General features: G+C 35.9%; 1 protein-coding gene across 4 annotated transcripts; it reads left to right on the top strand.

The window, feature by feature from the left end:
* The first annotated feature begins 36,058 nt into the window (after positions 1-36,058).
* Positions 36,059-242,421, top strand: LOC107074662 (neural cell adhesion molecule 2). 4 transcript variants are annotated; one of them, XM_089175425.1, is made up of 16 exons: positions 36,167-36,256; positions 62,872-62,910; positions 64,726-64,790; positions 190,170-190,320; positions 207,779-207,981; positions 211,285-211,395; positions 212,373-212,579; positions 224,542-224,696; positions 227,267-227,411; positions 228,936-229,066; positions 230,007-230,166; positions 231,597-231,896; positions 232,245-232,541; positions 234,574-234,816; positions 235,337-235,497; positions 237,208-242,421. In XM_089175425.1, exons 4-16 carry the CDS (start codon positions 190,304-190,306, stop codon positions 237,616-237,618), a joined length of 2,541 nt encoding a protein of 846 aa, XP_089031551.1. In that variant the 5' UTR covers positions 36,167-36,256; positions 62,872-62,910; positions 64,726-64,790; positions 190,170-190,303; the 3' UTR covers positions 237,619-242,421. The 4 variants fall into 4 exon arrangements, with proteins under 4 accessions (XP_015191795.1, XP_015191798.1, XP_015191799.1 ...); XM_015336309.2 differs by lacking the exon at positions 64,726-64,790 and having other exon boundaries at positions 36,059-36,256; XM_015336312.2 differs by lacking the exon at positions 64,726-64,790 and having other exon boundaries at positions 36,059-36,256; positions 234,592-234,816.
* The last annotated feature ends 1,372 nt before the right edge of the window (positions 242,422-243,793 follow it).

Below are 243,793 nucleotides of genomic sequence, written 5' to 3' on the forward strand. Positions count from 1 at the left end.
ACGACGAAATTCAAGCTGCCCCCGATATATGTACTACTACTACTATTACTACATTAATAGTTATGTAGAATATATGAGATGTATGTATATATATATATATACGTATATGTATATAAGAACATATATCTATCTAGTAACGGAACGATACCAACGACTCCCAAACTTTTCGAGTTATCTTTCCTTCTACCCTCTTACTTTCCTTCTTTTCACTCCGTTTGAAAAATCATTTCACAGTATCGACACTTGTTGCTACTGCTGTTGCTTCCATAGGAACTTTTCGACTTGAAACGACCGGAAAGAAGTAGTAGCGCTACACCCACCCACACAAACATAGACATATAAGTTCTTGTAGTATCGTAATTATGATAGACGTACGTTTGATATCGTGTGAAAAAGTATCATCGTTTGAACGTTTTTCCTGTTTTCTCTCTTATTTACGAGATCGATAAAACAGTCTCGCCTGTATAACCTTTACCGTTTACTTTGCTTCTACACGAGCGTAATTCTAGAAACGCATTGTAGTTTTATGGTATTCACGAGTAAATGTGTATTGTGTACTCACGAGCGACTCTGCTACGTGGTATAACGTTTTCCCTACGGATAACTTTCCGTGCATGACGAATAGTGTATGCGTAAGAAGATAGCTTGAGCGAATATGGACGAGGCCGAAGACCTTGGATGCTGCGATCGATCAAATGTTTGACTGTTAAGACGATGATCCGACGTTGCATCTTCCCTCTACCATACATAATATCTTTTTCACGATTCTCGCGATTCTTCTTTACTTTTACTTCATCTTTTTTTTCTTACTTTCCAATAACTTTGATGATATTCCAAATACGATTAATTATTTGATATTAAATCTATTACACATATGGTATAAATAATATAAATATTTTATTTTTTTTATCAATATCTTGGGAATATATATTTCCTTTTTGATAGATAATTTATTTGAAGGAAAAAGACATCCGGTCTTAAGATTACGACTTGGCTGACAATATTGACGGAGTTTCTTCTCATAAAATACGAGAGAGAAAGAGAGTGAGATCACAAGAAGAGCCATCCATCTAGTTATTGCCTATAAAAGAGTTTGCTATAGATCATAGAAAAATGTTAAAAGATTATTGCTAACGTAGATAAACTTTCCTCATCTCTCGAACGTGAATATTCTGTATTTATCGATACATTTATACGTATGTATGTATGTATTAACGTACATATGCGACTGAATGTGAGAAAATGTTCGAGCATTTAGTTAAGTAATTATCGTTTGGTCTAATTCGCACGATTAATGTACGAGGGTAGATGATATCCTATTTAAAAAAGATCGATGGTAAATTTTGTTTACTCATTTAAATTGTTATTACTATTTATAATCCTTTTTTTCCTTTTTTATTACGAATGATTTATATTAGAACATATATTGGTTTTTTATTTAAAAGGTAAATAAAAATGAATGTATATATAAGATTTAATGTAGAGGATAATATCATACGATTAATATTATTACATATACAGAGAAGATAGAATTTGTATTCCTAAGGGGGTTCATAAGAATCTTCCCACTATTTACGCAAATACTTTCTCGTAAACGCGTGTAATGAGTTCTACTTTGTAGAAGGGAGAAAGAAGAAAGAGAATGAAAATGGGAAGAGAAGAACTCATGGAAGATTCATCATCATAGGAATGACATTATTGTAGCCGCGTTCGTTATGGTACGTTGGAACTGCCGGGATTCCAACCCTCGTTGAGTACTCAAAGAGACTTCTTCAGGGTGCTTTGGTTTAGTTTCATTTTCCCTAGAGATACAGGTATAACGTGCAGATCCCTAGGCCTATCCTTTCTTTGAAGGGAGAAAGTAGCGAAGCACGTGGGTACCTGACACTACTCGTTCTGTCTGCCGTCAAGGACCCAGAATAGCAAGCGATATAGATGGGATAATTGCGGATAATTTGCGGCGTCGATTGCTACGCGTTCACCACTTCAGCCACCCTTTTCGTCGGTGCCTGTTCCCTCCTTCCCCCAAATTACCATTCCCTTCGTTTCCTGCACGGACCTGTTCGACGCTTTCTCACCACGAACACGACCACCACTACTAACTGCTATTCCTAACTACCTCTTCTATTACTAAAACTACCACCTGTACGTCAATGTTACATATAACTTCGATCTTTTTTTTTTTAAAGAGTGATTCCTATTGATTACAAACACAATACGATTTTTTCTTTTTTTAATATCTTTTCGTGATCATAGAAAAACAAGTGTTGTTCATTATTTTATAATTTTTATAAGACGGTTTTACGAAATATTGTTTTTTATATGAGTGTACGTTAAACGATAAAATTACATTACATTAGAATAGATTAAAATAATGTATTATATTTGGAACATTATAATGGTACTATATTATGTCCACGTTATTCACTAAGCATTCATTATTTAAAGTCTTGTGGATAAGGTAGCAACAAGTGTTCAAGGACATCGTTATACTTCAACGGTCTTCGTGGACGAAGATTTATTATGTCAAAAGCAAGCTGTCGCCTTGTCTCTACATTTATAAGCACGGAAATGTTCGAGATTTAACGATTCGTGTCAGGTTGAAATTCATTTGTCCGTAAATATCTAGGACAATTTTATCTACATTTTTGTTGTAGTATAGAAATCCAAAACAACTTCAAGGAAATATGAATCTCTCTCTTTGCGAAGTATAAACGAAAGAGACGAAGGTAGCGTGTCTGTTAATTGGGTTTAGAAATTTGATAGCTTGTTTAGAATTCCTCGGTACATTTTCGAATTTCGAAACTTGTTAGATAATTTATAGAGAACATCTTAGTATTCGGATAATTGAAACCTTATTTTATACGTTTACAGGAACAATTAAAGCTAATCGAAAGGGATACATTGTGCAAGATTAAATTTAATTATTATGATTGTGGAGTTCAGACAGAGAGAAATATAAAACTGAAGATGATACAATATAGTTTATTAAATTATGATGATGTGATGTTGAGCGGTATTTACAAAAAAGTTTACAAAAAAGTGGCGTGGTTACAAAAATACAGAATACAAAAAAGTTATGAATACTGACTGACTAATTTACTGATAAACTGACTGATAAAATACGCAGACGAATATAACAGACTGAAAGTATAATTATTAAACTGAGAACTAAGGACTAATACAGACGGATATACAGATATGCAGACTGATACAGATTAAGAACTGATAGACTAAGGAACTCACTTTCTTACTTTCTTTCACATATTTATATCATAAAAGAGTAACACCTCCCTTTGGAGAGGGAAGGAGATTATGAATATTATCGACCAATAGCAGATGGATCCTCCCCCCATAGTCAACCGATAGGTACAGTTTTTGTTTTTGATAAAGATCGTAGTGAAATCATGCATAAAGGAACTTCGTTTTTTTAAACAACGGAATATTGTTTCGTCCCAATCTCCGAGTGGAGTTTCCTATCACTAAGTAAGATCTATAGCGTAATCAAACAGGAAATAAAATAAAGAAAGAACTACATATTAATTTTATCGTCTACATTATTAGGGTTAACCAAAAGTTCGTGCTTTTTAAAATTAATATTTTTCATTACTACATGATTTTTATAATGATTATTTTTATCAATTTAAAAACCAATGTTGTATAATTGTTTAAGAAAAAATACTTTCTTTTTAAAGTTACATAGATTTTACTTAAATGTGAGAAAAAATTATTTTAATCTTACACGAAATGTTAAAAAAAATATGTTTTTCTTTAATACGTGTTTTTAAAATTATTTTAATTTAATAATTGATATAAACATAACCACGCGTGCATACATACATTATTAATTATTGAAATTTTCTAACAAACTAATATATATAATATATATATATTTTAATATGTAAATGCATTTTAATTAGCCTTATTAAAAATTCAGCGTTACATTGAACAATTATTTCTAAAATTATTTCAACCGAAGAACCAATATAAATATATACACATACGTATACTTACATATTTTTATTTGTAAATATTAAGAAATAAATACAAAATATATCTTTAGAAATATAAAACTTATATCACAGTAATAAAGTAGTTTTCAATATACTCGTTATATGTTACTTATTTTTAAGAGCTTGTTTTATAACATGCGTATCGACTTTTTATTTTTACTCGTAGTAATAATCCATGTTATTGAATATATATATATATATATATTCGTCAAATTCATTGATAAATTTGATATTTAATAGTTTAAATACCTCAATGGATCTATGTTTGATTTTCTTCTGATAATAGCAATAAAAATATAGTCGTAAAGTAGAGAATATTATTATATACTGTGTTAATTTTATTTCGTTCGTGTCTATGATTTTTTATTGTCGTGCTTTGACGTTGCTTTTTTTGCTCTATGATATTATATATGATGTAATTAACGAATAAATCTGAAAACTTTTCACAATAAATCTTAACTTTGAAATTAGTTGCAAGGAATACACACTATCGATAAATCGTCTTGAGTTGTTGGTAGGTTCAAGCGAAAAAGACTTGGAGAGTAAAGGGTTGTTAAAGTAGATCGCCCATACATACATACATATATACATATATATTATTTTCACTTTCTCGCTCTTTTCCATTTACGTATATATATATGTATATACTTTATCGTCATAAAGCCGTTAATCCGAACGTTATTTTCCGGGTATTACGTGTGCGTAATGATATTTTAGTCCAGAAGGAGAGGGGGAGGGGAATAATCTACGTGGGATAATCCCTTGCACGGGAGGCGAAAAATTGTCGTTGACATTCGGACGAAAACGATCCTAGTAAAAGGACATCGTTCTGAAGAAAAAGCAAGAGAAGGACAGATAGAGAGTGTCCATAATATTCCATGGCCGAGGGAAGTTTATCTTGCGACCTTAGTCATCGACTTCATGACCGTGGGCATTTCGAAGGGATCGAAAAGGTTTCGACCTTCGTCCATCTACTTGTGTGATATTCAGGGATAGCTACGTATGAGATGATCCGTTAGAGAGAATGAGAGGGTGTGAGAGTTACAGTCGATCGTAAGGACAATCCTTATACCGTTTGAGGATTTCGAAAGGACGAACACAACGACGACGATAGGCGTTGGTTCTTTAGTAGTAGGATGAACGGTCAAAGAAGGGTATAGGGCGCCCTTTCGATCGTTTCTTCGTGTCTATTAGAGTCTCTATGTCCCTTATATTCTACGAGGTTTCTTATAAATTAAATTAAATCGGTATAATTCGAAGGACGTGCTCGTTGGACACGCCCAGCAAGTTTTCCTATACTCGTAGTGGAGTTAAACTTTACGTCGATCCAACTGGAATTCGTGGATATGTTGGTTTACGTTAGCTCGCTTGCTTGTAACGTTAATGTATTGGTACGAATGACGAAGGTGTGTGTGTGTGTTCCTCTCTTGTTTTACACAAATGGAGAGAGAAAGAGATAGATAGTGAGATAAACTGACACATGTACACACACGTATGCACGAAGATTCGCTTACGGTCGACTAAATAGATCGTACCGGGACCGATCCTCGGGCTTATTGGATCTACCTCACCCTCAGGAAAGTGGTCAAAATTTCACTTACTCTATTCCCGATCTCCCCGAGGTCTGTGTGTCATCCTTTGTGATCGTACGGGAAGTATGCATTGTGTACGCATTCGCGCGTACGTTTATCCTAAACGATTTAGCGAGATAACTTCTTCTTTTTTTTCTTCTTTTATTTCTTTCTTCGATGCCCTTAGGTAGTAGTGTCTGTTGCGTCCTTTCTTTTCACCATGAGCGCGTTCGAGTGCAAAGAAAACGATCGATTGAGCGATTTCACGCGTATCTAATTTACGATACCATGGGGTGGGGCAGAGGGTGGGATCGGCTTATGCATCGGCAACAATCGAAGTAAGCCGATACGTTATTATTAATAAAGCGATCTTTATTCAAATTTCCCACTCGTCGGTTCACTTTGCTGCCGGCTGATACGATCTTAGCTTCAAGGCACGAACGTGGCGCCCGGACTCGTAAAGAGTGAACATCGTCTTTATCTTGTTTTCTCTCTTTCTCTCTCTCTCTCTCTCTTTCTCTCCCTTCTCGTTCACGATTATGGAGAAATAAAAGGGTAGAGAGGAGGTAAGTATATATATATATAGGATAATACTGCATACCGTATAGAAGGTAAGAGTGATGCCGGATTAAGGCTACTACTCCCTGAACCCTAAGCAAGCATGTATTTATTAGGGTACTGCCTTATTCAAGCATAAAAAAAGAAAAAAAAAAGAAATTAATATACAGGGCGATTCAAGTAACTGGCTCCATTTCGAGTATATCGTACGACTTCAGTTTATTTTTTCTTTTCTCTCTCGAAGAAGAAAAAGAAAACGCGTATACGGGGTAGGGAAAAAATAATGTTCCTTAAGTGAATTTTGTTTTATATATTTAGCTTATTTTACCTCTTCTTTTTTTCTGGTATTATTTTATTCTTTAAAAAGTTGTTCCACTCCGAAGTATACCATATCTCGTTGGTAAGGTGTTTCTTTTTTTTTTTTATTTATTCAGTTTTAAGAGCAAGTAAATAAGTGGCACGTATATAACGTAAACGGTCTGTGTACTCGAGTAAAATAACGAAGTGTATGTGGGTGGGGATGGGGAGGGTGTAGTCATGTAAAATAAGGGAACGATCGCGAGGAAAGAGAGACGGATAAAAGACGATAAGGGAGGAGGGGGGGGGCGGTAAAAGAAGAAGGTGGGAAGAAGAGCATCTCGATTCTACCTACGGTGGGTGATAATTTACGAACTGGTACGATCAGAATCACCCCTCTCTTGGCGCGATTTAGGAGCCAATTTCTAAAGTGCGAGGCGTTGCTACTACTTAGACGTTGCTCGCTTTTAGAGGATCGAACGGCATGACGAAGGAGGGATTAGGGGGAGGGGGATTGGGCGGAGAAGAAGAGGTAGGGACGATGAAGTCGGTGGTAGCTAAGGTGGAAATCGTAATGGTAGAACGATAAGAAGAAGATTGAAGTCTCTCGATTTCAATTCAAATACTACTATGCGGAATCATTTTAAGGTTAGTGGCCCTTTCTCTTGTTTTTTTTTTTTTTGAATTATCATCTTTGTTTTATAAGATCAAGAAATGTGTTGTAATACTTGTATACAAACCAATTCAAATAGGATATAGTACGTTAAGAATACGGTTACGACATAATGTGGACAAGATATTATAAGGGAAGAAGAAACAAAAGAAAATATAATAGAAAAAGTAAAGGAAACGAAAAGGAAAAATAGATAAAAGTAAAGAGAAATATATAAAGGCAAGAAGATATCGTCGGGGGCTTCTTCTTACCACGAGTGAAATCCAATATTTGGACAAGGACGAAGATTCTTGAAAGTTCCTTTTATATCTTCACCACTTAGTTCTTAGAAATTTATATCGCTCTGCAATTTATCTCGCATTACGCCCACTCTTTCTCTCTCTCTCTCTTTCTCTTTCTTTAGTGGCTCTTCGATACAAATCTAATAAGCGGCCAGCCGTGACGATAAATCAGATCGCGTTAGCTTCAGGTGACGCGAGAATCTTCGAAACTTTATGTCTTGCAAAAGGGAAACCGTTTGAAGGAAGAAAAATATCGCAGTTGGCAGGATGTATTTAGATTACTTTTTTTTTTGTATTTTGCGCGTATACAGCGAGATTGTCGTTTTTTCTTTTCGATTGATTATCAATAATATCAAAGATATATCGCATAATTTATTAATATTTTGAATTGTTTAAGTTTCAAGTTAAACTCATTAAATATTAAGTAACTAAGGTATACTGATATATTTATTTATAAATATTATTCATTTCAAACATATCATATATCATTAGTTTTTAAGGAAAAATTTAATAAGAGTAACGGGGTGTACGAATTTAAGTCCAATACAATTGTATTGTCTCTATAAAGACTTTCAGAATTTCCTTTAAGTTTTATGATCATTAATAAACGAGGAATCAACGAGTATCCTTTAAATACTTTTATCTTTATTTAATCTAATAAAAAAGCGACGATTTCATTTTTATGTCTTTCGAAAGCGTTTCGTCGATGCTTATATGGGTATCGGTTAATGGTGCTATCATTATATTGGATCTTGCAAAAAGAAAAGAATAGAAAAGAAAAAAGAAAAAGAAAAGAGAACATTTAATAGAATTAATTAAGCTGCCCTGAGCTCATAAATGTCTTCCCTGTCATAAAACGCGATCTTCTCTACGATAAATTAGAAAAATTATTTTTCAAAGAAATAACCGCGATAAGATACAAGAGAAACAATAATATTCTACCTTTAATATTGTCAATATAAGATACACATCTGATATATATATCTGTATATATATATATACATACGTACATAAGTTCGAAGAAATATATCGTATGTTTTCTATCGACTTTTTCCTCGATATTGCGTTATTATTTTTTCCTTTTATTCTATTTATTAGAAATACACAAGTAAAAATGATCGATGAAGAAACAACGAATGGAAACAATAGAATCAAGCCATGTGTACTTACTAGAATCGAGATCGAGAGGAGAAATTATAGTTCGGTGGCGACCACCGACCGAGGCGTGTGCACGGAGGAGAATCGAAGAGAAGAGAAACGAGACGGTCGGGGTATGGGGGTGGGGGATGAGGAAGGGAGGAGGGGGTGCCCCTTCGCACCAATTAAATCGAATTACTCCAATTCCCGTAAGGGTAACGTCCATCTAATTATCGCTTGACCGAAGCACGTATTAATAGCAGAGCTGTGAGCTCTACGTTTCTCTCTTGTTCCCAATGCCAATGCAATGAGTTTATACGTCTTTCTCTTCCTCTTACTTCCCTAGCCTTCCCACCCCGCCCTTACCAATTCCCTTTTATTTCTTTCTTTTCCTTTCTCTCCAACATTCTATTCTATTCTATTTTATTCTACTGGATCTCTCTCATCTCGTTGGCATCCGCGTGCTCACATAAGCGTAAACTCAGCATTCATTCGTAGTATACGTTTATATATATATATATGTATATACATCGACATAGTTTCCCGCCGACGGTACTTTAATGACCAAGAAAAGAAAGTGACGCGTATATTATGGTCATACTATGGCCTGGCTCGAGTTATGGGATCAACGGGGGTTAAATCGTTCCTATAACGAGAAGCGTTTGCAACGTAGGAGTCGTCGAGAGCCTTCATAACTCGGTGCAAGCCGACGACATTATCGTTCCTTTTGAATGACTCTGAAAGAGAGAAAGAAGAGAGAGAGAGAGAGAGAGAGAGAGGATCATTTTCTTCGCTTTAAGTCTGACGAATCTGACACCAAAGGTCGTCTCTCTTAGTAATTAATATGTCGAAATATTTGTTTCATCCGAGTACAACGATCTTTTTCTTTTTTTTTTCTTTTGAATATTTTCTTTTACCTTACACTAACGTACGTGTACTTTATTTTATAACGTTTTCACACAAAAAAAATGTTATATATATAATAATATAATGCAAAAGGAGTGATTAGAACTGGAATAGTTTCCTATGAGAATTTTGACGATATAATGCTATGGATATTTCAAAAGTTATACTCTTTAAAATCAGACGACCAAAGTGACACGACGTGTTCTCCCGTTACAATTCATTCGTATGATTTTACTCGGTCAACTATACTTTCGAAATACGGTTTCGCATAGATAGATGTACGCGAAGTACGTAAGTTTGGCGAAGGGAAACTACCCTTCTTCTTTCCAACGTTCACCAACTCGTGACATAACTTTCGAATGCAATAACTTTTCCCAGGGATTTTAACGCAATCTCATAGGTGAGATCAAGTGTCTGACGTGGCGTTGACTTTCGGTAAGAGAAATGTATACCTGGTACGCGTACAGCATATTTTCTTTCCCTTTATTCTTTTTAACTTCTTGTCATTTTATTTTACAATTTATCTTTATATATATTTTCTTTTTTTTCCCAAAGATACGAACGATTCCTCGTAAATTGTGTAGTTATTATCAGCTAGGGGTAAGGGGAGAAGAAAGAGGACCAGACAGATGGAATATAAATAGAAAAAGTATAATTAATCGTCTGAAGTAAATAATATTGTTTTCTTACAGACGGTAGGTAAAAAATAATCTGACGATAAATAATAGATGAGCGGGAAAGGATATTTGATTTGTAACATCTAGAGAGGCCCTATTATCGACGTCATGATTTCGGCTAGGTCTCGGAGAGACGTAAGGTAATTTAATCGAGTTCGAAACTTGGGACCATCCCTAACCTGTTCGGTGTCTCGCGTGATTATTAATGATATCGTTACTCAGGCAAGAGACCAATCGAAACGAAAATTTCTCGATAAAGACCTTCCCGTCGCCTTTCAATTTGCACATTAATGAATTTTTCAGCGGGTAGTAGTCATTCTCACTCACTCTTTCTCTCTCTCTCTCTCTCTCTCTCTTTCTCGTTCTTTCTCCATTCGTCGAATAAACAGGCATGCTTCGGCTTCTCGTAATAACAAGCCGTTGTGTGCGCACCCTACCGACTGGCACGATGTAATAAACGCAAATCCCCGGTCGAACACAAATTGCAGCCACACCCACGCTTCTACGGAGGTCAAATACTCCCTGCTCTCTTTCTCTTTCTCTCACTCTCACTAACTCTCTCTCTCTCTCTCTCTCCTTTTGTCTTTATCTCCCTTAGTAGTACATCCAGCCGTGTCTTTCACCCCTCTTTCCTCCCTCTCCTTCCTCCTCACTTCTCTTCGTCTCTCGACTTTCCTTCTCATTCTACGCGAGTAAGGAACTCTCCCTCTCTCAAACCACGCGCGTTCCTTCTTCCCATTGTTCGAATCTCATTTCGTTTCATTTTATAATAATTCATAGTCGGCAAAACCGAATTTAGCGGGCAGTAGCTTATTTAATACCATCTCGGAGGAGAGAAAAGTATCTTTCTACTAACGTCCCCCTCCCTATATCTACGTTTGCGAGTGTTCCATTTTGAATATTATTGCTGCAATCAGTTTTCGAAGTACTTCTACGTCGCGTTTGTGCTATTCGGCGGGTACGGTACCGTAAGCGGATGAAATTGTAAGCAGCGCCAGCTACCACTTTATTTTACCCCTGCGCACGCGACTGCTTCCGAAGTCGATTAATATGCTAATTTACCTACTTCTACGAAAGTTAAATGCTCGCCGTCGCCGTGGGATTAAAGGAATAGCTATACATTGAGTCATAGATATTAGCGGTTATAGGCTCGTCGACGGAAGTTCTTTATTAATATGAAATCATCGAACGGATTTAAAATGCTTTTTTGAACAACAATTAGGTAAATGTATACATATACATACGAGATTATTTATTTTTAAATTATTTTTGTACTTTATCGATTTCTTCTATCTTTTTTACTTTAACCACAATTTCCACAAAATCTTTCTCTCTCTTTTTTTCTCTTTCTTTCTTTTTCTTTCGTTTTGTACATGTGTGTGTGTGTGTGTGTTCCTCTCTTGACTTTCGAATCGACGTGAGGATGCTTTTATCTCGGGCACAAAAATACAAGATTCATAGGCGCATAAGTTGTACGTTTCTAGAGTGGATGGTGGCAGTAGGTCTTTGCGAATCGTCGGACCGCGAAATTTGGAGAAATGCGTCACATAGTTGCGCCAAGCGTGAGTACCACGCGAATCCTAAGTCCGTTCGTCTCTTTCTCTAACGAGTTGAATATAAAAAGGAAGTAGGTATCTCTGTGTGAAACGGGTTAAGCCTAGTTACTACATATCAATACGTACAGAGTTGAAACCTTTAGTGCTCTGGTAATTCGAGTCGCGACTTAACCGTGTCACCTTATACCTATATACCTAGCTACGTTACGGCTTTACATTACTTTATATATTGCTCTAAGCATAAGCTCGTTCTCTAATTTGAGCAGAAATTTAATCACGATCTTTCACTACTTCTTTTCGTAGTAATTATTTTGTAAGTATATATACAGGGTGGGTCACCACATTTTACCATCTAGATTTACGTTATTATTATTACGCGTAGCAGACAATGTTTCACATGGAGTTGAATGGCTTTAAAAGGGGTTCATACTGATGGTACTTTTTTCACCAGATCTAACGCCCCTCGACTTTTTCTTATGGGGCTACTTAAAAAATAAAGTTTACGTTGAGCCTCCGATTACAATGGCTAATATAAGGAATCGTATCATCAATGAATGCAAGAAAATAACATAAGATTCATTAAGAAACGTTAATGAGTCATTAATTTCTCGATTCAGAAAGTGTTCTGATAAAAATGGTCCACATTGAACCTTTTTTGTAAATAGACATAAAAATTAAAATATCTCCTAAAGTAATAATTTTTTTACATAAATAGGTTAATACTTTTTTGTAAATAATATGAAAGAGCATCAGATGATGCAATAAAAAATATATGATTCCGTTTAAAAAAACATTAATGACCTTCATATGTCCTTTACACGTCCACCTACAAAAAAAAAGTACCATCAGTATGAACCCCTTTTAAAGCCATTCAACTCCATGTGAAACATTGTCTGCTACGCGTAATAATAACGTAAATCTAGATGGTAAAATGTGGTGACCCACCCTGTATATAGATCTATTCTCATCGTTCTACGTTTGCTTTCTATTCGAATTTATTTTCAATCAGCTCATATCGATTTTCTAATTTTGAGGTATTATCAATTTAGAATTCAAAGGAATATGTATAGATCGTCTATTTTCACTTGCTATCTAATAAAAATTGTTCACCAATAACGTTTACACGATAAACGTGGTATATACATTTGTGTTATTATTGAATTAGGTTATTGTTGCATGGTTATGTTATTATTATTGTAATCGAACATTGACGTTTGGAAAGCATACATCTAAATAGGTAGAATTTTGTTAGAACATTAACACTTCTATTAATATGAAATCACTATACTGTGATTCATAATCGGATTTTGAACTACGAGTTAGAGAGAAGGATAGGAAGGTGAAAAGGAAAGAGAATGGTAGATAATTTAGAGATCACACAAAACTGTACGACAAATGATGCATAGAACATATCGATAAATATAGATAGAAATATTAAAAGAGAAAAAGAAAGAGTAAAGAAGAGAAAGAGATAAAGAGAGAATGACAAGATGGGCCGCAAAAGCGTTGAATATTCTGTCACACACGATCCGGAAAACGATCGAATCAGGGATCGTTTCCTGGCGACGATTCTTCGTCGATTAAAATAACTCGGGAGCCTGGAATAGCGGCGGAAGGATCGACAGAATTTCGCTGCTTCCGCGTTTACACCCGGAAACTATTTCAATTTATACGGTCACGATAATTAATGACTATGTTTTCCCATGTTCCCCGACTCTATCCTTTGCTGGAACGATCGTTGACGTTCTCGGTTGCTCACAAATCGTGGGACGCAGATGTGGTAGTTCAATGTGCAACGAAAGGAACTTTGACCTTGTATTATAAATGATATCATAATCGAGAAAACGAACGAACGATCGTTTCTGTTGGTAACTCTAATCAAATCGAGGGGAATAAAATTGGGTAACGTTTAATATGATGTTAAAGTTAATTTTTTTCATCAATAATAGATAGAAATGAAAAAAAAAACGGACAAAACAATGATGTTTCCAATTCGCGAAGCAACTTATGCGAGAAACGATGTGATGTTTCCTCAGGGACTGTTACACATTCTCTTTCGTGATGAACGACGCGTTTTCTCCCGTGGGACAGGACGCGCGAAATGTGCCAGAAACAGAGAATGCCGGGATAATTCTAAAAGTTTTTTCACTGCGTAATATATAAACGCAGGACCATAGGATTGACGAAAGGGGGATCGACCATATAGTGTCTTATTTACCGTCCCTTTTGGCTTTTACCAATACTATGACATAAAATGGCCATTACCTTAGGGCCCTATGCTATGTTACATCAGCCACTGACGTCTTCTCTCCCTTATTTCTTTCTAGATGCGCAAATAAGTGTCTACATCTGTCTAACTACATATTATATATATATATATATATGGATACTTACGTCTCTTCCCTTTTTCGTCCCTTTTCCTACAAGAATTCATCGTGGTTGTGAGCAACGTCGCGTGGCTTCATTCTCTCTTTTGAAATAGTCCTTTCGACGACCGGCAAAATTCGTCGAAATTCGTCCACCGTGTTGAATCTCCGCCGCAACGTTCTACGTGCTGCTGCCAAAGTACTTCGATGCTATTCTCCAGAGATAGAAAGCGAAAGAGAGAGAGGGTGAGAGAGATAGAGATAGAAAGGGGGAGAGAGAGAGAGAGAGAGAGAGCGAGAGAGATAGAAATAGAGATGAAAAGAAAAGGAAACGTTGTTCATTCACAAGTTGAACGAGTTACTTCAATTTATTTTCTTGAAAGTGATAGACATAAGGAACTCTTACGAGATAACGTTGAATAGTTTTATTGTTGTTGTATCGATCATTACGATTTTATTCGTAATTTCATTTGATATTTCTATTCGTTGAATCAATAACATAGTTTGAAGAAAGTACAACTAGAGAAAAATCTTGTACTATTCCTCATCGTTGAATAAACATTGAATGAATTGATTGATATAAAAGAAAATACCTTTTCGTATTTTAAAGGTTTGTATTGAACGTTTCTATAATATCTTCTTTTATTTATCACTAAATGTTATTGCGTGTTGCTATGATGTTGGTTGTAACTGTGATCTGATTTACAGACCTGATGATTGTTGAATTGATACTTCGATGATGTGTTGCTTGATGTTGTTTTGCTGCAACGTAAGGAGCTGATGCGATGTGAATTTGAAGTGATCTCGATGAGTTGTGCTTTGTGATGTAAAATGAATTCAATTGAATTGACTGACTCGATTGTTTTATTATTAGAGTTTGATGGGAAAAATATTTCTTATGTAAGAATCTTAAAGTATTTTCTGTAGTGCGTAAATTTAAACATTTAATTGTTCTTAATTGTACCTTAAATACGTAGTTGCTTATTTCACTATTATTTAAAATAACATTTTCATAATTTGGAATATTATATTGTAAACCTTCCAAGGCTTAATAAAGATTTTAAGACTAAAGGAAGATACCCTTTCTTAATTTCTTTTGAAGCAACAAATGTTGGTAACAATAGTTAAATATTTATACTCATTTATCACATGAATAATAGGCGCGTATTTTAAATATCGTTGGATTTTATGAAAATAAAGGTTCGGAATGTTATCATTCACGGTTTGACCACTTAATGTTAGTTATTCTTTTTTACTTTTGTCTGTTTTATTTCTTTAAAGGATAAAGAAAACCGTTGGCAACTTGAATTTATCGTAAAGGAACTAACATCGATCGAAATTTCTTCGAGTACGCGAATAGCTATTTTCTCTGCGAACATATATGTCATGTTTTACCAAAAGCAATCGGTTCTTACCGCAAGAAAAGCGGATAACCATTTTACCGTGGCAGTAGTAGAACTGAAGAACACGGCGACATAGAATAGCGAGTACCGTACGGTGGTGTTACATTCTGGCTTAGATCGTATTCGAACGAGTGGAACAAGAAGAACAACCTATTTTTATCGGCGATCGGGGTGGGTCCACGGAAACTCGAACCACTTCGTCTTGCTGGGAGATACTTTACGCGAAGAAGAGAATTACCGTTTGCGGTCCTTCTGCACACACGAGAAAGAGAGAGAGAGAGAGAGAGAGAAATAACTGTGCTCACTGGAAAGAGAGATTGCATTCGGCGTTTTTCAGTTTGTTAGTTCTAGAGAAGAGTAACAGTAAAAAGGAGTGGGGAGGGGTGGTGGGTTGGAAAAGGGGACGAAGCAGAGCAGATTTATTTATCAAGGAAAATGTGTTAAGTTCTAATGATAAAAGTGGTAAGATTTATCACACACATGCATAAGGAGGACGAAAGATTTAAAAACAATGAAAGTGATCAAAATAATTTTTACTAAAATAAATATAAGATTTATTTTTTTTTTAAATTCATCCGTAATAATCTCAACGAATGAGAAATAAAGATTATTGAAAGAAATCTGCCATGGTGGAGTATCGTCGACGAAGTAGAAGGAAAAGTTTTGCAAACTAAAACTTCCTGTCGTCCTTGTCCTCGTCGTAGTCGTAGTAATGTTACGTCGATGACATTGCGTTAATTAGAATTTTTGTCGTATGAATTAGCAAAATTCCGGATAGACGTTTACCCTTCTCTTTCTCTCTTTCTCTTCTTCTTCTTCTTCTTTATTCATGCCAAGCTTGTAAAAGCAATCGTAGCTTGAACTGTATAATCGAGGAAACGGAAATTAGCTTCGAAACTCTACGAGCGTATAACATCGAGTAGAAGAGAGAGACCGTTCGTTTCTCCTCTCTCTTCTTCTTCTTAGAACCATGGTGAAAGAGGTAGGGAGAGGAGGTTAGTAAAGTTCCGGTAAAGTAAAAGTACTCAGTTGTGGAATGAACGAATAACGATTAATGATTCAACCGTTAATCAACGGAATTAGTGTTATGCGTCGTAGAAAACTTAGAGGAAGCTTGTTGCATGCGAATGTAAAAACATATATGAACGAGAAAAAAAAAGAATAAAAAAGGCCGATCGAAAGAATTACATCCGTGAGAAATAAGAAGAGCAGTTCTTTCTCTCTCTCTCTCTCTCTCTCTTTCTCTAGAGACTTCAGGGAAAAAACTAAACGACGGACAAAACAGCGTTGAGTGTTACGACACGACGACGAAAATACGACGAGAAAAGATATGTTTCTTTGGTAACGTGTAAAGGAAGAATCAAGTTCTCAAGACAACGACGAGGACATCAAGGATTTTGTTCTAGTTAAAAAAGGTTTTATATCGACGGAGAAGAACAACTAAAAAGAAAGGATTTCAAAATAGAATTATCGTCGTTTAATTGACACGAAAGAAATATCGTTCTCTTATTTCTAAACTTTCTTTTTTCAATTTTAGGGATAATTATTATTTTTTTTCGATTTTACGGAGATCTATGTAATATTTTTTTTTTAATATTATTTCTCTTTAATATTAATTTATTGTCAAAATATATACGTTAGTGTTATTTCGTTAGTTAATTGCTTGACAAAAAAAAAGAGATATATACTTACCTAATATTTCGTATAGTCATCTCGACAAATTACTTTTTTCGGATATAAACGGATCATGTGGCAGAAGGCACGTGGAGCGTATAAATTTTTTGTATTATACAACACTCCCTTCGATTTTGTAGTACCCTTTTCGTTCGGCAACTCCATTCATTCATCCGTTCACGCATCCTAGCATTAAAATAATAAGTCCCTATGCTATTATAATCTATCCAATAGAACTCTATACAGGATAATTTATTGAAGCGTCAGGATCGTTCAAGTAATTAGCATTTATCCTTCGTCGAAGCTTCGAAGCTTCGAAGAAGAGAGAAACTCAGACGAATGCGGACCGCGTGTAAACGGAGACAGGAATGCAAATAAAGTATTTCATGATGTGGTATTTACGTAACTACGTAATGATCGTATTCTCGGTATATTTGCACGTTGTCGCACGCTGAATGCGTTTCCTGTGAGGGTGAACACACGAGATAGAACACTGAGAGAAAAATTTGAAAGAGATAGACAGAGTGACAGTGGAAAAAAAAAAGAAAGAAAAATATCAGCACCTTGCATCAAAGCTTTTATATGCTCCACCGAGTGTAAGGGATGGATATTTGGCAGAATAAAGAATAAATAAGGGAGCCAATAAATACCAGGGGGTTGTATAGAAATCGCGATGGTTAGGACGTCGTAAGCGATGCTAATCCTCTGTTTGCAGAAAATCCTAACGCCGTTCTAGTATCCCGTAAATGTAGGAACATACTAGCCAAGCGTGTCAGGGAAAAAGGGAGAGAAACGAACCGGCGGGGTATTCTACTTTTTCTCTTCTTCATTCTCTCGGTGGAACGCAAGGGAGGAACGTCCATAAATCACCCGTTCATTCGAGCTACGTGCATACGTAGTACGTGCGTCTCTTTGTACGTTCGACGAAGAATAGCACGCTTTGTATGTATTTCCGCGATTCATCGAGGAATCGCAAATACCTACCGACGAAATATCGAGCCTGTGAGCTAGCGGAGAATTCGTTTAACGACGGCTGCTTCGAAAGTTTTGCGATAGTACCTATAGAATCGAAAATAAATTGTATGCTGGATTAGTGACCGTTCGTTGTGTTGGCTAAAACTCTAGCTAGCTAGCTAGCAAGCTAGATAGTGTTGTTTCAAAGAAAACACTTTTATAGTAGAAGAATGTAACTCGACACAAAAAGAATACTACTAGCTCAGGTATTTTTCTTTTGTTTTTTCACTTTTATATTTCTTTATGCACGCGCGTTTATTTTTCGTCGAAAAAAGTAAGCTAAAAATACGAAGAGAGCATGACGCATAGCTCGTCACCACTTCCGTTTGTCGAATTTAACGAGCCGTCTGCAAACGTTGTAACCCTGGGTCGGTGGACGTAACTCTGTGCGTGTACATAGCGTAATACGTATATCCGTATGAAATACATCAGTGGGAACATACAATCAGTGGGAAAATTGGTATACGTAAACTCCGGTGGCGGTGACGGTGATAATAGCGGCAGCTGTTTAGGGGATTTACGAAAAAAAATCGAAAAGCTTTCGTTCTTTCGTTCCCTTTGGATATAAATTCATATTTCGTATGAAAAATTTGGGTACGCTCGATGAAGGTAAGTTTGTTGTTGTTAGTTGTTGCTGACCAGGGACAATTTATACTATTATGTGATAATAATAGTTGAGAATAAGAGGGTAAAAGGAAAGACATCTTGCAACGACAGGTCGCGCGTTGTCCATCGCATTAACGTCTCCACAGGGAGTCGGCTTCACGGTTGCTAAGTACGTATCTGCCCGTTGCAAGTTAGCGTCTGTTACAGGGACAAGAGCTTTAGTCTCGCATACTACACACTTAACTATGCGTAGACTAGGTTGGATCCTATTAAACGACATCATTATTGTCACCGAGAGCTTTTACGAAAAGACCTGGGGGTGGGGGGATATATAATGCATCGAATTTGTGTGATTCTATTAAATGTCTATTTCTTCGGTTTGAAAGATTCAATTGTTTCGATATAGTGTCTTTCAACTGTCAGATTTTTTTAATCGACATTAACATTTCACATTATCTTTATTTCATCTCGTATCAATTTTTAATGCAGGTATTTATAAATAAATTTCTTATTTCAATTTTTCATAAAAATGTTTGGAAAATTAAAGGTCGTTACTTTATATAAATTGTTAATCGATGTTTCCAATTTAATAGGATTTCTTCTTCTTATTAAACGTACTATTAAATCATAAATTAAATTGACAAGTATCTTAAGAAAGAAACATCAATTTATTATTTAATTGTAAATCGACAGAGATTTTTCTAACGATACAAGTATAATCAGTAATTTCGAACGGAAAAGATTTTTATTGACGTTCTTGTTGGTTTTTTTTTAAACACGATCTAAGGAATGATAAAAGAAGGTTGGTAAGACCCCGAGAATCGAGAAAACGAGAAAGACAGAATTCTTTTCTTCCATTGGTAGAAAGATCGTTCGATTAAAAGCAGCCAAGCTCGTTTCGCTCGAGCAAACGAATGTCGTTAACGAAATTCGTTAACGACTCGTGCGATCCTGTCGTTGCGCGAGATTGTTTCGTAGCACGTCTCAAACCGCGATAGAGGTGATTTTCGAATAAAATTCTGTATCACCTTGCCTTTTTTTCTATTTTTCTTTTCTTTTTCTTTTTAATTCTTCTTCTTCTTTTTTCTTTCTTTCTCTCTCTCTCTCTTGCTTGTTCGACGTTAAAGTCGTTCCTCTCGTTAAAAAGGAAATAAAAGTAAGCATCGATCGATCTGTCGATTTGGATAAAAGTATTCAGGTGGAATTTTATTATTCGATCCTTGGTTAAAGCCAAAGTGATTTATAATACGTTAAAAAAATCTTCGTGAAATTGATAAAGACTGACGTATCGAAAAAGTGTAACTAAAATGAATAAGATTTATCTATTATAAAAAGTATCTTTTTCTAGATTGTCCGATACGTATTCTGAATATATCTATATATATATATAAGATCCTTGAGGAAGGTTCTTTCTTATAGCTCAGAGAGTTAACTCAGAGGTCTGTCGGTCTAGCAGTAGAAACGGTGCTCGCGTTGGCGTGCCTGCACATAATATATCGATTTAACACGGCAAATTAACTCGGCACCCTCGCAGTAAATACGCTGGAGATTTTATACGAGGCGAAGGGAGGCCATGGACGAAGTTTCTTCTACGTCGAGTGATTTCAAGTACCGTGCCGACACGTTGAGGAAAGGGAAAAGTTGTTGATAAAACAATGAGTCAACGTTCTCTCGTCGACGACACCTCTAAAACAAGCAAGACATATGATTTTAAACAAACTTTCTTCCTTTCACCACGAGTTATCTTTCCATTTGGTATTATAATTCAAAAGGAGCAAACAAAACAATAACTGGAGAAAGAGAGAAAGAGAGAAAGAAACATTACGAGTTAATTAATTACATCGCATTAGTTACGTATAATATGTTCGATCATTTCGTTTCGAATTAAGAACAAGGTTAGAGAATAATTAAAGACAAGAAAATCGTGTGTAACACGAATCACCATGAGGGGGCCACGTGTTCGAGTTGTGGTAAAGATCGTTCACGTGGGTTCACACTTAGGACGAGGCACGCTTGAAAGAATCGCGTGCTGTCTCTCGAAGGTCGATTTTGCTATCGTAGCATATTTGCCTTCGTGAGTTTCGAGTTCGAGTTAAGAAGGTAAGTGTTACGAGTACTTACTTGGTAAAGATAAAAAAAAAACTATAAAACTAAAACGAAAAAAAGGGAATAGCATATTCGTTTGGAACACACACACACACATACTCTGGAAAAAAGTGGTATCAAACGTTGAGAGGAATGGAGATGACTGAAGGGAGGAGAGGGTTGGTACAAGGAAATAAGTATGGGCGTATTTCAGCGATAATTTTATTTTATTATTACATCGATATATATATATATTATTAGGTCGATAAGTGAAGGTGATAGTAGTAGTAGTAATAGTAGAGAGGGTGGTAGATTGTACGGAGCACTTTTGACTAATTATATTTATCGATCCGGTCCCGGGGTACGGTGAGTCGCTGATAGGACGGACGGGGCAGAAGGCCACGAGGGTGAGTCAAAATCCTTGGGGCACGTGTTTCGGTTTTTGACACGGCACCCATCCCTCCGTAGAGACTCGGATCGTTCTTATTTTTCATAGTGTACTACTACGCGTAGATACGTGCATGCGTACATTTAGTATTTATGACATTACGAACGATAGCGTGTGCCGCTTAATGAGGTACGGGCGGACAGCCGGTCGCTGAGTCATTGTCGGGCACAATGTCGTGCATTATAGAGTCAGGTTGGACTCTCCAGGGTATACTCGACCCCTGGTCCTTCCTTCCTCTTCCCTCCCTCCTCCCTTTACTCCCACTCACCCTCTTACTCACTCTTCCTACTTTCCTCGATCCACGGACGGATCCATAGACGTAATTAAATGCGAGTCACCACAGTTCAACTCAGGAGTGTCTAGCTTCCTCTCCTTCTTGTTCGTGACCTTTCGAACTCCTTTTATACGACCTATCTTTAAACTCAACTTTCTTTAGAAAAAAAAAAAGAAAAAAAAACGAAATATATCGAAGTAGCTGTAAGAATCCAATGCTTAACTCGACATGAATCTTGCAAATATATTCGGTTTCCAACATTGGAAGTAGGTCAATAAGGAGTCGAGTCATTGCGATCGAGTCACCGTTAGCGAGTGGACTGACAACGCGGAAGAGTGTAATAGAGGACGAGAAAAAAACGTTTTGATAAAGAAGCAGCAGCAGGTATGGTGTAAGAAGTGTGTTGGAGGGGAAGGAGATGCGTTTGAAAGAAGAAAAAAAAAGGAATGGAATGGAATGGAAAGGAAAGGAATGGAATGGAATGGAATGAAACGAAGGACGGATAAGAGTAGTAGATTTAAGAGACGGGTTCTTAAGACGACAATGCTCGCACCGATTACGAATTTTACGAAGCTCTCTTCTGAGATGGCGTGGTGGTCTCGCGGATTAAAGAAAGCTCGCGAACGAGGAATGCAATTTCCTGCGGCGCTCCGCAACGTTGGTATTGGACAAGGAACGGGGTAAAGCGGAGAGATGGAGGGAGGCAAAGAAGAGATTAGGTTGGTTCGGAATGACGCTGAAGCGAAATAGCTGAAAGCCGCAAGAACGTAAGTTTAAATTTTCCAGGATACTTTCTTGTCTTCGATTCTATTCGTTCTTTCGTGGGAGTGGTGGTGGTGGGGAGATTCTTTTCCATTTTTCTTTTTCTTTTTTCTTTTTCTTTTTCTTTTTATTTCTTCTATATAATTTAAATTCTCATTCAAGACAAAAGAGATAATACCGGAAATCGGCGATGCAAAACGATCGTACCAGAGAAAAAAGAAAAGAAAGAATTTCTTGAGGACTTGTGAAGAAAAGTATCGGGGTGTGGTAGGCGGTGACGCGGTAACGACTGGCTGTAGATGTACTTTGAAAAACAAAAAAAAAGAAAGATATCCAGAAAGAATAGGATTGGAGAGAAACGGAGATGGATAGGGGAAAGGAAAAGGGAGTCAAGTCGAAGAGTTTCTGAGCTTTACTCTTCGGCGTTTCGTAGCGGCGCGGTCGGTTTGTTTGGCTCTTTGGATCCGAGCCAAATAGGAATTGGCTATTGACCAAAGCAATGCTACCTAAATTACCGGTGCAGGGCAAGCTCCAGCGAGCGAGCGAGCAAGTAAACGCGGCATCATGTACGCGGTGGTGCTCGGCCCTTGTTACGTGTCGTGTATTCTATTATCTACGTCCTGCTTTATTATGAGCTAATGTCGCGACAGCCGCGCATCTGCCACATCGATCTACCTATCGATCTTTTGATAATCAACACAAATAGTTTCGTTCTCGTAAACGAATAACTAAATGTATGAGATAGATCATGTAAAAGCAGCAGAAAGAAACAATTACTATAAGATGAAGAAAAGTATAAGTAACAATAGAAAATGACAGAGATGAAAGTTTTGCTTCATTTGTCAAAAGACAAAAATGTTAGATCGGAAGAATGTTAAATCGTTTTGTTAAGTTCGTCGTCGTTGACGAGAAAGTTACGTCATGAAATTCGAACAGAGAAATGGGAATATGACAAAGTGTTCTGCATGGACCTTGGTAAAGAAGAAAGAACGGATATAAAATAAAAAAAAAATACAAGAAGAAATAGGAGCTAGGAAAGAAGGAAGGAAGGAAGAAAGAAAAGAAAAATAGAAGCTGACGATGGCAAGCAAATTTTCTCGGGTGCGAAAGAAAGCGACTTTCTTTCTTTCTCTCTCGCTCTCCTTTTTTCTTTTGCGTCTTCTCTATACAGTTTCTACGGACTTTTCTTTTGTATATTCGAAGGATTTTCTCTAATGAAATAATTAAAATTACAAAGCTCCCTAGAAGAGAAGACGACGACGACGACAACCAAGAAGAACGAAAGGAACGCGACCGAGTGAAGGAAGTAAGATCGTCGTCTGTGTTGAGAAACGTTCCTTTACTCAAGCCCCTTCCCCTTTCCCTTTCGTCCCATTTTACTTCACTTTTCTTATACCTCAAGCTTCCACACCAGCTGCACCTTTACGATCGTATTCCGAGTCCCAGAGAAGCCAGGTAACGGTTCAACGAGAATCAATGAGAATTCCCAATGGCCCCGTGCTAGAATTCCATTGCAGAGCACCGTTGTTATTCGCGATGACACCCCAATCTCAATATTCCCGACGTTTTCCGGACGTTTCGAAGCTATGAGTCTGACGGAGCTCTCATAATATTTATCTTGTACAAAAGATAGTGAACGGACAGTTTCCTCTTCCCCTACTATCCCTTTTCTCTTCTCAACATTGATCGAACAAAGTTCTTAACTTTATGTCATATCGGAAAGACTAATATTCGAATGTTGAATTTATCAAATATCCAATATTGTTTTTCTTTTTTATCGCAAATAGAGATAAAAATTAAACTAACTCTTAGAATTAATTAAAGACAAAAATTATATATTTGATACGTTTTATTCGTAATTTAGTCTACGATATGTTGTTTCTGTGAATAGCTCTTCTAATGAAATAATAAGTTTTTTAAGGACCTAAGATCTCTAAAGATTGAAACAAAAATATATCCATAAGATAAGGAAATATTTTTTTACGTATTTTGTCTTTCGTAATGTCTACGGAACCTGATAGAAGATACTGTACGAGTGGGGTACTTTTGTTCGAAGAGAGCGTTGAATTCGTTCGTTAATTAAGAAGATGATTTCTTGCTTGTACTCTGTTAGCAATATTAATATTATGAAGTATTAAGATCACATCAGATAGATTTACCTAGAACGAGGTAAAAGGTAATAAGCTGATGTAAAATCTTTGTCATTTATTAGATACCTAAACGTAGAACATATACATAGATAGAGGTTTTTCTTTTTTTCTTTTTTCTTTTTTTTCCTTCTATTTTTCACCACATTCGAGCCGTTTCATCGTGATACGCAAACAGAGGAATTCACCGACCGTTCTAATGATAAAAGATTAAACGACTTGGCTTGCCGTTATTCGAATTGCCAAGCCATTAACGAATTCCAGGCTTGGGATCGTTTACGCGGCAGTTTTTCTAACGCGTTCGATGTTGTAGCTTAGGCTTAGTACATAGGACGGTAGTAGATGTAGTATAGGGTTGTTATTTCAAAAGCTTTTTTTCTCCAGGTAAATAAGACCTTCTTTAATTAATAAACAAGTTGAATTCACCGTTTGAACGCCCCCTCCCTGCCTTATACCTTTTTATTCTCCTTTTACTTCCTTCCCATAGGCTCTTTAACGTTCCCCTTATGCAAAGACAAAATTTATCTTCCCCAAGGAATGCGAAACAATGAGAGAAATGGATTCTTAGTAGGGCAATAAAATGTAAGGGACGCGATGACGTCTCGCGTGCCTTCTGATCGTTCAGATCAGAAACGTGTGCATAATTTAATAAAAGGGGAACGTTTTAAGGGCCAATACTGCTATTCGCCAAAGGGCCTTTTTGAAGGAGGATAAAATCGAGGGAAAAAAACAGAAGAAAGAAAAGAAGAAAGAAAGAAAGAAAAAGGACGGTCCGTGTAATCCGAGACAGTCAGCTGGTGGCTTCCGGCACACTTACGGTTCGAACCATCCCTCTGTTCACATTCGCCTACACTTCAGCAAGAACGTAGTTCTAGATAGTGGCCGGAAGTGGCCACTAGCCACTGTGGTGGACCGGACGCATCGAAACCCCTTCGTAACGTAAACGAATAGCCTCGTTCGTGCTCGAGTCCCCTTCATTCTTTTCCTCTCCGTTTCATCGTCTTCTTTATCTACGTCTTTTACCGCTCTAGATTCTTCACGCTCTTATCTTTTCCCCTTTTATTTTCTACCGACGAAGATTATTTAACCGTAAATACATACATATATATTTCATTCTTTCATATTTTCTCCTATATAATAATTTGACAAAAATAAGTAATTCATATAAACAACATTTAATAAAAGAATTTGGACAGAAAACAACGTGCCAGTCTGAAAGTGAATCTCGAGGAAGACGGTACTCAAATCATATACTTGGTGTTTTTAAATAATAATACACATTTCACAATTATTTTATTAATTTAATAGACTTTACTTTTATTTAAGATTATTTAAAAGTATATGTATATACATTTCCATAAACATTATATATTTATTTAACATACTTTAAATATTAAATAATTTTAATCTTATATTCTTTTAGATGAAAATTTTATCCTTTAAAGTCATCACTGGGTAGGATAGCATCTAAGTTATCTAAGCAATAAGAAGTATTTCGATAGCATTTCGGTGGCTTTGTTTTATCCTCGTTTCATCGAGACTCGCGCAAGGCAATTAGAACACGGATCGTCCTTCCATTAATTTATTACTTAATAATTAATTTCTCTCGTGGGAAATTATCTTGTCGAGCGTGACAACGTTGGACGAATCAAAACCGAGAGAACGCTTTCAAAAGACGATACCTACCCTTGTCCTTTTACGTAATTTATGTCATTAACTTTTCATCCAAATATGAATAAACGAACCTTCCTCCCTTTACCTCGTTATATTTTCACCTCCCGCTGGTTCATAGCATTTACGTTTACCTATCTCATCTAACGTCGTTCCTCAATTCTACGCCTACAAAATTCTTTCAATTTTTTTAAATAATGATCTTATGACGTTTCTTATGAAAGATAGAAAAATAATTTTTTTTGTTCGCAATTCGTAATTCTTAATGCAATGCTCGATTCATTCGTAGAGAGAACGTCGATATTGAAATAGCTTTCGTATTATCCTCGGATCTTCGCATCCATTTTCGCGTATTACGATAACATTTATTGCCTCGAGGATTGTCGTTGAAAAATATTTCGAGTAAACGATAATTTGATCGAATAAATCGTTTCATTTTGCATTTCGTTCACACTGTGCGGGACTGGGGGAATATTACTTTGGCCATAAATTTTCCAGTTCGCGTCGAGGTGTTTCGTATTGATTTTAAAGCAGGTTATTAAATAAACCTTATTATAAATAGATGAATTTTCTTTCCTTTTGAAAATAACTTTTCTGTAAATAAATCGTTCAACCTATTGGAGAGGCGAACTATCTATATAATATTTTTTTTTATACGTTAATTATTATAAAAGATATTTCTACAATTTTGTTTTAAGTTTCGCTGAATTTATAAATCTTTCTTTTAACGAAAGCCTGTCAAATGATGAACGTAGAGATTAAAACGATGATACTGTTCGGTACGTGAGTCATTCTTTACTACAAGGACAATGACGTTTACATCCGGTTGACCAAGCTTGATGGCGCAAGCTGTCGTTACTCGTTACATTCACCTAACGATCGGTCGAGGTGTGCAAGTTGAAGTTTCGTAGTACGGCTTAATGATCTGGAATCTTGAAGGAATATCGGAGACTAATTAGGCCAGGGCGTTTCTTAATGGGTTACGTTAGATGGGTACACTTTACCAAGCGTGAATTCGGGCATGCCGGGAACGTCGAAACTTTCCTTCAGATCTAAAATTAGCTAATAAGTTTTTTTCTTCTTCTTCTTTTTTTTTCAACAACGAACATTATTTCCCTTTTAAGCGAAACTTCGAATGATCACCCCCCAAAAAAGACCCCATACCTTTCAATTAACCGTAATTCGCCCTAAGATTACATTATTTTTTATATATTTTTTATTTTATTATTTAAGATTAAATTATTTTCTTTTCCTTTTTTATGCAATAGTTGCGCTTAGTTATTAACAAATGATAAACTCTATCAAGAGGTGAATTATTTTGAATATTTGGTCAATACATTTCAACGATGCAATTTTCGTACGATTTTCAATATATTACATATTGAATTATGTAATAAGAGAGAACTCGCTAGCGAATGATTGGTTATATTCAGAATCAGTTGTTTTTGCATTTCTTTTTCTCTATCTATCTCTCTTTATCTCCTTTTCATTTGTGGCCGCGTGTTTCTTTCTTTTTTTCCATTAATATCATTGACCATTAAAGTTGGCACGAGCGGTGAAGATAATTATACCGGCAGCTTTTAAATGAAGGCTCATCGCTTCGGAAAATATTGGAAAATGTTTTCTATAGCGTTAATGGTGATGATGAATGCCAATGCTCAATATTTTATTTCTACATTCGAAATTGCGATCTTCTGCTTTATGCCCTTTGCCAATTTCTGCATAATTATCCACTTTTATTATCAAGTATTATTTTTTCAAAAAGTTTCCTCTGTAAGATACTGTCACAAATCTCTTTATATGTATTTTTTTTTTATTTATCAAAGAATTATAAATAGGAATTTATAGTCGGAGTCTTGTTTATATTTATATCATTTTTTTTCTCTTTTATTTTTCAATTTAGTATAATCTTTTAATTCCATCAAAGTAATTTTTTGACCGTACGAAAGTCCATCCATTCGTAATCTTATTTATTCTCCAACGTTTCCTTGGATACTTCAAAGAGTAAAAATGATTCTTTTTCTTTTTTATTCATAACAAATTTTTTTTCCGATTTAAAAACTCGGACATGCTGATTTCTTTTCATGGTTTTTCAATGTTATAACTTTGAAGTATGACTACTAAGGGAATATAATTGAAGAATTGAAGAAGAGTTTATGAAGAAGGGATTTTGTAAAAACGTGATAGTTTTCATTGATACATGTTCGTAAGTGTCAGCTGGTTAACACAATTTTCTCCTCACAATATATATTTTTTTTCTTTATTTTTCCAACGGAAACAAAACCTCTCACTTTAACGATCTTTTGAAAAAGAAGACAAGTATTAAATCAAATATTTCGTGAGACTGGAAAGATACGGTATACTATTTCTCAAGTAAATTTTATTTTCTATGTTATATTTCATTATGAATGCTAAAGTGTACGTTACACTTACGTACAAACGACAATTAAAAACGGTAAATGTTAATTGCGGTACTTGAAAAACTTTATTTTCATTGATACTTACAATTACAATTCATTTCTGTGTTATTCAAATACTTTTTTAGCATCAGCGATGCTTACATAGATTTCGATTATCTTGAAACTTTACCCACATCATAATTGTTGAAATATTTTCATGAATCATAATAGTTGAAGCCTATAATAGAACTGTGCAAATATTTTGTTCTCTTTAGATTTATTTTTTTTAAATAATCCATATATTTTATCTGATATATTATTATTTTACTTACTAAAAATTGTTTGTATTTATAATTGTTTTTCTTATAAATACATATATCTACCATTGTATTCTATTGTCCAATATTATCATGAGTATATAAACTCTATTTCTATCCGTTTCTCTATTTCTGTTACTTTCCCTCATGTCATTCGCGCGAGAGACAGTACCTATGTGTAATACTGTCTCATAGCGTTGGTTTGATTAGGAGATAGGTAAAAGGGCCCGGCGGTCATTTATATATGCTATGGATTCAACAAAGCCGAAAACAATCGGCGTTGATGTCCTTCTGAACTGCAGGCTTTGCCCGAGAAATTAATCGAGCACCGTGTTGCAGCAAATAGCAAGCTTCTCGTTTGCTAGCTGCCACTATCAAATCAACCACTACACTACCATCTCTCTCACCATTCTTATTATTACTTGATTTCTATGAAAGTTTCAACAGACTTCTCAGTATTTTACAAAAAGAGAAAAAAAAACCAAGGAAAGGCCGGAAGGAAATTATTTTGTATGTGTGTGTGTGTTCATTTCGAACGATAATCTCGAAGAAAGTTGACCCCAAAGAATATTTTAAGGATATAAATTTTGTCCTCACTTTCGACTAGTTTCTGCCAAAAATCTTCACCGGGGAATGCTTCTTCCTCCTATCCTTTCCTTATTGTCTCCTCGTCAAGTCATCTCTTCGCCGCATGACTTTTGTTCGAATTTTAGTTGCTCCTAGCCGCTTGAAAACGTTTCAACGGTAGATTGGCAAGCCTTTCAAAGGAGTTTCCGTAACGGTCTAGGAGAACACCTTTTGATCCCTTTTCTCGTCGGTCGGTCTGTTCGCAAGCAGAGCGTCGGAATTCGTCGAATTGTGTGCGATTTCACATTTGAGTTGGGAATTAACGTAAGTAGAAGTTCTACGCGCGAGGTTAGCTGCGGTTCGTTTTAACTTGCTCGTCGGATTCGAAACGCGCGTATTCGAACACGGTGCAATTGCAATGTTCAGAAATCGTCGATGCTATTCGTTCGAACGCCTTGTAAAGGAGTTGGGGGAGGAAGGAAGGAAGGAAGGAAGGAAGGAAGGATGGAAGAAAGTGGTAGGTATCGCTTGCTGTCTGATCAAGAGTGCTATTCTTTTTCAAAGCGATAGCTACGGGTATACAGAATCTATCGGATCGATCAGTAAGATAAAGTATTTTCGTGCTTTGGCGAAAAGCTCTTTCCGCGTTTGGATAAGACTCGAATTCGAAGAGCGATGAGATGCATCGTGCTCGTCGAGTTTGAAAGGTTAAATGCGAAGTGGGGGATAGAGACGGTTAATTAGCTCTCGCCATAATCCCGATGGTTTTGGACCACATGCGCGTGGCTTAATGCACGTTTATTGCGTGCAGCTGGAGCTTACGTGCGTTCTCGCTACATTCTCTTTCTCTGTCTGTCTCTCTTACTTACTCTCACTCACTCAGTCACGTACACATACCCATATACACATACTTTCTCTTTCTCTCGATCTTTCTCCGTGCAATTCAACTCACTCGTTCTGTTCTGTTCTGTTCTGCTCTGTTCCTACCTCCCATTCTCTTTCTCGTTTTGTACAGTCTGGAACGAGCAACCCTTTCCGCCCTGCTTTTCTCTCCCCCTATCGTCGTCGCTAGTTCCGCAGTCGGAACGCTTGACGCTCTAAAACATTCAATCGTTCGTTGCCGCTTTATCCCACAATTTGTCAATTACTGACTAATTAATAACGCTCCTATGCCAGGGTACCTAACGGCTAACTGAGAAATATTCTTGTTGAGTTCATGTTAGAAATTTCGTTTCGATCGATTTGTCGATATAATAGTGCTATACTTCTATTTGAACTATATAGAGTGTCCTATAGTTCGAATTTCTTTCTTCGCATTAACTTAGAGTAGAGCTTTCGCTTTCGTTTTCGTTTTCGTTTTCTCTCTTGCAATATCGTTCGTAAAATGCGCAAAGTACCGTAAATTCTTTCAAAATTAACAGTCCTTTTGGAATTTACGTTAGTTTCTCTTTCCCAACCTATTTCTTTATATCCATTCGTATCTATTCTCGACACGGTTCGTCGAAAACATTCGCGAACGCGAGCTTGAAAGGTTCGATCTTATTGTCAGTCGTGCGAGGGTTGTGCACCAGGAAAAAGAGGCTCTTACCCCGTTTCTCTCTTATACCACGGTAAACCAACGATAGAAACGAGAAATCTTATAAGCTTTCTTTTATCGCGGAGACGTAGTCGATTTAAAGGGGGTAAAAAGAAGCTACTACGATCGTCACAACCCCCGCCTTCGTTACTTTCGTTTCTCTTTCCGGACATGCACTGGACGTCTCTCATTTTCTATTTCGAGAAAAGTAGAAAGAGAGAGAAAGAGAAAAAGAACCAAAAAAAAGGAAGAAACGAAGCAAATTTTACCTACCCCGTTGTATCGGTAAGGGGAATCGATCGCTTATAATTCTAAACGTTTTCTACTAAGAAAAACTTTTCTCTCTCTCTCTCTCTCTCTCTTTGTCTTCTATCGTGGAGGATCATCGAGTTGTCGGAATATTCGGCTTAATTTCGTAAGTTCTCCGGGCGTCGTAGATGGGCCCGGCAGAGGAATAAGAGAGGAAAAGAGAAAGAGATAGGGTGAGGGTGAGGGTGAGGGAGAGAGAAAGGGAGAGAGAAAAGGAGGGTCGATCGGCCGGCGTCGATGAGCGGCGGCGCGGTAGCTGCTGTGGCACTCTTTCGGCACTCGGAGTGCACTCGCGTGTGCACTCCCTAGTATAGGGGAGGATGGTAGGGGAGCACTCTTGCGCGCACGAGGCACTCTCGGTGTCAGGAAGCAGGAGGGTGGGTGGGACGGGCACCGCGACGCTTCTCGGTAGTGCCACGAACTAAAAGTCCGGCCGACATAGCGCGCCAGTGTTGAGCCCGCGATCGTGGCGAGCGTACGCGTTTCTCGTACGCACCGTTCACGCAAGGATACACACACACACACATATACACATATATACACGGACGCGCGCGCAAAAAGCTGTCACACGTACTTGTACACACTATACTAACATACATATACTCATATAATACATATACTCATATATATATATATATATATATTATATATTATATGTATATATATATATATATATGTATATGTATATATGTATATACATACAGATAAACGTATATACGCACATTTAACACAATGTACAAAATTTAACGTCTCTCGTAAAGCCCGTGCACGCGTAACTTTGACGCAACGAGAGAAGACCTTTGGACTCACTCAACGGTGGCATCTGATTATTTTTTTTTTCTTCTAAACAAGGTCTACATTAGTTATTATGATTTAACAAAAAAGAGGATCTCGTATCATCGAAAGAGATATATATATATATATTTTCGTTTTATATACGTACACAACGTAAAGAAGAAAAAGACGAAGAAGAAGAAACAACGACGAAGACGAGTTTCCAACGACGCGGTCCCTTACCACGTTTACCGCTCCCTAGGGAACCTTTTCCACTTTTCTTCTACTTCTTCTACTTCTTCCATTTCTTTTTTCTTCTACGTATTCTCATCCTCCTTCTATCCTCTTTTTTCTTTTTTACGCTCTTTTTAGTTCTCGTGTCTCTTTTTCCTCTCTCTTTCTCTCTCTCTCTCTCTCTCTCCGACGGCACTTGTGCGATCGAGAAAGCGTCGATAACCTCGCCAATACGTGACCCTCCTTACTCGATCAGACTTATCGCGCTATCAGAGATTTTACTCTCGTACGAATCTTATTCGACGTCGAATTACCGCGCTGGGATTATTGCAAAAGACCAAGTGGAGAAAAGAAAAAAAATCGTAGAGAAAACGAGATCTCCGCGATCCTCGATCGCGATTCTTAACGAGTTAGTCGAGTTTTTCCATGATCGAACATCCGGTAATTGAGAGATTCCGTACTCTCGATGACTGGACGATTATTGTCTCTTTCTCGTTTTCCATGTCACGAGTTACTCATTTTTTGTCATCTACCAGCAGCAGTACGTAAATTTCATGCGAGGGATGGGGTTTTTAATGATAAGGACGGATAGGAAACGCCCTGGGATCATTAATTAAATTTTTGTATTTTTCATTTTGCTTTTATTAAATACTCAGTGACTATGCTGCTACTACTACTCGTTAATCGTATTATCTTCTATTGTAACAGTAATTCGATCGTTCGATCGTGTGACAACGATCGACCCTCGAGGTTTTTAATTATTCGTGGTTGTTGTAGTAACACGAATCGCGAGAGTCAATGACTTCTTCGTTTAGTGGTGGTAGGTCATGTTTCTTTGTTTAAATTTTTCTGCTTGGTTCTCACCCTCTCTTTGAATTTTCACATATTTACCCTTAGGCTTGACTTTAATACGAGCTTTTAACGGTAACCACTTTCCATCCACAACCAACCTCCTTATTCTCAAATGCAATTATATTAAGAATAGCAGGGAGCATCGTTGAAAAAAGAAAAAGGTGGTAGAAAGAAAACGCGCGAGTTTTATTTCAAGCAAATTGTGGAAGGTTACTCTTTATACAGTTGCTTTTATTATGAATACGCGATCATCGAAAATAGAGGTGGAAGAAGAAGAGGGAGGAGATAGTCGTAAATTCTTTTTTTCGTTGCCGAAACGAGAAACTCGTTCTCCTGACATCGTATGACGTAACTTTAATATATTCCCTTTTTATTCGTAGCTTTTGCGAAAAACTTCAATATCGTATATCCTCGTTTTCGAGAACGGTGTCGATTAACATCCAGAGTATTCCTCTCTTACCATAGAAATTCTCGCTATCGTTGATCGACTACGAAATATCTGTGATATTGGACGATTCCTTTATCGATCGTTAATGTCTGTTCTTCGTGTGAACCGTTCTTCATCTTCAAATAGGCCGGAGAAAGTAATAACCTTCGGAAATACAATATATGCTAGTACAAGACTTTCAATTTAACGAGCGATCATATAGGGGAAAAGATGATGATAACATATAATAAAGATATTTCGTGACGTTTACATACGTGATCTAATAAAATATTCCAAAATATTATCGATAGAGTGTTGTTCCTTCAGTAAGAAAGATTGGATAGGAAAATTGGACTCGATGTAAGATCAACTATTATCTATACTGTTGACGAAAGGAGGAGATCGATATATATATATATACTATAATATGATAGCAGATCGAACTTTCAGAAGGTCTACTGCTACTGCTGCTGCAGCTATTTGAAAAAGTATCGACGTAATAGCAAGGATGGACTATCGAATTATAAAACTTCTTGAGAGAAGGAAGAGGTCGATTCGAGAATAGAGGTTGCCTTCTCTTCTATCTGGGAAGAGGTCCTTCAGAAGCGAGAGAACGATATCACTCGCTCGTTCGCTAAGAAAGATCAAGTAAAGACGAGAGGAGATTTAAAACGAGAAGAGACGATAGGAAAAGATAGAGAATGAGAGAGAGAGAGAGAGAGAGAGAGAGAGAGAGAGAGACAGATAGAGAGAGATGAAGAGGAAGAGTCTTGCAATTAATCATTTAGTGCTTTTATTCGATTACGCGTTGCAAGACGCTGCAAGAGAAGGTACAAGGAAGTCGATGGAATGAGGTCACCGCAAACGACCATGGCAAGGTTCATCGATCAATGTTCCAGGACGATCTTAAAGGATTTTTAAAAGATGAACGGACTGCTGCTGCTGCTGCTACTACTGATGCTGGACGGATAGACGAAATTATTTGTCGCCGTGATGTTGTTGCGCAAGTCGTCGCTTTTTCGAGAAACCAGGATCGGGTTAGGTGGATGAAAGGATCTGTTTGCAAAGAAGAGGGAAAGCGCGCTTCGTCGAGTCCTAATTCGGTTGGTCGGATCGTTAGGGCGGTATTCAAGTGCGAGTCGCATTCAAACTGACTTTCTTCTTGCTAACGTTTTCTCACTCTATCTCTTTCTCTCTTTCTATCTTTTTGCTTTGCCGTTACTCTTTCGTTCTCGTGGCTCTCGTGTACGTCGTCCTCAGGGAAAAACTGTCATCCTTCCTCTTTATCTTTCCCTCTTTCTCTTTATCTCTCTTTCTCTTTTAGATCCTCTATTTCTTTTGCTTTATATCTCTTGCCTTGTTCTACTCCCTAGCCGCACTTCACTATACTTCTTTTCGAGTTTTCTCGCGCACGAAAGGTCGTCGCGATCCAGAAGAGAGAGAGAGAGAGAGAGCTAAGGGACGAGAGAACAAGTTTCCTTGACCCATTGAGTTTGCTTACCATTTCGGTTTTCCCCCCTTCTTATACTTACTGACTTTTTTTCCTTTCTTTTTTTTTCTTTTTTATCCAAACTTTTTTTTTCGTCTTACCTTCTTGCTTGCTCGCCGAACAAATCATTGACAAGATTCGCAACAGCGAAAACAACAATCCTCAAACGTCCGATATTTTCTCTCTCGAGCATCGAATCGAGAAAAGAAGAAGAAAGAGTGTGTGAGAGAAAGAGAGAGAGAGAGAGGAACCGTAAAGAAACTTGGAAACTCGTCTTTGTTATTGGAAGAGAAAAGAAGAAAAGTTATTTTCAACGATTGAGCTATACTCAACGTTGGTTGTTTCTCGATTTCACAGATCGAAGAAGAAATTCGACAACTGTAAAGTGTGACCGGTGATGATGATGATGATGATAATGATGAAGATCGTGCGGAGATGAAAGAACATAATACTAATTGATATATAAAAATAAAATAGGAGAAGAAAGACAGTTGTTGTTTTGCCTATTTGTTTCGTGTTGGAGGAAGTAGAAATAAGAAAACAGATAAAACAAGAGAAGAAGAAAAAAGAAACTCTCTTATTAAATCTATACTTCATCGTGTAAAACTGTAAACTGGTAATGGAAGAGAGTCATGATAAATAATAACTTGTGATTATGAGTGACGAACGCAAGATAATTCGTTTTTATTTTTTCGTTGATATCGATTCGTGTTGTATCCGTTGTTAAAAATTGATCTATCGAGTAACGGGAAAAGTCGATAAGGGAAAAGAAGAAAAAAACTTCTTATCTCCGGAGTGTGTATTTTGTTTTTCTTCTTTTTACTCTTACTATATATCCGTTTCTTTCTATTCCTTGTTCATTTTCTTGCCAATTCTCTCACTCTCCATCTTTTTCTCTGGCACCTTTTCACCTTTCTCCCTCCGTTTGGTTTCTTGTGCGCGCGCGACGACGACGACAACACGTCGGAAGGGAGAAAAGCTCCCCTTTTGCGAGAAGAAGACGCGTACCCAGGAAAGCGTGCGGCCGTTAGGTCCGCACCGCGTGACATCATCGTCCGGGATCGTGCGAGAAACTCGCCAAGAAGCTGGAGAACCAAAGACGAGGAAAGACGACGGATTCAAGGTGGAAAGAAAAATGCGGTGTCCTTCCCTCGCCGTTTTCGTCGCCGTCCTAACGACCATACGAGCTCAAGGTCAGTCGTTTTCTTCCTCTATCTCTATTGTTTTTTTTAATTCCCCCCACCACCATAATATCTCTTTCTTTCATTCTATTATTTATACATTTTCGATGCCCTATTTTACGATGCGTATATCCCCTTTCTATTTAATTTGTTTTTACTTGCCTACTTTTTTAAAATACTTTTCTTACATTAGATCCGTTTATCTCTTTAATTATTAGTTAACTCGTTACTTATACTTTTTCTTTTTTTCCTTTTATTTTTCTTCTTCTTCTTCTTTTACTTTTTTTTTCTATTTTTTTTATCTCTCTTCCTACCCTTTCCATTTTCTTCTCCTTTTAATACTAGTAACGTTCGTTTTCCATCGTCTTTCTTTCACGAACGATGAGACTATTCTCCATCCTTTGTTCTCGGTAAATCGGATCAAAGTATTCAACCACCGCGCAAAGTTTTATTTCTTTTACCCGATTTCGCGGCTCTTATTCTTCTTTTCGACTCACTAGCCAGATAAAATATATTATATATACATGTATATATATATATATATATATATATTTATATGCCATTTATTGTATATATTATATATGTATATATTTTTATTATCGTTGTTGTTCATAGGCATTACATTTTTTTGACAATTATGCCGTATTTTTCTCTCTCACTCTCTCACTCTCTCCCTCTCTCTCTTTCTCCTTTTCTTTTTAAAATAAAAATTCGCGCGTCGAAATTCAAATACATGGCTTTTCTGGTATCCCCGAGAAAAGAGCATTGTCGAGGTATGTCCATTAATCATGACGCGGTGCTCTGAACGTCCTAAAAACAACAATATTATTTTACCGAAGTTATGCCCCGCCCTGAAGCTTTTTTAAGCTAACGAACTTTCCATGCGGAGCTTCGGTTATTCGTCATGCGAAACAGATTCCTCTACACTTTTTACCCGTTCCTTTTTTTCCCGTGATTTTCACTCGAGAAAAACAAACGTTCGCTTTTCCTTCTCCTCTCTTTCTATCTCTTTCACTCTCTCTCTCTCTCTCTCTCTCTCTCTCTCTTTCTTTCTTTCTGTCTCTCTCAAGCAGAAACGATTAAGCCTCGCGTTACTACTTCAACGTACTAATTTCTGTTCGTCGTTTCGTACGTATTCTTTGCAAAGATGTGTATTTTTATTTTCAATAAAGCTCGTTAAGTTTTTCTATTCGACGTATATTACTGTTAACGTTTTCATTTTTTACCCTACCTGGGATAAAAGAGTGATGCGCTTTTTATTCAAAGATTAAAGAAACAGAGTGAGAGTGAGAGAGAGAGAGAGAGAGAGAGAGAGAGAGAGAGAAAAAAGGAGGATGAAAGAGTAGTAGTACCTGATTAATAAAAATGGTTATTAAGAACTCTGCTTTCTAGTGCTTGTTAATTTTTTGCAATCTCTGAAATATAAGCTTTTGGATACGATTGTGTCAACGAAAGGGTTTTGGGAAAGCACACACATATATACCTATGTGTATATGTATGTGTGTGTGTGTACGTGTATGGATACCCAGGTCATATGTGCGTCATCGTGAATACGTTTCTTTGCTCTTTTGGATTGCTTTTTTTTCAATGCAGGCAGAAAAATTGAAAAGAAAGAAATAAAGAAGAGGAGGAGGAGGAGTAGGGAGGAGGAGTGGGAATATAGAGAAAACAAGAAAAAAAATATATACGGCAACTCGACGAAGCTTTAAACGACCGAATCCTAGGTTATTCTTCATACGCTCGTATATACGTGGCACGTTTCCTCGACGTACATGACTTTTACGCTTCGGAACATATGCGTTTTTGGTATAACAAAACTCGATGCAAAACGCGTTTTCACTCTCTCTCTCTCTCTCTCTCGATCCGTCCTCACCTAATATCCACTACCTTTCACCACTTTTTGACGCGTCAATTTTGAACTCCTGCTTGCAAACGTTAGCACAATTCTACACATTGGACAAACTTATAAGCACACGTCGTATAGATAAAACACATACACATACGTGATCATTATGATCACTCTACATATATACATATAATTATGTATACTTTATATATATATATATATATATATATATATATATATATGTATATTACGTACACGTGTTGTATATTTTACTCTATAGAAAAAAAGAGATATTATTTTCATTTTTTTTCCCATTGTTATACATCTCAACGAACAACATTTGCTATTAATCGTAATATTGTTTTTTTGCATGTGCACTGTTATTACATTTGTTACTTATTGACTTGTATTTTAAAATTATTTGCGTGTTATTTGTTGAGCTTAACATATGAGAAAGAATAAGAAAAGACAAATTAAATGATAAACAACACAAAGTTCTCATAAAGAAAAGAAAATTAAAAAATTAAAATGAAAAAAACACATAATAAAAATGGAAATTCAGAGAACGAGTAAACGTGCGTGCTGATGATATTCTTCGCACGGTTATATATAACGGATAACCTATTATAATGTCTACTGCCGAAACAATCAACGTTTTTCGTCCTATAATACGGTAGACTTTAATAAACGTGCTGAACTATAAATCTCAATCGCATGTCCATGAGTATGAGAATATTCTATGATATCCGCTAGTATATACGAAAATTTCTTTCAAAAAAATACACTTTTCGTTTCGTGAACGACCCAACGAACAATGTGATTTTCACATAAGAGAGATAAAATTATTTTTAAAAATTATGTGATTATGGAAAAAAAAATAATATAAACGAAACAAACTTCGCGAATTATTATTAACAGATGTTCCCAAACGTTTGCGACATTATAAAAAAAGAAAAAAACAAATCATATAAATTGATGGAATAAGATTTATCGATGTGTAACAGTTATGATAATTATTTGAAAAAAATTCCTAGAAACTGTGATTCGGTGTTGGTTATTGTTAATCGGTTATAGTAAGAGCAAAAAAATGATAACGTACGATAAAGTAAACATAATAAACTCGTATAAAAAAGAATTCGAGAAGGTCGATGAGAGGAGTCAAGATCGTGCGACCTACTAGGTCGCAATTCTTCCTTTTATGTAATCGGATTGATGGCACGCGTTGCTTCAGAGCTAAGAAGAAAGTGGTATGTAAGCACGTGCAATAAAATCGGTCAGGCGTGCTTTCGAGAATTACGAGTTCCCCTTCCTGCAATAGGGGAAGAGCTTTGTCTCCTTCGATTCACTTGGATCATGCGGTGTTATGTTCGCCATACGGACTACGACAGCCGGTGGTTTGGTGTCAGGTTCGCGATTTTCTTCCTTACCAATGGCACGTGCCTCTTTTTACGGTCTTCTTTTCTTCCCTTTCTCCCTTTTTTTTTTCCTTTCTTCCCTTCTTTAAATATACCGGATTCTCTCTCTCTATCTTACTTTTTTAAATATATTCACTTAGCATGGGGTTATCGGTTGGATTGTCTAGAAAATCAAATTAGGATACCTGTATATGTTGTTTAAATACCGTTAAATAAATTACTGTTCATCTCATAGATATAATTATCGTTATTAAATTAATATTTAATTAGACTAATTTTTTGAAAAAGATACTTGAAATAAAACTGGTATAGATTGAAATAATAATATTTATTTACTGATAAGGAAAAAAATTTTTATAAACGAAATTATGAAAATAGTCACGTTAGTGTTTCATCGCTATAACAATTGTCTTTCTTATCGAGACAACGTACGACGTTTAATAAGAGTTTGATAAGCGATGTAGTAATACGATGAAGTAATTCTTCAAAGGTAGAGACTTCGTCATTTGAAAGAGGATGAGGAGGGTAGAGGGAGAAGGGGAGAGACTGTTGAATTTCGCCGTAAGAATCGCTAGCTTACGAGTAACAGCACTCGGAGAGGGGAAGGGGGAGGGCTGGGGGGTGGAGTCTTATTAAACCTTTCAAGTACGGAAGCAAAGTTTCGCCTAGATTCGTCTGATGCAACGTCGGGATGGAAGCACCGTTATTTAGTTTTATTTGGTTAAAGGGCGAATTACGTTTTTTCTTTTTTCACTTTCGACGAACTTTTTTTTCCCGTGAATAATTAGCATTTAATTGTTACAAACTTAAGAGGTTAAATTAAAATAGGGAAATGATATTATTGAATAGTTTGGGTTCGAATATTTAAGTTCGTGTAAAAAAGAAAAGATATATGATTGTAAAACAGGGTTACAGGAAGAGTAAAACAGTTACAGAGTCAAAAACGTTTATGTCCACCACTGTGTGTTAATAAATTGCGATGAAATGCTCGTTGACCGGTACTTGAGCTTGTTTCGTACCCTCTCAGCAATGAAATTTCGTGTCGAGTAATACTTATGGTTAAAATGTCGTGGATTAAAAAAGTAGAACAAATAGTTTAGTATCATAAAGAGAAAGAGAGAAAGGGAGAGAGAGTGAGATAACGGTATAATCGTAAATAGTCCCTTAATTCGAGAAATAAAATTGCATGCTCGTACGAGCAACGCGCTATTATGTTACGGAGCATTGGGCGTCACATAGCACGTGACCCCACTGCGGTTTCCAGGGTTAATTGTATCGATTCGATATAGCCTCGATGTACCATGAATTTTCTCTCCCGTATCGTGGGGGACGTTTGGGATTATCTCGATTGGCCCCGATAACTTTTGCATCCGGTAGGAGAACGCGATTTGTGCTAGATCGCAAAGAGAATTTCTCGCGTATCCTACGAAATATGTGTGTGCGTGTGTATGTTACTCTTTTACGATTGCTTTAATGTTCAAACCATGATTTTTCTATTTCTATAATTTGTTATTCCAGTTTTTCATATTATTCCCCTTATTCGTAGGATGAATGATGAATTATGAATGAAAACTTGTCACAAAATCGTACTGATCGTACAAATAATTAATCCTGAGATATATGTTCATCAGTGATAGGTTGTTTCTTGATCGTCATTTTTTAATGGAGAATGAGATTTTGTAAAATTTTATATAGTTGATGACCTATTTTAGAAAAAAGATAATTTTTCATAATCTAATGATCTATATCATAATGAAGATTTAAATTATTCTCATATTTTAATATTTATCACGATTCACACCACAGTATTGGATACTAATTTATGAATTACTAAAGTAGTGAAGGGAATCGTTTCTATCGGTAAATAAAAAAAAAAGATTAATCTCAAATTTCAATAATAATTGGCTTCGTCTCTTCCGCTAAACAATTGTCTTTCTGTCACCATAATGCTGAAAAAAAGAAAAAAAGAAAAAAGAAAAAAACATGAAATTCGAGCTTTGCTTTTAAAACAGAGGCTTACGATAAAATGGTGGATCAAATGACGCCTTGCTATTATTTCGCGGTGATTAATATGGAAACGACCGTAGGGAGTGTGTAGGGAGGGAGGGTATAGGAAGGGTGTGTAGAATTATATATGCTGCTATCAAGCAGTACGAGGATACACGTTTAATTGAAACTTTGCATTTAACTTAATAAGAATGAAACATTGATTCGTTGATGAATGATCGTATAACATGGTTATTCATAACATTGATTACAATCCCTTTTTCACGATGAATATTAGAAAAGATTCAATAGTAGGGATCGATGTTGTTAACATTTTCAATCTTATTGTTATCGTGACTATAGTTAGCTTATAGTAAAAATCCAACAATCGCTTGAATTCTATTTTATATGTATTGTAGTAACTATATATGTGTACAATGTATTTTCACATTGTACATTGTTTGGTAAAGCGAGGATTGCAATGTCGGCTTATGTATTATCCGTGTTATAAAATTTATTGCACACGTACACGATCGTATTACTGAGCATATTAAAAGTGTTATTATTACTATTATTAAAAATACTTCATATATATTATATATTTAATATAAAAAATAATTAAACACAGTTAATAGAATAATATTTATTATTCATTACTATTCACGGCACAGATTATATTTTCAATTATTTAAAAAAAATAAGAATACTCGTGAGAAATTTCATTGTACAGGAAAAATACACATTCGCGTATGCTTGCCTTAGAATGAAATAATTAAAAAAAAAGAAAGAGTTAAATTCGGAAAAAGAAAGTAACGTTAATTGTGTTCTACTCGATGATTATCATTAGTAAAAAAAAAAAAAAAGAAAGAAGAACCATGAAAAAGAATACGAATAGCAATCGCTATCTTGGTAGATATCCCGGATATATTTCTCCAAATTTCTGTGGTCTCACACGGAGAACCCTCACAGAAGGGATGCTCTGCAACTTTTCGTTTCAGCATTGCAAATTGTTTGGCACGGGTTTCATGAGTCGGGGTTTCGTTGCTGCTTTTCCTCGTTGTGCTCTCTTTCGTACCAAGGATACCGCAGGTAGCGTACCATTTTCGTATTATCTTTCAATTTACTCTCTTCTTTCCGTCTCAATCTCTCTCTTTCTCTTCGTTTTTTTTTAAATTGCGAAAGCAAATGTGAATTTTCTTTCGAATTTATTTTCTCTCTCTATATATATTATTTCTATTTCCAACAAAAAAACATTAAGTGTTTGCGTTAGATTCATCGATACCGGTACGAGTAAGTATAGGCATGTTAATCTTCTATTTCGAATCCTCAAATTATTAGACAATAATCATTCAGTATTATTTCTATTGTTTCGGTGTTATTATTTTTTAAATATTTATCCGTGTTTTTCAAACATTTGTTCTTTGAAATTGTTTTAAAAAAACGATATAATATAATTATTATGATAGTCGTGTTGAAATCTTTTCAAAATATGTTACAATGTAGATATGTGATAGAAGTAAGTAGTAAGTAATGAATATTTTCGATGTAAGTTTATAGTATAGTCATTTATTACAAGCAACGTATTCATACTTTATATTCGTTTAGTTAATAATTATTAATTGATCAGTGTGTTTAATTAATATTACGAAGAGAATTATATTCGATAAATTGTTATATTACATTTCACTTTCATTTTAACAATAAATAAGTTAATGAAAAACATGAAAATCATAAGATAATAGAATATTACAGGTTTGGAAAGTGAATTTATTATTGGTGGCGAATATATATAGATATACATCTATTTCCTTAGGGTTGAAGGTGACGAAAGAAAACCACATGATGGCGGACAATAGATCGTCATGGGAGATGGTACGAAATCACGCGGAGCGCGGTTTATTAGGTAACTTTTAATTAACGAGACTCGATAGTTGGTAGAGAACAGAATCGGGGGGATGAGAAGAATGGTCGTGGTGCCCTTTTGCTTGCAAAAAGACGTCGTTCGCCTCCGGGTTAGAAATGTGTATGTGTGTGTGTGTGTGTGTATGTGTTCGTAGGTGGGACGGGTTTCACTATTAATCAGGCCTCTTCCAACTACTCCTACCCGATCGTTTACACGATCCTCTTCCGAGTTGCGAACAATTTTAATCGACGGGCTTGAGTTTAATTTTTGATCTAATTAGAGCTTGCGGACGATCTTACCAAAAGAGTGGAAGTGAGAGAGAGAGGTAGTGTGCCCGAAGAAAATCGACGATTTGAGGGATGGTGAAAGCAACGATCCGAACACGTTTCTCTCCTGTCAAGTAACCCACCAGTTCTAAACTTTTCAGGTTTATGTAGAACGAAACACCAAACAAACTGTGCAACTATTTATAATATACAATATATATATAATATCTATAGCGTTTTATGTGATTTTATAAGAAACCTCGAAGGTCGATAACTTTTTCAACGATACTCTTACTCTTTCTTACTTCTTTCTCTCTCATTCCTTGTCGATCTTGTTTGCGGTCTAGGTCCGGTTCAATCCAATAAGCATTTCAACTTTTTCATTGAATTAGTGGCAAAACGGGTGGTAACGGGGTACATACATATCAACGCTTTTTATCTAAAGAGGGGGGGGGAAGAGGGAAACAAAAACAACAAATAGAAAAACAAAGAAGAGAAAAGAAGTTTAATTGGGTAGGAGAATATTTTCGCGAACAAGAATTGTTCGTAACCCGTGAAAGCCTTTAGACGTAAAGCGATAGAGAAATTTGTTAAATCTAATTTTTACCTTTGTAGGTATGTATGTATATACACATACATCATCTTTTCTCAACTAATGCGTTAGTTGATAGTACAACATATCTTTGTTTTTATCTAATTACGTTTCGTTTGATCTGTAACATAGGGGTTTTCTTTTTTTTTTTCATAAAGAAAGGAAATGGAAGTTTAAAGGAGTCTATCCTTATTCACTCAACCTTGTAAATATTTAACATCGTCAAACGCCGCGTTGCTACTATTTTCCGTTCTTTTTGTTTCCTATCCCTTTTTTCCCTCTTTTCCCTATTTTCCAACCCTATTTTCATCGAAGATCACGCTCAACCTTACCGGGTACCGGGAGTGAAAGCTATATTTTCATTCATAATTTAGTAACGCGTCAAGATGGCAACAAAGTACAAGATCGCAAACTTACGTCTCGTCATCGTAGTCGTTATTTATTTATTTATTTTTGTATATTTTCCTCGTCGTAGACGAAAGTACTTGGAATTTCATTAGCTCGAAGGAAGATTTATTTAACATTTAAATTTTAACATATTCAAGCTAGGTAGGTGAACGGTGGAATATGAGAATAAGGATAATCTGATCGCGGCAGCATGAGTTTCGTGAGTACTCAATAAAGTAAGGGGCTAACAAGGATAGGACGAATCGAATTATAAAAGGTAAATAGATAAGTACTCGAGGAACGTAATGGGCAAAACGGGATTCTATGATTGGAGAACCGGCAATTAACGAAGGCATGCCAGACTCACCCGTACAGCTGAGCCGATACACGCGTTCTATGTGAAGGCATTGGTAAAGGTAAGGGGTAAAGGTAGGGGGCCAGGATGAACATGTATTCACAGGACGAGGAAGGTTCTGTGAGGCTCGTGGCTCTAACAGTGCTCCTTTCGATGCTTCCCACGGATATGAATTCTCGTGCATTGTGCTCGGAGTGAAACGATCGACAACGAGTGAGTGGTTCGTTGATCGAATCGGGACCACACCGTCGAAGCGATTCTCGTCGAATCGAATGTATCCTCTCCTCATCGTTTGGTTCAGTTGAGCGTGATAACGATTTGCTAATCGGTATTGCTCGTGTTTGTACCGAATGCACGCCGAGTGCATCAGTTAAAGTTCCTTCCAAACCTAGGGGGTGGGGAAGGTAACCTATCTACTCTATGAGAAAGCAACTCTAAGTTACGATCCTCTTCTAATCGTGATACTTGGGTGATAAGCACGAATTGCCTCGTCGAAGCTTTACAACCTAACGAATAAGTTTGTAAGGAACGTGAGTCTTCCTAGCAGACGTGTTTAACATGATCCCACGTAACGCACTAGCGCAAAAAGGCGATATGAACGTAAGGTTTACTTCACGTGTGTGCCGAGTTTTACGAAGGTAGCGAGTGTTTTCCTCTACTACTCTCGGTCTGTGTACCTCTCTCTTTCTCTCTCCCTCTCTCCCTCTCTCCTCTCTCTTATTCGTCGCGAAAAGAACTCGCGAAAAGTCAAAGTAGTATTTCCACGCTAATTAAAGAACGCTAAGTAGTCGAGTGGTTTCCGCTACTGAAACGAGCACGGCCACCACCACGTCACGGTGCTCAACTTTCGAGGCGCGGTTTTGCACGGAACGAAATCTATCGTGTGCAGCTAGCGCACTACTCTTTCCTCTCTCTCTCTCTCTCTCTCTCTCTCTCAAGTATTCGCCTAATTAAATTCCTGCAGACACGTATCTAGGAGTCTACGTGCACAGATATGCGCGCACGAGCGCGTCCACCAGCTCGACCAACGTTCACGCAGTCGTAATACGTTCGGGGAGTCGTAGAGGGTTGCTTTTCTTGACTTCTTTTCTTTGAAACTCGTGCGAAAGAAACGACCGCCGAGACGAACAAATTTTTTTTCAAAAATAACTGTTTCTTTTTATATTCTTGAATTTCTTTTCTCGACAAATTATTTTACCAAAGCTCCTCATGCTAAGGAGAATACGAGATCGAAAAATCATTATATTCGATACGTTTCTATAAAATTCTCGATGTATTATTTCTCATTTTCATTGAGAGGATGACAAAATTTTAGAATGGAATATACGAATAGAATATAAAATATGTATACACATTTATATATATATATATTTTCAAATATGAATTAGTGGTATCGGGATGCATCGATTTGACCCTTTAAAACGAATAACCATGACTCTGGTCTATTAAAGATAAATCGAGCTATCGTTAGTCGTTTGCAGAATTCGTTCGTTCGTCGTTCGTTATCGACATAGATGTCAATACACGTCCCGTCAATTTATCCAAAACTTATTTACAAACCCAAATGCGCATCGTCCGGAGCAAACGACTCTTTTATTTGTTGCCATTGTAAGTTTTATACATATATATATATATGTTATGTAGAAGTATTTAACTCTCGGTATTATTTCCATTGCTTGTATTTAGTAATTTAACAAACGTCACGTTTAGGTATGCTCGTTAGTATACGTTATCCGAAATGAAATCCATGTCGAGATACATATATGTGTGTGTGTGTGTGCACGTGTGCGTATTCCCAAGAAGGGAGTTTGGATTCCTGTTTTCTTCAATTCCTTTCTCGTTACCTCCATCAATAAAAGTCAAGGCAAGAATCCGGCTTTATGACAGCTCGGTTCGATCGCATTGACCTGAACTTCGAAAGACGTAATACGAGCACGAAAAAAAAGAAAAAGGAAAAACACGAAGTAAGAGAGAATTCTATGCAGGGGTTGTAGGGATATTACAAAATTCTTTTTCGTAGATATTATTTGACTTTTTTCCTAGTTACGTCTAGTTTCTGGTTTTTTCTTCGTGATATTCATTTTTTTTAATTTTCGACTTACCTCGTTTAAAATACAAAACGAAAATGGTTCGCATGTTAGATTAGAAACGTTTTCGCATCTTCATGATTGGAGAAATTGACTGACGTGTTATCGCGTTTACATATTTGGGCACTATGAATGTTTTACTTCATTGCAGCGTGTTTCTCAATGATTACCCGTTCCGGTCACACGGGCTCGAAAATAGCCTCTCGTACAAGCACCGAATGTAAACAGTTTCCCCGACTAGAATTGTACATTGTTCGAAGTTGTAGGCGGTCGTAGTTCGTTCCTTTGCTCTCGTTTAACGTATTTCAAGACCTTATTATTCTTCCTGCAACGGAGCAATCCTTTATTCCTTCGTTCTTTTAAATCTCAACGTTTCTTTATATAAACGATGGGAAACTGTAAAATTAACGTTCAAATTTACGAACGTTCCCCTTCATCGTCGACGTTCAATGATGTTTCTCGTTATTATTCAACGAGTCCTTTTTCTGATAGTTTTTTTTTTCAGTTTCTATCCCTCCCCACCATCATTTTCTCTATTCTATTTTGAATCAAAATGATTAGGAGATATAAATGATATTTTTTTTCCTTTTATTTCTTTCATTTTTTTTTCAATTACTCGTCGAAACGATTATACCGTTATTTTTGCCCGATTTGAGATTTCTTTCTCGTTCTCTTTCGCATCGTCATGCTTCGGTCGCTTCCCTTTATGCTTTAGACGACGTCGATCTTCCTTTCGGCACACTTATCCATCGATCTTGCTTTCAGTTTTCGTTGCCTTTCATCGAACGCGCGAGCTGCCTCAGGTCGGCGTTGAGGGATCGGCTGGCTCGAGGCAAGACCGAACGGACAATTTATCTTACGTATGCTCGATAGCTCGATAAAGACGCGTTGCAAGCAAACCTGCCTCCTGGGGATGCCAATTAACGCTGCGGCAACAGCATATCCGTATATCGTGACGACATTGAAGAAGGACGTATATAAATCCTTTTCAAAATAATATATCCAACCCCCCCACGTTTTATTTCGATATTTTTCGGTAACGTTGTTTCCGCTTGTAGAGATAAAAAAAAGGGATATATAGGGATAAAGAATACCTAGTTTTAAACAACTTTACCTAATTTCTAATACAAATTTCAAGTATTCGACATTTATAGCATCAATTTATCTCGAGAAATAATAACGTATTCGATTCGAAGTAAATTGTTTTGAAATAATCGATGACAAATCGTATCGTCGATCAATTCTTAAGTATTATTAGGTATAGCAATTATATTTTTGATAGGTTGTTATTAAATTCGTTGTATCCAAAATCATCATCTATTTATGTTTGTCAAGAAATTCGATAATTGTCTGAAATATAGATTCATTCAATGTCATAAAAAATAACGAAGAATAACGTATATATAATTACTTTATAAATAAATACTAAATTAGTTTAAAAAAGTATTGAATCAATTGTTACTAACTAATAAAAAACACAAATATTCTACCGTTTTAGAGAAGGATTTTCCATAGTTTAAAGATAAAATATCTTACGTAACGATTATATACTCGTCGATGGAACGTTGAGTTACTTACTCAACATTTAAACGGTTAATATTTCATTCGGATAATTTGGTCTCGGCAGTCACACCTACCGTTGCATAATGTCGTCCGTTGACCATAATAGACGAGCGAACCTTCAATCTCGTTTACATGTTCAGTCGATCCATCGACGATCACTTCCGTTCGATTCGAGATATATATATATATCTACATACGTACATACCTTTTATGTATATATGTTAATACATACATACATATAGAGAAGTAGGTGGTAGGTGCCTATCCAGTAGCTAGCTAGCTAGGTAGGTAGGAAGGTAGGTAGGTATACACGTATCTATCTATCTACGTTGTTCATGTTCAAGCTCCTTCACAACGTATGATGGGAAATTTTCAAAGCAGAGTGACGAGAACGAACCTTCGGTATAGATACTCTCTCTCTTTTAAAAAAGATACTCTTTCATTCTCTCTCTCACTCTCATTTCGATAGATATGATAGTTTATTAAGGTCGAGATACGAATGCCGATGGGAATTGCCAATGGGAATGCCCGATGAAAGAGGAAGCAGCACGTTTCATAAATATCGTTATTGGCGCGCAGGGATCCAAATGTCACGGACAGAACTCATACGTTTTCTCTTTTTTTTTCCTTTCGTTCTTCTTTCCATTCGGTTCTTTCTCTCTCTCTCTTTCGGCGTCTGTGTTCACGTTTTTTGTACCCTCTCTCGTAACGCATTGGGAAGAGCGTCGTTTCACGTCGGAACGCGAACGACGAACGTTCGGGCAGGAACGAAAAGGGGCGTAAACGGAGCGACGGACCCGGACCGGGCCGCGTTGCGCTTCTGCTGGAGGCGGTAAATTTTGAAGAACTGACCGAGGGAAGTGCTTTCGAAAAATGTTCCCACCTTCGACCAGAGTTTACTACTCCACTCTCTCTTTCTCTCTCTTTCTGTTTTTATAAAACATCGAAGCGTTTGAAACGACATAAATGCCGCTCGACTTTTACACACCTATACCGTGTGTGTTTCGTTTTTCTTCGAAGGCGTATCCACGATTTTCTATATTCTTTCTTTTCACTCCATTCCTATTTCTATTTCTTTCTTTCTTTCATTTCTTTATTTCTTCGATATGTTTTACAGCTATAAATCGTAACCTATGATCGTCAGGGATAGGTTACAGTTATCCGAAAACTATAAGAATTTGAAAGTTCATCCGATTTTACTCTCACATTTGATCATCCTTTCGTTTCTCTCTTGTCTTTTCTCATCAAACACATCCGCGTCTTGTTTCTCTCTCTCTCTCTCTCTCTCTCTCTCTCTCTCTGTTCACTCTCACCATTTCAATCGATCAAACTAGGTATTTCGTTTTTAAATCGATTTCTCTCCCTCCCCCTTCCCAAAGACAACTTTCGCTCGTATTACAGTTTTTTCTTTTCATATTTTATTTTATTTGATTTATTTTTTCTTCTTCTTCTTCTTCCTCGAACCAACAACGAGTACAACGGATACGACTTAGGATACGTCAGCGATACGCGTACGCACGTCAAACATACCGTCGTCGGCCTACCAATCCGATCCGTTCGGTAAAAGCTTTTCAATGTGGAACGCGAATGTTTGCAGTCGAAGACGTGCTTTCTTCGAGAAAAGAAAATTCAACTTCGCGCGTTGTTGCTAGGTAGATACGTAGGTAGGTAGGCAGGTGTATGTATAGATAGATGCATGTATATGCAGGTTGACAGGAGTCCCAGATTTCCGGCTTTCAAAGTTTGCGAATTTGTGAACAAAGAAAATGGCGAACGTTATGACGACGACAAAGACGAGGTTATTATTATTATTATTTGATTTTTATTTCTTTTTCATTTTACATCGACTTTCAAACGTTGTTAAAATGTTTGATTGGTAGTATGATTCATATTTTGATTGTCTTCATTAGGGAAGTTAAACGGTAGAGAGATAATATTTTAATAACATAATGGACTAAAGCGAATCAATATTGGTAAAGTAAATAGAGGAAGGCCGCTAAAGGAGAAATAACTCGAAGATGTAAACACGATGTTTGGTAGATAGAGTAGGGAACGATCGTTTGAGATAATTCTGGGTCAAAGACTTTAAATATAGTTAAGTCGAACGATGATATTCGAGGAGGCACTTTGTCAAAGAACGGCTTGTGAGAACTTACCTGACCTTACCTCTTATCTTAATGCATTTAAATGACGTTACTGATACTAAAAGATCTTAGATAACTTTCTCACTGGGTGATGGGGAAAAGGGAGAGAAGGGACGTTCTAATAATAATTATTCAAGGATTTAGATCATATTTAGTGGGTATCAAATATAATAGTTGCTTTCTTAAAATGATATATGCATATGTATGCGTATATTTTAAGAAACACATTGAAAGTGTGGATTGGCTAATGAAAATAAAGGATCGTCAAGACTGACTAACACAACCAACTCGTTTAATTGTTAACGCTTATAGAAGAGTTTGACTGTTTCTGTGAAAACATTTCTTATTCATTCGTAAGTTTGGTATTTCGCCTAAAGCGGTACAGGGCTTGGGAAACTTCGTATGTCAATAGGTACGTGCATTATTCACACAGCGAAATGAGGGTGGCGTACAGAGAGAAAGCTTACTGTCGCTTAGCATGTGAGAGATCCTACCTACCCGTCTACTGCACGTATCGTGACTGAGTTACGAATACGTGAGAGACTGCTTAAAGTATGTGTTTTGTGGGGAGCATTTAACTACCGCAAGAGCTCAAGTCAATATTTATTAAATGCGCTGTCTGTGTAGGCGTATATGCACGCCCGCCCGCACCCATCGTTTCTCCCTCTTTGTTAGTGTGCATTCCTAATCAAATTTCATGCATTCCATAGGGTGGCCAAAGAGTGTACTTTCAGTCTTTAGACGATGCTAAAGTAATCAAGAATATTCAAAAAGAATACAGAAGAGATATTTAATTGTTAGAATTTTATTTATAGACGTATTTTTTTCTTTTTCGTTTTACATTATTTTTGTTTAGATCAAAGAGAACATAAGGAGTTAGGTGACTTTTAATATTATTATTATTGTTATACTTAAATTCAATTTTCTTTCACTTATATTATTATATTCAAATTGAAAATATCGATAAAAAAATAAAGAACACTGAGAATCCTGAAACGTGCGATTTCATATTTTTTTTTATTAACCCTTTAATGTTCGCTTTCAAATATATTATATTTAATTAAGGGATTCTCTTGTTATTTATTTATTGATTAAAAATGTTTAACTTCATTGACTAAATATTATAGGTATTACGTGTCTCTATTATTTTAAATAAAGTCTATTGTTTTTAAATAAAGCTTTTTAAATGGTATTAATTAACGGAGTGGTGACAAGTTTAATTCCGCTAATGGGATCCATTTTATTAAATTTACTTGTAATCATTTACATAATGTTTGTTCGCCAATTTCTTCCTATAATCGATTGTAACAGAATGAATTTCAATCACAATTACCTTATTGAATCTTTCACGAATTCGTTTAGTTATTTATTTAAAAAAAAAAAAACAATACAAAAAATAAATGAATATAAAAATCATAAAATAATAAAAGAAACAGAATATTCGCATTATTAAATTTAAAAAGAAAATCCTACAAAAATACGAGAGTAATACATTTTTTTCTCAATAATATAAAAATAATGTATTTAATTTTAATTGAATCTATAGATAAATTGATCGAACGTTTATATATGAAATTCATTTTATAATTTATTCTTCATCATAGGCTTTGAAGCCCCACAAATGTATGCTCAATTAGGTAAATAGAAGTTCATTTTTCGTCAGTTATTTAAAATGAACAAATATAACGAAGTTAAATCGACATTGGTGTATATCAAGTGAGATACGTTTAATGAACGATATGCTCGTACCAGATTGTATCAGTTATTGTTTGAACGATGTTAGGCAAATTGAAAGATAATTAGATCATTAGAAAATTAGTTTATACTACCACCGAGTTGTTAAATTCTTTCTCATCACTAGATACTAGAAAGATTATACTTAATCACTCGAGAACACTTGAATCGTGAAAATAGGGGATAGTGAGAGCGTGAGGTCGGGAGCAGCAGGGGGGGGGAGGGAGAGGCTGATTAAATGAGTAAGAGAAAAATAAAAACAGATAGGAGAGAAAGGGATGAAATGGGTAGAAGAAGGAAAGTTGTATACTTGTTGAAAATGTATTTGTACGTATGTAAGAGGAGGTAGCCGGAGGCTCGTGGCCCGTTTCCTAGCCGAGTTACGCGTTGTGGTTTCTACGGCGAACGAGAAATTATAACAATGATTTCAATATGCCCTGAGGACTCTTACACGGTCATGTAATTAAGCTGTTCCTATATTCCATTGGGCGGAGTAGAAACGGAATTTGCTTCGAAACGATACGCATTTATACCGCTTGGCGCCTCGGTAAATAACGGGGCGTCGTTCCATAACCAACACCTCGTTTAGTTCCTATTAAATTATGTGTTATTCACAATCATCCTTTTGATTCTCTCTTAAAATACTTCCATCGCTTATTTTAATGTTTTACCTATTCTTTTCCCTCTTAATAAAATTCGAAACTAGATGGAAGAACGTGAATCGTGTTCTACCGTTTATATTTTCAACTATAATATATTTCTTTTTCCAACAATTTAACATAATTATTTCATTCGAAATCGATCCTATAAGAATTCTTTTGCTACATTTTATTTTTAATATCAGTATTATTATTATTATTATTATTATTATTATTATTATTATTATTATTATTATTATTATTATTATTATTATAGAAACGATAACGTCTTGAAATTGAATAATTCGTGCTTTCATCGATTTATCTTTTTTTAAACATCGCGTAAACCATAACGCAATTCTACCGTCGTTGTTGACCTTAATGTCTTTTTCAACATTTCCATAGATTGCGTAAAAACAATTTTGTCTTTTCATCGGAGATTAATGATTTTTTTTCATTGAAGGGTACAAATATCTAATCGTTATGAATGATTACAATAAGAATTCGAATTTACAAATTTTGTTATATGTATAATCGTACCATTTCGATATAAATGGATATCGATAACGTTCTCGGTGGGATGAAGTTATTTTATCCATCTGCGTTCCTTTTGTCCGAAACGGTAGGTACTTTGTAAATACAAATGTACGTTTGTACAATACATACGTATATACACACAAAAACACACACACATACATATTTTGTTCTTCTTGACATCGCAGATATATATTTGCTCTAAAGCTTGGACCACCCGGCTAGAAAAATATTCCACTTTTATTTTTTCTTTTTTTTTTCTTTTGCGTTATAACCATAAAATAACCTCTTTATACGGTACACTTTATCGTACTCGTTCTCGTAAAGATTATGCGTTATTCCTTTTCATTTTTTTTTTTAATCCCTCTCACGGGAAGGAAACGATTAAATTAAATAATTATTCTCATTTCTACCAAATATTAGGATACATTTTGGTATGAATTTTTCATTCCAACTTCTTCTTATGTTGAAATTTTCTTCGTCGAACACTACGAACGTTTAGACGAGAGGACGTATTAATTTAAGATAATCGTCGTGAAAGGTCAAGTATATGAACTCTAGGAACTCCCATCCCTCATCGCGGGCACGAGCTATGCTCGTTTTCAGATCGATTTCCTTTCAACAAGATTAAGGTCGAAACAATTTGCAGGTGGCTTGGGTTAGCTATATATATATATATATATATATATATATATATACCTTAACTCTCTCTCTCTCTCTCCTACCCATTGAGAGGCCATTATTTATATCCGTAAATTGATAATTAGGTTTGCCCACCGCAGCCCAAGAAAATTGATTCTCCTGGGGGTCGAGGTGGGTCCAATACGAAGTAAAGAAGGAAGGAAGGGGGAAAACGGGGTAAGGTTCCAAGCAAAGCCAAAGCCTTCGTTGTTCTCTCATCGATGTCTACCTATCCTTTGGGAGGTGCAACTTCGTTATTGCCTGGTCCTGCCAATCTTGAATCAATGGTGATTTAATTAAAGATTATGGCCAAACGAAAATTAAGATTAATCGTAGACGTTAGGTGATGTTGGTAGCTTATGGACGATGGTTTCAACGGGTTAGACGTTAAGAGAAGCTTTCGAGTCGATCGGCCTTAATTATTCCGAACAAGGGTGAGCAACTAAGAGAGTGAGAGAGAGAGAGAGAGAGAGAGAGAGAGAGATAGCCAGGAACTGCGAACGCCGCTCTCCTCATCTTCATCTTCATTGTCATCATCATCATCGTCGTCATTATTGTCATCATAGTTCGACCTCATTGATACCCAGTCACCGACATTGATGTACTTTGTCAGTGCCCACAACATCGAGAAAAGGAGGTCGAGGACAAGGAGAAAGACTGACTTTATTGGTTCAACCCTTCGAGATGGCCAACAAGGAAATATATATATAAGGAATATATATATATATATATATTCTATGTACATCTACATACTAAGTATATATGTATAGGAATATATTAGTAATTGCAAATACGATAAAATTATGTTGCCCGTAAAACGTTAATATTTCGAATTTGTATTGGTGACAATAAGTTTTTGTTGTTGTTATTATTTTTATTATTATTATTATTATTATTATTATTTTGTTGAACGATCGTATGATTCTAATGATAACGCTATAACACGTAGTCTTTATATCCGATTGTACATTGTCCATCGTTCTTCGTTTTCCCCGCGTATGTCCACACTACAATGTTCTATTTAATTAATAATTAGCTGTTTACGGATAATCCGATCTTATCACTACGATATCGGAAATCGATAGGTATGCTATTTGGAAAATTTGCGTTTCAGTAACTCGGGATTTTAATGATTGTGTTTATGTATCGGCCGAGAGATGCGGATATTTGTTGAAACCGTGGTTGCCATGCTTATCAAGACTTAACTCAATATTTGTCGTAAGCAAATTTAGCATATTGGAATACCGATTAACCTCGATAACTCGACTCGTCCTAGTCCTAGTCATAGTCCTTGTCCTGGTCCTAGTCCTCGTCTTGGTCATTAGATTTTCTCGAAAAGTAAAAGATAATCAATTTTGTTAAACGAAATGAAAAGGATAAGAATTACTTTTTAAAGAACAATCAATTCTTTTCCTGTTGCTATTTGCTTAGCTTTACTTTCCATTCGACAAAATGGGCAAATTCATTGGATAGAAAAATGTTTTGCGGAAAAAAAAGTAAAATCACTTTTAACAATGCAACGATTCGTCCGGAAACCGAATGTGATGAGCGAAAGAAAAACGGAAGTACTCAGGGGTCTGTCTTGGAGACGAGACACTCCTACTCTCTTCTTGAGCGACATTTGGCGTGAAATTATCGGCAAATCGTCGACGATAAAGGAAAGGAACAAAAGGTCGAGGCGATGGCGTAGAACGGATCGTAAACTTTACGACACCTTATTTCGAGTCGTAGCACACGTTTCAGTCTCATTCTCTTCTATTTCAGCTCGATCACATCGAACTACTTCGCTTCTTTCTTTTTACCCTTCTCGACCCTTTCTTCCAACACGCCTACTTTCATAGTCTAAAACTCAATCAAAAACATTTCTGCACTTTTCTAAAAATAATAACCCGATATCGCTCGTCAGACATTATTTATAATAAAACTTGTAACAAACAGATCGGATCTTTCTTTTTTTTTCTTTCTCATATCTTTACAACAGGATTTACAACCGGTCGGTTTGTAAAACTTTGATAGTACAATTACTTTTTATTATATTTTGTTTGTTTATTTTTTTTTTTTAAATTGATAAAATTATAAAATGTCTTATAATATTAATCGAATCAAGATAATTGTTTAAATTTCATTAATTAATGTCTCTGAATGTTTATTGTATATTTTATTTTATATTATTCATACCAATTAGAGAAGTTATCATTGTAATTAATAAATTGATCAATTTGATTGAATTAGAAGATTTAATAGAAGCAGGTCAACATAAGAAAGAGAGATATAAGAAATATAACCAATATCGAGAAGGAATAAATTACGGTCGAATTTGTGTATTTAATTATTACCTATTTTTTTGAATTTATCTTTACGGTTAACTAAAGTTTTGATCAAACTTAATAGACGATAATTTTCGAACGAGAATCGTATTACGTTTTTGTTTATTGCTTTAAGAATTAATCAGTAGGTACTTGGTCCGAGTACTTCAGAGTATATTGTCGAATTAACGGTGATTCAATTTAAAAGCCGTATTTGGTAAATTTTATATAATACTTTAGTTTTGTGAAATTACCCTGTTTTCGATGTATCTTCGTCGAGAATAACATAGAATAGCGTGATATTTTGTTGATAATTAATTGAAATTAAAATGCGCTGGAAACGTGTGAAAATGTTCAAAGAGAGAGAAAGATAGAGAAATATATAATTATTATTTTAACAAGTAATACGTAGGAATGTCGTTATGTTTTCGAAGCAATATAATCAATACTTATACGATTTGTACCAATTATTAATCAAATAATTTGTTTTTTAATACATTTTTTACGGTCCATGATTTTTCGAGATTCACGATTCTCGAACATTCTTGTTGATACAAAAAATATTTTACGCATGAGAGAAACTTTGATAATAAAAATAAAAAAAAAAAAAAGAACAAAAAACAAAAATAAAAAAAGACAAAAAATAATAAAAAAAGAAGGAAAAAAGGAGAAAGTGTATGTAGTACAATACGAGATCCATTTATTTCGAGTATCGCGATAAAAAATATAAAACAAAAAAATATGTATAAAATTATCTTCCTCCTGTAGCATAACAAAGAGAATCGTGTTATTTTTTTTGCGTATGTATACATCTATATGTATACGCATGATAAATACGTAGGTCGGACGTGGACGGTTGTGGAATGGTCGTCTTTTGACGAGAACAGCATTATTGAACGAATAATGCATTCTCATGGAATATTTCGGTAAATTAATTAGAAATGCATTTGGTTATTTATTTTTAAGCATTAAAAGAGAAAAATTGCGATTATCTACGGAGCTGGTTCTTTTACAACGACGGATTTCACTTCGACCTTTTGCTTTCTGACATTCTTATAGGTATCTCTATGTACGTAGACTCACACACATATACACACATACACTCACATAGACAGACAAACATAAATGTATACATAAGTACATAGTACATACGTACGGTAGCGGAGCTTCTCTATATATCACTTCGTTCGAGCTAAATCGAAAAACTTTGCCACTCGACGTACGAGAGAGGAGTGTACAGTGAATCGAAATAAAATGATAGCGGGAGATACCGGTGCAGGATTAAAGCCACGAGGTTAAAACAGTTTCGAATGTTAGGTCGTGAGTTGGGTTTCGGGTGGTGGTATAAGGGGTAGAAAAGGAAGAGAAGAGGATAGGGTATGGAAGGGAAGGGAAGCAAGCGGAAGGATAAAGACGGAAAGCAAAGAGAGTGGGAAGAGCCAAAGAGACTTCAGTGTGCTTAACCTTACCGGAAGTGGTGGCGAACGCGGCCATAAGCGGCTCATCGCGCGCGCTTCCAAAGTTCCTTCTCTCTCTCTCTTTTTCTTTCTCTTTTTACACAAATCGTCTCAACGAGCCGAGCCAACTAAGTCCCGACCCGATATTTTCTCTCTTTCTATCTTTATCTTTCTCTCGTTTATTCCTATTGAATCGCGACTAACTAGTAGAAATTTTGTGAATTGATTTGTATACCCTAGAATACGTATGTATATCTTAATAAGAAAATTGCACTTGCATGTCGTTCCAGATGGTTGAAACGAGAATATAAATCTAGTTGTAAAGAAATGCACTTTATTTGTTTGCCGACACGACGACACACACGCATCTTATTATTATTATTATTTTTCTTATTTCTTTCTTCTTTCATGAAAAACTCGACATTCAATTCGTTCATTCTTTCTTTACCCATTTTCACATTGAAAGCAAATATAATTCATGATTCCATCATTTGCTTGCTATTTGAGCTTCGTCAACGAAGCATTTAAGTTATTTTCGCTCTGCATGACGTTTATATTGGTACGGATAATGCGAGCACATTGTAATTTCTTCTACGTCGTATATATATAACGCTTGAAAACGCAGTTGCGCGATAATCGTGAAACACCTTCGATGAGTTTCGCGCTTGGAATTTACAACATTAAACCATCTTAGAGCGAAAAAGGGAATTAGTCCTGCGCTAACGGTACGGGCGCACGGCTTTCATATCACGATATTGCTTTGAAATCGGCTGTTAACGAGTTTAACGAGTTTGTCGAGTAATCAAGGGATATAGAATTTATTGTATGCCATTCGGTAAACTACTATACTATAGTCATTATTTTGTTTAGCTATCTCTATCTTTATCACTCTCTTCTGTCAAAGTATTCGATTAGTCGTTAGAGAGATATACACTTACAATAAATTTCTTGTTGCAAGTAATCTCAATCGAAAAAATAATACGTTATGTCGTTGTTGTATTGGGACTTATGGAAAATAATACGAAAACATTCGCGTTCAGTTAATCGAGCGCGAACCTTTTATCCCTTTACAAAGGAATTGCTCTTTTAGAAGAATTTTTGGAAGGAAAGAAAGAAGGAAAGAAAGAAGGAAGAGGAGAAAATTGGAAAGGAAAGTTGGAGTGTTGGGGAAAAAGTCGAGAGGTAATCGTGCGAGATTCTTTCATCCGTTTTGCGCATGGTTTCGTTTCGCGCCTTACCTTAACGGTCCGATTTATTTCTTTCTTTTTTTTCTTTTTTCAATTTGCTCAGAGAAAATCGGGACTTTTCTCAGCCGCTAGGCAAAGCAATAAGACGGCGAAACGCCGCCACCTGTTCCCAAGTGTTATGAGACATCCCTCCCTCCCGTTACCCTTTTTTTTCTTTTTCTATTTCTGTATCTCCGTCCTCTGGAAGTTCTTTTTCCCCTACTCGATCCAGTTGTGTCTCGATACGATTCTTATAGTTCGTTCTCCTAACATCGTGGGATGTTAACAGCAATTTGTACCATCAACGCCATTACTGTTCTCTTTCTCCACACTTCGGCCCACCCCACACCACACTCGATTCCACTTCACCCCTCTTTGCTTACTTTACCGAAAGAAACTCTCTAGGTTTCTCTACTGGCCGTTCTGGAGGTCGCAGATGACACTGTTACCGGAGTTTCGTCTTTACTCACTTTTTTCCTTCCTATGCTCGTCTTCTTCTCTCCTCTACCCATCCTCAATGTCTTCAGGTTCTTGTTACGTTACTAGAAGCGGTTTGAGCTTTCTCTAGTCCGAGATTTCTAGCCACAGTTTCACCACACAGTGTAGTCGATCCTTTCGAATGTAGATGTTAACCAAGATTTTCTCTCTATCTCTATCTTCCTTATACTACCACGTGTTACCAAACTGAAATTCTCTCTCTCTCTCTCTCTCTTTCTTTCTCATTCTCAGATTTTGCCTATATATATACTAATCTTGATAAGAAGTTCTCTGTCTCCAAGGTGAAACGTTATTACATTTCGTTTCTTACTTATCCGTTAAACTTTCCCATAGCTCGTTGTATAATTAGATTGTTTCTCTCGCATTCTCTCTATCTGTCTTTCTTTCTTTAACGATTAGGATGAAAAACAAACGTACTTTTTTTTCATAACGAAAAGAAAATAAAAAAAAAGGGATGATATCGTTGTGAGTCACGTATAACTATTACGAGTACCATTCGCGTGGGCGTATGTATGTATAAAATTACGTTTGATCATAGTAGTAATTACTAACATTGAGAGAAAGAAAGATATATGTCCGCGTGTTGAATCTTTCCGCTTTTTTTATAATCTTTTTCTCTTTTTTTTTAGAAACTTCATAAATGAGGGGGAATTAAAAGTACGATAGGAAAGTGTGTGTGTGTGTAAGTGAGCACGACGGACTAAGCACGCACGCACTTTCATAAAATAAATATATATAAACAGATATACCTAGTCTCTAATACACACGTGGAAAAGGAAGAGTAGAAGGTTCTGTAATAAAAAGAGTACGTTTGACTCTCTTTCTCGTTATCTCAGAAAGGTAGCTTTGCCGCAACACGGAATTATCTATCGATTTCAGTCTGTACGAGCATTCTCTTGCTCTATCTCTTTCTCTCACTCTCTCTTTCTCTCTTTCTGTACCTATAGACCGTTCTCGTAACGATAGTAATATTCTCTTGCGTATGAAGTACCGTAATGCCGAGAGGAACAAAGCGCTTCGCCGAACGGATGGAGAAACTTAATCTTCTACGTGCACAACGAAAATGTAACGAATGTGAGTAACACGAATATGGTAAAAGCTATTCGTCGCTTCGTTATCAGCATCGTTCCTTATCGCGAACTGCCTTTAAATTATTAAATTATCTTGCTACATTGTGCGTTTCCCCAAAGAGAAAGAAGAAAATAGAAATAATAAAAGTATTCTACTAGAACGAACATTGATCTTTTGATAATGTTGTGTGTTCGGTCTCTGTGTATTAGAGAAATGGATATTCATTTTTCTGCTTTTTTTTGGTCTTTTTTTCTCATTTTTTATTCATATATTTTCTTCTCTTAATAATTATTTCATGAAATTCTATCGGATTCAAAGACAATACCTACCTAGATGATTACGATATATCGGGTTATATTACGTGGGGAAGGTGAGAGGTGGGGATGGGGGCGAAGGAAGAACGAGACAGCTTCCGCTTTTCGAATAACGATGACTACATTTCCATGCTTCGAATTACATCGCAAATTGCACAAAGTACTCGTCATTAGGTTCGAATACGCCCGCATATGTAAAGTGCGTATTATCCTACGAACGGATGGTTTCCCTAAATCGTAAGATACTTTGTTACCTCAAGTATTTATCATTTATTAAATATAATATCTCTCTCTCTCTCTCTCTATCTTTCTCATTATCCTTTCTCTTAATTATAATACGTAAAAATGAAGTTTTATTTGAAAAGATTTTCGATAAATTATTTCGTTTGTTAGATGATAACGACGAATTTCGTATTATACGATTCGTCACGGGTAATTTGAATAGAACGAGCACGATTTTTCGATTGGTGGTGGTGGTGGTAGTGGTAGTGGTGGTGATGGCACATTGCGTTAGAGATTTTCGAACTGGTTTCGAAAACTCACGCAGTCATTCGTCCCTACGAATCGCGTATTCGATAGCGGCTAATCGCGGGGACCGGTGGGTTTGCGGTGCAAACATTATTTCGCGCCGGCCAACCACCGGTTCCTCCACCTCCCTTTCACCTCCTCTTCACCTCCCCTTGCCTTCACTCACTTTTTGACTGTTCCCGTTTCTCTCTATCTCTTTCTCTCTCTCTTTCTAGTCGGTCTTCTCTCACCATTCCTCCCACTTTCCGTCAACCCCTTTCGCTCGACCGACAATAGCCATTGAAAAAATATATAGTCGAGTACGGCTGCAGGAGTGTCAAACGAACGATACACGAGCTTTCGGTTTTAATCGATTTTGCGTCGATGCAGGAGCTTGAACAGCACACCAAGCGGATATATATATATATATACATTTGTGTATGTATATGTATCGTATCAATGTCGTCTCGTTTCCTGGCCTCCTCTCGCCTTTTCACCGTGAACGACGTGCCGCCGTTTTACGAGCTAAGGCAAATTTTCTACTATATACTATTTGTTGTTTTTGTACTTTTTTAATCGTTTAAAAACGAAGCACGCGAGTGAGTACTCGATTTGACACTTCTGAAGAAACACATATACCGAAAGATATACGTGTATATATATATATATATATATATATATATATATATATATATATATATATATATATAAATATATATGTAGGTATTTATATATATATACATATATACGACGCGCATTTGATAAAAAGAGTTGTCATCGACATCCTTCCGCCTATCAACGTTTATTCTCTTTTTATTCCCTACTTAGTACTCTCACCCTCTAACAATTAGCGCTTTCAATTACGATTGTGTCAGTTCTTTCTGAAAAAAAAAAAACAAAAAGAAAACGAAAGGATAAGCTATTGTTGCTATAAAAGAAAAAGAAAAAAGTGAAACATTGATCAAAGAAAAAATATAAGAAAAAAGAAATATATATATATAAAAGAAAAAAAAACACAAAACAAAACAAAAACAAAAAAAAAAAGAAAGTCACACGTAGTTATTTCTTTTTGTTTTTGTCTATGATTTTTTATGATTTATATATGTTTTTGTTACAGGGGTCCCGCGAACATTTTCGACTAGGCCTTACCGAGGAGGTTGGTTCGTTTGTTTGGTTTGCAATTAGGATTAGTCTGTAGATTTTTTTCTCTATGCCCTAAAAATTTCCCCCCTATCCCTTCGCTCTCTTCTACTTCACGCATAATTGAAAAAAAAAAATTAAAATAAAAAAAAACAAAAAAAAAAAAAAGACATAACTATATCGCTTTATATACTTGACAATCATTTATCTATCTTTATTATCACACTACTACATCATCGTTTCTTTTTTTTCTTCTATCCTTTTTCTTCTTCTCTCGTCGTCAATGCCTCAATTCGACAACGCTCGGTCATACTAATAATCAATTACCATCCTTAATCGTTACATTAACCCTGTAGCCTCCGTGTGAGCATACACGATTATTGTACATGTATCTATACATAACTACGAACGGTGCAATGAACGCACCAACACGTACGTTATGCATACGTACATATGTACAAGGACCGATTAAGATCCACTTTTCAATGCGCGATGTGTGATTCATCGTATTTTCTTCGAACGTTCGTATCGCTAGTTTTAGTTGATCGATGTTTAGATGTGTGATTATTGACCTTTCATTTCCATGCACCATGGGTGCATGGCCTCTCTTTCTTCTATTTCTATTTCTATCTCTGTCTCTCTTTCTCTTCCCCTCCACTTTCCACGTTCCTGCCTTTTATTATCATTCTATCTCTCTTTTCTCTATTACTCTCTCACATATATACATTTTCTCTCTCTTTCTCTTCTCTTCTCTTCTATCTTCTATCTCTCTCTCTCTCTCTCTTCCATCTCTCTCTCTCTCTCTTCTATCTCTCTCTCTCTCTCTCTCTGTATGTTCATGTTCGTATCGTTCGTAGGGGTATCCGCAATTTCGTGTCTTTATACCGCATACGGTTTATTCTCTAACGCAACATATAACGTAATAGATGCAACGATCCTCTTTAGACAGTCAACAAATCGATTGTTGGAACCTGCTGTATGTAACACGTCCCGTAACAGATATATCGCTACTTAAACGTTTCACGATTGCTATATGAAATTTATGTAACATACATGCATATATAAATATATGCTTATGTAATATATGTATATTACATAAACGGTGAGACATTGGAATATTTGTACAAGCTACTATTATAAATTTGAAATAATTAATATTTTTTTGTAAAGCTAAGCTTTTAAATTTTTATACATAGGAAAACCTATTTTAAGAATTATTCAACCTTTATATTGATATCGATTTTATTGCAGAGAAATATTTTATTCTTAAAGAAATGTAATTTGACATATCTGTGATAATAAAATTAGTCTCGCATAAGTATTTGTATCTACGCAAATTATAATGATTATTTTCGAAAATATTACATGATTTATACTTTTTTAGCATCTTCGAATGTCGATGAGATTAATTTTATCACTTATGTCAAATTTAACTTCTCTTATAACGTAATGTTTTCTTTGCAATCAAATTTAATATCAAAATGAATAGTTGAATAATCCTAAAAATATGCTTTCGTGTATACAAAATTGAGGGAAATATTGTATTACAAGAAAATATCGATTGTTTCAAATTATTAATGATAACTAAGAATATTCCTATGAATCACTTTATATGTATAATATTATCATAAATATATTTAACTATATGTCGCTTAATCTTTATCGCGATAACTTAATAACGTATGTACTATGACACATATTTTAATACTTGCGTTGGTGGTATGTACTTAATATGTACCCACATATATATATATATGAAGCTGAACAATCAATCGGATCTATGCTAGATTAATCGTATTGCATGAAACGTTATTAACCTTTCGTTTGTCAGATATCGAGTGGAGCTGGAACATTCGTTAGAAGAAAGGAGACGAAGGAACGATCGAAAGCTTTGTGGTAAGCAATTATTACGCGTTACCTTTAGTTCTCTCTCTCTCTCTCACTCACTCTCTCTTTTTCTCTCTCTCACTCTCTCTCTCTCTCTCTCTCTCTCTAGGATCTTTAGCGTTGCCTCTGGCAAACGTTATTTTCATAATCGTCTATTCGCTAGCTGATATATCTACCCTACGTAGCAGCATAACCGTAAACATAAACGGATGCCTTCCGGCATATTGGAAGTTTGCCGAAATAATCGACCGATTCTCCTATTATCGGAAACGTCATCATTGTCCGAATTAAGTTGCGTAAGTAATTAAACCAATTGACAAGTTTGTTCACGATTTAAATTCGTTAACAAACGAAATTCAAATGACGACGACTAAGATGACTACGACGATGACGAGGATATCTTTTTGAATGATATCGAGAAAATTTAGTTTAATCGTAATATACATATAATAGGATGGGGAGGGGGATATTTGTCTTTCGTAATTTTATTTTAGGCTAATTTTATATGGTCAGATAAAATATATATACGTATTTTAAAAAGCGTTTAATACCTCAATACGGAGATGATCTTTATTGTAAACTTTTATAGGGAATTATGGGGTCAAACATCGATTTCGATAGCTTTTTCATGAAAGTTTAACGGAATAATATCGAAAGGATCTGTTTACTTTTCAACAATATTCATATATACCATGATTTCGAACATTTTTTCTTCCCCTTTTTTCTTTTTTTACAATTCGTAATAGTTTTTTTTCTCTTTTCTTTTTTCCCTTTTTTCGTGATATTTGTTCTTCTTCCTTTTTTTTCTTCTTTTTTTTTCCCCTATGTCGTTCTCTCTTTTATATTAATTTTTTGTATTTTTTTTTCTTTATTATGTTTTTTTTGACGAACACTATACCTACATCCCCTCTTCCGTCGGCTGGATGAAGCCAAAAAGTAATATTTCATTGTTTCGTGAAGGATCTACTAGTACTCGATAGATTCGATAGATTTGATAGAGAGAAAATAGTATATATTGAATCACGCAAGCTTTCAATTTATTTATTCTTGTTGACACTAACAAATAGCTAAAGGGAATCTCTTGAAGTAGAATAGACAAGAACGAGGTGCGATTCGTGCCTGCTTTAGTTGAACAGAACTGCTGCTGGCCGTCTTGTCTCGTCTCGTCTAGTCTCGTCCTTTTTCGTCCCTTTTCGACCTATCCCTTCTCGTCCCTTCGAATCGCGAACGGTACGTCGATCAACGTTAAACTGTCGTTAAACTCAAGCAAAACTCCTAGGACTTTTGACGGCTTGAGGAAATCTTTCGGTATCCTCTTTTCCAAGGATATCGAAGGCAATTTTTCTTCGGGATTGTTCGGGACCAGAAGAGAGAAGAAGTCGGCTGAGAAAATGTAACCTCATCGATGGCATACTTTGCACATCCTTTCTTCATCCTCTTCCTCCTCTTTCTCCTCCTCTTCGCTTTACTCGCAATCCCTCGTATTTTCATCACGTCACGTTTTTTTCTGAGATTACTAAATGTTTTCTTTTTCTCTCTAATAATAATCATTGCAATATACGCGATAACTCGTATAAAATTCTATTTGATGTTCCCTTAAAAAAAAAAAAAAACAGATTTAAATATTCATTTATATCATCGAATTTATTTCTACAGTTGATACGTGTACTTGTCCGGATATGCTTGGAAGAATAAAAAGAGAAACGATTTGTATATTTAATTATAACAACACAAATATAAATTTGATTTAAAATTAGGTCCTCGCGCATTTAACACATGAGACATAGATTTACATGTGATACATCGATTATCGATATATACGGCCATTTGACAATTGTTATATCTTATACTTTCGATTCTAAGATTTAGACCAATGATCTGTTATTTTATTAACGCTATATTTACATCATAAACATTGCATACATACACTAGTATATACACTTCCTGTCATAGATCCTACATAAAATAACATAATATATACATATATATCGTATAAAAAAATCATACGCGTGTGTGTGTATTTGAATGTATTAGAAAACACGGTTGAAAAAAGTATAGGGTAGGTGTATGGTAAATGGGCGGAATAGATTCGTGGTTGCATATTAAACGCCTTTAAATTACGACCGGCTCGTTGGATTAGAGCCGCTTACGCTTATAAGCCGGCTCGGTTTTACGGTTTTACGAGCTAAGAAGTACGACGTCGGGGGAGGCTCTCCGCCGAACCGCCAAGATCGTACGAAGGATAAGACTCAAACGGGGAAGGGTGAGGGGGAGAGTAGAGAGGGGAGAAAGGAGGACAAAGTCCGACCCGTGGCGCGTAATTCGAGCGCTTAATCCGACCTCCTTCCTGTGTCACAATGTCACACGACAAAACGGTTAAGGTATTATACCGCCAGAAGAGATGTAAAGGAAAATAGTATATCGTTTTTTACTTTTCTCTCTTTCGCTTTTCTCCCTTTTTTTATTCTCTATGGTATACACACCCTTTTTTCAGTCTCTAAATTTTCGATGAATGGGGAAAAGTGGTGGTTGGAAGGGAGAGAGTCCTTATGAAGGAAATGCGTACGTGTGCAAGTTCTATCCCTTTTAGTCGTATCAACACGAATGTGTCGTCTCATGCGAACGACGTCTGATAATGTCAGCAGTAGTACGACTCAACGTCAGCCGCGCCGTCAGGATTACAATACGTCGTCTTGCACATATTCGTTAATCGATATTAATACTTTTCTTCTATTTTAAACATTTGTTTGATATGTGTATATGTAATATGTATATAGTTGTATCGTTAAAATGCTAAATAACTATACTTATCTGTTAAAGTATGAAAGAAGGCAGAATTACATATTTTAACTATGTAATATAAGTATTCAAGAGAGGTGAGTATAGTTAATGTATGAAATTGAAATTTAACTCTTAGATTAGATCCGATAGAACGGCACGAGACTAACGGAATATTGGGTTTCAAAGTAAAAGGTAGGAGATAAGAATGGGATAACTACGAGCATTGTGTTGTAGAAAGAAAAGTATACTTTAAAGACGGATTAAATTTCAATCTTATTTCTTTTATTTTCCTTTCGCTTTTCGTTGATAACATATTTTATGTAATTATATCTGTTGCGTACAGGTGCCTTGATCAGTACAATGTTCTTTATTTATCGTAAAATGAAACGGTTTTAAGGGATGGTGGAGTAATGTGAATAGAGTTGTTCCGTGTAGGACTGTGAATCGAATTGTTCTTTTATAATACGCTGCTGCGTTGTTGTATGTAAACTATCGCCCCGATGCTGAGCTGCCTGATGATTGCGTGATGAGATGTGGTTAGGCTGCCTTGTCGGGTGCCGATGAGTTTTCCTTGTTCTTGATGCGTTGGTTATATGTGAATCGAGTGTTGCTGGCTGAATGGCTTGGATCGACGATTTTCCGTGGCCTTTTATAGGGGAACGGGCAATCCTGTGCGCCCCCTTCCCCAAATTGATTGGCCAATGACCGTCGGGTCACTCTCCATGGTCCGTCGAGCTAGTATAGGGTTGTCGAGGAAAATCAAGCTGCTCGGGAAAGCTTTGTCTTAAAGAAGCGGCGTTGTGTCCACTTGTGCTAGCGCATACGCCGAAAGAAACGGCGCCGGTAGATCCCGCTTCTGTGCCCTGTTCCAAACTTCGATCGCGTCAGGCAACAACTCACACAGTCCACATCACATATTGCGCAATACGCAACATACCGCCCCCCTTGAACGGATACCGTTCAAAAGTACTTAATTAAGAGTTTCGGCGTCATTAAGTAATGGTGCTACTTGTTTGACACTTCGCTTTAATTTTCCATTAAACATTTTTAGCGTTACCACACGTGTTACGCCGTCAGGACCAGTATGTAGCTCCGTCACTCGACCCAATGGCCACCTAAGAGGAGGAGCATTGTCTTCCCTCAGAATAGCTAGTGTGCCAATCCTTATGTTATCCGTCGCGTCCTTGTGCCATTTTTTACGCACCGTTTGCTTATTCAAATACTCCCTGCTCCATCGTGTCCAAAAGTGCTGTCGCATTTGTTGTATATGTTGACATTGCGACAACCGGCCGCATGGTATATCCCTGAAATCGTGCTCTGGCAAACTTATCAACGAGTCACCTATCAAGAAGTGTCCAGGAGTGAGAGCGCGTAGGTCATTTGGATTATTGGATAAAGGGGTGAGAGGGCGAGAATTGAGGATGGCCTCTATCTCTAGATCATACGTTAGCAATGTTTCGTAGGTGAGTACTGTCTCTCTAATCACTCGAGTTAAATGATGCGCTACAAACGTTTTTAGTAAATGTGGCGGTGTATTGAGCCAATGCAAACCTATTGCTGAATCCGACCAAAACACTGAACGACGAAATTTGATTCTTCGCAGCGCGTTCCTAGTGACTCTGTACAGGCGCGCCAGTAAGACCGCGCCACACAATTCTAAACGCGGAAGCGATTGTGTCTTGAGAGGTGCAACCTTTGATTTTGCGCACACCAATTCAACCGTTGGTTTTTTGCCTATTGTTTGATGTATATGCATGCCCGCCTTATTTGTCACCGCTATGAGCTCGTCGCGAATTTGTTTAGTCTCGTCTATCGTATGGGCTCCCATTAATTGATCATCGACATAAAAATCTTCCTTTAAGATAATGGATGCCCTTGGGTGTTGTCTTGATTCGTCGTTAGCAAGTTGATGTAGCGTGTGAGTCACTAAACAAGACGCGGTTGCTGTGCCATATGTTACTGTTTTAAGTCGGTACGTTCCGACCGGTTCATTTAATCCTCGACGCCAAAGAATATTCTGATAAATACGATCACGCGGATCCATTGTTACTTGTCGATACATCTTGGCTATGTCTGCAGTAAGCGCGAATGCATGTGACCGAAATCTCAAGAGAATGGTGAATAAGTCCTCCTGAATCATTGGGTCGACCATTAAGATATCATTTAATGATAGACCGCTACTCGATTTCGCGGATGCATCGAAAACCACCCGCAGCTTGGTTGTTATACTCGATTGTTTAGTTACGGCATGATGTGGCAAATAATAGCCTTCTGTACGGGAAGACTCTTCGACCCTTTCCATATGCCCCAAATCCTCGTATTCGGATAAAAGTTTCGCATATTCTTCGCGTACCCCCGGTTTACGCGCTAACGACCGCTCGAACACATGAAATCTCTTTAGTGCATTGACGTATGAATCCCCTAATTGATTTGCGTTTTCCCTGAGTGGTAGTCTTACTATATATCTACCCGATGGATCACGGCGCGTATTAGTTTCATAGTGCGATTCGCAATACTCCTCCTCCTGAGATCTGATTTTCCTTTCTGGCGTTTGCTCAACGCGCCAAGAATTTTCTAATTGTTCTTGCAATCCTATAAGTGCGGTATGGCATTTTACGTTTCGTGGCAAATGCATATTTGAGGTCGTTACTGCGATCCAACCTAATCGTGAATTTTGCAAAGATATTGATTCATTGATTTGAATAATCTGTCCGGCGTGCCATAAAGCACAGAAAATGGGCATGCCGAGAATCGCGTCTATTCTCGAAGGTTTATCGAAACCGGTATCAGCCAAGCGGATATTTGCAGGTATTGTTAATTCTTCCGGAGGTATCGGTTGTGATGGCGAAATATTTGTTATACTGGGTAGAAGTAAGAACTTTAGTTCAACTGAGTAGTTTTCCGTCTGCGATTGCATGGTCGTTACTAGGGCCTTGGTGGCGTTAGTTTCAATTTTATTTATCCCGGTTATTGGTATGTTCACACTTTGTTGTGCGATTCGTAGCTTACTGGCAAACTCGAACGTTAAGAAATTAGCCCCGGCGCCTGAATCTAGGAGTACTCGGCACTTGTGTGGAATACCGTCGCGATCCAATAATGAAACCACAGCGGTTAATAATAACGTAGGCAGAGGTGCATGATTGATTTTAACGTATGAGCATTGCACCGCTGAAATTTGTTCGTCTATATGTAATAACGTGTTGTGCTTGTTCCCACATTTTCTACAATAACTAGAACGGCAATCCTCAGCCCTATGACCAGGTCGCAAACAATTTATACATAATCCTGCTTCTTTGACGATCCTATTTCGCTCCTCGGCGTTAGCACCTATTAATTGATCGCATGCAAATACTAGATGACTACCCGAACATACGTAGCATTGACTTTGAAATTGTGACGCATAAACCTGTACTGGATTTTGGCGTGCATCGTTCTGTGACGGTCTTTGAAAATTTGTATAACGTGTATTGAGCTGTGCTGCGCTTCGCGAATTGCCGTACCGTGTAAGCGGTCTAGGCGGATTGTTCATGCTATTCCTTCCCGTATCTCTTGACTCTTTTGCAGGTTGCGACGTAAGAAGTGCGCGTCCGGCATTAAATAAGAAACTTGAAAGCTCGTCTATGGTCGGTAACTCTAGTTTGGGACGCTGCTTCTCCCATTCATACCGAGTCTGTTCGTCCATTCGGGAAACGATCATGTATATGGGGAATGCCTCAGCAAAATTCTTTTTTGTGGATAATAACGCTTTATAGTTGGTAACGAGAGTGTTCGCGGCCTGAATTAACGATTCCGGAGATTGTCTACTCATCTTGGGGCACTCTTGAATTGCCCTTATGTGTCGATTAATTAATAAAATAGGATTGTCGTAATATGACTCTAGTAGTTCCCATGCTATCTGATAATTGCCCTCGGTAATTACTAAATCTCGTATTTTCTCTTCTGCCTCGCCCGATACGCATGACTTTAAATACGCAAATTTTTGTATATCTCGTAATTCCGAATTTTTTCCAACGATCGATTGAAAACCATCAGCAAAACTTGGCCACTCTTCGTAGCGTCCGTCGAAGTGCGGTAAATTCACCGGTGGCAATTGTACAAGTTTATCGCTTCGTGGGGGATTGTGTATACCAATAGATGTGCACGCAGATGGCAATATTACAGGTTCATTAATGGCCGGGTTAGCACTTGATGTCGCGGCATGATCGAATTTTTTTACTATACTTTCTGCTTTTATTAACGCGTCTTCGATTGACTCGCGAATTTCGTCACCTTCCTTTACGTAGATTTCCCACGTCTCCTCGGAGGCAACCGCTATTAAATCGGTCTGAACATTCTCGAAAGCTATCATGTCCGAATCGATTTGTTTTAATTTTGATTTTAATTTTGCTATATCGTTATCGTTAGGATTCTCTAGGTCAGTTACGAACTTTTTGAAAACTGTAAATTTACTTTTTAAAGGCGCGCGCCTCCGTATAAGCTGCGCCTCGGTACACTCTCTTGTTGATCGCGACATTTTACGATAAAAAGGCACAAAATGGGGAGAGATAAGAGGGGGGAATACGACTTCAGGTTGATGACTCGTTAAAAAGTATTGCAAGACTCACGTTTTCGTATTGTTGTCCCGCGATGCTACACTCCAGCCTCCAGGATGCTTGTGTGCTGCGTTGATTCTCCTGTGTTGAGTGAGTGTGCGCCTTGAGTTGCGTCCCGCTGCTTCGTTGATGCGAAGTCTTCCCTGCCTCTTTCTCGTCCACTTGAAGAGAACTGCTATTCTACAGGCGCCGACTGAAGTAGATGGATCAGCTATCCGGCTCGAAGGACCAAAAATTATGTTGCGTACAGGTGCCTTGATCAGTACAATGTTCTTTATTTATCGTAAAATGAAACGGTTTTAAGGGATGGTGGAGTAATGTGAATAGAGTTGTTCCGTGTAGGACTGTGAATCGAATTGTTCTTTTATAATACGCTGCTGCGTTGTTGTATGTAAACTATCGCCCCGATGCTGAGCTGCCTGATGATTGCGTGATGAGATGTGGTTAGGCTGCCTTGTCGGGTGCCGATGAGTTTTCCTTGTTCTTGATGCGTTGGTTATATGTGAATCGAGTGTTGCTGGCTGAATGGCTTGGATCGACGATTTTCCGTGGCCTTTTATAGGGGAACGGGCAATCCTGTGCGCCCCCTTCCCCAAATTGATTGGCCAATGACCGTCGGGTCACTCTCCATGGTCCGTCGAGCTAGTATAGGGTTGTCGAGGAAAATCAAGCTGCTCGGGAAAGCTTTGTCTTAAAGAAGCGGCGTTGTGTCCACTTGTGCTAGCGCATACGCCGAAAGAAACGGCGCCGGTAGATCCCGCTTCTGTGCCCTGTTCCAAACTTCGATCGCGTCAGGCAACAACTCACACAGTCCACATCACATATTGCGCAATACGCAACAATATCATAAAAACAACAAAGTTATTTTATCTAAGATTTAAGTTTTTCAGGAATTTATTGAATTATGAATATAATTTTTCATATGTTTGGTAGATTTTACAGCGATATATTTATTATAGATAAATGTTTGTTTCTTCTTTAAATATTTTTGAAATTTACATTAAAAGAAGTTACGAATAATTTAAATATTTTTTGTTTATTTATCTAAGCCAATATTTTATACATTTATTTTCTTCTAGGATACGACTATAGTAACCTTATCCTTCTATACATTTTTAGACATCGTAAATTCATATAATATTCATATAAATTATGATAACAATTATTCATATTTCCTGCCATACGTTGTTGTTACGATTTGTTCGAATAAAAAAGTCCAACGGTTCGAGATAACAAACACGTTCGTGTAATTGAAGTTATGATAAGAAGAATACGGGTATATGGAGGAGAATAAGTAGATTTTAATGGTAATAAGAAAACTTTTGTATGTTTTTAGACGAAATTAAATTGTATAACTTGATCCGTTTTTCCGAATAAAATTTGAACGTGATACAGAAGTGTAATATTGTTTCAAAGATTCGACGAGGTGATGAACAAAGTGATACAAAGAGAAAGAGAAAGAGAGAGAGAGAGAGAGAGAGGAATATAGACGAATATTTAGTCGAAGGCCGATAACTATCGGTAAGCTAATTCATTGTTGTTGACCTACGAACTTGAAATCCGAGCTTAGCCTCACTCATTTTCCGCTTGCTCGCGCTTTTCCACCATCGCGGTCGTAAACTTCAACGATGAAAAGTGTATTATCGAGTTTCAAAGCGATGATGAAACTTAAACGAGTGGCCGGTAGGAAACGAGTAGCGCAGGTACGTGCAAAACGCGCCGACGAAACAGCCTCCGGGCTAGTGAAAAGAGACTAGGACGGGGTTAGGGAGGGGGGAGAATGTTATAGCGATTATTTTGCTTATCCTCTCTCTCGTATTATGATGGGAGGGATAAAGGAGAGATAAAGACGCATGCGCGTTAAATTTTGTTTGGAAAAGCTTTCATCATCCCAATGTTAACGTGACGTTTCGAAATCTTGCAAACTTTGCAACGACTGCAAACGCTTCCTCGTTCGTTCGTTCGCGTCTATCTGACGAAACGTCAAAAGTGATGAGAAGAACGAGAGAGAGGGAGATAGAGAGAACGGGAGAGGAAGAAATAGAGGAATGTCCTCTCCCCATGTACCTTTCTCCTTTGGAAGGTGTAGAGAAATTTCTAAAGCGTACCGTCGACAAATCATCCTAGGGGTAACGAAAGAAAGTGTGTGTAAGAGAGAGAGGGAGAGAAAAGACGCAGACGAAGGGAAAGACGCGTACATTCCTTCTCTTCCCTTTCCCATTTTCGGTCTAGCTCACGAACGATTTGATTTATACGCCGGTCTTGATTACAATTGATTTTAGTTCGTGCGGATTTAACCACGTTCGAACGTATCTGTTACTCTAGGAGTCGTCGCGATTCTCCTTCTACCAATGATTCTCTCTCTCTCTCTCTTTCTCTTTCTCTTTCTCTTTCTCTTCACTCTTCGATCTGCCGTCTCTCTAGTTCTCATAGCTCTCGAAGAGAACTAGAGAGAAGGTGGTGGTGGTGGTAGTAGAAACAACGTAACGCGATTCCGCATGCACACGGGACTACTGTACGCGCGAGCGCATTCGCGAGGAACCAACGGAATCGTTTACGCGGACTACGTTTCCGTGTTCAACGGACTAGTACGTGATTTCATTTACGATACGAACTCCACGATCGTTCTACATCCGTTGGAAATATGGCGCCTCGCCATTTCGTCCGATTCGCCGCCGGTACGGAGCCGCGCTCCATAAAGCACGTCGGCCTGGATCAAGCGCGCGTTTAACGCGTAAGAGAAGTCGTCAGAACTCCACAGTCGGAGATTTATGTATATACCCTCGTTTCTCTCTCTCTCTCTCTCTCTCTCTCTCTCTCTCTTACTCTCATTCTTACTCTCTGGCAAAATTTGGCCCGTATTAACACCACACACATACACACATTTTCTCTCTCTCTAATTCACCACACATTGCGTACCTATCGTATCTTTGTTTCACTTAAAACATCCACATTGGACAATTTATTTTGAAATATTTCTCGATGGTATGCCTAACGTTATTTCGAACTAATCTTTTGAGAATTCGAGAGAGAGAGAGAGAGAGAGAGAGAAAGAGAGAGAGAAGGAGATGATTTATCTTTTATCACCATTTATGAATAAATTGTTTGATAAAAATCCGTTACATATTATTATAATTCGCAAAGGAAGTAAACCAAGCGATAGAAGTAATGTTGTAAAATAAATGAGTACTCTCTAGTTTGACAAAGTGAGTTACCTTGTTCTATACGTTGTAACAGAGTTCTCTTACAATTAGTCTTCTATAACGTAGTACTTACCTCCCCTTCCTATATATGTATGTATTTGTGTTTTTATTCCTTCATTCCATTTCTCTGTTATATCGTGCTCCATTAATTAAATGAGACAACAAAGCGACACATTCATATTTTCTTCGCGACAATATTCAATTTATCAGCATGCTTTATTTTTTTATTTCTCTTATTTTTGATTTTTATTACAGAAACTAAGCACACTGTAATGTATATTTACAAACATTTTTAAAATTCAAATAGAAATAAAAGAAATTATTATATCGAGAAGTTCTTTTTACTCGATAAAGAGTAACATCAATCTTCCCTTTATACATCGACTCATTATCGAATTCTCTCAAACTTTCCAGGTATATCTTTCTTCTTCGATATGAAAGAAAAGAGATAGAAAATGTCGATAAGCTCTTAAGAGCGTAAGGCTCTTCGAAGAGAGCGGTGATTGGCAGGCGAACGTCTGTAGTAACCTTACCCATTTTCATGACAATGGACCTCGCGATACGCGTGCTCTTAGAGCGGAAGAATAAAACGATTCTAAAAGTGAAGAAATATCGGAAGGGAAAGAAAAAGAGATAGATAGAATGAAAAAGATAGATAGAGCGAAATAGAAAGAAAGAAAAAGAGAGAGAGAAAGAGATAGACACACCTTATATAACGTGTTAGTGGTAGTTGTTACTGGTGGAAGATGTGTGGGGGGAGGGTTGGTGTCCGGACGCTACCAGTGCTGTCCGAAAAGCTTCAAATGGCTGGCCATTGTGCCATACCAAAGGGCAAAAGAGGGCGAGCGGTTTCTCTCTTCTCTTTCTATGTCTACTACTACTACTATGTGTGGCTATATATATTATATATAAATGTGTGTGTGTGTATGTGTGGGGGGTGTGTACTTGCCTATCTCTCTCATTCTCTCTCTCTCTCTCTCTCTTTTACTCTTTCTACATCCCCCATCCACAAGCCCGCACGCTATTTCGTGGTCGACCTTTGATTCTCGAGCGAGCTCTTTCCCAGTGTGCATGTCGTGCCACACACCGACTGCTCTTCTCTCTTCTTCCGCCTTCCTCCTCGTCACCTTTCCCCTTTCGCTGTCCATCCATCGCCGTCCGTCCGACCATCCCTTCGTTCTTCTCCTTCGACTCTAATAATTGTGCTCGTTCGCTTACAACGCTGACCGAGCTCTCTCTCTCTCTCTTTCTCTTTGAAAAACTCGTAGGATGATCGTAAAACGGTGCTACCTACCTACCTACCCTACCTATCTACATACCTACCTACCTACATACCTACCTACTTCGTGTCTGTGAACACGCGACAAAGTTTTTTAACCCTTTTTGTTTCTCTCTCGTATTCACTTTTTGGCCCGTTGCCATCAATGGCGATTCTCTCTTAAAGAGCGTGCTCAGATTTCTCAGTCATTATTAAACGTTAAAAGAAGAATTGTATGAGAGTTATATATATATTATAACAGAAAAGAGAGAGAGAGAGAGAGAATCCACGATAAAGTAATGAAAATACTTCGATCTTCAACTTAATTAAACTAATTAAAAAGTTTTCTACGTGTATTATTATGTTGTTAACTTTTTCGATGAAATTCAATTTAATATATGAAGTTTCTGCTTGTGTGATATTTTATGATTAAATCAAGTAGTAGTAATAATAATAATGGTAGTAGTAGTAGTATTAGTCGTCAAATATTCTTCTTTTTTTTCTTCTTCTTCTTCATGAAATATCGATTTTGTCGTTAAATCGTTATCGATCGCAAAAACATTGCCAGTACACCCGCAAAGCTCTTTTCCTCTCGCCAAGGGAGCTCTTTATGTTGAAGGAGTACGTTCTCGCGAAGGTTTGCTTTGATGAGGTCGGATTATGAGAAACTACAAATATCGTTGAGGTTAGAAGAGCTCTTGCTAAAACCGTAGATGCTATCGAATGCAGGTTAAGGGTGTAGCGTGCCAATCATCAACGAGTTAAGTATTTTCGCAGGTGTTCTATCGATTGTATATTTGCTCTAACATATATATATCTAACTCTCTATATATGTTATGTTATATAATATATAACATGGAGTGCACGTGTATTAGCGATCTCGTGGCTCACTACCGCAACGAAGGTGAATAGTGTGTGCCGTTGATTACAAAAAAAAAGTCAAAATGGGGTCGTATTGATCGTGCGACCGCATTATGTATGCGTCGAGTCTCTTTCAACGTAAGACCTCGTTTCGGGAAAATGATTCGTTCATAATATTTAATAAATCAATCGTTCTTCGGCTAGTAGCAGGTGGAGTAGAGTGGAGTGGGTTGCCCAGTGTTATCGATGTATTGTCATTATCAACGAACCGCCGCGCAAATTGCTTCGACTGCGGAACCTCTTTGTAATTACTTGATAAACTTTCGTGCACCCTAGAGTTCCATTAGCAATACGGTTTCTCAGAATTTAGTCGACACGAAGAAATAAAGAAAGAAATAATGAAAGAATGAAAGAAAGAAGGAAAGGAAGGAAAACAGAAAGAAAAAGGGCGAGTTGTTTCCTTGCGTGCGAATATAATTAGCGTTATCGTTTCTTCAAGTCTCGTGATAATAATAAAAATGATCGCTAAGTCGCGAGAATGGAAAGGCTAAAAAAGAGAGAGAAAGAGAGAGAGAAAGAGAGAACAAGATACAGAGAAAAAGAGAGAGAGAGAGAAGTAGAGTGGAAGGAGAGGGTAATAGAGGAGGAAACAATGATTTCAAGTTAAAGGGATAGAACACAACGCGAGAGCAGGGAAAAAAACAAAAAAAAATACACAGGCCACCCACCGTACGGCCGCGATAGTAAATCAATTAGCTTGCATTGTAAATAAATCACCGTTTTACAACTCGGCCGCACAGCGCCGAACGACATTCGTATGAAATTTATCGTCCATTTTCATCTGGCTCGCCTCGATTTCGCTCGTCGATGTCGATTCCCGGTGGTACGTTGGTACTAGTACGTAACCCTCCTCCCTCCCTTGTATTCGTTGAATTCGCTACGACGTCCTTGCGAGTAAGGGTCATAGGGGTGGAATAGAATGAGACGTAGAGATTCGTCTATACGTGCATGTGTGTGTGTGTGTGTGTGTGTGTGTGTGTGTGTGTGCAGTTTGACCTGCCTAGAAAAAAAAACAGAAAAAACAAATACAAGAAAGGAAAAAAATGCTACAGCGAAAAAAAAAGAGAGAGAGAGAGGGGAGGTGGGGGGAGAATAAAATAGAAGAGGAGAAAAAAATAGAAGAGAAAGACAAAAACAGGAGGTTCGCGTTGTAGGATGCCTGAAAATAGCGGGAAAGCTTAACAAAGGAGAGGAAAGACAAAAGCTTGGCCGCCTTCGAGTATAAATGCAACGCGCTCGTACTCTCTTGTATATTATTTTCTATATATGTGTGTATATATATATATATATAGAATATATATACACTTTTTCTATATATAAATTTTTTTTTCTCTCCTCGGTATAGATACCTAAAGGTATGAAGAATTCGTATAAAAAAAAAAAAAAAAAAAGGAAAAAAATCAGCCAGGAAGATACGACACGTCAACGAAGAATCATCATGCAAGGGGGTTATTATAGTCGTTTATGAAAAAAAAAGATCGGTAAGTTTTCCTCTCCCCCTCCTCCCTCCCTCTCCTCTTCGAATGTTGCTATTATCGACGACAACGATGACAACGACGAAGATTACAAATTACGCACAGATCGTTTTCCATATTTTTCTATAAGACGACAGATTTGAAAGCTTCAAGCGGTTTAATAATAGTAGGGTAAAAGAATAAGAGCGACGAGTTTATAAGGACGAGTTAATCGGTTGACTGGCTACATTTGCTGGTATAAAACAGAGAAATGAAGTACCATTAAGTCCTCTGAATAGAACCAGCCTCGAGGACATTGTAATTTCAGGAAATAGCAATTTCCAGACCAATTACTGCGCGAAATATTGCAAAACAATGCGCGCACCTCGATGCGCGTAGAAATGTGGCTGTTGAGTAGAGCAACACGGTGTGTGCAAGGTAGTTAGAAGAATCCTTCGAGTGAAAATTTATATATACGTACACGTACACGCACGTATCGTTGGATATTTATTAGTTATTTGTTTTTAACTATATCAAATCTAAAGATAAGTCAGATTTGATAGTTCTTTTCGTAACGTAATAGCAATGAATCATGATTCGAAATGATCAGAGAACATTTTTCGTTCTCAATACTTTTTTTTTTACTTTTCGCTTCGACCGATCTGACTCGACTGACTCGTTTTCAGCGAGTAAACCATTGCTAACGCGAACGTTATAAGATAAATAGTGGTAAATCGAAGCGTATTTGTAAAAGCCAAACGGTTTACGGGTGGGGTGTGGGGGGCTAGCCGAGGGGCGGGAGAAAGGGGGCGGGGGTTGGAGAAGTAGGGTGATAGGAACAGCGCTCAAAAGACTCGTTTTAATTGAAATCGCAATCGAAATCAATTATTTAAGCGAACAGATTGAAAACTATCGATTTAAACGACAGCAGGAATGGAATAGGATTGTCGAATAACGTCGTTATTAATTAATGAAATATACTTTTTGTTCTCGTATATCATTCAACAACTGGGGAAAGGGGTAGATCTTTCTTCTTTCGTACGAAATGATAAAAACGAATATATGTATTAGTGGAGAATAACTATACTTTTGTCTACACCTATCTATCCTGTCTACCTACGAACAAACGAGAGAGCATTTCATAGTTTCCTCTCTACTCGTTGGCGTCAGCGTCGACGTCGAATTTGACATAGATCTAGACGAAATCTCTTTTTCATTTCTACGAACGTAGAGAGAGAGAGAGAGAGAGAAAGAGAAAAAGAGAAAGGGAGAGACGTGTGCAACGAGCGACTCACAAATAATGAACGTGGGTCCCTGATTAGTCCGCGTGGTACAGTTGATCGTTGACGATGAGTTTTCAATCGGCACGACAATGAATGAGCCTATGAAAGTGGCTTCCGTTACAGGCGGGGTAATATCGTCCCTTTTTGAATGGTTCTATTGTCAAGGACGTCCCTTTGCCCGTAAAGACTGCCGCTCTCGACCGTGGAATTTTTTCGAACTATGCAACACAGCCACTGAACTCTGTCTAGGTATGTATATACGTCAATCGAAAAGAAAAAAAAAGAATAGAAGCAAAAGAGAAAGATAAAAAAAGGAGAACAAAGGAAATGAAGAAGGACGTGTGCAATCGTTAATGTCAATGATCAATCCCATTCGCAAACATAATAACTGAGAAAAAGAACTAGTAGTTCAGTTGTATAAGCGTTTCATAATAGCTGACATTTTCCGGGCACCATCGTTTGTTACTCTCAATACATTGATTAGAAAATCAATATCTCTATTATTGAAATTATTTATGCACGTATTACGTGTGTATTGGTCAACGACCTAGTCACGTGTGGATTAATAGTTCCTGTCAGAATCATTAAAGTTAAGCAATCTATCTAATTATTGTATAAAAAATTCGATCTTTTTGATAATATTGGATAGGTGTGAGAAAAAGATGTGACTTGAATTAGTAACAAAGAAGAACAAAAAATGACACAGTACACATATATATTTCACAAAAAAAAAAAAAGAAAATGGAAAAGGCAGGTTACATTGATGAAAGAGGACATCACAGTCTAATGAAAATTCGATTAATTCGACATCGCAATATCGTTAATCATAAGGATCAGCATGTAATCCAAAGGACAGAAGGGCCGATTTCAACCCCGACACATACGCAAAGAGAGAAGAGGAGAATGAGAACGTGGGTCCGGTTTTGCGTCTGTACTTGTACGTAGGATAAATGTATGTTCATATAGAGTGAGTATGGGGAAGAAGGGTTGAAGCAGGAGAGGTGGTGAGGAGAGGCAAGGACGATTCTCCGGTGGTAACGCTCGTCGATGTCGGCGTTAATGCTAATGCTAATGCTAATGCCAATGCTAATGGTGTTGCTGTCGTTTGGCACAAGCCACGATCTACGTTCGCGAATGGACCGGGCCGACAGGCACGTACTACGATGCCTCTCTATGGTAATTGATTATCAGCGATTTATATAATCCCGATAAGCCGTTCAATTAAAACGTGCCGTTCGCTTATCTCGCGTTATTGTTCGCGACTTGATGCTCAAAATTGCTTCCCTTCTATCCCCGTCTCCGTACCTAGCCGTCAGTTGGCCATTTTTCAAATTTTGTTTACATCAACATTACTATATACATTAAAACGACGTCTATATTGTATTTCTTAACATACTTGTTGCACAAAGCAGTAGTATCTATATCGATTGCATTCTTAATAAAGTCGATAAGTGTTGTTGTCGTATATCTGTGTTATCTCTCTCTCTATCTCTCTCTTTCTCTTTTTCTCTTTTTCACTCTCTCTTACTCTCTGGAAGCAAGCAAATGATACTCAAAAGGATGCTTCTCCAAATACGTTAGAAGAATTTTTCAATTTTACCAATATCAGAAAGAATCCTCTAGCGCCAATATATCCACGAAAAGAATTTCATGCAACGATACCTTTCCATACCCTTTGACTTTATAGCTTTAATCGAGTATCCCTTTTAAAAAAGATATGAAAGAATCCCGTCTTTGCTTTTAAACATTATTTTTTTTTATTTTTTTTTTCGAATCAATATTTTTGTTAATCATCGTTTCTCCAAAGCATTATAAAATTTTCTCTCGTGTAAGTTTCAAGCTAAGTCGTCGTCTTCCTCTCTCTCTTTTTCTCTCTATCTCTCTCTTCCGTACGCTTCAGTGATACTTGATGAAGACTGTCGCTAACTATCCCTTAATGTCTTTTCTCAAACAATAAGTTTGTACTCAAGTAGTCGGTTGTTAACACTTCTCTAAAGCATTACGAAAGTTTTGAATCTGTGGGGTGGGATAGGGCGGGGGTGTGTGCACGAGAACGAACGAATTTCTCGAGATTCTAAGAATCCTTCGTAAGAATCTTCATTCGAGAGTTGCTTCGAGTTAAATAAATATAATAATCGGACTTGTCGCTAGGATAATCATCTTTTTTTTGTTTTGTTTTTTTGTCGTTAGATGGACGGTGAAAGAATAAGGTTGACGAGAAGGTTGTTTGTTTGCGAGCGATGGATTATATGCAAATGAAAACACTGCGTTACAAAAGAAAGTTAACAAAAAGAGAGAAAGAGAAAGAAAAAATCTGAAGAAGGATCGTAGAGTAATTTTATGGCGGTGCTCTTGGTGGAAGGGCTTCGACAGCATCTCCATAAAAATAATCGACGTAAGCCTCGGTTTTCTTTCGTAGGGTCGCAGAAACTGTGCGATTCAAAGTCCGTCGACTTGGTGGTGGTGATGGTGGTGGTTGGATACGAAACGAAGGCGATGCTATGCGTCCGCTACCACCGTTCTCGTGTATCGTGACACATTTGCATAAACAGCCACGACTCCATCTCTATGCTAATCGGCTTGTTCGCCTTCGAAAAGTATCTACGAATATACGTATATACCTACCTACGTGATCGTGAATGCATACCGTGAAACATTGTTGAAGGGACTGCAGGGAGTATATATCGAAGGTGACCAAGTTAGTTTTTTTAGAAAGACGTTAGTTTTATATTTGTGCTGGTAGCTATGACAATGGGGTAAGTAAAAAATGAAAGACCTTCAATTAATGATTTATTTAAATATAAATTTAATGTATCAAATAAATCATAAAATCAATTTATTCATTTACTATTTTGTGATTTACTGTTAACTAGTGAATATAAGAGAAATATGCAAATTTTTTATCGATTAATTGTTGCAAAGAGATTCTTTATATATTTGGAAATACGAAGGTGTACTATGGTCTAGAACAAGGGTAGAATGGATTGATCGGTAAAAGGTACGGTCCGATTCGGTATAGTAAATATTGCTCACAGTGATAGAGGTAGTGGACCTGCGCTCTTCGTTCCAGAATTGACTTTGTCTCCCTTTTCGTCTCTACGTTCTCCCTTTCCTCTCGTTTGTCAGTTACTCGGTACGTTTATTCTCCGATAAAACCGTCGGTACCCTTTTTTCTCTTTCTCTCTCTCTCAGCCCTTTCTCTCTGTGGCTTCGCACGCTAAAAGTACGCTCGCATCGCGGTAAACGAGATCGTCGGTTCTTCAACAGCGATGAAAAGGACGAACAAACGTGAGTTGAGCGTTGCTACTCTATGCAACGTTGCTTTTCGAGCCGACCGATTCGTATAATTGATAGTGGTTTTAACCCACCCTTCTCCCTAACCCTTCCTACCTCCCATTTTCCCTCATTCCAACAAATCTTCTTAACGTTTACTCGCATGCTTTTCTTCCGATGATACGTAGAAAGGGATTCTCTCTTTCTCTCTCTCATCTATACCGATATTTTCCTGCTAACCATTCCAATTTAATAATAACATTTTCTTTTCCTTTCTCCGGCGTTTTTTTCTCATCGTCGATTTTATAATTATCATTTTTCATCCGAGTTCTTTTCTATCTTTTATTTCTCTTTAACTCTCATCCTCATCTCTTCTATTCTGAATAAAGGTCAAAGAAAGAGGGACGGAAAGAAAAAAAGAAAAAAGAAAAAAGAAAAGAGAAAAAGTATGAAGAGAAAGAAAGAAACGTAGAAGCCAGCCAACGAGTGAGCGAGCTAGCACGGAAGATCGTTTCATTAGAATATATTCAAATTACCAGCAGTCTCATCGGCGATTCGTCGGGGTAGCCGCAATTATTTTTCAGCTAGTATTATCTCAGACTCAGGGGTTCTCTTCTCTTCGTTCTGGTGGATAACTTCAAACCTCCCCCGAAGCATATCCTTCTCAAGTCGTTTCACTTACTTTCTTACGTTTTTTCTTTTTTTATCCCCCACCCTTCTTTTTTTCGTATCCGTTTTTTTCCTTACTACCACCATCTTTTCTCTTTTCTTTTCGTTTCTTTATCAACCTCCTTCCACCCAAGTTTCCTTTTAACCCCCGATCCCCCATTCCACATCCCCACGTTAAGAACACTTCATTCGCTTATAACCTCTTCTCTTCATTTGATTATTCCGTCAACGCTGCGTAATCGTGTAATAAAGCATCGCGACCCGACCGACGCGATATTAAAGCGTCAGAGCAAACTTCGCATGCCATGCGACGATGATGAAGGAGTTCCTTGATTCAACTGTAGACGGCAAAGTGCTGCGGAAATGCCGACAGTAATTTCTTCGGCAGCCCTTATACATACATACGTCATTACGAATATATATATCTTATGGTCATGCTATCATTTATAAACAATATACTACTCATTTTCTTTCTCTCTCTCTCTATTTTTTTTGTTCAACTATTATTATATCTATCTATATGTGAGAGTGAGAGAAAGACGAAGAGTGAGAGTGTATGGTGTGCGTGAAAACAATTGATGAATGTGAAAGATGTGTAAGAGTATACAGCGATATCGGTATAAGTGTGAGTGCACGCAGCGATATCGGTATAAGTGTGAGTGCGCGCAGCGATATGGATATGAGTGTGAGTGCATGCAGCAGTATGAATATGAGTGTGGCTAGTAAGAAAGAAAAGCGAGCGTGCACCCCGAAGTCTCTCGAATATTCCCGAACCGGAAATCGGGAAAAGGTCTTTTGTTTGATCGGTCGGGAATAGTCTGGAGATTTCGAGAATGATTGACGGAAGTGATTAGGACCATTGGTGGGGTGAATGTGTATATAAGCGCGGCGAAGAATGCGATCTTCGCCTTCTTGATTCGGTGCGACTATTTGTGAGTGAAAGAGTGTAATACAAGTGTACTTAAGATTTCTAACTATTGTTACTTACTTTTCTTATCTTTTCTATCTCTTTATTATTATATTAAACATTTGTTCTATTATAATAAATACTTATATTTTAAATTTAAATAAATCTTACATATATATATGTATATATGTATTAATGTTCGATGATTTAATTAGAAATCAATTTAAAAAATACGAATCATCGTAAATTGATAAAAGACAAAATTCTATCTCGTCAAACGATCGATTTGGTTTTCCATGTATGACAAATTCCATTTGGCTAAATTCATTTGAAAATATTCGCAGAACTATTCGATTCGATTATCAATACAAAAATTGAAATTATAAAGTAATTAATGACTTTTCCTGTATAAATGTTGGAAAGGGAAATACTTTGCATAAAAGATTTTTCTACGGGATCTGATTTTTGATTAATTAATATCCAATGTGATTAAGTTAAAAATATAAAACACTTTTACGTCGGTCGATTTGAACGTACTTTCGACATTTATTAATACGCGTTAACTTATTGTTAATATAATTTTATTACTACACTCGAGTGTCCTTGAATCTAAACCTTTTAGTCCTCGAGTATGAAATAAATTTACTTTTTCTTTTTCTGTCTTCTAGATTTTTTGTCTTATTTTTTGTCTTTTCTTTTCTTTTCTCGATACGATCCACTGTCGTTCATGGTTTAGTGGATCAACAATACGTATGCGAGGGAGAGATTTTTTTTTCTGACATTATCGATCGTTTTTGCACGTTCCGTCGTTATACACTTTACGAACTAACGCGAATCTGAGGAGAGGAGAGGAATAAAGTTTTGAGGAGAAAGTATTATACAGAGTTCGGTGAAGGAGAGGTATTTTTTTTCTTCTCTCGTTGAATAGCGACAATTACCTTTTGAATTTGGTTATTCGGTCGTCGTTGAAGTTGTCCGTTGTCGTTTGTTATAGTCATCTAGTAGAGTAGTAAGAGTCTGAGTCTTTGGTGACTCGAATTCTATTCATGCGCAGAAACTCGATTATTCCACTATCGAAGTGTAATTGTATAATAACGCATTGCCCATGAAGCAACTAGTATTAAAGCGTTAGCAAGGAGCTAAAACGTTTTCCCCGTCAAGTTGAAGAAGGGTTGGTAGGATAGGGTAGAGTAGGCAGGTAGGTAGGTAGTTTGGTACTGTAATAGAAGAGAGAGAGAAAGATAGAGAAAGAGAGAGTAGAACGTCGAATATCCACACATAGTTACCAACCAACTAACAGGAATGCTACACATCGATTTTCTCGTTCCAACAACAAAAACCGACAAACGTTTTCCTTCGAGTACAACCTATCTACTATATATCCTACGAAAGTGAACTAAAAACTATATGCCTATTTCCAGTCTTCGCGATTACCTTCACGATCGTTCCTCCTACCTAGCTAATTCCTACGAAACAAATTACCTCCCTAAACGATCAAGATATTCGTTCGAGCATAACGTAAATAGGTATATAGGCACCTATATATATATTTGTATATACATATAGATAGATTTATTCGTGTGGTTTCTCGATAAGATCGATCGATTTACTCTATATTTTATGTATTCTATCGCTCTTACTCGGCTTTCCAAGTTTAACGTAGACCAACTAGAATATTCCTACTTTTAGCTTCACACGCGCGTCTTTTCAACTATAAAAATGGATGACTTTGACTATAAGAGTAGACTAAAATTTTTCTTTTTTTTTCTCTCTTATTATACTTAAGTACTAAGGATATGTGGATATTGTTTCTTTTTACTCTCTCTCATGTTGTTTTGCTCTTTTTTTCTCTTTACGAGAGTAGCAATGTTTAATGCGGTTCCTCATTGCCATTTAACCAAACGGAACGTTGAAGTTGAAATAACAAATTCGTTTGATAAGTTTGACGTCGGTTTGGAAACCGCGAATGCAAAGCAGAATTTGTTGTTGAACTTTGCGGTGCTCCACCGCGAGAGAGTTCGGTCTTTCTCCCTTTCTGTTTGTATGGCCAATCAATCGTAAATATATTTGCCCGATCGATTATATGATAATTACGATTCATTCTAGATTACAAATGTTAATACCTTGAACGACGTTATGCGTCAACGAACGATGAAGCAAATCGTCTTTTCTTGTATATTACATTGTGTGTCTGTCATTTATTGAGAGAAAGGTAGAATTTAACGACGATAAAAGGGATTGTCAGGACAAATATTAATTATTCTTATTTATCTTAATTACAATGTGATGACAACTGTATATTCAATTCTTGATCGTCTTAACTAATGATAAAATGATAAGATTGAAATTTTAATGATGAGACATGTTGAGGTAGACGATTCGATTGTTTTCTTTTCCTTTTTTTCATAAAACAACAAATCTAAAAAAGAATCGGACGAAGGTTTATGCAAAAATAAAGATTCGTTTTCCCTATTTTCCATTTCATCGAATGTTTCTTACTGCAATATGTATCTTATCATCTGTAAGCTAGGAAGGGATCGAGACATCGATATCACACTACGGTCCGAGACCGTTGGTAAGTCCGAGCTTACGATTTATATTTCATCCTAGCGATTCGGCAAAATCTTTCCGTAGAATTCAAAGGATCATTCCTCGTAGGAGAAATCCGAGTGCAAATATATCGTATTGGATCTTCACGAAAATCCTCATAAAAGATTACACACCCGAGGTAGGATTAAAGTTTAGCGATTCGATCAACTATTAATTTACTCGCCATTTCTTTAAGTACCTTTGGTAAGGTTGATCTCATAGATTTTGAATCTTTTTATTTATCCCGATAAAGGTATAAACTCACGATAGGGAGTTTTATTTGATTTCTATACATACTTACATATATATAATATTTATACAATATTTTGAGTCCATTTTTCAGAAACACAAAATTTATTCGATAATTTATCTTGTGACTTACAAAAAATAGAAAAATCCATCCACCACACCAAAGGTGACTTTCGATTCCGATATATTTTATGCGAAAAGGGAAAGCGGGATTATGATTACGATCGGTCAGAGAAAATGTTATTTTAAGGGATGAAAATAGTAAAAGGACGAGCCCTTCGATTATCCTATTTTTTTTTCTTTTTTATGTATCTCGAACATCCATATCTTTCGTAACCACGTGAACGTCGTGAAAAAAAAGAAACGATTCTCGCTTTGAAATGATTGGCTCGGTTTCAGTGGCGAATGGTGGTTGTAACTGTTGACTATGACTCTGGCAATGGTGTCTTCCTCGTCATAGGAGCAGAAGAAAATGATCAACTCGGTAGTAAGAGGTGTATATCTCTCGGTCGAGGAAAAGAGAGAGAGAAGAAACTCGATAAAATATAAATCGCGAATCCGATCTCACCGGTCTTTCCATTATTCGGCATCGAACTCTCAATCCTGGTTTACAGTCGACGTATATGTCGCCATAGATCGTGAAGCCCGCCGACCGCAATGCGATACATACATATTTCAAGAGCTGCCCATTGGGAGAGAAAAGTACTTTCTTTTCACCTCGGGTTTACGCGTATGACGCCTTTCGAAACGAGAGAAGAAGAAGCCCCTTTTCTTCGTTTTAACAAATCAACGATCTAACTCATTCTATATCTACCTTTTTCTATGCGATAAAAAAGAAAAAAGAAAAGAAAAAACGAGAAATAATCCCTTTAGAAATAGGACTTTGTTCAACAAATATACAGAGAAAACCTTTTGATTATATATATATATATACGTATGTATTTATCTATGTGTCCTATCTTTTATAGAAAGGGGGGGTATAGATAAGTTGGTTATACGCATAAAGGGTTTCATAGTACTTCTTGTTCATATATATATCTAGTGCACGTGTGTACACTTTTATCATCTAGTCCTTGTCATTATACACGGTCCACTTGTCGAACGATCAAAAGTGCAAGAGGGACCGATTCTTATCTTAACGAGATAGTTCAGTACCCCTGTAGACGAAACAAAGGACAGACAACTTCTATACTTCGAGTCAACTAATCCGATTAATACAAAAGTTTAGGGAACGTACGAGCGGACCTAGCGAAACACCGTCCACACGAGAACTATCAACGGATAAATATATATATCGACTGAAACTTTTGAACGTCTTGCGAGAAAGAACCAAAAAATATCTTCCTACAGTTTCTTTCTATTTTATATATATACATATATAGGTAATCCTCCTATAACACGGCAGATAGTTTCCTAGAAAATATCTTTTTATATGAAAAATTCAGAGTTCATTAATTTTCTTCTTGTCATTATTTTAAGATAATTTCATTTTTAAATGTGTTAAATAAAGATCATGTTATATATATATATATATATATACAGTGTTGTACAAAGATTTGTTACAATTTTCTTATCGTGTTAAAACGAAACCGTGTTATATGGATACCGTGTTGTAGAAGGATTTCCGCAATTTATGAATCGTGTTATAGTGCAACCATGTTATAAAATGCCACGTTGTAGGAAGGTTATCTGTATATATATATATATATATATATTTTATGTATGTGTATGTGTATGTGTATGTATAGGTGTATGTATATGTATGTGAGCTTAAGGAGCAAAAGGAAAGATCGGATACGAAGGAATGAAGGCGTATGTAATTTTACGTGCGCGAAAAATCGCGCGTATGTAGTAAGAAAGAAAGAAAAAGAAAAAAGGAAGACAGACAGAGAGAGGGAGAGAGAAAGAGAGTGTATGAGAGAGAGAGAAATAGAAAGAGATATACAGAGATAGAGAAAGAGCTTTCGGTTTTTTACGAGTCCTGCCAGGCGGCGGCTCCCTCGAGAGAGGTGAAAAACGGGTGAGGGGTGAGAGGTGAGAGTAGGGGTGGCACGTGCCACAGCTCGCTTCACGGAGGATGGGCAGCTTGCGCGAAAGAACAGCAGCTTTTAATCTGGTAGTTTTTTATCTACTTTTTTCTTTCTCTTTTCGCGCTGGCTGGCTGGCTGACGTGCGATGGGAATTAAAGGAAAGCGCAAGGAGAGAAACGTAGATTTCGGCTTGGACGGCAAGCAGGCAGGCAGGCAGGCAGGCAGGCAGGCGCCAACGTTGCGACGCTTTTCTATCCTTTCTTATTTTCTTTCTCTCTCTTTTTGTCATTCTTTCTATTTCTTTCACTTTAAATATTCTTTTCTTTCGAATTTACTTTAAATCTTTGGCTATTTTTCTAACGAATTCTGCCAGCAGAACTTAATTCACTGTCGTTCGTTTGAATTAAACGTTGAGAATTGTACCTTTTGCTAGTAACTCATGGTATTGATTGTAACCTCCAGGCAAAAGGTATTTGCCGTTTGGAACATTTCCTTTGTATATATAGATATATATGTGTGTTATATCAGTGAAGTGAAAACTTAGATACGTTGATATTATACATCGACAAGAGTTACTCGTCAAAGACATTTGAACATTCCCGTTATACTCGTCCTCTTACGTTTTCCTCAATTTACCACGTTTACGACATTTACGTCGGTCGTTACGTCAACACGTTACGCTCCTTTCACACGAAGTGTGTAGTACCTACAGAAAAGATGAAACGAAATAAAAAGATAACAAAAAAAAGGATGAGAAAAAGTAGGGAATATTCGAAGAAAACGTCTTGCAACGTTGATCCGTTTTTGGAATTTCTTCCTCTGTTATTTTTCTTTCTCGAAGGCTTCGCTTCGCTTTGCGCAAGCTTCACTGTGCTTAAGGAGATGGAAAGGAGAAAGATGGGTGGAAACGGAACGGGAAAGTCCTCTCAGCTACCTTGGACGTACTCTTGGCACGTGTCCTAGTAACACGTGACAGCAGCCACCTGGGGAAATCCTCGTGGTAAATGTTTCGCGAATACGTATATAGTATACTTACTTCACGACCTATCCCATCTTCTTCAGTTCTATTTCTTGTCTATTCTTTTTGTCTTTTACATTGTGAAAAGGTAGCGATGCATAAACTTGCCAACGAAGAATATATATTCAAAAGTTTCTATTGTATCACAAGTACAAATATATTACTATAAACCGATATAGTAGTTAGGTATGTATTAGAATTTTCTTAACGCTTTTCACCCAGCTTTTAATTTTATAAGAGAGAAATATTTTATTGGATTAGCAACGTGTGACGGGGTGTGTAATCGGTGTAGAGATTTAGTCTTGTAAGAGTATAATCAGGTAAGTGCTATTATCTATGTATTACTATGTAGGATTCGAGCGGGAAAGGCTGACTAATGTTATAGCAGGGATGAGACGAAAGTCGAGGAGTCGTGGATAACAGCGATAGAAAATATGCTGGGATTTCGCATGGAAAATCAACTCCGAATTATACATCAGACAAATGTTCGACCATGGAAAGTAAAGTTTGCCTTAAGCCTCGAATCGGCGGTATGTAAGGTGGGTTTGTAGGTAGGGAAGATAGGTTGGTATATACTTTCGTCGTATATACATATATATACTAGCTTTTCTCTCGTATTTTAAACAGCGAATCCGAGATATATCCTCTGATATCTGTGTTCTTTAAGCTTACCTATCGTTTTCATTTAGAGAGTTTCTCTCTCGTGCCATCTCGCATTAGGTTTGAAATATATTTTAAAACATCTTTATTCTCTTGTTAGATTTTTTAAAAGATGCCTTTTTCTTTTGTCTTTTCTCATTCAACAACCGTTAGTATAGAAACGTTGAAAAAAAAAATAAAGAAAAAAAAAGTATGAAAAGGAAAATATACTCGCATAGAATACGATATGGGAATATAAATGCCAATAGCGAAGGGAGCCCGTAGAAAAGCGAACGAAATGATGAAAAGCCGACGATGCCGGTAATATCTTTCGGATAATCCTTTGCAAAGAGATTCGGGTCAGGGATCTTTAATCTCCGTCGAAAGAAAGTCAACGAACAGGCGCGACGGATGGAAGATGCACAGAGAAGTGCAAGGGAGAAAGAAAAAAAAGGAAAGAAAGAGAGAGAGAAAGAGAGAAAAATGAAGAAAAGAGATAAATAAAAAAAAAACGAACGGGAATTGGAATCGGTGAAAAACCGAAGACTTTCGCGAATATCATCCTCGCCCATGGAATATCCTGAATACCGGAATCAGTTAATCAAGTGGCTCTCTTTCTCTCTCTCTCTCTCTCTCTCTCTCTTTATCTATCTTTTTGAATTTTGCACGAAAAGGTACCTCTTTCAGCTTGTCATAAGAGCGAAACGCCTCGGTCAATGCTTTTATCCGAAACGAAATTTTCGTTACTTTCGTTCAAATCACTGAAACAGTTTGTTCTTGTTCTACCTTTTCTACGTCATTTCATCGAATTTTCGCGCGTACGTTCCATTTATCTGAAATATTTTCCCCTCTTTTTCTCCTTCTCTCCCTCTCTTTCTTTCTATCACCATTCTATCATCGAACGTCATAGAAAAATTGATAGGATTAGCATAAGCTAATACTATAGTAGAACGGTAGAATCGATTAAAAGATGAACGCGCGCATGTTTCAACGTTCGTAAACGCCTGCGCGACTATTTTTGCCACGGCATGGTGTTCCCGATTAATTAGCCACACGGTAGACCATTATAAATGGCGCGTTATCTTTGCTCTCGGTTCGCGTCTCGTTCGCGTATCATCGATCGCGTCCAGGCAAATATGTACGTATATATACATACATATATACATACGTACTGACAATCTATACGTATAAAGTAAGCTTGATGGTGTTAGTTAGGTATGCGAACGCGCTCGCGCGTGAGTTTTGCTCGAAAATATCTATGATCGTTAATCGTGATATAGCGATATCGCGCCACGGTGACCAATTAATCGTTTATCTCTCTTTCTTTTCGACTACCACGGTAATAAAGCGACGTGATACGTATATAATACAACGAGCAACGCGTTCGTCCGCCAAATTGATCCCAAATGACCGTGGTGCTTCGTTCCCGAACCGCGTTTTCTTCTCTCCTTCTCCTTCCCTCTTTTTCAACCCCCCTCACCCCCAACCCTTCCTTTTTTACTCCCTTTCTTTTCCTTCTATCCTCCCAGCTTTACCAATCCTCCTCCTCATCCTCCTCCCCCGTATCGTTTTATGAATGTATACTCGCTCGTATCACGCTCGTTACACGAGTCACGGATTTTCAGTTCCTTTTTTGGTCCCTCTTTCTTCCTCTCTCTCTCTCTCTCTCTATTCTCTATGTTATACGAGAGAGGAATTTAAGCCAAAGAAATAACCTCGGTACAACGATTTCGTACTTTTTCGTTCTATGCTTTTTCCCATCCTGTCCGATATTTATTCGAACCCTTTAACATCATCGTCGAATGGCGACACTTTCGAAACACGGCCGCTTGTTCAACACGATCGCGAACTATCGTGGTGTACGTCGTTTCTATAACCATAGAACCGAAATAACTGTCAGTTAAAAACGTTCGGTTAAAACGTAGTCAACGATCCTATAGAGAAATTTCTAACCGTAGAACTCAATTTCAAACGATTATATTATTATCATCCTTGTTGAAACTCTGTCAAATCGTCCAATTATTTTTGGAAAGTATTCATTCATATAAGAACGTTAATAATCATTCGTTTTAGTCGAAATTATATATTTTTTTTCTTTTGATGCGTTTAAATGACATGCTTAACGTGACAGAGTTCAACGTTCAATGAAAACGTCGGATTTTAGACACTGATGCAATTCACTCTTGTTTAGTATAATTATTCGAATATTAAGCCGGATCTCGGAAAACGTAGGACACTATTTTAAATTCGTAGAAAAAAATAATCTTTTTTATTTTTGTTTTTTAATCTGTCTAGCGAGGGGATTTGATCTTTTACGGTTAATTAATATTTTATTGAAAGAGGTAGATATAGGATTCGCGCAAAACTGTCGCGAAATAAAATGAAACAAAATATTAATTTCAGTAGTAACATTTGAACGTAGATTCGCGTAAACTAAAATGACCGGAAATCCGATCGGTCCGATTTCCGATTGAACGTTTTCTACTTTCCTATAGACGACTATGTTGCTATGTTGATCTCCTCTTAATTGAAATGAAATTTCATCGGTATATGGGTTCTCTAACAAAATTCAACACGACTCTCGTCGACCTACGAAATAACATTTCATTCGTTAAACAGTTGGCGCTTGGAATCGTTTTATCTACTACTCTAGTCGCAAAGAATTTTTCGAAAGCGAGCCATTCAAATCGGTTCCGAAATTGTCTGTATTCCCATTTCCAAAACGTTCACCCGAGAGCTTCATTTAATTAGATTTCTCATGCTTTTTTGGGCCCGTGGCTCGTTATCGAGGTGTAAAGTTTCGCTGCGATAATATCCTTTCTATTTTTTGTTTCTTTCTTTCTCATTTTATATACATTTCGTGTTCCCCTTACGTTCAATAGCAGGAAAATTCGATTTTTTAATAATTCGTTTTACTATCTAATTCAACAACATTGAGAATGTTGTTGGAGATAAAATACGTTAATTAATGATTGTCTATTTCAAATCCGTTAATATTACGTAAATAAACTGTTTATACTGTTTTAAATTACTAGAATACACTTTGAAGTACCTGCTCTCACATTTCACAAATCTTTTTACAGATTGAAATTATAGGATAAAATATTTTGCAGGTTTTGTTTCTTTACTTTTTCTTTTTTTTTTCGCATTAATTACCTTAATAATATAACTTTCTCATGTATAACTAACGATATATAACACGTAGGTATATGTATGAATTTAATTCGATATCATAGTTATATTGCGAATCGTACTTTTTGAGAGATTGTCAAAGCAACATTCTCGGAAAATGCATACGTAGTCTCATTAACGATTTTTACATTGTTTCGAATCAAAGGGAACAAAGAGAAATGTGCAAAATAAAATGATTTAAAAAAAATTGTCAATCAAATTGTTATTAAAATTTTATATTGCGTACGAATGGAAATTAGAAGTTTTTAAATATTTTTCAAAATCACGATTGTTCGCTGAGAGCTAAAAGTACGTATCAAATTGTTAACATTTTTGTTAATATTAAATATTATCAGAAAGCAAAAAAAATAAAAATAAAAATAATGGAACGAGAAATGATAAAATGTAGGATGTATACAAAGAGAACGAGGTTGTAGTTTATTGCCAAAAGGGGCAATAGTATACTATAGCTTCTTTTATAGCTACTTTAATAAATTCGGATTTAATCCATTCGAGTCACGTCGAATATTTCAGAATGTATCTCTTATTTTCTTCTACGTACATATATTTCAAATTCGTTTTCGTGTATCCATTATCATTAATTATTTGTTTTTAATGTACAATGAGTCACAAGATTTTCTTACATTTGTTATCAATTCAAAATAATCAATATTTTTGTGTCATACTATGTTTTTAAAGAAGCATATTTTAGGATTATCCATTATAAATTGATATTAATTTGAATTAGAAAAGAACATTTCATTACAAGTGAAGTCCCATTTAATAGAAATGATAACAAAGCTAGATTCATAAAAATTTTAAGATACAAAGAAGGATCAACCAAGTGTTACTTTCAAAAATAATTTATTGTATTTTCATTATAACTTACTTAGATGCAATACTTATACGAGTTTAATTTTGTTATCATGTACATTAAATTATATTTGTCTAAAAATAAAACGTTACTCTGCAATAAAATTATTATGAATTTAAAGATTGATTAATTCTTAAAACAAGATTACTATGTATAAGAATTTAGAAGCGATTGCATTACAAGAAAATATCAAATTATTTCAAATTTACATTGTGATCAGGTACGAATAATTGTGTGTCCCATTTTATATACAATTCTTTCCTTTACCAAACACTATCGTTTAATTATTTCTATCTTCGTCTAGGATAAACCGATATTATTGAAATTTAAATATACCTAACACGTGTAATGTGTGTGAAACTTTAGGAGCATTAATCGGTATTTCCTGCATAGTTTAATATTCTATATTTGAATTACCTATAGGAGCTTATAGTCGGCACTTAAAAGCAATAATTATAATACATAAATAGATTCGTTAATGAGTAGATGTGAAAGCTGAGAAAGTTTATAAAATAAACGATATATTAGTATTCGGATTAGTCAAATTTGTTGAATATTAACCTCACAATGCTAAAAATTTAACTAAACAACACGGTATCTTTCGCAAATGTACAGCGCATATGCATTATTAATCCGCTTTAGCTCTTCTAAACGATAAGTACATACAATCCCGTCGATGTATTTACTCAACATATATGTTCATTAATCTTCAACAGCTTTCTACAAACGCGTTTAAATTTCTCTCTTTCTCTTTCTCTCTCCCTCTCTCTCTCTTTCTACCTATCTCAGTTATCGTAAATGTTATCAAGAAAGATTTATACGTCGACTTACTTACATGCTATGGAGGGATCTTAAATTTTCGAGAAAATTGAGAGCAGAGAAGAGAGAAAAAGATAAAGAGAGAAAATGAAAAGAAAGAAAGGAAGAGGAAAATAAGGAAAGGATGAGACGGACAGAGGGTTGGTCGAAATACCATGCGGCTGCTCGTAAGAACAAAAACGAGGCCGAGACACGAGGGAAGCTTAGAAAGAAATAACGCGAAAGCTGGACGTTAGTGCTGAACCGTATTTTGAAGATTAAAGCAGCACTATAGACACATTAATAGCTTTATATACCGCCATGGCGGTCCTTACAACTTCTACTTATACGTTTCATTTTTATTTTCCACTCGTGAACAATGTTCATTTATATGTCTCTTTTTTGTTTTTCTTTTTTATTATTTAACTATTAATTTTTTAACGGACTCATTTAACGAGTTATTGCTTTATAATAACATCTTTCATTTATTACCATTTCTTTTCTCTCTCTCTCTCTCTCTCTCTCTCTCTCTCTCTTTCTCTCTAATACTTATTTTCACAAATTATTTTTTCTTTTTAGATCAAACTTCACGTTATTTATTTTACACATAAAAAAGAATCTGATATAATAACATTTTTTATTCTCGATACAATTAACTTTTTATATTGTGTTGTACTTGTATCATAAAGTATAATAACAGTCAATTGTATACGCGGATTAAATTCCGCGTGTAAAATAATCAACCGCCCACCCTGCTTGTGTATGCTTGAATAGCGTGGTTCAAAACGTAAGCATAAAATTTAATATGTTAATAAGTAACGATTAAAATCTCGTCTCGCGATGAACGACGGACATATTAACGATAATTATCTAGGGAGAAATGAACTACCGGGTGGACGAATGGAAAGAATATTTTTTTCTTTTTTCTTTTTTTTTTTTTGCTCACATTTGTCACATCTTACGCTCGTCGGATTTCATATTTTCTCCTATCACTTCCGTGTTATATCTACGAAAGAGAGCAAGAACGAGAGGGAGTAAGAGAAGGGAGAAAGGAAAGAGGGTTGAGAGGGAAAGGGGGGTAGGAAGTTTGAAATTCAAAAGATAGAGATTTCCCTCTCTCGAAACTACGATTCAACTTGAACGAGGATCTTTCGCATCGATGCTGGGAACGCTTGATATCACAGTTATATGATTCACACACATACCCACATACACACACGAATATAATACACGGACAAAGGGGGAAGTACGGGCACGTGGTGGGTCGTGCGTACGTCGACTGCCCGTCCAATATCAACTTTTTCGAGACCTTATTTGCCATAGAGTCGAATGGACGATGGAAAATTTGGAGAAGAGACTTGCCTTAGGATAAGAAGAAAAAAGAAGAAAAAAAAAGAGAACGATGAAAATGAAGAAGAAGAAGAAAACGACGACTATGTCGATGACTACGACGACTACGACGAGGACAAGGACAAAGATAGTATACACAATATCATTTTGCGTCCGTCCAATCCTGAGTTGTATCGAATGGCGTCGTCTTTACGGCCGTCAGACGGCCGGTAGAGATATCGTTGATTTCGGCTAGGGTAGAAACAGGTCCCTCGAGAAGGGCAGGGGGACACTGGGATTGTAGAGAGAAGGGGGTGAAAAGCAGGATGGAAGGGAGATGAGAATCGTAAAAGGGGATAGAGAAGAGTATAGCCCTTACAAACTACGATCTTCTTTTTCTTTCCCCAATTTTTACCCTTATCCTTGTTCGCGTTTTATTTTTTTTTGTTTCTTTTTTCCACTCGCTCGAAAAACCTACCTATATAATATAATTTTTCACGTGTTCTTTTTTCTTTGTTTTCTCTCTCTCTCTTATGAAAGATTTTACTTCGTCGAAGATAACTACTTACCTCCGCGTAATTTTTCCATCGATATACGAAAATATTCCTAAGCGTTTTCTATTCTATAAATAGAAAATTGTTTTCTTTTTTCTCCATTCGTTGATGGTTTATATGCGTTTATGCTAACGTTACGTAAGCACACACGTAATTCTTTCGTTTCAAAGAACGAAAGTCATTTATCGAAAAGAGTTATCTATAAGAAACAGAGAGATAGAGACAGACAAGAAGATAGAGAGAAAGAGAAAATAAACGAAAACGATCTACCCTAGCTTATTTGTCATTCCCCTCAGCTAGCGTGCTTAACTGCTGCTCTTGCAGTCGAACAACAAAGGAATCAATCGATTATTCGCGTGGGATCGGACAAACGGTGTACAAGCTCATGTACGTAACCTGCAACAGAAAAGGCAAATTTACGGGATGGACATGGAAGAAATCGTTTCTTCGGTCGACAACCTCTCTAAAGGGTCGAGTGTAGAAAACAAAAAGGGAAATAAAGAAAAAGCAATAGCTTAAGATCTAAGGTCACGTGATTGGAGCGATTTAGTCGTGAGTCTAGAATCAATGAAGGGTCATTCTCGTTATCGGTCGATTCGAATCACCAATCGAAAAAAGGAAACGAGTTAGAAGAACAAAAAGAGATAGAGAGACAAAGACAAAGATAGATAAGTTAAAGAAGAAAGGGACAACGGGATTTTACGGAAGATGGATTCTTGTTTGGTGGTAGGCGATTTTTTGGTCGCAAAGGGTAAAGGTAGGAAAGAGGATGAAAGGGACAGAGTTAGCTCAAGTTGAACGTCTTCCAACGTATCATGGTCGTTTAGCAAATCCTAGTGGCGATCCTGCCACGTTATATCCGTTAGTGGATATATCCTGACGGGGCTGTGGCATCGAGGCGTCCTCGGTGTTGTGGCATCAACGCCTTTGGCTAGAAGAGATATACGAAAGACCTTGTATAGTATAACGACACTGCCACCAACACCGTACTATAAATATGTTATTTCCCCGAGGTAAGATCATTGCGCTCTCTCTCTCTCTCTCTCTCTCTCTCTCTTTCTTTCTCTCGCACTGTCGAGCGAGCTATCCTTTCCCTAAGGGTGGTTGGTAGTGGTGGTCTGGATTGTCAACTACTCACGATTCACTTCTCCTTCCTTTCTCTTCCTTCTTTCCTTCCTTCCGTTCTTCCTTTTAAACCCACTCTTTTACAATTCTACAGCTACAATTCAACGAGTCACTCGCACATTCGCTCGAGGGATCGTGCATGTTACTTCTCGTTCGTACTCTCGTAAACTCTTCATAACCAGGGACCTCTTAGAATTATATTTCACGATTAAAAAACTGCGCTATACTTTGCTTTGAACGTTTCGAGGAGTTAGTAAGCGAATAGTTATGCTTTTTCATTCCCGAGAGATCTGTTTGTCACACGGCGTATAATATTTTCATCCTTATCTATCTATATTTATTTTATCTCTTCATTAAATCAAGAGGTTTTCGAGTTGGTAGCAAAAGTAGATTGCTATGCTTCGACGAAATCAAAGCTTTACCAAACGAAGCTCAATGAAATAAAAGTTTCATCGCGGTCTCCTTAAAAGCTGCTGCTTTAAATAAATAAATGCTTCACAAATAAGCAAATAGAAGGGTAAAAGTTGTAATATATAGTAGAAATATCATCAGAGGCTGGAAAGTGTTTTCATTGCGATTTTTACGAGCAAAAGCTTGTAATCAGAGAGAGAGAATAAGAGAAAATCACGGCCTCTCTCTCACCTACCCAGATAGTACAAGTTCATCTACTTGATCCGAATTCTTTGACACTCGAGTATCTTGATCGTACGACTGTGAAAATTTATCCAAAAGCTATTTTATCATCCTAATAGATGCTCCGAGTAAAACGATCCGTGAATTTAATTAACGACAACTGGGCCAACAAAATTTCCATTTCATGTCGATGAAGCTAAAGGAGATTATCCAATGAGACGATTCGTTTCTCTTTTTATTTCCTATTTATGAAAATTTTACTCAAATCTCTCATTTTACCACTCAAAATTTTCAAACGAACGAAAAATCTTCATAAACTCTAAGCTTATAATATTTACACTTTTTCTTTTTGAAGAAACGAAAGATTAAAGGAAGAAGAAAAAAAGAAGGAAAAAGAAAATTGTTAAAGGACCATAGAAGGGTCTCGTATAGCAATGATAGAGGGAAGGAATCATGGCAAAGAAGGTAGGAGAGGTACAACGTCAGGAGCAAACGACGACGAACGTGAAGCGGAATGAGGCTCGAAAACTAGTTTCATCCCTCCTCTTGTTTGTCTCCGGCCTCCGGAGCGTGCACTCGATGGCACGTACGTTCCAGCTACTCGTCCATCCTTTTCTTCGGTTTCCATCTGCTTCAGGATTTTCTCCATCCACCGATGGAGGTTCCCGGACAGAAACCGGACAATTCTGAGCACGTTTGTCGGGTAGGAAGGAAGGACAGAGAAGAGGCTCGTGCCAAGAGTCTACCAAATAGACAAGGAAAACTAGATCGGTCATATGTTAGAGTGAGACCGAACTACAAGAGATACAGAAACAAAAATCGAGAGAGAGATAGAGATAGAGAGAAGATCGAGAAATGAAAACGAAGCCACGTTCTATCGACTACGCTACGAAGACAAATGATGATTGCAACAAACATTTGGAGAAAAAGTATAGTTACGATTCGTGATTTTGATCTTTCGTAAAGCTTCCTACCACTAAGTTGTGTATTTCATACTATCCACTTTTTCTCTTTACCTCTCTTTCTCTTAGCTTCGACATATGAGAAAGTATGAGACTTTCTTTAACTGACGGGCTTTCAAACAACTAAGTGCAAAGAGACTTAGCCAAAGACAGTACTTTGAACTTGTCATTCGAGAATCTCCTTTTAGATATCCTTATTCGATTTGATCGTCCCCAAGAACTCTTTGATGCGAGCTAGTTTCCAACGTAGAAATGATGGAATCAAAAGTCAAAGTCGACTGACTGACTGACTGGTCGTTAATTAAAGTCCACGAGAGAACAAAACTTTTTCCTTCGTTTCTAGCATAAGTTTTATATCAGATATGACACATTTTAGACGCGTTACTATATTTATTCAACTCATCGAACTTACCTTCTTATTATTTCTTATTGTTCATTACGAAGATATTAATTTTATTCGTTTCTTTCTTTTTTTTTTTATAGGGGGAAAAAACGTAAATTGTATTTCGTGGATTAACGCGTTGACTGTAACGCAAGTTTTATATGATTTGTCACAGAGAGTCAACGCAAGCCAAGCAACATTGAAAAATTAGTTTCTAGTCAAATTATTAAAGTTAAGCAACGATGGACACGGTTAGTACATGGATGGGTGATTCGTTCGAAAAAAAATAAACCGTATGCTGTTGACTCTAGAGAAACGATAATAGACACAATCTTTTTCAAAATGAAGTATATACGTAACTTTTCGTAGATAAGTGATTCGAACTTGTAAAAGGGAAAATAATAGAAAACAATATATAATAATATACATTTTGTTGTAGTGGCCATAATTCGAAGATTAAATATTTTTTTGTATTACGACCACTTTTCTTTACAAGCATAAAAAAAAGTCTAATAACGCTAGTCGCAGGTAGAACATGAAAGTCAAAGTGTTAACAGTATTTCTATCTTGATTTTGTGTATATCTATTTCGACCAAAAGGTGTCATTTTAGATATAGAATGAACTAGAGAAAAATTATATCACTGAATAAATTTAACAACTATTGTACGAAAAGTCTAAAAATTATTTGTAGATGAATAATTAAACTTAGAGAATAATTTGATGTTAAAATTTGAAAAATATCTTTTAACATAGCTTGATAGAAATAATTTTAATCTATGAAAATTGATATCTTCATATTAATACTATTAAATATAAAAAAAAAAAACATAAAATAAAACAAAATAAAATAAAGGTAGGTATGTTTATTTTTATAAAGGATATAGAATTTACTCTAGCGTCGAACATTTTAACAAAATTTACAATCTTATTTTCTCACGTGCATTTACACGAACAAAGAAACGATTTCTACCGTGTCGTCGAGGTTCGATAAGACCAAGGCGGGTGGTTTGGCTCGGAGATACCATAAGCTCTGGACACGATATACACGTGCCTTGCGACGTACTGACGTAGAAGAGAGGCTACGGCACTCTCGGGAGTCTGCTTAATACGTCTTTCAGGAAGAGCAACGCTTACTGTTCTCTGTCTCTCTACCTTTTACCGCCCTTACTACGCCCTACTTCTTTTCTTTATTCTCTTTTCACCTCTTTTTTCCCCTTTTTCTCTTTCTTTCTCTTGCTTTCGTATTCTTTTTCTTCTTCTTTTTCTCACCTTTTCTCATCTTTCGCTTCGACTTGACTTAGCTTTAGTTCTTCCCGGTCGGAAATCCCTCGCACGTACTGCTGATTTCATAATTTCGGCATCTTGCCAAGGATTAGATACGTGACCGAACCTTGCCCTTCCTTTCCTTTAAAGACATCTACCTTTCAAACTTCAATCTTATTTTTTTACTCTCTCCCTCTCTCTCTCTCTTTTCCTTATTCTCTTTCATCTTCCTTCAAACTTTTTTCATTTTATTGTTTTACTCGAGCTCGATTACGTACCACCTGGAAAATGGAATTTCGATGTAAATCATGGGTAAAGCGAATCGATCTTGCTCGGTTGCTTGCTTGCTTGACGAGCCTTGACATTGCGTACGCGTTACGGTCGCTCGTGCGAAAGATATGCCCCGAAGGTAGGTAAAGTTCTCGATGAAACAAGGTTATCGAATGATTGAGCGAGACCGTTGCTATAGTAGAAGCGACTCCTATCTTTCTCTCTATCTCTCTCACTCAGTCTCTCTCTCTCTCTCTCTCTCTCTCTCTTAGATTTCTCGTTCATTCGAGTGGCACTCGATACAGAGACAGGATTAATGGTAGCAATATGCCCGTCTGCCGTTTCTGACTGCTAGCTAGTATACATGCATACGTAACAGGGGTGAGGGAGTAGAAACGAGAGGCAAAGGCGAAAGAGGAACCGAATCCAGATCGGAAAGTACATACGAATACGACGAGAGAGAGATAGAGATAGATAGATATAAAGAGAGAGAGTGAGAGAAGGAGATAATATAGGAAGGCAAATTCAGAGTCCGCTTTCGCTGTCGAGCTAGTACATTACGGCATAGGATACTATATATATATATATATATATACTATCAACCCACGAAAGCACGAACTATCCTAGATCGAGCATCGTGATGGTACTGCTAGGTAGCTATGTGGAATCGAAAGGAGAAGGAGGATGAGAAGGAGGGGGGAGTAGTGAAGGAGCAAGAGGTATGCGCGTACGCGTCGAGGGAGATCTCGAGAGAGAGAGAGAGAGAGAGAGTGGACTCGTGGGAAGGTTAAGCATACCATCGGCCACCCGTTGTCTCGTGAGAATGCCAAATGGAATCTCTGAATTCTGTCGGTTAGGCTCTTCGACCAAGAGAAAGAGCAGTATCAATACGCGCTATGGCAGGCTAGTTGTTCGCTTCCATTGACGACAGGATCCACCTACCTGTCATCGTCACTTAGCACTCTATTGTGCTACCTAACGTACTCGGACACCGCGTTTGGACAACGTCTTTGTGATCCCCTCCGCACACCCGCTGGGTTTCCCATCACCTAATACAATTCCTCTCTCTCTCTCTCTCTCTCTCTGAGAAGCTATCACTGCCGACTCTCCTTTAGTGTATATGTGTGCTTCGACGTATCGACCTCTTATCGGAAATATAGATGATGAAAAAAAAAGAATGAAAAAATCGATAAAGTAGTATATAGTTGTAAAGAAAGAACTAAAGAGAAAGAGAAAGAGAGAGAGAGAGGTGTAAGAGCTAATCGTGCTAGCCTATTTTGTAGGACGTAGAGGGGTATAGTATTCCCCTTTTTTATGGAGCATAACCGTCTCGTAGAAGAAAGTTATTACCTCGCGATTCCCCAGGGACGAACTAAAAACTCCATTTCTTTAGGACTCATTCTACTGTCTTCTCTCTCTCTCTCTCTCTCTCTCTCTATCTCTCTTTTTCTTCTGTCCCTTTTTCTCGTTGCATCATATCTCTTTCTCTTCTCGTCGCCTTCTTCTTACCATCCCTTTATTTTCTTTTCTTTACTTTACTTTTCTTCTCTCCTTATCGTTCTTCCTTCTTTATTTTTCTCTCTTCTTCTACATTTTCACCTTTTCCCCCTTTCACCCCTCACCCCACCCATGTCATACTTTTCCTATCTTTCTTTCGTTCCTTCTTTCCTTTCTTTCTTTCTTTCTTTCTCAGACTAACGTTCTCCTTCATAGTTTCTACTTGTTCGCCCTTAAGCAGAATGAGATAGAGAGAGAAAAAGATAGAATAGGGCAGAGAGAGTTACGGAAGAACTACGCCCCGAGGTCTGGGGCACGGCACGGTACGGCAAGGCGCTGCCGGGAGCAATCTAAAATAAAGATACAAAAATCCGTCCGAGGTAAAAACACTAGGAAGCACGATAAGAGGCCTGCTCCCTTCCCTACCCCTCTCTTCTTCTTCTTTTTCCACCTCTTTCTACCGTTTTCTCTGAGACGACCCTTTTCCTTCCATCCCCCTTCTTCTTTTTCTTCTTCTTCTTTTCCTATCTCTCTCTCTCTCTCTCTCTCTCTTTTTCTCTTTACTCCTATCTTCATCTCTTTCTCTTTTTCTTTTTCTTATTCTTTTTCTTTTTTTTTATTCTCTGTTTTTTTTTTCGAGTCCGCCTCGTCGAAAGGAGATGAGCTAAAGAGAAAAGAGACAACGATTCTTTCCGGGCGTTTAACGCGACGAGAGAGAGAAAGAGAAAGAGAGAGAGGGTCTTCTATTTTTTTTGTGTGCAAAAAAGTATTTCTTCCCTTTCCACTTTTCCTCTTTAAAGAAACGACGTTGATATTATCGATGATTTTATTTTCATTTTTATTTATTTATTTTTTTTTTCAGAAACTTCCAAAGAGGAAGAGATTTCTTTTTTATATACAACGGTTATTGATTATATTACAACTCTCATTTATATCAAATAAACAGATTTATGATATTAAAATAGAATAAAAATATATAAGCTAAGTATCTATAATAAATCATTAGAATATTTTTACCAAACTCTTGATGTCGATTTTTTAATGACTGATATTCGTTCGTAACACTGTTATCAAATTTTTGTTTATAAGGAAACTTATTTCAGGATTATTATTATTATTCAACTTTCTTAATTGGTATCAATTTTAATACAGTAGAAAAATATTATTTGATATAAATTGTAAGAAAATTGATCTTATTGAAGTATACAATATCTTCTTATTCAAATAAGCTTTTTTTTTTTTTATAAAATGCAAAGAAGGATCAATCAATTACTTATAAAAATAATTGTTCTATTTGTATATGTATGAATGTGTGAGAGAGATCAATATTTTCTTATCATTTGTATTAAATTAAAATTTTTCTAACAATAACATTATTTTACGTAATAAAATTAATATCAATTAGAAAGTTGAATAATCTTCAATTAAATTTTTATCGATAAGAATGTAAAAATAACATATCCACGTATAAACGCACATATTATTTGCCTGTGTACACACACACACTTATGAATTCATTTACATATCAATAAAACACGTCCACATAATACGAAAAATAAATAAAATATTTCTTTAATATCGTTTTATACATTTATACTCGTTCAAAAAAGACTGATAACGAGTATGAAAACAGCAATACAATAGACTGTTCAAATGCTGAATCACCGTGTATAGGTAAACACGAAGGTTAATGTGTTTACAAGTTCGACAACGAGATTCTTAATAAAATAAAAACGACACCAGTCGAATGTAAATACCGAGCGAGGAGTGAGATATACATTATATACATGTAAAAACAGATTAAAAAAGCGAGAAACCGTTCTTTCGATAAACTCAATCTCATGTTCATCCCTTCCTATTGTTAGTCGACATTCTTCCTGGCTTCCAACAAGACGTGTTTAGACGTGCTCGTATGTATAACGTATTATACATTTTTTATCTCATTTATCATCTCATTTACATTACGTACAATGTTTTATATCCTTTTTCTTTATAGATACTCTAATTAATAATATTTTATTAATTAATTTCGTTAGATGTATTTTGTCTTATATACGATACTCATGTAAACATATAGGTACATATACATTATTTGCCAGCAGTATACACATTTGCATATCATTTACATAGTAACAAAACACGCGTAAGTATACATAAAATAAATTTGATATTTTTTTAATATCGTTCTTACATCTCTCCGCATTTGAAAAAAATTAACAAAGTGAAACTTAGGAGCATCGTAATTATATTTCATAATTATATATTAATTACTGTATACACTTATATTTTTACTTCTTTCGTTCATAGGTACCTGCATAAATTCTAATAATTATTTAATCATTTTGGAAAAACTCTTTTTATCAATTACTTCTTCTAATTATCAACAGTCAACAAGTTTTTTAAATAAAATCAGATCATTTGCATACTTTTAGTGAAAACGTTAGTCGGTCTATGTGTTACATATTATTAAAATGTATAACTCGTTGGAAAATGACGTCGAATTAATTACATTGAAGAATGGAATTTAAATATTTCCAAGTATGCAGGTTTATGTGTATGCGTGTTAAATATCAACGTTTATCAATGAAATAAGCAAATACGATCATCATATGTTTATGTAGAATTTTTCTTAAAAAGTCTAATTTTTTTTTCTTGTCAAACTTAGTTATTTTGTGATTTAAACGAATAATACAATTTATCGCAGACATATACAAATATAAATTGACTAAAATGTGTAACATTTTTAAAATTTAAATGTAATTTCCTAGAAAATTATCCAATTAAAAATTCTATGAATTATATAAATTAAATTTTTTCTAAAATAACATAATATCAGTTATAATTATTTTCTTTAGCATATACTTTCGTATATATATTGTCTTTTGCAATGTTGCACAATTTATTTCTCCAACGGGTAATTTTTCTGTATCTGTCAAATCGTAACAACAGCAGCTTAGTATAACAGACAACGATTTTCAAATCATTGTCATAAATAAAAAGAAAAAAAGAGAACAAAGATTAGTCGAATATGATATTTCTTCAATAATTCTCACAATTTTGTTATAAAAACATAAAATATTTAAATGTATAATTTTCTAGGACAAAAACGTAATATAAATAAAAATATTATTCCTTCGAATTTATTTTTACACGTAGAGAACAACCTTTCTTCCTGCCTTTTCTCGTTCACCTACATTCTGTATAATGCAATTAAAAATAAAAATAAATTAGTGAGAATTAGTCGACTCTATCGACAAAAGAAAGAAAGAGAGAGAGTGGCATAGAACTAGGAGATGATTCACGTGGGTAAATTTGTCTCATTGAAGGATCTCGTTCATCTGAGAGCTTCGCGAATAAGAGGAGGAGGAGGAGGAGGAGGATGAGTAGTTCTCGGGCGTTTACGTCGATTACATCCATGTTCCTTTGAATCGTCCTCGTCGTCGTCGTCGTCGTCGTTTCTGAGCTAAAAGCAAATTAGCGAGTGGAACACGGTACGGAGATACAATCAAATAAAGAGCGTAACTGCGGGAAAATTAGACCGGCCTCGGTACGCTCGAAGGAAGGAAGGAAGGAAGCTTTGCTCCTCGTAGTAAGGAAGGGCAGGATGCGTCCTGAGAAAGGCACAAATGAAATTCATTAAAGGCGTCGCACGAAACTTGCTTGCTCTCGCGTTGGTTTTCTCTCGCGTAAACGCGTACGTTTAGCGAAAATACGACATCTTTTGAGTTTGTCGTTTATGCCGAATCATTCTAACGAAACGGTGATTCTAACAATCGTTTTAAAAGCTAAAGAATGAGAAAAAGTGAAATAGAGAGAGAGAGAGAGAGAGATAGAGTGAGAGAGAAATAAATAGATGAAATTGCTTATGCATGTGCGCACATTGTTTCTTATACGAATGGTAGCAAACTATGGTAACAATGATAAATTAGGCTAGCTGCCAGCAACAGTAAGCACGGATCTGACATAAACACTTGTTTTGCTTTCACGATAGAACTTTAAGCATCTTTGAAATCGTCAATTAAATGATATTTTCACTGTTGAAATATACGATTCTGTGGAGAGAATTGATTCGAGTCGAGTCGAGCCATGCCGAACAGAACCGAACCGAGCTGAGCAGATCACTTCTCGTTTCCATTATGAATAATTAAATACCTATTAAGTTTACACGAATATTACGGAATATACTAGGTACGTTATTATTTGAACGTAATATATGAGGCTTTAATTTCGTGCCGCAGGCTCAAAAGGATCAAATAAATGAGCTCGCGTTCGTAGATTTGAATGAAGAAATCAATTAAAACGCGAACGCGAACTATCATACAACACCAATTTGAATTAACTCGTGCTTATCATCATGCGTTATTCCCATACTAGACTTATTCGAATAAGGATAAAGATCTATTATTTTCTTACACATTTTTCTTTTATTATTTTCTTGTTTTTTTTCTTCTCTTTCTTTCTTCGCCGATCTCTTTGTGCTAGCAATTTATCTTTACTACCTAACGTTTCATGCAACCTCAATCTCAATACCTATATCCTGCTTTACACTGCACGCGAAAGTAGCATTACGCCATAAAATCTGACGTATTCCTTAATCCCAAACACGTTTCGGAAGTTGATCGGTCAAATATATTTCTTTTCTCATCGATTTTTTTCGTCGAATTTCTTAAAAATGTTTTGCACATTAATGAAAGATTTGAATTAAAATATAAGTATATATAATTTAAATATAAATATGTAATGTTAATATGGAAGACAGGTTTGTAATTGTAACGAGAAAATTGTTAACCGTCCATTCGTTCTTTCTGTCGTTTTTTGTACGTTTATTCGTTTTAACAAAAAAAAAAAAAAAAAAAAAAAAAATGAAAAAAATCGATACCACTCCGAAATATTCGAAATCCCGTTGAACTACTAGGAATCCAGAAAATTAGCATAAATTAGGAAATCAGAGTAAGTAACGGTGACGGCAGGCGTCAACGATGTCGGTGAAATGAAAAGATGAGGGAAAGGGGGGTAGGATATATGGTAGAAAAGGGGGAAATAGATGGTAGAGGTACTTACATTATCGAGGTAGACGACGAAACGGTGAAATGAATTTTCACTACATTGCATGTCTCTTCTTGCGGGATGCAAAGGATATACGAACATGTTACAAGACGACTAAGGATGCGAAAACGACGAGCATGCGAGACTCGACACAACGATGACTAATTCATCTCGACTCCCTTGCGATCGCCACAGCGAGTTTCTCTCTTCAATGAAAACTTTCGCAGCTTTCACGTCTTCCCTCAGCTTGATATTCTCTTTACGTGTTTCTCTCATCTTCTTCTCCTTCTTGTTCTTCTTCTTTCTCGTTCCTCTTACGTAAGCTAGTTTTAATTATATCTAATATATCTTTCATCTTGTTTCATATACATTTGTATTTATTTTTATCCATTTCTCTTTTCTGACCGTTAAAGAAAAATAAATAAATAAATAAAAATAAAAATCAGCGTATAAGTACGATTTGAAATGTAGTCTCATGTCGAGTTTCACTTTCTTTCTCTCTCTCTCTCTCTATTTCTATCTATCTCTACCTCTCTTTCGAGAAAGGGAATCGTGCGAGTTTTACGCGTATCGTGGTTAGAATTTAAATTGAATATTAAGTCAAGGTGGGGAGGGAGTAAGGAAGGGGGAGGGGGGATGATAAAGAGCCGTTTTAACGTTAGTAGCCGGCCTTATCGCTCGACCGTTTCGTTGCTTCTTTTCTTCTTCGTCGTTCGAGACCTCAGTTGAAATCAAATCTAACTTTCGGTCAAATTTTTACAATATTATTCAACGATTTACGTTTCTTATTTCCTTTACCTTATTTCGTATTTCTTATCACGTGTTCTCTAAGAAAACCAAAGGGAGAAATCCTGTTCGATATACGAGAAGAATTTCTCTTTAATCGTAAGAAGATCAAAAGGTCCGATCTCTGACTGTGTCACGAGAACGTAGATTACAGGTTAGAGTGAGAGAGAGAGAGAGAGAGAGAGAGAAGTATCCTGTAACTAAGAAGAAAAGGACTTCATTCCCCGACGTACGCGATGGCGATCTTCATTGCTAATTTTATCCCCTTCGGAATGGATATATCCGAGAATATATCCCCCTCGTCTTACGCGGTCCACCGAGAATTCCGTTATTCGGGCCGTTCAGTCCTATCCGTCCTGTCGGTCCTGTCTGTCCATCCGTTCATTCGTACACGACCCAAGCAGTGAGCAGTACCCACGAGACAAAAGTCGATACACGTGGATAACACTGGGCTTTTGGATCTTTCGTGAAACGGGAAAGAGATAGGACTAGGCTTAAGGGTGGGAGATGCCAAGTTTAAGGGTGAACCCTGGTGAACGAGAAACGGGGAAAGGAAGGATATATTCTAGTAGGAGATATCTAACCATGGTAGGAAAACTCGAACCGGCTGGAGAGGTCGCTAGTACGGGGCTCTCTCTCTCTCTTTCTACGATGGTTAGAGTAGGTTGGATGGTAGGTAGGTAGGATGAGCTTGCTTAAAATGGATGAGATTTCGGACCTCCAGCGAGTGGATTACCCGTACGGCCGAGTCGAGCCATCCGTCAAGTCTTACTGACCGGTGAAACCGACTATCCGACAAAAAGATCCGCCGGTGCGATTCCGACCTCTTCTCCTTCGAACCTTTCCGCAATTACGTCCGCCATTGTCTCAGACTTAATCAGAGCAGTGGATAAAAAGGAAGAGATAAAAACCCGGTAAAGTAGAAGGGGGTACGAACAAAAATAACACAAAAATAAAAAAAAATAAAGAAACACGAGAAAAAGAAAACATTACGCGAAAGGGTTTTATGTTTCTTCTTTTTTTCCTTCTTTTTATTTTTATTTTTTTCTGTTCTTTTTTTAAATACTCATCCCTTCGTTCCACCTGTCGTACGTATGAATTCGCCAGTGTCGTTCCGATCTAATGGGTCGCGTACTTTTTACTCTGTTTTTATTTTTTATTTTCCTTCCCTTCATCCTTCCTTCCGTTCTTTTATTTTTTTGCCCCTTTCATTTCTTTTTTCTTTCCTTTCTCCTCCTCCTCCTCTTCCTCCTCATCCTCCTCTTCTTTCGTTTTCCTACGTTGGGGATGCATGGATTTTTTTGTCGACTTTTTAATTAGAAACAATGCATTCTAACGTGTACGCATGGAATAATCACAGTGTGTGTACCGTTTTCGATGTTACACGGGGTTAAAATTTGGTGCGATTGTTTCTAGAAGAAAATTCTCACGTGTGCGGTTCGCTTAGTTCGTGTTTTTACCCCTTCCTCTTTCTCTCTCTTTTGCTTGGTAAGGTTAGATGGGTGATGGTAAGAGGAAAATAGGAACCAGGTCGGTTGAAAGCCTCGGGCTTTAAGTGTTTCCCTCTCTTTCTCTTTCTCTCTCTCTCTCTCTCTCTCTCTCTCTCTCTCTTTGTCTCCGAGTATATTTTTTCTCTTTCTTTTTGTTCGATTCTGCTGTTCTTCCCAACTCGATGGTAGACTATCGTAACGTAATGCAACGCCTCACTGCTTGTCTTAAAGCCAGAGAAGGATAAAACTTGGACGTTAAGGATGTACCTAGGAAAAGAGAAGGAAAACCCTAGAAGAAGAAGAAAATAAAGAAAAAGAAAAAAGAAGAAGTCTTTCGTGTCTTTGTAAAAGCCCGCGGGTGCGTGTGCACGAGCGGAAAGACGATCTTCCAAGGAGAGTGCGCGAATACGCGAAGAAACGATCTCACCATTCCCTCAGGCTCAATCTTGATAAATATTTACGGCTTTAGCGCATATCGCGTAGCAGTAAGGCATTGCAAAGCTTCGCCATGCGACGTTGTAACATAGTTCCCAAGAGTCTCTCTTACGAGTAGTACCTAATCTACCCTCCTAGACAAATAAGAAGCATCCTCTCGAGTTCCTCTTTACCTTTATGTTCTAACACACACACACACACACACACACACACACACACACACACACACACACACACACACACACACACACACACACACACACATATATATATATATATATATATATATATATATATTTCTCTCGATTATTGGAAAAAAAAACAAAATCTATCGTCGTAACGTTAGATGCTACTACCTTTTATCGAGCAAATATTTTTCTTACCATTTGAAAATTATCATCGATTGCCCGTTTCAGGTTGGTTTCACATACTTTGAACTTTGAATATTTCCTATCGAAACTCTCTCTTTCTGTCCGTGTATGAACGACACACGTTTATAGTTATTGCGATCTCTCTGGATGGAATATTTTTTCACAACGGCGTGAACTACGTTGATTGAATATACATACATACCAAACGCAACTAACAATAAGTTTGTTTTTTTATTTTTTTCTCTTTTTTAGTCTCTTTTTTTTACTTTCCCTTTTTATGAGTTTAATTTATTTCTCTACGAGTAATTCAATGTTTTTAAGCCGTGTTGAATTTACTAAATTAAATAACGGATAAAGAATATATTTGAACATTTATGATTTATTAAAAATAGTCATGTATTATATATGATATGCTTTAATTTTAAAAGTAAGATATCAAAACTAAATTCAAGTTTTAAAAATTTATATTTTAAACAACAAAATATCTTATCTCAAATCCATTCTAATTAATAGTTCATTTGTGATATGATAAAGCTTACCAAAAATACACACGTATTCGTTTTATCTGAAGATAATTGTAGGTAATTGTAATTATTACTACACTTAAGATAGAAACAACTGGCAAACGTATATATGAGCCCATAGTATATGTTGGTAATTATTGCCGAACTCATATATGCACATATAAGCCCACACCAATAGCTTTCACTGGACAAATATAGGCATCCATAGTACTTAAATGCTATAGATGATATAAAGAAAAAACTTTTACTCTTACATTAAAAGTATATCAAAAAAAAAAAAAGAAACTAGAGAAAAAAGCCACAAGTGTGCGAGTGAAATCACATTAGGAATTTTTTTTTCTTGGTGAGATCAGATAACAGATATTATTATTCGTTTGTCGAAATTACCGGTCTCGTTGTTATCTTCGTACACACTCGAATGCTTAGGTAAACAGCTTTACCTAGTTGGCGTCTCCTCCTCCTTCTGTTAGTGAATTTCCGCGAGCAAAATCAAACGCTTATATTCCACATTAGATATGTACATACGTTCTAACGCGTAACTTCCCACGTATTTACCATAGAGAAAAGCCAAAACCAACTTTAGGATAATATACCAAAAGGCCGTTAGGAAACACTTTGGGATAGCTTGGAATTTGATTGGGCCCAAGATGTTTCAGAATACATGGAATATTTCATAAATGAAGAAGACGCTACGGTGAATTTTAAAAGCACAAATTTTGCTTTTCACCGCGAGAAACGTTACCTCTCTCTCTTTATCTCTCTTCTATTCGTATTTCCGCGTCTTCTCGTTCCTTTACGCACGTGCCGTGAGAGGAGGCCTCGCGAGAATCCTATTCTCTCTTTTTCTCTCGTTTGCTTGAATGTAATAGTAAAGACGATTCGTATGCTTGGCATAGAAAGAAACGTTACGTTTCGCACGTGCCACGCACTCGCGATATCAACTGTTCACGAGTCTTTTACTTTCTTAGAAAATAAACTGTAGCGAAAAAGCTCGAGTTCACAACCGACACGATATCACGTTTTTCTTATTTTTAGAAAATTTCGTCTTATATAGTTTTAAAGTCTAGAAAACCATAATACCGATTGAGAATATTCAATTGAATTATGCAAAATTTTAACAATATGATAAAGTTTTAAAAAAAGAGAGAAAGAATAAAAAATGTGAGTTTCATAAAATAAGACTATAAGGGGGGGAGGGGGGACCGATCTATTGTAGGTAGCACTGAGTACGAATGATAAACTTCATTATCGATATCTCATTTGACAGGGCATCGTTACGGAGATATAATGATTTATGAGCTTTTGCATGAATTACGATCGTGCACGTTGATGATGATCGCTAAACGTTCGTATACGAGTGTATTTTCAATGTACGTTCGCTTTGTTCCATATAATAAAAATGTTTATCAAGTATAAGTCAAATGTATAGTTAGTAATAGGATGATTCAAATCGTACGCACATTTACGAATGGTTTACAATGCTGCAGGTAATTTAAAAAAAAAAGAAATGCAATTTTCGTTCGCTTTGTCGCACCATCAACAACCTTCGGGCAAATAAAACGAATAAAAAATAATTCTAACATTTCTTCGAGTTTGTAGTTTTAATCGATCTCGTTAACTGCTTGTCGTCTTTGAGAAGTTCCCAATTAGTGATCGTCATTATAGTAAAGTACTGTCTTTTATCTCTATGACAAGTCTAGTTTTTCTCTTAAAAAAAAAAGGAAACAAAAAGAAAATTTCTATTTATCTATTCTAGCAAGAATTCTCTTCAACAGATCGTATTTTTCTTCTTTAATAAGAAAATACTAGTTGTAACGTGAATGAAAGAGCGAAGAGAGAGAGAGAGAGAGAGAGAGAGAATTACCATCTACAATACGAATTATACTATCGATCGTAAACGTAATTAATGAAAGACGTAAGTTTAGTAAGCGAAAACATTTTCTCTTACAAAGAATCTCGTATCTCGATTGTGAAAAAAAAGAATAGAAAGCGTAAAACAGAAAAGACAAAAAAAAAAACAAATAAAAAAAAAGAAAATATCCTTCGTTAAAGTTTATGTCGCCATTCGTTGGTTCGTTCGTTCGTTGGTTCGTTCTTTCGTGACAAGGTAGCAATTCAATCGATAAGAAATGGGAAAAGAGAAAGAAGAAAAAGTTCAAGGAAAAAGTGTGGAATGAGAATCCTATAGTAGAGAGAAAGAGAAAGAGAAAGAGAAAGAGAGAGACGTTCTCCGTGCGTCCAGAATGAGTGAGTGTTAGAGTGAAAAATAAAGAAAAGCGAATTACGGACAGACGCGTTGTATCGATTCCAAGATGGTTTTGCTTATCGAAAGGTGGACAGGAGGTGGAGGAGAAGGGTAGGTATAGTAGGGGTGGGTGGTATAGTACGCTAGGTTCGCAGAACACCCAGTGTACGTGAACGTGTATTTGTATATGTATGTGCAAGGGGATAATGATTTGAAGTAAACGTTCCTCGTATATACGCACGCTCGTCGTGTATATATCCTGATAATATCGGTCCCTGCGCGTTATTAACTCGGATATAACAGTGGCAGCGCCACGTCCGCAAACTACCACCGACACCATCGACCATCACGCTCGGACGAAGCCATGAATATCGGTTGTAACGCGACTGCTCGAGTGCTTCGTTGATCGTACAGATGAGAAAAGCGCAAGCCGTGCGTTCTATCGAGAGAAAGAGACAGACAGAGAGAGAGAGAGAGAAGGAGAGAAGGAGAGAAAGAGGATAGGAAAAGAGTGAAGGCCGCGGGCCAAACATGCCGGAAGCTCCCTTTTATCGTTCGTCAAAGCGAATAACGAGCAAGCAAGCGAGCGAACGCGCGTACCTTAACAGTACGATGAGCGTGCTGTACGCTTTTTTTTTCTCCTCTTTTACCGAACTTTTTCGAGGTCTTATCGTCCTCGCTACCACGCGAATCGCTGAAATCGACCGAATCGGACCTTTTCCCTGGCATACAAAAATTCGGAGAATTCGAAAAGAGTGGAAAGGGCTTCGGAATAACGTGCACTCGATCACTTTTTGCAAAAAAAAAGGGGGATAGATTCGAAGAGGTGGAGAGAGAGAGAGAGAGAGAGAGAGAGAGAGAGAGAGAGGAAGAGAATAGAATGGGTGGAGGCTTGGGAGGATGTTGGAGGAGGAAGTAGGAGGAGGAAGGTAGAGGAAAATCGATCGATCGTTCTACGCAAGGGAGGGGAAGGGGGTAGCATGCATTTATAACGCGACATGAACGAAGGTACAAAGGATTCGTGGTAGATACGAATTGTGCGCGAACACTCTATAGGATATATTCCTAGGGTAGTCAGTCTCTCGTGGAAGAAAATACCAGCGTCTCTACGGTTGCTGGTAGGTTGCAGGAATGGCTAAATAAATAAAACCGACACGGATGCGGGCACAAGGAAGAGTGGTTTGCAACGAGCGGTGCGGTCCTCCCGATTCACGAAAATCCAAGCCACTCGAGTTTCTTTCTTTTTTTTTTTGTCCTCTGGATGTTGAGAACGCAAAGAGGAAGCTAGTGGTCTCCTGGGAGAATCCCTTAGGAAGGTACACCTCTCTCTCTCTCTCTCTCTTTCTCTCTCCTACATTTCCCTTTGCATGTGCAAAGAGTCATCGCGTGGTCCTGTCGAATAGCTCTTGTACATACTAACGCGTATACATATTAAATATATGCTCATAGATGTGTGTGTGTGTTTATATCCGTATGAGTATAAGAGCCATGGATAAGGGCGCGGTCGCGAACGCAAATAAAGGAAAGCTATCGCGACGAATATGAAGGAGATTTCCCAAGGATATTCCCCATAGGAACCATGTTGGGAGTTTCACGTTTCCTTCCTACAAAACCACATTCGTCCTTTACCGTGTGTTATCAAATACATATGTATATATGTGTTACATTTTTTCGAAGGGAGACTCTTTAAGAATTTCGGACACGAATCGAAGCTTTACTTTCTGAGAGTATCGCTTTTATCGCGGTTTTCACGATCGAAGAAGAAGCCGATTCGTTCAAAGTTCTTCGAAAGGAAGAAGAGACACGGTTGAGTCGCAGTTTCTTCTCCTACATATGCCTACTACTATATATACATATATATCTATATATATTCCAGCAGGTACATATGTATTTGCGCGTTGGTTGAGTCCTCGCGCGAATATAAATGTATGTATTATACGACCGGGTTAGTCCTTCTTCTGCTACACACTGAAACATGCAGTATATACATATATACATGTACATACTTAGGTAATACATACTCGAATAGACAAGAAGGTCCAGCAATCGGGACACCTCGGAAAATACACGAACGACCGAGACTTGCTACTCGAAAGATGGCCGACTCTAAGTGAAGACAATTGAAACGCGCGATTCCGGACGTGTACACACAGCGTCGATCGTAGCTCGACGAAGAAAATGCGCCGTTGTAAATCAGTCGAAGCTCTTTACGAGTACCGGTAGCGATAATTCTTAGGGTGGTCTTCTTCCCGCTGACCTGAACGTTCCCTTCTTCCTTCGTGACCGACTCGACCCTCTTCAATTGCCCTCTCTCCCCTTCCCCTTCCCTTCTCCTTCCTTACTCTCTTTCGCTTTCTCACTTTATCTACCCTCAGTAAGGACTTTAAACGTTCGCGTTAAAGTAAAGTCTTGTTCCCGATTACACGATGTAATTTGCTCTCTCATGAGAGATCAGCCGAACGATCGCTATTAATCGTCCTGTGGATTACGTTAATACAGTCGACGTGTATTCTACTAGAGTAGATAATTTTTTCACTAATCGTGGAGAAAAGTTGGTAGGTAGGTAGGTAGATAGGTAGGTAGGTAGGTAGGTAGGTAGGTAGGTAGGTAGGTAGGTAGGTAGGTAGGTAGGTAGGTAGGTAGGTAGGTAAGTACTTATCCTTTTTTTGTTTTATTTAAATCCTTTCATTATTCGCTTTTGTACGAATAAGCACATTATCCACTCGTACGAATGACAATAGTAGTGAAGATAGAGTCGAAAAAAAAAATCGGAAAAAAAAGATAATACGTTTGAGAGAAAGAAGGAGAACGAGTAGAGAGGAGGAGGATATTACGGGCGCGTAGACGTCAGTAGCGGTCGATCATTTTTCATTGCGCCGGCAGCCGAATGAAAGCAGGATTCCATCACCCTACGGGCATGAAAAGCGTTTCGTGATCGCTTTAAAATAAGCTATTCTTCCAGGTTTACATATGGAACGTAGTGTGCCCTCTTCTTTATTTCTCGGTCGGTCGCGTAATCGTTCTTCGACTCTGTGTATATACGTGGGATCGCGTGTTGAAACATATGTCAGTGTCCTGTGGGTTTACGTGTGTGTTAATACACATAGAAATATAGACAAATACGTAGGATCGAGAGTACATATACCAATTCGAATAGGGAAAATACATTTCTATCAAAACGTTTTGCTTCCCTGTATCAAGTAGTATTATACATATATATAGAAAAATATATTCATGTAGGAGTGAACACAAATACATAAATAAAGAAGCATGCTACCTTACATTCATAATAGACAAATCTGCTTTCTACCCTCTCTCGCGGATTATGCATCGCGTGGCAGACAATCCTGTGTTCAGGATTTTCACATTAAAAAACAATCTTTCCGTCCAGGGTCGTTGGACGTAACGTAAGAAGAAAGAGAACTCGGCTTCTGTAACACCTGCTACCCTACTTCCTACGGACAAATAAATCACCTCGTCTCTTCTTCCGAGCAACTGTCGCTCGACGTCGGGCCTTCTCAGAATCTCCTCTCCTCTCCTCTCCTCTCCTCTCCTCTCCTCTCCTTTCCTCTTCTACATCCAAAGATTTTCCGAAGGGAGACCTATTTCACGAAGATACAGCGAGCTTAACGACACTTCCTTTCCTCTTTCTCCTTTTCCTTCTCCTACAACAAGACTCGTTGAGAAAAATTCAGCAAAACGATAGTTTAAACACTTAACACGTCGCGTTAACGTCGCCTAATTCATAAGTTACGACTTCGAAGTGTTCTCGAGCGTACCCTCGAAACCTGTAAATCACGATAAATCCACGCTTCGATAATCGTTGAGCGCGAACGCGTAGATAGGGGATCCTATTCTCTCTCTCTCTTCTCCTATATCTCTCTATCTCATCCTATCTCTCGTGGTTGTCTCTCGAGGAATCTGCGGGTTACGCGTTATGTAGGTTACGCGCATAGCATGCGAGTTTGTCGTATAACGTAGATCTGCTACGTGGGACAGTTTCATACCTCGAGGTTACAATATATAAGAGAAGCTTCTCTTCCTTGTCCTTGACCTAACTTTCCGATATATCTCTTTATCCCTTTGGGACGTACATAGATGGAAGTAGATATCGGCAAGTTCTAGACTAAATTTAATTAGTGTCTTTCGATTCTAACACGAGATCTTTTATAACATACGTATAACTCTCGAATTATGTCAAACATTTTTACTCGTTTAGTTTGAGAAAACATCGGTTGCGACTTATGTAGCTCGTTTATTCTCTAAGGTAAACCTTTTTCTCGATTCCGATTCTTACTTCTATACTTCTTTTACTTACTTCACCTATCGTTTATTTTAAAATGTATTCGATTTTTTTTTAAGGAAAAACCTTATCGTTATTTGAACTTTCGATTCTAATAAAAAAAAGATGAATTATATCGTAGTTGTTCGTAAGTTTTTCGTATTTCGTACGGGCGTATCAATTCCTCTTTGAAATAAGTAACCAACCGTTCGTTGTCCTAGTTTCGCGTGTATTACTTTCTCGCTAGAATTCTATTGGTTGAGTTTAGCAAGAAGGAAAACATTTTCGGCGGGTCCACAATTTTCCGCGCCATAGGACACGGAACGGTAGTTCCATAGAAAAGGGGGAAAAGAAAGAAACCGAAAGAGTAAGATAGAGTTGCCTTACCAACCAACCGTTGTGCCACTAGATCGCTATCGAACAGGGGAAGAGAGTAAGGGAACCAAACGTTATTCTTCTTCTTCTTCTTCTTCCTCCTCCTCCTCTTCTTTCTCTTTCTCTTTCTTTTTTACGTTTATATCATTCCTCTTCCACTTACCGTTGTTACTCGTTCGTCTTCATTTCTCGTTTTCGAGCGAGTACCTTATTTCCTACTGATTAGGTACTATCACGGCAAAGCTGATTACACCCTATTGTTGTTGTTGCATCGATGCTTATTTACGAGACACATAAATCGATGCAATATAACAGCAAAACGTATATGAGAAAGTTTTTATTATTCGCGTGTTTCGTAAAGGTGGAAGTTTTTTTTCTGGTCTTGATAGCTACTCATTGCATCATTGTGTTTAAATATTTATAAGTCACGAATGAGGAAAGAAACAAAGACCGAAAGTACCAAGTAAATAAGTAAGTAAGTAAGTAAGTAAGAAAGTAAGTAAGTAAGTAAGTAAGTAAGTAAGTAAGTAAGTAAGTAAGTAAGTAAGTAAGTAAGTAAGTAAGTAAGAAAGTAGATAGTTACTATTTTTATTTCACTAACTTCGTTAACTTCATTCCAATCAACCATGGTTGAACTTCGTCCTTACGAATAACGGAAGCTGTTCTTCTCGTCGACAGATGTCTAGTGGTTTCCCCATGTGACCAAAGGAGTTCACCGTTGGTTGGCTAGTTGAAATTTGTCGAAGCATCGTTGTCGATCTTTCCCGGGGTTGTTGTTGGTCCACCGTATGCGTGCCATTATTCCCATCGTTCGAGCATTTGGCGTTCGAGACAAAGAACAGTAGGAAAATATTGTAGCCGTTAATTTCACCAACACCCTTGCCACTCGTTCTCGAGAAACGCTCGCAATAAATGGCCGATTGTTCTGCTCGAAAGGGGATAAGGGCACCCTTTCTTTATGACAACGAAGCCTTTCTCGATTTAGATCGTACGAGAATGTCACAGTTACGGTACACCTTTAACGAACTTTCAAAAAGCTTTGTCGGCAAGAAATACGGTCGCTTCGAATGCACATTTGAGATGAATGAAAGAGAGTGAGAGAGAAAGAACGGGTGTACTCTCTCTCAGTGTACCAAGTCGACAAAGGCTCGACCGCACTCTTCTTTGAGAATGCTGTGCGAATGACATAAGATTCACGGCCAAGGCTGAATTGATTTCGAGCTTAGCGGATTTGTCATTGTATGCATATGAGTGTTTAGAGTTAAAGTGACGTATATAAATGCATCTAACCATTGTCACATTTTTTTAATCAATTTTTCTTTGACACGTAGAATGAACGTTGTATGAATAATGGATCAAAAGAAATATACTTTCAGCCAAAAGGTATTAACTAAAATTCATTTTTATTATTAATTTTTATTTTATATTACTCGTGTCAAACAAATTTCTCATAGGAAGAATCAGAATGGTTTTTATTTATTTTTGATTATTCCAATACTTACATTTAATCAATACTTAAAATTATTTGTTTGTATAAAAGTATAATTAAATAATTTACAAAGTATGTTCGTATATATTTGGTAATATCAACGGATCCTTCGTAATCCATTGGGAAATGCTTAGAATGTGTGGGAGCGGCCTATGGATTCAATTAATTGAACTTCATTATCTATCAAAATCGATTAATATCTACTAGAACAGTAATTGAGGACTCTTCGTCAAGAAATGCGACTGACGAAGATAATACTCAAGACAAAGGCTCGAATTACGCTCGGTGATCTATTGAAGGGCTTATGTGATATTACGATCTGATTCTATTATCGTATACGCGAAATACCATAATACGAAAAGATCACGTATATAATTTGAGTTTCTAAACGTGAGAAGTTCAAATCGACGATTGAATACGTTTGACAAATTTCTTGAAAAATATTTTTCTTGACTTATATGATACGCAGGATAGATTAGATCATATTGTTGTATAATTGACGATGATAAACTTGATAACGCGAAAAGAATTTTACTACTCCAATTTATTCGCGTGATTTGAATAGATAAAACGTATCTGCGTTAAAGGAACGTAAAAACATCGTTGAAACTATTTTACTATGAAAGAATGGAAAGAAAAATTATTGCAAAGAAGAATGCATCGAAAGTATCCAATACAATGAAGATCTATCTAGAAGCTGAATGAAAAAAAGAAAAGAAAAGAAAGAAAATAAAAGGAAAGAAAACAAAAGAAAAGAAAAGAAAAGTATGTGTTCACAATAGTATTTCTCTGGCCGATAGGGAAGGGTATGTAAGGTAAGGTAAGGTAAAGTAAGGGTATGGTAGGGTAGAGTAGAATATAAGGCGCGAAAAAGAGAAGAGCAATGGTTCTCTATTCCTACAAGAGAAAAATAATCTTGAATGTTGAAGAAAGCAAAGACGAAGGTACAAAAAGGGAGTGTTTGTTTGTAAGAGAGAAACGCCGGCTGGTAAAGGATCTAAGAGGAGGTATTCTGCCTTTCGAGAATCGACTTGTGATGGTCGGTGGTTAACGGCAATAGGGTTGGTTCCCATACCACTAACAACTGTATACCATCGTAGCCACCATCGTAGCTACCATTGCTGCCACCATCGTAGCCACCATTGCTGCCACCATCGTTCGATACCATTGTCCATCGTTCCAGTAGTGGTTTGGACCCGTCGACAGTTGGCCGATTATTCTCTCTCTCTTTCTTTCTCCCTCTCACACTTCTCTTCAAAATTACACCTCGTCCCCTCCGAACGAGAAAAACACTTGGAGTTAGCACGAGAAAAGTCTTTTGCCGCTCGTAAAAAGATGACAATGGTCTACCGGCTGTCGTTATCGAAACGGTCGCATTGCGCCGCTCGTGCCAACACTCGTCGTTGTTGTACCCTTCGGATTCGACAAGGGACTGGTTTGACCACTGTCAGAAAAGGGGATCGTCCCTGACGAAAATGCCGGCAAGTGTGTCGAATTGTCTCACGGGACAATTGCCTTTGTACCTTCTCTCTCTCTCTCTCTTTCTTTTTCTATTCTATTTGATAAAATCACTATTTTCCTTAATTTCATTTTATTTTTTGTTCGGTTGGTTTTTGGCTATGTATGTTTCTATATGTACTTTGTCAAAGTAAACGGTGTTGGTTTATTCTCATATCTCAATATTTCTATTTAGAAAGAACTCTAGAACGAACAAACGAGAATGAACTCGAAATAACCCTTTGCAAATTTTCTCATCCGTAGATGTATTACGTATCTAGTACGAATGTTCTAACGTACGTTGAGTAACCGATGATGGTTCGTTCTCCTCTTGGCTAGTTAATTAAAGCAGAAGGACGTGACCGAGTTTCATGAGCCAATTTTGTGAAGGTCCTTCCGTCACAATGAGGACATCCCTTTGAAGATTCTTCTCTCTCTCTGTCTTTATTTCTTGTTCTCTCTCTTTCTTTTCCTCTCTTTATCCGTTCACTTTGTCGAGATACGCGAATGCCTTTAAAACGACGAGCGCGGCTGAATGACATACTTTTTTTTCTTCTTTCCTTCGCGGTTGCTCTCTTTTTCTTTTTACATTTTATCTCCTTTTCTCTTTAGTCTCTCTCTCTCTCTCTCTCTTTCCGCGGTACTTCGAGCCGTCACGATACACCCCCGGCTCATCCACTAACCTAAAAAAAAAAATAAAAGATATGAAACTCTCTTTCTAACGTGTCTTCTTCTTCTTCCTGATACGCGAGCGCGTCGACACGACAACAGAAACAGAAAAAAAGAAAGAGATATAGATAGAAATAGAAATAGAAATGGAGATAAAGAGAGAGAGAGAGAGAGAGAGAGAAATAAAAAAAAAGAAAGAGAGAACACGATAATCCAGTAGCTTTGCGGATATGACGCGCGAACGAACACGAGTTTCTGTAAATACTGTTACGAACAATTTTCGAATGGGACACATATTGGCAACACGTTTAATACTCTCTCTTTCTCTTTCCCTCTCTCTCTCTCTATCGACGAGTGGAGAGTCGAAAGGATAAAATGCTTACCCACATCGCGTTTTATTCAAACACGATGATGGAGAATGCATTTTACGTCACGCGCGAATTAACCTATACGAATCTATAGTCGTTGTAATAATTATCGACTTTCTTTCTTTATTTCTTTCTTTCTTTTTTTCTCCCTCTCTCTCTCTCTCTCTCTCTCTATCACTTCAACACTCCCCTATTCCCGTCAATACTTCTTTCAACCCCTGCACCCCTTCTGATTCTCTTTACGAGTCTACTATTTCAGGCCATATTCTATCCCAATTTACTCCCACTCCCAACCCCCTATCTGATATATATATCCACATATGACAAGTTCGACGAAGCGAATAGCGATTAACAGGGTAAAATATGTTCGTAATAAAGTCGTAGTTCCCGAAACAATGAGAACTATGCTTCGGATGCACGTGTGCATATAGTTGGTGTTCAGAAATGTTGATATCAAGCTTATACTACGTATTATTCCAGTCAAATAGATGAAAAAAGAGATTCATATGGAGTTATGTTAGATTAATGTTTTATTGAAAAGATTAGTTCAAGATATTTATGATTTATTTTAACAGTTGTCACAGAAGCTTACGAAATATTCTTCCAAAGATGCACGCTTGCATTCATCAATTATCGAATCTTTTTAAATATTTTCTTACTGTATTAGAAATAATAGTAAATGCATTTTAAATAAATTCCGAAAATTATAATCTTAATCCGTTTCTTTATCGTATTTTTATAAATTAAATCTTTTGAGTAGTCTCCATAAATAGAAGTTTAGAGGAATGAAATCAAGTGACCAACTAGAATAAACCGAGTCATTGAAAATTATAATGCGTATAAGATTATTTAAACAAATTATAAGAATAATTATTACCTATAAAATTGATGCACTTTCAAACGTAATTTTTCATCTATCTGATCTGAAAAATACGGTAATATAAGTCCGATCTCAACATATTGGTACACCCTGTATAGAAACAATCACATATAGGTTTGCGCGAGTACTACTCATATATACATATATATATATACTTAATAATATACTATGCTTTAAATCTCGAACATTTACAGAGGGCGGCGTGCAGCAGCAGCTTTCGTGCGCGTTCTCGTTTGTTATATATTCGATCGCAACTGGGATACGAAAATGCGGTCGCGAGAAAGTGCCGTATGCAACCCTCCTTGAACAAGTAAGCAATGGTCAAGCTATTGGCCGAGCAATATTCCTTTGGCAATATTCACTTGGGTCCATTTACCTTCCTCTCTATGCGTCCTTAACTATCGCTTGAGGTTACCGTAAAGCCAAGGCTCCGGGCATTTTGCGAAAGGCATTAATTGGAATCCAATAACTTCGTTAGCAGAAGTACATATCTGAACTGCGTTACCTAGATGCAAACTCTCTCTCTCTCTCTCACTCTCTCTCTCTCTCACTCTCTCTCTCTGATGCTACTGTTTGCCATAGAATTCATAGAGAGAGAGAGAGAGAGAGAGAGAGAATTAACCCCTCTTCTTGTTGCAACCGATAGAGAAAATGTTAGTTAGTTAGCGTTAATAAAAAGATTATTTTACCTGTTCGTTATTTTAATTGAATAAGTAAATAATATAATTGAAACATCTCGTTTATTTCTATTTTCATTTTCCATATATATGTATATGTTTTGAAAATGTAGACGAATCGACGCGTACTTTTTCTATTATATCATGACAAATCGATACGAAGATGGGGGGTTGCTGCTATAACAAGACGAAAGGAACAAAACAGAACTACTACTATTCGTCTTTGTTTCCTACAACACGTCTTGTGGAAGTTCAACTTCGTACAATTAATATTGTCGTTTAAAGTTTTTCTCATACAACGTATTTCCAAAACAACGCGCAATTTTCAACGAAAATGTTGGTAAACGGCGAATATATGTGGGGGGGGGGGGTGAGGTGAGGTGGGGGGTTGATGGGGATCGATCGAATGAAACAATGATCGCATCTCAACAATATAAGCCCTGGATCGTGCACGTTCGCGAACACGTCGGATAACTCTGCATGCCAGATTTACCAGCTGCATAGCCAGTCAGCCAGGGCTAATAGAATTACAAATTCGAATTGTGACTTTGCAACTGCCATGCTTCTAGGAAGAGATAGTAGTATGTATTGAACGTTGTAAAAAATTATACTCGGGGCAATTGTAAGTAAAATTGTACGAAAAAAAAATTTTTTTTCCCCCTACTTATCCGCTTTTAATATTATATCAAAGAAACACAGTGCTCCAAAGTATTCAGAATTTAGAGTGGATATTCCAATCTCGTATCATCATTGGATATTTATTTTTTGAATATTCTCGTATTAATTAGCAATTAATATTCGATGCTTTTGGCATGGAAGTGTGGGTAGTAGATAGATAGAATCGATAGTACTCGTCGAATTGATCCTGGTATAAATTTTGACGCGAATCATTTTCAAAAGTCATTGTTTGTACGAGAGAGAGATGCTTCTTTCAACAAGAAAATCTATAGATATAATATTCTCTCTTTCTCTCTTTCTATTTTTCTCTTTCCTTTGCTTTTCAAGTATTATCGATTTTAAATCACAGGCCTCCGTTGCATCGGTTCTCAACTAGGGCCCTCACGGAATTGGCACCAAGAGTACGCTATTAGCCAAAGGAACGCCATTATGGTCGTCGCACGGAGCGATTTCAGTTCCCGATATCACGTGTTGCAAGTGGTTAGAAATCGATTTGAAATATTTTCTTTCGCTATGAATGAAGAAGCTTTTTTTTCGTTTATTTTCTCGTCATTCTTTCAATAATAGATAAATAAATCACTTCATTCTACGTAAAAAAAAAAAAAGAAACATTAAGCTCGTTTTTTTTAAAACCTGCCATTGAATAAAATCAATGTCTGTCTATGAACAATGAAATCTTAAATATTGAATATTTTCGTCTGTAGTTGGAACGTGTTAAATTATTCAAGTGAACATTTGGGAAACAGGGTTTTCTATAGAACGAGACCATCTGAATAAAGTATCTAAAAGAGAAAACGAAAATCGTTCGGTTTTGGAATAGAAAAATCGTTCGTGTTGAACGAACGATAGTCCGATGGAATGATAATGATGAGAGGTGGACCCAAATGGAAATTTACCGAGGTAAATCAGATTGGTAAGGAGAGTTGAGGGGTTGGTATATCTTGAAAAAAGTTAAGGAGACACGTTTTCTACGTATGTACTATTCCGCGGGACGTACCACCTAGTAATATATACTCGGTCGAACGAAACTTTGTACTTTTGAAATTTCGATAAAATTGAAAAGCATTCGAATTCAAATGAAGCAGGGTTGCTGTTCAGGGGAGGTAAGAGGGTAGGTAGGTATATATGTGTATAAGAAAGATCTCGCGTTACCAGGTGCAATTGCTGCTACCAGTGCCGTACTATCGAAATTCAACGAATATTACCGAGGTACGGAGAAAAAGGAGAAGAGAGACATCGAGTAGAAAAGTAAAAAAGAAAAATAGATGGGTCTAAAGAGAGAGAGGGGAAAGGGGGGAGGTGAGGAAGAGCAAAAGGGTTGAGAAAGAAAAGAAAAGAAAAAGAAAAGAAAAGAAAAGAAAAAGAAAAGAAAAGAAAAGAAAAAGAAAAGAAAAGAATAGAAAAACTGAGAAGAAGAGACCAGGCAGGATAGTAAATGGAAAGGAGCGAAGGAGTGGTATGGAAAAGATGGGCCGCAAAAATGGAAAGAGATGAAAACGCATAAGCGCATTCGTGTGTGGGCGATACGCTCTAGCATATACATACTTACCCTGGAATATGGGAGTGTATAGGAAATACGTAGGACGTGGCCCAGTGCTTCTATGTTTTATGTTCTTTCTCTCCATACGGTCGAACGTTCGTTGGTGGTATGTATGTTCGTGTTCTAACTCATATATATACATACTCGTATGGATATATGTAGGTGTGTAGATACACGAGCTCTCTTACTTTCCGTTCCTATGATTTATGGTGCCTAACGCTTATACGGTTCTCCGTATCCGATGCAGCAGCAGCAGCAATGCGACCGCGTGCGAACGACCGAGATTTTTCCCGCGGTAGGGGGAAAAAAAAAGAAAAACGGAAATATTCGGTGCGAAGGGTCCTTTATATCGACGATATAAAGCCCAGCCTGTTTCGCCGTTCCTTGCCAGAAACAAATCAATTTTCTGTCTACCCTGTCAGCCTCTTGCGAAAAAGTAAAGGAGACTAGAGTAACCTATGAGGATGGGTTCGTTCCTTCTTTCGGTGCTTCCTCAAATAGGGAAACCGCATACTTAGACCAATGGACGAACAACGAACGAACGAACGAATGCAGTGAAGAAGGAGACGTTTTCGAGGTTGGAATAGAAAATCTATCGATCGACCCGACCGATCACCATTCTTTTCCGTTTTCCATGTCATTCTCCTTGTCTCGTCTATCCTACCTCCTCCTCCTCCTTTATCTTCCCCACCTCGTTTCTATTTGTATTCATACGTCTTACCCTGTCTTCTTCTAGCCGTGCACACACTTCGTATTTTCGTCTCGTATGCAAATCAATCGTTGGATTGAAAAAGAGAAAGGTAGGACTAAGAGGAATAAGAAAATCGTTCGACCGGATTCCATAGCGAATGTCTACTGCTACGGTTAGGCGAGAGTTTTCCGTTTTCCTACGATTCTAACCTTTCATTTGCATGCCAGATTTTAAGTCCGAGATTGATTTTCCAATAACAGAAATTGCATGGGAATCGCTTTAATTTCCAGTCACGACGGAGAGAGAGAAAGAGAGACATCGGTGTTCGTAGGTACGGGTTTTTTTCATAACGATTCTATCTATCCGTCTAATAAAATGCGATGATCGTTCTTTTGAGAAAAGTCATCGCGAATCTATTGGTTTTTCTTTTTTTTTTTTTTTTTAAGTTCAACGATTCCATTTAAATATAATTATCTTATGAATTATTCAAAATATATGATTACCTTTACATATTTATTTGCCTATTGAACTATAATACAAATCGTTAAAAGTATAATTAAACATTTATACAATTTACTTGAGGAACGTCTCACATTGTTCTAAGATAATTAAATAGATTCTTATAAATGGGATAGAGAGAGAGAGCTGACTTGGCGATTTAACAATTCACCATAACTTATTCCTTTTCAAAGTAAAACTTTGACTATTATAAAACAAAATTATCCAACTCGATTTTACCATTATCTACATTTTAGTAGATAAATTAACCCAGTTTGTTGAATGATATAAAAAGAAGTTTATTTATTATTTATATTATATTAAATAAAACAATTTTGTATCGAACCGAATAACTTTAATTTATTAATTATCTTATAATATTTATAAGTGTATATAAATCCATATGAACTTTATTTGGTACTTTTCGCGTCAAACTATGTGCGAGAAAAATCGAATCTCGTAAGATTTAGCAATCTAGGTTGACTGTCGTCGTTAGGATCGATCGAATTTTGAAGATTGAGGCTTACGATTAGAATGCTAAGGATGACGCGTCGAAAATGAACACGGAAATGAGAAAAAAACTGTACGAATATATATATTTTCAATACTCTTAATATCATACTTTGGATATGTCTGATTTTTCTTTAGTCCAAGCATAAGTGATCACAGGCGTAAAGTTGTATGTAATAGCTGAAACGATGCTAGCTGTACAAAGAAAAGAAAAAAGAAAAGAAAAGAAAAGAAAAGAAAAGAGCATAAGAAAAGAAAAGAAAAGAAAAGAGAAGAGAAGAGAAAAGAAAAGAGAAGAGAAGAGAAAAGAAGAGAAGAGAATACGGCCGACTTTAAAAAGCTTTCATCTTGCACGATATTGATAAAGGAGGGCAGATTGGAAAAGAAGAGAAGAAAGGTTGGAAGAGCTATAGATGGATTTTTCTTTATGAAAAAGGGGATCTTCAGGAAAAGCTGATAAATCTTCTTGTCGGTCCTTAGAACCGACGCGAGACGTGCGAGCACAAGCGTTGAGAAGATGCCGAATAGACGTGTCGAGATCGTTTATCTAGATTTAATCGTTCTGAACATTTGCCATGCACGAATCTTAGTTAGTTCAACCTTTAATTTCATTCATTTTTATCTCTGTTTTCTTTCTTATATATCTTTCTAACTCTAGAAACAGATCTTTCTAATTGAATATCGAATATGAATTTTGAATGAAATGTTATTGGAATCGAATCGTATTATATAGGTACGTTTAAAAAAGTATACATAAGTAATATCTAACTTCCTGTTGGACGAAAGAAAATCGCTGTCACAAGTTCTTTTTTTTGAGAATCATTGCACAGAGATAAATCTTATGAATAACGAAAACTAGCAAAATGGTGGAGGAGGGAAGGGTTGGTTGGTTCTTTCGAAAGAAAACGATTCGATCGTCAGTTCGAACCTGGAATGACGCGAGGATCATTTGTCTGGATTAAGTCTCAAAGCTTCGCTCGACTATGGTTGCGAGTAGGAAGGAGAAAAGGAAGAGAAGAAGGCTGGTCGGTAGATGAAACTGAGGGGTGAAACCTTCGTAGCTCCACCCTTCTACGCTCCTTCTCCTCCTCCTTTCTTCTCATGGGGAGAAGGATCTGGTATATATCTACCTGCCGTTAGATTCGCGGTACCATTTCTCTTCGCGAATAGCAGCACCTTCTTATCCGTTTTCCACCCATAAAAAAAAAATAATAAAAAACGTGCCCCCCGTAAAAACGATCGTTTCAAGGCATCGTTATAAGCACGGGGTAATAGATTCTTTCTTTGCCATGGAAAGAACCTGGAATATCGTCGTCCGTTCGAGATTTATGTGATGTGGAGCTTTGGACTTTAAACGATTCAAGTTACCAATGGGTCAACGATCTCGAGGATCCTCGCCAAAAGTCTAAACCGCGATAAAAATGCAAATCTTTCAGTTGTGGTAGTGATGGTGATGGTGGTGGAGGTGGTGGTAGTAGTGGTGGTGATACACTATAGTGGTATTCGCTTTCGCAACAGGTGCAGATTCGATATAAACGTATCAAGATCGTGTGTTATTTATTCCAACTTTAGATATACACTCGCATAGAATACTTTTGACGTAGACGATTTCTGGTTAGCAAGAGAGAAATGAAAAGATAGAGAAAATTACTAGTAAATTTACGTTCTCTGCCAGCGAAGATGAGCTTCTCTCGATAAGTTAGCAAGAAAGAGAGAGAGAGAGAGAGAGAAGGATAGGGAAAAGACGAAGAAAGAGATCGTAGAAAGTTGGTTGAGAGAATTCACTTCGAAGGTGAACTCGTTCGAAAGCTCCGATTCTCTTCGTAGTTTTCTCTTGGTTCTCGTGGTTGTGACAAGTAGTAATACGTCGAATTCAAGTGGATTCGACTAATTTGCGTACGTCAAACACCACCTTGTGACTTTCTAATTCCACTCCTCGTTGCTTCTCTTCTTAGAATTCTCCCACTTCGTCTACGTTTGATTTTCAAGTTATCCTTGGGGCGGTTGCTTCTTCGCTAGAGAAAGAGATAGATAGATATAGCTAGGGATAGATAGATATATATGTATATATACATATAGAGAGGGAATAAGAGGGTGACAAGGTATGTATATCACACCATAGATGCATCCTCGTAGAGAATTATCAAGGAATGCACGTATACACTGAAATCGTGGACGCGTTAGCTATACCCGTAATGTAGTCGTAGTTTGGGTAGTAGTACGGTTCCGATGTTCTGCCGCGTAGTCTTCGGAAGGCGAGCTATGCTAATTCGTATGAATATGCATCGATGACTCGAGAGCCGACGCTGCGGCGAAAATAATTCCACGGATTTATCGAGTCAGAATCTTGACAGAGCTGGAGGGCTCTGCTCGCACAAACACACACCTACAGTTGGGATATAGTTTGTAGATGCCGTTAACTCTACATACCTAGCTAGATAGCTAGCTAGCTAGCTACTACTACTATTTCTAGTAGAGGTTATGCGTTAGGCAAGTACGTACGTACGGACTTGGTAGTTTTGCGGCGCGAAACCTGATCCACTTAAATTTCCTCCTATATATTTCGAAACTGCGGTTAATCTCATATCTTTTAGCTTACATTAAGGGCTACCTAAAAGGGATAGTTTAAATTCTATTCAAAATCGATGGAGGGGGGGGGTTCCTTCTCTAGTCGTTCCTTTTGTTTTACGTGATTTTGAGATACAACATTTTGGTCAATCCTTATAATTAGAAACTGCAATTGATCTCATATATATTTTAGAGGGGTTAGTTAAAATTTAATCAAAAATCTATGTCGCGAATTTTAATGTTTAATATTTGTTAGGATATATACTTCAACGTTTTTCGTCTTTTACGATAAGATAATATTAATTTATTCGTTGAAATCAACGAATATTTTGAGTAATGGCTGGTCACAGCCATTAGCCGAAAGATATTATTTATAGATTCGCTCTAAACCTGATTATTTAAAGATGTTCAAAAAATACAGTCGCCAAAAAAAGAAGAACTCCATAGAAAAAAAACCCTTAGATTCTCATTAATGATTTAATCTTTTCTTTTTTTTTCTAGAAGCTTTTAAAGAGCTCATACAATTTTAGTATTACGTTGAAGTAAATATTGTAATTTATTTATTTAACATTAATAGACGTTATTTTTAACTTTTGCGAACTATAGTTTGATTTTATTATTATTATTTTTATTAGAAAAAGAGCTTTACCTTTTAATAATTAAGTTAATGGAAGTAAAATTGATATATCGAATAATATTAAAATACACATAAAAATTCAAGTTTATTTTTGATGATTTCTGTGGCAATCGTATTACAGTTCATGAATATGCAATATCTTCTTAACTTTTAAATCAAAAACTTCAGCGATTTCGAGTAAAGCGGCTTCGAATGCTCACCGATCGACAAACTGCGTAAGTAATTAAGTAAATAAGTACTTTCCACGACCTATATGAAACTATTGTTCATTAAAATCAAGTTACTAAATTTATAAATACATCGCCTATGTATTTGAATTTAAATATGATCCTTTAATCCTTTTATAGATGGATCGTATTTCCCAAAAAAGCTTTATTCAATACGTTTACTAATTATCTCGACTCAGCGATTGATAACACCGAGATATCAGAATTTTGATGGGCTCACATTGAAATGGGAACATATGTGATATCTTTTGACGAGCGATTATAACGTAACATGTAACTTGATCAGAGATACAGATAGGTGAATCTATACATACGTAAAATTGAAAAAGGGTAGGGATGAAAAAAAAATGAAAAGATAAAACGAGATATATTTTTACGATCATCATTTACTTTTCCTATACACTACTACTACCACTATCAAAGTATCATGCTTATGATCACACGTGTGTTTCGAGAGAAAAATCGAAAAATACCTATGGTATTTTTTGGCACAACGTTAGGGAACAAAAAAAGAGAAGAAAGAGTTCATTCCTATAGGGAGAAGATATCAAAGCTGACCAACATTTTAGAATATCCCATGTGCATTGCATTACGAACGAACAAAAAAAGAAAAAAGAGATAAAGAGAAAAAGAGAGGGGTTGGGCAAAAAAAAGGAAGAAAAATCGGCAAAAAGCGAAAGCCAGGGACGAGTTAGCTTTACGCTTCCGTGAAATATTCATGCTCCACGAATCGTTACGATGAAAGTTTATATCCGACGTTTCGAGGGAAAATACACGTCGACGACGTTCCTGCTTTTGGTATTATTGTTATCTCTGAATTTGATAAACTTACACTATACCCCGGACCAATTTCTTTTACGATTTATACCTATGGTTAAAAAAAAAAAATAATATTACGATTAAAATCAAATCCCATAAAATTTGACGTTGGCGTTATCCACCGTGTAATTGTATATTAATATTTCCGCGTTTGCTATTGGAACACATCGATTGATTTTTTTTTCTTTTTTTAATTACCAGAAATAGAAATACACGTATACTAAATAATTTCGTTCTCTATCGGGGGGAAAATAACCTTTTGCTCATTGAAAATCATATCGTTATTTCAGATTATATTCGTTTTCATCCAATAGCGTATTTAATAACTTTATTTAACGAGAAATTCATCTTCCTAATTCGTGATTTATAAATTGGAAGAATAAATTTATCGAGATCGTTGGTTATTATAAGAAAATTTTTGAAATAATAAAATTGGTCTCTTCTTATCTTTCTCTTTCTTCCTTTTTTTTTTTTTTTTGATCGAAAGAAAAAGAAAGAAAAATATAACCCAGTCACGGGATACGCATTGAAAGATATATCGCCGATAATACTACAGAGCTTGTAAGATTAGGAGTATATACGCGTATATCGCGATAAAGCCGCGATATTACTTTTTCGGACTATCAGACCGTTATAATCTCGTTAAAGTTCTTATATCAAAGGCGCCGTCTTGCAAACGCGTATTATTACGATATCGATCTTCTTATCTTAACAATGATTTTTTATTTGAAACTTTAAAAAAAGGGACTATCGTTAATCGATCGTAAAAATGTCACATAAAAGAATCGAATAAATAAATAATTTACAATTGTGAATTTGTTAATAATTTACATTTAGTAATATCGTGAAATATTGAGAATTATGATTAATCGTAGAGACATTCGATTTTCGATAAAAAAAAAAGGAAAAAAGTGTCTGGATATTATATTTGTGTCGTCGGTGCGACATTAATTATGTCAAAGAAGCATATTTTTTTTACGAATATTTTCATTGAAAAAACTGAGAGAAAGATAGAGAGAGAGAGAGAAAGAGAGAGAATAGGTCGAGTGATATTCTCGAAGCGGATGAAATAAAAAAGTAAAAGAAAAAAAAGGAAAAGAAAAAAAAGGAAAAGAAAAAAAAGGAAAAGGAAAAAAAGCAACCTCGTTCATCTTTGACTAGAGATAAAAAATTTGATATTACAAAGAGATAAGACGACATCGATAGACTAGAAAGAAAAACTAGAAGAAGAGGAAAAGGGGGGTGATGTTTAAAAGAAGGATCAAAAAGATAGGTGTGAATGGTGGTGAAAGGCCGATAAGCTTACAGCTGTTTTCCTCTATCGCGATGTCATTTGTCGATGTAAAACAAATAGACACTTTGCTATACTTTATTGGTGGTAGTCTGTGAAGAAAAAGGAGAACGCGTAAACGAGATTTCTTTTTTTATTTTTTTATTTTTTTTCTTTTTTACTTGAAAAAGAATATATACTTTTCCCACTGGAAATCTTTACTCCTATTTGTGCTTTTCGTTTCTCAAAGTTTCTTTTTATATTTTCGTCGTATATATATATATATATATATAAATAAGACGTTTAAGAAAACGTAGAAAATGGTTTATTCTGAAAACTTATCGATTTAGGCTCACATGACACATTGGATTATCTATGAACTACTACTGCTACTATTACTATTATTATTCTAGAAATAATCGAGAAAATCTAAAGAATGCAACGAGATATGTAATACTCGAAACTATTTTCTCCAAAAACGAAGGTGAATTCTTGTATATACACGGTGATGTTGGTAATGGTGGTGGTAGTGGTAGTAGAGAAGTCGATACACAAGACGCAACCTAAACGCAATAAAATAAAAATAGTACGTGAAAGTTCGATAAGAGACGCTTGCTTTTTCGAAAGTCGATTCTTGAAGCGTAATCTAGGGCAAAGTCGACGACGACGACTACGAAGTCGACGACGAAATCGACAGGGAAGACGATGGACGTGTGAACGAGCTTCAGCTGAAGGCAAGAAGAAAGCAATCTATGGAAGAATCGTTTGAAGAAGCCCGTTACCATGCACCCACGTTCGAAAAACGATCCGTTCTTTTTTCCTCTAACTCTCTCTCTCTCTCTCTCTTTCTCTCTTTCTCTCTTTTTCTGTCTGTCTTTTTCTATTCATTTTCTTAGAGATCCGTCAAACCCTTTTCTTCTTACATTATTCTCGATACACTTTTTTATGACGTTTCCTCTTTTCTACCGAATATATAATATATTCTTTTATTTCGAATATTTTAATATCCTGCTTTTTTACATTATGTTAAAAATTTCACTACGGACTATCTGTTTTATTTACAATAATTGAATATACATTAACCTTTATCGGTGGTCGTCAGTTTTTTTTTTTTTGGTTACGTGATTTTCATTTAAGTTCGAGCTTGTTTTGATTAATATGTACAAACAATTTTTAACTTTAATTTTTAGAATTAAAATTCTAACATTATTGTTAAAAATTATTTATTTATTTATTTTTTTTTTTAAAGAATATTACAAAGATATGAGATTAATAATCATTTAAATATTATTTATATATGTAAATAATAATTTAATTATTATTTATTTTTCTTTTTCTTTATTATTATTTTTCTTTTTCTTATGTTTAGATGGGTTTCATCATTTTTCATATGGATGTCGATAATAGTCGGTGAAGAAAAGGATTATAGTCAATTAGAGGAGGATAATTTTATTCGTAATAGACGAATTGTATGGTCAAAATAATGAACGTTTTGCCAAATAGAAAAGGTAATTTTATTACCATACCGTTTATTTCTCCGAGATATTTCTAACGACGTTTGTATGGACTAATATTGAACTTTATTATTCATACGTTAAACTTACTTGTCGAGTCGTTACGATAAAATTCGAGAGAATAATTTTATCTCGTAATGTACGACTAATTCTGTACGGATCTCTTCTTGTTAATAGAATTTACTACCCGCTCGTTGCCACGTATTCGGTCACCATCGGTGCAACTAGAATTAAGTTACGATTTTATTTCGGAACGTTTTTGTTATTTTCTCTTACAATTTTTTTTTTTTTATTTTTTTATTTTTTTCCCCCTTCTAGTTTCAATTTACGATTAAAGTTTTATGATTTAAGGTTTTAATAAATATATAAAACGATCATTTCGAAACAATGATATACGAACAAAAATACGAATGATCTTTAAATTATTTCTCTCGACGATATTCTCTTTACTTTTTTTTTTTTTTTTTCTAAGAAAAACAAAGACGAAATCTCAGAAAAAGGGTGATAAAAGTAAGAAGAAAAGTATTGTCGAGGAAAAAAGAGGGAAAACGAGTCGACAAACGGAACTAGCGAGCAAGTGAACGAAACTTTAAACCTTTCCATGGAATGCTCCCTTTTGACTGACAAAGAATTTCTATCTCTGTGTGTGCGGTGGGTAATAGGAAACCTTCTTTCTATTTCTAAAGAACACCACCTATTTCACTTTCTTATTGCACCTTTTTTCGGGTAAAGGAAGAACTTTTGAACTATGGGAAGTTACGAGAATCAGAGAACATAAAGTCCTTCTTCTCTAGTACGTTCTTTCTCACACTATAAACTACAAAACTCTTAAAAAAATAGCTAAATTCAATCTTACTTCGATATTCCTCCTTGTTATAATAACATCGATGCTTTTAAACCAATGATGTTATATTATAATTGTCTACACAGTTATAATAAATTAAATTTAAATCATTTTGCGTCTTGGTATGAATGTGTTTATAATTGCCTAATGTATCATCATTATTATCGTCTCTTTCCACATTGTTTTCATCGCTAGATTGATTAAAACTATGCAACATTGTCGTCGCATGATTTATATACCAAAAAAAAAATTGCTTTACAACTCCTAAAAGTCAAATAATTTGATCAAATTAACGATCATTTTAATTTAACAAATTATTACAGTATCATCTAAGAAATAATAAAATAAAAGAAAAACAACTCATAGTTAATCTCGAAAGCCAATTGATTAAAATTGATAATAATCTGAGTGACTGATTGCTAGTCAAACAAATCGTTAATGAGAAAAATCAAGTTTAACGAGAGTATCGTACTATTTGTTATTGTTTTTTCACCCAACGACTATTGAAGATTACAAGGGATTTGACGGTATCCTTTTATAATTCGATTTGTTTGAAGATAGGAGGAGTCCACCGAGATCGAGTTTGACGGGAGGGTGGCGGGCAAGAAGATTGTCTAATGAAATATCCTCGTATAGAGAATTCTTGTCACGCGGTAAAGGCCGGACCCGGAGGAAACAATAACCCTGCTTCTACGTGATGTACCTTCCAAGGAAGGAGAGTAGTATGGATATATAATAAATAGGTCCTACCTCGTCTGTCTCTTTCCCTCTTTCTAAGTTTTATGGTTAGCTCTTTCTCTCTCTCTCTCTCTCTCTTCCTTTTTACAGTAAAAGGTAAGAACAAACGGGATAGGTGGAGAAAACTATACAGAGAAAGAAAGAGAAAGAAAAGAAAAGAAAGAGAGAGAGAGAGAAGAGAAACGCGTTCGTTGGTCGAGCAGAAGAGAAACGATTTCTCTTCGGTGGTTCCGAGCTGGTCCAGACCAAGGATTTCCGGGAGCGATATTATTTCCTCGTGTCGCCTAGCTGATGGACCCATCCTTCCTTCCTTCCTTCCTTCCTTCCTTCCTTCCTCTCTCCTTATTTCTGTATATCTTTTCTTCTCCCTTAACAATTCTACACTCGTTCGCCACAGTATCCAGTCTTTATGGTTAAGAATCCTCAGACAAATGCAAAGCAGCCATTCGAAACGACAATGAAAACGCGTTGAGGCTAATGGTACGATTTCAACGACATCGGTATCGGGAGTAAAGGGTGGAAAAAGAAGTGGTGGTAGTGGTTGGAAAAGGAGTATTTCACCTGCTCGTAAAAGAAACTATCTTTGCATCTTCTTTTTCAACTTCTTCTAGTATAAACGAAGCTGTAAGGAAAAAAAAGAAGACTTCTTTCTCTCTCTCTTTTCCTTTTGATTGCTTTCGAACTCCATAGGGAGATTTTATTCGATACCGGATGCTATGCGAATGCAAAGGAATGTCGATGCATTTCTATAAAATAAATGAGAGAGAGAGGGAAAGAGAGAGAGAATAAGATAGAATTAATGATAATTCGTGTTCAAAGACATACCAAGGACATCGATGCGAACCAAACTGGCTGTTCTTTGGTGGTGTTATACTTATCACAAGTAGAACTGTTATATACATATAGAATAGAGCTATCTTGGAAATTGACATCCGTAGTATTTACCTTTTAGTCGAGCCTCGTTCTATCCGCTTCACGCCTTTAATCGCTTTGTGGATCCTCCAGTCGATCGCATCATCCTAGTAGAGAAACTGCCTTTACCATCCATGTACACGAGCTCAAGAGATCGGTAGAGAATAGGACACATTTCCAAAAGAGAGAGGGAGTGAGAGAGAGAGAGAGAGAGAGAGAGAGAAAGAGAAAGAGAATAATGCGAGCTTTCGACAAGGACGATGAAGCTTCCATGCCATGTTCAAACGTAGAGAGAATCAAAGACTATATTCAACCTCTTACTACTCTGCACGAATAAGCTTCTTCCTTGCCCTTCTACATAATTCCTTGTCCTTTTGGAAATATAACTAATCGTATTCCGTTTATGTTAAACTTATTTCCGTCTTTAACTTTGACCAATAGTCATATACAAAGGGAGAGCGGGGGATTTTAATCATGGTCTTCTTTATGAGTTTAAAAATCTAGGGTCTTCTCTAATCTAAAAAAAAGTAATGAAAAGGTTTGATTAAATTTTTAATTTGTTTCTTTTTTTTTTAAATTCCAATAATCAAATAAAACGTTCAATTCACGTGACTATTTTTCCCCTTTACGCTTTTCTAGTATAAAAGTATGAACGCGCGTCGATTGACACAATTTTTTTTCTAAGAAATCATCGATTGGATTTTTTTTCTTTTCTTTGTAATAAAATAGAAAAAAAAAGAAAAGAGGAAAAAAAAGGACAAGGAAACGAGAACGCTTTTACGATATAACCAAGAATTGTTTTTGATGAAGTTCTTTATCTCTTTATTCGATGCTCGATCTGTTCGATCAAATGGCAGAGAGGAATTCGTATGTCCATTGAACGAGAGGAAAACCAAGTGAAATTGGAGTTGAAGAGTCCTCGCAGTACCACCACCGGACAGATCCGTCAAGGACACAGCTGGCTCGAGAGAGAACTTTCCAGAATGAAAACAAAAGCGAAGATCGCTAGAGTGTAACTGGAGTGGTAGAGGAAGCTTCGAGATCTTCTGTGGTATACTTGCGAATACACATACATATATATATTTTATTTCTTCCGTTTTATCGAGTATAATTTTACATTCGCCAAGAGTTTGAAATAGAAGAACAATAAAAAAGAAAAAAAAGTAAAAGGTACAGAAAAATGAAAGAAAAAATGAAAGGAAGAAAAGAAAGTAAGTCGATATCCTAAGTAAGATTTTATATGAGGTTTTAAAATTCTAAAGAAAAATCTTCTTTAAGATTTCTTCTTATTAATGGTAATAAATGAAAGATAAAGAAAAGTTAGAACCTCAAGGAGCGCCATTGACCCAATAATTTCACGGGGTTACGTAAAAGGCAATGAGAAGAGGAAGTGAAAATAGATAGACGGATAAAATATTAGGCTAGAACAATGTCGTGGACCACACAGGGAGCCACACGACGGTTGATGTAGCAGAAGTCTGTCTTATTTGATCTGGCATGAATCCAAGTCTCGTAAATCCAAAATTACACAAAGAAAATCCAGATTCTTGTGTTCCTTCCTTTCGTGGAAAGTATAAAATTGGCCCTTTTTTGTTTTGAAAAATAGACAAATTTCATCCTTGATCGCGAGTAGAATTTGTTCTTATTTCGGTTGTTATATAAAGCGTGTGCGAGATCGTTAAAAATAATTTACCAACGAATTAGAATTTTTATTGTTTCGTAGTTGAATCTTAAGTGATATTTCGTTGGTTAAAAAATAAAATTTCGTTTCGACGCGATAAACGTATAAGAAAGAGGCAAAAGTATATTTTTTCTCTCGCGTGACTATGAAAATGGAAATTGATCGAAAAATATGTCCAGAAATAAATTCTTTCGGAGCAAGAAATTTGATTAATAGTCAAATCAGAGAGAGTGAGATATATATAGCTCGGTCATTGTGACGAAATGTTAGTCTCAAGAAAACGTAGCTTGGACACAATTTATTTTCGTTAGAAAAAAAGACTTTTCGATAAGTGAAAAAAGAATTTCGTTGGAAGTGATTTTTAGAATCATTCGAAAGGAACATTTTTATCTAATGTTAACGATACACCAAGGTTCAAATTTTCGAGGCCTGTATTATCCTCGAACCAAAACTTTTTAGTAAAGGAGACAAAAAGCTAGTGCAAAGAGAAAAGTATAGTAAAGAGAAAAGGTAAAAGAGAATGGAACAGAATAGAAAAGAATAGTAGAATAGAGAAGAAAAAAGAAAAGAAGAGAAGAGAGTTGGATAATTCGAGCGAGAGAACGAACGATACGCGTATATCTTTCGCGAATATCTACTCGATGCAAAGTCGGTGGCAAAAGTGGAAGGCTTAAGCTTCGATAGCTCTCCTTCGCAGCCATCGAACCCATATTCTACGTGGAGTCGTTCCAGCTGCTACTGTTCCACGTACCTACAATATCCTCCTATTCTTGGATTCGATATTACAATGGGTGCAAGAGGGCGTTCCATTTCCGGCCATCTCAGAATCCCTCCTACTCTCTCTTTCTCTTTTTTCTTTTCGATTCTCCAATCCACCCACCCATTCACCATCTCTCGCCACGTTTTTTTTCTTCGTTCTCGTTCTTTTCCAACTACCACCAAAAAATACCGCTTACTTTTCTTCTATAAATAGCATTACTCGAGACACTATACGAGAAACAAGTTTTGTACGATGCCACGATTATTTCGTTCATTTTTATGATGTCTCTTTGGATTTAAACCCCTCCTCCCTCTTCCTACCATTTTTTTTTATCTATTCTTCTTTATCCTTCCGAGCTTCCCGAAAGGAAATAAAAGGATGATAAAAAAGAAAAAAGATGAGAGAAAAAAGGAATACAGTGTGATGCTAGAAACGAGATAATTAACTGTCCATACCATACTGCTCTTCCCGGAGATGCTAAATCTTTCGCATCGGAGATTCAACGAGGCACGGCTCTCTAGTTCGTAAATCCTACCTACCCGATTGGTTTTAACCAAGAACGCAGTGCACGCTCGATATGCAGATTTCGTTTAACCTCTCGCCCGGCGCATGAATTATGCTCCACTACGGTAAAGGTTTCGTCGCCAGGGTGTAGGTACTCGTAAAAAGATCTACGAGTATTATAAACGCCCCATCCCTCTTCTTTTCTAGACTCGTTGCCGGTTAAAAAGAATAAGTAATAAGATAGAGAGAGAGAGAGAGAGAGAGAGAGAGAGAAAGAGAGAGAGAAAAAAAAGAAATAAGTCTGTTCAATATATGAATGGTATGAACGCCTGGTCTGCCTATCCACCCACGCGTACATGAGTATATGTGTATGTGTATATATATGTATTGTCGTTTCTGTCGAGCAATAAGTAATTGATATTTCGTTTGAAAGGTAACCGAAGAAGTATCACCGAAATGATATATGGCATTGGCCATCGAAAGAGCCAAATTCTGAGAAACAATAGCGATCTATATCTTCTCGATGGATTCTAAATTGCAGCGTCATGCATCCATAATTGAGAGCACTTCGCTTGATATATATCTAGTTCAGTTAAACCGGCAAGGCGGTAGTAGCGAACCGAGCCGAACAAGCGAACCCTACGACCTTGTCGTGCTTGACAACTTCGATTTCGGTTTCTAAGCCATAAATTCTCTCCGATAACGTCGTTTCTATACTACGCGCGTGCACACGTCGACGATGGTGTTTAAATAAAAAAAAAAAATAAAAAAATAAGAAAAATAAACGACAAGAAGAAACGAACGAAATCTTATACGTTATAGTAGTATAACATAAAGAAATAAGTTCTCCACTTTTTATTCTTATAAAAAAAAGGGATTTTCTTTCTCTCCAAATGGTAATTGGTAGTTTTCTCTTCTTTTTTTTTCGTTCATCAACAGAACCGATTATACGTTTGAAGAAGTTAAGTAAGCGGAATGATCGTAGCACATGTTCGAGTTCCAGTAGGAATATTAGCATAACGACTAGAAGCTTCTCTCTCTCTCTCTCTCTCTCTTTGTCTCCCTTTCTCACTATCGTAAGGTAATTACCTTACGTGCGAGTTATGGCCATACTATACCAAAGCCTTGTCGACGAATGTGTGTGTGTGTGTGTGTGTTTGTGTTGTATGCACGAGGACGCGCATGATCTACGTTACGTTTACTATCCTTCCTACGGTGTTAACGGCTATCGATCATCGATCCCACGCTATTAAGTGATCGATCAATGCGAAATGGTTTCTTAGAAGAGGAAAATCTCTAAGCTATTGCTATACCATCTTCAACAACGATCGCTTTTACTTTAAACGTCTAGTTGAGAACGCACGTCTTCTTCTTCTTATACATTTACATATATCGAACCGACATTGCTGACAGGACTACTACTACTACTACTACTACTACTACTACTACTACTATTGCTACTACTACTATTCCTTCTCGTCTTTCGTCTTAATCCGTTCTTCGGTGCGAACGAGGGTAAGACACGTTTATATATCCAGTTTAAACCGTATTCAAGGTGTCCTTGGTAATCGTGCAGCTTCTGGAATTATTGCGACGAGTTAACTCCGACGCTTCTCCCATGGGGGTTGGTGGTCGTTCTTAGGGGATGAGTGACACTGTTACAGATAGAAAGAGAAAGAGGAATGACGTTCGGATAATGAAATTAACAGATAACGACAATGTCTTGATTAATACTTCTCTATTGTTGTTTATCTTGAACCTTGACTTGATTTTCGATTACGGAAAGAATTTCTTTATTTTTTTTTCAATTTTATCCTACAAATACGTAGAGAAATTATTATAAACAAAAAAAGTCTTCTTCAATTATTAATACTCGTAATTATTTATCGAATTTATTAATCGATATGTAGATAATAGTTTCATGCTAATAATAGCACAAGTATATTTGAATAATTCGAAATCTAATTGGGCACGTTGAAATTAGGGGAAATAGGAAACTAATACTTTATTATTGAATAATTCGTGATAATCAAATTGTTTATGTAATATTATTTACATTCGTGGGTACGAAAAATGAATAGGATGATATTACAAATGGAACCGAATATAATACAGAGAGAGAGAGAGAGAGAGAGAGAGTTTTGATTAATTAATTGTTATTTAGTTCATATATACTTTTATAATTTTATCGGTTTTAGGAACAATAGTTAACCGTCAGAGGAGAAATAATCATAACTCCTAACGAATTTCCAATAAAATTGTAAAATAAATTGGATTATAATATTTTAAAAATTAAAAGAAAAGAGGATTAAATTATAAATAGAAAAAAAATCTTTATTAGATTTTGTAAGATTTAGAAAAGAATAAGAAGAAAAATCGTAGAGTCGGTTTAATTGATTTTGTGTGTTGAACATTTATAAATCAAAATAAATAGATCCGAAATTACGATAGAAATAGGAGGACAGAAAGGTTGGTTCAAAATGGAGAAGAAGTAGAGAAAAGGGTAAGCGAAGCGTCGAGTAACCGGTAGTAAATTTCGAAAAGGTCGGTAACCGTTACGAGAAAAGAGAACCAAGTAAAAGAGGGATGTTCGCGATGGATAAAAGAAAAGAAATGGTGGTGAGGGAGAAGAGAAGAAGGGTAAGGAGAAGAAGAAGAAGAAAGTTTAGGAATGGGTAAGAGATAAAACGCGCGGTGGTAGGTTGCGGTTCGACCTGAAAATCGAAACGTGCGACCGAAAGGAGAATCTTGAAACAAAGGGAGGCTGAGGCTCCTTTAAGTCGCGTATAAAAGCCGAAGAAGATTCAGTGCCCATCCCTCTTCTTACATGTTTAACGTCCGGACGTTTCACGGTTTTCTTCCCTACCAATCTTTTTCCTCTTCAAATCGTATCTCCAATAAAAAAAAAAAAAAAAGAAAAAAAAAGATACAAAGCAAATTTATACCGTTTCTCTATTTCATCGTAAGTCCAATTTGATACGTTTTATCGAATTTATCTATTTATTATATATATTTGTTATAAAGATTAATCAATATTATTTAAGTTCAATAAATTAAACAAATGATTCGAGGTGTTAGGGAGTTGTAATAAGAAAAAATGATCGTATTTTGCAATATATGTTAAATCATTTAGAAATAAGAATAAATCTTGGTTCAATCGTAATAGCGAAAAACAAATTTACCCTTCGGTACTTTGTCGCGTATTCTTCGTGAGGCCGATAAAATTTGAAAAATCAATAGTACTTCATCGATACGCGTTTCGAACGAGACAGTACGATGAGAATTGACCCGCAAAATTGACAAAACAGGAAGAACGACAGACAGCAAACGCCCAATGTTTTTTATTTTTTTTATTTTGTGTACGTTCGATTTCGAAGAAATGTCGATAAATGTTCGGAGTTTTGTTTATTCCCGGAGTTCGAAAATTTTTTATCAATGCAAAAATTCGTTTGTGTCGTGACCATTACGCCTGATCGCTAAAGAAAATGGAAAATTAAAAAAATAAAAAAATTAAAATAGAACGAAAGTTAAATGCTTCTAATTCTTCACCGAACGAATTTATTTTCGAAAACGTCGTTTAAATTTCAATTGAAATATTATTTTATCACGAATTTCAAGAGATATTTTTCCAAAATAAAAGATTATCGATTTTACATAACACGTCGCATTTAACGTAAATATTCGTTCAACGGAAAACAAAACATAAAGAGAGAAAGAGAAAGAGAAAAAGAGAGAGAAGATTTAGATAGATAAGATCTATGTTTATACATTTTCTTACGTAGACAAAGAAAGTTCTTACAGTTAGAGCAACGTATGTAAGAAAGATGCAAGAAACCGACGCCATGCTACAGGCATTTACTAACTTTTGATGAAATGCACTTTAACTCTTTGCTTTTAATGAACATCCCGAGCAAGTGTGCTTTAATTACACGGGGCGCCAACTCGTTCTCTTTCTGCGAGCCTAAAACTTTTAATGACAGGAAAAAAGTTACTGAGAACCCGAAGATTATAGACTATTTAGACGTAGAACTTCGAAAACGTAATACCACGAATCCCCGTGTCGTTTATAGTTTGCGATTAATATTTTGACGTTATATATGTATGTATATACCCGTTAAGATGGGACGGTATAATGGAAATCGAGATACAGGAGCGTGTCCAGGTACATCCTTAGGTATAACAAGGTATTTAACGAGATTATTTATTATCACGAATGAAAATCTTCATAAATCTCTGATATAGGAGGAAAAAGGAAGTTGATAATACAAAGCATTTCACCGGTAATTCCGTCCCGTCCTTATTTTAATGGATAAGAAAAAAAAGTGTGTTGACCTTGGTATTTGTGGACCGAGCAACGTTAATTAATTTTCTACAAGGGGTAGTCTGGTTAAGAACCCTACAGTGTAGATATTACTTTTTTTCCCCTTTGGCACAAAATTAAAATGAATTTTTGCGAGTAGGATGTGAGGAGTGAGAGAGAGAGAGTGAGAGAGAGAGAGAGAGAGAAAGAGGGAAATTCAAGAGTGTCCTAGAGCATAAAATCCTGTCGATTGGATTGAAATGCTTTTTTTTTATTTTATTTTCTTTCTACGAGAATTATTTCATGATTTTTTGTGTCGTTAAAATATACACAGTATTATTTTTGCAAATTACAATTTAAAATAAATTGTAATGAATTGAATAAGGAGTTATCGATTTGATTCGATAAAACGTCTCGTTACGTTTTCTATCGTGTAATATTTAATATACAGAAATAATATTTCTTGGCAATGCTGTTGCTATCGTGGATGAACGGTTGGTGGGCATAAACAGACACTAAAGTGGTTAGCATAGAAAGCGTAGCGATGTGCGTTCACACCAAAAGGAAAGTGGTTAATACATTGAAATGAGTCGTTTCAAGAACACTTCTCTCTTACCTTGCTACGTTAAACCGTGAAATGTAACAATAGTAAGGAATGTATATAATGGAAGGGAAACGATGCCTCGAGATGTTAAGCTTACAATTCTAACAGGAGTAGTAGATTTTAACGTGACGAAACGTCTTCCTTGATGACTCGACACTCGACTCTCTCTCTCTCTCTTTTATCTTCCTGTCTCTATTGCCACTTAATCTCTCATTGAAATTAACAAATGATCCGAGCTAACGTCGTGATATCATTTCGCTTAGAACATTTGTATTCTCAAGCATCTAAGGTTCTATCCAAATACAATTGTTTTGTGATGCCTCTGCAAATCGATCTACTTCCTTACTCGTAAGAACAATAACGATATATGAATCGTCTTTTCTTTGACGGATTAAACCATCGACAGCAATTTTCTATAGCTTAGATTAATTTATGGAAAAGAAAGGGTCAATTGTGAAAGGGTCATAATTATGAAAGTGGTCTAAGTTAAAATTAATAAAAAATGAGTTTATCAGTTATTACGCAGTGCATTATTATAAGATAAATAAATTCAATGTAATTTGCATGATATTATCAAAAATGAATCGTTAGATAATGTTTGTTATTTCAATATTGTATAGAATTCATATAGTGTTCAAGTATAAATATTTAAATATCTCGAAACAAGAGATATATGACTTAGATCACTTTTATTTCAATTCAATTCAATTATGCCCATAATTATGAACTCTGCCATTTATCGTTGGAAAATTACGCGGAAAGACAATAAAAGTATATATATTATATATATACATATAGTTAGTTTGTATATATATATATATATATATATATATATATATACTAACAACAATTCAATATAACAATTAAATATTTCTTTCATTATCTTCACAAATAAATATAATATAAAATTTTATTATACATAAGTACTACATGAAATAGATATAAACTTAATAACAGAAATTATACCAATATATAAAAATTTGGTTCAAATGGCTTTTCTCGTATAAGAAAATCTTTAAAATTTAAACAAAATTATTAGAAAAAAAAAACTTTTGTAAACGGTTAAACCTAATGTCGTAAATATGTAAGAAAAATCTCTCGGTTGGTAAAAAGAAAAAAAAAACAAAAAGGAAAGTAAAGCCTTACGTGCGAAGACACGAACGAGAAAAGAGAATGAAGGGGAATGGAAAAAGATATCCGGCAAGTTTCAGCGGGGTTAGCAGTGGCAGCCATCTTTAGGAGAGGGGAAGAGGACGTAGGAGTGTCGAACGGGAAAGCCAACTCTGAAAGTTCCTTGCTTCGTAGACCGCCGAACGTACCTCAAGAAATCCCACGTGTTTTCTCTCAACGCGTCGGCTTTTATCCTTACGGACGAGCTTTCTTTCTTCTCCCCTTTACCTACACCTTCTACCTTCACCTCCTTTTTCTCTTCCTTCAACTCGTTCTTCTCCTCAATCTTATCCCTTCTCTTCTTCACCTTTTACCCCTTTTTCTTACCCACCCTTCTCGCTCTCTTTCTTTTTTTTACTCCTTTTTCTTTTTTTCTTTTTTTTTCTTCCCATACCTTTTGGTTCTTTTTTGCTGGCAGTGCCGTACGAACGACGCAGACTACTACTACTATTACTACTACTACCTTTTTCTCGGGCTTCGCAGGCAGACTTTATGGATCTTCTGTGTCAAAGATTCTAGCGAATTGTCAAAGTTTCATCGCTGAGAGGAAATATCAGGTAGACCAAGCTCGACGTTTTCTCCGAGGAGTGATTGTTCCGTCGCCTTCTGATTCGTGTTCTTAAAGATACGCTCGTTCCTTCTCTCTCTCTCTCTCTATCTCTCTCTTGCTGTGTAATATTTTCTATTTTTTTTCTTCTTTTTCTCTTTTTTACTTTCTTCTACTTTCTTCGTTTCTTTCCTACGAGAATTTTGCTCCTCCATATCATCGCGAATCTCGACGGATCTTGTGTTTATCCTTTTTCACTTCTTTCTTTTTGCCTTTTTTTTGGTCGTTTTACTTTTTTCTTTGTATTTGTTTTTTTTTTTTTTTTTTTTTTTTTTTTTTTTTTTTAAGGAACACATCGAAGCACACACTATCCACACAACTGTATCCAATAAGTACGAAGTTTACGAATTTTATATAAGTATTCTTTTTTTTTTTTATTTATATATCATGCGTTTATGGTACGATCAATAATTTGATTTACGTCATGTTTTTTAACAAACAGACATTTCGTATGAAACTATATTAACAGTATTCATGTGCCTTAGAGCGCTGATGCACAAATATCATATTATATTTTATCCGATCCCTTCCGGCATGTGAGGTGAAAATAGTGATTTGTAAAATGAAATTTTTTATTAAAAAAAAAAAAGAAAAAAACTTCGAAGGGAATAACACGTTAAAAAGTTTAATATATATATATACATATTATATTTCTGTTTTTTGTTTTTTATCCTTTTTTTCTATATTATTATTCATTGTTAAATTTTAATTCGATCGAAATTCGATATCTGTTGTAACAATATTACGTCAACAACTTTCTACGCAAAAATGGTCAGTCTAATTTCATTATCCGTTTTATCATATATATATATATATATATATATATATACATAGAATTATATATTTATATATATTTATATTATAAAATAAAAAAGATAAGCTTCTTTTTTTAGAAATGGAAAAAGAAGATCGTAATCGCAATAGTTGACTTTTTCGATTCGATATCACGTAAAATATTAATAATTTTTGTTCTCATTTTCTTTTTATTTTCCTTTTTTTCCTTGCTATCGCTGAGATTATTAAATTCGGCCAAAATTCGATGTCTGTTGTAACACGATTAGGTTAACAACTTTCTACGTAAATGGCTAGTCTAATTTCATTCTACGTTATCTCATACAACATACATGCACACCCATACAGAAAGAGTCATATTTTTATTAAAAGAAAAGAAAAAAGAAAAACGGTCTTTTAGAAGTAGAGAAGAAGATCGTAATCGCAAAATAGCCGGCAACTTTCTTTTTCGTTGAAACGTCGAAGAATCTCAAAAGAACGATATCCCTTTAAAACTAAAAAGATCTTTGCACCGCGTAATGGGAAATTCTTGTAACCTTTCCTTTCGTGAACACCGAAGTAGCTGCGGACAGAGAAAACGGCATTGAGAATATTTCGCAGGTGTTTAAAGAACGGAGTATAAGAGAAAAGCGTATTCACCGTGAAAAGAAGAATTCGCAGGGAGGAAGCTAGGAAGAAGGAAGAAGTAGTAGTAGTAGTATATTCAATGACCATCTTGATCAAGAGGAATGATGGCACCTCCTTTTTGAAAGAGGCGAAGAGGCAAAGCCGCATTAGCATAACTCTGCATTGAAGGAATGAAGATAAACCGAGGGCTCGTACAAAAGTCAAACGAAATATTGTATCGTGTGCTATGACGACTACTGCTAAAAGACAGACCCGGCGAGCTCGTATTTTTTTTTTTTTTAAGTAATTTTTCTTTCTTCTCATTTTGTTTCTTTTTTCTTTCTTGTTGTTACTTTTCCGTTGAAGCGCGAAGATAGAAGAAATCATTACGTACGTAAGTCGTTGGTGGAAAAGAAAACTCGTGAGGTTTCTTTTCCCCCCGTCTTTGGACTATTATACTAAACTGGTCGAAAGAAAGCAGAAGAAGAAGAAGAAGAAGAAGAAGAAGAAACGTAGAGAAAAAGTTTTCACCGAGTCGAAGGCGAAGGTTTTTGCGAAGGAAGTTTCAACGAATACTCTCAATTTTAATAACTGCTTTACTCATAGGGGTTTGAGAAGCGGAAAGGAACGGAACAGAACGGAATGGCAGTAAAGGCGTCTGAAAGTAAGAAAAGTTACAGGTCGTATTCTCGTAACACTCGTGATAGAACAATCTCTCCTTTTCTCTTTTCATCCAAGAACTCATTATTTCCAATGACGTTCTTTCACGTTCACGTTCACGTTCGTGACAGGGTTCCTTGTTGGGTGCCGTTGTCACATGTAAGAGCAACGTAACAGAAGGGTTTTGTTAAAAGTATCGAATGAGTTTATTGGGCAAGCAGCCTGAACACCTCGTCCTCACCTAACTTTAAACTCCTATCCAATCCTGTATATCGGCTATGCAAACTCTCACCAACGGTACGGGTAGTTTGTTTCGTACGAGTTACCATGAAAAACAAAAGAAAAAAAGGAAATTCGCTGCACCGTTAGCTTGGCACCTGGAAGGCTAACGGAAAGGATACGTTGATTGTACTTTGCCTTTAATTAACGTAGCCCTCTTCTTCATCAGAGGAACCTATCTGAAAGCATTTTACTCGATGCAACGCAACGTTTAGGATAAAGTCGCAAAAGGTGTCTCGACTGACTAGCTCCGAGAAGAAAATTTATCGATAACGTTAACTACAGGACACACCAAGATGTATAGTATAGTCTCGGTTTGAAACTTTACTACCAACCTAGTGTACCTTGTTTGTCATCGTGGACAAGGAAAAGCGATGATAGAGATTTGTTTCCTTTTTATTATCTCATTTCATGTCCTAATATTTTCCTTTAGAAATTTCAACTTACAAGTAGGTACTTTAAAGTGTATATTCTTAAATACACAAACACACATTCTTTCATAAAACATATTACGACTCGATAGTTAATCTCTGTAGAAGACCTTGAAGATCTTTTTCCCTTCGGGCAAGTTATTTTCCAAAGAATAATTGACTCACGCGAAGATACGGGTTGCTTTTCTGAAACTCATTTAAAAAAAAAAAAAAAAGGTACAGTGATGTATTTTTTAAGGTAAGCAGGGATTGTATCGGTCTTTTAATTAGAAAGACTTCTCTTCATTAGAGACACGGCGACACAGAGAATTTTAATCATCGTACACGTAATGAACGGTTCGAGGACATGCCAAAGCACATTTCGCTGGGAGAAGAACGACTAGGAAGAAGATTAAAGAACATAAATTCAAAGGACGCTCTTACGGCGTAGAAAGAAAAGCTGGTTAAACGATAAATACGTTGGTAATCGACATTTATTATAACTCGTTCGTTGCCGGAAGCTAGTCTGTACTTTGTAATATTCTCTCGTAAAAGTTGCAAAGATTTTAATCTAATATCGTTCTCCTCAATAAAATCAAAATTATCGTAAAGTAAGAGAAAAAGTGACGTACGTACCTAAAGGATTTGATGAACGTACATATCTGCGGGTTCTATGAATAATCAATAAACTTTGGTAAGTGTCTAGGGGAGCATATAAATCCATGAACCATAATGGTTTTTCGATAAACCTTCCCGTGGGTTCCTCAGTGGCTCGTAAATTATGATACTACGCACGATCGGATGATGCTCTCTGTGTAGGCAAAAAGAAAAACAAAGATAAATAGAAATCTGTATTTACTTTGCTTTTTGTTATTTTTTTTTTCTATTTCCAAAAGAAAAGAATCGAGCCAGAGGATTTAAATGCTAGACGAGGTGGCACGCTTTCAACGTTACACCACCCACAATTATCGCCAATCGAGCTGTGAGAAAGATTAACGTTTCTCGTCGATTAGCCAAACGTTAGTTTCGTGTTCGCGATTTGCAAAGGTCGATAAAAGAAGATACATCTTCGAGGCAACAACTTTAATTCTTGTTTCCGAGTTTCGAGCCTCGAGCAAAACTCGATCTCGTTCTCTTTACTTGTTTTCTTCTATTTCTTTCTTTCATTCTTTCTTTCTTTCTTTCTTTTCTATCTTTTCTTTTCTTCTTATCCTCTTATCTTCAACGAATCTTTCATTAACGAGCTTTATTTCATCGAGAAGTTAACCTGTTAAATATTATATCATACTAATTGCCACTGTACGGTAATTCGAGCGTCGTTTACAAAGCTAATTGCTACTAAATTATTCGATGAACGTTGCGTGATAAGCTAACAATAAATATTTTAAGTAGTACGGATATAATACTGACATACATCTATACAATTTAAAAACTATAAAAAGGGGCGTTATTAGACACCATTATATTCCATCCGATGGCGGCTTTCTCGATGGATTCACGATCCTTTCATAACGTTTCACGACTTACCAAAATTACGATTAAGACTATTGAGGACTACATCGTATTACTCTTCCCCCCTCTATCACCACCCCCATTTCCTCGATAGAAATACTCTTAAAATGATTTCGCGCGAACGATCGTGCTTCACGATCTTACTTCACGATCCAATAAACGATTTATGGTATATTGGTAAGAATGCTTTTTATCTATAGAATCTTTCTCTCTCTCTTTCTCTCTCAACATATTTACTACATATATAACTATGATAGAGAGTCATTGAAGTTTCGACGAAATAGAAGTAAAACGTTTCATTGGAAGTAATTGAAAACTCGTTTGTCCAATGTTTCGTTCACCTTGAAAGTTATTTCACTTTGAAGTAAGTTTTATATACGTTTTATCTAGTAGATACCAGAGTATTCATTTGGCCACGTAAGAAAGAGAGAAATTGGAATATTTATAAAGGAAACGGTAAGGGAAACAAGTCGTATAAATCTTAGAAGGTTTGAATATTCAAAGAGAAAGACTAACGGTGAAAGAAAAATTTATCTGTTTTACGGATCGAAAATACGACGAAGATTGTTCAAAAGAAAAGACTTCGAGTTGGCGAATATATCGGAGTACTTCTCGAAGAGGTTAGTAAAGACGGTATGGTACGGTACGGCACTGTACTGTAGGTATTCCCTCTGCTTCTCATTAACAGCCCTTATTTCATTAAGTTCCCCTTTTCTGCTCGTTCTGTCCAACCCTGCTCTTCCTTTCTTCTTGCTTTCTTCCTTTTCGTTTTCCGGCTCAGCCCAACCCGGACCGGGCCGGGCCGGGCCGAGCCGGTCCGGGGTAACTTTACCCGTTGCTGCTGCTGTTACCTCCCTACAAACTCGTTTCCTCACTTTTACACCCGAGACATCTTGTATTTTCACGGTTCTAGGAACGCCTGATTTATTTCCTGTCGGCGGCGGAGTAATTTCGTCCGTTTGTCTCGCTAATTATTCGTTGCTACCCACGACTACGTAAATAAGATCGACCGCGTCATTGTTTTAGAAGATAAATAACTGAAGATTTTATCCATCGGTAATTTTCACTCTTCATGAAAATCATTTATTTATTCTTATCTTCCTTCTAATTGATATTGAAAACACAAAAAAGTGAGATTATTTTCAATGACATTTAAACTTATTATTAGATGTGCCTCTCTTTATCTTCTCACAGTAGAAGCTTTAAAGTTGTTATATTTGTTCATATCGTATATCATTCTATGAATATTCTTATATGATTTATCACGTGAAACTGGATATCAGTTATTTCTGTAACTACGATAATTTTATTTCTCGAATTAACAGCAACTTTCTAAATTTGTATATATACATATATATGTAAGATTTATTTAAATTTAAAATAGAAATATTTATTATAATAGAACAAATGTTTAATTATTAAGGTTTAAAGAGATAGAAAAGATAAGAAAATGAAAGTAAGTAACAATAGTTAGAAATCTTAAGTACACTCGTATTACACTCTTTCACTCACAAATAGTCGCACCGAATCAAGAAGGCGAAGATCGCATTCTTCGCCGCGCTTATATACTCATTCACCCCACCAATGGTCCCAATCACTTCCATCAATCATTCTCGAAATCTCCAGACTATTCCCGACCGATTAAACAAAAGACCTTTTCCCGATTTCCGGTTCGGGAATATTCGAGAGACTTCGGGGTGCACGCTCGCTTTTCTTTCTTACTAGCCACACTCATATTCATACCGCTGCATGCACTCACACTCATATCCATATCGCTGCGCGCACTCACACTTATACCGATATCGCTGCGTGCACTCACACTTATACCGATATCGCTGTATACTCTTACACATCTTTCACATTCATCAATTGTTTTCACGCACACCATACACTCTCACTCTTCGTCTTTCTCTCACTCTCCCATATATATATATATATATATATATATATATGTCATCATTAAAGCATATTATTTAATTATTTTCTAGTAAATCTTTGTTTTGTTACGAAATAACTAAGCATTTTAGTGGAAAACCATATATAAAAGATTTTATTATATGTTTAAACCATTTGCTTTAAAAAATGACTATTAAATAAAATATGAATTCATGAAAAATGATTTACGTGTGACGAAAAACAAACCAAATGATCGATAAGTCCTTTCTAGTATAATATATGCAACAAACGTGAAGATTAATTCAATCTAATAAACCGAGAGAGCGTGCTAGTAGTAAAGGTCAGCCATATGTCTAACGCAGTACCTGATCGACTACTTCTCGCACATTTTCAAGCATACTCTTTAAAGTTATCCATCTGCGAGGATGATGGCTTCTCCCTTCTCAACCTTATTCACTCTTTTTCAACCTCTTGAACTTGGCCGAAGCCCATGCACTGATACGTTTGTTGAAATGAAAAATGATCGTCTCGTCTAGTGACTCTCCTTACGACTAAGCGTACATAAGGACGAGCTTTCCTTTCATCTCTTAACGTTGCTTTCAACAGTTCGATTCAACATTACTGATGAGAGAGAAAGAGAGAGAGAGAGAGAGAAAAGAGAGAGAGAAGGTAGAGCTCCGATAAAGATTCAACATCAATTTCCAAGTTGTTATCGACTCTTATCGGTCTCCTTCTTGCTTCAAGACTTCTTTAAGTTGCTCATTCTTTCTCGTCGTCTTTCCTTTTCAACCTTTTTACCTGAACTCTCCCCCTTGCCTTGCTCTTCGCGATCTTGTCTCGATTTTACTTCACGAACTTCCTTTCCTCTTATCCAATGCGTATGCCAACTAAACTGCCGATAGGATGGATCTAGAAAGGTAATATACGTGAATGGAAAACTACGAGACATTTATTTCAAGCACTACCGTGAACTACGAATATTTAAACGTTTTCTTGAGTTAAAATAGATAAATTTTATTTTTATGGAATAATATTTATTATTTGTCGTAGGGTATTCATTTGGTATTAGATAGATAAAGTGATCAATCAATCAATCAATCAGTCATTCAATCAATCAATCAATCAATCAATTGGAAATCAGTTTAAAACGAATTTTGAATTTCTTTGATGTGAGAATTGAAACTCGTTAGAATATGCAGGAGATCAAGTTTGGATAATTTTACCTGTCTCTTTCATCTTTTCCTTTTCCATCGTGTACCATTATCTCTCACTTAACGAATGCAAGTCCGTTTCTTTTTGCACTTGGCAAAGTTAAAGGAACAAAACGTCCTCTCCGTTCTTTCTAATTGAAGCGTACTCGTTTTTCCGCGCGAAATTAGCCAACGGGGGAATTAAGGGTAGCACAACCCGAAAAGAAAAGACGATATGAGGTAGAAGAAGGAAAGAACTAAGGAAAGAAGGAAGGAAAGAAATAGGAAAAGGAATGAAAGAAGTTGGCGAACAAAATAGAAGTAAAAAAAATTTCGAATCGAGCCAGTTCCGAATAATAGCTGTTACCTTCCAAAGTATTTGTAGAGAAAGAGAGAGAGAGAGAGAGAGAGAGAAAGAGAGAGAGAGAGAGAGAGAGAGGTATACGTGCTATAGAAGTAACTGGTGTTTAATTAACCGCGTAATTGGTTAAAGAACTTCGATGTACTTCGAAGAGAATCGTAACGTATTGTACGTTCCTTTTTAAACGGATCTAATTATCTTTAAGAATCTACTATCTCTGCAATGTATATCGTATGTAAAAGAATATATTTATTCGTATAAGTGATTTAAAAAAAAAAAAAAAAAATAAAGATAAAAAATCAAACGCGAGATTCCAACATTTGTTAGAATCTGAATGATATTTTATCAGATTAAAATGATTTTTTTCCAACGAAATGATTTTTTTTACTCAATTTTCTATGATCTATCTCGACGTGTCAGAATCATCGAATTTTCGAGGAAAATTGTAGATTTCGATTATTCTCCCTTTTTTTTTGGATTTCGATGGTATTGGCCAAGTCGATTAAATCTCATTGTACATTCGATGCAATAACTTCATTTGTACCGACGTTTATTTTCGCTCCTATGTATTTATTAGAGCGCGTAATAGTATTTATTATTTTATTAATGACATTAACGGCCCGGTTATTTCTCGATAGCATTCGGAAACGAGAAAACGGGGTATCGTGAGAACGAGTGAACTAAATATATATATATATATATATATATATATATATTTGTTCACTATATATGTACACTATATATAGTATATACATTTATCTTTATTATATATGGGTTCAGTCGCACCGTTTTGTCGTTCACGGTGGTCGCGCTTGATAAACGACTCGAACGAGACTCGTAAACAAACATGGAAGACGATATTACGAAAGATGAGTGCGTCCAAAGATCGTTTATGTTAGGAAAAACGTTACGATCTAAGGTACACATTTAGAGTAAAAAAAGGGCCGCCACCAAGTCATGGAACTAAGGCAACGAATTTGGATTCGGTGCTTTCGTAAAGCGATAAAAGGAATATGCACGCTCAGACTCATAAAAGCAAGATTATGGTCTTTTTTATGAGAAACCATCCTTCGGAATTTCGGTCGTAGATGGGAAAGCTTTTACACTCGATGGACGGCTGAAACGAACGATATAAAATTGTCGCAAGTATATACTTTAATTAAATACGCGCTCATTTTAATTGCCTTATGATCAATTTTGGAATCGAGAGTATGGGGTAGGTATATATATTATTATTATTATTACCTGTACGTATCCATCAGAATGTTATAATAACGATATTTCGTTTAAACTAAATGATATTTAATTAAAGAACAAAATGAAATCGTGCAAATAGATCGATAAATGGCTTTTGAAAAATTGGAATAAATATCATTTTTGATCGACAAACTCAATACCTTTAACGAGTTTTTTCATCTGTTAACTCATCAAATAAAAATTTTTTTTAATCGAACTCTAGACAAATTTTCCAACCAAAAAAAAGTCTCTCATCTACGGATTAAAATTGAAAAGTATTCTTTGGTAATTAATCAAAGATAGAAGATGGCACATCCCACAATTAGTTTGTCGCGTAAAGTTGTATAAAAGAGAGAAAGAGAGAGAGAGAGAGAGAGAGAGAGAGAGAAAGAAAGAGAAGAAAAGATGATTCGTTCGTTCTCGCTAAGAATATTGAATGCTTTGAACACTTTCTAGTTCGCAGCTCTCTTACTCTTATCTTTAGATATGCCCTTTGGAAGAACACGGTGGTTGCGTCTCGGAATGTTAAAGCAGTCGAACGCAGGCTGCGTTTAGACTTTCTCATTGGTGCACGTTTTAATGTTGCGAGAAAGAGAGAGAGAAAGAAAGTTAGTATGAAAGGACTATGCTAGAACCAATGTCATTCCACGTTTTCTTCCTCTCTTTGTCGAAGTTTAACCGTGAGAATTGGTGAAACGAAGCGACGACGATAACAGGGAATCGTTAAAGACTTTCCAACGTAACCCCTTAGCCTACCGCCCTTTTACCTACCCCACCCCCTCACACCCTTTTCTCTTATATTAGACGTAGGTACGCGTTTAACGTGACATGGATTACGACGATTTTCTTTCGAACCTAGAATAGACTTAGACTTTGTCCTTGTTCACCTCGTACTCGTCCTCATCCTGGTGGTATCGACTACCGGAAGATTCTCATACTATCGCAACTTCACCCTCTTCTTCAACGGTCCATCCTTTATCCTTTATATGAGCGGCACGTGGGACGCTTGTAAAATTCAAAAGGGAATAGTCTCCGTGTTCGTGCCGACACATCTCCACCCACCCACCCATTCCACTCTCCCTCCTCTTCAGCGTCTTTTTACCCAACGCCAGGATAAAAATTATAGCGTTACCACGAAAAGATGCGGCCTTTTTTATAGATAGGAATCCGCTTTTACCTTTAGCTTCGTATACTCGTAGAGAAAACGTACAAGAGAGTCCCATTTAAAGAAAAAAAGAAAATATTTTTCTACGAAACTTATAACGACGAGTATGCCCCGTCCTCCTTACTTCTTCTCTTTTCTCTTCTCTTCTCTTCTCTTCCTTCTTTCCTTCTCGTTCGATCGAACGAGAGTCAACTTCGAACCTTGAATATCGAAGAGAACCTTCATCGTTCTTTCACGATTCTTCGCACGATGAAAGAGTTAGTCGTCGTTCGTTTCCCAAGGTTTTCTATGGTACCTGATGCAAGACGAAAAACTTGCTTTCCGATTTTTCTTATCTCTCGTTCTCTCTCTTTTTTTTTTTTACTTTTATTTCTCTTTTTATGTTCTATTCCTTTTCTTCTTCTTCTTTGTCGTCTTCTTTGTCCAACTTTTTATTTTTTTTTTTTACTTTTACTTCAACCCCTTTTATTTCTTCGTTCTTTTCTGTCGTGTCGTAGTCGTAGTCGTCGAAACGAAGAACCGAAGAAGAAACAAGCAAGTCCTTTAGTTTTCTTTCTTTATTTATCTTTTTTTTGTTTTAACGAAAAACGAAAAGGTTAAATTTATTTGTAAAAGAAAAAGAAAGTCTTGGAAGAAAATCGGTCAAGAAAGAAAGGACGCATCTTTTGTCTATCGGCATCTCTGACCGAAAGTTTATCCCCATTGAAGTAGTAGATTTTCTCCCACCACGGTTAGTTTCTCGAGTTTTCACAGATATCTATCTCTTATTGGAAAAACCATTTCGTGATTATAAAGATCGATGTGCGAATAGGAAGAAAGTCTAATAAGAGAAAAAAAAAAAAGAAAAAAAGGGACAAGAAAGAAAATGGTAAATGTAGCACGAGATTTTAAATCATAGGACATTAAATATTTTTGACGAAAGAGAAAAGCTAGTTGAGAAGGATGAGAATAAAGAAGCATAAGAGAAAAATGAAAGACAAAGATAGAGGGAGAGAGGGAGAAGTTCGTTTTGTAAGTAGGTTGAAATTTTGATGACCGACCCTTCATCCTCTAGCCCATAAGGGCGGTGTCGAAAAGTCGCTGGAAAATCACGGTCTTTTTGGATGAACGAGAAGCAACGTTGCTTTCTACTTTCTCTTTTCCTCCTTATACGAATAGCAAAAGGGGTGCTTGGCTAACCGTGTAGTGGCCGTTTTTCAGAAGCCTTTCGCTTAATGTGCCTGCGAAATAGGAAGAGAGAGTGAGAGAGAAAGAGAAAAGCGAATGGAGATAGAAACGAAGACAGAAAAGTACGCTCGTAACTGTAATATCCTACTACGAAAGGGGACACCCTTCTTTAGTCGTTCTTTTTTCTGAAAAATACTAGAAAAACGGAGAAAGAACAGCGAGACCCGTGCAAAGCAGGAGTAATGTCTTCCTTGCGGGACTAGGAGCACGAGGATTACGGGATTACTTTCGTAGAAGGCGCGGAAGAGACCACCACGAGTTTCTTTCTCCTTTTATCTTTTTTCTTTTTTCTTTCCACGATCAATCCGATTCATTCGTATCCCATCCAAGCTCTGCTAAGGAAAAAAAGATCGATAATTTCAAACCTAATCCTTTCTTTCTCTCTTCACTTCTCTTCTCTTTCATTTTCTATTTCTATCTTCTATTTCTTTACACCCTTCAATCGTATTTCTTACATTTCTCTTTTCAAAGTATCGCGTCATTACTACCAAAGTAAAACTCTTTCGTGGAATAAGAAAAATCTGCTTTCAGTATTCGAGTAATTTGACTTCATCTATTATTAGGCGTTCATACTTAAAATACCTGATATTTTCTTTTTTCCATCTTTTTCCCAATGACCGTGGAACAATCAAAACGATAAATAACCCTAGGCTGTTGCTTTCTACTATTACGTTTTTCTCGATAATATCGTGAAACGTCGTAACTGTTAAATCGATCGTTTTTTCTTCGAAGAAACGAATTCTTTTGCTGCGGCGGAGGTGGGCATTTCAACGTGTGCAATGGAAGTTTAGTTAAAAGACTGTCGGCCGAACTAAAAGCAAAGAAAATGCCAAAAAAACAAGAAAGAAAAGAGAATAGAAGAGAAGAACGTCGTGGAAAAGCATGTGAGAAAATTCGAAAGAAACTGTAACGTCGTCGAGACTACCGTTGGCCGATATTGCGGATCCGGCTTGGAAAGTCGAAGAGACAGCATAGGTGCTAGATAAGATGAAAGAAAAGAAAAGAAAAGAAAAGAAAATAAGGGTGGAAAAACGTTAGGTCGTGGCTGCTTTTAGACTAGACAATACTTTTGCAGGTTGGGTACTTTTTATCGGCGTACGATGTGAGACCAAAAAAAAAGAAAGAGAAAGAATGAAAGAAGAAAAGAGGAAAAATAAAAGAAGAAGAAAAAGAGGAAAAGATACGTTGTAAAGCTTTCTCTCTCTCTCTCTCTCTATCTCGAAAAGAAACAAGAAAAAAAGAGAGCTGGAGAGGGGTCAAATAGTAAAGGCGAAAGGGGGAGGAAAAAAAAGAAATACTAGAAAAGCACGCATCTGATGTGGAAGATCACGCAAGAAGAAAAGAAACGGCAAGGCGGATAAAGTGCATGAAATACTTAACGCGTGGATGATTAACTCGAACGAGTCATTTTACTTGTCAAGCCCTTTTTACGAGCTAACATTTAATGTCGTGAGCCTTGCACAACCCATCACAGGGACGTTGAAAGTTCTAATCCTGGATCTTACATTTTCTTACGTTTCAAAAAGGTAAACTTTCCGAACAATGTCATCATAATCTTCATACTTATTTGTGACAAAAGAATGACAAATTTAAATATTTTAAACTTTTTCTAGAAATATACTTTTATAAAAAACGATGATCATATATATTATATATAAAGAGAAAATACAAGTAGCGATGTACTAATTCTCAGATAGGTTTCATTAATATTAACTGGAAAATGATGTCAAGAGTTCGATTCCTAAAAACGTTAGAAATGGTAAAACAGGAAAGTAAAAGATTGGCGAGCTGTGCTCGTTCGCGACTTTTTAATCCCTTGAATAATGAGTTTTCGTAATACTAGTAAATTAACAACCCAAATAACGTAGAATTAACAGTAAGATATATATCTATGAGTATAAAAAGGAAAAATATAACATTAATAATAATAATAATAATAATAATAATAATAATAATAATAATAATAATAATAATAATAATAATAATAATAATAACACGTTAAGATACCAAAATCTGAAATAAATTAACGACGGGTAGTACTTTCGAGTTTAAATTTTCCAACGTGTAAGCTATGTCGTACTTTGTACAAAGTACGGGAAAACTGACTAAGGTATGACGTAAATGTACATTCGTTTTGCTCAAAGGGTTGAAAGGAAGCTTTGGTCATTTTGGACATTATTTTTACCGGCTGTTGTTGGTTCTTTTTCCAACGTAGTAGTACCTACTAGAAAAAAATGGGACAAATAATTTCATGCTCTCGAGCTTCCCCTTGTCGCGAGTCGACGACGTCCTTTGCCCTCCCACCACCCAACAAGTTCTCCTTTCCCCTTCTACCTTTCCTCCTACCTTTCCTCCTACCCTAGACGGCCGACTTTTTCGTAATTATTAATGAAGAACGACGGCGACGTAACGGCGATAAAACTCGCGACTTTAGCTCGTAGAACGGATTTATATCCGTTGCCGGTGTGTTCCACCAACGTCGACTGTAAATTGTGCCACACGGTACAGTTCTATACACACGCACGCATCCACCCAAACACGAACAAATATCTATGTTCACATACATACACAAATAACTATATGACTACTCATACAAATGTTATCTCATTTGGAAATTAATTTTGTGTTATTTTTTTGTTTTATTTTCCTTTGCCAATGGTAAATATAATAAAAAAGAATTTAATCATATTTAGAATTCAAGTCGATTTAAGCGTACGCAAACAGTTTGAATTTGATAAAAATCTTTTTTTCTCTTTGGAGGTGTAACACTTTTGATAGAAAACCATTCGTCTAAAAATTCAGTGGATTACGTGCATTGAACTTCCTCTCTCTCTCTCTCTCTCTCTCTCTGTTCAATAATTTGTTCGGTTATAAATATTTTCTCGTTCATACGCTTTATCGTATTTATTTTTCATCTATAATAATTCTTCGTATTTTGCGTTACGATCGTGTACGACTTACATATTAGTTTTTTCTAAAGATTAATTTTCGTTTTTTTATCGGTCGAACTGTGAAGATGACGCAACGGATATTAATTGAGTAAGGTTTTATTATTTTTTTTTTACCAATATTATTTTAAATCTGACGATAGTAGAAGGTATTTCAATGTACAATTTTTAAACAAGATTTTTCTTTTTTTACTTTTTTTCGATTTATTTTTACATGTAAAATCACTAACTATCCGGAAACATACTGTATATATATATATATATGCATGTAGGAGAAAATAATTTACACATTGCGGTGATTTCGATGGAATTTCAATGAAAAATTATTCAAGTATAACAATGTTAAAAAAACCGTTGGTTACCTTCGTTCTAATGACAAAAGTCATCGATTTTAATATTTCGAACGAAACGAACGATGGTATCATATTTTTCTCTCTCTCTCTCTCTCTCTCTCTCTCCATTATTATTTTTCTGTTCGAATAAAACAGTCGTACCAGCGACCGTCGTTGGGCAGACGAGAGATCGATGAGAATGGTTATTATCAGTCTGGACTCCACGATAGGCTTTCTTCGAATCAATCTTTTGAATAACGATGACAGTTTTATTAAACATTTGAAGAGAAAAAGGACAAAGAAAATTACAATGGGGAAACGGAGAACCCGTAGCTTTATGCATTTTCATGTGATCCTTATTGTTAAAAATAAGCTTTCGTAAAAGGACATTGACAGAATTTCAATGGCATTGAAATTCTGATTGATATTCTTTCTTCGATTGTTTTCTTTATTTTTTTTTTTACACGATTGAAAAATTTCCTCGAAAAAGAGAAAATTGGTTCTGATGTTAGGCTAAAATCAATTACGATGTGGCAGACCGACTCAGATAAAGAGAGAAAAGAAGGATAGAAACACAAAACTCGAAAGAAATTACAAGTTTGATGAAGTGTTAACGGTTAAAGTCAACGAATTATCTCGATATATTTTTTTTGATTTTTTTTTTGTGAGATTCATTAAAGTACCCAGACCTATCGCGACTAGTCGAGTTGTATAAAGGAAATGAAGAATAAAAAAAAAGTAGAAGAACACAATTCGATCGAAGTTTCGCAAGTATACCAGTTCGTGTACTTGTGTGTATATGTAGAAAAAAGAAAAAGAAAGAAAGATAGTGTGTTAGGTCACTTGGGTTTGCAGATTAGAAAAAAGGTACGAGCAGCAGATGCGGACTTAAACTTTATCGGGATTTAAATGTAAGTACTTTCTCCCCCGTTCGCATAATTGATTCCATGAATAATTCTACGTTACAATGCCACTAGGTTAAACATGTTGCGGAAAGCAAGAAAAATAAAAAAAAGAAAATGACGAAATGGAAAAAGAAAAAAAAACTGAAGATAAAAAATATCTCGAAAGTAACGCGTAGGAGGTGGTTGTGGTGTATAACTATTAAAAGTATTGTAAAATACAAGCCATTGTTGGAGAGGTGGGGAGTGGGTGGGTGGGGGAGGGGTTATGGGTTTAGGTATACTTGCGAGATAACGAGGAGTTACGATCGATAGGCAGAAAACGCATATGGGATGAGAGTGCAGTGACGTATAGTGAAATATTTGTGCGCGATTAGTGGAATCTGCGATTGAAATAGCGCTCGGTGTCAGCGAAATCTAATGGGGCACCGTTCATTTATTTCGACATTTGCGTTTTGCAATAGGCGGCTGTGCACTGTCGGTGCCACCGTGCCGCTCACCGAGTGAGCGAGCACAACCATTTCGAAATACCCTGGATATTGAAATTCTCCAAACGGAACGGAAATTCTCGAGGCGGAACGGAACGGAACGGAAAATCCCTCGCGATAATGTAGCACGTTAATGCAAAGTGAAACATCGCATATAGTGGAATAATGTATATATTGAGACACGATCGTTGTTACGTTCAATCAAGTCTCACAAATATAATATAATATTATTATATCATATTTATCAGCAAAATATAACCCCTGTCCAAAATCACAAATTATTTTAACGCATTCGCGTCGAATGACGTGATGATTGCTTGTTTTTCTTATTAGGGATAAAATTGTTTTATGTAATTCTTGAATATATTAATCTTATATAGTCACTATATTAAATTGAAAATCTATGATAATTGTATTTTAAAATGTATATAATATTTTAATAGGATAAAATCGTTCATTACATTTCTCCAAATGAATTTGAAAAATATTATATTTGTTTATATTTTCAAATTTATACTAGTTGTTTCTAATGTAATGTAATTAAAAGAAAAACCGTAAAATGTTCCCTGTTCCACGTAAAATTTAACACGAAACACCTCAAAGCGTTACCTCGGCGTTAAGATCCGTTAATAAAATTCTTTGCAATTAAATTAATCAAGCTAGTGAATCGTATGATGGTAAAATGGAAAGAAAATAAAATAAAATTGAATGATTTTGTGGATGTAATATTTACAAATCGTTAGATTTAAAGTGAATATTACGAATGATCTATCGAGCATGAATATTTAATGAGTTCCTCTCATACTCGAATCTAAGTAAACTATACGAATATTCGATTAATTCAAAATAATCGATTTCCTTTGATTGAGATAATTTCCTATAATATTTATTTCTAAAGGGGGAAAAAAATAAATTGTAAAGTCTACATTTCAATAACGATGACATTGGTAATAGTTATTTTTCTATTTTTATGGTATAACTAAAGTTCTACCTTATATTATCTAGGGTCAAGAATCAAGTGTCTTTTATTTATAGAAGATATTCCATTTATTGTAGATACTCACGTATGTAGGTCGGGACCGAGGAAATTGATGAAATATGGATGAGTCGTTAGTCAATTCTTTCCTTGGATAAAGCTTTTAAGTAAGATTTGCTTCCGATCGCGAAGTCTAACTAAGTGGTGGTAAAGGTGTAACTCGAACAGGAAGTAAAGCCAAAGTGTATCTTGTTTTTCTACTTTTTTCTACTTTCTTTTTCTAGCAGAAGTGACTCGACGAACGATAGGAGAATGACTTTGCAAAACTATATTTAATCGAGAGACTATCGTGCTATAGCAATCTATCGAACAAGTTTTCTATGTATATTCCGTCTCATATACATGCATAAAACTCGATGAAATAGAGTCGCGTTCAAGTTCTGTTACGCCATTGGTATAAGCTTCTGGTATAACATTCTGGTCAGTTTTTCCACCATTACTAACGTCATTTTTTTATTTCTTCTGTTTTTTTTTTTTTTATTCCTCCTTTTTTCTTCGAATCGCATTACTTCATTTGCGTTTTCTGTCTAATTGTATCAACAATTTCTCGAAGACTGAAATTATATTTTTTTTTTATTTATTTTTCATATCAGTGAACACAAAAAAATTAAAATGCTTTTTCTTCCTTTTCTGGTTGTTATTTTCAAAGTTTTTAAGATTAATAATAATCTACTGCGCATCCTTGACTCTTTCCATTCCGAGATTATTTTCACATTTACTTCGAACAAGTTGATAATTATAAATATAATTAACTAATTATGAACAATGTAGGATAACTTTATATAGTTGAAAATATAAAACATTACAATCGATCATTTCTACGTTAATTAATAGAAACAAATTTAAAATAAAGCTCAAGCCAGCTGTTCTAAATTTCCGAGTGCAAAAGGATTAACGTGTATTATCTTTGGATACTTAGGTATTAAGCTTTGTTACGTTAAGTTACTTTCGAAAGATTTATATCCCTCGGTATCAATAAAATAACACATTATATACGAGACACTAATACGTACTTTTTTTCGTATATTATCCGCAATACACATATTTTCGTGTATCATTGGCTTAAATATAAAGACATATATGTCCAATGATACTAAACTATGAAACATTATAATTATTATTATCATAGTTGTAAATATTATTTGATAAAATATAGAAACAATTTTTTCATAAAATTCTGTTAAAAGTTTTTCATATTTAAAAATTGTCAGGAACAAACGAAAAAAAGGGAAAAGTGTCAAAATTTTTCAAAGGATTGTTCGCAACAGGTTCGATTTGATTTTAAGATGAGAATAGGAAAAAAGGAACCGAGTAACCCCCGGTGACGCAAACGCACGGTTTAAATGTGCAGCCGTCACGCAGGATCGATATTTTGTTCCGTTCCCTTTCGCCAGTAGTTTCGTTGGTGGTCCCTGCAACCAACCGACGCCCCCCTTTTCCCTGACCACCGGGGTAACGTTTCGGTAGAGGAGGCAAATTAAAACGAACTTTTCCACGACGCGTAAAAGCGGGTACCGGGATTGTGGTGAAGCATGTCGCTGTAATCGAGGCTATTTACATCGAAACTCACTAAATCCACTTTGATGTGTGCTCACCGAGAAACGTCCTTTCCCATCGGAATGCATTTTAAACTTTTAAAAGTTTACCGCCTATTAATCACCTGCTCATCAATTATTTTAAAACGACGAGAATATATTTCTTAAGTTTTTTTTTCCTAAACTTCCTTCTTTCTTTCCTTTTTTTCTCTCTTTATCTCTCTTTTCTCTATCTCTCTAATATTTCCATTCTTTTTTTATAGAAAAAAAAAATCAAACAAGTTTTTTCATTTTTACTCGAGAAAATCAAACGGACCGATATATAACCTTTATTCCAGATATTTTTCATTTGCGAAACGAATAACTTCGATGTGAGTTCGTATTTAAAAAAAAAAATAAAAAAAATAAAAAAAAAAATAAAAAAGATAAAAAAGTTGTAATACTTTTATTATTTACAGAATTAATATATGTAGTATCGGTGACGATCATGCAAGATGGAACACTGTATTCATTCATTATATTCGTTTAAATCATTTCTCCTGAATTTATTCATGAGATAAGATAAAACAAATCTAATATTATATATATATGTAAGATTTATTGAATTGAAAATATAAGTATTTATTATAGTAGAACAAATACTAAATAATTAAAGTTTAATACTATAATAAAAGGATAGAACAGAAAAGGAAAGTAAGTAACAATAGTTGACACACTCGAATTACACTTCTTTTACTCACAGATGGTCGCACCGAATCAAGAAGGCCCAGATCGCATTCTTCGCCGCGCTTATATACACATTCACCCCACCAATGGTCCCAATCACTTCCGTCAATCATTCTCGAAATCTCTCGGCTATTCCCGACCGTTAAAACAAAAGACTTCTTCCCGATTTCCTTTTCGGGAATATTCGAGAGACTTCGGGGTGCACACACTCATACCCGTATCGTTGCACGCACTCGCACTCATACCCATAACGCTGCATACTCTTACACATCCTTCGCATTCGTCAACTGTTTTCACACACACCCTACTACACTCTCACTCTTCGTCTTTCTCTCACTCTCACATATATATATATATATATATATATATATAAATAAATTTCTTAGGACCCTATAAAATGTCAAAATTTTTATGCAATGAACAAATACGCAACCAGAAACGACATAAGGAAACCCATCTTGTGAAAGTATTTAACGCGTGCGTCTATGCGTTTGCGCAAGAATTAGGGTGTATACCGAATGACAGTGATATAAAAAAAAAAGAAAAAAAGTAAGAAATAATAATAATAAAAATAAAATAAAACAACGTTTACTTTCTTTTACGAATATTCGAATAAACAGTATAAGTTAAAAGTAACTTATGCGTGTGCACATAAATAATATTTTTCATGCTATTTGAGATATAATCTACGGGAAATTGAACTCATCCCATAAAATTGCGTAATTCCGATTACTTAACATCACGAACTGACCTCCGACTATCGTGGAAAACATGGAAAAATGATATAACTGTTATATATATAAATGCAATTAACAAAAATTAGAATTAAATCATATTGTTATTCGAATAAAAATTATTTATGATGTGTAAATTTTTGTAATTGTATAATATGAATTGTTAGAGTTTATTTACTATATAATATATCTTATTACATAAATATATACTATATAATATATATTACTACATAAATTATATAATATAATACAATATACCATATATTATATATAAATATATATTATATAGTAAATATATTAGTAATTTTTTTTTATATATTTATATATTATTAATTGTATTAATGTATATAATATAGTATAGCATATTATATAGTAATAGTTATGTAGTAATATGTGTTATGTAGTAAATATATTATGTAATATATATTTATATAGAGTAATATAATATTATGTAGAGTAATAAAAAGAGTAAATAAAAATAATGTTAATTAATACAATTGTCAAAGTAATACAAAAAATCAAATAAAATCAAAACGCGTGACACTAATATGCTACTGAAATTTTTACGTTGGTAACTTCATTGAAATATTAATTTATTAATTATTTCTTCTATTATTATTCTATTATTATTCTTCTAGTTCTCACCCGGAGATCCGAACAGGGGACTAGTTTACCTCCGGAAAATTTTATCCTAGTAGAATCCATGGCGGTTTTCGTTGTTTCATGATAAAGTCGTTCTACCCCAGGGACCACTAACAAACAAAATTTCCTTCCTCGAGAATAGCAGCTGTTATTCTAACACAGAAAGATTTCATTAAGCACATCTATTTGTATACTGTATCACTTATTCCGACCGAAATAATATTTGATTTTTAAATAAAAAATTGTTTTGGTTGCGAACCAATGAACAAGGATATTAACTAACACGTAGAGTCGTTAGCGTAGGTTTTTCTCAAACGTACTTCAACTTATATATGTAAATATGATTTCCTTAATTCTCTAATATTCATCGTGTTTACAAAGAGGTAAGTACGTGTTTGCAAAATCGTTACTTTGATCTAACATTTTGATTTGAAAAGAACAAAGATACGTTATTTGTATTTCAATTTGATTATATTATAATATTGATTTAATTTAACTAACTTAAATTTTTATTTATCATTCGAAAAGTTAGAAAAAGAAGAAGCTACATCAATAAATAATAATAAACAATAAATCAATAATAATCAGAAAATAATTTTGATATAAATGAAAAGATTTTTAGTGAAAATTGGAAACTTAAGAAACTTGATTTACATGGAAATGAAATAACAAAGCTGGTCCTTAGATTATTTGATAATTTAGAGTATTTAGAAGTTTTAAATCTTAAAAGAAATTTATTGGAAAATCTTAATGATGAAATATTTGAAAAACTATTGTTATTAAAATATTTAAATCTAGAATCAAATTTGTTGTCGGATTTACCGGAATTTATTTTTGATAATTTAGAGAAATTAGAGATAATTGATTTTTCCAATAATAATTTCAGCAGTCTTCCATCAAGATTATTTGCTCGAAATAAACAATTGCAAAAAGTATTGTTAAACAATAATAATAACGAAATATTAACAACACTGCCGGATAAATTTTTAACGGAGTTAGATTGTCTTGAAGAAGTTCAGTTGAAAAATGATGGACTTTATAGTCTACCAGAAAATCTTTTTTGGGGTTCAAAATCGTTAAAATATATTGATTTGAGTGAGAATTTACTTGAATCATTATCCGAATTTATCTTCCTAGAATTATCAAATATTGAATATCTCTTAATAAGTTACAATAGAATTACGACACTTCCTGATGCAATTTTTAGGTATTTAGAAAACTTACAAATACTCGACTTATCCTTTAATCATATTAGCTATATACAAAGGTAAATTATTATGAAATTTATACAAGATTTATATTCAATCTAATATAACATAGATGTGTACAACTTTGCTTCCGCCATTTTTTCTATAAGCCAACTGTAGGAAAATTGCTGAAGCAAAGGTTACACACCTAATATTGTTTTTCAAATATAAATATTTCGTTTTAGAAATCTGTTAGAAGGTTTGACATCGTTGACAGAACTTAACATGGAAACTAATCGTATAAGAATTATAGAAAATGCGGCTTTTTCAACCAATGAAAACTTAACTATTGCTAAGTTCAGTAATAATCTGCTACGGTTAAGCTATTCAAATGAGACGATTATGCTGTCGTCACCTTTCTTTCATAATCGTCTTCTTAAGGAATTGTATTTAGCGAACAATGGAATAAAAAATTTATTTTTCGATTGGACTATAAGTAAACCATATTTAAAATTATTAGATTTGACTGGGAACGAAATAAGTACTTTATCGGTAAATATCAAATTTGACTATCTAGCACTGATCGATAGTGCTGAAAAGTATTAAATGAATAAAAATGAATTTGTTTGATTTCAATTGTTGTTTTATCTTCTTTTTATAGGCGGAAAACTTAATTTTTTCGTCGGATGATATTCTAGTCGATCTGAGATATAATAACATAAGTAATATTTTTCTAAATAATATCGAATCTTTGGCAATGCATCATACCGAAGAACGTGACGTTGTTGTCCATGTCGAACATAATCCAATATTATGCGATTGTAACTTATATTATTATTTGCTTTATTTAAACAAAACTATGCCTACTATTGTTTATAATTTGGTTGACATTGTAATCGGTGATTCAACGTGTGTACAACTTGATGGAAAGGAAGGGCCGAAAATTAATCAACTGGATTTTAAAACCTATCGATGTCCCGAGCATGATTACTTTAAATCTAATGAAAATTGTCAAAATAATTGTACTTGTTATGTTAGACCGTATGATGGAACTCGAATTTTAGATTGTTCGTACAAAAATATGTCTGTATTCATAATCGACAGGAACAATATCCATTTATTCAGAAGGTATCCATTAATAGTGAATCTCACAGGGAATTATTTAAAGGAAATACCATACCTCAATCATTTAAAACCAATTAACGTAACAGAATTATTATTATCTAATAATCAAATTTCTAAAATATCGTTGGACAGATTACCATCAAAACTTAAAGTAAGTAATATCTTATTTTTATTATTTTTACCTTCCCTAGTAGGACAAAATATTGAAAAATATTGAATACGTGTGTACTTAATTTATTTTTTATTCATTAGAAATATTTTATAAATTTTTCCTTCTTTTTTTTTTCTTTTTCATTTTTAGTTACTAGAATTACATAATAATAATATATCACAATTGGATGCAAGCGTAATAAACCGCTTCATACTTAACTTTTATCAAAAAATTACTTTAAGCGGAAATCCATTTATATGTAATTGCAATGCTAGATATTTACTTAGATTAGCTCTAACTAAGCGATATATTAGTAAAGATTTAGAAAATGTCAAATGTAGAGGCAGGAATATTCCTATAGTTAATATGAAACTTGATCAATTTTGTTGATCCATGGTTGTTTTACCTTTACAATTTGTCAAAAATGTTGAATCAAATGAAACGAATCATAGAGGTTAAGGTTAACATTTAGGTTAGCAAAATATATAAAAAGTATAGCGATTTTTAGCAGAAGACATTTTCTTTGATTGCAATAATAATAATAATAATAATAAAAATAATAATAAAATAATAATAATAAAAATGGTGAGTATCAAGTGTTATCACTTTTCATGTCGACAAAATCTAGATCTAGAAATCTAAGAATGAAAACTGGTAAAAAATTTTTTAATTTTATTATTATTTTTATACGTATAATAATATAACAATATTAATAATATTGTCTTTTAATTATTATATGTATAATATACTTTTATATTTAAATCAATGATGAGATTATTAACAATATCTGTTATTTCACATATATCACGAAAATTTGTCAATTATTATCTTTGTAATGTGGGGGTAATATCTTTTAAAATAAGAGAATAACACACATACACACACTAAAATATTTTGTGAATGTGAAAAAGAAAGAAAATGTTTCTGCAAATAATAAGAAGTATAAATAAAAAATAATTCAGGAAGTGTAGCTTAATATTTTTGAAAATAATACATTTCAAACTACGATATAAAATAGTAGTTTCTTTCAAATGAACAGTCAAATTTTGATTTTAAATATAAAATCAAATTTAAATAAATAAAGTATTATATTGACACATATAATAGTGAATTATTAGTAAGTATTATATGTTTAATAATTTTTAATTTGAAATAAATTGTGAAAACAATTTCCATAATATAAAACAAAATAAAATTAAAATTTACAATATTTGCATAAAGTATATCTTGTTAAATATTGTAATTTTTAGTTGAAAAATATCTTTTAAATAAAACACTTTTTTCATATGATTTTGATTAAATTTTAACACTAATAAAATATATATTTTTTTTCTTTCAAAATATTACTTCTTAAAGAATAAAATATTGATTTTTAAAGACTTAAACATTTTTAAAAGAATGCAATATTTTACCTTCCGAAGTATTATTTTACGAAGAAATAAAATATATTATTTTTTGTAATAACATTCGTTGACAAAATAAAATATATTATTTTCAGAAGTATCACTTTTTGAACATATACAGTACGTTATTTTTTTAAATAAATGTATGACTATTTTATAAATCAAATTATTTATTTACTATTTATTATGTAATACAACAATTTAAGTAGCTGTAAACTTTGATATTTTTTTAGGATTAATTATTTATTATAATATATTATATTAATGTGGGACGAACGCCTCCATGCCAAACTTGATAAGTGTTCGTGGAAGGGAACTGGTCGGTGGGCCCTGGATAGCTCAATTGGTTAAAGAGCAGTCGCCCGGAAAGCGAGAAAGATCCCCGTGGTTCGATCCCATCCCAGTCCAGTCCAGTTTTTTTTCACGAATCTTACATTAATTTCTATTGTGTTAAAAGTTCTAATGCTTTACGTAAAATTGTACTAATATTCAAAACTTGTATGAATATTAGGCAAGATACTAATTTGATTATTTTTATTGTATCATTAATTAACATTAAAAATTACTCATTTAATAATAGTTTTATTATACTGAAATTATTATCATTATTAATTGGTATTAGGAACTTGAAAGTTCATTACCACAAATACCAAATCCTGCCAGTGTTCCGTCCCTGAGTGCGACTCCTCCATTTGCGGTCTTCGTATCTTATTTCTTTAAGATCCCAAAATAATATTGTCCTCCCATCTACATTTCGGTCTACCCAGTGTTTTATGCACCATCCGATCCTCCCCCATGCCCTCCATGTGAACAGTCTATTTTAATCGTCGTGATTTTATGATGTTAATAATGTCCGGTTTGTTGTACAAACCTTTGTACTTTCCTTTAAGACTACCGTTGTGTCCCTAGGGTGGAAATAGCCGAAAAAAGATACCCCATTGTAAACTGAGTAAATATAATAAATTCTTTTTTGGGCCCTTAGGGTGAGAGTAGCCGACGAAAGATACCCTATTGTAAAATGAGTAAATATAATAAATTTTTTCTCAGAAAACTTCGGTATCTTTGGACCCATCTGTTACTCAAATATTCCTATTATTGGTCGACCCAATAAGGAAATTTTTACCGTACCCAAATTCTTCCGGATGCCCCAACAAAGAACAAAACAAACCCGATAAGGCTATTTCTATTGCAACCGATATTTTTGAATGTTCCAACAAAAGGACGGAACAGTATTAGTAAAATATCAAATAAATAGAATGAGTTTATATACGTGTGTATAATAAATAATTTCATTTATTCCATCATAATAATTAATAATCTAATAATCAAGTTATCAATAAAAATAAAAGAAATAAACCAAAGTTTAACGTCAGCAGTTTGGTACGTGGTGAATGAGTTTGATTTGGTTGATTTTTTTCTCTCTTTGATATATCGTTTTCATTTCGGTGAAAGCTCATATGGATTAAATCCTACGATGAGAATATCGTTAATCATTCTCGTCTTTGTTGGATGAAATCGAGTAGAGCGAATTCGCGATTGATAGTTGATGACGAGATCGACAGAATCAGCAGTGTAAACTGGCGTAGTTCTACTTGTAACGATGTCCAACAATTTCCGTAGGACTCTGTTAGATCGTGCTATCCAGGATTTCGAGTGAACCGATGCAGATGCTCGCTAATCTCGTTCGTTGATTGTGAATCGTATAAAGAAGAGAGAGAGAGAGAGAGAGAGAGAGAGAGAAAGAGAGAAAGGGAAAACGAGAGTAAGGGTTACGAAAAGCTTTGACTAGTTGTTCGAGTTGTTCTTTTTTGTTTTTTTTCCTTTTTTTTTTTTTAAAGAGCTTCACCAAAAAAAAGAGAGAAAATACCTTGTCAAAAATGTAACGCGAAGAGGTGCGAATTTTACCGATTTTTTTCTCCAGTTTGTTTTCAGGATAAATCGGAACAGATGATAAATATTGAAGGAAGGTCAAATTTCGTTCTACCCAGTCGTGATTTGCTTGAAACATTTAAAGATCGAATATCTAGCGTTAAAAAATAAATGGATCATTTTTTTTTTTATACAGCATATATTATTTTTCTCATATTCTTTCGTTCTTGCATCGGATAAATATTAATTTGAAAAACAGAGAATTAATGTCGCAGGAATATTGGGGTCAAAATTTGTATTAGCGTCATTTCGACCGATAACATTTACTTAAAAGATATTTCTATCGAGATTATCTATAACAAATTGATATATTTCAATTTTAAACGATAAATATATATTTAATATATATGTCACAATCTATTATTAGGAGCATTTTATAAATTCTCCAATCGAGTAGGACATTGTATCTTACCCTTTGTACTTTAAATACACCCCACTGAGGCACATATTAAAAATTGATCGAAAACATTTTACTGACATTGTGTACAAAATATTTTAATTTCCATGGTTTGTTTCATTTACACGAGCTTAAAATTATTTCCCCATCTGTACTCTTTAAATACAACGACAACTAAAGTATATATTTTAAATTACCCAAAATCCACTGTGAATATTATATAGATTGCCCAGGCAATGTATACAATACCTTTATTACTACATTGACCGTATATTACGGTCATATATATTATATATATATATGTATATGAATAATTTCATTTCCGCATCATATTAAATCCGTGTCGTTTCTCTCGTTGATATAATCAGATTAACATAGAGCACGCGTCGACTGGAATAATGAAACATAAAATTTTAATCGCGTGTCGTTGGAAAAAATGTTCTAACGTAAGATAGGAAAGAATTCTGAACGCGCTCGAACGTAACGTCGATTCGATTATCGCGTTGAGCGCAACCTTCGCAGTTTCTGATCGAAAAGCTTACAGATCAAATTTTTTATATTACATTTTTGTTATCGTGCAAGAAAGAAAAATCATTGTTTTACGAAAGAAAGAGAGAGAGAGAAAATTTCATGATTGCAAAAAAAAAAAGAAAAATAAGATAACATTGGAAAAAAAACATAGTAACATAGAATTTTGAAGCAGTACGCGATAAAGCTTTAGTATTTCATTCTCGTAAGCGTTAACGGAAGTACTTCAGAGTAGGAAAAGCTTAGAACGATCGACGATGAGAAAGGTCTCGTGTTAAAATGATCGTCTTAATTTGAGCCTGAAATTAACCGCTCGACGATCTCGCATGTTTCTCGTCACTTTTCGTTGGAAAACACGAACCTTTTGATAAAGGTGTAGAGAAGAACAGGTGCGTAGTTATATATATATATATATATATATGTACGTACGCGTTTGTGATGCGTACTCATGAGAGAGCAAGAGAGAGAGAGAGAAAGGTAATCGAGGTCCGGCTTAATACTGATTAATCGAAGCGAGTGCACGACACAAGGAGGCGTAACTTTGGTGAACCTAAATCACAAAGCACGTGTCGCGTTTAAATCTCTCGTAGTGATGTAAGAACCGTGAATAAAAGCTTATAGGTACATCTCGAATTTTACGATAACCTGAAAAAGAAGTAAAGCCAATGTATATACATATATATATTGACCGCATTAGATATCGAACTGGCGATAAACGTTAATTTATTACGTGACTTTGGTATAAAGTGTGACCTCACTTTCGCAAAACAATCACGAATGCTCTCGGACATATCTTAAACGATGTGACATAAGATCGTGTTTTATAAACTTTTTGAAATGAATTTTTAATTTCGTTGATAGAAACTTAGGTTCTTGTGAAAATATTCAATTGATTTGACCTTGTTAGTTGGATAAAAACGTTCGAGAGGGTATAGGGAGTAGGAGGAGGTGGAGGTAGAATAGAACGGTCGTGTTATAAATTGTCGCTAAAACACTTCGCCTTATCTCGAGAGCGTACTCGAGTATAAAAGCTGTTACGCGCGAGCCGTGCAATCGCATTACCGTAATGCATTACGTAGCACCGTAATATTTTTAGTGGTGCTCGCGTAACACGAATTCGAACCTTTCTCATCGCAATACGAGTTTAGAAAGAGTATGGGTGGGTTGGTGGTTGGATGGGGCGGAGGTCTTCTCGTCGTTTTTGTCGTACTAGTGTGCGAATGTGGGCAACGAGCGTGAGGTGTGGATTCCGCAACGTGGTCGTTCGCGAGACCATCGTCCGCATTAATCTCCGTATGAATCGGTTGGGAGTGAATGAAAGAGAGAGAGAGAGAGAGAGAGAGAGAGAGAGAGATAGAAAAAGAGAGAGAGGGAGAGAGACGAATTTGTCATTCGGAAAGAGAAACGTAGAATTTCCAGTAGAATTTTTCAACGTCACTTCTCGATTCAAGCGTGCGTGCCTAGGCACGTTAGAAGCAGTACGTTGGCAAAATTATTTTATACGGTTGAAAAAAAAGTGTCTCCTCTTTCTCTCTTTTTCTCTACTGATTTCATAGTCGAGCGCCATTACATCTGTTCAATTTAATCGTAAAGAAAATGTTATGGATTTTCTCATTGAATTTCAAGTGTGCCACGGTTGATGCAAATATGAAATTTGTGCATTTGGTTATAAAGAAAGAAAAAGAAAAAAAAATACAAAAAGAAAAAAAGAAAGCCCAAAATAAAGAGCGTAGTAATCGATGGATCGAAAACAAAAAAGGGGAGTTTTATAATTCAAAAACGGGGTTTCTAGTCGTATTAATGGGGTAGTACAATATAAGTCGAAAGAAAGGCAACGAACGCATTCGGCGAGCTTTAGCAACGTATTCGGCGGGCTTATTCGCTTTTCTTCTTTGTCCCTCTTCTCTTTCTCTCTTTTTATTTTCCTCGTTATGTGTATGTATGTATGTGTGAGTGAATGAGTGTGTGATTCGTTCTCTCTCCCTCTCTCCCTCTCTCTCTCTCTTTCTCCCTCTTTATCAAGGTTGAACGAGAACAAGCCTCGAGAGGAATCAACGATATGGAGAGGAGAGGAACATGGATGGCAAGGTAGGAGGATGGCTACGAATCGGCCGGAGCTCATCGCCGATCCACAAACGTTCGTAAAAATGAGACCGTGCTCCGTTTTTCTCGTTAGTCGATTCCTCGGTGCTCTCGTTGCTAATGGTTGGGCTCTTTGCTCTTGGCGTACGGTACAACGGCCACGCGTACATCACGGGGTTTTGTCCCGCGAGGCCGTCGTGCAAAGAAACCAACTTGTAAACTCGAATGTACACATCGTTGGGGGTAAAATAGAGAAAGTCACCCCTCTTCCTCCTTTCCTTCCCCCCCTCCTTTTCTTCATATTCAACCTAGTCCACGATAGACACGATCTTTCTCTCCACCCATTTTTTATCTTCTTTTTTCCCCCTTTTCACAATCGATCAACCGGAATTGGTACAACCGACGAGTCGAGTCGAGGACAACGACTTCATCCTTGATTTTCAATGCTCGACTTTAAAATCTACCTCTTCTATCTCTTTTTATTTATCAACGATCTCGTTTATGCTCTGAACAAACACAAAACAAATACGAGAGACCAAATTCTTTCTATTTCACTCTCTCTCTCTCTCTCTCTCTCTCTCTCTCTTTTGAAATATCGCTTTTTATGCGAATATGGAACAATCGTATATCGTTGCTACCGGTAAAAGACTATTCAGAATGGAAGGTAAATAATACAAGGGATTACGATAAGCTACTCCTTGTTTCTTGAAGAAAGATAAATAATAGAATGTAAAGAGATAAAAATTAATCCCTTTTTTACGGGTGACCATATCCGATTAATCGGGATTAATCGATTATCACGAGAAACGTCATTAAAGCGCGAAACGGTTAGAAAAGGAGGTGGAAAGTCAAGAATTTAATCCATTTGAAAAATTAATCTGAAAAGTCAGAGACGTCGAGAGGATTTCAACGAAAGCATTATAAGAACGACCTAAATGCCAATTCTTGATTAATCGACGTAATAAAGAGAGAACGAACGAACGAACGAACGAACGAACGAACGAATGAACGAACGAATGAACGAATGAACGAAAGGCAAGCCTCTTTTAGAGTAGATGTAGACCGACGTAATACCTCGAAAGAAAGAAAGAGAGAGGTAGAGAGAGAACTAGCAGAATTGGATTGCCGTAGGAATGACGGAAAAATAAGATCTAGTTGAGGCAAAGAGACGAACTACGAGAGTATGAGGGAAAGACGAGAGAAGCGACTCGAGAAAGCGATATGCCAGCGGGAAGAAGAAGAAGCAGAAGAAGAAGAAGAAGAGTTCAAACCAGAAATTGAGCACACGATCGATTTGTATCACGACGAGAGAGAAAACGAATTCGTTTTATGCCATATCGTAAATCGAAAACGTTCGACCATTACCTAGTATATAAACGACAAAAAGACGAAATTTTAAGTTTAAACGAATACGAAATATTCTACGATAAGTTAGATATCACAATTTGAAACTACGATTCAACCTCTCACTCTCTCTCTCTCTCTCTCTCTCTCTCTCTCTCTCTCATTTTGAAAATCGTAATGATAAAACATAGAGGTTGTACGAGAGAAGGGCAATTCCTAGAGGAGAAACGTCTAAAGTGTCGTCCCCGATATCCCTGCCGTGTTACGCGTTATAGAATCGTTTCGTGCGATATGAGAGAGAGAGAGAGAGAGAGAGAGAGAGAGAGAGAGAGAGAGAGAAAGAGAGAAGGTTTCGACAGCGATAGTTGAGGAAAACGAGAAAGAGAAATACACGCTCACACACATACACAAGCAAAGAGAGAGAGAATATGCGCACGCGCACATTTTCGTACGTGTGTCTTTTCGAGTTAGTATCCTTTCGAGAGGGTATATAGAGCAGCGTAATCTCGGGTAGAGGAGCAAGAGGAATCGGATTGCGGCGAAAGGATGGTGGCAACGAGCTGCAGGGTGTTCTCCAACGAAACGCGTTCTCTTCTCTTCTCTTCTCTCTGTACTTCGGGGAACACTAGACGAAGAGAGAACTCGTGTCGCGGATATAAACGTGCGAGCATTACCCAGAATATTCCGTATATAGAATACGATAGCAACGATGTCCCATAGTTGTTGTTGCTCTCGGCGCAACACCTGAAAAGGACCTAAAAGTATCTCAAATTTTTGATGACGTAATATCATTCTTTTTTTTACCTCCTTTATATTTAGTATTTTATATTAAAAAAAAAAAAATCAATTAGTAGTTAAAAATCTATCGAACGCGATAAGGTAAAGAAATTAAATAGAAAAAGGTATTTGTGTATGTATTGTAAATGTTATTTTGTTTCTGTATAAAAAAATAATATGAAGTTTATGATAACGGAGAACCACTGACTACGAGCACTGGACGCAATCATAATCTGCCTGGTATTCGAGAGACGGTATATAATAGCCGTACACCAGATTCCATATTTCTCATTTCTTTCTCCTCCCCTCCCATTTTCTCCTGTCTTCATCCTTGACAGTCGTTCTCCCAAGTTTTCTCTCCCCCTCCGTTCATCCTTTTCTCCTTACCTATACTAAAACTGTTCCTACGTCTATCCGTGATCGGATCGCTTTTCTCAAATACCATAGTGTTTTCTTTGTGGTAATATAACCCATACGAACGAATGCTACGTTAGGTTCCTTTGCTACGTTAGGCATTTCCCAACAACAACGAGAACGAGGACGAAGACGACGATGACTGTGTTGTTGGATATGTGAGACGAAAAATGTCTGAGAAAATTCGTTTGCTTCTGGGTGTGGCAGGAACCGAGCCGCCGTTGGCAACGTTTCGGAGGAAATGGGTTAACAACGCGCTACCGACCATTCGAATTTCCTACCTTATCCGATAAAATATTTTCCTTCTTCAAATTCTTCGTTCCTTCTTCGTACATTTCCCCCCATTTTGTTATTTGACCTTAAAGAAAAGAAAAAGAGAAAAAAAAGGAAAGAAATGAAATCCTTTAGTTCCTATTTTCCGATGAATAAATTCTTATCTCTAGTTTGTTGTTTGTTGTTATCAAATAAGACGACAAATTTTCGGATAATTAACGCTAATTAGAGTAAGCTAGATAACACGGCTAATGTGAGGGAAAAAAAATCACAAACCTTACTACTGTTTGCACGAAGCTATTAATTTCATTCGTAGTTCAGACTACACGTGAGAATATACGTAGTGGTTCATAACACTGGCATAGAGGGAGGGGGGAAACGAAAACATGCAGAAAAGCGTGGCACGCTGGCTTTTAATATCGCACTGGACAGCTCTACTATATATTTTTTTTCTACTTTTCTACGTGCTCCCTGCCAACCCGTTGACACAACCGGATGCTCTTTTAGATTGTTATATCTAATTTCTGAAACATTTTGCGTTAAAAGATACGAGAACTATAATTTAACCGTTGTGAAATGATTAAACTAGTTAATGTTATTTGCTAAATTCATGGCTGCTAATTTGAGCCAAGCATCGGGTGCACTTTATTATAATAAACCATCAGAGATTATCATCGAACCGATCCGTCGTTCTCTTTTTCTCGTTAATGAAAAAGATAAAACAAAAAGAAATTATTAAGAGAGAGAGAGAGAGAGGGAAATAGAAAAGAAAAAAAAAATCTTCTATCCCTACGACCGACATTAGCTCGAAATAACACGACCAGATGACAGCTTTACGAGAGAGACTAAACTTTTAACGAGCGCTTCTTTAAGTCCATCTCTCTCTTTTTCCTTTTTTTTTTATTCTCCCCCTATTCTCGAAGTTGCCGTTGCTATTGCCACACGACGTTCATGATTTCATTTTCTTCTCTTAGTAGCGATTGCGTTGGAACTAGAGTAAAACTGGTAAAAAAGAAATTGAAGGGTAAAAAAGTAAAAGGGTAGCCTGATCTTTTTCCTTTTCTTCTACGACCAACTTTTCTCTTTCTCTCTCTCTCTCTCTCTCTCTCTCTCTCTCTATTTCTCCCTTTAATTCGCACGAATTTCCAAGAATCTCCTTAATTGCAGAAAGAGAAAAAATTGAACGTTAACGCGTAACGTTGATAACTTCGTCTTAAAAAGGAATCATTACTTTCATAGCAATGAGAAATGATAGGATGAGTTAAAAGGTACGAAGGGAAAAGAAAGAAAGGGAGGAGGAGGAGGGGGGGGCCAACTTTTATATTAGGTAGAAAAAATAGGACAAGGGAAATGTTTTTATTACGTGGACTACGACGACGACAACGAGAGATCGATTTCTCGACGTCTGTGTGTAAGCGAACGAGGGAACCGTGTCTCCCATAAATTTGCATCCCCATCATTTTGTCCTGTGCAAGCTCGAACGCGTCAACACACATGAATCGCCATGCGCAGTTGGTGCATAGACAGTTACGCAAATGCGTGAGAGGACGTTATCTCTCTCTATCTCTTTCTAATTCTCTCTCTCACACACACAACTGTTTGTGCGCTTGCGCTGGTACGTATGAAGCAGCTCGGTGAGTAATTACGACGAGATAATTATAAGAGGAACGTGGAATATTCGGAATGCGTGGAAATTGTGAAATTGCGCGGCATTGAAATCCGTGGCTAGGAAATCTCGTGAAGAGTAGGATTTTAGTTCGAAAATGTAGTATGCAGAGTAGTATTTACCTGTATACGTCTCTCTTATTTTACGATATTGTTCGTTTTTCTTTTTTTTTTATCTTTCTTTCTTTCCTCTATTCTATTTCTGTCATTTGTTATAATCTTTTTTTTTTCTCTCTCTCTCTCTTTTTCTATTTCGTTTTTTATTCCATCGAAAAATTATAGACGAGGATAATTAATTTTCTGAAATGATCGACAATATAGTCGGAAAGAGAATGACGAGAGAAAAAGAGAGAGAGGAAGAGAAGGTTGATCCGGCTAGTGCGAATACCATCCCTCGAGAGAGAATTATCGGCCAAGTACCTTACTTCGAAAAGTCCGACGTGCTTGAAACTTCTTCGTGGTTTGAACGTCGCTTCTCTGCATAACCGCTCGATCGTCCCCGAAAATGTAAGTGCATGACAAGAATATCGCGTGTTTCAAATTACCTGGTGGACTACGCTGCTCGCATAAGAGTTCGTTATAGTTTCCTTGAGAATGTGATCACCGAGCACAATTCTAGTCTTTGCTTTTCTTACGTTGAGATAAAATTCTTTACGCCGGTAAGGAAAGTACGAAATGTAATAATAACACCCGATGACTAGTAGTAGTAGTAAAAGGAAGTAGTAGCGTGCTACAAGTTTGCAAGCTTGATCAGAAACATTCCAATGTCACTGTATTTATATAAACGACCATGCCCCCTTTCCCACTCCCACTCCTAGCAAGCTTAGTTAGTTCGTTTCTACTTCAAACATATATCTGTGCGCCCATTGCGTTTTAAATACAAGTACATAAATAGGACTCGAAGTAATACAGGATCTTCTATCTCATTTGTACTTTAAGTAAGTATAAGTATAAGGTAACTAGCTAAGTGTTTGAAACTTTTGGTTTTACTCTGAACGATTAAGCGCTTTATACTATATAATACCATGTTGTATAAAATATCGAAGCACAAGTCTCTGTGCGTCGCGTTACTAAATGACTACTACTAACATTTTTGTTTTCTTTATTTTACGACTATAACCCGTAAGACGCTGATCTTAAAGTTTCTTAAACTCTGTATCAACTCCCTCCACCGTTTCTTTTGGTTTATTAAAATTTCGTAAGGGTACGACGACGCGTCCTCGGATTAACTTCATAAGAAAGTCACGTCTGTGTATAGAAAGTAAATAAGTAAGTAAGTAAGAAAAAAAGAGACAAGAAAAAAAAAGGATTTATTTTTCCCTCGCGAAAACATGGATTAATTTTTACATATTCAATACTCTCATAAAAATATAATTCCAATTTCTAATATTACGATCAACTTAATGAAAAATAAAAAAATTACGAGTAATGTATTTATTCTTATCTCATATAACTTGATCAAATATGCATAAAAGTTCTATTCATCTATCATAAATGATTTTTGAAATTGGCAAATTACGTTCTGTAATATTATCGATACTACAGATAGAGTTAGGGAAAAGATATTTATGTGTCAAGAACATAAGTTATGTATTTCGAGACTTTGATGTTAACTCTTTTTCTACATGAAAATATTGAAAGGTACTTATGTTATGTTAAACTATAATCACGTAACAAACATATTGTATACTATCGTATTTCATAAAATCAAATTTCATGTATATTCGATAAGTTCGATGTTTGACCAATGCCATGTGTAATAAAAAAGGTCTTATCAAAAAATCTGCAAAATGTTCTACGTTGGTGAATCGAAAAACTCATTCGAGCGGAGTCTTACCGGACTGGTTGGTTGGTTGGGTTGGTTTGATCTGAAAAATCGTGAAATCGCAATATAAGGATCGTATGGCAGAATATTTGTCAAGGGATCAGGAATAAGGTAAAAGAAGAAAAAGAAGAAGAAGAAGATCGAAAGAGAGAGAGAGAGAGAAGTGAAAAAGAACAGGAATCTAAAGGATTTCGACTTCCTACGGGAATCCTTCGATTCGTTCGAGCATACAATGATCGAAGATAGACACACAATGTCGTCGTGTCTCGATTTGGATTAAATGAGAAAATGTTTTCAAGTTACCTATACTTTTAAAATCATGAAAAATCCTCCACCTCGTCTATCTTTATAGCACTTCCGTTGTTATAATGAAAGGGGGATATCAATTTTCGATGTTGCTACGTGATTAAAACGGAAACGGAAGAAAATATCGTACTGTAGAAAACTTTATGGAAGTTCGATACACACACGTGGGTTATCGGCAGTTCCGTAGACGAAGCGTCCATAACGTCCGATGGACGATACCTAGCTATGAAAGGAAACGGAGATAAACGAATTTCCGTTAGACTTTTTTTCGCTTTTTTTTCTTTTTACCTTTCTTCTATCTCTTGTCCCGTAAATTTGATCCCCTTTCGTACGTAGAAACGTCAGTAGTATCGTACATTCTACCACCCCCTCCCCACCGTGTGAAATAAATAAAATCATTTAATTCAAACAGAAACGATGTAAGGTTTAAAAAACAAAAATCTTGACGCGCTCAAAAAAAATAAAAGAGTACAAGGTAAAGCATATTTTCCTTTTCTCGGAGAAAATCGTTTGACAGAAATGTGTTGTACTTTAGATGACATATGTCCTTCTTTAATTAAACATCGAAAAATTGTATTCAATTGTTACCGATGTTGCATTTAGAAATTGACTCGTAACAATGGCAATATGTTTAAAAGTTTTGACGTCAAATCATCACGACATAGGCATAAATTATTATGCGACGAGATCTTTCGTTTAGTTCTCATCCCACCTCGTTATCTGAGGGAAAAAGAAAAAAAGAAAATAAAAAGGAAAGGAAAAAAAATTATATCTACCCAGGTGGTATCGAAGTAGGTACACGGACGATATTTCGCGAGAAAATCTACGGAAAAGAGGCTTGCGGTAGCGAAACGATTTATGGAAGACGTTAACGATGTTCTATAATAGCTATCTCCGTCATACATTCTCATCTCTCGTTTTCTTGGTACCTTACACCGGACGCTGATGGCAGAATTACACCATTAGTATCATCCTCTCGACGACTATGACGACGACGACGACGACGACGACGACTACGACGAAGACGAAGACATCTTCAAGATTCTTCCTTCCATCCAGTCAACGTAATGTTTTATTTTCTCCCTGTTGAGGATCAATGTCGGGAGTAAAAACATATTTGTGAAATGAAAGATCGCTTTACTAATGTATAAAGATACTAAGCCTGAGAATAAGCTCGTAGAGATGACAATAAAAAAAGAAGAAACGTTAGACTTTTTATTCGATGACGTTTCTTCCTTTTAATTCTCTTTTTTCCTTTTTCTTTCTATTTCTACAGAACCTTCTTCTTTTCTCTAATCATAGATATTTGCGAAAATTTTCAACGACCATCATGTCGGATCTCAACTACAATACGTTTTTTCAACTTATGTTTCATTCGCTCGTCTTTTGTGTTTGAAAAATGGATGGACAGTAAACTAGAAAGATAGATACGTTTGTGTACAAATAATAAGTATGTTTGGTAGAAATGTTTTCTATCTTTCTTCTACCGTTCTATATACATATATCTTTCTTTATCGAAGCCTTTATATCCCGGAGCAAAACTCGAATCTGAAAAGTAATCGTTCTTTGAAGTTTGCCGTTGAAAGAAGTAGATACCGAATGAGAGTAGTGTTCTTCGTACGCTTTAGCAACATACAGTTAATAGCTGAAAGCTAACATTCGTTACTTTGAATTGAGGAAAAACATAGAAAAGGTATGGAAATGATAGAATAGAATAGAAGAAGAAGTAGAAGAGAGAGAGAGAGAGAAAGAAAGAGAGAATTCTTTTATTTTTACATGGTTGTTTTATTCTGTAAACGGTCATTTTTCCTTTACGCCATGGTCTACATTTTCCTGCGAGAAGTCGGGATGGCAAACAGGAACTTCATTAAAAGTGGTCGAACGCTCTCTCTCTCTTTCTTTCATCGCTTTGAAGTTAGCTAGCGAGCACAAAAACAAAAAAAAAACAAAAAAGTCAAGGTACAAAAAGCAACGATGATGGTATATGATGGAACGCTTGGTCGCCTTCGGTGGTGAACACAAGACTTTTCTCAAACGTTGGAACGTCATCGGCTTACACTTACACCATGTAGTTACGTTCCGTTTATCGAGTATTTCCTTCGTCGGTCCATCGTAGATCGTATAACCTTGTACCACGATTGGACACGATCCTGTGTCCTCCGTTACGTTACTCTCGACTTTCTTTATCGCCACAGGCGAACGTTTTACGCAAGAATTTTCTAACATTCTTCGTAGCAGCTTCTTCTTCATCTTTTGCTTTTGTTCGCGGTGTTAGGTCAAAAAAAAAATGAAAACTAAAAAAAGAAAATTCTTTTTACAATCGAAACCTTCATTCAAGAGCGTCGAATTTATAGGACGAGATAAACGGTGTGCGTTCACCATTGGGAGGGAAGGGAGGGCGTTGCTTGTCATCTTTGAAAATCGTATCGAGAAAACGTCTCACATACATCTTTCCCCGTCTCTTCTCTTTTCTGTTTGTACACGCTTTATATGGTAATCCGTTTCGCGATCGTCGTGCGGCAAACCGTGCGTACCAAAGAAACACACGAGCAAAAACGAATAGGTATCCCGTGTACAGTAGATAAAGTATGTGACTCGTCGTATATTAAAAAGTAGAGGGAATAGGAAAGTGTATTCGTTTCCAGATTGGCGATGGTAACGGGTGGTAGGTTCGCGGGGGTTGCAAAGAGGAGTGTCAGACCGGTAGGAAGCAAAGTTGTGTGGCTTCTCGACACTGTCTGACCCGTGGATTATCGGCTTACCGAGCTAGCACGCTTGGGTTATTTCTGCACGTGGGATGAGGGCCTCGACCTGGATAAGGTTAGAGCTTCTAGGAGGAAGAAAAGAATCTACCGTAATACTGATTTCCGGTCTTTCCTATCTATCGTTACACCGTTTTAAGAGTTGATCGTTGAATGAGAATGACCGGGTGTTAGAAAGCTTTTATTTTTTAATCTGATACCTAGGTACCATTCTACCTTAGGTTACACTCGGTCACGTGATCAATCGATATAGAATACTTGGAATAGGAGTTAGGTGTAGTATATGATATAAGGGTTAAAGGTGTTCTACGACGCTCGATTTCCATTATCCTTTCTCCGATACACGGAAGCTTCGGTTTTCGGGTTGTCTGTCGAGAATTTCGCTGACAGCCTTTCTACCGAATGCTTGTTACAAATACATGCTGGCTGTTGGAGCAACACACGTTGTCGTTCGCACAAGTGTTCCCTGCTGCTGTATCAGCACCGTGACAATGTATTCTCAGCAGGTCGTCGATTCAACGACAAGTTCTATAAAGAGTAGCGTTCCTTCCGCAGCATACGAAACGGCGGTATTACTTTTCCTGTTTACGAAGTATGGAGGAATCGGGACGACCGGATAAACGATCGTACGAAACGGAACGCATATTTTGCGAATAAAATTTGAAGTAAAGAATAATCGTATCAATGATAGTTCTTACTTTTAAGTTAAGTCTTGGCACGATAGTTTAGCGACATAAATAACAAAAGCTCGAGATAAGAAGAAAAAGATTCAATATTTATTCTTGGCTCGAAGTTTCGAATCATCCCTCTTAGTAAGATGATAGAATCCTACGAATGAAAAATAATGCGCAGGATATTTATCATTGCGGAAAACGTTGGCTCCTAGAACAAAGAAAGTTGACGTTTTAAAAGATCTTCCTACGAAAGATCTCGCGACGCAGGATTTCTCGTTTCTGAAAACGCTTTTCAACATTTACCGTTCTCGTGCTACGTTTCTCCGAAGTAACAATGGCGGAAAGATCACGCGAAGCGGCAACGCGGCGACGCATACTTGCCACCCTTCAGGACTCATAATGCACCGGAGGCAGCCCAGGGGAAATTTAGCAGACGCCGTGAAAACCGTTGTTTTATACGCTTATACCGTCGTACACGCGAGACTGCCTCAGCCGTAGGTAGATACAAGGTAGGTAAGGTAAGGCAAGGTAAAAGCATTCGTGATCCCAGCAGCGAGTAACTCCATTAACGTTAACTCCGCGTCCTCTCCTCTCCTCTCCTCTCTTCCCTTCCACCCTCTCTTTCTCTCTCTTGTCTCGTATCTTCTCTTCTCGCTTTCTCTCTTACCTCCTTCCGTTAGCCACGGTAGCCTTCGGCTTCATACAGTCTCAACAGGGAGAATTTAACCAAGAGCGGTCAACCGAAACAATATTAACGCAAACAAATAAATATTAATATTATCGAAATTTTAAATAAATGTTTCTTTATATTCATTATTTTATTTTTATCCATGTATAAAAAAAAAGATAACTCTCTCGTAGGTTAATTTTTTCACATTAACTCTCTGTTAACCCATCTGTTATAATCACAAAATATTTTTGTAATAACATTTCTCACCTTACGTGGGACATTAGTTTCAATATGATACGAAAACGATACCATGAAAATGCAGAGAGGGAGAGAGAGAGAGAGAGAGAGAAGGAGAAAATTGTCGGATAGGAACTAAAAGTAATAAGGGAGACGTAACAGCTTCGTCGACTCCGCGCCAAGCGAAACTGCTATGGAGAACAGTTTCTAGGAAATTTGGTGTCAGCACACGTTTTTACGCGCATGCACTTTCCATAGTAGTGCGCGAACGCGTACCTCGTTCTATTAAAATATATCAAGGCTCTATTCCTCACGAAGAATAATTTTCTTCCTTAGAGTCAGCGAATATTCGAAAAGGCGAAATCCCGCGGTCTGCTGGAATTAGCCGACGGGGTCGAACGAGTTGACAAATTCACGGATATTCAGAGGGCTCATTTTTCTCCTTCCCTTTCTCTCTTTTACTCTCTCTCTCTCTCTCTCTCTCTTTTTATACTTTCTCCATCTCTCTTTCACTCTCTTTCTTTCTCTCTTCTCCCCTTCAGACTCTTTAATATCCGAGTCGGAGCAACGGGAAGTCAAGGGGCGGAAAGATTCACGTTTTCTGGGGCGCGAAATCGCAACAGGGTCCTTTTCCGTACTGGGTTGCGTCTCGACATTCCCTCGATTCTATCTCGAGAGATCACCGAGCGAACGAAACGACCACGCGATAATTTTCTACTAGCATGGGATGGAAGGAAGAAGTGAGCGTATTCCCCGGTGGCCACGTTTTCCCTAAAAAAGAAAGAAAGAAAAGAAAAGAAAGAAAAAGCTAAAGAAAAAGAACAAGAACATGAAAAGAAAAAAGAAAAGCAGAATAAGAAACGAGAAAAAAACTTTCTTTTCTTCGTTCAACCCTTAAAACGTAACCATGGATTCTTTCTTTTTTTTCCATCTCTTTTTTTCATTCGAGAAAATTCCATTACGTTGAACGACGACCGAGAGACGACAACTACGAGAACGACGTTAATTCTATCGACGATTTCACTTTACAGGTCCAGCGATCCCCGTGAGGGCGGTTCTTCGAGGTACAGCCGAGCTACCCTGCGATATTCGTCCACCACGACACAACGATTCGACCGTTTCGGGACACGACTCTGCCATTTTGGTCGTCTGGTACAAGAACGACATGACACCTATCTACAGGTGAGTGCTACCGAATCGATCTCTCGTGTTCCTTCTCTCTATAGCTTTCCTTCTCTTTGCTTTAACCCTCAACCTCGCCATCCCCTCAAACCCCACCTCTTTCTCTTTACCTCCCATGAGGTTAAGTTACGGCCTCGAACGGAGGTAGTATAAAAAGACTACTAGCTAACCAGAATACGCAACGTGACTTGAGCTCGTTAAACTCGACGATAAGAACATGCTCGAAGAAAGGAAGCTTTCTCTTTCTTTGTTTCTCTTCAACGTGTTACTTGCATCGTATATATATAGATCTAATAATACATATGCATACACGTAAGATATTTTCTAAAATCGTTTGTAACATTTTTGATATCTAGAAATAAAAGACCCTTCGAAGTTAGCCGCGTTCAAAAGAATTCGATTCCTTATTGTTATGTATCTGTAGTCCGGAAAAAACTATAAAACCTTTGTGTAAGGTTTATTGAAGGCATAATCTCGTCCTTAGTTGTGCTATGAATGTATTAGATACGTAATGTAGGATCAATAAAATGTAGATTAGCAAGAAATATCGAGAATAATTTGTCATGAAGAACTTCAAAAGTAACATGTTTTACTATTGCATTGCCTTATAATTATTGACTGTAATTTTAATTAATAGTTATTAAAATAGTGTCTATTCCAGTTACTATAACTTCCTTTAACTTCATCCATATTTGGGTGACGTTCTGCTCGTTCAAGTTAAATAGAATTTTAAATTGGAATCTTAAAATAAATTTAATAGAATAACCACGCGGAAATATAAATACGAAATATATAAAATAAAATTATTACAAATATACAGATTGTTCTATTATTAATTTATATTTATGATAAGGTATTATTATATATAGCACAATTTACGTTCTGGCGGATTTGGATCTCCATAAAAAAACCAAATCATGATGGATGATTAATGTGTTAAAGATAAATATATCAAAAATTGAAGAATACTGTATATACCTAATAGCGTGAGAACCTTAATAATTATTAGAAAATATCCATGTCAATTTTCCTTTTTTACAAAGACACATAATTTCTTAGACTGTAAAAAAGATACAACGTAACGAACGATCACCACCTCATTGCGTATCCAGGCAGTAAACCGTAACCACTGATGTATGTATCTACGGCGTAACGCAGCTACCGATGTCCTTGATGAATTTCGTCACATGAGCCACTTGGCTTAGGTATGTCATCCCTTCTGGAATTACTCCGTTAAGCCGGAGTCAAGAGATAATGGAGTCGCATGCTACGTAGCTAGCGAACGAGCAAGCAAGCGACCGACCAACCGAAGGAACGTCGTGAGGGAACACCATAAGAGTAGAAGGAGGTGGAAGGCTATGAGGGAAACATTGTGAGTAAGCGAAGAGAAGGGTAGATTCTGTGTAGAATGAAGGGGAAGGTTAGCTAGAAGGTGTGAGAGTTAGGCGGTAGCAAGATAATAGCGTGTCACGAATAATGCAATTTAAGTGCGACGGTTTCCTTTAGTGTCTCTAGCAATTATTTCCTTGGCTAATGATAAAATTATATCTCGGTTTTCCACTTAGATTTTCTAATTTTTATGACTCCTTAATCTTTCCAACCAAATATATATATATATATATATATATATCTTATCTCTATAAAATTCCCCTGTCACAGTGTTTGTTATTCTTATTCTCCGAAACGACTTGACCGATTTATATGAAATTTTTTGTGTATATTCGGTAGGTATGAGAATAGTTTTTCTTATATTTCTTATACCCCTGAGTGATAAGGGTGACCTACCATAATTATTTTTCGTTTAAAAGGATATTAAGAAAAAAGAGAAAAAAAAGACAAATGTTATGTGCCTATAGTCAGACAATGTAAAATTATATGATGTGAAATAAGTGGTGATCTTATGTTACCGCTCATGCGCAGTTGGTTCGATATTAAGAAAAAAGAGAAAAAGAAGACAAATGTTATGTGCGTAGATTCAGATCTATCTATATATTTATTAGCCACAGCAACGCGTGGCCGGGGCACCCCTAGTATATATATATATGGAGAGAGGGGGTGTAACACTTAACAGAATATAAAAAGAATTAAAGAGAAAGAAACCTTTTGTTTTACTTCGATTAGATTTTATAAATAGACAAATAGAACTTGCGTTAGAAACGAACAATTTGTATCTTATACGTAACTTACTGCAAGTACCGTGAATTTTCTATATCATTTTTCCTAAGGATTAGTATGGAATGGAAATAATAAAAAAATAAAGAAAATAGAAACAGAAAGAAAAAAGACAATCTATATCCTTGTTGCATTTTTCGTTGATTTCAATCCGTACACCGACATGAGCAAGGATAATAATTTTTGATTCCGTGCAAAAGCCGATTATAACGGCAAAATCGGATTACCCTAGAAAGATTTGTATTTCGTAATAATAAATTCGCACTATTTAGTTTTTCGTCTTAAAAGATACGTTTGATTTAATCGTACAATATGTATTACTCGAATCTACGTCTAGTAGAACTACCATCTTCATTGGTATCGTCCGAAAAAAAACATGTTAACTCAAATTAACCAATAGAGGAAAAATAAACGAAAAAAATAGAGTTAATCGCGTGAAACGTTAATCGATATCCCAACTAACAATACTTTTAAACCAACTACGAACGAACGAACCATTGCCGTTCTTTCATCGTCTAATGTTACGTGAGATGCGTGACAAGGTATTAAAACTAGCTTGCAACTAACTCCGCACGCTTCGTTACTTTAACACGACGTTTCAACAGGGATTGATTTCATTATATGACCACAACTATAGCTAGAAGAATACTCTGACGATTTCTACAACGATTTCTACAACGATTTTCTATCTTGAAAACCATTACTACCCTTTTCGCGAATGAGAAGCGCTTTAAGTGCTCACAACGTCCGGATCAATTGTTAAATCGCGAACGAGTGTCTACTCCCCGGTGGCTTACCGAGAATAGGATTGCATATCCGGTGAAGAAGTGGTCAATACGAACGAATACTGCTAAGTTTTTTCTTTCTATCATAAGATCGTAATGATACAATATAAACTACCAGTTAAAATCAACATTCCGAAATATAACAGAGATAAAGTAATTTAAATATTTCACCAAATATAATCCAGTAAACGTGACGACATTCTAACCACGGTATCAAAAGTAAGCGATAAAAATAAAAAAAAATAAAAAAAAGAACCAGATTTCGTTTGTGCTATTTCGTTAGATTACTTTAATCGAAGTAAGATTTTCACGTTATCGCACGCAAAACAACAACGGGTTTTTGCGAACTTTCCTTTCTACTTATCGCACTACCATGCGATCTTTATGGCGACTAAAACGTTCGTTTACTTGTTAGATCGTTATACTCTTATACCAAGAGACCTAGCTAGAATTAAGCTATAGAGTTATATATGTACTTGGACGATTATAGATTCGTTCTCTCAGAATATCGCGAAGTCGTTTGCTTGGTCCCCTGCTCCCCACCTCCTCTTCATCTTTCTCCTTTTCCTCCTCCCAATCCCCATAACCAAGTGGATGCTAGAAGGAAAGTCGCTTCGAAATACGGTGCAGTAGTCGTACCGAGTTTATAGTCGGACAAACACAGGGTGAGGAGGAGGTACGGTGCACCTATATCGGAGCAGGTCAGGCACGTAGTTTGACCGAAGTTAAGTCCATTAGACAATGCAAAATGTAAGACTTAAGTCTTAAGCCTATCGAGCGAGAGTCTAGCGCTGTTTGGTTACTACCACTGAGATGTAAAGCTCGAGCGCGGAGTTGCCTGTAATTGGCCGATTGGCTTAAGTCTTAACTTACAGGCTTATTCATTGTTCGCGGAACGTTCTCTCTCTCTCTCTCTTTCTATGTATATACATTACATACATACAAAATTTTCTATATATAAGAGTTCAAGACTTCGTGGATATATAGTTACTCATTAAGTTAAGTAACAAGTTCTTAGTCTATGTGAATCGCAAAAAAAAAAAGAAAAAAATAGCCTTTGATTAAGTTTATAAAATAGTATTGAATTTGTTTGTTTTCATTCCACTTCCAAAGGAGGGATTTATCTCTCATGCTCGTATAGAACAAATGTGATGATAGGTTATTGATGAAATAATAAAGAAACTCCTCGATGTGCTTCAATAATCGTATATAATTACAAGCTCTCTTATCACTTTTTATTGCTATTGATAATAATAGGGTAGTTTGTTACATGTTTCATTGATCTTTTAAAATTCATCTTGTTATTATTGTTCTTAATGCAAATAAGAGAAATTCCGATCGAATCGCGTGCTAATCAATGTGATTGTTCATGTCATGTTTGGACAATGTAATATTTATCGAACATAATTGAATATACAATCAGAAAATCTATACGATGTAATAATACCTTAAACTTGAAAAATCAAGATATTAAATATTCGTGATTCTTTTTTTGAGCACAATGTTTTAACGTATAAAAATAAGATCACGCGACAAATTTTCATTCTTGTCAAATTTATTTCCTTTTTCTCCTTTGCGGCAAATGTCATTTCCGTTACAATCTAATATTACTGACGGACGTGCATACGTTACAAGACGGTAGCATGTAGTTTTGTATATGTATCTACATAAGTCCTTGGAATCCCACCAACAAATTGCACTTTCTAACGCTACGTTAAGCAAAATGTGCAAAACGCGATATCGGTTTTGGTGGGTAAACGCGCGTGATCCTCGACGATCAGTCAAGTAATTTTTTTCTCGAGCGTCATTGAAGAATCCTTTGAAAATGTTCTAACTTATTTTTTCTTTCTTTTATTTTTTCATTCATTCATTCAAGAAGCACGCCAACACATATAGAAAAATACCATTCAATATTTTTCAAGGATGATCGTTAAATTCATTAAGGTGTTCACCTTTATTCTCGAATTATTTTCTTCTTAGTTGGATTGAACATTTTGATCTATTTCCTTTGTTTATTTTTCTTCTCTCTTTCTTTTTTTTTTCTTTTCGAACATGCTAGGTTCTTCAAACGTTACTTGACATTTTCATCACGTTCTACCGGCTGCGTTTTGCAACATCGCCCTTGGAAAGCGCAGCACCATCCTTTGAAAGTCGTCCTCGTAACGCCTATTAGCTTCACCGTATTCGTCCGTCTACAAACTGGCACAGCTTGCACCCCCTGAACTTTTCCGTTCGCTCGGATTTTTATTCAATTTCCTGTCACCGTCCCGAGTTTTTTCCCCTCTCATGCCCGCCGTCTTCAACCAAAATATCCATATCTTCCATTCCTATTCCAAAAAACTCGAAAAATAGAATAACGAGATGGTACATGGTTAATTCTTTCGGAAAAATTTTAGTTAGTACGATACGAGATAAGTTGCTCATCTTTATTTCTTTTTGTGATTTTCTTTTTTTTTTAATGCAATAAATTCGAATTCATAAATGTAATATAGGGGTGAGTCAAAATTAATCAGAACACGTGAATATTTCCGTTGGATTTAAAAATATGAAAGTATATCTATATCGGAATTAGAATGGCTTCGAAGCACGCACGTGTTCCTCATATCGTTGACACGTGTTCCTCATATGATCAGATATTTTTAAGTAGTATAGAAAAAAGGATATTCCTTATATGGTCAGATATTTTTAATTAGTAACAATATAAAATGTCAAATATCTCGTAAAGTATTAACTTTTACACACGGAATAATAAAAAGGAATCGATTTTGTAAGAAAGAAAATTGGGTTACATTAAAAAATAAAGTGCAATAGTGCACCAGTGTATTTATTAAATTAGAACGTATTATAATATATGATTGTTTCTTCTATCATTTTTATCTATTTTTATTAAAAAAAAAAAATGAAAATAAAAAAATAAATGACCCATCCCTGTATTCAAAATCATTCTGTAAATGATATGATATGTTAAAAAGAAAAGAATATCTTATTGGAATATAGAAATAATAATATTTGTCGACATTTCGTTGCCATTATCAAAACTAATCCATACGATAAATAACATTACCGACGTTCATCGTAACGGCTCTTGAGCATACTCCCGACTAATGCACAGGTCATGGATCCGCCTGCGTTGTGTCGTTCATGCATATTTATGAAACTCGGCTAGTCTGCCTGGAAATCGGTTCCCACGCGAGGAAACAATAAAAAGTGGACGGCGAGTTGTGCGAGAGTATTAAAAGCGCGGTCACGTCTCTTGGAAAGACTATTCGTCTTCCTTCGTTTCTTAATTGTTTCGTTTTTAAAATGAACAATAAAAAAAAGAACGGGGAAAAAAAGAAAGAGGAAATGCATTTTCCGTACGTATCCATTCGTGCGTTAGATGTCGATTCATATAATCGCAAGTTTATGAGTACACACGTATATGTGAAATACTATGTAAAAACCGACAGGAAACGATTAAACTCGCACGATTTACTCGAAACGATCATACTTCTGCTCTGACACCTTTCTATAACCGAAGGATTGCGTGAATACGAGTTTTGCTGTCTGTCATTTCTCGCAAACCCTTTACACCCCATTTATCAAACCTTACCGCTTGTGGCATCTTACTCCCGTTCAACTTAATCGCCGGATAAAGTTTATCTTTTTATAATTTTTTTCTTTTTGTTTCTTTAAAGAGAGAATAAAAGAGTTGAAAGTAATTTAAAATCCGCGCGGGAGCACAAAAGAAAAAGCAAAAAAAAAAAGGAGAAAGAAAAAAGAAAAAAAAGGTAAAGAAATAAAATCATCATCCTGTAAGAAGAAATGATGGAATACGCTTGGCATATTTGAGCATATATACTCGGTAACGCATACCTAGACGACGAATATATATTGTAGTAGAAAAGGGTGAAACGCATATTTTTCCTAGAAAACCGAAAGAGGGCAAAGCAAGCAAGCTCTCGCACTTTGCACTTGCGTAGCGTTAATTCTCTTTCTCTCTCTTTCTCTCTCTCTTTCTCTCTGTCTCTCTGGCTGTGTTCCCACGAGAGACTCCAAACGATGAAAGTTCCACGAACGCGCGTCGCCTGTTGTTAAATAAATTATCCGGCTTCTAATTACGTGAAAAATAGTGAAAACTGGAAGAGAGAGAGAGAGAGAGAGAGTCGTCCCAACCGCCGCCGGGAGCGTGTAAACAGGTCGGCCGGTGCTTGCCGACGGTGAAAGAGAAAAAGAAAGAAAGAAAAAGAGAAAGAGAGAGAAAGATAGAAAGAAAGGTAAAACGGAGTAAAGCGAAAGGAAAGAGGATGAGTGAGAGGGCAAAGAGAAAATAAGGATGGAACGGTTGAAGCTCGAGGCAAAGGGAGAAGGAGGAAGGATACTTGCTACCATTATAGTCGTGCTGTCCCAGGATCCTCTACATATTTCTCTGTACCAGATTCTCTACAGTTTCCCCGTATAACGGGCTAGGTACGATTTGAATAAGACAAATGCCTTTCCTTCGCAAACCGTCTTCGTTTCTCATCTTTTCCATTTTTGAAAGGATCTTTTTGCACGTTAATAAATCGCTTACGGCATCCCAGGTGTCGTCGTAGTTTTATAAAAGGAGAATATTCGCTCGTACTGGGGCTAATGGTTTGGCCAAAGGATCGATGCTCCCCTCGTCGTCCTTTCGTCTCTGCAAATACATTCGATTATTTTTTTTTTCACGATCATCTGAAGTAGTTGGAGGAGAAGGAGTAGGAGGAGTAGGAGAAGGGATATCTCTAAGGAAGGGTAAGGAAAACGACGAGCCAGGAGGTTTGCGGTGAATACGAGCCGCGGGCAAGGATGGCTTGACAGCGGTGCTGGTACTTGCCGTGCACTAGCTAGTTCATAATGAAAGCAATGTGTCTTCATTTAGTCGCTTGTTTCGCAGCAACGCTAGTCGGTATAGGGAACGGTATAATGGAAGGTAACGCGCTGGATCTACAGTAGTAGGTTGCAGCCCAAGGTGGTGAATACATCCACGTACGTCCTCGTAGAAGATATCAGGGACGAAAGAGAGGGTGTTAGCAAGGGAGAAAGGGAGATGGAGGAAAGGGCTGAGTACGCGAGTAAAAGGAAGAGAGACAGAGAGAGACAGAGAGAGAGAGAGAGACTACATTATACTACGGGCTAGTCGTATATAGCCAAGGGACAATGCTCTTGTCTCTACGGTACGCCTTGTTTGTTACAACTGGCTTCCTCCCCCTTCACGGGGACGCGACCCTTCGTCGTCCACTACTCTCCACTACCACCGCAGCCGCAGCTACCACCGACACCGCAACCGACATTATACGCGACGCTACCTCCTCTTTAACCTCCACGTTCTATCCACCGACGAAATCCATAAACCCCAAAGGAGTTACGAGTTAGGTTCGCGCCTCGCAAATCGACCAACATCGTGATCTCTATTTAATATTATATATTTAACCGAACGTATTCGAAACCATCAATAGGAGTAATGGTTGGCCACGTTAATTGGTGCGAAACCAAAGAAAAAACTTAACACGTTCACCGTCGTGTCGTCGATCACGTCTATCATCACCTGTAGTTGTTTATTCAACAAACCTTTCAACAAATTTAATATTCTACAAATTTATTATATGTATACTTATTAGAGAATTAGATTTAAAAGAAAATTTAACGAATAAAGTTAAACGCTGTAAGAATTTATCTTGCTTTCCTGTCAATCAACGTCGTTAACGACCCCCCTTTATTCGTAATATCGCTTACTAAATTAAATAATATGCAAAATAATATATAGCGTAAGCAGACAAGATTTTATTTATTATGCATAATATTTTCTTAATTAGTACTTATTAAGACAAAATCCCTCCTTTTGCGATATTTATTTCGATATATAAAATACATAAATCTATCACATGAATAATTAAAATCCCTAATTAATTTACTAGTAATATATCTATAAACGATTCAATTACCAGGGAAGAGTCTAATAAACGGATAATTACATTTCAAAGTACTAAACGATTTTAACGAATTAGTGTGCTATTTACATAAATCCCATATATACATACATACGTGTTTATATACACATACGCATATAGAACGAGTACGCTAAACACCGAATAATGAAGTAAATGATATTGTTGAATGAACTCTCGTAGAGATATAATTATACATTTAAACGTTATTACCTTTAAAGGATATTCCAGTCACATAATCTAGAATCTCTTTCGTTTGGTAAAAAGAATTGGAAAAGTTGTTGGAAAGATTACGGTATGTTAGGTGCGGGTCGAGATGAGGGCACACGAGAAGAGTTAATCGCATTTTCGATTCTTCTTACGTTCGGGTTACTTGCGTTCTTAAGGATCTACGTGGATTTCAAAGGTAGGAACGATCAATGAAAAACTCTAAGGTAAGAGGCCACGTGTCGCTGTGTATTCGCGGTAATTTCAAAGTTTTCACTCGTTTACGAGGTGAGAAGGGTCAAAATCCGCTGCCCCATGTGCTTTTCTTTCTACCGTAAGAACGTCACACTCCTCTCTCCCCCTCCCTTATCCACCAACTTGCCTATCACCCCGGAAACGTGACTGATGGACGAAACTACACCCCTTAAATTTCTTTTCTTCCAATTCTCTCTTTCTCTTTTTCTTCTTTTCTTTTGCACAAGCACGGAAACCTCGACGGTGAACTTTTCAAGCGCTTTTACAACGTCATAAGCGGCAAATCTTTCGAAAGACGAAAGAGAGAGAAAGAGAGAGATACGCGAGAAACCCCGTTTCCTCTATCTTTCGAAACATCTTCTCTCTTTATTAATTCGACTCTCGACTCAAGGTATCTTAGATCTCGTTTGAAAGAGAAAGAGAATGTTAGAGAAAAAGAAAGATAAAAAAATCGAAAAGAGAAAAAGAGAGAGAGAGAGAAAGGCGAGAGCACCATACTTCAGAAGCGTTATTTTCAAGATGGAAGGTAGCGATGCAAAAGTAGGTATGAATAATGGACGTGGTAGTTGCTACTTGGTCTATCGTCTCTCTGACGAAAGAAAGAAAGAAAGAAAGGAAGAAAGAAAGAAAGAAAGAAAGAAAGAAAGAAAGGAAGGAAGAAATTGTGAGAAGGTTCAGAAGTGTGAGGACGAAAAGGGAGGAAAAAGGGAGAGTAGAACGGGGGCGTGCCAACGTTAGGCCGCGAGCTAGGACGCGAGTTTCAAGCGCGAAGTAACACGGGAGGGAATAGAGAATGAGTTTGCAAATGAGCGGCTATAGGTACTCGTGATCGAAAATACAAGCGTGTGCTAAGAACGGCCACTTACCGTTATACTACGTGCGCTACCCTCGTCAAGTAGATATTTTTATTACCTCACGGGCCCTGGGATGTAAGAGAACGGACAGGTGCGCACTTCTCACAACGTAGGCTAAGTGCCGCAAGGGCCGCCGCATCGCGACGCTTTACTTTACTTTACTTTACCTTACCCTTACCCTTACCCTTTCCTTCCTTCCTTCCTTCCTTCCTACCTTCCTCCTATTACTGCTAGTACTACTTCGTCTCCCTTTGATTCTCCTAAAACAAACACCTGGATGATGGAAAAGTAACGAGTATAATGATGGAGTATAATGATACTTTTTCTTTTTGTTTTCTTCTTTTACAACGACTTGGTTTGATATATTATGAAATACATTTTGTAAAAATAAAATGATCTATCGGTTGAAAAGTTTTTCAGTCTGAATTCAATATTATATATGACTTATTAAAAAGTAATCTTATCAAATATTAATAATTGCATGTTCCAATTTCAACCGTAAGTTTCTATCTCTACTTTCATTCGTGTCAGCATTTGTTCAATAATTAAATAATTATCCAAATTTCTTTACCACATCGTCGTTACTATTTTCGTGGCGCGAGAATTCACGAATAATTTTAGATTTTCCTTACACGTACAATATATACATATATATGTACATATACATAGCAAGTACCGACGGTCTCGATCATCTCTGGTTGGATAGGGAACGTCATGATCGTATCATTCGAGCCTTTCCACAGCCGGAACTTAAAGCACTAACGATTTTTGCAACTTCCGTTTTCTCCGACTCGGACAACGATCCAGTCGACGTTTCGAGACCTAGTTTACAAACTATTACACCAGCAGCATTAATATTCAGTTGGCTCTTATCCGCCGGTGCGACAAGAAAATGCATAATTCGTCCGGTACTCGTCGGCTGCTGCAGAAGTTTCGAGCCTCGAATGTCGTCTCTCTTTCTCACTCCTTTCTTTCTCTCACTCTCTCTCACATACACTTTCTCTATCCCTGTCACTTTGTTTCTCTTCTTTAGACACGCACAACTACTACCACATTTTCCTACTCATTTTCTCCTTCTCTCTCTTTCTTTCTCTCTCACAGCCGTTGACGGTGTTACGCGATACGTAAAACGAGCCTCGAATTAATTACTAGCAAGAAGAGAAGGCTTAGATCCCTAGTGAGCGAGAAAGTAGGAAGAAGAAGAAGAAGAAGAAGAAGAAGAAGAAGAAGAAGAAGAAGAAGAAGAGAAACAAAGACAGAACGGGGTTGGAATCGAGTCGTTATCAAGTTGCGGCAAGCAAGAGGCAACGGTCGAAATGCAAATCCTTCTTAAATTTCGGTCGTTAACGTCAGACTTTTATGCTAAAGTTTCTTTTTTTTTCTTATTTCTCTTTGGTTCGTTATTCTTACAACCCTGTGGCAAAACACCACCACTCTCGAAACCCTGTTGAAATTCGTAGCTCGTTTTGCAAAAGTAGAATTAATGCGTCATTAAATCGTCGAAATCGTGAATATACATCTCTGTTAACACATAATAAGCATTCCATTTCGATAATAATCTATTTGCGTGGACGCACCCGTGGAGATCAATCGATACACACATTGATCGGTGGGAGATCCTACTTATTAATATACATATCATTAAATTTATCCTATTCATCGGAGAAATCGATAATAAGGGGTGGTATTCATCTTGATGCCACGTTTGCGGCTGACAAAGGGAATTGGAGCTTAATTGAAAATCCAGAATATAGTCGTGTGTGTCATTGCGCATACGAAGACCACCAATGTGGTTGAAGAGAGAACGCCAAAGAGCCTTTACTCTGCCGCGAACGTCTCACTCTCGAATTAATGAGACTTACGTTCTTCGATAGAGCTTCTTTCACTCTTTCTCATTCTCTCTGTGTTTCTCTTTCTCTCTTTCACCGCAACCTCGAAACTTCCCCTCATCTTTATGGTCTTATACCCTCCTTCTAAAGCATACTACCACACAAACGATAAAGGACTTATTTTCTCACGAAGAGAAAAAACATTTCATTCATATGCGTAATTTTGTTTGAATTGAAAAATCAATCGCAGATTAAACAAATTGTGTTTAAAACAAAAACAAAAATAAAATATATATATATATCTACTTATCGGAGAATAATTTACAACATCACCGAACACAATGTCGATATCTTTTAATTATTTCACTTTTGAAAATAGTAAACTTCTCTAGATTTCTGTTCACTTATCAGTTTAATTGCTTGGGACATTTTTATTTGATACTTATTGAAGTGATAAAGAAATCTTTCTTTCTTTCCATATTATCGACATTATCTTCTCGTAAAACATGCTAATGAGAATGTCCGTAAATAGTTTGACATTTAAAATCAATTATAAAAAAAAAAAGAAATAAACGAAGTATATTAACCAATTATCATCATTTATTTCAACCTTATGAGTAATAATAATGTATTACTGATAAATTATTCTTTAATCGCAAAAATACAATGAAATAAGACGATACAAAATAAAGCTATTATATGAGAAAGTATAAAATCAAAATTCACCTACTATAATTACATACACGCAACATACGATACACTTACTAATGCATACACATACACAAGTACCACCGGTATATGCTCTCGAGTTTTCGTTATAACGCGAGATCAAGCAGCAGAGGGAGAGAAGGTTTAATTGAAAATCCGGGTAGTAATCGTGCACGAAATTGTCGCGCTCAAAATCACATTTTCACCTTGATCTGGAATACCAACGTTATATTCGCTCTTTATCGCGACTCTTATCTGGTTCGTCATCGATTCACTTAACGTCTCAACGAATAGAAAAATTATTTAAAAAAAAAAAAAAGAAAAGAAAATGAAAATGAAAAAGAAAAGAAAAAAGAAAAAAAAAGAAAAGAAGCCTAAGATAAAAAGAACTTTTTCGATATCATCATATTTCTTAAGGAAGCCCGACAGGATCGATGACATTTTCAGCAATTTCAGCGAAATTAGATTGCGCTTACTAGTTCAAGGATAGAAGAAAACCTAGCAAGGTTTTCCTTCTACCTCGATCTCTTTTACCCCTGCCATCGACCCATTCGTAGGAAATCATCCTCCAGTCTTTTTTAGATTCCATCTAAACTATCATCCTACTTGTCATCGGATATGAAACGAGTAATTGGAGTATTTAATTTTCTTTTTTTGGTTTCTTTATCCCTCTTTACTGCTACTATTTTTATTTGTTTGCGTTACGAGTTTTATATATCCGTTGATTGTCGTAAAGTGAAAAAGAAAAAAAAAACAAGAAAAAAATCTTTAGCGTAGAAACAACGATCATATCGTAGGATATGAAGTTACACAAGTCATAATGTTGGAAAAGGGTCTATCGTAGAATACTTGAAACGTAGGAGAGAACTTCATCGTCCGATTCGCGTAACAATGGACGCGAGAATGTTCTTCGCGTCTTTTCTCACGTACAACGATGGCACGTGACCGTGCTTGCGAAAAACGGTTTCCACGTTGTTTGACTCTTTTTTTCTCTTTTATTATTTTTTTTCTTTTTTCTCATTTTATATCTCACTCACTCACACACACTCGCTCAATCTCACAAGTAACATTGATAGCAGAACGGCAGATTCGGTGCAAGTGGAGTCACAGGCCGCCGACACATTACCGCGGCACGTGCCCGTGGTATTTCGTATTACACCGGCAAGCTAATTAACTTGGGGGCCTTCGGTTATTAATCCGCACGAAAACCGCTCCAATGCTGCAGACCCGTCGTAGTCGTGGCAGAGAACCGAACCACATCGACGACGACGACGATGGTCGGCTGGACGAACCCGCCGCCATCGACCGGATGCGTCTCGTATATACCCTGTATGAAACCTAACGGACGCGACCTGACGAGAATTTCCGTTTAATAATACATATCCACTACCTACATTTTCCTTCTATAATTTATCCTGCTAAAGATTCGAACTTTTAACGATATTTAACGAACCCTCTACGTTTTCGCTAATTCGTATTACTGAAAACTCTACTTTTTATAATCTAATTAATTGTGTATTTCCTTTTTTCATATGTTCGATATAATTTTGATCATTGATTTAGTTTTATGAGATATATTTGATGTAGAGTATTTTACATTACTTGTTTACATAATAGCTAGATAGATGTATAACGTGGTATAACATTATATACACATTTTCATAATTTCCGCTACTTATGATAATCAAGTAATATATTCTGAATTAAATTTACCTTTTGTTTCATTCAATTTATACACCTATCTTGACTCTTACCTTAAATTAATTTTATTATTTTTTTTTTATAGAAAATAGAAAGAATATATTTTATTTTTTTTTTGTTGAAAAAATCACGAGTAATAATGATTATTGATTTATCACGACTATGAAAATATCGTCAAAACTCGCATTAATACTCCGCTCGGTATTATAAATTTCGGCGTATTACTTACGGCGTAAAGTCATAAAATTCATAACGACGCAGAGCGGCATAATAACAATGAACGAGCCAGAGTGTGTAGTGTGCAGACGTGTTACAGCATTCGTAGAAATTTACGACGGAACGTCGTACCCACTGCACACCGCCCTACCAAACTGTTCCTACACATAAGCTTCAAACTTTCGACATAGTTGCCGAAATAACATGAAAACATAACCGAACTTTCTTCCTCTTCGGTAAACTTTCTATTTTTTTCTCTCTCTTTGTTTTTCCTTTTTTTTATGCTATAAATTTTGCGAGACTGTTACATTGAAGAGAGACGACAAATGGATATTAAAGTGATAACAAAAATTTGAGAAAACCTATCTCACGAACTAATATAATCGAAAAATAATCTAAGGGCTTATTTGACATCGTTAAAAACTTTATAATTAATTTTTCATATCACAAATCTCATTGGTTGGTATTTACGATCTATCCATCCTCTTAATATTTTCATCGATAATAATTTCGTCCGAAAATCGAAAGATACGTCATCCAAAGGTTCGTCTAATTCATCTTTCTCATTGTTAAATCTCATTCATCTATTAGGAAGATACGCAGGGATGCATTTGACATACGATTGCAAATTGAATCGTTATATTCTAGCAATTCCATATTTTGACTGACAACAATACGATACAACGTGTCTACAACCCTGTAAATAACAATCGAATAGTATGGGGCCATAGGGTTCTACAGAAATAGAGAGATAGACTTCGATTGTATGCGACCCTTCTTGCCGAATCTGTTTAGTCGAATTCGGCTTGACAAACGAATTGAACTTGTTAGTATAATGAGCATAAACAGAGATTCATCGAGCACGCATCAGGCTTTCATCTTGGCGATTCGACATCAAACGCGATCTAATTTCAAATCAAGTTCTACATCAATCTCGCGGTGTTTTGAACCGAATATGATCGTATCGGGTCACGTAATTATAGTTCGATCGTGTTTCCATTAATCCTCTTACGTTAGTTGAAAAAAAAATTTTAGAGATGGTTTGTATGATGAGAGTCAGAGATAGAAACAGACAAGCAGGCAGACAGACGGACAGACAGACAGACAGAGAGAGAGAAATACAATCGAGGACGATTCAGGTGAAACATTCCCTTTCGTATGAACTACACAATAGCATGAACTAAATTCTGATCGTGTGCGGAGATGTCGCACTGTAATTAACCGCAGCAGCATGTGACAGGCGTAACCACGTCTCGATGTGGACATCTAACCGCTAATCCGTTATACCTTGCTGTTTCGCATCGGAAGCCGTTAGCGCAACATCGAAATCCTTCCCCCAATATCGACGTTCAGATATCACCGCTATCGAGTCTACTATGCTCATTCCATAACCGGAAGTATTCTAATATCGTTCGTGTAATTGACTGCATTGATGCAAGACCATTTTGCAAGTAGTTCGCAAATGGTTTCTATTACGCTTTATCGTTGTTCACCGAACTGCGTACCCTACGTATATATATAATACACTAATTAACTAAAGACGAACAACCAATAATTTATGTATAGAACGCTAATGTTATAAAAAAATTTACAGTAACGAAAAATAAGACTATAGACTTGGATAAAAAGAAAATAAAAATATAAAGAAGTGTAAAAGATGAAACATAATCATCAAAAATCGATGAAGCATTTAGAACGAATTCATAATTCGTTGATCGGTATGTAATCTACTATTAATTCACTACAATGTAGAATACAGCAAATCCAATGATAAGAAGAAATCTTCGAACGAATGAACATTTCGGATTATACGCGAGTACATAACACATATTACATACGGCGCGAGTACATACATATTAGCCTGAAGCAGACATTTACTAACAGGAACGAGAAACGTTTGACGTGTTTTTGGTCGCATATGGGATAGCAAGCAATTCCGTAGGCACATCCTCGCTTACATAGAAGCTTTGCCCTTTAGCCAGTGTAATGTTCGTAATACAAGATGAATATACACCTAACACACAGAGAGACGCGTAGAATCGGTACGATCGGCATCCGACCGGATCGCATGGACTTCCCGTTCGTTCGGACTCTCGTGGTATTTTCCTGGACCGTATGCCGGAAGCGTATTGAGTAAGAGAGAATATTGCGGTACCTCCGGCCACGTTCCTATCTACCGTTTGTCTATAATGTGAAACTTGTTTTCTATCGTTAAAAGAAACTTTCTCGAGTATACGCAACCAAGAAACGTATAAATGAGAATAAGGAAGAGAAGGAGGGGTAAGGATAGAAGGCAGGGGGTACGGTTGACGGAAACTGCAACAGAGCTGACAATGATAATGATAATGATAACGATAATTATGATAAGATCGAGAAGGCAAGACTCGAAGATAGTCTACAAAATTATCAGATGAATTTCTTCCTTTATTATAACTCGAAGAATTTTGTTGAGGAAACTTAAGTCCTCCGCGTCGGTTTAATCCTACTGTTAATGAAACTTTGCGATAGAACGACAGCTTACTACCTACCTTCGATCGTCTTTTATTAAACGTCGTCCTCTCCCTCGTTATAGACGTTCAACGTGACGAAGATTTGTTTTGCTAAGAAACAATTGCCAACTTTTTTTTTCTCAACCCCTTTTCCATTTATTTTCCCTTTTTTCTTCCTGTCTTCATGGATAAAGTATTAACATCGAATAACTCTTTGTATTTTTTTTTCTTTTTTTTCTTGTTTGTTTTTTTTTCTCTCTTTATTTCTCTCTTTCTCTCTCTCTCTCTTTTCAGTTACGACATGAGGGGAAAGCATTTAGAAAAGCATTGGAAAAACAAGGAACATTTGAACGAGTTTACACACTTTCGAATGAACACCGATCCGGCTATGTTAATCATCAATAGCGTCGAGGAAAAGGACGAGGGAGATTACAGATGTCGGGTGGATTTCAACAAGAGCCCTACGAGAAACTCGAGAATCTATCTGACCATCATTGGTAAGTAAAATATTTCCAAAATTTAATTGTACTCCTGTAGTCATATTTTTACATACATGGAAATGCAATAAACTTGTAATAAACCTTTACAAATAACGCGAGCAAATACGTAGATAAATATATATCACTTAAAGAAAAAAGAAAAATAAAAAAAAAGGAATATAAAAAATAAAAAGCAAAAGAAAAAAAGAAAAAAGAAGAAAAGAGTAAAACGTAGTAACGTGCATGTTGGTATCCTCTTTGAAATTCATAACGATCTCACGGAAGAGGGAGCTCGCGATAATAATCTCCTGCAACATGTTGGCTGCGTATTCGCACCCCTTCTTCTTACGACGTTTTATCAGGGTAGCCACGTGCCGGTGTTGTAAGTACGCGGAAGCCGCGCCATTTTTCCGGGACATTAAACCCATACCCGACGCTCGTACCTTCCCATCCTTGCTAGCACCAATATCATCTTCTCTTATCCCGCACTCTCTTCTTCTCTCTCGCTCACTCACTCACTCGCACGAGCTCTTCTTTCTCCTTCAAGAAACTTGTGGAAATAAGCAGCTGTTTCGTCGTACACAATCCGCAACATCGTTCTCCGATCTCGATTTTTCCACGTTAGACGAGAAAAGGAAATCTAATATTTTTTTTTATTTTTTTCCCAAGCATTACACCTACTATGTAATACATGACGTATACACGTTAATAAATATATTAAAATAGGACGTAAATGTATTTTATATTTGTAAAGACAACTCGTTAAAAAGATATTATTACGATACATCGATTACAGGTTCATGAGGTGATAACGATTTGCATATCAAATTTATTTACATTTAACTACGTGTATAGATCAACGTAACATTTAATTGGTTACCCTATCAATGCAAGGAGCGACAGTAATGCTTATTGTCATAATACATCTACGGCATGGGAATTCGCACGGGCAGCACAAACCACGATTTATGTGGAAATTCGGCCAATAGGAAGCCTCGCATAGTTCGCATAGTTTAATGTGTAATCCATGTACCTGAACCTCTGGTACGCGTGTGTTCTATTATACTCTGCATATTCTCTATATAAATATATATATAGACATATGTATACATATAATATATATATATATTTACAATATCTATATATCTATATATAAATTTATAGATGGGTGTGTGTATTTATATTATATATTTATACACATGCGCATATGCGCTTTAGCAATAGCGAATTGTTTTCTGGTATATTCTATATACGATTTATACGCGAGAGCATACATACGATACATTTTATAGTCGGCATTGTATTGAGTTAGGTTGTTCGCATTGTTCCCAATTCAAAAGTATAATCGTAATAGTTGCGGAAACATGGAAGGTAAAGGTATACCGAGCAATTTCCGAAAGTGAAAAAGCGTAGTGCTGGATCAAAGGAGAAAAGAAGAAAAATTGATGGAAAAGTAAACGATAACGCTTTCTTTCAGTTATCGTTTTCTCTCTCTCTCTCTCAATTTTGTTCTCGTATCGTTAGATCGGATATTACGGATAACGGGAAGGTAATTTTTTGCCCGGCTAAATGGCTCTTATGATACCAACACGATCTCTACCTTAAAGTCTTTCAAAGAATAATAAAAAGAGAAAAAAAAAGAAGTTAGCAACTCTCTTTATTATATTCCTGTCTATAAATTGTAAAGTCGTTTATTTATCGTAGAAAATTTCGTTCTAATTGACAGACATATGTTAAAAACGAAAATAAACACAGTTCTTTTCAAATGCTTTACTAATTTCGCAATATTAACCCAGAAAATAGGTTTAAATTTTCACGATTAAACTATAGTAGTTTCTTATCTTTTATGAACTATTTGATCTCAACAGTTTCGATAAAACCGTTTACATTGGAGCTTTCAAACGACACAGATATCAGAAGTTTATCGATTCGATAATTAGCAAACCTATTTCCAATATAACATTATACTACTGGGTCTTTCGAAAATCGTTGAATTTAATGCTTTATTCGATAACGATAAAACCCTTTTAATTCTCCAAAGCAAAGCATTACACTAGTTTATTGTATTTTCGTTTGTAATTTCTAAATTCAAAAACTCGTCTATTTCAATCCGACACGATTACAATCCGAACGATCATCCATCAAAGCTTACGTCAATTCTCTCTATTCTTCGTAACTTTGTTTGTTAATTTTCAATTCAATTCAATGGTAAAACGGTCTCTCTTCGTAGCAATGGCGAATTACTAAGCCGATTAAACGTAGTAGTTCTCGACTGAGCATAATTCCCCGCTCTACTCCTTTGATTTTTTGTTTGCCTCTCTCTTATTTTTCACGTCGCTTTTAAAGAGAAACTCGGAACGCTTTGCATTGTGTTTACGAACGGAATTTGTACCTACCTTCCTATTTTCTTTACACAAGGTCGCACGTGTATGATCGCGTTTACAACGGTATTACGAATATCTTTCTGTACGTTTTTATCTAACTAAAGCTTTTAGCTTCGACGAAATAATTACTCTAGTATCATTATAATATCTTAGTTTACTCTAGATTCGTGTTCTCATTCCGACAATATTCGACTTTTACAATAGAGGATAAAGTGGGAAAAAAAAGAAAACAAAAACGACAAAATCCTGAATAATATTTTATAATGGGGGGTAAATTTACGAAGGTAAAATATCACGACGCAGAATGCGAAATGTAAAAAAGATTTAACGTTTCTCCCAACATGCTGCGACAAAATCGATGATTCCTCGTAGTTTCTCGTTGTCACATTATACCGACAAATATCTCACTGCTCCTTCGTAATGCCGTATAATATTCGAACAAATCTACTGAGAGTCTTCCGACGTCACAAAATACTACCATTTCCGTTCCCCGATCGGCAATATTTTCGCGTCGTAATGCCGTCGCTCTTTGGCTTCTTACTGGACGAATAAACGAAGAAACTATATTGCTTCCCTTAAGCCGTACTTGACGTTCAATAAATATATAAAACAATGAGAATAAATCCATTCGAAATTTATTCATGATTATTGTTTTTTCGTCTAACAATTTCAGATAAAAATAAATCGCTAATTATTATTTATGTTAAATCTGATTTATTGCTAGTCAAACATGTTTTTAATAGAAAAAAAGTTAGATTTTAATTTTAATGTTTTAATACACTATTATTAAGATTAAAAACGAAGTAAATTAAAAAGGTATAATTTTGTATATATGTAGTTTGTGACTCTTTGAATTGTGAACATTTATGATATGTAAAAAAAAATATATGTCAAAATAATTGTAACATTGTTATATTTTCTTTATTTTTTTTTTCAGTGCCACCACGGACGCCTAACATTATAGACGAACGTGGAAATCCTGTACTGAAAGTAACCGGACCATATGAAGAAGGTGGCAATATGAAGTTAACGTGTCTAGTCACAGGAGGTACGTTATACATTTTTCCTTTATGCTTGATATATCGTAACATAAGTTAGGTAAAAAGTAACGATAGGAAAATATGACGCAATACGATTGACCGTTTTTATCGCGTTTGCGTCTTATTAAAGGTTTTTTTTTTCATTTCTTCTTTTTTTCTTTTTTTCAAAACCTTTTAGAAAAAATTTGATCAATTAAGATAAATCTTTTAAAATATATTAGGCGAAAAGGAACAAGCCCGGGTCGTAGAACACACACACATCCTGCGATCATCCTGCTTTGGCTTTGCTTCGGCTCATTTTATCTTCTTTTGACTCTGCTCTGGTTTTTTTTTTTTAGCTCGTTCTGGCTTTAGTTTATCCCTGTTATATTTTAATATTTGGCCGAGCGTAACCGTCGACGAAGGCAATAACAATAATGAATTTATTTTTATTACCTCGTATGAACGTTGCCTAAAGGAGTCACTTCGGAATTATACGACAAAGCTTGGATGAGTTCTTCTACTTCTTCTTTCTGCTTTTTTTTTCTTCCCCTGCTTATTCACCAAGTTTCGCTCGTGCTTTCTTTTTTTTATTGCTACTCTTCGAGTTTTACCCAACTCCACTTTTGCATTGTCACTGAGAAACAGCGAAAATGGATCCATGGAAAAAGATAATGAGGCTGTAGACGTACGACCCTTCGACCTTATCCCCGTTGTTCCATGTCTCTTCGTTACGACCAAACCCTCCCCTATATATTCATCCTTGATAATTTGTTCTTTCTCACGCAAACGATTATTATAAATTATGAGTTAACGAACAGCCCATATTCCCCCCTTCTTTATCATCGCTCGAGTGACTTTCATTTTTAATTTTTATTTTCAATTTAATATAATAACCCAACCTTCTCTCTTGAAAAAAAAATAAGTCAAATACCTTTAGGTATCTATATATCATTTATGATATATAGATTTTTAAATAAGAAAATTTGTTTCTTGTTGTTTTCAGGTCGTCCAGAACCTACGGTTAAATGGTGGCGAGGAGAAACCTTATTAGATTCTAAAGACATGAGAGGAGAATTTCCAGACCTTCGTCGAAATACTTTAGTCGTGACCGATCTCTCGAGAGCTGATCTACACGCTGTCTTCACCTGTCAGGCTTCCAACAATAACATCAGTCAACCTGAATCTGTCTCGGTAGCGATCGAAATGCATCGTGAGTAAACTTCAACACCGTTTTCTCTTATACTTTTCTTCGTTTTACTTTAGTCGTTTCTAAAGACAAACTTCTCTCTCTCTCTCTCTCTCTCTCGTATCTTCTTAGAAACCAGCAGCTTGGGTTTCATTATCTCACGAATCCAAATTATACGACACTTCTTGCATCTGCATACATATGTATGCGAATGGAGGAGCTTGTTAAGGAGACACGTATTTTGCCCAACCCGCTTGAATCCTATTCCACCTTTTTCTTTTTAAAGAGTCACTGCTGCTCCTTCTTTCTTTCTTTCTTTCTTTTCCTCTTTCCTTCCTTCCTTCCTTCCTTCCTTCCTTCCTTCTTTCCTTCCTTTCACTCTTTCACATTTTCGCATATGAAATATATTAGGATATCTTATAAATTTACATGATTACGCAAGATCCTACCACTCTCTTTCATTTGAAACATTCATGTTGCTAATTTAGACGCTTTTCGCCCAAAAAGAAATACGCACTCGTGTTATTCCAATTGCCATTTCAAATGATTTTCCTCGTTCCATCTTGTAAGAGATGGAGTGAAGGGGGGAGAGTTTGGCTTAACTCCCGAGGGAACTTCAACGGGACCAGTTGAAACGTAAGTAAGAAACAGAAGAGGACGGAACTATATAACGACAAAATAAGAAAACGAATGGTAAACAAAATAAAACGGAAGGAAAATGAAAAAAAAGAAATAAAAAATAGAGAAAGAGAAATAGAAAGAGAAATAGAAAGAGAGCATTTTCGTTGGGCAGTGTCGTTTGTTTCTTCGAGTTTAACAAGCTCCAGCTGAAAGTGACTTTTCTTTTTACTTTTTCCTTCATTCCCCACACTTTTTCTCTACTCTTTTCGTTCATACTCTACCATCTCGTCGAGACAGACCTTCTTCTCTTCTCTTCTCTTTTCGGATGAGAATGCGTTTACGAATCGAGTCAAAGAGAAAAATCTGCGTTGTTAAGCAAACGAAGCTTGGAACCTGGCCTAAGAAAAAGTATTTTAAGTTGGACGTAACCGCGAACGCAAACCGCGCTTCCCTTATTCTTTCGTCCTCAGTCAACCAACCATCCCACCCCCACCCTCACCCCCAACTTCCAACCCTCTCCACTTCTTTAGTTTTTTTCTTTCTTTTTTTTTCTTCATGTTTTTTTTATTTTTTCTCTTTTTTCTTTTCCTTTACATTTTCTTCTTCTTCTACTTCTTCTTCTCTATTTCTTATTTTCTTTTTACTTCAAGTTTGTCAGAATACCCGAGCGATCGAACGAAAAAACTTGAACGAAGAAAATGCGAAGAGAGAGAAACCTTTTCTGTTGTTCTAAGGAAAGAAATACGAAAGAGATGCTAGAGTAGTATAAATTCTTTCGAAATATATTGCGCTCGGGCAAGCTTGCTTCTTTCTCTTCGAATAAGAAAGTACATTTTCTTCTAAAGGTTCATAGTTTATAATCGATCGACTATAAATCGAATTTATTTACCATGCATATTTATTATTTGACCAAATCATTGGCTATTTCCGTACGTACTATTTCAAAAGATTTTATAAATACCAAATATATCGCGTATCCTTTACGTTACATTAATATTTACCTACGTAAAACTTGGAAATACGAAATATATAGTAGGGAAAAAAGATAAACAAAAAACGTGATTATAAATAAACGAAATGAAACGAAAATTCTAAACAAGTTTGATAAAAACAATGCTGGAAAATTTTCTTGGAAAAAGACTGCATGTTGAAAAGAAAGAAAAAGCTGCGAGAAATAAATAAAAAATAAAAAATAATAAAAAACAAAACAAAACTGCTTAATTTTCGTTAGTAATAATATTAAGTAGAAGGCTCTCGTTCAAGCTATGTCTTAAAGATATCCTAGATTTTTATTAAATTCCACTGAAAAGTCTGAAGAATGAGAACGATCTGAAGACATGCCGGAAGTTACGTCGCTACCAGCTTTCTTTTTTCCATTCTCTTTTCTTTTTCTACGTCTTCTTTTTTACTATTGTCTGAAATATGAGAATATCTTTAAGCGGAAATGTCGACTGGCAACTCGGGAACTCCCATTATAAATTTAATAGAGAAATAGCGACGCGAGAAAGAATGCAATAGCATGAAATTTTTTTAAATATACGAAAAAAAATTGTTGAGAAATTAAAAAAAAAAAAAATGAAAATAATAATATTTATTCATAATATCATATTGTTTGAAAAGAAATGAATTCAATAATGTCCGTAATTATATGCCGTTAGATCCCTTATGAGATTATTAATATTGTATTAATATAATTTTATTAATATAATTTAATTTTATATTAATATAATTTTATTAATGGGATAAACCTATTAATACAAAGTTAAGTAATGGAAATTGAAAAAGAACATAAAATAAAAATTATTACAGATGATTAAGACAGTATTTTTTTTAATATAACAGATTGATTAAATATGTCAATGTATCGATGATAATTCATATTTAAAAATATTCTATTAATGCAATTAAAAAATAGTCATACGAAATGTGATGTGAAAAATTTGAAAAAAATCTCGACTAAATAATAAAATAAAAATATTACAGTTACTTATATTATAAATTATAAATCATATAATCGATTCGTTGAATTATTTTTTTATTTAGTTCACTGTTGTCATAAATACCATTGACACAATATTAATGACTCTCATAAAAGTGAATAAATTTATTTGATTTATATATCTTTCTCAATTCGATCTCAACATAAAAAAAAAAAAAGAAGAAAAAAATAAACGTGTAGCCTCCCACAGTCAATTATTATGTTCATTTTTTCTTCAATGCATACTTATTTACACATTACCTCGTTAGATTCACGTTAGCGTTTCACATTTTCATATAGATAAATACAATTCCAACATCGTTCTCTATGAGTATTTTTCCGTGCAACAATATCTTCCTCGTGAAAAATACATACATAGATCAATATGCATGTTTTTTTTTTGCAGTAACTATTGTAGAGTATACGCTGCAACGATCGATTTAAAGATATCAAACGTTTGAACGATCCAATCTACTTTTTAGATACGGGTTTAAACGTATATGTGTGTGTATAAATATGCAGATATTTAGTGAGCATAAAAATGAAAAAAACATGCAAGTAAATATACCGATCAAACGATAATAGAAGTATACTTGTCTTAAGCCCGGATGATTAACAAGAAAACACATAGATTTCATTGTAAAAGTGTTAACGTGTTAACAAAAATAAAAATAATAATACATATGTATATTCACACAATAGGATTCGTGCTATCTCCGTGACGTTTACGAGTAAAAATAAATATTTGCTCTATTAAGAGTACGATATTAGGATAAAAAAAGAAAAGTCCTGCATTAAATGTGGACTTTTATAAAAAAAGAAAATTTTAAAATAACTAACTAAAAGAAGAAGAAGAAAAATAAGGCGTAGCATGAAAGTAACTAAAAGCGATAAATCGCGTAAAAATAATTTTCCACCTTTCTCGTAGTCACTTTTCTATCCTCGAGTAGATTTACATAAAAGCCCGTAGCGTAACACCTTAAAACACGTATCGTCATAAAAATATCTACATAAGTCCGAAGCTAAAAAGGTTGGCTTGCGCAAAGTGTTTCTTAGAAGAAACGCCCGAAGATAATTACACGCTTGGATCATAAGCCGTTGGAAAACACGCCGAAGCAACCCGAAGAGCTTATTTTTCTTTTTATATCCAATTATTTTTAAACTCCCTCGCAAACTATCTGTCGAGTCGTTTTCTCTTAAAAACGATAAAACACAGGTCACGAGGATAGATAAAATAATAAAAATCATAATAATGTGTATATACTTGGGGGTGGGGAGGGGTGGAACAGAGTAAAAAATCGAGTAATGTGAAAAAGACTAAAGATTAAAAGAAACATGAATAAAGAAATAGAAAAGAAAAAAATCACGACAATATATTCGATATTCAAATTGCTATTGAAATCGAAATTGAAGTAAAAAAGAAAAAAAAGAAACCAATGTATTATATCACGAAATAATAATAAATATAACTTAAGAAAAATAAGAAGGAAAAGAGGAAAAAAGAGAGAAGAAGAAGAGTTAGTTCGCTACTTAGTTTTCTCGTTTGAAATAATGGAGAAAATAAGTATACTTTATCGACATAGATTCATAAGTACATATTTTCAAGATATTATAGTCGTGTGAAGGCGTCGTACTCGTTTCTTCAGTTTTATCGTTCAAAACCGAAGAAACTTAGTTCGCGATATGCCCCTTTCAAATCTTTTTCCTTGCACTTGAACTCTCTCTTTCTCTCTCCCTCTCATACAGAGAGGAAAAGTCCAATCTACGAACAGATCCGAAGGAAAGTATCAGAGGAAGAGAGAGAGAGAAATGTTCACTCGTCTTTGGCTGGAACCACCCTGGCGTCTCTTCCTTCCTTCCTTCCTTCCTTCCTTCCTCCCTCCATTCCTCCCTCCCTTCTCGGATTCCGCAAAGGATTAAACCTCATAAATTCCACGAAGCACTCAGTAGAATTATCGGTATGCCGCCTTACATTCGCCTCAGCATCCGCCTCTCTTCCTTCGCCCGAAGCTGTTGCCTTTTACGAACGACTCCGACAAACGAGAACGATTTCTACGCGACTTTATACTCCTTCTCCTCTTCCTCTTCCTCTTTCTCTTCTTCCGCTTTCTCATTCTTCTCCTCTTTCTTCTTCTTCTTTTTCTTCTTTTTCTTCTTTTTCTTCTACCACCATCTATGCCATTCCTTTTGCTATCACTGCAACTACTACCGAAACTAAAAAGAAGTAAAAGATTGGAATAAAAAAAAAAAATATAATACAAGTACAAAAGCGAACGAATCTTACGATAAACAACGTTTTCCATGGAAACATACGCCCTGAATTTCTTTTCTCCCTAGAAACCCTTTTCCCATACTTTTATCCTTATTTTTTTTTCTCATATTGGACAAACTTGCGATATATGATCAACAAATCGTAGTTACACGTACGTAATATAGAATGAAACTCACTCGAAATTATGAACTACTCGTGATATGAGTTCGAAAGTAAAACGACGTGTTTTCTCATATAGAAAACACGAACGAATTAACCGTTCCATTGATTCGTGAACGATCGAACTACGACCGGGTGAGAGTGGTAATGTTGCCAAATAAATTATCGAAAGCTCTGCGACTGACGATGGCGAAAATAACGCGGTTAATCGCGGATCATTATTATCGTACGGTTCATCGAATCTTCGCCGCAACGTATCCATGTGTGTTATCATACACCATGTATGTATGTATGTATGTATATATGTATAAAGGGATGTATTATTATGCGCGTGGATTGCATTTCATCGTGTCGTCGCATTTTATCGTATGCTCTTTTTGTTTGGTTTTTTTTTATTTCATTCTTTTTTTTTTAATTTTTAACTACAATATTTCTATATAATCAGAATAATGTTAATTGAAAGAAAATACGAACTCGACTAACTGACGTACGCGTATGTAAGTCATTAGATGAAATGAAAGAATCATAATGAATATATGTATATACATTTTAAACTGAACTTTTTCAAATGCTATTAAATTTTTCGCTAAATTTACATTTTTTAATTACATTAAATATGTTTAAAAAAATATATTTATATATAGAGCATTGCTTTATAAAGTTGTATGTATTATAATTGCACTTTTTTATTTCTAGACACACAAAAAAATGAATAATAATAAAAAATAAATAGCTCCTAGGCATATACGTGATTATACATATATTCTACCATATATTTCTTTCTATTTTTTTTTTTTTTAATGATATAACCATAAGTCTGTGTGTGTGTGTTAATATATTTATGTTAAAGAAATATAAATCCAAGGTAAATATCTTGAACGACCTACAATCTCTGTACGGTAAATTCGAAAGAGAGAGAGAGAGAGAGAGAGAGAGAGAAAGGAACGATGGACGGTAAAGGTAAACGTATACTACCATCGCCACCACCACGTGGATTATGTAATTTCACTCTTGAGAGAGGCTGGTCAAAGGACGAGAGAAACGGTACCGTACGCAAGGGAAAAGAAAAGAAACGAGAACGTGGTTGGAAGAGAAAGAGAAGGAGGGAGGAATGGGTACGCACGACCAACCTTGGGATTGAATTCACGCACACTCGGCCACTATACCTACTTGTATATGTATACATATATATATGAAAGAAACGAACCCTAAGACCAAGCAAGCCAACCTGGGGCTTATTGAGCGTCTACCTAATCGAGTCTGACTAATTAGAAGGCCGTTGGCTTCTAATGGATTCGGTCGTTGAAATTAGACAACGGTGGTCTAGGTCCGAAAGTAAGCATACACGAACTGGATTTTAACGAAACGAGAAAAGTGTGAAAATAGAATAAATGAATAAGAGAGAAAAAGAGATAAGGGAGAGAAAAAGTGGTGTGAGAAAGAGATAAAGAGAACTCGTTAAAACCCAAGGTTCAGTCGGTCGGTTGGTCGGTTGGTCGGTTGGTAGTTTGGCGATTTTATTTGACCTCGGCAATTCGGTTAAATCGTCGTAGGGAAGAAAGGGACAAGTACGGTTATCGAAAGTAAACGACCCTACAAATTCTGAGATGTCTTACGGAGCGTTAATCGAATAAACGACTACCTACTATCCCCGTTTGTCGATTCATCGATGTCTTTGTCAAGTTGGTAGTTCGAAATCGAACGAAAGCTTTCCCCGTAGACTCCTTGACGGGATGGTCGAAAAGTACTTTGCTTAAGGTAGGAATTGAAAATCATAAGACCCTCGGGGAAGAGAGAATAGAAGAAGAAAGACCGTTTTCTACGACTGGTTCTTTGGAGAATATCGATTCATGAAGAGAAAGAGAAAGAAAGAGAGAAAAAAGAAAGAAAAAAAAAGCACTTCCTACTCGAAGCTTGGAGAGCAGGAAGGAAGGAAGGAAAGAGGGGAGGAAAAAGAAAGAGATGTTAGAAGCATAGGGTACGTGTAACAAGTAGAAAAAAAATGAAGAGTGCGAAAGAACGGGGTGATGAGTGATAAAGGGTGGGAGGGAGGGAGGAAAGAGAGATAAAGAAGTTGGAAGTAGGGAAGGAATGACTCGCGATGGTAGTTAAAGGTGCAAGGAGTTCTGTGTAACGAGGAAAGGAGAGAATGAGAGAGAGCTTCGGGCTGCGGTATATCTGAATGCTTGGGAACGAGTCACGCAATGACGTGAACGACGTCGACAAGGACGACAACGACGACAACGACGACAACAACGACAACGACAACGACGTCGACAACAAGCTAAAGCTCCCGATGTTGCTGCTACTGCTGCTACTACTGCTGCTGTTACTGCTGCTACTGCTTCTACTACTATTACTACTACTACTACTGCTGTTGTTGCTGCTATGTTACGAAGAAGACGAGCTATGACGAGGGGTGAGAAGATACTGTGAACCGAGGGGGACAGCTAAAAGAAAGGGTACCGGAAGAAGACGAAAAGGGTGAGCAAGAGAAGAGACATCGACCCTCGAGCTGCAGGGCTTGATTGTGTACCGGAGACAGTGCTTTTGAGTAAGGCAGGAGAACCCTCTCAGACTACCATCGGAGTCGAGTGAGTCTCCTGTGACCCCCGCAACGAGACTGTGTCGACTGCGCGACTACCTGCTGCTACATATAAGCTTCTATTTCTCTCTCTCTCTCTCTCTCTCTCTCTCTCTCTCTCTCTCTCTCTCCCTTACTATTTCCTTCTATTTCCTTCTCTGTTTCTCTTTCTCTTTCTCTTTCTCTTTCTCTACGTAAACATATACATATGCAAGTATTACGTACTAACAACTACATTTCTATTTTCCATCCTATTCGGCCTTTAGTTTGTATGTATATTCTAACGTATAGGACCTTTCCATCAACAAATGTTTCTCGCCTCAATCTACTCTCTCTCTTTCTCTCTCATTCTCTCTCTAAACGTTGTCCTTCTATTCCAGAAGCTTTCCATGAATGCAAATTAAGAAATAAATTAACACTATCATTTGCGATGAGAAACGAAAGCCTTGTGTATCGTGTTTATTCGTTATAACACTCTTCTACCATCCTCCTCCTCCTCCTCCTCCTCCTTCTCTTCCCTATCGTGTCTCACACTAATCGTTCATGTACTCGTTTATTTGTAACACGATCCTCCTTCTCCTTCTCCTCCTCCTCCTCCTCCTCCTCCTCCTCCTACTGTAGTCCAATTCCATTGATTTTTCAATATACCAAATGCTTTTAGCGTAACGATATCGACGAAAATTCGTTCGATTATGGTATCGATCTTGATTCCCTACATCCGCATCTCTTAATGAAAGATACTTGCATCCCTTTTAAAATTATTACAACTGGTATCGTAAATTTATTGCGTTTAATCCCAATACGGTATTTCACTAAAAACTTCCCCTTTTTTTTTTTTGAATGTACGCGTGCTTGGTTAACTTTTAATATAAACTCAGTTTTTAACGTAGAAACATATGTAATGTAATTAAGTATATATTTTTTAATTATCATCTCAAACAAAAATTTTCAAATTCGGTAAGAATTAATTTAAACAAATTTTTTAAAGTAAATTTTTAATAATGTTTATTCTCTACGTGGCACTATCTAACAATTATTATTATTATTATTATTATTATTATTATTATTATTATTATTATTATTATTATTATTATAATAGAACGAATACGTGGAAAAAATCACGTATATTTTAGATTAAAAGATGGTCGGATTACGGAATAACTTCTATCGTAAAAGAAGAATGAGATGCGTGAGTAGAAAGTAGAAAAGAATATAAAGTACTACTACTCGTATAATATGTAAAATGATGTTACATTTTTTTCTGTTTACTTTTTTGCTCAACTATCCTTAATCCCTTCTTTTGTTAGTATTTTGCAAAGCTTTCGTCATTTGAAATCTACGCATTTTTGTAATGTATATTGTTTTTAATTAACGTCACTATATCTAAAAAAAAAAAAGAAAAAAAAACAAATAAAAAAAAGTACGCAAAAATAATAAACAAATTAATGCCCATACAATTTGTTGAAAAGTCCAAACAAATATAGAGCTAAATTGTTTGTTTTACCATGAAAGATGTAAAGAACAAAATGTTGCACAGTACGGGTAGTAAATATTAATTATTAATTAAATAATCTCCAAATTTATATTTTTGTTTCTTTTCTTTTCTTTTCTTTCTCGACGACCAAACTTTCAATAATTAACAACAGAGATTATTTTATTCTTTCGCGAATATAAAGAAAAAATAATAATGAAATAAATGAAAGAGAAAGAAAGAAAGAGAGAGAAAGAGCAACGACGTTGGCTAAATTTACCATAAAATCAAACGTGTCGTTGTTAGATAGATGGATAAAGTTAGTAGGTATTTCTAATTTGCAATAGCAATAACTTTATCCTCGGCAGCTCGTTCGTTATTCCGCATGCGATCGTTCTCTCTTTACTCCTCACTTGTCTCAACGGTCTTTAAACCATTTTTACTTTTCCTCCATGGATCTCTCGTTAGATATTTTCCTTTTTTTTTTTTTTATTCCAATCGTTTTGCCTCTCTTTTCTCCGTCCTCTTCTTCATTTCTTTTTTTGTTCTCCTCTCGCACGAACTCATCGGGATTCTATCGAACCGTTCCCAATTTTGCCCCGGAGGAACAGGAATTTTTGACATAGACCGTTTTGTTTGGGGATAATTTCACGTTGATTCTGATTTTTTTTTCTTTTTTTTCGTGAAAACGTTTCAATTAAAACTTCTCCTTTCGTTGTCAAAAAGGTAACACTGCGATTATAAGAATAAAAATTTTTGTTGCTTCCAGGGATTGCGTATTATCGTCGTCTTGGTCTTTCTCTCGAGAAAAAAGATAAACTTATTTTATTATTATCCTGCAGAAAGGAAGTATGAAAAAAAGGAAAAAGAAATAGAAGAAAAAAAACCTGGATTATCCTTTCTCGCGAATTGTACAGTAGTTATGGATTAGAAGTTTTAAGTTTCTAAAGAAACCTTACATTGACGGTATCATCTATCGAACATCCATTATAACTACCAACCTATATACATACATATATCTATCCGGTGACCAACATGAAGACTTTAATGGACGCCTACGCATATTTTTCTCCGTCGTTCCAACCCCCATTCATCATCGATGTCCAAGCAAAGAGAGTACTGAAAATAAATGTAGATATAGGTACCTTGTACCAAACGCGTTATTCAATCAACCATCGATCAATCGAACTTTTTTAGTAAACTTTTAATGACGCGTTATTCCACGATCCTACAGGTAGTTCATAGCTATTCAATTTTGTCGAAAAAAAAGACGTTCACATTGATGCTACACGTTATTTACTTTAAATATTATTCGTTATCATAGACATATGTCAAATGATAAATGTATTCAAACTTTCAAAATTCAAAGAATATTACTAAAATGAATTTTATAGAATATATATATTTTTGAAATACTAAACTTCACTGTGTGCGTGTATTTATGAATTGCAAAATTACTCGATTTAATATGCTTACAATTAAGTAGAAATAAAAGACTTTATATTTATATGTATATATTCAATATATTTATTATTATTAATTAGAATCTCCTCTCTTTTATCATTTCGTATAAATCAAATGAGTTGATTAAAAATATGAACAGATATTTTATACCATCCTATAATGCAAATTGTAATTACCCTATAAACGAAATCACAAAAATTGTATTTGCATTAAACAGACGTGAAATGTTCCATAATTATATTCCACCTATATATTTCTCAATATTATTATATTATAGATAGAATTATACCAATTATAATCGTGTAATATGCGAGCGCGTTGTTATGATGAACAAAAAGTAATAGGAAGTAGATTAAGGGAACGGACTCGAAGGTGGAAGCTGTCAACGAAGGATAGAAGAAGACCACCAGAGCTATGGAGGATAGGACGAAGTAGTAGAAAATTTTTCATTGGTGTCAAAAGTTCGGAGTCCTGAAAGTTTAATTCCGAGTTCTCTTCTACCACGTTTCACCTTTCACTCCCCCACCTACCCCCCATCACCCCTCTCTCTGTCTCTTTCTCTCTATTTGTCTCTTTCCTTGATCTTTCTTTCTTTCTCATCCTTTTCCAACGCGCTAACTTCAACGCTGCTTGAATGGAAAATCCTTCTTTTCCCTCTGTCTGTCTTCTTTCGTAGAGTTACCACCTTTTCCACCTCCCCTTCCCCCTCACCCAAAGACTTTTTCACCCTTCTTACGAAGAAAGATGTTCCTTTTTCCGTTCTGTTTGCGATTAAATTCGATGGAAAACCACCGATAGGAGAAGTCAATTCGCCTATGCAAAAAAAAAGAAAAAAAAAATAAAGAAGAAAAAAAAATCAAGAAGAAAAAAACTTTGCCAAACTTACTATACCGTATCCATCTGTTCGTTCTACATGTATACATACCCTACCTCTATTTTGTTCATAACGTTATCAATCTTGATCCTTGGCAAATATTTCTTTATTAGTTATGCTCGCGTAATGTGAATTTGTTTGTCGTCGTCATAGTCGTTGAAAAAAGTTAGGTGAAAAATTGATGGTAAAATGTAACGAATAACAATTCGATAGTCCTTTGCCAGTCTCGAAAAACTCGCATTCTTTTCTTAATGTTATATGAAACGAGAGGAAGAAAGAAAGAGAGGGCTGGTAGGTTTTTGTGGCGATACGTCACGCTTGTTTGCTGTCTACCGATGCTGGTGTTACTCGTTTAAAACACATTAACGAAGAAAACGAAGTTTCGGCAAGTTCGGTAAAGTTCGGGGCGCACCAGGCTCTTTTATACTCCTACCCCTTACTTTTTTCTTCTTACATCACACTTGTTTTTCGATCATCGTTGAAAATTTTCTATCTAAGAGAATAACGATTTCTTACGATTATCGATTTTATTATTTGTTTTAATACTATTATATATTTTTCAGTGAGACCTCTCAGCGTGAATATACTTAGCAACGAGCAAACAACAATCAGCGCCGATAGAAAATACAACATTAGTTGTATAACTGTCGGTTCAAGGCCACCAGCTAAACTATATTGGTACTTGGACGGGCAAAAAATGGATAACTATACGGAAAAGGTGAGCAGATTTTTTTTCTTCTTTTTATTATTTCCTTTTTTTCTTTCATTTTATCTCCTTTTATTTTAACTCTGAAGCGAACCAACGTCTTCGAGTTATTAGCCCTCCACCACTCTCCTCTTCCTTTTCCTCTTATCCTTGAGACGAGTAGGTTGGTAGGTACCCTTTCATTTTTATTTCACATCAAAACCTGGTATAGTATGGGATATATGTAGAAGAGTAGAAAACGAAGAGAGTAAAGAGAGCCCACACGTTTTGGCGTAAAACATTTCCGAGCCGTGAAAGAAAGGTTACGACCCACATCCAACGGGCTCGTCATCATTTTCTCCTTACGAACATTCCGGACGGTAGTACGAGGGAGAATAGGTGGGAGGGGAGGGCCAAATGCGAAAAAGGGGAAGTTCGAATATAGGGCCAAAGTTCGAATGTGCGAAGGCAGGGGTAAGAGCGGGCAAGGGGTTTGAGTACACGATCAAAAAAAAAACATCGGGGCCAAAAAACAACATCGGTCGACGAACACGAAGGAAACATGAATCCCACCCTCGATCGTTCTTCGCGAAATCACAGACATTAGCGGTCGGGTATCGGTATTTGCATCGTCGCCATTAAGGGTTCCCTACAACACGCCATGTTGCAATTACCGCGGATAGAAACGATGCTTTCGCGATCTATCCTTCTCCATTTGTCTTCTTCTTCTTCGTCTTCTTTTCTATTGCTTTGGGTGTAGTACCGTTAACGTCTCGAAAGCCGAGACAGTTCTTTGATCGTGGCATACTTAAGTAAATAGAAAAATACAAAAAGAAAAAAAACCGTCACACACAACATATCATTTTTAAACATAGCGTAACTTAACCGAGATCGATGGGAACGATATGTTAAAATATTTTTGTTCTTCTTTTTCTCACGTATTTAAAATATTACAAAATGTTAAGAATTTTGAATTGAATATAACGCAGAGGAACCAAACGGGAACATACGCGTTGACTCGAACCGTACCCAGTAGTAAAGCCTCATAATATCCAAGTGTTGGGGAAACAAGTTGATAGCGACAGCGAGTTATACTGATGGCACGTTCACCATCGATAGTGAGCTAGAACGAAACGTGGCCGCATAGTTGGCAGCAACGCCAGGTGATTCGACTTTCTCGATTTATGGCCGGTCGTACGCGCGAATTTCGCTTCAATTTCGTCCTGAAATTCCTATCCCGCGAGTTGTTGTAAAAGCTCGATTCGGTTCGATAGATGCCGGAGATCGAGTTCGATCGATAAGTTTTCACTTCCGTGAAAACGCGCATGCGTTTAGTTCCTTCTTCGTAAGTTCCTACCTTCATTCGTTCGTACGTTCGTTCGAGTGATTTGTAAGAAAGACAACAAACAGGGAATCGATATATTCTTTAAATAGATTTCAATCAGGAATATAATCAACCACCAATCTTTTTTAATAATATTTTTTTCTCTATTTTTGATTTTCTTTGTGATTTTTATATGTCCCGTTACAATATGATTAGAACTCTTTTCTCTTCAATTAGAAAGAAAAAAAGAAAAATAAAAAGCTCGGAAGTTTAGTCGACCTAGGATAGGATGGCTTTCCTTCCGAGAAAATTATTCGCAAGTGAGCGAATGATAAACGCCCCTACTACCTAGGCCAACTTCGTCCGGTCATTAAGACTTATCGTCGGATTAACGCTCCCGTTTTATAAGCCGTGTAAAGTCCGATCCTACCTTACTTCTCTTCGCAACGTTATCTTTCACTAAGTAATTATTCGACTTTGTTCGTGCGTATGTCAACGTATAATCTCATCTCTACGACCCTTTCTTATACCTTCCCTTTTTTTTTCTTTTTCTCCCCCCTTTGATTTCCTTTCTTTTCTTTTCCTTTTCTCCCCCCTTTGATTTCCTTTCTTTTCTTTTCCTTTTCTCAACCCTTTCTTGTTACCTGCCAACTCTTTTTACAGATTATTGATACGACCTCGATTACATTTAATACTTTCGCGACTAATGAATGAAATCTTTTTTTATTTGAGTACAGCATACAATTTTTTAAAAAGTCCGACAACAGAGTACCGCAGTGTTCTACTATTTACTCCATTGCGAACGAATAACGTTATACGAGTGAGTTCAATGTAAATCATCAACGTAACTTCGATTAAAACTCATACAAGCTTACGCGATGTGTATTTATTTATTACAAAGTTTAATTAATATTTCATAAACAATGATAATTAATTAGTAAATATATTTTAGCCCCCTACTGTTTCTATATTATTTAATGACCACAAATTACAAACAATATTGACAAGAGTAATCAAACTTGTGCGCAAAGGGTTAAGTGAATAGAAATATATCAGAATATTATTTTATCGCATCATCCGCTTATAATTGTTAATTGTTTAAGATTAACGAAATAAATTAATAATTGCAAAAGCTTATTAGACGAAAGTGATGTATGATATTTTAAATTAAATAAAAAATTATGTTACCCTTCATGCAAGTCTAAGATGACCAAATTGAGTGAACGTATTTTTACCGAATATTTTAATTACAAAAAAAAAATATTCTTATCTCAATCAGGTATCAGCCGATGGAAACATGACGAGTTCCGTGTTCACTTTCAAACCAACACTCTTCGATCACAATAAAGTGTTGACCTGCAGAGCGGAGAATAATAAAGTTAGCGGTGGATACGCTGAGGATACATTGAAGCTCAACATTTACTGTAAGTATTACCGACACAAATGCGAATATTATCTTTTAAAACCAAAAAAAAAAAAAAAAGAAAAAAATATTCTCTCATCGCTGGTGACGACAACATTAGATGCGCGAGATTTAAAAAGAAAAAAAAATAAACGAAAAATAAAAAGGAATAGAAAAAAAAAACAAGAAAAAAGAAAAGAAAAAAAAAGAAAGTAAAAAAAAAAAAAAATAGCGAACGAGAGGGATATTTTTCATATACTAATGGATGCGAGTAGTACGCTCGGGACAAACTCACGGCAAAGCAACCTGGCATTGCAAAAATCCGTGTTTGCGTTCGTACGTTCGTTCGTTCGTTCGTTCGTTCGGTCGACATTTCGTCCGAGATACATCTCTCACTCTCTCTCTCTCTCTCTCTCTGCGTTTCTCTACATACTTTACATATATATATATACGTTATGTATATATACCATAACTACACGACAGTTCTATCCACGTAGGATAGGTACGTTCGTTCGTTCGTTCGTTCGTTCGTTCGTACGTACGTACGTACGTACGCACGCATAGACGCAAAATGTATCTATCTAGATATCAACGAGGTAAACGAGTTAAAAGCGTGCATGGCAGCTCGAAACGAGGTCGTCGATATAGATTACGTCGAGCTAACGGGAATGTAATCGCAATAACGAGACGTCAACGAGAACCCGAAATGGAATGGCCGAGCGGTACAACTCCGATGCGCTTCGATTTATTCGAGAACTTGTCGCGATTCGTCGTGATATACACCAAGATCACTACTACTATTACTAGTTCGCTACAAGTAATGACGTATTCGAATTTCTCTGTCATTCACTTTATATCTCGCAATATCATCGTTTATGCACGAAGAGATTTTCTTTTTTAACGGAAATATAAATCGTCTAACTTCACGTTTTAAATGAAGCATTAACTCGTGCATAGCGATTAAAAGGATATACTTTTTGAACTAATGTACCTAATTATTCGACATTTATTGTATTTTATTAGATTTACATATAGAAATTTTATTTATAATATAATAAAGGAATCTGTGTCTTTTATCGATTATTACAAAGACAAATAATATTACGTATAAAAAAATAATTTAAAGAAATTCAAACCAAACGCAAAAATATTTCATAAGATTGTAATTTTTAAATCTGACAAAAAATTATCTTACAAGATATCGAAATGTTAATAATAAATTTATCTATAAAATTCTTCAAAGTACGTAAATAAAATTTAAAAAAAAAATTAAAATTGAATGAATAATAAAAAATACTGAGACAAATGAAGCTATTTTAGAAAAATATTTAAGATTGTCCTTATTCTGTCAAACGAAGATATTGATATTTTTCTTGACAGATCGCACAGCAAGAAATTTAACCAATTTCGACGAAGTGCTGTTCTATTTCGGTTTGCCTTGTAATTCTCGAGAATTTACAATATATTCCTCTATTTCAAATAGAGACTTGTAAGCAGCTTAAGACAATAACATTGACGAGAATTGATTTTTTTTTCTCTCTTTCAGTCGTTCCTATCTTAAAGTTGGGGCTTGGTTCCAACATGAATCCCGACGACATAGAGGAAGGCGATGATGTCTACTTTGAATGTAAGGTTCGTGCGAATCCCTGGGCTTACAAAGTCGTCTGGAAGCACAACGTAAGTCGATCCCACAGGAATTTGTTTCTATTCTCTCGTATATACAGTAATATAAGTAAATAATAAATACACACACATCAGAGTTATGCATGCACGAATAAGCATCAACTCTCTCTCTCTCTCTCTCTTTTTTTCTCTCTCTCTCTTTTCCTCTTTATGCAACAATTTAACAATGAACTCTTTTAACTCACTTTTATGTATTCTCTTAAAATCAAAAGAACTTTGTACCCATCTTTTAGCATATCTTTTCTTTCCAGTATATAACGTACATACATATTTAGTTACCTAAATAATTATACATTCTTTCTTTCTTTCTATCCTTTGCTCTTATCTAACTTTACTTTGTCCTTTTTTTTCTTTTTTTTTTTTTGCTACCTTTACTTCGTCGTTATTCACTGCCTCTCTCTTAATCCCGAGTTGCGGTTTTAACTACACGCGCCTGACTATTCTCTTTTGTCATCGTCTTCACGTTTGGTTACGAAAGCTCTTCTATAGGTAACAACGGATCCTAGAGAAATTCTCCCAAGAAAATGTAATCCTTCCTTCGTTCCTTCGAGAATGCGAGAGAATGAGATAGAGATAAATATAGATGGAGAAAGATATGAGAGAAAGAGAGAGAGAGATAGAGAGCTTTGTCACGAAAATGGTCTTATGTTAGTCCTCTATTCGACATTACGCGTGCCTCCTTCGCTTTCCACTTCGTTGCATTTCTCTTCGACCCATTTTCTTTTAACAGACCGTTTTCATTCGTCCTCGTATCCGCTTCTACTACTTCATCTTCTTATATTCTTATTTTTATTCTTTTTCTTATTCTTCTTATCACGTTACTTTTCGTGAAACTGTGCTCTACCCTACCCTACCCCAATCTTCCCGATACTCTTTTTCTTCGCAGATTTCTGATTTAATCTCACAATGTGTCTGTATGTACGCTTCATTCCAGGGCAACGTCATTCAGAACAACGCAAAGAATGGCGTAATAGTACAACAATACGATCTCGCTTTAAGAAAAGTCAATCGTTCCCAGGCCGGAAATTACACCTGCGTTGCTAGCAACGTTGAGGGTGATGGTTATAGCAATAGCGTCGAACTCAAAATCATGTGTAAGTATTTCTTATTATTTTTCTTATTCATTTCTTATTCATGTTTTTCTCTTTTTTATTATTTCTATTTCTATTTATATTTGTATTTATATTTATATTTATATTTATATTTATATTTATATTTGCTTTCTTTTAAACACGCTCGTAGAATAAAAATACGAGTCAAAATATTACGTTTATATATATATATATATATATATTTATACAATCGTATAAATTTATTTTCTCAGTTCGCCTTTTTTAAATTATTTCCTTTCGTTTTATCGCGAAAGGATAAATGCGCGTTCGTGCCTAAAAATAGATAACACGGCATAGTTCGACTCAGTCAGTCAGTCGATAACTTTAACTTCGAATGCAATCTATGCACAACCCTTTTATTTGGATAACCGAATACTCTTTTACTACGTTCGTGTAGAAATTTTCATGCCTAGTTTCAGGATACTTTCATATTTCTATCAAATTGAAGTAGTATTACGATGATTATTTTCTAACAGACGATACTTACACGGGCCATTTATATTCATCTTCAAAATATTACAAAATAATATTTAAATAGAAATGTTCATTAATCTTCTTTCGGTTAACGATTTTGTTCAATTTGTTTTTTATTTATTTTTATACTTGTTATTAGTGCCGGAAATATACAATTTTTTTTTGTTTTAAATCTATGTATCCTAACGAATCTCTAACCAAAATAGTAGTTAATTATTTATACGAGAATTTCTCGACAAAGTGAAAGTACGCGTTGGTTAGACTCACTGGCGTATAATGTAAGCCCCCAAAACGGGGAAAGTCACCCCGTCGAAAAGTCGTTACGGTTATTCGTTAAAAAATACGATGACGAGCGCGGTGAATTCGCGAACGGTGGATGAAAGAAAGAACGAAAGAGAAAAAAAAGTAGAAATAAAAAACATTAAAGCGATTGTGAGAGTAAAACCGACCAACTCGTAAGCCCCGTCCTGCCGTAGACCCCGTACGTACGTAAACGAAAAATGGCAAAACTATTGGAACGACGAGCCGGCGAATAACGCCCATCGATCTTTCCCTTTCGAAAGGGCGCGCGTAAGCGTGGTCAGTCCGCCACGCTTCGTCCTTTTTCGCAGTTTTAATAAATGTACGTAAACTGTACTCTCAATGGTGTAGACTACCTTGTCCCTGTCCCCGCACCCGCATACGTCTCACTCTTTACGTTATCGCGTTTCGACTTTTCTTTCGATTCTTTTCCAAAGAACAATACAGGTAGTAGTAGGTGTATAGTGCCTCTGACTGACTAAAAAAAGAAAGGTAAACGGTATAAAAAGTTAAAAAAAAAAAGGAAAGAGAGGAAAAAGCACAGAACATAAAAAAGAAAAAGAAAAAAGAACAAAAATGGTCAAAAGAAATATATATGTGTGTGGGTGGGGATGGTTGGTTGGTTTTTCTTTTCGCAGACAAGCCAATCTGCGTGTCCGAACAAAAGAATATATATGGAGTGGCGCGTCACGAGATCGCCAGGGTGGTCTGCACGGTCGAAGCTTATCCACCTCCCGAAAGCTTTAGGTGGGCCTTCAACACTAGTCAGGAGATGGTCGACATGCCCCAGGCACGTTTCAAGAACTCAACTCAGCACAGCCAAAGCATCCTCGTGTACAGACCGGTCACGGATATGGACTATGGCAGCGTGTCTTGTTGGGCGAGCAATGCTGCTGGCCAGCAGAAAAACGCATGCATATTTTACATCATACCCGCGGGTACGTACATTCCTTCCTACCTACTTACCTATCTTTATATATATTTACGTGTTTGTGTGTGTGTGCGTGCGTGCATCTCGTTCACTTCTCATAAGCCACTCGTAAGACGAATCTACAAATTCACGTGAAGGTTATAGTTCAGTTAGTTATTTCAGGTTAGTTTCAGAAAAGTTTCTTTTTCAAAATATCGAGAGTATCTTTTTTTTTAATCTAACTCGGATCCCACGACTTTTACTGAAACTTATTTCTATCCACGTATCTTCTTTTCCTATAGTTGATACATTATGCAATTGGAATGATGAAAATTCAACAAATTGTTTCTTATTTTTGTTTTTTTTTTGTTTTCAGGAAAACCAGAAATCCCTTACAATTGTACACTAACCAATCAAACAACTCAGTCACTTTCGGTGGAATGCACCGCAGGTTTCGACGGAGGTCAAACGCAATATTTCGTTTTAGAAGTTTTCGACGAAGAAACGGGTATTCTACAAGCAAATCTTACTAGAGAGATTCCACAATTTACTGTACAAAACTTGGAATCGGGCAAAGTTCTCACCATGATATTGTTTGCCGTCAATGGTAAAGGACAAAGTGAGAAAGTGGTCCTAGAAGGTTTTACTTTAAAAGTGGCCGAGAAGCAGACAGGTAAGTTACTTTTCAAATGCTTTTATTATTATTTAACACTTTAATCGAGCTATTATAATAAGTAAAATGCTTCGAATGGGACTCATCGCTAATTGAGCAGCTTAACGGGCACGTAATGAAATTCCTTTGAACTAGATTTTAATAGGTAGAGAGATAGAGAAAATTAGAAAGATAAAGATAAAGATAAAGACAAAGATAAAGATAAAGATAGAGTGAGACAGAGAAATAGTAGGAAGGTTTTACGAGAAACAAGTATAATCGGTTGCAAAATCGAACACAATCTACATGTAGACCAAGTTCTAAGTACTTGAGAAAATAGAACAGCGAGTACGATCTCTTGGTTGCATTCATCCAGTGGATTACCGGCCTGTAGAATTCTCTTCGTTTGTGTAGGAATCGAAAGCTAGACTATACGAAGGTACTGGTACGTGAACCGAGCTAGGATCCACTGCCGGCGGATATACTCGGTAGCTCGTATATATCGACTCCTAGACGAATTTACAAGTGAAATTGCTCTCGGTCAGTTTCCACCTTGAAGAGAGATGCGATTCGCCCTATGCTAGAGACTGCACGCGAATGAACGAGCAAGTTTCCTCACACCTCTATAGACACCTCCTACTCTAGGACCTTATCGATGTATTCATGATTTTCTCTCTCTCACTCTCTTCGATTAGGTGTACCTATACTATACTTGCGTGAATGCGTACTTAAAAACTAAAGAGATTCGTTCAAAAATCGATCCACTTCGAGCAAGCTTCGTCGAGCGTGAAACTTTAATCAAATCTCCTAACTATTGATATCGAATACTACCATTTTCTGTATTCCCGCTTGATAGATTACGTTCAACTTTCACCATTTCCGAAAAAAAAAGAAAAAATAAAGAAGATTATACATCTTTCGACGTAAAATAATATTTTCTTTTTTTTTTAAATCATTTGTTTATTTTTTTTCCATCATCTTTTTCTTTTATCTTTATTTTTTCCATCCAAATAGGACTAGAGATTCTATTAAACTTATCATTTAACAACTATACAACCAAACGTTTTCAGCTTATGGGATCCGTTAAACTGGAAAAATTTAACGATCGATCGATCCTTCTTAGTCGAAACCTTAAGAATCTTCAAATGTATTTCTTTTTACTTTAGTTTTTTCTCTTCTTAGACGTTCGAAAGCATGACTAAGTCCTGACTATCTTATTATCGCTTCGATCGTTACGGCTTAATGCGCCGTATCGGTGCCGTACCCTCAGCTCTCTCAAACTTCGTGAAAAGATCCTATTAAAAAGGCCGCACTTTTAAGGAAGGATCGAAAAAAGAAAAAAAAATTGGAAGAATGAACGCGAACAAATGTTAGCCTGCACTTTTCGAAGAACACCGATTAAGAATCATCGATAATAAGAGAGGTGAAACGAGGTGATTGACCTCTCAATATATGATTTCATTCTACTTCATTGTCCAATTAATTTTGTTCAAGACCTTAACTGCTGTTAACTCTGTCCTTAATTTATAAATTAAAACTCGTTAAGTAATAAATTATAACTTTGTTACACGCGTACCTCGAAGGTTTTCAAATTGCATATGTTAACGTTGTTGAATATAATTCTGATTATTCGTGAAATAATTATACAATATATAAATTCATGAAAGGTGAGTAGTTTAAAAACGAAAATTGATATTTGATCAATCTCTAAAGTCTAATTGTTCTTTCTTCAATAATGCTTGTAACTAAATATTCTTATTTCTTTGTAGAACCCAATGTTCTGTTAATCGTACCGTTCTATTGGATATAATCTACGAATCAAATTTCAATTTCATACTTTATAACTACTCACCTTTCGTGAATTCTTATATTACGTAATTAAAAAGTATGTAATTCAACTTTCTTTCATACTTTTAAACAGTATAATTATTTCATATTTAACTCGTTTTTTAATGAATTAACATATATATAAAACAAAATAATAATTTACTACGATTTATTTGTGCAAGATTAGATCTTAAGAATATGCAAAAATGTAACTGCACGAGAGCAGTGCGCGTTTTGTTTACAGGTACTCAGGTGCCTTTCGAAATAACACCTCTATTACTTGGTCTCATTGGAGTATTTGCCGCCCTAGTCTTAGTCACTGGAATAATCTTCGCAGCACTCAAATTACGAAGTGATAGACGAGCTCAAAGGCCTGGTGATTTGCCCTTGAAAAAAGCTACCGCGCCTAGTTCCGAAGATCTTTACGATGCCGATGACAGAAATCCGGACGTTGTACCAAGTAATAAAGGTATGTATCTATACATAAATATATTTTTATAACTGTATGTATATGTACGATGTAAAAATATTATGTATTTTGATTCTCAAAATGATATTCATAGTAGTACATCGATCGATAATCGCTATGTATCAAGTCATAACTCGCCTATACGTTCTACGTGCCTGGATTTTCTACTAGCCCATCATTTATTTGATGCATCGTACGCATAGCTTATATCCTAACTTCCTAAATCATGAGCTATATATGGGCTTCCATCTAGCTCATTATAGTTTCTCGGTAACAGATTCCTATCGAAGAGGGAAACTTCAAGTTTAGAGCTTTATGGCTTTGTAGAAGATTATATAGTTTGAAGGAAAGAAAGTAAGAAAGAAGATACAAAATACTTGCTTTTTATGAACTAATCAATATTAATAAACGAAATAAAGATCTTTAAGTTAGAAAGTTCTATTAATAAGAGCATTATAACATTTTTATTTAATTAAGATTAAAACTATCTGAAACATTGTTATTTTAATTGGAAAAAAAGATTCAGATTATCAATTGACCGGTTCAACTTCTGGTACACCATTGGCAACCCAAAATACACCGGATGGATTACCACCGTCATCACTCCCTTCAACGCAGCAGAATAATCATCTTCAAGGACTTACCGCTTACAACGAATACAACAATTATCCAACCTTACCGGTAAGTATCGTTATAATAATACTAACGATTCGATTACGTAGAATTAAACCAATTAATTGTAATAGACTAGTATACTCGTCGAAGATAAATGACAAATTTGTGTATTATGCGAAAGAAAAGTAATTAACAATTAATCAATTAGCTGTAATGAACTTTTTGAAAAGGCTGTAAACTACTAATTTGTGTCGTAGAAATGAAACGATTACACGAAATATTTCTTCGCTACGAGTACACTCGTAAAACACAGTTTAATTGATTAAATTGATAAAGTAAATACGATCCAATCAATCGATGAATTCAATTGAAATTAATGCGAAACGGAAAGAGTTCATTTCATCGATTCTACAAAAATAGTACATAAATGTCTTACTTATTCAAGATACTTATATTTAATAAAAAGGTTATTTTATATCGATACCTATTTCGAAAAAACGAACATTTTAATAAAGTTATTACATAAACAAATACATCTCGATTTTCGAATAGTTCTTTTACAATAAAGAGATGAATGAAAAAAACACAGGAACTATGATTATTTTTACAGACAATACAAAGTTGAATATATATTAAAAAAAGAAAAAGTGTAAAAATATTTTTATACACATGGAAAGTAATTTTCAATAATTTTGAAATTTCGTCGATATTTGTTTGTTTTATCGTTTATTTTTCCTTATCACAGATTTCCAATCAACCGATTTGAACTTTATTCATTGAATTTGGCGGTCTGAACGTCGATATGAAATTATAAGAAAAAAAAAATCGAGAAAGAGAGAGAGAGAAAGAAAGAGAAATAGACGAAATTCCGTAGACTAAAACTTTGATTATGCCTCAATAATTTCGTTGTTTTGTTCGTATCGACCAATCTTCTCCGTTTTCTCATTGGCCCACTCGAATTTCTTGCTTATTCGAGATGAGAAGGAATGAGAAGAAAACTCTAGCGAGCCGTTCTGCTCCGTAGGTTGGTAGGTAGGTAAGGGCTTTGAGAAGAATTCCAGAAGTCTGAAATTTCGAAAGTGGACGCTCATTAGCAGGAAAGTTTCTCTTTGCTTCGGATCCAAGTCTTTGGCAGAACTACCGAAAATAATCGTATCTTTCAAGGATTATCATGGCGAACTTTGGATGAACTTTAGCGAAAATACTATCATCTAATTTAAAGGAAAAAGAAAAAAAGGGAAACTCTTTGGAATACGACGTTCGAAGAAAAAATACAACGACGTTTAGCCGTTTTTCTTTTTTGTTTTTCACTTTCCTTACCTATCCTGATTATCTAAATTATTCCTTTTATTATTACCACTCGACGCGTCAACGTATTTTATTTCATCATTACTAAAACAATTATATACAATCGTGATAATCAAATTCGAAAACTATATTTTGTCGTGGTTTGTCAGCGATTATTAATTAATTATTATTAAGGTGAAAATAAAGTAATAGACGCAATAATTAATTCGATAGCTCTATATTTGAAATTAATCTCGTCAAAATAATCATTTAATTTTTGTTTTGTTCGTCAAAGAATTTATCACTTGTTCGAGAAAGATATAATCATAAATAACCATATAAATGAAATACTAAATTTGTTAAATAACAAAAAAAAGAAAGAAAAGAAGGTATCGAATTAATTTCTACCTAACTAACATATTATGAAGATAGAAAAATAGATTTAATCTCTATTGCGTATATATATATATATATATATATTGTTCATAGTTATCCGGTGAAGTGACGTATGCAGAGCTATGTTTAACGAGGCCAACCACCCTGTCGACTTTGGGAACGGACACGAAGTTAGCGAATTTAGGTACCGTCACTGGTCTCGGAGGGCTACAGGGTTACGGAAGTGGTGTTATCGTCGGGGGAAAATCTTACGCTAAAGAGGCAACGGTATACGCTTGCATAGATCATACAGCAAGGCCACCTAAAATAGACACGGTGAAGAGTACATCCTCATGCGGAAGTACGCCGCTCTCGACGATGAGCGGACTTCTGCACGAGTCAACAGTCACAGGAATAACCGGGGTCACCGGATTGACCGGTGTTACAACGAACAAGCATCATCCGGCAAGGGAAGTTGTAACCGTTCGCACGCCACTTATTTCGAGCCAAGAAAGTTGCGTATAGGGATGCGATTCCGACGCGCCCGGCGTTAACGAATATTACGTCTGATATGGCCGCGTCGCATCCCACGCCATCAACAACACTACCACCACAATCATCGAGTCTCCTTCAGAATTGGGACCCGTTCAAAAACATACCGCAAATTGTTACAACAGGTATGCCAGTAACCAACCACGACACATCTTCTTCTTATTCTTATTCATTTTCATTATGTTCCCTTTCACGCCTGTTACCAAATGTTCATTTATTATTATTTTATATTATTAGTAGAAAATCATTTTCTCCTATATTATCCTTCGATCTTCCTTATTTTATATTCTAATTATATAATTTTTATAAGTTACGACATTACGACGAATTTATTTAAACAGAGCATCGATTTCAAGATTATTTTTCATAATCTTGTGTGCCTATTGTAAACGCCTATTATTAATATATATAATGTAGTATTTACATACATATATATATATACATATTATTGCCTAAATTTATGAATAACTGCCGTTGACAAAGGTCGATAAGAAGATGATTTTTTAGATCGAATTATCTCGAACGAGTGACCAAAGCACGCTATTAACGCGACTCGAATACGCTTCTTTCGTTTTTGCCGTTTACAACGAAGACAATTTGACGATGATGATGACTTTAAAATTAAAAAAAAATATATATCGTCGGTCTTCATTGGGGCACGGTAAGACGTAAGTTTATTGGAAAAAAAAATTTGCAAACGAACGTGTGCGTCTCTCCTATCGACTGACGACGAACGCGCACAACGTCGAAACTGGCACGTGGAAGCGACGCGGTCGTTTAGCACGATATATATATCAATAATATATATATAAATATGTGAGAAAAAAAAGAGAAAAAAAATAGTATATACCGAGATTGAATTTTCTTATTAGAAATTATTTCTCGTGATCGGTAATTTCTATGCACCGAGTTTTAGGTACGCGAACGTTCCCGGTGCTAATGCAATCGTACGCACGAGAATCGTTTTAAACTAAAAAATTATTAACAACAACAAAAATAATAGGTGCGTAACGAGCATTATCATCTCGTACGAATTCTAATGAATATCTTCATCATTTTTCGGCGTGTTTAACACAAGAAAAAAAAAGAAAAAACGCGCTAATCCCATGTAAATACCTTGTAAATAAACGCATAACGATGCGACGACGACGAGTGAGAAATAAAGTTTCATTGTGTGACGAGTAATATGTGTGTGACAAAAAAAAGGGGGAACGAAGGACTCTCTGTCGACGATATAAAAAAAAATAAGTTCTCTTCGCGTCACGAGACAACACAAAATATACGGACGAATGTAATAAAAGGTCGCGATCGGATGCAAATTGGTACGTTGGAAAATTTGTTCCATGACAATAATTTCTTTTCGTCTCTATCTATAATCTTTAACATAAAAATACATACTTCAACAACCCACCTCCATCTACCAACCTTCTTCCCATAATATTCCATCTTACCAACAATCTTTTTCCTATACCCTAGGACCCTCTCCACCCGCATGTTCTTACGCGTTTCTCAATGCCGCTCGTTACGTTCTATCTTCGGTCGATTTATTTCTTCGATCGTCTATTGAATTTTTACGCACTTTAATCTCAATGGACTTCGTTAGAAAATGAGATAAAATATTAAAATAAAATTAAAATAAAAAAATATAATATAATAAAGTAAAATAAAATAAAAATTCAAGAAAAGTAAGAATAATTCCGACTATTTCGCTAAACCGATCTTCTCGACTGTTCGCGACTGAATTACGTCAACGTACACAAAAAAAAAAAACAAAAAAAAATGATATTCGTATTATGCGAAAAGGACGTAGAAACGAGGACAAGTTCCTTCGTTTTATTTTACCTTTATCCATTGTAATATATATTCTCCTCCGATGTACAGCGCCGATATTTTTTCAAAGTGCGCGTAAAGCGATACCTCCGCGCGATGTGAATTGAGCAAAGGGGCGATATAATTACGATAAAGAAAAAAAAAACGAGTGTATAATTAAATAAACGTTCGAATTAAATTTAAGCAGAGCAAATATAAAGATATATATATATATATATATATATATATATATATATATATATATATATATATATATATATATGTATATGTACGTACGAATGTATATGCGTATTTGTATGCGTCCGTTTGTGTGTGTGTGTGCTGCGTATGTTGCGTGCACGTACGAGTATGTGCGTGTGTAGATGAAAATTAAGCGGGAAATTATACTAACGGTGGAGTGCCGATCCTTCCGACGTTATAATTCGAAATACGTGTTACTATGGTTATTGAAGATTAAGTGAAACATCGATTTTACTTAAAAGCTCGTTTAGTATAATAGCCACGTTGTATCTCGTTTCCTTTCACCTACGAAATTTCGTCGAAGTAAACCGTAAAGATATATACGTGATTATCATTGATTCATCGAATTATGTCTATATTCTATCTGTATTTATCAAAAGATAATCGGCGGTGCTCCACTATATATATATATATACTTTTTATTTTTTTTTATTTCACCGTACATCGTACGAATGCCCTAAAGACTATCGAAATATCGCGAATGTCATACGAAAACAACTAAGTATAACGAGTTTATTATTCGTCATTTTGATTGGATTATTTCTCCATCCAACATCGATACCTTTTACAGATTTTAGTTTCATATCGGTCTTTTGTTTTTTTTTTTTTTTTTTTTTAAGATATAGTCAATGTACGTTTATTGCGAAACTTTGGAATACTCTAGTTTTGAAATTCGATTTGTTCAATTATACTCCACAATCGAAATTCTTCGAATAATTTCCATCGACTCGTCCGAGGAATCGGTATCGTTTAATCGTTTGTATTCATCTGGACAAATTATTCGTAAAATCATGAAAAGTGTGTATTATCGTAATTTCGCCATGCACAATATGGAAAAACAAAAAAGGGGAACAAGGCGAAAATATTTTTCATCCTAACAACAATTCAATACTTTTCGGTCTATCACGCGACAGATCGTAGAAATTCAGAAGTAAGAGACCGAGTTATGAATATGCAATTTAATGCGGAGTCAATGTGCATACACAGTTTAAAAAAAGGGGATCAAGAAAATACACGGGATGACAACCTAACCACCTATATCACTAAATTTCGTTTCATTGCCTTTTATCTTAGAGAATAATTTTAATACTAAAATATTATTCCTCTTAACGCTCAAAAAAACACTTTGAATATTCCGGACTTCTTTATCGCTGTTCAGACTATGAAAAGGAAACACTGAATATGCAATTCAAAGAAAACCGATGTGTACGTCTGCATGCGCGCTCGTGAAAAATATAAAGATGGAGAGAGAGAGAGAGAGAAAGAGAAAAAAGTCAAAGATAGAACAAGATACATAAGGAAAGAAAAAGAGAAAGAGAGAAAGAAAGAAAGAGAAAAGGTGAATGTAAAGATCAAAAATTTGCTACGTGTAAAACTGATTGTAACGACGTTATACTTATAATACATAAGTATATAAATAAAACGCATATAAGACTAAATATACTTCAACTAGATATTGAACATTAGATTTTAAAATAATTACTGTGCGCCGTTAGTTTCGGAAAAAGGAATGGGAATTATTAAAGGTCGAAAAGATACGAGAAACTCGGCCACTAACGTTACCCAACTATATTTTCGCGGAGTTGAAAGTTCCAGAAATAGAGTCACTAGGTCGACGAAACCCAAGCTTCATTCGCTTTTTCATCTCATCAATGCACTCAACGAGAGAGACTGATTTCAAAAGAGATCACTGGTGCTGAACAGCCCTAAGCCATTTGCCAAATCATTCTGGACTTAAAGGTCAATTTCGAAGAAAACGATATCTACGAATTTTTACCTAAATATCTATGAATACGTGGCACATTTGTGAATTGTCAAAGAAAGTTATGATAATATTTGTCTGACAAATTGATGATACAAAACGAATAATTGTGTTTCTTTTTCACTTCTCTATCTTTCTCTCTTTTGCTTTTTTTTTATTTTTATTTTTCCTTTTTTTTGATTTTTGCGCGAATTCTAATTATCAATGCGATCATTTGTGTACTTCAGTTTTTCCAGCCGTCGTCCCAAAAAATTTATACGAATCGGAAAAGGTACAAGGAAATATGTTACGCGTTTTGCAACGAACCCACGGACGAGTATTATTATTCTCATCTCAACAAACTACATATTCCGGGTAGGGAGCGTGTTTGTCACGATGTTATCATTACTATTATTCATCCTTATCGAACGTCACACATACCATACAATACCAAACCATACTGTCGTCCTTAAATTAATAATTTTTCTACGCGAAAGCCGAATTGTGCGCAACGGCATAGATTTTTTATATATAATTATACGTCAAAGTTCGTCTACGAAGCGAAAACGCGTGCATGCGTGCCCTCTGATCGAATGTGTGTGTGCGTATGCGTGTATGTGAGAAAGTGAAAAAGAGAAAGGAAGGAAAAAAAGAAAGATAGAAAGAAAGAAAGAGAGAGAGAGATTACTGGTAAAAGAAAAGAAAAGAAAAGAAAAAGGGTTGGGAGGGAAAGAAAAAAAAAAAATCATAGTCGTTCAAAGCGTGCGTTCGTGCACGAAATTTTGCGCTTCCGTTTACGTTTCCCAAAATGTTCGAATAAAGCTCTCCGACGAGTGAAACGTACGTGCGCTGAAAATTGAAATTACGACGACCATATTACGTGTATTTACAATAATTATAGATCTCTCTCTATAAATATATACACATCAGCATAATCTGAATAAACGTGTTGATATGAAAAGCCATGTTGAAAATCGCGGTTTAGCTATTGGTCGTTTTTGCAAATAACGGACGTATCAAAAATACAGCCTTCATTTATTCGTACAGATCATCTATCTATAAACCCATTTTCATTTAATATTAACGTCCACTAATGCAAAATCGACCGATGGCTCAACATTACCTTACTTTCTTTTTTACCTATATACTTTCACAACTTAAACTCACATATCTAGCAGCAGCAGCAGCAGCAGAGGCGGCAGCATAGAAGGCTAAATATTTTTTTATTATGCTTAGAACGTCGAATACCACCATCGTACTCGACGATAAGGACAACTCATACGATAGGTAAGTATATTCTTACGACGTGAGGGAACTTTTTACGAGTAAGCGAAAAGGAGGACGACGACTACCTAGCTAGAATAATGTCTCTATTTTTCCTACCGCTGCAATTGGCAACACAAGCCGATCAATGAAAACACCTGGAACGTTACGTACACCGTATCAAGTCGAAGAAATGTAAAAGAAAGAAAGAAAAAAGAAATATATAGAAAGGAGTAAGAAAAATACTATCGATGTCCCATAGTGTGGTGTTTAAGGTCGTTGCACCAACGCGATCCCCGAGCATCGAAAGGGAAATAATAGAAGAAATAATATAAAGAGGTTGGTACCTTACGGTCAAACGAGGCTATTTGAATCGTTCATGGTTAAAAGTATAAGTCGATACGAATGTAGAAGCAGAAAAAGGGGCGGGTGTTATGGAAATGTGGATTTTTAAAAGAACCACAAGGAAAATATGCTAGAAAATGAACGGTATATGTGAAAAAGTAGAAGGGAAAAAATGGAAAGAAAGAGAAAGACAGAGAGGAAGAGAGAGAGGTGCAAGGAAAAAGGGGGCGTAGGTACTTTTAGAGACTGTGAATTTTTCACAAGGATAATACGGCTCAGTCAAGATCCTGCTATTAGGCGAAAAGGGAGGACAAATTTTCTTTTCTTCTCTCGACGTTATTTGCAGCAAACGAAACGATTCGCATCGAGAGGGAAACAGACGGTAAGCTTTACTTCGACCTTTACTTATTGTCCTTATGTATTTAGGTATATATATATATATATATATATATATACACCTATACCATATCCATCTGTCAACCTTCGTCAACATGTAAAAAGCAAAGTAAAAGGAATACATATATATATATATATATATATATATATATATATATATATATATATATATGTATATATATTTTTTTTTCTTTTTCTTTTGAAGGTACTTTTTATTTTTCCCCCATAATCGTTCAATTTATATAGCGCTAAGTGGAGCCGCTTCTTCGCTGTCCGATCACCATTACTCAAACTAAGCGAAGGAGCTTTTTCTTTTAGTGCCGAAGCAGATAT

This window comes from Polistes dominula, unplaced genomic scaffold (assembly GCF_049000335.1).
Source record: "Polistes dominula isolate Pdom_NZ unplaced genomic scaffold, Pdom_raw_medaka contig_82, whole genome shotgun sequence".
NCBI classification, from domain to species: domain Eukaryota; kingdom Metazoa; phylum Arthropoda; class Insecta; order Hymenoptera; family Vespidae; genus Polistes; species Polistes dominula.

What these genes read in the sequence shown, in the direction of transcription:
- LOC107074662 (XM_015336309.2), top strand. Translation starts at nt 36,199, where the DNA reads ATGCGGTGTCCTTCCCTCGCCGTTTTCGTCGCCGTCCTAACGACCATA. An exon ending in TGGATAACTATACGGAAAAG is followed by an intron (nt 224,697 to 227,266) that starts GTGAGCAGATTT and finishes TATCTCAATCAG; the next exon opens with GTATCAGCCGATGGAAACAT. An exon ending in ACAATTATCCAACCTTACCG is followed by an intron (nt 235,498 to 237,207) that starts GTAAGTATCGTT and finishes TATTGTTCATAG; the next exon opens with TTATCCGGTGAAGTGACGTA.